Source organism: Varanus komodoensis, unplaced genomic scaffold (assembly GCF_004798865.1).
Source record: "Varanus komodoensis strain SLA01 unplaced genomic scaffold, ASM479886v1 scaffold21, whole genome shotgun sequence".
NCBI lineage: Eukaryota > Metazoa > Chordata > Lepidosauria > Squamata > Varanidae > Varanus > Varanus komodoensis.
In genome coordinates this window covers 8,898,112-9,184,489 of record NW_025335589.1, presented here as the reverse complement: position 1 = coordinate 9,184,489, position 286,378 = coordinate 8,898,112, and the positions used below count along the sequence as shown (strand labels likewise).

The 286,378-nt window shown below is 39.9% G+C and overlaps 2 protein-coding genes across 8 annotated transcripts; both read left to right on the top strand.

Annotated features, from left to right (window-relative positions):
* The first annotated feature begins 20,617 nt into the window (after window positions 1-20,617).
* TMEM154 (transmembrane protein 154) lies at window positions 20,618-46,583 on the top strand. The gene is made up of 6 exons (XM_044430810.1): window positions 20,618-20,748; window positions 30,049-30,366; window positions 35,282-35,309; window positions 36,338-36,423; window positions 38,859-38,916; window positions 43,706-46,583. The coding sequence occupies exons 1-6, from the start codon at window positions 20,694-20,696 to the stop codon at window positions 43,719-43,721; spliced, it is 561 nt and encodes a 186-aa protein (XP_044286745.1). The 5' UTR covers window positions 20,618-20,693; the 3' UTR covers window positions 43,722-46,583.
* Window positions 46,584-66,165: 19,582 nt separating this feature from the next.
* FBXW7 (F-box and WD repeat domain containing 7) lies at window positions 66,166-209,426 on the top strand. 7 transcript variants are annotated; one of them, XM_044430935.1, is made up of 12 exons: window positions 66,166-66,878; window positions 112,970-113,536; window positions 165,663-165,745; window positions 168,719-168,860; window positions 177,674-177,808; window positions 190,804-190,927; window positions 194,543-194,679; window positions 196,440-196,553; window positions 199,216-199,397; window positions 200,617-200,842; window positions 205,066-205,276; window positions 207,555-209,426. In XM_044430935.1, the coding sequence occupies exons 2-12, from the start codon at window positions 113,039-113,041 to the stop codon at window positions 207,821-207,823; spliced, it is 2,121 nt and encodes a 706-aa protein (XP_044286870.1). In that variant the 5' UTR covers window positions 66,166-66,878; window positions 112,970-113,038; the 3' UTR covers window positions 207,824-209,426. The 7 variants fall into 7 exon arrangements, 6 of the variants coding, with proteins under 6 accessions (XP_044286870.1, XP_044286871.1, XP_044286874.1 ...); XM_044430936.1 differs by lacking the exon at window positions 66,166-66,878 and adding an exon at window positions 80,027-80,043; XM_044430934.1 differs by lacking the exon at window positions 66,166-66,878 and adding an exon at window positions 90,957-91,732.
* Window positions 209,427-286,378: the final 76,952 nt, after the last annotated feature.

The following is a 286,378-nucleotide window of genomic DNA, read 5'->3' as shown; positions in this document are numbered from 1 at the left end:
TCCTTTACCAGAAGTGGCAAGCCTGTATACACCAGTTGCAGAGATGCTGGCCAGGAGGAGGTCTTATACCCGTCCTGCTTGAGCAATCCTGTAAGTAGCTGGTTTACCATGCTGTGTACAGAGCGCTGCTCAAGATGGAGCTTGGATCTGATTCAGAATGCCTTTTCTTATGTTCTGATTATTGTCCAGTAGGATAGGATCACTGTTAGAGAGAGCAGCCAGTTACATTCCCTTTACGCTTATTAATTTTGCTGGCTGGTTTTTACATAATTAGTCCTACCATTACTGCTTATTCGCTAACTTATTTTTCCAATCTTCTATAACTGAATGCCTTTTTCCTTACCATTTAAAGGCAGTTTTAACTTTAGCTACAATTATCAGGTACTGTACTCTAATAACTCTATTCATCTCAACTGAACTTACTATAACAAAGCAAGAGTTCAAGAGTTAATCTCTAACAATATTTTCAAAAATTCCATTCCATGTATATAATTCTTATTGTAACAATGAAGCATTAATATGAACATACATCTGACCATATTTTCAAAGATTCCACTCCATTTATATATAGATTTTCTATTACTATCCCCATTATAAAATAAGTTGTGCATTGTACACTTTCCATTTATCATTAAATCCTTTGGCTGGTTTTCTGTTTACATAATTAGTTAATTTTGCCATTACTGCATAGTCAGTTAAGTTGTTTTTCCAGCCTTCAATAGTTGGGTTTTCTTCTGCTTTCCATTTTGAAACAATTAAAACTCTAGCCGCTGTTATCATGCATTTAAATAACTCTACCATGTTCCTTGGCAGACTTTCTAGAACAATACTCAACAGTATGGTCTTAGCAGTCATTTCTGTATTTCTGTGCCCTTATGACATGCACAAAGGTCTTTGTGGCATTGCCAGTTCAGCACTGTGACAGTCCTTTATTTATTTGAGCATAATTTCAAGATACTGATTTGAAAGCCAATCCAATCAAGGTAGTTGCAGATAGTAATGTGCAAGAACAAATGCACATGCTTTTGAACTTTCAAGGGAGTTCTGAGTGCACCATGGCAAATGTCTCCTCGTCTCACCTGTAGTGAGAAGAAATATAGCAATCAAGGACAAAATTGCCATAATAGCTGCATTAGAAAATTGAAGTTAGATAGATATTGCAGAAAAATATGGCATAAAGTATAATTGTTTGATTTCCTTTATGAGGAGCAAAGCTAAAGTTTTGGAAACCTTTGAACTTTTGCTATTTAACCCTAAAAGAAAAAAGTTAAATGACTACTTTGGTGATTAGGCAGGAGGACTGGTGAAGTCACAGTGCTTGAATGGACCAGATACTGTGCTTCAAAGCTAATAATTTTAGATGGAAGCTTGGGCACTGTGATGTTTGTTTCAGTAACTGCTGGCTGGATTGCTGGATTGCTTTATCAAAAGGTTCACCAACTAAGTACTATATTCAATATGAAAGAGATGGGAGTGCTTTATCAGATGTCACGTAGTCATACTGTGGACTGCTTGATGGCATATAATAATAATGCTTTTGCATTTACAGAAGAACCATACTCCATGGGGGAATTAAACAAGGAAAGAATAACTCTACTGGTTGATAGTCTAGCCTCCGAAAAGACTGTTTTGCTGGAAAGAAAAATTCACAGTTTAAGTGTTTTGTCACTGCTTCTGGAATACCAGGCAAACACTATGTCATGTCTGGAGGAGTTTGAACAATGGGTGAGCAAGCTTGGAAAAAGTTTCAAATAGAGAAGTGTCAAACCATTATTTTGTTGGTCCCTTTCCCTAACCATCCAGAGTTAAAGAATTTAAAGTCTGACAGACCTGTTTTCTTTCCTTCTTGTTCATCTTCCAGGTTTACAGCTTTGAAATGTGGAGGATCAAACACTGGTACTTCAAGAGATTTGTGAACTTCATAGAAAGTGGTAAGCTGTTCAGGTTGACTCAGCTTGATGTTTTTGAGATGTTGCACTGCTGTTGGATGGCTGTATTTCCAGAGATTATAATTAAATGTTTTAGTGAAGTAGGGTTTATATCACAAATTGGGGAAAAGATTGTTGTAGATACACAAGCTGAATTGGTTTTGATTTGCCTGCATATGGAATGTTTCCAAAAAGCTTCTCTTAGAAAGAATATACATCTTCGGGAGATGATTAGATAATTCTGACTCGCTCTGTTTCTATGTTAAACATCTCATAGCAATGAAGTATTATGAATCCAAAAGTATACTACAAATGAAATATGCAAAATAAGAGAGCCAGTGAAATGTACTGTTAGGGTGTGGGACTAGGACTGGGACCTGGATTCTGGACCCCACTCAGCTGTGTAGCTCACTGGATGTATTTGGGTCAGTCATGGACCCTCAGCCTAACTTACTTAATAGTGAAATTATAGTGAGCATAAACTAAGAAGAGAACCTTGTGACCCACCGTGGGTTCCTTGTAAGAGGAAGAAAAGTGTGGTAATGTAAGAAAAAGTTGTAGTAAGCCATGGAAAGCTATATGAAGTCTGTACTTCAGCTTACAGGGACTTTGCTGCTTCAGTCTATCTAGCCAAGCATTATTTTGAAGAATTTCAGAATTCAACTGCTTGCTTGAAATCCTATATTCACCATATTTAAAGAGGAATAAGATTAAAATAATAACACCTACTCACTACCTGCCAATACACACACTTTATACCTGTCTTCCCCAATGTGGTACTTTCCAGATGTTTTGAACCACTTTCTGTTAAGTCCCAACTAATATTGCCCAATAACATTGGGAAGAATGTTAGGAAGTGTAGCCTGAAACAACAGGTCAGGAAAGGTTGCTACGTAAAGGCATGGGATTCTTATGTTTCCTTCAGAAACTCTTTTTGAATTCTAACAACAAAATGTTCTCTAAGCTGCTCTGAAACTAACAAACTACCATGAAAATTCTTTGGATATTGGAAGGAGAAAACAAAAAGATGAATGCTACAAGAGTTGTTTTAACCATGGAAAAATGGGAGTTTGGTGAAAAAAATTATAATTCATAGTTCTGCATTATTTGCACCTGAACTAAGATGCATTGTGTGAATTAAGTCACAGGTTGCTGTGTTTCCCTGAAATCACATCACACCACACACCTTGGCTATGACAGTCTTCTGATACTGGTATGAGCTCTGGTATTTCTTCAGTGCTATAGCACCTGTCCATATACTGAGATAACCCTGTTAATTCTGATCTTCATAGTGATAAATTCACATAAGGCATTTAGGGAGAAATGAGTGAATTTCAGGAAAAAACACACATGAAAAGATACATTCATCCTTTTCCTAATGCAAATTAAGTTTTAAAGGTAAGATTGGGTAAAAGCTGCTTGCTTTCCTGTCAAACAAATAAAATTTAATTAGGTTAAAATATGGGCATATGTAACAAACACAACTTTCCCCTTTCTGTTCCCACAAGAGAACATATCTTTGTGGCCTTTGAAAGGGGCTGAAAAAGGTATTTAAGCAATAGATGTTTTGGTATTTATTTGTGCCTAGAAATTCAGCCATTATCTAGGAGAAAGCAAGTCACCTCTAAAGCATCTCCCTAAATCCACCTTGGATACTTTACTCATGTCTTACAGGACAAGATCCCATTGAATCCTTTTGTCCCACCTTGCTGGGTTGTTGGCAGGTGTTAATGGGGAATCTCAAGTACCCTAAAGAAAATTGACTTTACCAGATTGCATAGGTCCTCTCTCCTTTGCTCCATAAACCCCTTCTTGAATCTCCAGAGATAAACAGCACATTTTTCTAATCTTTTTTCACATGTACCTGTGATGGCTCAGAAGGACTCATCTGCCCTCTTGCACTTGCCTGCAAGTTGCTGTGATACACGGGCTGTTAATGTAATTCTGAATTGCTGTTAAAAGAGAACTGGCTAATCAAGTCTTAATTTTTGGCTTTCTCTGACAAAGTCTTGTAATAAATATTCTTTAACTGAAGTCCTGGAGTTGATTCAGTAAATTTGCATAAGCACTGGACTGATCTTATACAGCTGGGTCACTTCATGCAGGCTAAGCATCAATTCACAGAATTTAAAGGAATCCTGTCCTTCCACCATCATTTTTAATAAGACTATATCAATAAGTCTGAGTTACCCAGGTTTAGGCTAAGATATTAAAATGTAGGTGGTGAGAGCCAGTAACATGCACAGCAGGTCTCATCTTGTTCTCTGTGAGAAAGGGGTGAGATTGTTTGCATGCATTGCCACAGCACACTGCTAACATACAGGTTTTATATATAATCTAGTGAATGACATAGACTGTGTTAGCAGCCAGTTCAATAATAGTCCCTGTTCAGGCATACTGAACCAGAGCAGGGAAAACACATGAGCAGAAGGATCACTCCCGCCCTGCTCCTTTCCCTTCTTTGGCTTGTGGAGGCTGGTTGTCTGAAGGGGAGAGCCTCCACTAGCTCTCCATGTGAGGCAGAATAAGTTTACATCCTGGCTCATGTGCCAAGCCTCTAGAGATGCTCTTCTCTGCAGACTGTTGCCTTCCACAAGTGAAAGGAGATGAATGCAATGAGGGAGAGCTGTGGGCCAGATGGGAAGGGCAGGGAAACTGGCCTGAGAGAGCAACGGGAGACAGATTGCTCAAGTATAGTGGAAGATGCTAAAAATGCAGGCAGTTCTTCCCTATGCTTGTTCGGATCTGTCTCATTGGAAAGGTTGGAGGCAGCAGTAAGGTTTTGGAGAAAAGACCTGTGGAGTATACAGCCTTTTTTTGCCTGCTTTGCTAACCTGTTGCCTTCTTGTGTGCTAGAGGATGCTGTCCAATTGCCAGTGTTGAGGACAAGAGCCAAGTGCCATTGCCAGTGGATTTTGGATATGAAAGGGAAAGGGCTCTTCAAGCAGCAAAATGTTTTGAGCCAGCATTGACCCTTATGCCTCCATTTCTGTTACTGTGTTTGGAGACACACTTGTATCTCATTGGAGACTCCAAGGACCCTGTCTTGGCTGGGGTCTCTCCAAGGTCCTCACATACTTCCTCTGGATGCAAGACATACATTAAGCCTTTCATCTATTGGAGAATTACTCTGATTACAGTAAAAGTAGGCAGCGGGATATATGATCACTCACATGTATATGCACACAGCTCCTAGTCAAAGGGCTACATTGCAGTATTTAACATCCTTTTCTTTCTTGGAAGACAACTGCTGAGGGCTAGTGCTAATCCAATCAGAATCATGGATGCTAATCTTTTCCCCAATAGGCTTATGCCTATGAATTCATAAGCAGACAGACAAACTGAAGAGCTTATTTCTCAGCTATCCAAGGGACTACATGTTTAACAGATAGCCATTGAGCTTCTACTTAACTACCTCCAAGGAAGGAGAACCTACCACCTTATGAGGCAACCTGTTCCAGTATCAAACAACTCCTACCATTAAGAAGTTTCTGTTAATGCATAATTGGCTATTTTCTGCCAATTGCCCACTTAATGTGAGTTTAGAAGATTTTGTCATTTGACTAGGAAGCCCTTTTAAGCTGGAGTGATTGTTGGGGCGGGGGACTGAATTTGATTCAGTGAATTCATAAACACAGCCCATGGAAACAGGTTAATGATGCAGTCAAATCCCTACAGTCCCCCACCATGGATGCCCTGACAGCAGCAGAGGACGGTGTGGGGTGGATTGTGGCAAGCATGTCTGGTGTCAGCACCTGGGCCAGCCAAAGCATGCCTGGCTGCACTGGGGCTGGTGCCTATTGCTGCAGCATTCTTTCTTTTAACTTTTAAAAGCATGCTATAGTCAGGGGGCAATAAACTATAAACTTCCTCCCCCTCCTTAGTTTAAAAGTATTTTTCTCCCTTTACAACACAGTGGACCCAAATAAATATATTTCACTGCAGGACAGCAGAGGCAAATGTCATTTCATTTCTGAAGTCATGATGATGCCATTATTTAAACAAGCTTCACATGTGAGACTAGACATGCTCAGACTGTTTCTTTCTCTGATCAATGTCATTCAGAGTGGTAGCTCCAGGGAGGGAGAGACAAGAGAGGTGTTAATTGTGTCATAATAGAAGAAATGTATTTGGCTAAAGCCTTCCCCCATCCTCAACCTCCTCCAGCATCTAAAAACTGCCTGGCTGCACCACTGATAGATGTAAAAGATGATAGGAAGACATGTTATTTCAAGATGTATTGCTTTTCCATGGATTTAAGTACTCTGCAGATTTTCTGGTGTGTTGGTATTTATGACTGCTAGAAGCTAAGTATGTTTACTGTTTAGATAACAATACCTTATTTGAAACTCAGCTTTGGTCAGCAAAACACACACCCAAATAGATATAGATACAGTCCTATGAAGATCTCCCTGAGAGTAAGACCCAGAGAGACTTCCTTTCACAAAAACTTGCATAAAATCATACTAAAAGTTTGATCTGCAGAGTTAGTATTCTTAAAGTTTATGTGGGAGTTGGATAAGATAAGTGTTACATCTTAAAAGTAGGTTTATTTACTCACATTAAAAAAATCATTCTAGGCTATGTTATTTATGACAGCTCTTTTTGGTAGATCTAAAAACAGAGACAATATCTTCCCGAGGCAATTTGCTGAGTAAGATTCAGTTTTCAAAACAATCATAGTAATGAAAAGTGTCCAGTCCTTGAGGTGCACCTCTGCTGTTGAACCCTTTTCTAGTAATTGTATTAGGACATGAGGATGCTGTTAAACACTAGAGGACGCTGTTAAAGCAGTAATCAAATAGTGTAAAGGACCAAAAGCAAGCCTGAATATCCTACTGTACCTTAAAAACAATGCCAGTGCTTTAGTATTCTGCAGATATGATGATCAGCTTTAAATGGACCTGCACACTGGTTTCTTATTTTGTATATTTCTTAAGTGGTACCTTCTGTGACTTCTAGTAGCAACAACAAAATAGTTCCTTATTCTGCGTTTCTGTTTTTGTCCATAACGTTGTCTATTCTAGGACAATTTGGTGTCATACAGATGAGGCAAGAGGATGGGAGAAAAGAAGACACTTCGTACTCTGTAAGATATTGGACTGATTCACCAGAACCTGCACCGGAGGTATGGAACTTTAGGCTCAAGCCCCAAACCAGCTAACCTGAGGTGCCATTCTGGCCCTCTGAGGTTTCCCAGATGGCTCCCCGGCACACTTTTCCCCAGCCAACCACCCTTTGGGAGGTTAAAACTAAAACGTGTGCATGTTTCCCTCACCCATTTCCTTCATCAGCCCTTCACACTGGAGTGTGGCACCCAAGGTCTTCTCTGGAATCGAATTCAGCATGCTGCCTAAAAGAGTTTAGCCTCTTTGGTCAGGCAGCTCTCTACCCATGCTTCTCACTACCCATGATGAAGGTGCTTTGCTGGGTTTGGATTACACAAGCCTTAAAGGAAAAGCCAGAGAGAGTCCACCGGAGGTGTACAATCCAAAGAACACTTAAAGTTTATTCAGACATACAGGAAATACATGCACTGTTTAGGCAGCCCCCAAACGGACTACAAAGGTAGATTCTGTACAAGAAGCTTTTATAACTTACCGATTACATACACTACTTTGAGAGAGGGTGGGGTTCAGGTGGGGGATCTCATAGGCAGTTTGCTAGAGGCACATGAGAATGAAATGAAAGGGTTGAACGGGATTAAGACAACACAATGCAAAAAGAACCTTCAGGACTGGTAAGCACTAGTATCTCTATTGTGTCCACCCAAAGGAAGACCTTGCAGACATTAGTATTTGGAACGTTAGCGTTTCTAAGGTGTACCTGGGAAACAAGAGGTATAACATGGATTCTTTATCAGATCTCATGTAAGCTGCTCTTCCAGTGTCAGGCTTTTAGCAGCCACATTATGGCAAAGCTGTCATTCATTTTGTCCTCTCATTACCAATGAACCAAAAGCAGCATGAGTTTTCAGGGTGGCGTGTTTGTGAAAAATAACCATGTTGGAGCTGCATGATAAGGCTGATCATCACTTTGTTCCAACTCACAGAGGCATTGTTTGGGGCTGTGGCCAAGAAGTGTGGTGAGAAGCAGCTCCCTTCTTATCAAGCAATACAACACATCTTTTCTACCACCTCCAGCTTGCCTCCCCATATGCAAATGAAAAGTCATGAGGAAAGCAAGACCTTGTGCCAGGGTGTTTTATCCCTGTTTACAGACGCTTGTAAAGTACCAAATAATACATACATTGCCTCGGTTTCCCAAAGCTTTTGGTTTGGGGCTACCATCCTAGAAACAAGCCCAATGAACAGCAACTCTACCAGCTAGCAAGGCTGCGGGGGGGGGGGGGGATTAGATGTGAAACAATCAGATCTTGTATCTTCCAGCTACTCAGCCATTTAGAGCCTGTAGCGCAACAGCACATACAGCTGAGCTTCTACTCACAACATATGCTTTGACTCTGTGCCAGCCCAGTGGCAATTGCCACAAAGGCACTCAGGCAATATGTTGTACAGGGCAATTGTTGCCAGCTATCAACGTTGACACGCTGACGCTCTGTGTGCTTTCCGAGCTCGTTCCTGCTTTGTGTGCTAAGGGAATGTCTGGGATGTTCTTAAATTAAAAGACTGAGGGAGAGACCAGGTTGTCTGGCGCTGAACACTTGAAGACCTGACGGGAGAGGAATGCTTATGAACATGCTGGACGCCTACTGGGGAGTCAGAGAGAGCGGGTCTGCACTTCCACTTCTTGAACCAAAGCCTGAACAATGCTGTTCATCACTCTCAATGTATTTTCAGCAGCAGATGCTAATATGTCAAGTGCCAGCACATCAGGACCTCTCTCCTTCTGATTTTCCCCACTTGTATCCAACCTTTGCTCCAAGGTTTTGTTTCGGTCTCTGTTTGGTTTTATTGATTAGGGTTGAACACTCATGGAACTAAAACAGGCGACCCCAGCTTACTTTCCCATACCGTGTGTGCTGATTGTGCTGCCAAATTATTAAAATCACCCTTTTTGGGCACAGTGTATTGTACTGGAGGGTCAGGGGGATTTGCAAGCTGCCAAGCAATCTATTGCTTGTTCTAGGATTCTGGGGGTAGTTTGTAGACTGCCCTTGACCCTCACCCAGGCTATGTTAGATGGCATAATAAACTGTGCCCAATGAGAGCAATTATGAGAATTTGATGGAGCTTAGCCAGAATGTGTGAAAAAAGCAAATAAACTAAAGTAGCGTATTTTCCTTCTCCCATCATGGAAACCTACCCATTTTTAAAATGTTTTTTTCTCCTAAGTTGTTATTACATTGCATTTTTATCCCACATATTTTTCCTCTTGCAAGGAATCCAAAGTGGCTTACATAGCTCTCTACCATCCCATTTTGTTCCTCACCACAACAACCCTGTGAGGTAGGTCAGACTGAAAGGGAGTAACTGGCCCAAACTGACCCAGTTAGCTCCATGGCTGAGTGAGACTAAAACCTGGCTCTCTTAGTCCCCAGTGCAAGAATCTTCACCACTTCACACTGGCTTTTTAATGTTTTGTGAGGCATTCAGACAGCTTAGATAATTGGCCATTACAGAAATGTAATGAATGAATGAAATTATAATGAGTGCATGTGAAAGCAGTTGAGTCTATCCCTTTGTCTCTTTTGAAGAGTCCTACAGGTAAATTAGGCCAAGAGACAGTGACTTGCCCAGGACCACTCAGTGGGATTTACAATTGAATGGGGACTGGGAATCAGATTTCTCAATTTCTGACCTGTCAAATTGGTTCTGTAGCTAAATTCAAGCTAGAAGGTATTCCTCTTGATCTCTGCTGTTTTTAAAAGTATTATTTTAAATATATTGGTTTTGTCATTTTAATTGAAATTGGTTTTGAAGAGTATGTTAATATTGTATTTAAAGGCACAGTCCTATGAAAGTTTAGACAGAAAAATGCCCTACAACTCTCAGTATTTCCCAAAGGCCATGGTGGTCTTTCTATCAAAACATACATAGGATTGTACCGTAACTGTGGTTTTTAATATTGTAAGTTAATGACTTGGAGATTTTAAAATTATTAAGCTCTATATGAATGTTATAAATAAGTAAATACTTTACAGGTAGCTTTGACAATGGGCTTTAAATTATATACTACCCTGGGCTCTTAAGGGAAAAAATTCCCATAGTTCATAATCAACTGGCAGGTTATACAAGAACCTAAAAGAAGGGCTGCTATTCACTTTTCATGCTACCCAAAATAGTTCCTATAAGTGCAATCCTGTGGCCTCCCAGTGTTGTCTTGGGAGCCATAGGATTATTTGGAAACTCAGTTCTTCAGCTCAGTGATGTCGGAACAGGCCTGAATGGGTGCAGAAGAGCCATTTCAGCTGTTTTCCCCAAGGATGCAAATGTGCCTCAGAGAGGGGAAAATCCAGAACTGGCGGCAAAATTATGGACTAGCTGCAAAAGAATTGTGGATTATTTTGCAACCAATCCATACTTGTCCGCAAAATCAGACTCAAAGAGTGCTCATTGATGGCACATTCTCAAACTGGTGAGAGGTGACAAGTGGAATGCCACAGAGTTCTGCCCTGGGACCAGCACTCTTCAACATTTTTATTACTGGCTTAGATGAGGAAGTACAAGGAAAGATAATTAAATTTGCAGATGACACAAAGCTGGGTAGAATAGCAAATAATTTGAAAGACCGAGATAAAGTACAGGGTGATCATGAAAGGTTAGAATACTGGGCAGAGAACAACATAATGAAATACAGTAGGGACAAATGCCAAGTCCTCCACTTAGGAAAAAGAAACCAAATACACTGCTACAAGATGGGGAGCACTTGGCTCAACAATGCTGCAAATGAGAAGGATCTTGGCATTGTTGTAGATCACAAGCTTAAATAAGCCAACAATGTGATGCAGCAGCAAAAACGGCAAATGCTTTTTTGGGCCACATTAACAGAAACATCACTTCTCGAACACAGGAAGTACTATTTTCACTATACTTAGCACTGGCCAGACCTCACCTGGAGTAGTGTGCCTAGACCTGGCCACCTAAGTTTTAAAAAGATGCAGAAAAGCTAGAAAGGGTACAGAGGAGGGCAGCAAGGATGATTCAGAGACTGGTGACAAAGCCCTATGAGGAAAAACTGAGAGAACTAGGCATGTTCAGCCTCAAGAAGAGAAGACTGAAGGTGATATAATAGCACTCTACAAGTACCTGAAAGGCTGTCTCAAAGAGGAAGTACAAGATCTTTTCTCATTCATTCCAGAATGAAGGACATGGAATGATGGACTTAAGTTATAGGAAACTAGCTTTAGACTAGACACCAGGAAGAATTTCCTCAATGTTAGAGCAGTACGACAATGGAGCCTATTACCTGGTGAAGTTGTGGGCATTCCCTTGCTAGAGACATTCAAAAAGAGTCTGGACAGTCAGATGAATGGGATGGTGTAACTTAGTGTCCTGCAATAGCAGGAGGCTATTGGTCTGATGGTCTTCTGGCCCCTTAGGGCAGGGCAGGGCAGGGCAGGGAGGAGCCTGGAGCAGAGGATTCCTGATAGTTCTCCAGCCTTCTTCCCTCCCCTGTCCATAATCTAGATGGCAGTAAATGGCTGTCTGTATAAAAATTGGCATGAGGCACAGTGGCAGAAACATCTGCTACCAAGTCTTATTCTGAGCATAGGGGGTACCCCATAGGCTTCTGAGTTCCGAGGCTTATGTGCATCAAAGTTGCTGGTGATAGGATTGCCTTCTTAACTGATGGAGGCATGAAGAATGACCCATCACCAGGCTCTGTTTGCAATGACAGAATCAGGAGATTGTAGACTCTGGACAATGGTCTTGTGTGTGTGCGCGCACATGTATGGGCTGGTGCACAGGGATAATCTTTAAATGGTAATATGCCTTCAGGCACTACCTTATGCATGTTTAGACAGAAAAGGGCCTACAACTGGTAGCATGCCCCAACCAGCACAGACTGCTGCATAGAATTGCATCTTATTTATATATAAAAAAGCAATCAGACAAGACGGTAAAATAAAAGAGCAAAATCCCTCAAATTCAAAAGTAAGAACTATTTATTTATTTACCTATTTACAATATTTTATTTTATTACATCTAAATAGGCTCTGGAACAATGATCAAAATAATAAAACACCATTCTAAAAAGGTTTTTTTCACAACGGAATACAATAAAACCTGTGGCTGATCAGTCAAGGGAGCCTTTTTGAAATTAACATGTTTTCAAGAGGTGCTGTAAACAACACAGCCTGACTCACCTCCAGAAACAAAGAGTCCCGTAGAAATGGGGACATTATGCAGTCCTCCAATTGGATTCCGATCAGGCTGTGGATCCATGGGGAAACACCAGCATGCCATCTGACTGAGCAGGTTCATAAGGGAGAAGGTGCTCGTTCAAGTACTGTTAATCATGAAAAAGGGCAGATAAATACTAACAAGAGAAAAATAACGTATCAGAGCCAAAGCCCATCAAGTCCTTCTTCCCCAGTGGTCAGCCAGATGTCTCCAGTTAGTCCATCTATAGGATGTGGCCCTCCCACAGTTGCTGTCCAGCAACTGGTATCCTAATGTTTTAACCAACATATTTTAATATTTTAATCAATGAACTAAGGGCTATGCTCTTAAAGTAAAATATATCCAGAATGACTGGCAGGGCAATGGTGGGAGTTATAAGACATTTTTCCTGCCTGAACATGTATAGGGATCTATCCTAAATCTCCCTTTAAACATGGAGGATCAGAGCTATCATGATAGTTCCCCTCTTGGATGCACATCTTAACATGGAGAAAGGTTTAAGAGTGTCAGAGAGGCCGAGCGCAATGCCAGCTGGAGGCCAGAAGAGTCTCACTAGGCTGGTCTCCTAGCAGGGTCACGCAAGGCAAAATGGTCAAGGCTGAGACACCAGACTAAGAAGCATCCGCTCCCCTCAGAAGTAATGGTGAGAATGGATCTCCTTAATTGTGGAGGGAGCCGAGAAACTCCTGAAGGGCAACTACTCAGCAACAGCAGTCATTGAAGGTGACACTGGCAGGGGATCTTTTGCAGAAACTGACAGTGATGCTCAAGCTAACTCTGATTACTACTTGCAGAAGGAATTTTCTTACCTCTTTTGAATTTTCTTACCTTGAAAACCCTATGATGAAACAATCCAAAATGAAAAAAGAGATAGTACCAGAAGATGAGACCCCCCCCAGGTTGGAAGGTGCTGTATGAGCTATTGGGAAAGGACAAAGGACAAATACAAGTAATGCTGTTGGTGTTGATGCTACTAGAGCAAACTAAAAGGAAGTCCAGTGACTGAGACACACAGAGGTGAAAGAAAAATCCAGTGCTGCACAACACAGCTTGAATTTGGAAGAGCTGTCATAGACAGGACATTTTGGAGGACTATCATTCATAGGGTTGCCATCACTCAGAGATGACTTGCCAGCACATAACAACAAATCATGATTAGTAGACCAGATGTTAACATGAACCAAGCACTTCCCCAATGTATAGTCAGACTTACCTATGTCCTGATGCCACCATGCTTTGCATTGTCTGACCCCATTCCCTGTCATTGGCTGCTCTGGTGGCAGACTTTGGAGAACAGCAGCATGTAATCCAGTGTTGCAGAATCTCAGACTTTCAGATCCAATCTGGCCTCCTGGAATCCCACTCTGAGGTTCCCCAGAAGGCCACACCCCTTGCCTTTCCACCAAACAACAATTGTGGAATCCCCCCCCCCCCCCATCCACAAAGTCTTAGTGGAGCTTTAAGCTATAATATCCTGGTATTGTTGATGTCATCCTTTTCGTCTTGGCCCTGCTCACTTCTGGAATATGGCCTCAAAACTTCTTCAACATGGAATTTCACTCTTGGGCTCAAAGAAGTTCTGCACCCTGACATAATCAGTGTTCTGCAATGTGTATAAGGAAATTGACTTGTTTTACTCCATATTCCAGGAGGACGGAACTCAACCCAAGGCTGTAATTTTTGGCAGCCACTCTGCATTTTATGATATGGTTTAGTGCCATCCTAAAACTCCCAGATGTAAAACATAGCTCAGTGTTTATAATTAAACCCATATTCAACATACATGCCTAGCAGAAAATGTTCAAACATGCAAGGAAGAAACTGGGAGAGGGAAGAAGAGAAAGGAGAGCCCAAGAAAACCTACCAGTCTGGGGGTTTCATTTCCAAACCTTTCTATGGATCAGAATTAATAATATTAAAGCAGAAAACCTGCATTCCTGAGGTTAGAAAATAATAGATTTACAAAGGAAGAATTTCCATCATTTACCCACAGTAAGATTCTGTTTCAGATAATTTTTGTGCTGAGCAGAACCTGCCAAACCTATTTTGCAGACAGAGGTGGCTGCAAGTGCAACTGATTTCTTAGATGCTGTGCTGTGAATCATGTAGTTCTGTTACCTGACTTGTCCTTCTCCTTAGGTGTGGTGCAGCCAGCAGATAATGACTATTCTAATGGATAGTTGTCTCCTCCAAGTGCTTGGAAAGTGGGTCATGCTGAATCTGCCAGATCGGAGACTTAAACCAGATGTGTCTGGCAGAACTGGATAAAGATCAGCCCAGAAGGTGGCCTGCAATCTTGTTCTTCCTGCGGGGAGCCATCTGGAGCTGCAATGTAGAAAGGAAAAGGGGAATGGTCCCCCACTGCCTCCAGTATGGGCTTGGCTAAGGACACATGCTGCAGTGTCTTTGCTGAAGCTAAGCTGGTCTGGCAGTGGAGGTTGGTGGCTGTGATGTTGGTGGGGCAGTGTATCCACTCCAGGTTTGAATGTTAAGAAGCTGGCCTAGATTCAAAAATGTTCAGCACCATGGGCGTCCCCTTTCAAATTCAGACTGAAGTCTGGAGTGCATATACTCCCCCCTGACATTGCAGCCACCAGCCACAGTTGTGGCCTGGGTCTGGTCAGTGTCTGGAAAGAACACCAACTGGGAGCTCCATGTAAGCCACCTTAAGTCCATAGTTTAACTCAAAGACATTACTGCCAGTAACTGGGGGGAAAGGCACAAAATCATTGATGGGAGAAAGGTACATGGCTATCTACAAACTTCAGAGGGCCAGAATTTGGTTCCTGCAACTGAGGTTCTGCAACCCTGCATTAGATGTATAAATAATTTTCAACCACCCTCCCAATACCTTCCAATATTTCACAGTTGAAAATTCCAGTCTGCCTGCTCATTACGGGGTGGGGATGAGGTGAGGATCTAGAAATCCAACAGCACAGCAAATCTAGACTCAGATGTTCCATGAGAAGGAAATACATACAATCATATGGTCTCAGATGGAAAACAAACAATGAGGCAAACTACACACACTAAATGGCACTTCAAATGTATTTACATACAAGTCTACATGAATAAATATAACAGAGGTCTATGCACATTTATACAATTTAGAGGACATTGGTCCCATTTTACAGCCAAGTGACATCGAGGTGCAACAATAAATCACCAGTCCAAAATCAGTCATTGAATCTATAAGTTTTAAACAGAAACAGAGCTACTAGAAAAATATTAGGCCTAAACATATACAGTGGGAGTGCTGAAGCTTAGGTTCATGAGCCAAATGCAGCCCACCTGGGTCCTTACTTTCTGCTGTGAGGTTCTCCCAAAGGCCACACCCTCTTCCCCACAATGCCAGGTGCTTGCTGCTTTCCTGCACTCCTATGGTTTTGTGGTTTCCTGGGTTTTGCGCATGTTTCCCTTTGTAAAGGGCTGAAATCACCCTCTTTAGTTACTTGCAGGAGCTGCTTTAAGCTAAAGAATCCTAGTATTTTGAGGACTTTGGTCCCCCCTCTGCCTTCACCCTTCACACTGCTGAAATGCAGCTGCCAGTGAGAGTTTCTCCAAACCTGCGATGGGTCACTCTTCCCTGCAGAGCTGCCTCCCCTCCCACCACAAACCATGGCTGGGTTTCACAGAGTATATTTCCTGGCTTGCCTTCATGAGATCTTTGAGATCAAGAAATACTGTTAGCTGTAATACAGAGAGGATCAAAGATACAGAGGCTTATGGACAACTATGGCAGGCAGTCTCTTTGTGATATTTACCCTGAAGTCCTGTTTTAGGTTCTATAAACTTGTACAGTGGGTGAAGGAAGGAAGAAAAACTCTGCTGATTTGAAATTGCAGTGATCGGAGTAGAGGTGTGTCCCTTAGGCATGGCCTCTGTTAAGGAAACCAGTCCTGGGGAAATAGGGACAATCTGATGATGCACGTCCCAAGCTGAATAATCCTTTCTGAACTGCCCTGACTGTAAAAGGATCCAGGGTCCTGGTAGGACAACAGAGTCTGTGTTGCCTAACCTTGTTCTTAGTCTGCAGAATTTCCTATCTGTGAACACATCAGACTGCCCTACCCATTTGCCACTGCTCCTGTCATCACTCTTGAGCATGCATTGCAGCCTCCCCAGCTATTCTTTCCTTTAAATCTGCAGCCGACTCTGTTCCTAGATTCAGCTTCCAGCTCTTTACCTTGACTCTGATCCCAAGTCATGCTGCAACTTGTAACTTCAGCAATCTGTACAGTCCGTGTCAGTATATAAAGGAAAGTTGAAATGCACAAGCCTGGAATTTGAATTCCAGGACAAAGAGCAACTGATGTTGCTTTGAATCTAAGACTCTTTTCACCCACTGCTTCATTGCTTTCAAGGTTGTTCATCCTCTATGATACTTAGAAAACCAAAAACAAAAGCAAATATATGAAGACATTGGTTATTTAGTCAGTTTCTGATTTGTCCATAGAAAACTAATAAAAAGTGCTAGGAACTTTCCATTGCTCTGGAAAAGAAATGAAACACTATACCTAAGGACTGGGAATCATATTTATTCATTTACTTGCTTGCTTGGAGCTCTTCTGCATGAGGCATTCATTGAACACTCATAAACCCTCATTCAGGGAAGTGTGCAGGTCCTTTACATGATACCTTCCTAGGCCTTTCCTGTATTTTCCAGCCATATTTTCAGCTTTCTAAAAAGAGTGGAGATAATGCAATATTTTCCTGGATGACTCTATGATTTGCTATGAAAACCTTGTGTAAAGTCTAATCCTGCTGTATGCCATAGCACCATCTTGTGTTGGGTAAAGGAACGTATAGGGACATATAGGAAGGCAGAGCGGGAAACACCCAGGAGGTGGGAAAACAGGTAAAAGGCAAAGCGGGGATGGGCAGAATATAGATAAGGCTCTACTAGTCAATCCCCAGGTGCTGTGCAAAAGCCCAACGACATTTTCCAACTCTCAGTAGTTTAAATATGGCAACAACAAAAGACCTTTCCTTCCATCCTGCCTCTCCTAATTTAAACAAGCACACTTTGGGGGAAAAGATTTACCTGTGCACTTCAGCACTGGTACTCGAAATATATCTCTGCTCTGAACAGGCACCTTGTTCTACAAATCTTTGCAAGCCACTGTGTTTCACCTGGCTCCAATTCAAGGGCCGCAGGGTCCTGGTAAAGAACCCCAAAGTGCAACAGCTGGAGCCAAGACTCCTTCAAGGCATCCCCTGCCTTGGTGCGTCCACCTGGTGAGCATCACTCCCACTAGCTGCTATTATTTCTCATCCTCTTTCTCATCAGTGCATCCTTTGGCAGACTTGGTGGGCAGAGAGCCAGTAAGAAATATGCTCCTTCTTTTCTCCACTAGGGTTGTCTGGGCCAGAGCAGGAAGGAGGTGAACAAGCAGGGGACAGTGCTGAAGAGGAGCAGCAGACCCTGTCAGGTGAGTTCTTTCCAATTTTAGGGGCTATTAAACTGTTTTAAAATGGGGTATTATATTACAGATGCAACACTCTGGAGGACACTCTGCTTATGCTCAGGGAATGCATGTGTGTGTGTTGATTCATTCACATATTTCAGATCTGAGTGCTGGAATGCACAGCAAGTGTTGAGGGCAGGCTCTGGTGAGGCCAGATTAAGCTCTGTTTCTTCCTTTGTATTTTGAAGCAAATGTAAGGTTATTATTTTTAACTAGCATAGATGACTTTGGCAGCAAACCTACAGACTTTTCCTTGGAAGTAAGTTCTGTGCCAATCAGTACAGATTTTGAGTAAAAGTGCTTAGGAGCAGGCTGGTTGTCCACCTAAATCTCTTCTTTAGTGCTTCATTTCCCTCCCCCATCGCCCTCTGTTTCTGCCTAGCTTAGCTCTTTGTTTCCATACTGTCAAGTAAACCATCCTGAGATACACAGCTCCTAATAAACAAACAAGTGGCTCAATTGTTAGCGAGCAGATTAATACTAGCATTGTAAATCCATTAACAAGCTGGCCAGCCAATGAATCATTGACCTATTTCTCACAGATAATAGCTGAGCAACTGTAACTGATGACCTATAAAAGAGGCAATGTTTTTAAGAAAGATTAATCACTGCAGGAGCCAAGCCAAGACAGATTAGCCACCTCCTGGGTTTCGACCAACCAGAGAAAGAGGTTCCCCAGAATGCACTTGCTAACACTTTGTCAGCCAACTGATTCTGATTCAGGCTAAGGATTCACACCCTGTGTACACTGTGAATTTGTGCTTCATGCTCTGATAACCCAGGATATGCCTGGCATTGTTGGAGTACAAGTAATATCCATGCTACTGTTCCCGGACACCAACAGCAACTTGAGATTGGTCCTCTTTAGTGAATTGGCATGATATGCTAAACCAACCTGTGAATAAGCCGCACAGTGTGGGTTGTTCCCAAAATAAACCATAGTGCACTGAACAAATGATCAGGCTCACAATGAGTTTTTCTCCCCTTCCTTTCCCCTTGGTTCCCTTGCTGGTATCCCAGTGTCCTCATAGCAGAACCTGTCTTCGCTCCTCCTCCCAGCTCTAATTGCTACCCCTTTGCATTTGCTGCTCAGTTTTTTTAAACAGGTGACTCTGAACTGTGTCATCTGCAGGTCAGTGTACAAAACAACAACAAAAGAAAATAAATCACAGAGACATGATCATTAAAGTTTTCTGCTACTGCTGGTGCTCATTCATTGTTGGAATTGCCTTCATTTTGCACATGCTATTTCTGAGAAAGCAACTTGATATACACCAGGAGGTACAGAGCAATCCTGGCAATGAGTTTCATGAGTTTTGTTTTCCTTCGCTAAGAGGTCATGCCTTACATGAGGTGTGGCAGCCCCCAGTGCAACTGCTTTCCAGGGCGGTGGCGGAGGCATTCCACTGCCTCTGTTCCCTTTCTTCAAAACAACAAAAATCACAAAAGGATGGTAACCAAGGTGTGAAAAGGCTTGGCACTTCTTGCTAATTCAATACATATCACCACATACTGCCTCCGAAGCACCTGGCAGGATGTTATGCTTGCCCAAAGTATCACTTTTCATCACTTCTGTTTTGCTGTAAAACAAAAAGTCTCTGGCAAGTGTGTGGGACTGCTAAAAACAACCTTGCCTTTTGACATTGTGCGGAGCCTCTGGAACTCTGGAAGTGAGAGACGTTGGGTGGGGACATTCCTTCATCCGATGCACACATAGCAAATGACACAAGGGCGCAGGACTGCTTTTGTCAAGGCAGTCTGTGCAACACTGGGCTGGGAAGCTGCCTCAGGAAAAGGATGACAAGAAGTTACCTTATAAAGAGGCAGGGGATCTGGGAAAGAATTTCATTCTTTCCCAGCCCTACATGGAGATGCTGGGCACTGAACTGCGACTCTTTGCATGCAAAACATAGCCGCGACAGACAATTCACACATATCTTACAGGATTGCTGTGTGGCCTCAAGCTCAACAGTAATCTAAATAATAATAATAATAATAATAATAATAATAATAAGTCATCTGATGGGAATCTACTCTCAAATTAGTAATTTATCAATATCAGTGATTTCAGATATTCCTCCTTAATAGAAATGATGCTGGCATACCTGATTGTTTTTTGGACAAATGCAATACAAATAGGAGACCATTTTGCAATTTGCAAAAAAGGGGCCATTTAAATGCTAAATTGGTTGAAACCCCACAGTGCCATTTATATCCTTGGTGGCCTGACTCAGCCGTGCTATTATCCAGCCATTCCTGTCCTCAGCTGCACCTGCAGTGTGGGAAAATAATCCTGAGAGCGGTTGTCCAGTTCCCTGAATATGTGAAGGGTTTAAAACTCTCTAATATGCTACATAAATTCTAGGTAACACTGAACTTAGTTGAAAGTAGTTGAAGTAACGGAAGTTACTAATGAGAATGCACTCTCTGATGAGATTTTCTTGAAAATGGGATTGGGTGGGGGCATCCCAAGGTAGTATATCTGTGTTCAAGCAGCTAGAAAGGCTAACCAGCAACACCACGCGCACGCGCGCACACACACACACATGGGGGGGTGTCCTTGCCACTCACTGGGCTCATGGTGGCTGAAGATAATGAAATATGCAGTCTGACACATCTGAATGGCGGAAGGTTGGTGCATAATATCTAAAGGACCCAGAACATATCTGCCACGCTACCAAATTGGTGTGTGTGTCATGTGGTTGGGAAAGCATCCCATCTTGAAAGACCAGAGAGGATTGCAAGATTCTCACAGGCAGCTTTCACTGGTGTTCTCAGCTGAATCAGAGCTTTGAAAGCAACCTTTTGCAATCCTTGCTCTCTTGACAGGCCCAAACTGAATGACATCACTTCCTAGAAGCAATCAAACCTAGTGCATCTCCTTCAGGCATCTTACACATTTACTGCAACGGCAGGAAACAGGAAATGTGCATGTTCTGCAAAGCTGAGGAAGAAGTTAAAGAGTATTGTACCTGACCACAGAGAGTAAAATGCAGAAACCCAATTTTCTGTTGTTCTTATTTCTGTTGCCGAGCGCCTGCTTTGGTAAGTAGTAACATGCCCTTTGCATTGTTCTGAAGAACTATATAGACAAACACACTTTATGCTTCCGGCTATAGAACTGTTTTGAAGTGTCACACCCAGAAAATTTCCTCCCTGTGAAGGCAGTTTGTACAAACTTGCACTCTTTCTTTCAACTTTTATTCCCAGTGTTTGCTGGTTTTCCTTCCCATCAATCTAGTCTGAGCTTCAAACTTGAGGTGTGTTGTGATGCATATGCAGCTTTTGTTTTCTGACCCATTATGCTCCATTTTAAGATGCTTATCTTTCTTTGTAAGTCCTCTGTTGCTAAGGTTGTAACTCTGCATATCCTTACTTGGAGTAGTCCTGTTGAACTCAGCAGGAATTGTCTCTAAGTAAACATGCAAAGGAGGGAATTGGCATATTAGTATTTCACGGGCAAGTAAAATAGCACTGATTATCTGTTAACATTATAGATAGATGTATCAGTTAACTATAATGAACAAGTGACTCAGTCCCTAGAACTATCTAACATGCAACCTTGCTTTTGAAGACGGTGTAATCCAGACAGTTTCTCTTCTCTTTTTTTTCCAGAGAGACACAGTAGAAATTGTGTTTGTGTATTTACTTACCATATTAGAATAATGGTGAACATATTCTAATTTTATTTTATGTCTGATAGATTAGTGTTTCATCATACACATTTTATAGAAGAGGTTGATCATTATTTATGTTTGTTTGCACATATGAAATAATTGTCTGTAAAAGGACTTTCTAAATACATGGTGACTAAATCCAACAATTTTTCCCCAAAAGTGGGAGGGACACTTGGTTTCCTGATCTCTAGGTGCTATGAATATGAAATAATTTCCTACCAAGGTTTGTATTGCCACAAAGCTCTAAATGGGATCTATTGGTCCTTTCTTTATTCTGTTTTGCATGGCTTCAAATGTCAAACAAACTTAGCTAATCAGTGTGTTTTTGCTTATATTTTACAATCCTGTAAAAAAGAGCTTCTCTCTCCCTGCTGTTCAGCACAATCCATGTTTCCTCAAGGTAAGTGGTACTGTATTGTGTGTGGGGGGGGGTAGGGGGAGGCATTGGTGGCATTGGTACTGAAGTGGCATTGGTACTGAAGTGGGGAAAGTCAGCAAGGTCCAGAGAGCCATGTGAAATTTCTTGCTAGAGGAGAAATATATTTAAACCATCATCCATCACACAAAGGGGGATCTGGGGTGAGAGAAATTCCGGTAATCCCCTTGTCCTTGTTAGGTCATTCTCTGATGAGGAGACTATTGACCTCTGTAGAACTGGAGGACTAATTTGGTTGATCCAACTCATGGTTTCAGATGACTTTTCTGAAATTTCTGCAGACATGATTGAGGTTCCTACCAATGGCCTCGTCCAGTCTTTCCCAACATGGTGCCCTCCAGCTGGTTTGGAGCACAACTCCCGTCAGCCCTGCCCAAATGGCCAGTGGTTAGGGATCATGGGATATCACTCAATCTGTGGAACTGGAGTTGGCACAGGCGATTGATGATGATTGCTAAGCTTTTCAGGACTGTTTGGTATGTAGGCAACTGGAATACATGTAGAGAAAAACTCAGAGTAAGCATAACTCTAGTTAAGAGTCCTTTGAAAATCTACTTAGAGGTGACAATTTCAGTAAAATCCTTATTTTTTTGCAAATGTATCTATACAGTGCTGTGCAACAGAGCCTAATACCAAGGACTTCGCCTTCCTCCTCAAAGGGCTTTGGCAAAGTCCTTGGTAGCCTGCTGTGACTCCTACTGTATGCTGTGCAGATAAAACGGCCTACATCTGCTCCAATGTAGACTTCAATTTAGACAAAGAATGTAGAATGTTGCTAAAGCATTGTCAGGTCAATACAGCAAGGTCCCCCTATCCAGGCCAATTGGTTCCAAGCCTTCCTAGCAGATGCCTGGAACTGCAGATAAGAGTGAACCAGCAGATATGGGAGTCCTGTTGTACTATAAAAATGGACATGTGTATAGTAGGTGTGTCATGAGCAGAGCCAACTGGAGCTGGGGGTCAGACTAGATCAGTGATGGCAAACCTTTTAGAGACTGAGTGCCCAAACTGCAACCCAAAAGCCACTTATTAATCACAAAGTGCCAATACTGCAATAAAACCTGAATACTGAGGTTTTAGTTTAGAAAAAACAACTCACAGCCAGTCCAAGCAAATATATATAAATCCTTGGCAGCACACTGACCGGCCATGCAAAAGCTTGGATGAGTTGCGGCTTATGAGATGTGGCTCATGATGTCATTGCCTGGTGCCGCTACTCCTTTCCAAACATGCGCATGGCCCCTATGTGTGCTGTTATCCGATGCTCAGCTGCTGGGACAATGCTGGGGTGACTTGGTTCGCATGCCAAAAGAGAGGGCTCTGTGTGCCCGCTGCGGCACATGTGCCATAGGTTCGCCACCACTGGACTAGATGATCTTGGAGGCCCCTCTGACTCATTCTGTTTCTGTGTTTCTATTATTGTTCAAGAATGTGGACTGCATATCTGGAGAGATTAGGCCTCGCTCTTGTCTGCTGACCCCTTATCCATCTTGGCTGACTATGCCTAACCAGGAGAAATTGAAGAATTGAAGTATTGCAGATGGATCTGGGTGGTGATTGATGCTAGTTTGAAGGGTCTTAGCCACCCTGAGGGAAACAATCTTCTCAGGATCCCAGATAATTTCCCATGACATGAAAGGAAAACTTTCCTTTTCTTGGGAAAGGTTCAAGCAAAAGTGGTCAGTAGTCAATTCCATGCATTACTGGGTGATACTTGTTTTCTGAACTACTCCCAATCTGGTTTCCAGCCGAGTTTTGGGAGAAGGAATGTGTGGCCACCCAGATGAACAGTTTATTCAATGAAAGTAGCAGGGAGAGTCTTCGTTGATATTTTTGCCTGTGTCAATGGTTCCCATTGACCATGGCATTCTTTTGGTTTGGCTGCTCAGACTGGAGTTTGGGGGCACTGTGTTCCGGATGTTATGATCCTAAAAGGTCAGGTCCAGAAGCTGGTGCTGAAGGACTGCATTTTAGGAAGATGAAACATCAGCTGTATTTGTTTCCTGTGCTATAGAACATCTATGTGAAACTACTGAGAGAGATTGTACAGAGGTTTGCCATCAAGACGCAGAGAATATCCAGGCTCAGAGTCCTGTTGTTGTTAGTTGCAAAGTCACATCCGACCCATCGCGACCCCATGGACAACATTCCTCCAGGCTGTGCTGTCCTCCGCCATCCTCTGGAGTCCACTTAAGCTCACATTGACTGCTTCAGTGACTCCATCTAGCCACCTCATCCTCCACCGTCCCCTTCTTTTGTCGTCAATTGTTCCCAGCATTAGGGTTTTCTCCAGGGAGTCCTTCCTTCTCATCAGAGTCCTATACGGTGCTGTTTGAACTGTTCATCTCAGCACATATCAGACAGGGCCACATAAAGTATCCACATCCCACACTTTTTAGCTCTATTCCACACATAAAGCCATGCCACCAGCCAGAGTAAGTTGTAACAGTATTAACAGAATTCCACTGGTAACTAACTTATTTCTACACTAAGCTCAAAGCTCTGGTCTTAACTTTTTTAAAGCCCTCAATAACCTGCAACCTGGATATTTCAAAGGCCCAGATTCACCTACATGGACCTATCTATTACATGAGATCTGTTTCAGAAGCCTTTCTCTGGGTGCTCCTGCTTTCTGAGGTTAGGTAGATGGCTACTGGAAAGAGGACTTTGTGGCAGTGGAATCCAACATGTAGAATAGCCTCCATAGACTATTCTACTATTCTGTCCAGAAGTTAAATAACTGCCCCCCACATCCTTTATGCAGCAGGAAAAAAGTCTATCATGGCCTCCTCCACCTTTTTTGCTTCCTCTGTTATACTTGGATTTATTTATTTACTTACCATCCCTTTCATTCTTTTATCTGCTACTTTTTGTATTTTTATTGTTATTCATTTTGGGTTCTGTCAGCTAAGAAATGTTCAGCACATTGCATTAGCAAAGTAATCCAAGAAGGTGTCATCTGCAAAGAACTGTGGAGCTGTTGCATGTTGCTACCACATTCTTACAAAAGACATGGTTAATGTCTAAGCTTTTTAAAGCATTCCAAGGAAGTTCTTGTGACAGAGAACTAATGCTTATAAACAGTTCTTGCTCAAGCAAATTCCAGAAACAATGAATTTGAATATTTTAACTTTGGAATATACATTGAAGTAGAGGTGCCTCGGGTGTTGCCCAAAATGGATTTGCCGTTTAGACAGAAATAGCCTTTTGAGAATTGAAAGTAGACATCTAATTTTGAAACAGCCAGGTTGTATACTTCCCAACACATTGTTCCCCAAGCTGGTCTAGCCACTACAGTGTTTGAAAATATTCCTGGGTTGTTGGTCTTTTTGGTGCTATTGCTTACCGGAATCTGTATCAAATAGCCTATGTTTATTTCTTTTCGTCTTTTCTTCAGAATATGTGCTGCCTTATAAGGACAAGCTATGCAATGAAAGCAAACACAGTAAAAACCAATGATAAAATTCTTTATAAAATATATTACATACAGTATATGTTGTTTATAATGTTTGGCTTGGCTTATCTCCAAATACCTGACCATGATGAAGGACTAAAGACACAAGAGTTTTATACGGATATTTTAAAACCCTGAGTTATGGTTTAAAACAAAAGAACCTTTATGTGTGTTTGATTCATGTTTCACACAGTTGTTATTGTTACACTCAAAGACATTGTTTCAAGAAACTGCATATGTGTGTGCATACGCATACACATACCCCCACACACAAAACCAACTTAAGACTATGCCCTATGCAGAAGAAATACATAAAAAATAATAGTTATGATAAATAAACTTTTAAACCTCAACATTATTGAGAATTCAAATTACAGTGTTTCTCTTTTGAGGCCCAGTCAATACGCAAAGTGAGGCAGCTGTCTCAGTGGATTTTGCATGCCATGAAAAAGCACAAATTGTTAATTATTTAATAAATTCATGTTGTATTTACTGCCAGGGACAGGGTAAAGGGGATGTGAAGCAATGTATAAATTAAAAATTTAATAACAATAACAGACTTGTGAGCCATATTTTCTGTATTGTGCTTCTTAGTGATGAGACACTTCCCTCATCACCGATCTGGCTGTTTGGGCCAGATTGATCTGGCTGTTTGGGCTGCCAAGTCCAATATCTGAAGTGTGTCCTAACCTGCTGCGTGGAAATTGGTGTTGCATACCTCCAAGGGTGACAAAAGTCAGAAGAAAGCAGAATGAACTGAATCTGCAACAGATGAGCCGGAATGAGTCAAAGCCTATATGAGGGGACAGAAAGAGTTCCTTACAGTGCTGGCACTCCTGAGTGGAAAGAAAGCAGACCCAGCTAGTGGGCAGGACATGGTAGGGACAAAATTAGATTGCAGAGATGTTGACAACACTATGAAAAGAGAGCCAAGGCTTTCTCTCGCCCCTCTTGTTTCTTCTGTAGCTGCTTTATTAGAGGCAGAAGGTTCTGCCAGAACAGCTGCTCCCTGTAGTTTCAGAGAGGTTGCAAACGGCTCTCAAGGGCCCAGCTCCTCGCAGAGTCTGAACACAAGTCCTCCTGTGCCATATGGACTTCTCCTCAGTCCCATTGCAGCGGTGTGATGCTCAGCAGGGCACATGGCTCAGACCCTTGGGCAATCAGACAAGGAGGCAGAAAATAAATGAAATGGATACACTTAAGCCTAATTGGTTTAGTTCATGATACAGGCAAATCTCCAGGATTAAGATTGTAAGTTTCCCTGGGAGTAAGCCTTACTGAACACTGTGGGGCTTGCTTCTGAGTAAAATATACCTCAGGGGATTGTGCAGTAAGTGTGTTAACAACCAGAACCAGGAATCCAGCACTGGGCAAGTATGTTTGATCCTTTTTCTTTCACAAAGAGGTGACTGATTTCATTTATGATCCTAGACATTTAGACATTTTCAGATCCCTGTGTTCCTTTGGATGTGGGAGGGAGAACTCAGAAATTCTCCAGGGCATGGTATCCTGATTGTGCCAACAGAAAGGCATATTGGACTCATTGGCATGAGGCTTGCTTTGCATTAGAACTCTTCTACATAAGTTTCTTTTAAAATGGAAGAACAGTTATTCTCTTTCTAGAAAGGTTATTTCTGGCATAGCGACAAAGAAGGACTTGTGTGTCATTTCCTTTTAGAAGTGACTTGAATGGCACATACAGTATGTTATTGAAGAACCTTCCTTAGTGCTATAGGCATGCACTTATTAGGACACCAAAACCAGCCAAATATTATTTTAGAAGCAACGTGAGCAAAAGAGAGAAGTGTTTGCTTACCTCTTCCTTGCCATGTGGTACAGCCCTATCTGCCTAGCCTTCACCACTGCAGGTGGGGAACAGCAGGCTGGAATGATTTGCCATGTAAGAAACTCTTTCCACATATCTCAAACTTCTGATGCCAGAGAAAATCCCCCACTCCCCTGAGCTGTCCTTGCATCAATGAGAAAGGTCTAGCTGAAGAATGGGAACCTTCAGATATTTTCACCTACAGCTCTCAAGATCCCACACCATTGCTTCTACTGCCTATGTCTCACGAGCTTTGTAGGCCAAAACCTTTGGGAAGCACAAATTGCCCACCACTTGCCTAACCGTTATCCCAAGATGCTAGTTTTAGACCTTCCTGGATAGCACTTGATCTAAGGTTTATAGATATTCTTTTGTTTTTACTTAACTTTGTGGGGAAGCTTTGTGTTTGCGGTTCCTGTAGGGAGTTCAAGCCGGCATTCATGTCGCTGAATTTTTCAGACCCTGAGGAATCCTCTAACAAAGTGTCTATATTGCCCTTGCAGTGAAATTATTATTATTTTATGTAGCCTAGTGACCCCGTTTGACACAATGACTTCATCCTCAAATAAAGATGAAGAAAGGTACCAGCCGAGTCACGTAGGTTGCAGACTTCTGAGATCTTTTCCTATAATATTGGTATGTTGCAGCTGCCAACTGTTGCTTATTTTTATCTCTCATCCCCATCCCTCCCTTGGAGTCTGGCAGCACAACTGGGGGAATGAAACAGCTTAGACCAGAGTTATTTTGGGAGCAATTAATTTATAAAGTGTCTGAAGTATGTGCTTATCTTGAAGGCAGGAACAAATATTTACATCTCGCCAACCATAACATCAAGCTTTCGGAATGCCTTCTGAATTTGATACTTTGGAGAGAGTGATCTATTATTGCAGGCCCTTATTGGCCAATACTTGTGGGCATATACAAAATCCAGGTGACAGGTGGCATAAGGCACAACGTGAGTCTGATTGAATATGCATTAGAGTCCTTAATCTCACCTATTGCTGGGCACTGATGGTTGTGAAGAAGGCTTATTTCATTGCCTCCACTGCATCCTTCAGTAGCTGTCCAGCAGAGCTTTTTCAGCAGTATGGGGATTATTAACATCTCCATTGACAAATGTAATGGTGCAAAACTTGGAGGCCTGCTGTGGCAATTTGTATGGTATTTTGAGAATAAATTTTTTCCTCACCATGATTATCTCAGTGCTGGTGCTGTAGCTGGTCCAAATGAGGTGTCTAGTGCACAATCTTACTCAGTCTTTTGGAATAAGTGTCAGCCTCTGGTGCCTGAGGATATGCATAAGATGCTTGATGCAGTTCAGTCCACATGTCTTCTTGACCCATCCTACCACTGCTTATTTGAACTGGTTGATTGACAGGTCCAGGGTGTGATGAATGCATCTTTGCTTGAGGTGGCACTCCCTAGAGGTGGTGGTATGACCAATCCTGAAAAAACTCCCTGAATCTGGAGGATTGTACCTATTACCTGGTGGTGACTACCCCCTGTTTAGGCAAGATGCTTGAGAGGGTGCTTGTTGTGATTCTTTAGTCCTGGCCTGCCTATGCAATGGAATTGTCCTTGGTCGCCCTGATGGCATTTTTTGAAAACTTATCTGTTTGCTTTGGCTGTTCTCCAACCATGTACCATCCCTGTACCAACCACACAATATGTGTGCATGTGGGGGACTTGTTTGTTTGTGTTTTGCTTGCTTTATTCTTTTGTCAACTGCTTTGAGTTTGTTGTCAAATGAGAGGCAGAATATTCATAAATATCGCCTGCTGCTCAGTAAGATAACTTGTTTTTTCAAAGGTTCCAGGTCTCACATTTTGATAGCTTCTGTGGGCTATTTTTCACACTCTGAGACCTCTCTTTATAGAACTTTCTTAATATAGATGATGTCCTTAATAAAGAAACCACCTTATTCACACACACACATTGAAGTTCTCAAAGAGGTTTGATTTGTTCATCCTTTTGTTATAGGACTTGATGGATGGGAATAACAGAAAGGCGAATGTGTTCATTCCTATAAAGCCAGGCCCTTTCTGTACTTTCTTTGAAATGTGGCAGTGTGTGATCAGCAGAAACAGAATCAGGTTGGGCAGGTTGAGGCTGTTGCCAGTCCCCATTTTTCCATCTTCTTGCATGCATAGAGGGCTTGAGAGAGAAGCCTTCTTTTCCTTGTACAGCATATGGAAAAGGTTAGAAACAGAAGGAGTCTTTCACGCTGCTCAAAAGAGAATGCTGCTATTACTGACCAGCATTAAAAAGTGCTGTGGGAATGAGACCTGCAGTATAGGAATCTGTGTGGTGCTGTGTGTCCTGCTTGTCAGAGGGTGGGGGAATTTCCTTCAAGTCGGCTAGCTGGCAAGAGGTTCTGTAGATGCCCAAGCAGAATAGAAGTAAATGTCATGCCATTTGGGTGGAAAATATGGAAGCGATCGGCAGCAGAAGATCAGTTGCTGATAGCATGAATGAAGTCATTTTCCTAAGTGCTTTGGTACTATTGCCAACTGGATATGCAACTGAACACTCATATTTGCCGAGTGTTTGCTTTCAGGTTTACATCTCACTAGCCTTAACAAAACTCTGTGGAAAGGGTAAGCATAAATCATCATACAGCAAGAAAAGGGAGACTTGAGGAAACACTAAGCCCGTGGAAAGTCGAGTGGTTAAGGATGCTGCTTGGGTACTTTAAGTTAAAATGGTGCAGAGGGACAGCCTGTAGCCGTTGGTGGTTTGGGGGAAGCTGCCCCCTAAACTTTCCCTGCCCCAATTAATTATTGCAAACAAATAATTAAAAAGCAATTTGTAGGTTTGTCTTTAAAAGGCCTGCAAAGCAGATGGTACTTCCCCCTGGATCTTTAGGGTGGTTTTTGGCCTGGCAGGCGGGGAGGAGGAGGGTTTCCCAAGTAAAATTGACAAGCTGTAGCTCTTGTTTTTCTCCATTTGGCAGGCACAGCAACTACAACAGCAGAGGGAGAATCTTCAGGGGGTGGCCCACCATCATCTGTTCACACAGTAGCCCCAGAACCCACCATATCCACTGCATTTTGGGCAACTAGTGGCCAACACTTGCAGGATACCACTATGCTAGCAAAAACCAACAGCTCTGAAACGGGAGGCCCAACAACACCAGCAATGGCAGACCAAGGAACTGAAGATCCACACCCTGCTTTGATATATGGAATCCCCGTGGTGCTGGTGCTCATCCTTGTGATTCTGTTGGCCATCTTCATTTCACGACAATGCAAGCAAAAAGACTCCAAACAAGGTAAATACTGGTGTGAGAAAAACTGTTTTGGAACAAATGGGGGAGAGTAGACTCTCATGCTGGCAGAAGTCATGTCTGAATTGTGCCTAAGCTTTGTACAATCCTCTTGGCTTATCAGTGACTGCAGAAAGGAGGAATCGGATGGTGAAGTCTCTGAGTGGGGTGAAGAAGAGAGTGGGGAGTTGCATGCAAGTGGAAACCATGATCATTCTAGGGGTCCTGATTATGAGTGTGGGCCCTATGAACCTATAATTGATACACATAAAGCTTCTTCTTGTCTTTGGTCCGTCATGTGAAGCTCATGGGGATGGAGCAGTTAACACAGCTCCTCTCCCTGCATTCAGGGAACACATGGAGGATGAGATGGGAAGACTGTATTTTCAAGGACACAATCCTTTGTATGTCTTAATAGGAAAAGGCCCTGCAATTCCCAGCATGCTGAACATGCATAAGATTGCTCCCTAAACCCTCTCTGTTTTCTATGTTCTCAAAATAGTAGATGCTTTCTTGTAGATCCTTGATAATGGTCCTGCTTCATGATCATGAAACATCTTGTCCTTCAGCATATATTGGGACCACATGTCTATGGCCACCAACTTAGTTGCCTTAAAAATGTGATGAGATTAATTGATGGAAAATAAGGCTACCATTGGTTAGTCATGATGACTGCATATTGCCTTCTGTGTCAGAAACAGTATGCCTCTGTGTTTCCTGAATTATATATCAGGGTAGGTATTGTTTCATTCATGTCCTGATTCTGGACTACCCATGGGCATCTAAATTCTGGACAAAGCAGGCCTTTGGTTTGATTTAGTGTGGCTCTTCTTATTTTCTTACCTAACATGCTGAGCATGTGCCAGAAACTAAGTATTTGCCTGAATTCCCCCACATCATTGTTCAGCCAAACATGAGTCCTGGGAATATAAGAAATCCCTAACCTGGCCTGCATGTGCTCAGTGTCCACTGTTTCTCTCTCATGTCCAAAACACCTATAATCAGTGTAACTGATCTTTCATCATTCTCTTAAGAATATTGGGCCACAGATAATTTACTCTGGCCATTTTTCATGATTTGGGCTCCCATCTCCGAAGTAGGGAAGCCATGGTTCTGCAGACATTGTGGGACTCCAGCTCCCCTCCAGTCCAGCCGACATAACAGATGGTTAAGGATTATGGAAGCGGGAGTCCAACATCACTTTCCCCTCTCCACTTCTCCTTACTAAGGATTCGTTAGAGGCCACACAGGGGGTGATTTTTCAGGGAGAATTGTCTCTCTGGGAGAGAGGGTCAACCCCACCCCCCACTAAGAGCACTCCCAAGCCCTCTCTATGACAATTAGACTTTGAGGAAAAGTAAACATCGGCACCAGTAGAAGGACTTTTTCATAGCTGAAGTGCATGGGGAGGGGACAATTTTCCTCCAAGAGGGAAAGAGGAAGAGAGGGTGCTAATTAATTGTAATGGAAGAAGAACTGCTGAATTTGGATCATCTGGTTAAAGATGCATGTTTGAAAAAATCATTCAAGGTGATTTGGATTGTAAGATATAAAAAAATCCAGTAGAATCCAAGCAGTGACGATACGGGAGGCAAAGTAACAAGCAGAGAAGTTTAATTTGTTCTTGCAAGAGCGGGCGCCCACCACACAGGTAGTGCGCTGTTCACACGCACAACATTCAGTTTTATCCCTTTTCCTGGTCGCGTTGGCTGGGCTACTCAGAGGGCACAATCTTCTCCGTCCGCCTACATCATACTACCCCTTGATATGACCCCCCCCCTTGCACATACAACCCATGTTCATGCTAATGAGCCTATTACCTATGAGAGGTGTGTCAGTTACTATTCATGAACCTATTAAGCCTGCGCACTATTTTCTAAAAGTTCAACAAGGCAAAGTGGCCTTGAGAATTCTTCTTGGACGCCAAATTGCTTCTCAAATCAAAATGGGGAGGATGAGATAATGAGAACAGGCCTCTCTTCAGACTCTTTACTGCCAGTTATAAAGTAATCCATTATCTGCTCTCTTCCACTGAGGGTGACAGTTTTACCACTGTCCCCTATTTTTTACCCTCTCTGGTATTTTTCAGGACTTTGATGTAAAAAGCAGTGCCTCCCTTAGTACAATTGTTTACATGATTCGATTCTCAGGCTTTTTGCCCTTAAGAGACTTCAATTAACCCTGTATTTCACTCTTTCTTTGGTATTGTCTTAACACTTAGTAACATTTCCTTTCTCACAGGATGATACATGAATTGGCTGGCTTTTTGTTCTACAAACTACATTGTAGAAATTATGGGTTTGCTTACATAGATATCAATTAGCATATGCAAATATGGCATAGATTTGTAGACCTGGCCCTTGAACCTTTTGCCTAATAATCCCTCTACTGAGAGTTGTAAACTCACTTGCCCTGGGCCAGTGGCTTGTCCCTTTCGGAAGCCAGCAATCTAGGCAGTGGGTTGTGCTGTTCAGGAGGATCTGTGGGAATTTGGAGGAGTTGCATAGAGTCAGGGTCTCATGTGATCTCCACACAGGGCTGTGTGTGGTTCTGCAACTCCAGGATGTCTTCCTGAGTCCCATCATACTTTGTGAACTTTTGCTTCAGTTCAGGACAGGACAAGCATTGCAGAATTTCTGAGATCTGAGAGTGGGCAGTGCATGTTGTTATTGATTTTTGTAAGCCATTTATTAGGCTTTTATCTTGTGAACCATTTTGGGATTTTTATGTTTTTAAAAAGTGATATATAAATTTATTGAAACAATCCAAGGGTTGTGGCATGGGAACAGAATAGGAATGGTTAGATTAATATACAGCCTGTAGAATACCTGAGCATTCTTGGTGGAACTTTCAGCTAGGTTCGAGGCCTTGTGGACAAGATGTATTTCAAGTCTCAGATGTTGACGCTGGGAAAAGACACATTGACACACTTGTTTAAACAATAATTTAAAAATCACCTCATTCTTTCCTCCTATACCCTGTTCAAGAAAAGCACACATTTCCCTTCTATTGTTCTGAGACAGTTACCTGCTTTAATACCACATCCTAACCACCAATGGATGTGGTTTTCTGCCTTTATCCCATCTAGCTTTTCATCCACCTATGTCTCTCTTAGCAATTATTCTCTACTCCTTTTCCTTTGTCACTCTGATTTCAAATGCTTTCTAATCCTCTACAGATCTCTATGTTACTGCGCATTTTTAAAATCTTGCCCCTTATCTATAACTTCCTACAGCCTCTGTTCATAAAGCAGATACGCTGCACATGGGCAGCATTAGGCTGGGTTGAGGTAAACAATTTTTATAGCAGTTGTTGACTTCTCATTATGTTGCTTTCACTGTTGGAACCGGTTATCCTCAAGGAATTCATTGCTTCCAGTCTGTGCTCTGCTAGACTACGGTCAGAATATTAATGTACCTAAATGGCTTCTTCAGCAACTAATTTCTACTTGAGCTTAAAAATCCTTTTTAATTGCCTGTCGCTATCTTGCTTCTAGTTCATATGCCCATTTCCCCCCTTTTATTACCATGTATTTAATAATAATCCATAAAGATAAGAGATTTAATCCTGGCAATTGTTCCAAAATGTGAGGCGTGATCCAGCTGAGCATTGGTGCAGTGCTTGTGAGCAGAAGACATCCCACAGGACTGAGTAGGTCTGACACCCACAATGTGGGTACATGGCTATGCACCAGGGCACAGCATGCATTCACCTGCAGGAAATGGGAAATCCACAAGTGACTCCCATCTGGCCCTCTTCTCTGCACAGTGCAAGTAATTTGTGTTCTGCAAACAATAATGTGCAAAGCAGAGGAAACAAGGGTGGAATGGAGCTCTAGGAAGGATACACAAATCTTACCTTCCTGGGCAATGCAGCTTCAACACACCTGTGCGCATGCCCATGTTCTCGTGTCAGTCAAGAGATGGGGAAAAAAAGCCTGTGAAACTGCTTGGAATGTGAATGCAACATCCATACTCAGTCCCACCATTATTATTTGGTGAGATGTTCCTTAGGGTTACACAAAGTCTATGATGGTTAGGCAATACATTTTAAAAGATGAACCACAATTTCACAAGCATGCAAGCTTTTGCATTCTCCAGAAGATGACTGGGTGGTACAAAAGGGCAGGGGACAGGAGATGAAACTGAGAAATGCTTACCACTAATTTGGGCTGCAAATCTACATTTTGGGGCTGCATCTACCTAAACATACATGGCTTGAGACCAAACTAGCTAAAAGAGCACCTCCTTCAATATAAGCTTGTCTCGGTCTTAAGATCTTTGAGAGAATCCCCCTTTTCATTTTGATCTGTACCTGTTCGAAGGTTTGGTGGTGATGTGAAAGAGGGCCTTATTGGTGGTGACTCCTATGCTGTGAACACAAATCAGATCAATAAGCTGCAGTCTTCATGGCCACAACATTGGATCATATTTGTTTGGATTGCCCCCCCCATCTGCTTTCTGTATTGTCTAACAGAATTCTGGAGAATTCAGAGCTTGCACATTTTTGTGGAATTTTGATAGGATTCATAAAAGTATTGCCCAGCTGTGGACTTTCTTCTCTGTTGTGGACCAGTTCAGCCTCACTCTATGTATGAATCATGAAGATTCCGAAATGGTGGGTCACATAGGTCATATTAGGACAGTTGCCACACTGCTTTGCTGGGGCGGGGCGGGGGGGAGTGGTTTTTCCACCACTGCTTTTCCAAAGGGGAACGCCTGGAGGGGGAAAATACATGCTGCCTTGAGGCTTTTCTGCTTGTTTCCAGTTGATTCCAGACTGAAGAGAAGAAAGCTGAAGATACAGGTGTGCTGTCTTCTAGTGTGCTGTATGCTGTTGAGAGCTTAGAATGAACTATTTAGCTGTATCTGTTTATATCCCATCTTACTTTTTCCTAAAATGCATTTTTTTTCTATTTAAGATGAACTAGGAAGCGAAAACTGTAAAAGGTAAGAGATCTACAGATACTGCTTTTTGTTATTTGATGGGTGATTTCTGGCTTTAATTTGTTGAGCCTTTCTTATGGCTGAGAGCCACATAGACTCCAAAATGGCAAGATTATGAATTGCCCCATCCTAGAGCAGGGGGTGGAGGGAAGGTTGTGTTATTATATCAGTAATTCCCACATAGTATAATATTTCGTTCTCCAGATTATTGCTTGATCTGGATTGAGGCGCATTTGCAGCAGCTGAGAGTGAAAGAGAGGAGGTTGTGGTGTTGGCTAGCAGGATGCAAGTCTTCTTTTCCTCAGTTGCCAAGTATCTTGTGACCTTCCTGGGTGTGTGGAAAGGACTGGTGTGAGTGGGGATCAGGTGGGAGCAGAGAGACTACAGAACCAAAGAGTTCTGGAAGAGCTGCAGGTACCTTGTCTCCCATTCTGCTGGGAGATTTAAAAGCAAACCAGGCATCCACCTAGGTTAGCACTGTCAACACTGACCAGCAGTGGCTCTCCAGCATTTCCGGCTGGAGTTCTTACTCATCAGGACTGAACCTGGGACTGTGTGCATGCAAAGCAGGGGCCCTCTCACTGATGGACAGTAGTAACCTTCGGTTTTTCAGGAGTGAGGGCAATTAGGGTTGAGGGAAGGTCACCTTTCAGCTGATCTCAAGAGCTGACAGAGTGACCCCATAGCCAAAGTGATGGCGTAATTTTGCACTGGCAAGGGCTTCTCTCCACTTGGAGGCTAACTGGGCAGAAATGTACATTTCTGCCCTAGGATGCTGCTTTAGGGGTTAGCAGGAACTTGCAACATCTCATGGCTAAATCAAAGGACACAGTCAAACTTAAGTGCCTGTTTGGGAATATTCATTGGTCCAATTGTTTTTGCATAATGGATGGTGCCCTTTTCTAAAGTAAACTCACTGACAGCTAAAGCTTTAGAGGCAGACACCATAAAACACACTTTGAAAATATCTGTCTGAATGCAAAGAATTCTAAATGGCATGGTCCAAACAAATGTTGTCTTTTCTTATTCAGTCCTATTTTTGAAGAAGACACACCCTCTGTTATGGAAATAGAGATGGAAGAGCTTGATAAATGGATGAATAGCTTAAAACAAAATGGTATGCATGTATCCCATCCTACTATTAGAACTTATTCTTTTTAATGTGTCCTCCTCCATTTCTCATCCCCTCGCTTGTCTTGGCTAAATGTTCTAAAATATATATTTTACCAATAATCAGAAATGGTAGCAGGAGCACATATGAAGGAAAGAATTTGTCTTAATATATTTTGTGGGCTCTTTGTTTTGAACAAAAGTTAATCAACAAAGGGGTCCATTTTTATGATAATTCTATTTTGAAAATATAAATGTTTGTGATACGTTAGAGCCACTTACTTGGGAGGAAACCCTACTGAATTCAATGGAACCTATGTACTTCTGCATAGATGTATATGGGAGTACCCTGGAAGTGTGCCAGGTGTCTGGTGGGCGTTTTCATATTTTGTGGTGAGGTGGGGGAGCAGGCAGGGCAGAAGCAGCATTTTTTTTTTTTTTTTTTTTGTAATATACTTTACTGTGATTGATTTGCGGCTGCTCCTGCTTTTTCTGCAGAGCTGCCTCTGGGATCATCTGAAAGGCATGTTGCTATGACCACATCATTCCCTTCCTGCAGTTGTCTTAGGCTGGCTAGCTACCCTCTGTAACCTGGAATGAAATCATTGTTTCCTTCTTAAACAGATGGCTAGTTGCAATGATTGTCCAATCTGGAAGAGAATGGAGCACATCCAATTATTCTTATAGCTGTGTCTCCTGGACCCCTTTTCCAATCTGCGTGCTTCTTTGCCTTGTTCACTGTATAGTAAATCAAGCTTCTTGGCACAGACACTGTGGTATCAGTCTGTATGAACTGGCCACAAATTGTTTGGCCTTTGGAAAAAGAAATGGGTTGAAAAATACGCAGAAATCAAGAAATCCATGCTGGGATTGCTTATAAAATTATCATGATCTAGCGCAGGAGAGGTCAGACTGCAGACTTGGTAGATTTCTTTTGTGTATAGTAGATCCCCTGGAAGGCATCCACCAGAACTTGATAAAAAATGGTGGTTCAGGCAGGTGGGGGCACGCTACAAGTTGGGGGACGGAGTATTCAGTCCAGGCGATCCTGATCACAACTAAAAGTCAGATCATAAGTCCTTTCATACAAAAATCCACTCCTGGGTTTTTCCCACTCCCTTCATGTTGGGCCAGCATGCTTTCATTGTTGTATACCTGGGAGTCAGAAATCCTTGCCAAATCTTATTATTTATACCTCATTCAGTTTTTTTTCCTGTATTTTGCTCTGGAGAAGGTTTGCCTGAGCATTGATCACTTTTCTCTTCACTCTCAACTGCAGGGGTGTTGAACTTCAGGCCTGTAGGCCAAATCCTACCTGTCTGAGGTTCCTCTGGCCTTCCAGAGTTCCTGGAGGACCAGTCCCTCTTTTCCTAGCCATTAATTGCTTGTTGGTTTCCTGACTTTTTCAGAGTTCCTTCCTCAGTCTGAAAGGTTGATTATCCTTTCTTAAAGCAGTAAGAGCTTTAAACCAAATATCCTAGTATTTTCAATACCTCAGTACCACTGCTGTTGCCTTTGGCCCCACTCCCTTTCCTTCTTTCCTGCCCATGGCTGGGATGTGGCCCCCACAAGCTTCTCCAAAATGGAATTTGGCCCTTGGGCTGCAAATGCGCTACTGCTCTTCCTTTGCACAGATACACAATGCTATGCAAATCTGGTACACAAATTAATGGCAGTATTAAGAGCCTTCATGCTTATAGTCTGCCTATCAGCAGCAGTGTGGGCAGGAGAATTTAATGATATGACCATATCAGTTCTCCTTAGTGGCACCTGTGATTAACTCATTTTGAATTATCATTCCATAGGTCTGGCACACCACCTTTCTATCTACCACAGCAAGTTGCAGTGAACCCATCATCCCAATCCAACAAAGACCCAGAGCTGTTATTGAGCTTTGGTGCTGGGCACTGACCTTGCCAGTGGTCTTCAAAGTGGGCATGTCACACCAACGTGACTCTACTTGAAGGGTGCTACCCAGCAACAGTGTTGAAAGGATAACAACACACTAATCTGCCAGCTGGAGTAATCTAGCAGAATAGAGATGTGGTAATAAACAATTGTATGATGGCTAGGTTATTATTATCCTTTTATTTTTAGCTTCTGACAAAGGCAACATGCTAGAGATGGGCACTGGGTGTGCGTGTGTGTCTTGTCTGTCTCTCTTGTTCTCTCTGTATGTGAGTGTATCTGTGCACACACATTCAGAGAGAGAAAGAAAGAAAGAGATACAGATATGCATTGAAATAAATAAAGCTAAGATTGCTATGGTTTTTAACACATTTATAAAGGCTCTTAAATGGAATAATGGCTGCAGACATAAAATTACAAATGAAAAACAATCTCCATGACCTGTTGGAGTCCACCATGCAGTCACTGCTATTCTGAACACACGTTTCAAAAATTCCCAAAGCTAATTTTTTCACTGCTCTGATCTTTTCTTAGCTGAATGTGAATATTTGCCTCCTGTGAAAGAAGAAAAAGACTACAACACTAACCCAAGGTACATATAATTCTCCAAATGTACTTTTGAAAGGGCCACTGTCAAGGGTAATAGATCAAAAACTGAATCTCCTCGTCCTCATCATCTTCAGATGACCCTGGAATTTATGTTTCTTATTCTGTATAGGTTTACTAGTGTGTTACTAGTGTGTGATTTTATTAATCTCTTTGGAACTTCATTTTGAGAGCATTTAATATCTTCTCGGAAAAGAGTATTCCTTAATCCTCAGGCTCTTCCAAGTTAGGATTTTTGTCACACTATGGCTGTGCTTCTTCCACATGACATTAGCATGTGTGTCTGTACTTAGGACATCATTGCCTGGCATTCATTACCCTCCCACATTTTCAACTGCTTCTTCTATCTTTTCTCCTCTTGCAGAAAATCTCTTAAGGAAACCACGAATGAATAGCTGCACAATGTTTTCGAACTGCTAGCACTAGGAGCCCTATGTCTGGAAGCACCCCTCGTGCCTTTCTGCTGAGCTCACTGGCTTGACACATGAGTGACTGTTATAATAAATAAGCTAACAGCCCCATGCTATGCAAGTCTAATGAGAAGCAAGCCTCACTGAGTTCAATAAAGCTTACTCCCAGATAGGTGTAGGATTGCATGATTAGAATCCCGTGCATGATTAGATTCCCAGCATCCTGGGAATTGTAGGATTGTTTTCAGCCCAAACATGCACAGAATCATGCCCTAAAATTAGGCCAGCCTTTCCCAAATTGTAGCCATCAAGATATTTTGCAATATGCATCTTACCTATCCCAGCCAGTGTGGATAATGATTGATTGACTGATATAGCTCCCAATAGCTGAGGCTCTCTACGTGGTTAACAAAATTGATGGGAATTGTAGTCCAAGACATCCAGAGGGATCCGGTTGGGCCTTTGAACTCCCCACTCCCACTTCAAACACTTGTGAAGTCTATCCTTGACCAATACACCTTTCACAAGCAACAAATCCTTAGGTGAAGATGGGTAAAAGGTTGATATTTGACTGCATCCTCCTTACTGCATTTTAAAGCTGCAGTATTTCCGAATACCAGGCAAAATGTCACTCCTGAGTGTCTGCTGTGTAGATAGAAGGGCAAAGTGGGGGAAATCGAGGGAGGGGGGAGAATGGTTGTTACCACTAGGTGGCTCTACATTATTATGAATGCAGACTATTGTGTGTCTTGTGTCCAGCATTTCTTACAACTAATTGAAATTATATATGCTTTGCAAAGGTGAAAGGCACAGAGGGTTTCAGATGAAAGCACACATTCCTGAGAGAATAGCAGCACGAGATGCAAAAGCAACGGTCTCTCATGCTGTTTCTTAGGAGGCACTTCTTTGGCCATATGTTAGAGTGTCACACCACTAAATTTCAGAAGGAGCAGACATTTTCTTTCATAGGAAGGTGTAACTGGAGTGTCCAGTTAGTACAGGTTGAGGAAGAGGTAACTCCTCAGGCAAGTGTTTTCAGACTGTTAAAGCTAGGCTCTAATTGTTTTGCTGGGCTGGTGGGAATGGATCTTTAGAGTGCAGTGGTTTTATTTTGGTTTGGGAGTTCTACTCTGTTTTTTTGAACTAGAATGCTGAGGTTTACTATTAGAGCCCAGATATGGACTATTGTAGAGACATATAAAAGCAATAAATAAATAAACAGAGCCAGCTGTAAAATAGTGGATCAGAGGAGCAAAGTCACAAGTAAAAAGATGATGGCTAGGGAGTTTCAAGCTACTTACCCCATTAGTCATACATTAGGATAACCTGCAACTGAAAATCTGAACTCAATTTTTAGTAATTTTTAGTTCACATTACTATAACTCAAGGATGTAAGTCAAACACTCTAAAACTCGCCAGCAAAGCTGCACAAAAGCCTGATCTAATGCAACCAGTTTAAAAATATACATATTTTCCAGGTAAGGAATACTAAGGATAAGGAATTAACTTAATGTCAGCCATAAAAAATCTTTGCAGGCATAAATCCATTTTATAGCTGGGGAATACTCAGGCAAAGAGATATACATTTTGCTTATTGTTTTCCATCAACCTTTTGTGTCAACAGCCTAATTTTGGGTGGAGGGGAAAACCTTTCCACTGTGGATGAGTCAGTGGGTTGGAACTGCTTGCTAATCCACTGCAAACCATTCACTGATCTGCCAGTAGATGCCAACCTATATTCTGCTGGGCCATTTCCACCACCAACATTCGAATATGGAGCTGAATCCATATAGTAGAATCTTGAGAATGTCCTGTAAAAAGCTTTTGTAGCCTCTGAGGCTGTGGAACAAGTTTTTCAAAAATAATTCACTTTCAGGTTGCTGATGGGTGTCGTCAGCTAGGTGTTCCTTCCCCAGACTCTCCAGCACTTCTTGTAAATGTATTTATTTATTTAGAGTTTTTGTATGCCGTCCCATCTCTTATAGCCTTGGGACGGCTCACATAAATAAACATAGTACAAAATACAATTAAAAACCGGAAACACCCTGGCTGCACAATTAAAACCTACAGATATTAAACATTATTAAAATATTTTTTAAATAAAAAGGTATTAGCCTGGTGCCGAAAAACAAATAATAACGGTGCCAGGCAGACCTCTCTGGGGAGCGCATTCCACAGATGGGGCGCCACTGCAGAGAAAGCCCTCCTCTGGGTACTTTGCCTCCTGATGTCTCTTCCGGAGGGCTCCCGGAGGAGGGCCTCTGCTGCTGATCTCAAGGGGCAGGAGGGCAAATAAGGAAGCAGGCGTTCTTTTAGGTATCCAGGTCCCAAGCTGTTAAGGGCTTTGTAGGTGATAACCAGCACCTTGAATTGAGCCCGGACTTCGATGGGGAGCCAGTGAAGCTGGTAGAGGACTGGGGTTATGTGAGAGTAACACCCAGTCCCCGTCAGCAACCTGGCTGCTCTGTTTTGCACCATCTGAAGTATCCAGACTGCCTTCAAGGGCAGCCCCACATAGAGTGTTACAGTAGTCCAATTGGGAAGTAACCAATACATGTGTCACTGTCGCTAGGCAGTCGATCTCCAGGTAGGGACGCAGCTGATGGATTAGCCGAAGCTGAAGGAAAGCGCTCCTCGCCACCACTATCACTTGGGCTTCCAAAGAAAGCTCTGGGTCGAGGAGCACTCCCAAGCTGTGGACTCTGTCCTTTAGAGGGAGTGCAACCCCATTCAGGACAAGGTCCAAGTCACCTACTCCGGAGCCCAAGCCACCCACCAACAGGACCTCTGTCTTGCCTGGATTGAGCTTCAGTTTATTGGCCCTCATCCAGCCCATTACCTATTCTACACAGAAGTCTTTAAGCACGCATAAGTCTCTGAGCATACACAAAGTGAGATGCTGAACCCTCTCTGCCCCCCCTTTACCCAAAGCTTTACTTATGAACCCTTCTGGTCCTGTCTCAGGAAGGAGGGGTGCTGTGGAACCAGGTGTACCTGCACTCTGAGCTCCTTATTGGGCCAGCCTGTGGTTGTGATGACAGGCCCCCGGGTCCATCTCCTCAGGAGGCTGGCATCCTCAATCTGAGGGACTACCCATTTCCAAATCTCCTCTTTCAGGATGTGCTTGTCCTTCTTCTTCTTCATTCCCACCATCAGGGGGACTGGGCCCCATGGCTGTCCTTGAACTACTTACACCCAGAGCAGGCTCAGACCGGTACTAAGAAACTGGGGCTGCAGGTGCAGGCCTGTCCATTACAACAATAATTCCGTTATCAGAGTTTGAGCTTTGAGCCCTGTCAGCCAACTTCACATCGTGCTCAGACGCTGAGCTATCAGTTCCACCAAGACGGTCAGCTTCTCCTGTGTGCCTGGGAATCTTGCCAGAGTGCGTGCACATGCTGGCTTGGATTAGAATCACAGAATAATAGAGCTTGATGGGGCTTGTACGGCCTTCAGGGCCAACCCCCTGCTCAGTGCAGGACTGCAAGTTAAAGCTTTCCTGACCTATGGCTGTCCAACTGCCTCTTGAGTGTCTCCGCTGTGGGAGAATGCACCACCTCCCTAGGTAGTTGGTTCCACTGCTATACTGCTCTAACAGTCAGGAAGCAACTTAAGCCCATTGTTCTGGCTTCCTGTAATTTGAGCCCATTGTTCTGTGTCCTGCATACTGGGATGATTGAGAAGAGATCCTGGCCCTCCTCCTCATTGTTGTCAGAAAAGAGACAGTAATAGACAGCCAAAACCAAAGGCCAGGTGGATGGAACAGAAAGCAGCATGTGTTAACAGAAATCAAGGAGAGGGTGAAATTCAGGAAAGCTACCAATCACTGCTCAAGTGAGCACAAGATATCAGCAGCTCTCATAGCAATGCATTCTTGAAGGAAATAGCAGTCCCGTGCCATTGCAGCCCAGAACTCAAGAGACATAGACTTATTAGGGGGCTTGTGAGTTTTGAGTTGGTCCTCAATCAGTCTTAATTGGCTCTGGTTGCTGGCAAAACTGGAAAAGGGGAGAAAACTGGAGAAAACAGATTATCTCACTGTGCCAATGTGAATTGCTTTTGGAAAGTGTAAGTATACAAGATTTCCCCATTCAGTCTTGCATTAATTGCAAAACTTGCCACCATTTGCAGATTATGAAGGCTCTTTTCATACAAGAGTAGGTTTTGCGTAACTCAAACAGTTGTATACATTTACCTCAATGGGGGTTCATCCCATAATACTCTGTCTTTCTCAGTTGTATGGCATTGGACCTGTCTAGATCAAGAACTGACCACAAAGCAGAAATAATTAGCTGAGTGTATTACAAAAACAGAGTGCTCAAGTGTTGAGATGCAAGTTAATTCTTTTATTAAATGTTTACACAGTGATGGCGAATCTTGAAGTCAGGATGGTGTTATATGGATTAAGGAAGAGACACACAGACCTTCCAGTTCATGAGAAGCTAGGAAAGCTGAATATGAATCTCCTTCGCCTCAAAAAGCCAAGGGTACTAGTGTCATTGTCCTTTCCTGCCAGTTTTCTTCTATGTAATGACAACATCAACTCTGCAAAACAAAGGTCCTGAAATTAATTGTTACTGCTGAGAAATTCAGAAGGAGTGAGTGGGAAGAGAGCAGAGCAATCCTTTTCCAGCTATTTCTCATTGCAATTCATTTGTTCCTTTGATCAACACACATGCATGGGATATTTTGCACATTTGTCCATTACACAAATGTTTATAAGCACAAAGGTCAATGTGCTTTTGAATCTGAATTTCTTTTCTGTGTTTAAATCTCAGCTCTGAAATGCAATTTATGTCAGTGAAATTTAATTTTTTCCCTTGGTAATGATGGTGATTCTTCACACAGATTTCTACTGATGATAGCAGCAGAATTCACAATGGTTCTACAAGCCAACGTCACACAAATAGCATTTCAAACAACCAGGGGCAGCCAGAGGATATAGAACAGGTAGATAACCATGAGAGTCTGCAGTGCTGCTACTGTGTTTATGTGGATAGCATCATTATATAGTTTAAGCACTAGATAGGACTGGACTTAGTTGTATCTGGGTGGAATCCAAATTTCCCACTTGTGCTGTTCTGTTCTTATTAAGGGAGAGACAGCAAAGTCTTTGTCTACCTACATGATCACCATCTCTTTTCCGTCTTCCATGAGCTAAAATTCTGTGTGGACTTCACAGGGCCCAAGTTCCTGTGGCAAGTTTGCCTCTAGATGTAGAAATCAGCACGTGCAAACTTGTGTAAATCCTTGCCCTCTTCCTGGGTGATGTGTTTCCGTTTTTTGGCCACTCTGCTGGAGGGCCACGCGATACCCATTCCTACCCACATGGGGCCAAGGCTTTCATTATTTGCTAATAAGCTCGGGGTCCCTTTTACAGCAGAAAACCAGAGGCAAGTAAAAGAAGCAGCAGCAAACAACTGGATTACCAGCTAAGGATTCTCTTTCCTTTGTCACTGCTCATTTCCAGTCAAGTCTCCTTTTTCCCAAATCCACTGCTGATGCTGCCTCTCTTTCCCCTTATTCCTTGAATCCATGTTTAAGCCTATTACTAGCACAGTATTTCCATAGTCATAATATGACCAGTCAGAATTAACAACCCTCAGCAGGGGTGATCTAAAGCATTCACTTGTATCCATGTCCAACGGATTTGGCTAGTTCCTTGTACTTTTACACACTAGACCAGGTTGTGTTGCCTCCTTAGCTCATTTAAAGCCACTTTACTTGCTTAGTTGGCTTGCCTCACATTGTTCAAGAACAGCTTTGACTTACACTCAGCCTATTTGCATGTACATGAACCAAGACTTGTTTTATTGTCATGTTATAAATCTAGCAATATTACATAAAAGGATGATATGCCACATCCCTCATGGCAGGTTACTTTTGCAATTTCTAAATAAGTTGCTGCAAATACAATGTAGACAGATATATGCTGATTTTCAACAAAAGCTCCCTGCCCTCTTAGCTTTTATATTTAGCATTTTAGTAAGACTGGACCAGCCATGACACTAGTTTAGATCATGCTGATCATGAACCTTGATAATGCTGGTCATAGCTCAACATTAAGATTATTGCTGCTATCACACTTCTTTAATCAACAGTTGATGAGAATTACAAAGTCATTAGTTCGAAATGAAATGTCCACAGAAAGCACCAACAAAAATATATTTGCCAACATGCCATATCCTAAGTATTTTCTTACTGGCACAACACATTTAAAGATCAGTCCATGGGAAATTTTAAAGAATTACTAATGTAGATTCCAAATACTGTATGACAGCCTTCCCCAACCTAGTGCTTTCCAGAATTTTGGATTTCCGCTCCCATCAACAGAGGCAATGGTTAGGAATGCTGGAAATTGTAGTCCAAAACAACTGAAGGATGCCAGGTTTGGAGAGGTTACCCTACAAGCATGAGATCTCAGAATATCATTTATGTATCTGTAATGTCATGTAAGATTTTTGGCCAATTTAATAAAATATGTCCTTGGCCATGTTTTTGTAACAGTCATTCTGGTTATTTGCTTGGATTACTGCAAGTTGAATTTTTGGACTTATTAAAGGTTTGGGGTTTGCATGCAAACATCTATGGCTCAGGGGACAGACAGGATTATCATTTCTAAACATAATCACTGACACAAAACATTGTGCTGAAAGCACATAGATTTAGCCATATTCTGTTTCCAAAATGTTATTGCCTCTGTATATTCTTTGTGCTACCACTGGATATCAGAGATCAATGTACATTTTATAATAGGAGTTATTTAGCTGTTATTTATACCTGCATTACTTAACCTCTACTATAATGAAACATGATAGCAAATTGATTTTAAAAACCAAACCAAGCCATTAACTAAGAATGTCCATGTGTCCAAAATGGCTATAGATGTTTAGCATGTAGATGTACCTTATTAATTGAAACATGATATTATCAAAATATGTTATCAGAATGTCATGATGCTAGCATAGTATATTTGTTCTGTAAATAATGGTCTGATTTAAGTGAGTAATCTCTTTTATTTCCCTTAGTATGTCTACTGTAAAGATAAATTTGTTACTGAATGGTTGCAGGTGCAAGATCCAGAATACTTGTCCACATGTTCACATGGGCAAAAAAGAGCATCAAGGATGATGACAATGATGATACATTAAAATATGGTGCTGAAAAAAAAAGATCCATGGGAAATTGGAGTTCTCAGGGTTTTGTACATTTGCACAAAATATAATATAATATAAATGCATTGCTGAGGGAATAATTTGTTGTAAACTGTCCCAAGACACCAGTAGATGGATCGTCTATAAAGCCTCAGATGAATTAATGAATGAATAAATAATTCAGATGATCAATAAGTATTTTAAACTATGAATACCTGTTTTTGTAATAAACTGTTTGATAAAGTTTAATATAAGCATTTTGGAATGAAGTGTTAAAAATTTGCAATGTTGTCTTAATGTTTTGAAAAGCTTTTTATCACTCTTGTGTCGTTCATTTTTTTTCATAGTAGCATGGGAGTGCCTTTGCTGGCTAAGCAAAATTAAGAATTGATACCTTACCAACCCCGCAAAAAGTGTGTGTGTTTCTGTGAGCCTAGAAAGTGCTACTAATCAGAGTAGATAATATTGGGTATGATGTACTAGTGGCCAGACTTGGTATAACACAGATTAATGTGTTCAGTTGTTCCAGTTAGCTCAACCTGCCTCAAAAGTCCCATAGAGTCAGCCAGGGGTGGATCCAAGCTGCATACAGCACTTTTTAGTTAGATGCAGTTATGGAGAAGTGGTGAAGGTCTCAGAATCTGATTGGAGCAGTATTGCTGGGAAAGGGATTGTGTATGCCACATTCCCTGGCCAGTGTGGTACCATGAATAAAGTATTAGATGTGGTTCTGAGATCTAGGTTAAAATGGTCACCCATGACACTCACTACTTAGATAGCCTTGAACAATCGTCAAAACCTCCAACCAAATCTACCCCAAGCAGTTCTTGTAAGGCACTGTAGGGTAAACCCACTGAGGCCGCCTTGAGCCCTTTGGAGAAAAGTTCCATACAAGTATAGTAAATGAATACTAAAAGAACTGGGGATGGGGAGGGCAGGAGGAATTGAACATCTTTTTCACAAATACACTGTGTGGAAGGAAAGTTAAATTTGCATAAATGATGTTGTTATTATTGCTGCTACTATTTCATTTCTATACGGCCCCAGCTGTCTTTGGCAGCATATGATTTAAGGGGTGGTGGTGCAGTGGTGCCTTTTAACTATTTTAAATAAAGAACTGTGTAACATCTGCTACAACGTAAAGACAGGCTGCTTGACTGCCATCTGGAAGTGTTTGTAACAACAGTATTAATTGTAGCATATGGTATTTACTTTTTTTAAGTTAAATTTCATTTCTTAAATAAATTGATTGATTTCAGTGGAGTTATTTTTAGAACTCTAATCATATAAAAATGTAGTCAAGATTACCCTCCTCAGTTCTCACTGCTTTACTACAAAGCCCTCTGTGCAATCATGTAGGGAAAAGTAGGACAAGTTAACATAAGTACAATTATAAATGACATATTCCCAAATATCTGTTATAGCTATTGGGAGACTCCCCTTTGTTGGAACTGGACAGATCTCTTACTGATATGGCTGATTTCAGAAAGGAAGCTGGTAGGCCCAAGTCTGTCCTCTGGCTTTGGAAGGAAGGAAGGACCAAAGAAACAGGTGGAATCCAGTTTTGCAATTTGACCTTGGAAAGGAGGCATGAAGGAGAAACACTGGCAGTGGGCTGAAGGTGAGGCACATGAAACAATGCCAGTATCTGATTGTTGAGAGCCTTTGAGCACAACAGCACCAACAGGTGAGTCTGCTGCGACCAGTACTGCTACTAGCTGCAACTGCAGCCCCTTCCCCCACAGCATTATGGGCCCCGGGCAAAGCAGTGTACTGGGGCCCCTACGACAACTACAACTACTGATAATTTTGGAAGCTTTCCAATTTTCCAAGGGTTAACATGCACAGATTAGTATGGGGCCCACGGGCAATTGCCCATCAGGCCCATGCGTTAAGACGGCCCTGCTCTCTGCTGGTGTCTGGCTGTGCCTAGCCCTTGCACCGTCTCTGGCAGGAAGGTGCAGGGGCTCTCTATGAATCTGACCCAAGTGGGCAACATACTTTATGTATTGTCAACAAAATGAAGTGCTCTGTTTTCTTGTGCAAAGGAAGCAGCTCAGGAGATTCCACAAGGAACTTCTTACTGCTCCTGTACCTAGGGATAAGACCAATGTGTTGTTATGGGTTGGTTACAGATTTAGGTCTGTGTAACCAGGCTGGCAGAAGATTCCCCTGCACTTCCTTTCCCATAGCCCTCCTTTAAAAATGCTGCAAAGAATGGTGTGGGGAGTGTGCTAAATTGAGAAAGCCGTGGTGTGCAGACAGCAGGGAACACTCCCAAACTGGACAGAGGCATCATTTGTGAGCAGAGTCTCTCCCTCCCTCCCTCCCTCCCTCTCAATGGGTTTGTGGTCAATGACTTGATAAAAGTTGCTAGCTTTAGACCAGAGTTAAATTCTATGTTGGTTCAAGTTGGGAAATGCAAAGTCTAGGCTGATCCCTTAACTGTTGTGCCCCATGATCAATGAAGACATGCACTCTTGCTTTCCTTGTCCTTCAGGCTCAAATCCATAAGGGAAGGATGGAGTGCCCGAGGCCAGCAAAGATGCCCACAATGTCCTGGACCCATATTGCCTTATGGAGCCTCGGGGCCTGTTTTTTGCCAGCAGTATTCTGTGAATTGACACATGGCCACTATTTTCACGAATGGCTGGCTGGCTTGAACAGTGAGATGGATCCTTCATCTTGTAGTAAAGCGATATGCTTCTTAAGGCAATAATGCAGCAGGACAGCTTAGGGCATTCTTTTGTAACCAAGAAAAAGTGTGGATGCATGGAGAATACCTTGAAAGTACAGTTTCTCTATAGAATCAGAGAGCCAGAGAGAGAGAGAGAGCCAGAGAGGGAGATTTTATCGAATGCCAGAAAATCCAGAGCTAAAGAATGAAGGGCTCCATTGAAGGCGAGCCTGCCTACCTCAAATGTGTTCCATTGTTAAACTGGTCATAGCATTAAGATATTTCTGCCAACGTTCAACGAAAGTCTTCCTTTCTGTAACTTAACCCATTACCTGCAATCCTGTGCTTTGGAACAGCAGAGATCACAGAGTAACAGCCCATCAGGTACTTGAAGTGTGTTGTCTTGCTCTCTCTACCCCCAAGTCTTTTCTTCCAAAGGATAAACAAGCCTAGTTCCATCAGCCATTCCTCATGGGACTTGTTTCCCACATTGTGGTATGGAAAGGCTTTTCCCATAGAAGTTTTGCATAATAAGAGACTGAAAATTTTGCAGTAAATCTTAGAGAAAGAAAAAATAATGCATTGAGAACCTGAAATCAGTCTACAATGTAAAGTATCAAAAGGTCAACTACTGTAAGAGAAAGATGGTGCAATCAAGGGCTGATTAATTTTCTTTAACAAAAGGCAGAGCCCATTTAGCAGTATTTATAAGCTGTTGTAAGAAATCTCTAAAGCCTAAGAAATTGCTGGGGTGGGGAGTGTAGAAAAATCTTGCCAAATTCACATAAAAATGAGAAGATGTTCTATGTAAAGGAAGATAGGATTTAATGGCACCTTCCATTAGATAGGGCTCATCTAGGAAACGAAATGGTCTAGCTTTATGTTCATTTGGGAAGAAACCCCTTGTCAAGGGGCAGGTTTCCAGATTTGCTCTAGTGATTTTAGCTTGAACAGGTGTAAAGAAGGAACTGACAAAGGACTGCTCTAGAGGTCACCTGGGGGCTAGTCAGTGGCAGCTCGGCTGCTAGTTCTCTCTTTACAGAAAGCGCTCTTCCCCTTGTATTCATTGCAGCACGCAACACTCAAGAAAGGAGGGCCAGGGGGACCACAGCAGTGCGATCTTTGCCTCTCCTCGTGCTACTGCTTATGAACGAATCTTGCTATGTCATTTCAGATTTCAGTAAGGATGGCATCTGTACAGCAAGGTTCAAAGATCTGATTTTACATATATTCGATTGTAACCTGTAAAAAAAAAAAGCTAGGGTTTAAGAATGTTTGTTGTAGTGGTTGCTTTTTATGCCTCTGCATCAGAGACATCAGTACTCCTGAGAAAGAATTACATGTTGGAGAGATGCTAATTGGTGCTTGAGTACTGCAGTTGCTAAGGAACCTGTGCAGTTGCTGGAGATGTACAGGTGCTACGTAGCACTCTTCTGGAATTTCTATTCTCTTAACTTTTAACATATTCACGTCTTACAATTTTAATGTTCTTTTTGCTGCCCTGCGGCTTGATGGTTTAAAATTGTTATTCACTGCCATGATGGGCTTTTAGCGAATAGGGTGGTATAGAAATGTTAACCAGCAGGAAAGAAATAAATTTATTTTGGTGCTGAGCACCTGTCTAAGACAGGGTGTTAACTAGCTTTGCCAGGCCTGGGGACTGGGTGGGCATTGGCACAGATGCCTCAGAATAATCAAGGGATTGGCCTGTTTGTGGCAGAACCTCTGCCTGGATGTGGCTGCCTGATAGTTTTGTGTATAATTTATGCAACACAGGTCTCCTAGCAGGCAATAAGCTCTTCAAGACACCTTAGTTCTTGGGTTTAGAAGTGCTGAGTAATCTAAGTTCCCACAGCACAAGACCCATAGAGAAAAGAACTGTGACAATGTTACACCAGAAACCATAAAGCATGTGGTTTTGCACTACAGTACAATGTATATTCTTTTACTTATATTCTCCATAGGTTTTTTTTTTTTAAATCAAAGAGATTTACAGCACAACTATATACATTGATTGTAGTGTGGCTTATTTCTAGGTAAAAGTATAAGCATGTTTCTTCAGCTGTAAGGACTGCATGATATATTATTGGTTCATCATTGCTAGTTTCTGAAAAAAGAACATAGGTGGTGGAAGAGGTGCAAACCATGTAGGGACAATCAAAGAAAGCTGGCCAGTAGGGGGACAGAAAACATTGGTGCCTTGAAACAGTTGCCTAGAGAGAACAGTCACCAAGTCCTTAGATTCTGTAAATAAACACTTTCAAATACAACATGCTATTTATATATTAATTACACTTATATGCTGCACTGCTTAGCCAAAAGGCTCTCTGGGTGGCTTACAAAGTATGACAATAAAACACCAAATTAAAACAGTTCAATTTAAACAACAGAATAATAAAAAGTATAGATAATCTAATGATAAAATTAGACAATCAATTGATAATTAAAAAACACATTTCAAAACCACTATTTTATAAATAAAGATTGTCTAGAAACTAAAACTCTCAACATGGCAGCAGCAAACAATAAACCATTATAAAACCAGCCTGCTCACTGAAGTAGTTACAAAATAAAAATGTTTTCAATTGGCGTCTAAAAGAAAAAAAGTGAGGATGCTTGGTGGATTTCTTTTGTAAATGAATTCCAAAGGTGGGGTGCTACTACACAGAAACCCTTCTCCTGGCCATCCCCCTGCATTTTGTTAGGGGAAGGAACTAAAACATAATATGTTCACAGAAACCTGTCATCATAAGGCACATGACCTTGTTCTGGATTAGTTGCAATGTCCATACTGTTTTCAAAGGCAGCTCCACATTAAGTGCATTACAGTAATCCAGGAGCAAGGTTACAAGTGCATGGATAACTGTAGCAATGCCCCACTCACCCAAGCAGGAACACAGCTGATAAACCAGCCCAAGCTGGTAGGAAGCACTCCTGGCTACCAAACCCACCTGAGAAACCAGTGACAGCTCAAGATCCAGGAGGACTCTGAGGCGGCAATCCTTGTCCTTTAGGGGGAGTGTGACCACATCCAGGACAGGCTGAAAATTCCCCACTTAGACAGACATACTTCCCTCTAACAGTACCTCTGTCTTGTCTGGATTGAGCTTCAGCTTATTGGCCCACATCCAGTCCATTACTAAGCTCAGGCACTGTTTAAGAATAGTCACTGCCTCACCTGGATGAGAGGTATTGCCGAATGTCATCAGCATATTGATGACACTTCAGCCCAAGCCTATGATTGAACTTTCCAAGTGGTTTCATGTAGATGTTGAAAGGCATGGGGGACAAAAGAGAGCCCTGCGGAACTCCATGGCACAGAGGCCACGGTGCAGGGCAATCGTTCCCTCTGCATCACCATCTGCAGATGGTTGGCCAAGTCGGAGCAGAACCACTGCAAGGCTGTGCCCTCAACTCCCAATCTGGCTAACCTCTCCAGAAGGATACCATTGTCAATGGCATCAAAAGCTGCTGAGAGGTCCAGGAGAATCAGCTTTATACAATTTATTGGCTAAGCCTACTTTATGGCTATTCTCTCTGGCTGATTTTTATCACTAGCAATCAAAAGGTGTTTTCTGTTTCTCCCTCCTTAACAGATGGTTTGTGGCAAGAAAAAAAGATGGAAGGTGTGGTAGGAAAACATGAGGGAGGCCTAAAAATGGAAGATAATTCAGTCTGGCTTCTGATTCACCTCCTGGAAACTCCTTGCATTAGTTATATGGTATTTGTTGATTTTTGGATGCTACACTGCATATTGTGACATGCTGCAAGGCAGTATCAACAAGATAATAAAAACAGCAGCCAAGATATCTGGATTTACATATTTGGAACTAAAGAACCTGCATCTTTGGAACTAAAGAACTAAAGTTAGCAGAGATTAATATAAATGTTAATTCAGGATTGTTATCGTTCTCAGTGTTCTTCAGTCCTCCGGTACAGGTTCAGCAGGAATATTGCAGTTGTCTGTAGCTATGCATACTTCCCATTTCTATTCCTTCCCAGACTACTGATGGCCTTCAGGGAATTCTGAAGCACTCCAAACACCACTGAATTCCTACAGTAACTGACTACACTGATTGCAAGGTCAGTTATATAACATGATACAAAGAGCTGTCAAGAACCTCTAATTATTCACATGTTCACTTCCTCCTTACTTCAGTCTCTATAAAGCCAGATGCTACTTCAGAAAAAATGAGTTGGGGAAGTGACTGGTGCCAAAGGCCATTATTAAAGGAGCAGGTATTGAATCCATGTTGTCTAGGCTCTTGGCTGTGATCAGAAGTGGAGGAAATATTTTTTGGGGGAAGGCTAACAATTACTCTTTGGAATTATTTTCCAGTGCAATAATAATAAAAATAGCATTAAATGCATGGTTTTATATTTGCAAAGCAAATAAAGTAAGCAACCCAGAAAGGAGATATATATCTATTTCTTTGTGTTTAAGGTGACCTACATGGTTGCCATTACCAACAAAAACATTATTTTTAAAAGATCGGGGGAAGGTAGAGAATGGTTACAGAAGCCTTCTGTAGTTGTCCCAGGAAAACATAACTAGTCTTTTACAATCATAACTTGCAACAACATGGCAGAAGAAATAGATGCCAGTACCTTTCATTTTGTTGTCACTGTTAAATTTTTAACAAGCTAGAACAATGCAAGGCCAACATCTGAAGTAACCACAGCCACAGAATAATTATGAGACCTATAAATAATTCAACATTTCTTAGAAATCATCCAGCTACCCTTTGGGAAAAGAAAATAGCACTGTTTCTGAACATCTATTGTTAAGAAGGAGAAAATGGGTCCAAAACCAAAATCCCTCAGTCAATTGTCTTAAAACACAAGAAAGGTCATTTGCAGTTCAGAATTCATCAACTTGGACCTTGTTCCTTGGCATGGAATCCCTCCTGTCATCTCTCTTAGATAACTGTGGGATAGTTGGTTATACTGACCCAGCTGTCCTAAGTGACCTGCGAGGACAAGTATGTTCCTCCATGCTTTCCTGCTGCTTCATAATTAATAAAAGATATATATGCACTAACTACTCTATTGCATTTGAAGAATTCAGGTTCGGATAACCAGCATTCATTCTTTCTTCCTGCTGTACAAGATGGCCTGGGTTAACAAACCCAAAACTATGTGTGTATACCATGTGTATCTGAGAAATATGCTTCAGTACTGCCATTGGCCAAGTGTTCAGACTCTGGATGGGCAGCTACCTTGAAGGTAGGTGGGAAAGAAGCTGCCCCCTGGCTGCAGATGACCAACCAGATGTCTGGGAGCCAAGGGCCAGGGAATCTCTCTTGCAAAGAGGTCCCTGCTTAGTCTGAGAGGCTAGATTGTGTCAATCATCTTTGGTAGCATCAGGTCAGTTCTCCCATCGTTTGATTTCTCAGAACAGCAAGCTCGTGGTTGAAGTGGCAAGAGAAACCATTCACCTTGTGCTGGATGGGGTAACATAAGGATCAGATTTACAGCTGTGGGTGAGCGTATGAAACACAGGCAGGAACATAGAATCGGGGGCTGATGGCTATATAACAAACCAGGACAAAACATACTTCAATGACAAAACAATTCTTGAGGAGCTCTTGGGGGCCACATTCCTTTGGAGTGTGAGAGCCAAAGGAAAAAGCAGTAGAACAGAGTGCTTCCTGTCAGTGAGCAAGCCTTAGGAGAGGCATTCCAACTGCTCACAATGCAGGAAAGTCTACGCAGCAGAGAAGGCTACCCAGCAACGGGATGCTGGGGGAAAGGGTGGGTCCATGGCAGGAAGCATGCCTTTCTGGGGAACTGCTGGAGGGCCAGATTTGATCCCGACGCCTAAGGTTCTGCATCCCTAATCTATACTGAGTGGTACTGATCAGTGGTACTCATCTCAGTATTCTGACAGGGTCCTTCCCAGTCCTACCTGGAGATTCTGGGGACTTACATCAGTGTAAGACCTGTGTGGTTCTAAGTACTCAGACCAAAGCATCCTTTGCCCTGAGAAAGCCCCCCCAACCCAACCCAACCCAACCCACTCCTGGCAGGAAGAAATAATCCATTTTATTCCTAAAATAAAGAACTAAGATAGGTACCCACCTGAACATGTTTATCTGTCTCTGTGAGATTCAAGGCCTCCAGTAACTCTGAACCCCCTGATTCAATCAGAACGCAAAGGACATGATCAAAGAAAGTTGGAAACAGCACACACTTGGCTCTCTCGACTAGGGATGTGTGAAGAATCCATTCTGGAGGTGGGAATCTGTTGGATTCCCTGGGCTTCACTCTGCAAATTCTGGTATGTTCTGATGCAGCCATGTTTCCATGGCTCTCAGCAGGAAGGGAGCCCTGTGTAAACACTGTGCAGGCAGCATCCTTCTCCCATGCCACGTGCAGTGGCCTTTGTGTTGCTGCATGTGACATGGAAGAAGGTGGCCAGTTGTGCAACCTTTGTCCTGTGAGTGCTCACGGACTTCCTCTCAGTTCAGTTTGCTTAGCAAGACAGAGCCAAGATTGGGAGTCCATCTGCAAACACTTAGAGAGATGGATTCCACGGAAATCTGACATATCCCTAATCAGGACTCCACTGCATAAACTTGTATTGAAGAGTGCTGCAGCTCGGAGGCTTGCCCAGACTCTGTCTTCCAAACAATCCCAAGTTTTATTTAAACAAAGCCTTCCCTCTGCATCCTCTCAGGCAGTAGCCTTGCTCGCCTCTGGCCAGAAGCAGTGCCTGATTCTCTCAACCACTTCCTGGTTCCTTCGAGGAAGCACAGCACACTCAGTCTGATTCTAGCTGGTTTTTCATGTTTTTGCAGGGCCAGAATGAAGGCACTCATGATCTTTCTTACTCAGTTCATATTTCATACCAAAATAAATACAGACATACCCGAAGAAAAGAAAAATGATGTTCTTCCCTGAATTTGTGAGCATTCTCTCTCTCTCATTCTCTCTCTCTCTTTCTCCCCACCCCCTGCCAATGTGGATAAAGCACATCAGTATTTATGCCTATATTTCAGGGGGTGGTAGAATTATGGCTATGCCACTACCTCAGTGTAGTTATACTGGTTTTGCTAAGGGAAGAAGAGAGTAGTGCCTGTAATTTTGAAATGTAGTCCACTACTGTTATCAGGCTGTGTATGTGCATTTCAGGGACATATGGTGGGGTGTATGTGAAGTTAAGTGTAACAGTAGTGGTACAGTTAATTAAAGGCTGCAGCAGGTGAAGGGAACCAGGTAAAGAATTGAGGATTTCAGCCCTCGGTAGGAAGATATTCAGGCACCTCGAATACCTGGTACTGAATACCAGGTTTACTAGTTAAACCAGTAGTTAAGTTTCTGAGAGGCCAGTACTACCTTGCCTCACAGATGTTCAAATACCAGATCTACCAGATACCTGTCTCATTGCACTGTCTATATATGTATATATTTAATTTCTCCTCCACCCCCTCCCGAGAAATTCCTGTAGATGCATGCTGTTTTTATTATTTCTTATACTATTTCCTTCTGATAACATATGTCTGGTGTGAGTGATGTTTGAATTCTGTATGTTTGTTTTTGACTCGGGAAAAAGTTTCTGATTTAAGTTTTTGTGTTCTACTCAAAGTTTCTATTTTGTCCTTGTTTGTTATATCTACCACCTTGTATTCCACCCTCCTTCTGAGCTGTTCATGAGAGAAGGCATAAAATTGTCCTATTTTAAAGAAACAGAAGCTCTCTCCTGCTAGCCTGTGCATTTAATTGACTTAATGTTATATAAAAAGAGAAAAAAGAAATGTAGTGACCCAAACATCCCATCCCCAATGCCCGAAAAGGCAAGGTAAAATGAAAGTTAGAAAGGGGATACAGAATTCAGCTACAATTATTAAAATCTTGCCAATACCAGAGTGTAGGACATGGAGTAATCAACTCAAGTTGCCGCAACCCAGATTCAGGCTAGGTATCAGGAAAACTTTCCTCATTGTCAGAGCAATGCAACAGTGGAACCAGTTGCCAAGAGAACTTGTGGACTCTCCCACACTAGAGACATTCAAAAAGAAACTGGACAGCCATCTGAGTGGGATGGAGTAAATTGGTGACATGCAACTGCATGGGGTCAGACCTGATGGCCTTCTTGGTCCCTTCCAACTCCACTATTCTATGATTCCATGAATATTGGCTGAAACCAAAGCAGTGTGGTAGCTACAAATGCCTTCTCAATTTGTAAAAGTTTTCCATCAACATTTGGGATAATTTGTGCACATATGCTAAAGCAGAGTGGTATGTCTTCCTTAGATGTATGGGTAAGGTGGGGCAGGGCTGGATTTTGAGCAGAAAATGGTTTAGAATCTGTTAATCAAGGCCTACAACTATGTGAAAAAAAATACAGCAGCTGTCTTGCTCTTTTGATGCAAAGTTATTATCAGTTAAGCAAGGGATGTTTATTTTACTTTCACACGGTATGCTGTGAACACAGAACTCTGATTTCCTTCCTTTCCCATAGTTGTCTCCCTTTCACCTCAGCAAAACCAAGTGGTCACAAACATTTCTTCACTAGTTAACCTAGGAAATAAACTTCTTGGTACACTGTAATTTTCCCTGCTGAATTGTTAATAGACCAGGCAACACCTTTGAGCAAACCCTTTTAGTATGTTAATTGAACAGTAACAGGTTCAGACATTGCCAGGCAGGCTGCAAAATGAAGATAAAGTTGGAGTGCATGAGACAATACCAAGATTAAACAGCCATCAGCATAAATACATCTGGCAAAATGAGCACTACACTGAGGGTGTCAGTTCAGTTTATGATGTTTCTGAATGAACACATTTTTGTTGCATAGAAATATAATATTAAGGGTGCAATCCTATGCATATTTTTTAAAGGTCTACAACTCCCACATGTCCCAGCCAGCACAGGAGGCTTTTTACTATCTGAACATACATAGGATTGTGCCTTAAATCTTGTCTGGTATGACACTGGACAATTACTTAAAAGATATTTTCTGTAATTTTGCTGCTTCTGTGTTAATCATCCTTACTATATTCCATAAATGGTTTTGGGTTCCTAGTACTCAGTAGCCATGAACATAATCAAGTGCCCACTTACTAGAAAGAGCCATTGTGTTCAGTAGAATTTGCTTCTGAGTAAACCATATGTAGGATAAAGCTGTGTGTGTACAATTAATCCTAATCATACTTTGAGAACAAGTCCAGTTGAATTCTGCAGGACTTCAGGGTCAACCTCAGTAGGACTGGGCTGTATGGTATTTATTGAGTACTGATAGAATCAGGACATATTTTCTTATTGGTCTGTTCAATAGCACACAGCTAGTTAACCCTAAATTGCAGGGAAATAACTTTGACACTAATGTACATCTTCTTTACAATTTATTGCCCAGGTTTTTCAAGAACACAATCCATGTTTTATAAATGCATCACAGCCTTATTTAGCAAAACTTTTTATCACAAGATGTGGATTGAAAAAATAGATCTGGGTTGTGGGAGAATGAATTAAATTAACTCACTTCCAAACAGTGTAATGTCAGCTTGAACTATGCCCATAAGTACATCAGAAGTCAGTGCAATTGATATAAGGATGGTATAATATCATCTGGAAAATGCATCCTGGGAAGTATTGTACTCTTTCCGGTGCTAGGTAAAGACCTTTTTATTTACCCATCATTTTAATAATTAAATTGATAATTTTAATAAATTAGTAACATTTTACATAGTCTCATTTTCTTTTTCTTCTTTTTTCTTCCTTTCTTTAGTTTTGAATTATTACTGTTAGTTTTGAGTTGTTATTATTGAATGTTATTATTGAATGTTTTACTTGTATTTTATGTTATTAATTTTTTGTAAGCCATCCTTAGGCTTGTGCAAAGGACGGGGTAAAAATGTTTTAAATAAATGAATAAATCAATTGTGACTACTACATTTTCACCATCTGCAGTTTCCAGCTCTTCAAGGAAATCCAATCTGCAGTTTCCAGCCCCAAAGAAATCCAATCTGCTTTGCAGATTTGTGCCTTGCAGTAATCTAACCTGGGAATCGCCAAGGCTTAGGCCTCTTTGGCCAGATCCATTTATTCCAAAGCTTGGGGATGGATGTAAAAACCTTCCCCTCACCCAGAGTAAATTGCATGAGATACCATGATCAAGACAACAAAATAGTTTGTCATAGTCTGATGCATATACCTCTTAAACTTCAGATTAGGTTGGGCCAGTACAACTTGTGACTCCTCAAACCCTATGCAGGCACAAGCCATCTCTTATGGCTGCCAGATGCAAGATATTTTTCTACAATACCAATTAGGAAGCAAAGCCGAGAAGGTTATTGAGATTCTATTGGACTACTACAGGTCATGGGTTGAGTGTGTTCTGTTTGGTGTGTTGCAAACATTGCTTAATTGCAGTATGTCATCCTACCTGTAAGGTTTTTAAAGGACTTGGTAAATATCTAGTGATAATTCTGAACTGGGGTGGGAGTGGGACAACCATTAAGGTCACATCATGACCTTTTAATGGGAAATGAATGAGTATACTGTGTCATTCATTTGCCAACTAAACAGTTTGGCAGTAAAAGCTTATGAGCAAGACACTCTAAAGACTAACCAATAATCAGCCAACATTTTTGCCTATTTGCAAGTGGGGAATAAACATTGCCCAGATATAGCTAGTGCAGGATGGAATCCAACTTGCCTTTCAAAGTAGCACTGGCAAAGAGTTGGGGTAGAGCCAGGAAGGGCCTCCAATAAATGGAGCTTGAGAGAGCAAAATGATGGATCGGCTACTTGGTCCCAAGTTCTGCCAGCTGCAACCAGCCAAGCTAGAAGGTATGGGCAAAGGGGAGGTTGCCAGACATTGCGGTCCACAGATCCTTGAAAACAAGAATGATAATGGCGATGGGATTAACTAAGGCGGCAATGCATGAGAGGGACTAATACAATATATCCATAGATCCTAAGCCACCTTGAGAAGATTGCAGTTCTGAAAGGCTATGAGCAGGAAAATGGATGGTTCAACTCTTACTCCAATCTTAAATACACTGCAAGCCACTTTTTCTGCTATATCCTTCTTCTCCTTCTCTGACAATGCCCTCCCTGGACACTGCAATGTGGGGGTGAGGACACTGACCTACCTTGCAGTGTTGCTGTTTTAATGATTACTTTTATAGTTTATGTGAAACAGTATGGACATTTAAACTATATAAATGCTAAGTAGCTTTTCATGTCCCCTAGTGGTAGGTGTTTTCAAACTCTTAGGTTTCAGTTTCCTTGTAAAGGGACAAGATAGAAGTATGATGTGTTTCGGAAATACTAGGAATTTTAGCCAGTGTATCTTCAAAGATGTTCAGCCACTTCTTCACTTTATTTGATTTTTACCATTCTTTCCTGGCAGCAGAAATGTAATTACCTCTTTAAATTAAAACTCTTGTGGTGGTGGTGGTTACGGTTTGTAAAAAACTCAAAATCTGTAGTGGATAGATGTTGGCATTTTTGTAGCAATAACGAAGACGACTTCTACAAGCATGTCTAGCGCATTCTGCCTTCACCACTAAGTAAGAAAAACTCCACATTTAAATGTGATATTAAGGAAGCAAGAAGACTGCACTGTGTTGCATTCATCTGCATGTGTGCTTTATGTTCTGAATGCCAAGGTTAGTATGCCAGCCATCTGTAGCCTAGGTGTGATGGTCACCCAACATTGCAGCTGCCAGTCTAATGTAAGCAAGATGACAAGAGCATGCAACCTTTTGGTATTGACACTAGATTGTATCTGGACCTGGGAGAGAGGCCTCCCAGGGTACATGGAACGGTTTCCAAACATCACTGACAGGAATCTTTTCTCGGTTTCCACATGCCACCTTCCAAACAGTGAAAGCACATACACAAGGGCTTCAGCTAAAAGAATGTATTTGTAAAACAAATGCAATATAATTTCATGGCTTTTGTGGTACGTGCAAGGCATCAAACATCTTGAATAATACTGCAACTAGATGCCAATCTAGTTTCTCAGTTAATCTTTTCCCCCCATTTCCTATTCCCTTCCCCAACAAGCCCCTCCGCCTGACATTCATATAGCATGATATTTCTATGGGACTGTTTTGGATGCACCTTCAAACTCATTATTTATCCAGTCTTGCTGCTTAAACCAGGGTGTCCTCAGTAGTTTGGAACACCTGTTATCAACTCTGTCCATTCCACTATGGCAGACTGCAGAGCCTCAGGGATCCCCACACAGCCCCATCCACCTTTGTGCAATTATGTTCCCAATTCTAAAAGGTTGAAACATCACACTTAGGGCTTAATTATTGGAAATAAGAATATTAAATTAAAATATGCTGGTATGTTGGCTCTAGCCATTTCACTTTCAGTCCTGCTTGCAGCTGGAATGCAGCTTCTGGATGTTTTCAAATGAAATTCCACCCTCTGGCTGAAAGAGTTTCTGCACCCCTGCTGTATGGAATACACTGGCCACAGCCGTACATGTGCTGGTAACCTCCGATTGGATTACTGCAATGTATTGTGCCTAGGGCTGTCCTTGGAGATGTTTTTAAAGTTTCAGGTAGCGCAGGATGCACCAGCCAGAATTGCAACTTGTACAGCCAGGTGGAGTCACATCATACCTATTTGTCTACTTGTTTCCAAGCCCAATTCAATGTGCTGGTGCTTATCTTTGAAGCCCTAAAAGGGCTAAGTCCAAAGATCTGCAGAAATACCTCTCCTTCCACCAGCCTATCCATGCTTTCAGATCATTTTTCTAGCAAACCTAAGATAAGTACCATTGTATACCTCCTTTTAACCATACAGAAAGAGTTCTGCATGGGCTGCTCCAGATGGCCCCTTTTTATACAAAATGCTCCTGATGCCATGCCCAAGTAAGCAGCAAAAATATAGTCTAACGAAATTATCAGCTATTTAGAATGTGATGCTATCCATGACTCAACAATGATAATATCATAATTAAAAAGGCTGACAGATGGGAGAGTGTTGTTGATAGATATGAACCTACTGAACTACACAGAGCAAGCTGAGAGGGAACTCTCCAACACCACATTTGACAACTTTCTAAGTCAAGAAGCCACTGTGAAATACCAGAGGAAACTGCATAATGCAATGAAGGAATTTCCCATTAATGTGGAAAATGCAGTTTACATCAGCACATCATATCAGCTCAGCCAGAAATTGTCTAACTGCTACACAAAATAGAATACTAGGTGATGTTGCTGTTTCCCTTGGACTCTCCAGTATGGAGTTCCTCAGGGAATGGTCTTGTCTGCCATACTACTTAACATCTACATTACATTTTGGAGTGGGGCCGTCAAGGTTTTAGAAATGTGTTATGACCAGTATGCTGACATGCAGCTCTGTTTCTTCTTTTTATCCCCAGCAGGTGAGGCTGTAACTGTATGTGGCTGCAACAATGCCTAAGAAACTGTAGTTCACTCCAGACGAGACTGGGATGCTACTAGTGAGTGGTTCTTCTAACTGGATAGAGGGAATTCAACTTGTTCTGGATGGGGTTCCACTTCCCTTGAAGGACCAGGTTCATAGCTTGGGGGTGCTCCTTGAGTCATCTTTATCTATTGAGGCCTAGCTGGTCTCAGTGGCAAGAAATGCTTTGACTAGAGGCCAAACTATGCCCCTCTCTGGACAGAGATAGCCTGGTTTGAGTAATCTACACTCTAAACTAGATTACTGCAATACACTATACATGAGGTTGCCCTTGAAGACTGTTCAGAAGCTGCAACTTGCAAATTGTGGCAGCCAGACTAATAATAAGGACCAGAAGGTTCAAGCACATAACACCAATTCTGGCCTATGTGTACTGGCTGCCTATATGCTTTTGAAACCAATTTAAGTGCTGGATTCAGCTTATAAAGCCCTACATGGCTTGGGGCCACAATATCTGATGGAACACCTATCCCTATGGCATCTACCCAGCTGCTAGGATCAAGATCTGGAGTCTACTTCCAATTGGCACCTCAAAGGGAGGCTTGCTTGTGGCAACAAGAACAAGGGCTATCTCAGTGGAGGTATCCGCACATTGGGGCCTGTCTGGCACCAGCTCTAATATCTTTTGGTGACAGGTTAAGACTATTCTCAATGACAGGGCATTTAATTAACTTAAATATTATATGGGGCTTTATATTATATGCTTAATAGGTCTTGTGATTTAATTTGTGCAGGGTATTGTAGCTTTTTAAATTTGTTTTTTAAAAATTGTATTGTAATTTGAAAGATTTTTATCATTTTAATGATAAATTTTAATGATTTATATGTGATGGTATTTTATGTGCCATTGTAAACTGCTCAGAAAGCTTTGGCTACTGGATGGTACAGAAAATAATAATAATAATAATAATAATAATAATAATAATACAGAAACCAAGCAACTTTGCATGACCCCTTGTTTCAAACACGGGTATTATCCAAATTAGAGTGTCTGGTTATATGAACTCCTATCTCAGATCTTCTGTTACTAATACACAAAGTCACATGTAGAATTAAGCTACAATCCATTGACAGTCTTCCAAAAAACACTATGCTGGCTACTGTGAATGTGGAGCTTTTTACCACATTCCCCACAAAGATGGACTTCAAGCCATAAGAAATATCATGACAGATGGTGCTATACCATATCCAGCCACCAAACGGTCACTTTGTACTTATCTACGTCTACTTTAGCTCTGCAATAAGGTACTTTTAAATCAATGATATTGCCCCCATAGGAACCTAACATCTGCATGGGTAACTCCTTTTCCCAGCTCTTGCTTCCAAATGCCTTTTCTTTACCTACAAGTCACTGAAAACATATTTAATCTGGACTCATGGACAAAAGACCGTGACAAAAGCATTCACTTTCAATTTACACCTTAATCAGTTCACAGTTCACTGTAAAACTACATAATGGACATAGAAGCATCACCTTATCCAGGAAAACTACTGACCACTATACATAAATGCATGATTCTACCCAGAGCACACAGTCAAGCCCTATGATATAACTGTATCTGTTAACTCTCATGGGACTGAACCTCACTCAAGCGTAGTGGAGTCCACCTTCACAGTGACTCTTCCCTGATATGCTTGTACATATTTATAGATAGCCTCTGCTTCTGTCCAGCATCTAAAACAGTTAGTCATGAGTAACAACTGGCCACATTACAAGGATAGGGACATAGGGATCAGATTCTGCAATAAACCCAGATGCCAATACAGTTAAAGGACCTAATCATGGTACACATAACATTAGAGTTTTATTCATTGGCTCATCTTGTGGCATACACCATTGTTTGTCAGCAAACAAGACAGTTTCTCTGGAAAATATTAACTGGACACAAATGTTGATATCAGAAATGGCAATATTAAAAAATCAGTGGAGGGAACATTTCAGCCTTTGAGGACTCTACCTCTGACCTCAGATTTATTGGTTTAATTTATATCCCGCGTTTTTCCAAACATGCTTTTTAAAGTGGCTAACAATTCCAGTGATCATTGTGGAGTAAAGAAACTTCAAATGAAAATTAGAGTGAGAGACTGCTGCTAGAATTCATTAACAGGTTGAGTTCTATTGCCAGTAATTTGAATTAGGATTTATCGCAGGTGTGTTAATTAGTTTATTTAATGCCAGAATATTTATGTAATCAGCAGCAACTGTTTTGTGAATGACTGCTGTTAATGTTATTGCCACAGTCACTATACATTTAATTTCCTTCTGTTTTATCCTCTGTATAAACTGTACATAAGCTGTGCTCTTGATAGTGCTGCATGCTTTGGTTTAAGAAAGCTTATACCAAAATAGTCTTTAAGGTGCTACACAACTATTTGTTGGTTTTATTCAGATAGAGCGAGCTGGTTTCCCCATAAGATTATTGAGACGTGTTCTTTGCATATGTGATAGTAATGCTGTATTTCCTCCATCTGGATTAGGATGAAAAATAAACAAATATTGTTACATGGTTTTGTATTGTATTTTGTTCATGCCATTCAAGCTGTCACAAGCACATGTGTTGAGTCTCAGGATCAGCATGGATGAATCCAACATAACTGCATGATGTGAAAGAAGTTAACAGGGCAGTGCTGACAGGAGGCAAACAGAAATAATCTGTATGTCTTTATCCATAGAAACCATTTTTGAGGGGTCCACAATAGGAGGCTCCCTGAATGGAGCAGGAAGGAGCCATTACTGGGTACTTTAGCTCAGTAGCCAATTCAGGAATAAAGGCCTCAAGGTTGGTATGCCAAAACAGGAAGTGTGTAAAGCCAGTAATACTTTGTTACTATACTACTCTTCTTTAAAGGAGCTCAGAAGAATGGGTAAATAGTTACTCTTCTCTCTTCTTTATTCTCACAACAACCCTATAAGGTAGGCTGGACCTGAAAAATGGATTATGACTGGCGCACTTCATTGACTTCCATGACTGAGCAGGAATCTGAACGCAGGTTCAAAAAGAAGGGTTTGTCTATGCTCTATCCCAGAGCTTAAGAGCCTGTTATGCTCTACACCTCAGCTTAAGATCTTAACGCCAACATTTCCCACGCAGCTGCGGGGTTATTGGTATTGCAGCCCAACACCCCTGGAGGGCACCACGTCAGGGAAGCCTGCATTAAACACTCCATCAAGTATATCTCCGGCCTGGCACGTTAAGAGACGTCCTTGGAGCCATCAGACTCCCCTTCAGAGGATCAACCTGCACTTCAAACGCCACGGCTCGCCTAGCCCCGAAAGGGTCAATCGTCGTCCCGCACCGTCCAACCCCCAGCGGCTACGTCTCGACTGCGCACAAGCTAGGCGACGGGAAGGGCTCGCCACGATTTCCTTCTCATCGATTCCTCCCGAGGTCCTGGTCGGCCCTCACCCGCAGCATCAGCTGCGCTGCCATTTCCACACCCGCGTGGCAACCTCAGTTCGTCATCGCCCGGCGCCGGGAAGAGGCGGAGGAGGGGCGGCTGTTGCCAGGCTACCTCCGTGTCATTTTCGCGCGCCACCGTCGACGGGCCGTCCCTTCTTTCCCTCCTCCCTCTCTCCACTGACTGTGTGTCTGAGGGACAGAAAACAAGCGGCTCCCGAGCGCGACTAGCAGCCAGATCGTCCCGTGGCTCCGTCCGTTTCCCTTCGTTCTCCCTTCAGAGGCAGACGCGGCTGCCCGTTCTGCCTCGCTCCTTCGCACGCCCGCCTGTGCTCGGCGGAGCGACCGGACCCCGCGCGGAGACTCAGTCACCCACATGCCTGGGAGTGGGGCGGGAGCGGCGCTGAGCCTGGCTGTCCGGCTCCGCTTCCGCGCTGCCTCTGCCTGGCTGGGGCCCTAGCAGCGCCGGCGGCGGAGATTCGGGGAGTGTATGAGAGCCAGAGTCGGGCTGGGGCCGCGGCCCGACCCACTCGCCGCCTTCCCTTCCAAGGCCGGGGGTGGCCGCACCGGCCCCGGGGGGAAGCGGCGGGCAGCGCTGTGGCGGAGGTGGCGGCGGCGGCTCCATGTGAAGCGCCCCCGGATGCGTTGCTGCTGCTGCTGCTGAGCTCTCCGGGAGGCGCCGAGAGAGCTTCGCTAGCCCGTCCTGGACCGTCAAGCTGTACGCCTTGGACATTCTCCTAGCTGACTCGCCTTCGTGTCGAACTCGCTGCGAAGCCCCGCCAGTCGGACGCCGCGGGGTGAAGCAGGGGTGGCTCCGGCAACACTCTCCTCTAAGTTTCAGGTCCGCCGCGGGCACAGTTATCGCCGCCTCCGCTACCGCTCTCGGTCCCAAAGTAAGTAACACCGGTGCGGGTGAGGGGCGGGAGGAGAAGTCGCTTCTCGGGCCCGCTGGTGCAGCACGAGTCCCCCTTCTTCCCGGGCACTGCAGGTGGTGCACGTGGGCTCCGGAGCCGCCGCCCCCACTTCCCCTTCCCTCCCTCGTGGGACAGAGGAAAGCGGCGGGAGTGAGAGGGATGCCGAGAGAGCCGTCTTGGCTCTGCCCTGAGCGGCTCTTGGTGGGTGCGAGGGCAGCCGCTGCCCCTCGTTTCATATGCGCCTCACGTTGCAGGGCGCTCTGCACGGTCTGCTGCGCTAAGTGACCCTCCCTCTTAGCCATCGCCGGGAAATCTCTCTCTCGGGGTCAGACGGAAATGATTGGTGTATCTTGAGGGGGCTTTAAATGGCTTTGTTGGGCAGCGTAATGAGAAGAGAAGGGCTCGAGAGAGCCAATCGAGATATGAGCGCAGGCATCGTGTACTTGCTGTCTTTTGCCTTCTCCTTCCTCGACCACCTTTCCCTCTTTTCTCAAGAACAGAAAGTCGTTTAGATACAGATGCTCCTGCCCCATTTGAGCACCGATTTTTTCAAGTAGATTATTGAGAGAGATTCATAGCTAAGGATGGCCTGGAGCAAGATTGGATAGGGGTAGGGTTCATTCAACCACAGTGGGTGTTGAACATACTAAGATGTATTTGAAAACATTCTATGCATCGTAATTTTAACAGGCTGTTATAATAGAATCTTACATGATATTTACATTTTAACTTTGCTTCGGTGTAGTCTAAAGTTGAGTATTAGCCCAAGTTTTTCCCAAGGCACATTTTATTTAAGAAAAGAAGTTTTGGGAAACATCTTGCAACTATTCAGCTTTATCATCAGAGTACTTTTCTGCATAATGTTTGTTTCTCTTTGTTTTTTAGTAGCACTACTTGTTCCAGAATACTCTGTGGTCAGTATGAAACTTGTGTATAGACTTAAGTTGTATAGCCAGTTAGATATGCTGACTCCAGTAAATATATTTGAATGTTTAGTTGCTTCTGCCCTTTGCCCTGAGACCAAAGTAATGCAGGACTAAGAAAAAACAGGCTGCAATTGTATACACATTTTCCTGGGAGTACATACCATTGATCCTATTGAGGTTTACATTCAAGCAGAAATTCATGAGATCATGATGTTAGGCTGTGGTTCTTATGTACACTTTGAAGTTATGTACTTCATGGGATTTACTTTGAAGTGACCACGGTTTGGATTGAGTTGATACAGGTACATTCTAAACTTAAGAATGGAAAGAAATACCATTGAAATAAGTGGTATTTGCTTTTTTGTTGGTTTTATATTAATTACCCCTTAAAATGCTGAAATATTAATGATTTGTGAATATCTGATTAGTCCAAGTTTAATATAACATCTTTGTTGCAGGGGACAACCAACATGTAATTGGAGCTATGACTAGGTTTGAACTATGTTCATGGTGGTAGTCTCCTGACAGAGAGGGTCTTCAATAGCATGAAGAAAATGGAAAGTGTGTGAATCTTATTTGAATAAAATTCTAAACTTTTCTAACTCAGAAACATTAACATTGACCCTTTAATCTACAATTGCTTACTTTGGAATTAACATGTTATCAGTAATGGGAAGTACACTTTCTATGACAGTTTTAAACATACATACCTGGGAATAAATTTCATTGGATTTAGTAAAAAAATTCCTTCAGAGTAAATGTCTTTAGGATTGCTTTTTTGTGTACATTCTTGCATCAGAAGAAAAATGAAAATGGGTTTGATTAATGTTTTGTTTTAATATTTAAATCACTTTAAGAACATTATTTGGAGTGTAATTTATAATGGAGTGAACATTTACTCAGATGTAAATTTAATTTAGTTTATTGGAACTTCCAGGTAAGCACATATAACAGGGATCTGGAATATGTGACACTCCAGATATTGTTGGATTGCAACTGCCTAGGGCTGATAGAAGTTGCACTCCACCAGCATTTACACCGTATCCTGATGTATAGGATCTCTGTCTTAATGTTAAATATAAGTATAATGATTAAATGCAATGACAGATAATGAAACACAGTGATATACTTTAAAATAATTTCAGCAGACTTATTTCATACATTAGCTCTCAGTTATTGCAGATTCCACTCTCTTTTTTTCTTTTTTCTCAACAGCTGGCTTTGGGTCTTTTCCGCATGCTCCACTGCATTTTTCCAAGGCAGCACTGTTGTTTTCCTGGATTTTGCCTGTTTTTGATTGTTCATGGTACATTTTTTCCTGCGCATCTGCTATCTTCTCCTGGTTGCTCTTTACCATGTGCCTTTCCTTTATCAGTTATTTCAGTATGGTGAAACTAGTGGGGTTGAAACTTTTGAAAATTGCTACCAGCTCAGAATTAAGTATTTTCATGAATGCCACTTTGCATATTATCTTTCTATGTAATTGTATTGTGTAAAACCTTGTTTAAAAAACTCATTGTGGTTAGACAGGTCTCTTACTACCTGGGGATGTATAGTGGACAATACAGAGGGTTGAGCTGTTAAGTTGTACTGAATTTGTCCTGCCAGCAGGGTATCTTAATTTCTCTGAAACTGGTCAGATGGATATATAGTGTCTCATTCCATTTCATTTATCTTTGCATTTTAGTAGTGGTTCTCCTGATAAATATAACTCCAATCTTAGACTGTGGTACTAAAAACATGTGTTTAGAAATTAATTATATTACAAATAATGACATTTAAAGACTATTAAAAGGGCACAAGCCAGTGGGGATGCCTATGGCACAATTAATTTAGAGTATTACAGACAACCTGGTGGAAATGAAAAGAGTACAGAGCCAAAGGTTGTGTCTGTTCTTTTCTTGCCCTGCAAAATACTTAGATGGCCATGTGCAGTCATCTGAGTGTATTATGCCTGTGTGTGAGGAGGACAGGCTGCAACTCTACTAGGGTGCATTGTATTCTGGCAGAAGTGAGCTTCCTCTCACTATCCCCCTGGAGTGCCACTACCCCTGTGCTGGCTCTGAAATCGGTCTTCCATCCCCAGAGTCACACCCAACAAAGAAAGAACCATGCCAGCTGTGAGGCTGGAGGGAAGGTGATCTGAGGCTGGAGCTCCAGCTTGACTTTGGGGCATGTTTCTGAGGTTAGAGCCTTTCCTATGGCTGTCTAGATAGTGTCTAGTAGTTTGTCTTAGGATTGCCTTCAGTAGTGTGTGGCTTATCTTTGCTCCAAAGTTGCCAATTCTCAATTTTGACTGAAGTGTTTTCCTAACACATACTGATTTTAAAATTTCTAGTGGATAGGTACATTAGGTTTTTTTGCTGCAAAAATAACAGAGACTTGTGGCATCTTAGAGACTAACTAATTTATTATAGTACAGGCTTTTTGTGAACTCTACAATACTCTTTGTTGCTTTTAATTTAAGAATGGTATTGATTCTATATAGTATACATTGTGTTATGTTTTCTTTTTTCTTTTAGACTCATCCTGTCTGTGCAAAAATAAAAAGCTGGGTTAGTTGACTTTTGTTTCAAAAGCCTTTGCCATTTCTCACATCTTGTATTCTGCCCATGTATCCTGCCACGTGTGGTATGTGTGGTTCATGAGAAGCCTTTGCAGCTAGGAAGTAGAAGAGGATAGGAATTGGATGTTTTCCTTGCCCTTAAAGAGTTGGAGATATCCATTAAATCTTCTTTCCTGGTCCTTCCTGTCCTGTTGCCAGCCAAATAATTTTTACTTAGTTGGGATGGATTCAGCAATTACTTTGTAACAGTGCTCGGCTTCTGCAGTAAATCAATAAAGAGTTCTGTGTTAACTTGAGACCAGTAAAAGTATTGTAGCACAAGCTGATGAGGTTGGCTTAGTTATGAAAGATGATGGCCATGAGACTGCCACTGTTCTGTATGTGGGGAAATTTGCAACGACAACATTGGAAAAATTGTTTTCGGAGGCTTCACTCTTTTGCTGGTACCAGTGTATTTGCAATGTAATATTATTTGTGGTGAAGCATACTGGTTCATTCTTAATTTTCTGCCTTTCATCGATTGGTTTTCTTAATATTTGGCATTCAGGTTTCATGAAATCTGAAAAATGGTACGAGTGATGGTGGAGAGGCCCACATACTTGTCATATTACCAGGCCCCATTGTGCACTCATTTGCAGAGTGGTTGAGAATATAAGAGCTCTGGTGGATCAGACCAAAGACCTATCTAGTCCAACATTTTGATCCCACAGTGACCAGCCAGATGACTTTGCAGAGACCATAGGCAGAACATATTTATTGCATTTATACCCTGCTTTGTAGTATACAAGAACTCTGTGAGGTAGGTTGGGCTGACAGTATATGACTGTCCTAAAATTACCTGGTGAGCTCCATGGCTGAGTGGGGACTAGGTCCCAGAGCTCCCAGATCCTTAGTCCAACGCTATGCTACACTCCTTCCTCTCATGTTCCTTAGCATACGGTATTGAGAGACATATTGCTTCTGAAAGTGGTATATAGTCACCATGATTGGAATTCATTGATAACATTATTTTATTTGAATTTGTATAATCTTGTCTTAACGCCATCCAAGTTGAATGCAAGCAATGCTTCTTGTGGAAGCGAGTTCCACAATTTATTATGTATATGTGAAGAAGTACTTGTTTTTTGTCTGGTTAAGACTTCCTACACAAGGTATGTGTGCCATACTGAAGTTATGAAAGACTGCCTTAATTATGCTAATAAAATATGGCTTGCTTAACATCATAACCAACTATGGGTGGCTATTTGAAATACAGACATATGGATACTGCTTCATATTGCCTGCAGTTTGAGTGAATGGCCCACCGTGTGATTCTGCCAGCTTTAAGCTGTACCATAAATAGCTAAAAACCTTACTTTGGCAAAGTTGAAGCTGATGGAATTACTTCAGGAATCATTTACACAAACTGCCTTCTTTCTAGAACTATCCATAGCTCAGCAGTGTGACCATACTTTACAAGAAAAAGTTTGTAGGTTTTAATTTGTGGCCTCAGTTGTTAAAAGAATCAAGAGAAACTATGCCTGGAAAGACCCTCTTGCTTGAGTGTGTGGAAAACCACTGCTAGTCAGTGGAGATGACATAATGAGTTACTTCACAAGTTCAAGGCAGTTTCATATATTTACAGCACTATCTTAGGCCTGTTTACTAAGGATATTTTACCGAGTTCAGTATATTTAGGACTGTGTCCTTAGCTGTGTTTCAAACAACCACTTTTGGTGGCTTACTGCAGCACAGTATACTGAATTAATAAGGTGCATTATTATCTACTACAGGGGTCTCAAACTCGCGGCCCGCAGGCCAATTGCCGGGACGGGTGGGGCACGGGGGAGGGATGAGCGGCCCACCACCGCCGCGGTGGTGGAATACTTGATGCGGCCCAGCCTCACCCAGACTCTACTTCCAGCGGCCCCCAGGTAAGTTGAGTTTGAGACCCCTGATCTATTACATTTATGACAGTAGCCTAACAATATTTCTGAGTTATGGTCACAATTATATACTGAATTGTCATGTGCTCACTATAATGCATGAAGGTTCTCTTACAGCAGAATTTTATGCATACATATTTAGACAGAACAAACATGGCTGTCTGGGGCATTCTGGGAATTGTTGGATTTTTCTCTCTCTCAACATGCATAGGGTTCATCCCTATTCTAAAATATAGATTTACTACCCAGATGTGATCTTATCAAACATATCAGGATCTCAAATAATGAATGAAGAGTCTGTTAATTAACTATGGTTAGAATAAACCAATTTTGTTTATTTCATTTCTGTACCTTCATACTGCTGAAGCTCTCTGGGCAGTTTGCACAGTCCATAAAATAGATGATAAAAGTATAGCAGACAATTAGAAAAATATTAAAGATTAAAACAGCTAAAAACAGATAAGAAACAGACAATAGCAATAATTATTGAATTTGGCTATAATGAGAACCTGCGGTAAATTCAAAACCAAGTTTAGCAACTTCTAGTATTGCCCCTTCATGATCAGGGAATGAGGCAGAAGCATACAATCTCAGGGCTTCACTGTGTATATTTTAAGGAAAATGCACAAAAACCTTCTTTAGCTACTTTAGCATCTCAATTTATGTTTTTGTTCCAGGAAATCTGGTTGCTACTGTGTCATAAAACTTGTACTTCTCTGCCTACTAGTTCAGAGTTTGCTCTCGTGTTGCTGATCTAACTGCTGTCAATACTTTACTGTGACAAATTGAAATGGAATTCATTTATATACTGAACAGCATGGATTTGTGAAAATGTGATGCACAAGTATAGAAAGAAGTATGCTTGCAAACATTCTTGTATAACATTTGAAAAGGTTACATGCTTCCAAGACTTTTTGTACCAACTTCCTCCCCTTTTAAACTGAGATTACTGTCTTGCATATACTGGAGAGACATTTAGAAAATAAAATTGCAGGTCAAGTAAAGTACAAAACCCCATCTGGGTTGTTTCGTTTCGTTTTGGTTTTGGAAACTTATTGGAGTCTTTTCTATGCTAAACTTTAAAGGACTGAAACTTTTGAGCTCTGTAGATAGCCAGTTCAGATACAGAACAACTGGAACCCTTCAGTTAGTAGCATTTATGTACCTGTATTTAGGTAACTCATGGAAAATTATATTGCCAGTCACATGCAGTTAAAATATGCAAATTATCCATGATCTTTTGGCCTCTGCTATATTTCCTTATGAATGTGCCCAACAGCAGTGAACTTTATATTCACTACTGCTAGGTCTGCACAAAAACAGCTCATGATACTCTCCCCCCGACCCTGAGCTGTTTGGAGTTGGTAAATGCCTCAGCAAAGAGTACAAACTTAACCTGGCACCAAAAAAGTAATAAAGTTGGTGCCAGATGAACTTCAGTTGAGAGATCTGAAGGCTGTCATAGTAATGACCCTCCTTCTTGTTGCCACCACACTGGCAAGGTGGAAGGTCACATTCAGAGTAAGGCCTCAGATCCTGAGCATAGCGCCTGTGTACATTTTGGCTGGAAGAGGTGTTCTGTTAGGTATTGTGGTCCCAAACCAAGGATTACTATAGGTTAAAACTAGCATCTTGAATTGGTCTTGGAAACATACAGGCAACCTGTGCAAGCAGACCAGAATAGAAGTTACATGTTCAGACCACATGGACCCAGGTATTAGTCTGGCTGCTGCATTTTGAACAAACTGTAGCTTCTGAACTGTCTTCAAGGGCAGCCCCATGTAGAGCACATTTAGAGATTTTAGAGATTACCAGGGCAGATTACTGAAACTAAGCTAGCCCCACTTTAGATAGGAGAGTAGCTAGGCCATCACCAATGCCATTGAGGCTACCTGAGCCTCAAGTAGGATTGAGGCTCAGGTAGCTGGATTAAGGAGAACCCCCAAGAACAAAGAAGGATTAAGGAGAACCCCCAAGCTATGAACCTGTTTCTTCTGGGTGAGTGTAACCCATCTAGAACAAATCAAGCCCTCTCCATCTGACCATCATCCACGAGCAGTATCTCAGACAACTGTAAGCAGTAAATAGGTCAGTGGTGGCAAACTTAGGGCATGCGTGCCACAGCGGGCACGCAGAGCCCTCTGTGTCAGCACATGAGCCAAGTGGCCCCAGCATTGCCCCAGCAGCTGAGCATCAGATAACAGTGCACATAGGGGCCATGCGCATGCTCGTGAAGGGGTAGCTGCACCAGGCAACTCATCATGAGCCATGACTTATTAGCTGTGACTCATCCGAGCTTTTGCATGGCTGGTCAGTGCACTGCCAAGGATATATTTGCTTCAACTGGCTGTGAGTTTTAATACATTTGTTTTCATTAACACAAGATTTTAGCTTTGAGTTTTGAGTATCAGCATGCATACAACAGAAAAGATCATATTAATTGTGCAAAAGCATGCCAGATGCAAACTTTTACCTTTCAATAAAAAGCCGTATCATTGAAAGCTCTGTTGTTGTGTTTTTCTTTTAAGACAAAATATGTTAATGTATGAGTTGTTTTTTCTAAAGTAAAATCTCAGTATTCAGGTTTTATTGCAGTGTTGGCACTTTGCGATAAATAAGTGAATTTGGGTTGCAGTTTGGGTACTCGATCTCTAAAAGGTTCATCATCACTGCTATAGGTAGATGAGATAACAGGTGGAGTTTGCATCTGTTAAGATTCGGGGACCTTGGTCTTCAGAATGGAAATAATGTTATAGTGCTTTATGTCTCTGTCCAGGTTTCATGTTGATTTGCTAGTGACAAATTCATTGTTCCTTTTGGGGGGTTTGGTTAAATTCTTCTATTTTGATACTGCATGTTGCAATGAGATAGAAGAAGATGGGAAGATGGATCCTAAGTTTTGATGAAGAGCATCACAAGTGGCCTTTAGAACTTGGTAGGAGTAACATGAAGAAAAGCCCCTTTCAGCCACATTCTCAATGCAGGCAGAGTATTTGGAAACCTTAGCTGCTTTCAGAGTCGCTTATAAAGTAGTGATATATTTTGAGCTGATATGTAGCAGGAGAGCAAAATGCTCTTCTTTGTCCTCTGGTTAAAGCCTTTACTAAATTCCAAGGTTGTCCTACATGCACCTTTTTCTCCCTCCCCTGCTTTAAATTTACTGAGTAGCTTTATGGATAGCAAGCTGTTGAGCTGAAGTGATATTGGTAGCAGTGCTGGATTATACTGTTTATTATTTTAACGAAGTTTATTTATGTTTGTGAGCCGTCCCGAGGCTTCGGTGAATGGGGCGGCATAGAAATTTCCTAAATAAATAAATTACAAATAATTCAATCGCTACAAAAGTGCAATTGCAACAAGAGCTCTCACTGAAGTTGATGAAGAACAACATGATGATAAACAGTATTTCTGATATATGGATCCTGTAAAAACTTTATTTAAAATATTTTGTGTTTAAAGTTGAGATCCTGGCTTAACTGCACCAACTGAAATCATGTGAAAGGTTATTGAAAACAACTGGTCAACTTTTACTGATCAATAAAATGGTACTTACAATAACATTCTGGATAATCCTTGTTATGTGGGTCCAGGGCAATAATTGTTTTATAGAAATTAAGGTGATGGTTCATACTAACCAAATTAATTGGTTTCTTTTGGGGGAATCATGTAGATTCTTAGCAATTTATCAGAGATTCTTTAATAATAGTATCAATAATGGCTGACAAGCTTTGATATAAGAGAGCCAGTGTGGTGAAGTGGTTAAGCATGGGTCTGGGACTCAGGCGTTCTGGGTTTTGGTCTCTGCTCCACCATGGAGCCAACTGGGTGGCTTTTCGCTCTCAGCCCAACCTACCTGACAGGGTGATTGACAGGGTTGAGAGCAGCAGCAGGAGGAGCTGATATAAGCCACTTTGAATTATTCATAAAAAAATAAGGCAGGATATAAATCAAATAATGTAAAGCTGCAGTCTTAAGCACAGATACCATGGAGACCAGCAAGCCTTACTTCTGAGTAGTTCTTTGGATTGTGGCATTCTAGTGGCATTCTAGTGGCAACTGGGTAAAGCCAAGCTGTTTGCAAAATTGTAAGGGAATGCTGATATAAAACAATTTGCAAAGAACTACAGCTAATTTTGGAGGGATAAATACTTTGTCATATTACTGCTCCTCTTTCAGTTTACCTGTAAAAGAGAAAGCATGGAGTTTAAATGCCATGACTCAAAACCTGGATTTTGGGTCACTTTCTACTGAAAGGCTTTACTTAAGTGTCTATACTTCAGTGTGTTTTTGTGTCCACAATCTAGCAAGGTTGTGGTCATAGCTATACTCAAGTGTGGAATCCTTGTACTGAGCAGATGGGCTTGCACTGTGTGATTGTAATGGTACGTAACTCAACATAATTCACTGTTCTGCTTTAGTCTCCTCACAAAGCATTAGAGCTTTCTGTCTTCCTGATGTGTCCTAAAATAGGTGTTTTCTCATCTGCACTCTCTGTTGTGTATCTCAGGACTGAATCTAGAAGTTTTCTGTAGCATATTCACATGTGTCATGTCCACATATTTTCTGTGCAACTCTGGTTCTGTAGAAGTTTAAAAAACATGTTCCAATCAGTTGCTACTACCTATCAAGTTATATTTTTGACTATTTATAACTGCTTACCAGTTAAAGTTCAGACAAATTTAAAAAACAACAAAATGTTATCAGTTTGTTTTTTTTCCCCTTCATCAGCCATTGCATTTGGTTCTTATCTTACATTCAGGAAAATATGTATTGATGTCTAGATCTCTCTCACCTTTCCTCAAGCATCTTCAGATGTGATACAGTGAATTGGATCCATAGTTAGCCTCTTGAAAATGCTATTCAGAGAATTAGGGGACCTTGATGGATGGGCTTTCGAGAAAGGGGAAATTCCTGAAAATCAGATGGAAGCACCTTTTGTGAGTGGTCATGAAGTGCCTTTGCTTGATTTTTAGGGTCCCGTTCTCTCTCTTCTTTGTCCAACAGTCTGCTCTATTCAGCACTATACCTTGACCCTCAGTATAGCTTAATTTAGGGACTGAAGGAGTGGCTATGGGGAGGTGCCAGCCTAGCTACACATGCCTAAATCTGGGTCAGCCCAGTGCCTGATTGCTCATGTGCCTAGACCTTATGCATTTATGCTTGATAATTCAGAGGAATAGATATGCCATTTAAACACTCACAACTTTGGAGCCCAAGGGTAGTGATCCACTTTTACCTTGTTTCCTGACTGTGTGAATTAGTCTCCCCTTTTGTTTAAATTTCTCCATTTGTTTTTGTCATGGACTACTTTCTGTTTCTTATAACAGATCTGCGCAATATGAAGCACTTGTCCAGTGCTCTGCCTTACTTTAAGAGGTGTTCTAGATGTATTTTTAGCTATGTGTTTTCTTTAATGTTTTTGAGTTTCCTCACCTCAGTTTCTTATTCAGGTTTCAAAATTTGCCTTTATGGGAGGCAATACAAATTGGATTTATAGGCCACCTTTCTCTCCTTGCAGAAGAGGAAAAAGCCAGAGCTGTTCAAGCAATTTGCTGGAGGGAAAAGGAATAGCCAAGGCTGCTTTCAGAGCAAAGTTGGAAGCTTGCCAAGAACAGCATATACAGTGAGATGAGGTAGGCCTAGAAGGAAAAGTTGACTGTATGAAAGGGTGCCAGGGTAAAAAGCAGGCTTACAAATGAATACAAAGAGTGTAGCTTTGATTAAGACTGGAGTTTTAGTTGGAGTAGATGCCAGGGGACTGTGGGAGACTTGGTATGGTATCCACAAGATTTGCTAACACTGCTGCAGGTAAATAAAGAGAATTTGCACTATCATTGCTTGGGTTTGTACTCAGACAAATTTTTATTGTTTGAGTAAGCTATATATTTTAAAGGGAAATATATTGTTACATTTCTATCATTCAAAGGAACTCAAAGTAATACTTTAATAGCATAAATTATTGAAGGTAGCCTAGGTTGAAATAGTGATTTGCACAAGTGCAACTATCAGATTTCTTCAGTTTAAAAGTATAATTGTAGGATTCATCTTAGAGGGGAGATTTAAGCCTATATGGTCACTATGGCAGTGCAGAAATTGCACCTTCAGTGTTGTATATTTATGAACATTTACATATGTTAACCTTTTCATGTACAACCAAACTACTTCGATTAATTCTGTAAGTCAGCTGTATTAGTCTGTTGCAGTAGAAACGGTATCTTGTGACACCTTAAAGACTAATACATTCAGAGTGAGATCCAGTGTGGCTTTCTGTAAGCCTCTGAATTTGAAGGATTATGGGCAGCCAATCAAGTGTGTGAGGAGTGTAGAGGATTCTCTAGCAAGAAACATAGACAGTGATTTTGGCCATCTCTGTCTTTTTGCCTTGCTCATTAAGAGAAGGACTTGAGGCATAATAACACCAGCAGAGGCTCACTCTTCCCCTCCCTGCCCCTTCCTCACTCCTCACAGTTGGAACAGAAATAACCATGCCGGCTATGGGGGCAGAGAAAGGGCACTCAGCAGTTTGAGGTTGGAGCTGGGACTCCAACTTACCTGATGACCATCTAAATAGTGTCTAGTGGCTTTAGGATTGCACCCTTACTGTGTCATGAGCTTTTTAGGGCTAGAGTCGCTTGATCAGTAGCTTGAAGTAGTTGGTCAGACGAATAGATGTAACCTGAGAAGAAGAAATGTCTTACTCAATACCAGATCATGGTCATAATGGTCTAGGTCTAGCAGGCTTTGGTTTGCTTCATAATCTGTTTCTAACCCTGAATGCGCATCTGTTATATTTCTGCATTTCTGTGTCTTAGTATCACCCAACCTGATGTTCTTCAGTAGTTTTGGACTACTGCTTCCAGAGTGCAGTTGATGGGAGTTGACAGAGGTTGGAATATACTGACATAGTGGAATAGTATTCTGGGTAATACTCAGAAATGAATGTGGGAGCATTTAGTCCCATAGGCTATTCCAGAACAGATGCTTGCTGCCATATTCCAGCTAAAATATCAAAACCGAAAGCCCCAACTTGAAACCATCTCCAAATGTGTTGCATATGCCACAGGTGTTAACTGTCCCTGTTTAGCCATAATTAGGAATGTGTGAAATTTCACTGATGGCCTGATTCACCTGATTTAATTCTGTATGCATTTTCATCCTAATTTGCTATGATATACCTACTTTCCTTGTTTTGTATTGATTATTTTTAAAAGATACTTTTTGCTATTGCATGAATACACTTTTTCTTTGGTCTGCACTCTGTGTACAAACACTAACTTAGGTAACTCACTTTATGCATTTGATGAAATGAACACTGGTTCAGAAACTTCTGTCACAACAAATTTATTAGTCTCTAAGTTGTCCCAGGTCTCTTTGATAAATCATTAATCTTTTATACATTATGTCAACAGCCCTAAGTACTAATGGCTTAATCCAGCACTTGCAAATTCCATTTATTCCAGTGCAAAATGCTTAAGTACAAAGACATTTTTAAAAATTCACATATATAACTTTAATTCACGCATTGAAATCAATGAGAAGTAAGCTTCCTCATTTGGATTATATTGTGTCTATTCTGAATAGTTTGTTTTTTAAAATAAAGTTTGACCCAGTTATCCCAACATTTTCCACAGTCTTAATTTTCCCATTTTCCACACAGTGTAGTGTTACAGAAAGGCTAATGGCTGGTCTGGCTTAAAGTATGGATCTGATGTTTCACATATTCAACTGTAAGTCACTTGGATAGTTTAAATGAATCATGATTTACCTACATAAGTATTCATGGACCTTCGACTCATGTGCTCCCTTCCTCCATTCTTTTTCTCATGTACTATGATTAGATGCTTCCAGTCATGCCATGTGCAAACTTTAGCTTGCTGAGTTTTCATTAAATGGCAAACTATGGTTTGTTATAAACAAGGATGAAAAACCTGTAAAATTGGCATTTGAGAGTATGAGGAAGTGCATGAACCTGGAGTTTCTGACTGTTCATGTTTGTAAAACTCATCCATTGTTTAATGTTGTTTCTGAGTGCCATTAAATGAGTAACTGAATGATATCAGCTCAAAATCTTCACCTATATGATGGTGTCTTGCAGCTGAGTTTTATGCATATTCACCTAGAAGTAAGTTCAGTGGGACTTGCTGTCTAGAAACATACATAGGACTACAGTCTTTGTAAATCTGTTCAATCTTGAGTGTAACGGATGGCTCCATGACTCACACCATCTAGCCCTTCCTCTCTGCTCGTATTATTTCCTAACATCCCATACATGCTCTTATATCTTCCTCTCTCCCAGGGCCTGCTACATCCTGTTATTCACCATTAATTTTCAGTATTCTACATTCTTCATATTTCACACACACACTAATTTTCCTGTTTGTTCCCTCCCTGGTCTCCAGAAGCCAGTAGTTGGTGGTCAGTATAGTGATAATATGACATGTGTCTGCATCACAGTGGATTGCAATGTTGTTTGCTAGCCATTTCTAGAGAGCTAACTGTGTTAGTCTGTTGCAACACAAACAGTCTTGTAGTATCATAAAAAGGGTAACAAATTAATTACAGCATAAGGTTTTGCAGACTAGATGAACTGTTCAATGGGAGTCCTGGAGTCTGTTTAATGTAACATTCTGGGGAAACTCTTAATAATCCAGAATCACCCTCTCCTTCCCCATAGGAGAAAATATGAACTGGGCTGTTCTGTGTTTAATTGAATATTTTTTTAGCCACCTACTTTGTCTCCAGAAAGAATGAAGGCTTATATTGGGAAAGAATCTGTTGTATTGACCCCCACCCCCCACCTCAGTTCTATTTCATTTGTTGTGTTTTCATTCCATGATAAAGAAGTTGGAAGTTTATAAGCTCGGTACTTTGTCCTCAGAGTAGAATATGTTAATAGGTCCACTATGTGGATTTGCTTGCACTTCTTGTTTTTTAAGTGCTTAGGCAGACAGTAATCCTGATAGGAATTAAACTTGAATAGTTAAATAGAGCTTAAAGAAATGTGATTTTCCTGCAGTAGGCATGAGAAATATGTTCATGATTCGTGGCTTGAAAATCTCTCAATGCATTTCCTTGGCATTTGGATCATTAACTGAGAACTGTCCTCTACGCTAGAGTGTCTAAGCTATATGTAAGGATGGAAAAGGTTTTGGATTTGGGCTTTTCTCCATAACTTGTTCCTGGTATATAAATTTACAGCATAGGTGCTTAAAGTACATCGTACTGAACTTTTATAAGTACTACAAAATAAAAAATACTTGACAAAATGAACTTTGTCTTGACCATGAAGTGAGAAAATGTATAAGAAAAGATATTAGTATCCTAAAATCCAGAGTGGATGGAGTTCAAAGGGAAGTTAAAAATAGTTAAGAAAGAAATTTATCCTATTGACTTTGTTGTTAGTCAGAAAATATAGGAAGGATAAAGTCCACAAAATGACTTAACATAACCACCTACTAGGATGAAAAAAATTAACTCTTGGTCCAGTAAATGGACACCTACAATGTTGTCAAGCAGCATCACTGTGACATTAATGCTGCCATTACCAAACTGCCTGCATGTCTTTAGATGCCAATGTAGTATAATAAGTTGTTACTGTGTGGTTGTTGTATTAACAGGTTTTGCAGTTTAGCTGTGCATTAACTGTCTTTCTGTAGCATGAATATGTGATTATTAAGTGTAATTAGTGTATTCAACCTATATGAAAATCAAAATACTAAGGTTTACTTGTTCTAAGAGACATTTCTAGAGTTTGTGGGAAAGCCAGAAATATTGCAGTTAGATGCATTCTCTGAGGCTTCTGATGTTTCATAGACTAACAAAAGGTTGCTTTATTAGTAGCTTTAATGAACAAATCGCTTTATTGGCTTAGACATACTGGTAGCTTTGTCGGTTCAAACAGCTATGAGTTCTTGTTTCAATTCACCATTGTGTTCAAGTAGTGAAGTGATAGCCATTGACCTTCTACTAAAGTACAATAAAAAGTTTTCTGTGAAGAAGAAAAGTGTGCAAGGAAAACTGCAACTCAGTTTTTTGGACTCCCAGCTTAGCAACTTTAAAATGTCTTCATAACTCCTGTGTTCAGACAGGATCTTGTCTGGTTCCCAGCATATTTACCTAAAACTCTCAAATTCTTGAAAAAAACTGCCTTTCAGTGGACCTACTTGAAAGGTCATGAAGCCTTTATCTTGCTACTTCACCCACAGAGTTTTATGCCCTGGGATTCAGCATTTTTAGTTTATATGAAATGACACGGACTGTTGATAATAATAATTGTTGTGCTAAGTGAGCAAGCCTTTTGTTTGTCCTGGGTGATTAACTGAATAAATTATACTCAGAGTGTGACATTAAAATGAAACATCTTTGGAACTTTTTAAAGTTTAAAAAATAAATACTGGCTGAATTATTGTATTTCCACCAGAACAATACAGTGGATCAGAAGAGACTTGCAGGTGGGCTTTTTCATTAACATGTACCATCTCATTTATCATCTCTTTGTGCTTGGGAAAAGATGCTGCATATTTAAACTAAAATGTTAGAGTTGGTTGACTTTTTTAAAAAAAGTGGTTAGGGTTTACAGATTTGTGCTCCATCCTGGTACAGAGGTTAGTGCAATCATAAATGGGTATATATAAGTTGCATCTGTTTGGATGAGGAATGTAGCAAACTGGGGAAGTTCGGTATGACAGAAGAATGACATGTCCATGGCAGAGATCCTGCTGTTCTTCATAAAAAATACAGATGCAGATACGTTCATGAAAACAGTTCTCCTTGAACTGTAATGGTAAGAATGGCTGTGCAGATACATACATCTCAAGCTACTTAATGCCAGCCACTATTACTAGCACAGAGACTTAGTAGTTCTACACCATGGGTAGGGAGTTGCTCTTTGATGTTGTGTTGATTGTTTCTGGGTCAGGTCTCAACTGCGCTTTGCTTCTGAAGCGAGTGAAGATAGAAGGACAATGATGCATCTTCTTCCTGCCCAAGTCATACTTCCTCAGCTTCTTTTAAGGCTGAATGTTCAGTCAGTCTCTTGTTCTGAAATAAACCACTGAATTAAACCAGGAGAGGAGTTTGTCCTGCTCTCTGCCGCACCCTTTACTTAAAGGAGGGTTGTTGTTCATGTTCTTCCACAGTTAGATTGTAATGTCAAATCAGCATATACAAATTTCATGAACTGGGGGTTTTCTTTGGTTAAAAGGGTATTTTTGTTATAAAGTCTTTAGTGAATTTGAAAAAGTGGGGACTTATCTATGGCTTAGCACATACCTTTGTAACTTTTTTTTCTTTTTGGTTTTATTAAGATTCCTAGCCAACTGTGTCCATATGCAAAGAGAATGTAATCTGTCAGCTATACAGTAATTGTAAATGTCAATGAGTGCTGGAACAAATACCATGAGTTGAATCTAGAGACACTCCTTTGTGAATGGAAGGAAACCAGATCCTGCTGGGGGAAGGGGTGGGACAACAGTTTTTGTTAATTCCTTCTTTGGGCCTTTCACTTCTCAACTCCTCACACTTTGTTCTGGAAGATATCCCAGTTCTCTGAAAGCAAGGAATTTTTTGGTGGGCGGGGGAGGGTACAGGTGCTGTAGGGTGGAAGAGGAATCTGCAAAAATGATATCTCCCTTTTCTTTCTGTGGGATCATTCAGTTTGTGGGGTTTCCATTTAAAGCTGCTCTTTCTTAATATTTACTGATGCACTGTAATCAATTTAAGACTGCAGCAACTAGAAGATGCTTCTGAATATATGTGGTTCAAGATTGGGTTATCTCTAGGTTAATAGCAACTTATCTCAGCTCTGTTAATGGCAGAACCCATTAGCAGGTGGGGAGTAATTTCATATGAGTTTGCATCATGTCCAAAGCTAGGGTGATATACCTGATGCAAGGCTGTTGCCATGTTTACTTTTCTTCACTTTTTCCTTATCACTAAACAAATGGAAACCTTGTGTTGCTGCTTGACACTGTCTGTGAAGGTGGGCTACTGCCATCGCACATCAGAATGAAGAGAGGAAATTTCATAGGGGCAAAAGCAGATTGAAAAGTAGCCAAAAGGAAAACGTTAATCTCTTGGTAAAAGGTATTGAAATGCTGCTTCCAAGTTACCCACAAATAGCTCTGGAAATGATGCAAACTTACAGATCTCTGTGATTAGGTTATATTGTATTAATGAAATTGTTCTGCCATCTTGAAAATTTAATGTTTGTAACCTATATTACATTGGTAATAACACCTTCAGTTTAAAATGTTTGTTTACACTTCCTTCGATCACATTCTCTGCATTTTAGTAACTATATTTAAACTGATACTGATAAACTAAGCTTTCAGGTAAAAAGAAAAATGCATGTAACTTGATGTGTTACAAATCTGTACTACAGTTGTAAACCACATTTGATTAATCCTTTTTCATGAGAGATAATTTATACAAAGGAAAATATTAGTATTTATAAGATGAAGAAAACTGAATAACTAGGGATGCCAGAGAAATCTACAATGGAATAAAATGAGTTGGTTTCTGTGAGTTCAGACTGTAGAATCAATTGTGCAGATTCTGCTGCTTGTGGACTTGTTTTTACCTTAGGGAGGATTAGCATATTAGCACAAGTACACAGTAGCACTAATGTACATTTACACAAGTATGGATTCATGCAAACATGCTTTTATAAAAACCACTTGTACACTCAAGTATGTATGGGAGTCCATCCATTATTGAATGAAGGAACAAAAGACACATGAAAATCCATGAAAGACAATTGGAACAGATTTAACAAAATCTGTACATCCCTTTTCTAAACCTTAAAAGACACTGGTGGGGGGGGGGAGAATCCCAAATTATGATACTCAGTGTCAGAAATATGATTAATTTTCTTAAAACCTTTCATGCTGAAAAGGGTAACTTGTGTTAATTGGAATAGGGGTGTGTGTGTGTGTGTGTTCTCAGAAAGCAAGTACAAGTCATCTGAATTTTTTTCTTCCTTTTTTCCTTCTCTGGCTATCTGCCCATACACAATTGAAAGCTGAACGTTCCAGTTTAACAACACACAGACACACACGTGCACTAAAATTGGGAGTATCCAGGGCAGTTCTGCAGTGACATCACTATTCCAATCTTTCGTAATGCTTGATGAACGTGGAGAATGAAGCAAGTTGCACTGCATTCAGTGGAGATTACATCTGCAAAGGATTACAGCCTAAGAATAGTTGAGGAAACCATTCTGCCCCAAAGTTACTTAATTGAAAATTCACTGAAAATTGTTAAAAATGAACACAATTAGTAGTGAATTTATCTCCTTTATTTTTTTACTTCATTTCTTTATTACTCAGTAGCTGAAGTTCTCTTGGGTGGTTTATAGCAGTCCCCCGCCCCGCCATATGGTTGAAGCTATTGAAAGATGGCAAAGGATCCAGAAATGCTTACAGGGTAACACTCCACCTCTCTAATGGAATAGGTAACCAATTAGGTTAACAGGGTAACCAAAGCTGTTCTTGTGCCAAAACCTGGCCTGCACCTCAACTGAAATGGATCCAAATAATTGTTCTCACCTAAGAGTTCCAGCAGCTGGTCAGCCAGTGCCTTGCTCTGTGACTTTGCCCAGGAAAGGAACGTTTCCCACCAGCCTAAAGTTGTTGAGATTTTTCAAGTTCAGAGAGGACTTTTTTTTCAGGAGTAGGCCTACTACTTGCTGATTTGGACATTATGGGACCACTCCCTTGCACAAGAGGCCTCATTGTTCTTCCTGGCACTGTCAGTTGTTCCTTCCTTGCTAGCTTTTATATGCCAGTAAGGATAAGGATCCTGCATAGAAATGGTGGATCCGAACCTGTCCAAACATCTTGCAAGGTTCCTTGATCTGTAAAGATGTACACCCCTCTATTTAGTGCAAGAATACATTTTTATAGAGATTATAAAAATATTCTTGTACTAAATAATATATGAAAAAAGTGAGGTGACCATAAAACTGTGACTTTTTAAAATAGTAGGACAATGGCATCTTATGCAGTTTCCAGAATACAAGGATGTTTGGACCTAAAGCAGGCTGTCCTTATTGTTGCAGGGACACATGACAGTAATTGATCAATGTTTGAAGAAGAGAGGGAAGATATGGTTACCTGAACGAAACACAGATTGTTACTTTCTTGTAGCTATTGTTTCTTACTCAAACATGTGTTGCCTAAAATTAGGGTTATTACACTTGGAGGACTGTTTCATTGCTTGGAAGCATTAATAAATTGAACTTGCCATCTCTTACTCATCTCTACTCAATCTACACTCAAAGTTGACTGTACTTAAAATAGGGTGGAAAATTTTTCTATTTTTATTTATTCCCTGCCTTTTTTCCTTTTAAGGAATTCAAGGAGGCTTATGTAATTCTCCCCTTCCTCAAGTCATCATGCAAACTGAAATGTAGTTCTTTTTCAAAATTCACACTTAGCAATTTTGCTATGCAATGTGCACACTAAAGGAAATAATAGTAATAGTAATATATTGTATTAGGATGATTGTAGGAATGTGTGAGGAATCCATCCCCACAATCTCTTCGATCCCCTGGACTCAGCTCCCCAGTTTGCTTTGCAGCAGCCCAGAGTCCAGCTTTTGCAAGGTGCTCGCCAGGAATTGATCCCTGCGCAGTGTGCAAGCAGTGCTTCTCTTGCACGCCAGGAACAGCCAGTGTTCGCAACTGACATTAAAGAAGGCTAATCACAAGGGGCTTGCCAGGAAAGCAGCACTGCTTTCCTGGCAAGTCCCTCGCAATGGCTTTGCAAGTAGTGTCTGTCTTCTGTGCCAGCTGCAACTGCCGTATGGCCAGCTGCCGCTGATACAGAAAAAGGTGGCTGGTTATACAGCTGGGGGTCCATGAGCATTCACAGATTTCTTTTTGGCTGTGCTCACTTTGGAAGATGAGGCTGAGCACAGGAATGCTTGGAGGGATGGATTCGAACAGGGTGTGTCCCAACCCTAGATGATTGCTTGTACATAATGTGTGCATTAGTGATAAGTGATTTGTAAGCAGCAGATTTTATTGGCAGTTTAGTTTGATTAGGATTTTTAAAAGTAGCTGAACTGTACTGTACTGTACATAATTGTCATTTTCTTTTTACAAAATAAAGTTACCCAATTTCAAACTAATTGGTAAAGATACATTATTCCATATTTTTATTAGGGATGTTTATAGGAATGATAATTATTTAGATTTATACAAACATGGACTTGTCTATCTTCTGTTTGTTAATGCATATATGAATTTTAGCCCATTGTAATAAACTGTTCTTGATTATGTAAGATATTATTCAACATGCTGGCTGATTTAGGCTATAGACTACTATAGAAAGGAAGACAACGGGGTTTTTTGCCTTCAAAGGTAAAAGTATATGTTTAAAGAACAGACTCTATTTCTACACCTTAAATGCTTAATTTAGCTGTGTATTTTTTGACAATAGTTCTTAATAATACTTCCACCATTCATAATATTATAGAAACTAACAGTATATCATATGTCTATTGAGAATTAAGTTCCAAGAGATGTTTTACCTAAATAGGTACAGGATTTCAGCCAGTACATGCATGTTTCTGTGCATATTTTCTCAGAAATTAGTACAGGCAGTTGGCAAGTTATGACCATATTAGTTAAGAACTGCCCGTGCTTATGAGCAAACTGTCATAAAACCTATTATTTTTTTTGAAATTACTGCAGAATATTGTTACCACCATAGAAAAGAAACAAATGGGGGAGAGAGTGAGGCCTCCAAAGCATGCCTTCCTGTTGTTTCGCCCATGCAGAAGGAAATCTCTCTGGCATATCCTTGCTCCAAAAAAGGAGGTGCTGGTGAGTTTGGAGAGGTGTGCCCCTAGAGATATTCATGCCTTTTCCACTTTTCACATGGGTCCTGCACCTCTAACCCCCATGAATGTGGAGGGCTGACTATATGTGATCTGACTTACATGCAAATTTGACTTAAATACAGGTTTTTGTTTTCTCAAGAACAGAACCTGGGGACTGCCTGTATCATATTCAATGGGTCTCACTTATGGGTAAGCAAGATTATGGCCTAAAGACATGAAGTGAGTAAAGGGCAAATGACAGCCCCCTACAATTATAGCTTCATATTCTTTACTTGTGTGTGTTGCTGCTGCTGCATAAATACCTGTGAAAGTTGATTTCTTTTTATACAGAATATTGTAGTTGTTTTGGATGCAGAAAGTAGTTTGAATGTGCATTTACTATGTCTAAATGACTTTATGAATATCTGAATGATGTTTACAACTTTGTGCACAGTAAGAGCTTTCCTCAGTCTACTACAAAATTAAAATGTATACATGTCATTGCAGTGTTCCGGTACAATGAAATCCTTCACTGATAATATCTTCCGAAATAGTCACTTTGTTTTCTTTACTAGATGATTGCTGTATACGTGGTCTGTCACTGGCTCCATCTTTATGCTTCCTGAGAATCAATAGTACATTAACGAAACTGACATGAGGTGAGGGGGGAGGCATATAAATAATGAATAACAACCTTTCCTGCTAGTGTTTCATTCTGCTAAGGACAATGCTAATTTCATTCAATTATCTATATATTTTCTATCAAATGTAATTAAAAGTATATACCTATGCTAGTGATCAAAAACAACTTCTTTGTTAGATCAAATAGGCAATTTGATATAATAAAATGAGAGCAAATTGTTCTGCTCTCCTCACTTCTTTGGGTATTGGGAAGTCCTAGGTCATTTTTCTTTAGGAGGAAGTCAGCAAATACACAGGTTGCTTAAGTAGGCACACAAGCAAGACTGTGCTAATCTCAGAGCAGTATCAACCCCCAAAGCAATGTCAGCGTTCCAGCATCCCTGAGTTCTAAAAAAAAATAGAGCTTCTCTAGCCCTCTGTCTAAATCCTAAACTGTTTGTTCAACTCGTGCACTCTACAGGAAGCTGTGGCTTCAAGCATCTTCCATTTTTGTTCATCTTTAATAAAAACTAGTCTTATGGGACATTAGTGGCTATTCAGTGGAATTCAACACAAATCTTATTTTGAGTAGACCCATTCAAATTCATGCTACTTAAGTTAATCCTGATCAATTTAAACTCTTCACTTGGTCTATCTAAAGGAGGACTTGTGTTGGACTTTACCCACTGTGAATAACAACTGATATTTCTTTTTCCATTCAGAAATCTGGAAGAAGATTACTGTGTACTTGCTTGGCAGTATGATATGGCTGTAATAGTATTTGTTAGGATTCTAGATCTGGATATTTTCTGAAGGAGGATAGTGAAGCATATAAAGTCTTAATTGGCTTGATGAGATTGTCTTAAGATAATTTTTGATGCTAAGAAAAATATTGGGAACTTATCATGATAAAGATGATCAGTGCACTTTAAGTCTGTATATTAATTTTTTTATTAGCTTCCTGTGAATTCCTATCCTGCATATCAGTGGCAAGCCTACATCAGCAATAACACTTCCTTTATGTGCTCAGAAATGGACTAGGCAAGACGGCAGCTGATTTTTAGAAGTTGGCTCATTTCAGACCATTTGAATGGTTCCACCTGATATTATTTTACATTTTCCCTGTAATGTTTTTCTCCCCTGATGAATAGCTGTGTAGAATCAGCACAGAAAGAGCAAAGTCCTTGGCAATACCAGCTCAATTGCATCTGCAGATGAGGATTTAAAATTCTATGCAGCAGACAGTACCTCCAGCAGGCGAGTAAAAGGTTACTGCATTATTTGCTTGTTTGCATGCAGAGTCTTTCCCTACAAAAGGCTTTTTATTTGATTTGCATTGGTTGCTTGAATTTAAATATTACTGGAAAATGATTTAATAGAAATGTGAATATCAAAAGGGCAGAGCAAGGTTGAAGGAAGAGGCAGTGCTGGCTCAGAATAGCTGTAAACCAGGGCTGGAGGAGAGGGAGGAGACAGAGCAAATATAGCTTTTGATGCAGAGTGAAATCAAGAAGTTTTGCTTAAATATGTGTGCTTAAGCTGCTGTGATGCCTCTTGCATTTTCTTAACTCTCTGATAAGAGGGATTCTGTAGACAACTACAGATAGCCTTGTCCATACAGATGACAATTATTTCAAGGCAGATTATCCTGTAATCAGGCTGAGCATCTGTGTTAATGTGAGCACGCTTTCTCTCTTTTCAAATGCTGTAGTGCATGCTGCAATAGGACAGATAAATGCACTCCTTTTAATAGCTGAAAGACAGCATGTCATCTTCTGATGTACAGTGGTTTCACTTAATACTGCTTTGGAAGCACATGCAAGTTTTTTGTGGTGTTATTTACATTGAAAATTAATTAAACAAGTGAAACCTCCTTTTATTTATCAGAATCTATAGTATCTTTGGTAGACAAAGATCAGTTAGGTAATTTTAAGTTGTTCCTTTTTATCACCCTTCTTTTCTTTAGCCCACTTGTATGTAACAGTTTGCAAACTTTTATTTTTAAGCTAGCTTTCTGTAGGAGTTAATTTCATGTTTCCGCACAGAACCACTCTACCTTGTATATTTTTCATTGATCTGTCTCCTTTACCTGAAATTTCTCTCTCTTTGTTAATTATTGCTGCTTTTTCTAAGTTGTAGTAGTCTTTTCCTTTCCTCAAAGCTTTGTATTTATAAGACAGCTTGCCACTCATTGCTTTTAGGTAACTCTGGCAAAATTGCAAATTTTTAGCAGTAAGAAAAAGATGTCAGTCTAAGTGGGCAGCTCCGCTGTACATTGGAGTCTTAAAAGGGTTAGTTCCTCTGGCAAGTCAGATTCCAGACAGGAATCTGTTTTGTGTTGTTACTTTCAGCAATGCAGTAGCAGTACTTTTTCAGATATTGAGCTGCTCTTGAATAGTGTGCCTGGGAACATGGAGGGGCGTGGCTATTTTCTGTTGGCTGTTGGCAGACTGTTCTTTCAAAGTGGGAACAGGTTGGATGGAGGATATCCGAAGAAACCTGAAGTGCTACAGAAGATCAAACTGTAGGCAGTATGTAATGTCTGTTACTTTAAGTTGGTGGCTCTCTTACAACATAGTGGAGATAATCAAAACAGCTTGTTGTGTGACAGTATAGCTGGAAAGAGGCATGTTAAAACTGCAAGCTTTGTTTGGTGAAAAAGGCAGTGGCTAGCATTAGCTTTGGAGAAATACCATTGTTTTATTTTTATCAGTGTTAATTTTTGCCAGGGAGCTGCAGAATGAGGCAGTCGGCCAGTTTTTATTGTGTGTGGGCCACTACCAGTACTGATTTCTTAAAGAATAAACTCATCTGATGAGCAAGTCAATGTGTGGCTGTGGCTGCAGCATTATTTCTTCTTTAATGAAGAGGCTGGGCCGTTCGACCTGCTGCTCCGATCTCCTATCTTGCAGCCATACATCAGACCAGTTGCAGACACTATCCATCGAATGCCCCAATCAGCCGAAGAAGGTAACTATGCAAATTTGTTTAAAACATTTCTTTAAGATAAATACAATCCAGAGCTAAAAATAAGACACATTTTAAAGTGTGTTTTAGGTTTCTTGACCTTGCAGTGGCTATCTAATATCATTTTGCCATCATCAGGTTGTGTAGCAATAGAAATGTGCTGCAGTAATTGATTTTGTAATAGGATCAGGTGATTTACTGGCTCCACTGACAACCACTTGCTTGCTCTGAATTGCGGAACACTTTAATGGATGTTTGTGACTGCAGCCTGGAGTTGCTCTGAAAGTGCTGGATGTTCAGAAATGCAGTTACTTATTTGAATTAGAACCACTTAACTTCTTCCTGCTTCAGGAGTCATATTCCTATATAACAATCATGTTAATTTTTCTACTAAAATTCAGGTGGTATTCTCTGAACTTAGAAGTGTGTATATAGCATTTAAATGAATTAAATGTGATGAGGTTTCTTTTAGATTAAGTAATTCTCCCTTTTAATGTGCATACATAAACTTCAGAGAAGAAACAAGCACTGCTGTTTCTGATGATCTATACTTTATAGCACCTAGGATCAAAGTTTGTTTCAATATAAAGCAAACATTCTAAACTTATAATTCAGTTGATCACAATAGGATCTATACTACTGCTTGGATTAACCTTTTGTCAAACTTTGTGACCTGTGACAATTTAGTATACAGTTGTGAAGTAAACTGAAATGTGATGAAGAGCATGGGACTGGGACTCAGCTGATCTAGGTTCTAGTCTCTGCTTAGCCATGGAGCTCACTGTGTGACTTCGGGTCAGTAACAGATTCTCAGCCCTACCTATCTCACAGGCTTCTTGTTGTGAGGAGAAGATTGAGAAGAGGAGGAGTATATGTAAGCCACCTTGAGTGCCTTGAAAGGAAAATAGGTGGGATATAAATATAATAAATTTTATAAGTAAATAAATTTAAAGAAGTTAATGATAAACCCAAGAAACAAACTTATTTGTTTTGCTTCTGGAACTTTTTTCTATTCCCTTTTTATAAGTTCCTATGGAATAAAACAAAGCTTTCTATACATATATTTGGTATATCTGGAGGCAATCAACATGCTTCAGAGAGGCGCAGATGCAGTGAATGCCCAGGCTCATTCTGCTGCCCTTGTAGATAAAGGCTTGGATCTAATTAGCTACTGTGGGCACACCCACAGACTTGGGTAGGGCCAGTGGAATGTCTTGCTGCTTTCCTTTGAACAGCTGATTCTTTGCCATATCATAAACTCTTCTTAGCTCAGAAGAGTTTTGCCATGGTGCATGGTGACCCTCTGTTTGAGAAATAGCGATACACATATCCCTGAATGAACTGAGCTAGTTCAGTGATGTTTAGGATCCAGTGTATAACCTGTCATATGAAGAACAGGGAAAATGTTTTGAAGATGTCACTAGCTTTCACTGCAACTAAGCCTCGGCTTTTTTTAGCACAAAGATTGCATTTAATGGATTGCTGTTTTATATCCATATGCTCCAATGAACAGTAATTTTTCGGAAATCACCTTGTCATATATTTTGTTAAAGCACTAAGTTCTCTGCATGATCAGACTAGCACTTGTTTATTGTTTAATTACTTTTGTATTGCTTAATTACTTTTAGTAGTTATAAATGTGGAAACTAAGCGCATGTTTGAAAGTCTCTTGAAACATGTAGCGAGCTGCATGTTCACCCAGAGGTATTTGTGCATATTTATTATTTCAGCAGTTTTTCCAGTTGGGGAGCAGTTATGCATGAAAATGCTAATACTTTGGAGTTGACATGTCAAGCAGTACTCCCTCCTTTGGAAGAAACCTCTCCTTTGGAGCCTTTTGGACTGGGGTTTAAATCATGTAATATGCTGCAATGAATGTACATGTATTTCAGGTTAAATTCCACAGACATTATGCATCCATAAAAATATATTGGACCTAAGTTCTTAGAGTTTAAACTTAAGATGCAATGAGAAATATTGCAGTAGTGGTAACATAGATTTTTATTCTTGTTAGAAAACTTTGGAAATCTCTAATTTTGGAAGCAGAATTACATGGTATAACCTACATGAACTAGCTTATCATATGTTATTGAATCTGCGTAGTTCTAACATTTATGCAGATCAAATGTTACCTTATTTTTTTACTGGCGGAATTGACAGACTAAAATTCCATGCACTGGGTTTAGACAACTAGTGGTCCTCCAGATGTGTTGATTTACAGTTCCTATAATCCTTAGTTTGTATAGCTAATGATATGGGATAATGGGAGTTGTAGTTGAAAACATCGGAAAGATCACAAATTGCCAAACTTTGACCCACTTGAGCAGTTCATCTGACTTTATATGACTACTGTAAATTAAAAATGTACATTTTTAAAAGTTTTGATATATGGGTTTTTGACAATATTGAAATGAGTATTATATTTAATAAATGAAAGCTATTAGAAGTGCTTAGCTAATATTTCACTTTCTTTATTGCAGTAATACAGAGATCTAAAAAACTTTCAAAAATAAATTGGCCCTTCATTTTCAGCCTATATGGTTATTTTCATAAATGCATGTTCTGAGGCATTTGTTTTAAGCTTTGTGTTTATAGGACCAGAGATGAATTTTGGTTTAAGTGAGTTCAGTGTGAAGCAAAAATTCCAAATCACTTTTCCAGATCCTCATCTAACGATTGGATGTCTGGTCTGTGTAAACAGTTTTATTAGGCATTTGCAAATCCAGACAGTGCATCCTAGGTAGTGTGCCAGGATATGCAACTAAAATTTGTCTAAGATTACTAGGTTTGAGTGGCTAGTTATTAATTCAGGCCTAGGCAAAATGTTGATATTTGTTCTTTGGCATTTATTTATTTTAAATTTCTTATATACCATCTGATTATTATAAAATCTCAAGACAGTTTACATAAAAAAATTTATGTAGTTGACAGATATTTCATGTAAACAGTGGTTTCTGGGCAGTTCCATCTTAGTTCTACTTAGGTCTTTGTGCACATACATATGGGCTTTGTGCCAGCGTAAGGCCTGCTGTTGGCAAATCCTCCTAGCTAAGTCCATTTTGTCAGGAGTTCCTCCCCACCCGCTCATATATACAGGTGGGTCTCCCACCATTTTTCCGAGTTCTTTTCTGACTACTGATTTGGGTGCCTTGCGTATCTTTTCTCCTAGCTTTTTGTATTACTTCAGATTCTCTGCTACTCAGCCATGGAACTGTGTGACTTTGGGCCAGTCACAGACTCTTACCTCACAGGTTTGTTGTTGTGAGATAAGATTGAGAGGAGGGGGAGAAATAAATAACTCATCTTGAGTTCCTTGGAAGGAAAAAAAGGTGGGATATAAATATAATAAAATAAATGAATGGATTCCTTGGAATAGGAGTCTATGTAGATTTAGTTTAGTTTCACTTAATTTTCAGTGACATTAATGGCACTTCAGTACAACTAAATCAGTCTGGATTCAACCTACTAAATAGGCTCTTTTCCAAAGTAGTATTTATTTATTATTTAGAACTTTTATATGCCATCCTCTATGCTCAGCATCTCAGGATGGCTTATAAACATCAAACTAAAAAACAAATAAACAGTTAATACAAATACAAAACAATATACAGCCTATAAAATAAATTAAATCAAGAGTGACTGATTAAAAACTATTAAAATACTAATTTTTAAAATAATACTTAAATAGAAAGGATTTGACCTGGCTCAGAAAAGAATATAAGCTTGGCACCAGGCAAACCTCTCTGGGGAGTGCTTTCCACAATCTGAGTGCTACCGCAGAGAAGACCCTATTCTGGATAGATGTCCATTTTACCTCCTTCAGGGAGGGTTCCCAGAGCAGAGCCTCTTCCACAGATCTTAAGGGGCATGAGGGCATATAAGGAAGGAGATGTTCCTTCAGGTATCCTGGTCCCAAGCTGTTTAGGGCTTTATAGGTCAAAACCAGCACCTTGAATTGGGCCTGGACTTCAACTGGAAGCCAATGGAGCTGGTAGAGGACCGGCATTATATAAGAATAATGACTGGTCCCTGTCAGCAGCCTGGCCACTCTATTCTGTACCAGCTGAAGCATGCAGACCGTTTTCAAGGGCAGCTCCACATAGAGTGCGTTACAGAAATCCAACCAACTTATGAGAAGTTTGACAAACTCAGGATACCTTTTTTTTTTTTTGGTTAACTAGATAGCCTGAGCCTTTGAAATGGGATGGGTTATAAGTTTAGAGTATTTTCATTTTATTAGCCTGCTACTCATATTGGAAAACTGAAAATTCTGTTGGTCTGCCTTAAAGGTGGAAAGTTCTAGAAGTGAATGTAAGATTTATTTAAATTACTCAAGTTTTCTGCATCTCATCACTTAGAGAAAACAGCTCATTGTTTTGAGAATGTTTAAGGTAGCCGTAATTTCCACATTCTGTAGCAGTGATGTTAATAAAAACAGCAGCAGCAGCAACTAATATTATTATTATTAATAATAATATCATCATCATCTTTATTACATGAGACCAGACCAAAGTAAAGCATTAAAACACAATTCAGAAATATTGGTAGAATATAGGCAAATATTAACCATTAGTTATAAGGAGTACATAACAGTGCCAATAACCCAGTTCTAAGTTATATGCTATATACAGTTATACTGCTAGTATGTTATGATCCCAAACTCACCTTCAGAGGAATTTGTTTGGTGAGTCCCTGCACGAATTGTATCTTCTCTGGTCTTCAATCTGTGGAAAACAGGTAGTTTTTCAGTGCATCCATGCTGGGTGTGACTGGCCCATTCAAATCATTCCTGGTTATAGGCGCACAACAAAGTTGCCTAGTCTGATAGAAAGCATGCCCAGAATTTCTTAAAGAGTGAATAGTTCTTACATTCTCAATGTAAAGTAGTGCAGGGTGCAAAACAAATGTGCTTGTAGTTCTAATACAGAAAAAAGTAATTTATTTTTCAGAACTTTGGGCAATCAATAATGTTCAGCCCAGGGAGATGGAAGGTGCTTCTGCTGAAAGGGAATTTGCCAATGTGTGTGTGTGTTTTTTTAACTTGAAAAGCAAAATGCTTCATGAGACAAAAGGTTAAGTATATTCTCTTTCTTTAGAGAGGCTTCAGAGCAGTCTGAAGAAGGAATTCTCATTTTAATTTAAAGAAGATAACTAAAGCTAATAGACACTTTGCCTTGATATCATTTCTTGATATGTCAACTGACTATAATCTCCAAAACTTACTAAAAATGGTCATTCTAGTTTTGTACATGGGATTCTAGTCTTAATATGCTGAATGAGTGCTAACAGCATCAAAGCAGTGCCATAGTATTAATTAGCTGTGGACTGACATCTACCATCTTTATGCTGTAACACAGAATGTACGAAACATGTACTGCATAAGATATACGTATATATAAAACATTGCCACATATCAATAATAGTTCCGCAGTTCATGCATTGCCCTCTGACTTAAGCTGGTCCCTTGTTCCTGATATAAATTGTCTTTTACTGCTTCTATTTTGTTTCGTATGTTTTCTAGACCTGTTTAATGGTTATGAACATCACTGGTTGTCTTGTAAGTGTTCAAAATGCTTGGAATTCCAGATTTTTGACTATTGACCAATCTTTTTTCAGGTTTGCTATGCTTTCTGCAAAATAATTGATCATAGAAATATTAAATTGGTTTCATTTAATATTGTGATGTACTTTGAGATGGTGTATGGATAGCTAGCTCTATTCTGCGACTGTGGATACAGCATTTCAACTCTGAACTCATCGGCATAGTCCTTTTATTTAATTGTGTGTAGCTTTGATATTTTATAGCATATCTTGTTCTGTTTAAATCTACTTTACAGTCTAACCTATCTATATTTTCTGTGGAATGACTAAGCATTTAAATAATCTGACACGTGTTAAATGGAAATATGGTTTACGTACAGTGCTTTGGGGAATGTGAGGAGACATGATTAATTTAGAAAACATACCATTGGAGTAACTGAAATTAAAATACATGGCACTACTTGGCATTTATTTTATATAGTGCTTTTCAAGTTTTCAGAGTTTTTCCCATAGACTAGTAGTCCTGGAAGCAGTCCTTTAATGTTGTTAGTATCATTATCTATTTATTATAGCCAGGGTGTGGGACCTGAGGCAAAGAGAATTGTGGATTGTCTTAGTAACAGGCAGCTCTATCTTATTGCCACTGGACAGTGTCTAAGTGGCCATGAGCTTTCTTGCAGACACAGCAACAAGGTCAGAAAATCAATCTGTATTTGTAACTGGTTTCCAAGTTTGTGGAGCTCTCCCCAATGGAAAGACCCCATTGGCTGTGTCAACTTTGGAGATGGAGTTAAGTGGGAATTTGGGGTGGAGGGAAAGGAATTACCATCATACAAAGTATCCAGGAGGTGCTCCAGTCTCCTTCATTCACTTTCTGAGGTGTGACCAGGACAGGAAGAGCTGAGACATGACCACCTTCTCTGGACTCCTTTTGTCTTGCATAGCATGCCCGTAAATCTCTTAAGGGTTATGGGCATTTGGATTGGATTACATCTTGAACGGTAAAATTAATATATAAGGAGGGGATAATTCTTTGTAACATAATATATCTATTCTACCAAAAATCAACATATATTGGTCTTTCTGGGAATTAGCCTTTTGTGTATCTGTGTATATGAATGAGAAAGAGAGCACATATCCACCCCCACCCCCACCCCCACACTCACACAAACAAATATTTCAAATCGCAGGTATTTATCCATTACTTTATAAAATTCAAAACAGTCTCTTTGCATTCCCTTGTAAGGTAGGTCAGTAATGTCTCTGTATTAGAGAACTTTTTGAGCTTGTGGCAAGTTTCTACCAAAAACTTAACTTTTTTTTCCAATTGAAAACTAATTATGTTAGAAATGTTTTCTATTTGCTACTGTTCTGGTCATTTAAAGTGTTTTACATTTACATTACATGATTATTGTTAGTTTTGAATTACTTTTTTCTAGCACCTTTGGATTCTATAAACTGTATCACTGCTTCTGTATAATGAGACCAAAGGAAGTAGGGAACAAAAACCATGACTAGCAGTGGTAAAGACTCTAGTGCTTTTTCCTAGAGTGACTGGTGGTTGCTATGAAAGTCATAAACAGTTCTTGTTCATTAGTGTGTATATGTTCTGATGAGACCCCAAGTGCTCTAACACAGCAAGGGTACCATAGTTTAAACACTTGGGACTCTGCTCTAGAGTATGTGTACACTTGTCACTGCTGTAGTTGAGGTATAGGGGGAATAGTCCCAAAACCAGAGTATTGTTTCATCATTTTTTACATTATAGATTTCACTTGTTCTCAATGTTGCTTTTATTTGTAGTTTGCTCAATGAATATGCAAATACTTGAAAAAAGATCACTAAGTTGGAATACAGGACAACTGAAGGGATATGTAAGATGTTGGATGATTGAAGAAACTAAATAGCAAGACATCAGTGAGCCTGTTGTTGGATCTTTCCTAGCACGTGAACAAAAAGCTTGGCTTATAGAAATTTGCCACAGTTTTTGTACATTATGTCACTTAAAAATTTCAAACTGAGATGAGAAAATGAATTATATTGTAGGGAAGGACCAAATTCCATCTATTTCAGTCCCTTGCACTTAGGAAGTACTGTTGCTTCACCAGACTCCCCCCCCCCACAAAAAAACCCACCACAGATGGAATATTTCCTTAGGTTGCACATTTATCTACCCAGCTTCTGCAAATACACAAAACAATTGTATATGTAAATTAGGATAAATATATTAAGCTGGAAAATGGCACATAAATTGTCATTTTTTTGTTGATGAGATCAAGTTGTTCATCCTTCTTTGTGTTAAGCATTTTTAAAGGAGTTATAGAAGTGCATTACAACTTACCTACCAACTTGAGTTTTGGAACAATATTTTGCTTGCTTTGCCATTTTTATTGTCCTGGGTTATCTTTCAGTGTTATGGAAGGCACAATGCGGTAACAGAATTTCAGTATTTAAAAAGGCATATATGCATTGGTTTAGAATTCATAATGAGCTTATTTTATGTGGATTGCTCATGTGTTTGCTCATCTACCTCATTTACTACCTTTTAATTTGCACTTTTCTGATATGTTGCTGCTTCCTCTGTCTTTCTTCCTACCTTTTCTGTATCACTCTGCTCTTACCCATCATATCTTCAATGCTGAAAGATGAGTTAAAGTGCATTCTTGACAATGCCATAATGTATACAAAACCATATTCTATTTGGATATTGCATTTTTGCCAGAGCAGCTATTATTCTTTACAATATCTTGTCATAGCAAAATATTGTCCGGGGGACAGCCTATGGTTAGGTGTTGTAAACGGATGCATCATCCAAATGGCTAAACATGATGGGTTGAAAGCAAGCTCTTTCATCTCTGACAACCTGTAATCTTGTATGCTATTTGAATGATGCATGGTGGGTCACAAGTTCAGGTGCTTGGTACAAAGAAAGATGCTGCTCTTCACTGGCAATTCCCCCTTTTCAGATGTAATGGAAAGATCATACTGCCAAATTAATGTAAGATGAGAGACACATGTGTAGCTCATGGTCTAGTGCAAATGTGCATGTGAATATGAGCTAGGGGTAGGTGAAATAGTGTGAGAAATGAACACTTTTGCATTTTGCAGGGGAGCAGAAATTGAGGGAAAGGAAATTTCCTTAGGGAAATGAGCCCTTTTGGCTGTGCTGGTTAATCTGATGAGAAAGGGGTGGAGTGGGAAGGATGTATTATATGATTTTTTTCTCTGTTGGGGTTCACAAGGAGGAGGTCATTCCTATGCTGTTTTTGTTGCCTTCACTAACTCAGTGCTGTCCTGCTTTTCCCTCAGTCTTAGTCTTTGCTTTTTTATCAGCTTCTTTCCTTGAATTTCCTCCTCCCTGCTGTCCAACTGTCTCTTCCATTCAGCATTCATGTCCTCTCAGGCCACCTCCTTCCAGTAGTGCTGTTAGTATTATTACCTGCTAATTCTGGAACCTTCATATTGCAGTGTAGTGTAAAAATTATGTTGGTTTCATAACCATGTTTGTTTATTTAAAGTTTCTGATCATATTGTTCTAGTTTATTGACATTTAAGGCGCCTGCACTGGTGAAGATGTTAGGGATGTTACAGTGAAAGATAAAATTTAAACAGTAAAGTCAGCTGATACTTTTTTTTCCTCCCACAGTGTACCTAAATGGTTTTTGGAGTTGCCTAATAGTAGTCTCCATAGAGTTTCAATGTCAGACTGTTTTTGTGACTGGTTTTGGTTACTGCCACACAACTATTGATAAGCTATTGGATGGTATGATGGGTGTGCGCACACATTATTTATTTATTTATTTAAATGATACGTATGTACAGTGGTAGAAAACCTATGGCACGCATTGCACAGTGGGCACGCAGAGCCCTCTCTGTCGGCACGTGAGCCAAGTCATCCCAGCATCACCCCAGCAGCCGAGCTTTGGATAACAGCACCCATAGGGGCCATGCGCATGCTCGGAAAGGAGTAGTGTTGCCAGGCGATGATGTCACAAGCCATGTCTCATTAGCCGTGACTTGTCTGAGCTTTTGCATGGCTGGTCAGTGCGCTGCCAAGGATATATATGTATATATTTGCTTGGACTGGCTGTGAGTTGTTTTTTCTAGTCTAAAACCTCAGTTTTCAGGTTTTATTGTAGTGTTAGCACTTTGCAATAAATAAATGGGTTTTGGGTTGCAGTTTGGGCACTCAGTCTCTAAAAGGTTCTCCATCACTGTTCTAGTAGAAAGGCTCCCAGAGAAGCTTACAATATCAACAAAAGAAGACAGTTCCTGCCTTTAGATGTATGATCTAAAATAAATGACACAAGAGGAAAAATGAAAACAGGAAACCAGTACATGAATTCTTAATTCTGTATACTACTTGAATCTTGTCTGATGAGCGACTTTAAAGAAAGAGTGTAATGACCAACATTTGTCAAAAGGTAATGCAAGCAAAAGATGCTAGTTTTAGAGCAGGAAGTGAGATTCTTTTTCATTCCATGAGTCAAATACTGATCTGGCAAATATCTTAGACTGCAAAAGGCAAAGTGGACAGTGGCAAAAATATTCTCACCAATGTTAAACCTACTCAATTTCTTCTGTATATTTGTAGGACCAGTGTCTGCATCTGTTCTCAAAATAACCAGGACTGAGTAATTCAGCAGAACTTCCCAATCACATCCCAAATACTAAGTCTTTGTGTATCTTTTCAGAAAAATGCATGAACAGCATGTCTCTTTATGAGGAAGCAGGACAATGCTCTGTGTATTTATTCAGTACTATACAGGAAAAGCATAAGAAGTAAGGAGGACTGAATTACTCAGCAGCTTCTTTGGCAGGTCTCGCTTCTTTCCCCACAGAGAAAATCTGTACGACCAGGCAACTGCTAATTGGAAATAAACCCTTTTCCCAGGAAAGAGAAGTGGGCTTTCACTTGTGCAGCTGGGTTCCTTCTTCCACTCCTTGTCCTATTCCCTTGCCTGGTCTAGTTTCCAACCCTGCAAAGCAGAATTAGGGGGATGTGATGAATGCAGGAGGGAAAGGGAATCGGTTTTGTCAGTGAGCTGTTCTGCTGGTGGATTGAGCCCACTGGATACAGCCCCAACAGGAACATGTCCTTGTGATCAGAGGTACAGGGGACCCTTGTGATCATGTCCCCTGTACCAGAGGACTGGAAAATGGTCAGTTTAACACCAATTTTAAAGGAGGGTACCAGGAGCAATCTGGGAAATTTCAGCCTACTTAGCTTAACCTCTGTTCCTAGTTAATTGGTTGAAAACATTATTAAAGATAAAATTTGTAAGGCTGTAGGAGATAAACCCTACTGAAAAAGCATACTCATGTCTTCCACAAAGGTAAGTTCTGTCTCACTGACCTTTTAGAGTTCTTTGAGAGTGTCAGGAAGCGTGTGGATGGAGTGATCTGGTAGACATTGTTTACTTGGACTTCAAAAAGGCTTTTGGCAAAGTCTTCCACTGAGCATACATAGGCATGGGATAAGAGGGGAGGTCCTCTTATGTATTAGGAACTGGTTAAAAAGAAAACAGACAGTAGAAATAAGTAGATAAGATGGATGGATGGATGGATGTATAGACTGGGGTCCTACAGCGGTCTGTATTGAGACAAGTGCTTTTCAACTTGCGCTGGAATTCAACTTGCAAATGATCTGGAATTAGGAGTGAGCAGTGAAGTGGCCAAGGTTGCTGATGACACCAAGCTAGAATGGTTAAAACAAAAAGACTGTGAGGAGCTGTAAACAGGGAGAAAGGGCTCCAGAATGGTAAATGTGGCTCAGTGTAAGCAAATATAAGAAAGTACACATTGGGGCAGAAAGGAAGGGGGAAAGGAAAGGAAAGAAAAACCAGTTTCAAGTATAAGGTGATGAGTTCAGAGCTAATGGTGATTGACAGAGTGGTGGAAAGCTTAATGAAAATGTTATCCTAATACACAGCTGCTGTGAAAAAGACAAACTCCAAGTTAGGCATAGTTATGAAAATTATGAAAATTAAATTGCCAAGGTAATCTTCTTCTTACACAAATCCATGGTGCAGCCACACTTGGAATACTGTGTACATTTCTGGTCATCGCACCTGAAAAGGATATTGTACAGCTGAAGGTCTAGGAAAGGGCAACTAAAATGATGAAGTGGTTAGAGCAGCTCCTCTTTCAGGAAAGGTTGCAGCTACTGGGATTGTTTAGCTTGGAAAAGCAGTGAGTAAGTGTAGACATAATAGAACTGAATTATGCATGGTATTGAGGGAGTGGATAAGAAGACATTTTTTCTTCCCTCTCTTGTAATACTAGAACCCAGGGTCATCCCATGAAGCTGATTGGTGGGAGATTTAGGACAGGTAAAAGGATGTTCTTCTCGTGACACATCATTCAATTGTAGCATTTACTGCCACAGTAAATTGATGACCACCAATTTGGATGACTTTAAAAGATGACTGAACAAATTCAATGGCTATCAGTGGCTACTAGTCCTGATGACTATATACTGTTTCCAGTGCCAGAAGCAGTATGCATCCATGTCTTGCTTGTGGGATCCCATGGGCAACTTGTTGGTCACTGTGTGAACAGAATGCTGGACTAGATGGACTCTTGGTCTGACCCAGTACAATGTTTCTTATTTTTTTAATGTTCTTATTTGAATGATTTTAGGTCTGATTTGAATACCTCATTTTCATAACATGGCAATCATGTAGAGGCTGATTAAGGTATAGCCCCACAGAGGTTGTTTCATACAAGAAACAGTTGTTCTGTAGAACTCATTTTCATGTTGGATCTAATGTGTAGATTTCATTTTTTTTGTTTCTAATTTTGTCTGCTTATTATTTACTGGTACTGTTGATCTTGAAAGTTCTCCATGCACCTTTCTTTTTGTATAGAATTTGCTTGTATTAAGACAAGATGGTTGCTAAGTAAAAACAAAATGAATACCCCTCAAGTCTTGTAAATTAAGATGCACTTATGGACTAGCAAAATATGTTGCTCCTACTTTTTGTATGTCATCTGTAAGTGATAACCCCTTTCAGTAGCTAAAATGTGCAGAGCATCTCATATTAGTATTAATGAATGATGGAAAATTATAGGGTGGTCCTCCTAAATCAGCAGGGCAGCCAAACAAAATAATTTTTCAAATATGAGGTGAAAGCCTGATTTACATGCTCTGTTGCTGACTGTAGAGACTAAAGAGTCTTCCATAGGTGTCAAAGGTGAGGCAATGCTTGTGCATTTTTTGGCTTCTCTTTTCCTGTTTGCCGTAGACATTCACCCACTATATGTGTATATATAATAAAAATAAAACTGCTTGTGAAATTATCATAGAACTATACGGTAGCAGAAACTCTTATGTTTGTAAGAACTGATGTTGCTCTTACTCATATTAATGACCAAGGATACTGTTCTTGGTCTCATTTCATCGCACTCATTTGGAAAGTTTAAATCTCATTACATTAATAAATTAAATTGGTGGCATTTATGATGGTGTTCCTTTCCTTTGAGTGCAGAGACCAATTTACCTTGAAACAGAAAGTAATCTAGTTAATTCTATGAAGCAACTATTCTTGCTGTTTCAGCTGTTACTAAATATAAGGCTGTCCAAAAGAACATTTATTCCTAAGTGCTCTCTTCCAAAGCTGTATAGTAATGCTGTATTTCTGGGCACAGACATTCCCCATTTCTGCCTGACAAGTCTGCTCCATATATGCAATCACTTACCTTATCTTATATTCTGACTAAATAATTTTGTTTCCCATTTGTGTCCTTTATTTTTATTAGTTTTTAATCATTATCCATTGACTTTGGCCCTCACACTTTAAATATGGCTTACTGGAATGATTGGACCCAGCACCCCTGCAGAAATATTCCAAGAAGACATGGAAACTTATTTTGTGTCAGATGAGAAGGGGGAGGGTGCTGGCAAGTTGCCAAAGGGTAGGAGAACCAAGGTGCCAAGGGTCGACAATTCAACTCCCACTATACTTTTGGAGAACATCCAGGTTGGGCCTTATGAACCTATAAAAATGTGGATTCCTAAGAAGGAGTGGGAGTATGAGACCCAAGAGAGAGGCATCAGATGAAAAGGGAGGGGCAGTTCACACTCGGTGGTCAAAGTGAGTTGCAGTCAGGGAACCCCTGGACAGACCCACCGTCAATCTGAGAAGGGTCTGCTGTAAAAGACACAGTTTTGTAACAACTGTCTTTCATGGTGTTCTAACTTAGAGAATTAACTGAAGCTAACAAGATACTGTATTATGCAAAATGTGTCTTGAAACTCTGTCTTTTCTGGTTGCATGATGATGCTATCTGTAGCCCAAGCAGTGCTTGCTTGTTTGTAATTTTCATACCGTAAGTAATTGATTTGAAACACAACTTGCTTGAGTACAAAGGGGGTGATGGGTTGGGCGCCCAACTTTTGTTCCCCAAAAAAGGAAGTTCTTAATCTTACATGGGTATTACAGAAAATCAAAGTATAGAAATCTACCTGGTGTGAGTAAATATTATATCAGTTATCTAAATCCTTCCTTTTCTGGCACATACTCTGGCATTCTGACAAAGGACCCCCAAATCTGTGAGATTTTTTTTTTAATGTAGCAAATCCCACAATAAAATTCAGTGATTACACTTCTCAGGAAAACAGATGGCTGGTGACAATTAGCTGTAGGCTCTTAAGTAAGTTATTCCCAAACAATCCAAAGCAAATAATAACAACACTGTCAGTGATTGGATTTCCCCCTTGCTGTCTCTATGGGCAAAGGATTGGAAGATTACTGGGCAGAAAGCTTGAAAGATTCTTGATGAAATCTATCTTAAGTGATCCAATATTTCAGAGAAAAAGAGCTAAACAAATCCATATATACAGAATTTTAGTCCAGCTTGAAACATTTCTTGGAACCTTCGCACTGTTTGTGTCAAATCCTATCAAATCCTAGAGTCAACACAGCTCAAGAGTAAGTCTAGAGTAAACCCACACATACAGAAGTTTCAATGAACATAGTCTCCATTTTGGTATCTTCATACCAGGCCAAAGTTTCAGACATCACTTGTTAGCTCAAACTCCACAAAGTCAATTGGATTGGATAAGAGTAGTGTTTTAGCTGACATGTCCTATCATGCTGCCTACCTTTGGAATGGGCTTTCTAAGAGGTCCGCCTGGTGCCATCACCACTTTCATTTCAGTGCCAGGAGAAAACTGTCCTCTTTCAGAGGTTTTTGAAACCTTACATTAACACCTGATTGTGAAAACTCCACTACCAACAGGTTCTGCCCCACTTCCCCTGTACTTATAATAGTACTGTTGGCCTGTTTTTAATGTCATTAGCCACTTGGAGAGCCCCTAGAGGGCCATTCATCAGCTTTCTGTTTGAAAATGAATGCATGAGTAATGATATGCAATCTTGCTAAACCTCTGTGCACTCTGTGTTTACTTGGTCTTTATATGTATTCAGTTAGTCCAGATTCACCTGTAAGCATGATTTGAGCTTTGAATTATTAGATTTTTTTGTGTAAAAGCTTGGTACTAGCTCAACAGGTATTATATACATAAAAAGTGAAACTCATATTGGTGTAACCCATTTCTGTTGTTTCTGTTACGTATCTTTAATCAAATGACATTACCTTTTGCAGTCTTTACTGCTTCATGTTCTCCACCTAACCCTAATCCTACCCTCCCCCCCATTAAAAAATCTTTAGGGGAAAAAACCCTAATGGGAAGAACCTCCTCAAAGCAGTCCAGTGAGGACTGAGCATGCTCAATGAACATGAATCCTCATTCTTAGGAAGGAAACTATCAGAAGATGAAGTATCCTGGAACAGGAAATACAGAATGGCTAAAATCCTATATAGAAGTGTCTCCTTCCATCACAAGTTTCTTTCAGCCTTCACTTTTTAAAAAGGATTAAAATATTTATTCCCAGTGCATTTGTGGATAGTTACTTTCAAATAGCCATATCAGATTAGAACACAATGATGTTCCTTAGGGAAAAAAAAACTTCGATGAAATAATTCAAACAAATTGTTCAGAAGTGAAGAGCAGAGAAAAAAAAAAAAAAAAAACAAGCCAGGATCCAAAATCTGGAAAGTATAGCATCGATGTTGATGATGATGATGATGATGATGATGCTTGGCAATGGCTATTCAGCCACAATTACAAAAAAGGTATGGTTTGACATGTTGTCTTTTGAGAACCTTAACTTTGGCAAATGTTTTAATGTTAAAATGATTCCCTAGCCTCCTTTGAAAACTTATGTGATGCAAACTCCTATTCCCTTCAGATGAATTGAGTCTAGGACTCTATGGGTTTCTGAGAGCTTTTGGGCAACTTTGGCTCCGTAAAATTTGAGGCATGGGAAGGTATATCCACTGAAAGCTACAGAACATAAGAACTAAAATACTTTGTTCAACTTCTGTAATGTAACAGTAAAGTCTGCATAGCCTTCTTATTTTTTATAGGGCTTGAGCAGTCCAGAGATAGACATTTATAATCTTGGACCTAGCTGGGCCTTGTACCAGGTGAGAACTAAGATAGGAGCACTAGCTGACAGATGGCCAACACTGCCAATATCTACCACCAGCCATGCTGAGGCCTAGAATAAAATAAAGCTCCATCTCAGTATTTCAGCATAGTAAGACAAACTAAACACAATGTTGGCTAGAACTGAAATCTAGTCCTTAAAAATGAACCTTCCTTTTCTTGCCAATTTTACTGCATTTCTGCTCTAACATCACCATTGTCTACAGATACCTATCTACAGGTTTTTGTAAGCTACTACAATCCTTCACCCATTTAGCATCACATACTAAAAGTACCTTTCCATAGTTAAATGCAAGTTGGCTTCAGTTTCTATTCCAGCATGATATCCATCTCTTCCCCTTAGTAGCAGCCCCTCTGCTTCAGAGTTGCTTAGCAGAATGCAGAAACTCACAGAGATGGCAGTAGAGGGAAGCGGTGTAAAAGCACTGCCTAGTCCTGCATTTGTTATCTTTTGTGCTTTGCTGTGTCTCTCTGCCATTGCTGACTGGATTTGAGGTTGTCCCTGTCCCTTGGTCTTTTGTCCTGGTCACATGACCTGTTTCCAATATAGTGAATATAAGATTTAGTTTTTTCAAGCCTAGGTTTAATATACTTTACCAAAGTTTCTGTTGTGCTGAATGGCTTTTGATTTCCAATATCTCCTTTGAGCACTGGACACAAATTCCTGCTTTAAATCATGTAAGAAAATGGTTTAAGGGGACAGCAGTAATATCTGTGTTCATAATATGTATGAGTTCACACATCACTGGAAGAATGTTGGGATGCAGACATTCTGGGAAATATCCTGAAGCATCTGTTGGGAACTAGGTTTTCCCCTTTACACATTTAAGGCAACAGACTTCTCCTTTGCAAAATCTCTTTATTGACCAAAGTACTTCCAGTAAGCACAACCACCGCAGAATGAATCTCGTGAGTGTGCACAGAGCTGCACTGAACCCAATCTAGCAACTACTTCTATGAACCCTCCTCTTGAGTAGTCCTGGCCCCCTCCCTTCTGGAGGATCCTTTTGGAGGCAGGCAAGCCTCTTCTCTAGTTGTCTAGCCTTTTCTTTCTCGATTCTGATTCCTGCGGCCAAGAGTCATACCAGGCTTGGCTGGCTCTGGGAGCACCTGTGTATGCCCCATTCTGACAGTTGTAGTTTCTGACAATTCTCAGAGTCCACCTGAACACCTGAGGAGAACAGCCTTGAGCTAAGTTCCTGTGCCAGTTCCCAGGGCCCTCCCTCCTCATCTGACAAGTCCAAATCTGACTGACCTCGGAACACATTGCAAGAACAACTGCCCTTTCATTCCTAGCAGTGTCCAGGGCAGCCCACAGTGTCCACTTTTTGATAGTATAGTGTCTTGATTCATACAACACAGTAGCTGATAATACTTAAGATAAAATATTTTGATTACTTAATATTATATAAACTATTTTTCATTTAATGTATCAGTAGTGCTGTTTGGGTTTATTCAGCTTAAAACCAAACAACTTCATGATCATCAGGAAAGATGATCATCTTCATGACCTCCTCCTTTGCTGAGGAGGAATGGTGATTTTACTTTTCTGACTGTAGCCTCTGTGTGTGCCGTGATCTCTTGGCCTTTCAGGAACAGGCTTTGGCGTAATGGGAAAGTGGGCTAGAAAAAAAAGGTATATGCATCAAATATATTAATATGGCACTTTGGACCTGCCCATTGAGATTGAAGTACATGGTATGTTCCTGTTCTCTCCAATGAAGGTGACGATAGATGAAGGTGAGCAAAAAAAATATCTAGAAAGTTCTGGCTTATAAGAATATACACATTATCTTTAAAAGAACCAAAAATGATGATTGAAACAGACATCCAGATCCTAAGTATATAAATCAGAGCAAAGCACCACGAACTCCTGTTACCAGTGCAGCAGTGTGTGCGGAGCAAGTGAAATAGGTCTGCTCTGTCATACTAAGGCTATACTGACTGCTTACTGATTTATATCTGGTTGTACAGGTTTAAGATGACAGGTGTCTGGGTGGTGCATAGATTATTTCCATGGTCCCAGCCTAACCACATCTCTCTGTCTTTCTGTCCATTTTTGTGCATTGTGAATCATTTGTGGTGTTCAATTATGGATTTTAAATACAAGACATATACAAGCATACAGGATGAGTAATGCATAGACACCCTCTTTGAATGAATACCTATTTGGGTATTTGATTTATTTATGTTGGAAATTATTGTATACTTATTAGCAAGTTGTGTATGCTTTCATACGTTGCTCAGGATATATGCACATCTATGTAGTCATATGATTTTTCCGCTTTTTTCTTTTTATACTGTTCTGCTGACAGTTCACACAGAAATAAATGTAAAAAAAGTGACTAAGGCGCTTGTTTTCAGTTTAAGCTAATTAGTTTTCCTATAAGCCTTTGAAGTTAAGAGAACTGACTGGAATTGAATCCTTGCATGGTCTTGTATGAATGGAAGGAACTCTGAACCAACAGGGGCTTCTGCTGGGGAAAAGCCGAACTGATTTCTGCTAATTACACAGTATCCTTACCCGCCCAGTGGATGGGAGGCCACTTTGAAACAGAATAGGATATAACAGAACATGGTGTTGCAGACTACAGGGAGAAAGAAGAAACCACAAAAAATCTCCAAGCCCTCAGCTGAGTGTCCGCTCCCCAAAATATATTATTCTATATTATGCAACAAAAACCCTAATCTTGAAAATATTGAGATTATTTATTCCTGCCATTTTAGTGACCTCTTCTTGATTTGGTAGTGTCATTAGAAAAAAAAATGAAAAACAAATAGGTTATAATAATTGCAGTGATAAATATCTCCTAATAAATATAGAGAACACTTTTGTTATTAGAACCTATATAAATAAAAAAATGGAAAGGAAATAATTGAGGACAGATCCAGACTGAGTATTTTAATTTAACACAAACTTCTAAAATGCTAGGTATTGATGCAATATTTTATATCTACTATTATACCATAGCAGAGTAGTAAGAGAGAGCTTAGTATTATATGGTGTGTATATGTTTTTGCTTCATAATATATTGATCAGCAATTGGCCACTAATTTGTATAAGATAGTTTATGTACTATAATAATTAGGTAATTTATTTTCCTACACTTAACTCATTTTATGTAAAATGCTTACAGATATTCTAGCGATTTTGTGTACATACTTTTTAAAGCTTTTCTTAATAATTGAAAACTTGTTCTAAAATAATAATGGTGCTTATTCATGTTTATTGAAAATTACGTTGCTGCTTAGGATCTTTTGTAGCCTTTTCTCAGCTAACTTGATATGCAGAAGAGACTGCCCTCTAGTGGAGTGATAATGAAAATTATTGTGCTAACTTGTGATGGGATGATATTTTTATTTCTAAGCTGCACAGATTTAACACTCCTGTATGCAGAGGTGCTTGTGTACTAGTGATGGTGAAATAAGATAATGATAATATATTCAAATATTCAACATTTCCTGTGGAATCCTTATATCAGCCCTTCAAATTCAGAATCATACATATGTAGATGTATCTGCTTAAAGTATACCAGATGTACAAGCTAAAAGCAGATTTCTGAAAAATGCATATGCCTCTCACTGCTATTTTTGTATTCAGAATTACGTTTAGTGTACTATTGTGATTTGCTTTATTATGCTATATACAGTGTGCCATCAAAATCATATAGTTTATAAATATGAGTGGAAATCAGTTTCGTGTGAAATGGTTTAATTCTGTGTCTTATAAAATAAGATTCTTAGGAAGTAGTATTATGCATGATTAGACAAAAAATGATCTTTGCTGACTGGGGCATGCTGGGAGTTATAAGGCTTTTCCTAACTTAATGTGCGTAGAATTGTGCCCTTGATCAGTGAAGAGTTTTAAAAAAATAATCAGTCACAAGTAAAGAGATTTAGCAACCATGTTCTCTATGAAACAATAGCCACTGAGTGCCATAATAGTATAGAAAACATGTATAGTGGACTTGTTACAGTTTTAACTTGGGAAGAAGGGTAAATTTATGATTTATAAAGCCTTTTAAAGAAAATACATGTTGACTTTCCTTTTATTATCACAGGGTTTAATTATACAGACAGGGGTTAATTATATGCTACTGCCATTACACAAATCTCTGAAAGTGGGTTTATATTTGTGTTCAGCTAAGAATTTTCTGATGCAATTGTAACAAGATGCAACCTGTACTCTCATTTGCCTGACAGATACTGGCCTTGATCTGGGGAACTATAAGCACAGAAAACTTCAGCTTCTATGTTGTTCTGATCATCCGAAGTGCCATTTCCCCCCATCCCCTGTTCTGGACCATTTGTTGACCCAAGCTCAGTAGGATGAAAGTAGACAGAGTTGATCACCTGTTAAAACAGGCAGGAGAGTGGAAAGAACAGGTGTTTCAGTTGTTTAGGTAGTTCAGCATATATGTCCTGTGCAGGTGTTTGTTTTTACATCTGACACTGCCGATCCTATTTTAAATGGGTAGGTGCCAAGAAAAGGAGAACTGCTCCTATAACCTTAAGTGCTTTCTGTGGTGCTTTTCCCTGTACTCTGTTCTACAGGCACAGCCAAGTCACCCTGAAAGGTAGTTTCTGCAAGCAACTTTTAATTCTGGTGACTTCTACTATATTTTAATAGTCAGAGACCTTATAAACAGTCCAAGAATACTGTTTAATTTTTAAGTCTTTTGCAAACCTTTGTATTGAACAGAATAGCCCTACTAGTTTAATGCTTAAGAGTTTCCCCAAACTTTCAGATTGTCATCAGTCATACTTATATGCAAGTCTTTTAAGATGCTTGCCCCTATGAAATCATTTGTGTAACTTTGGAAAGTATGTTCTCTGTATCTAGTTGTGAAATAGGCTTTTGGAAATAGCTTTAAAAAATAATACATGCCATTATTTATATTATTTCCCTTATAATTAATACTGACCAAGCTGCCAAATTTAGATTTTATGGACCATGGTAGCTTTAGTATGTTTGGGGGTGGGGGGAAGATGTTATTGTTCAGTCTTCATATTGGAACTTGGATTAACTGTAAAGATATAAAAGTAATAACTAATAACTGTGCTGGGGTAAGAACTGTTCTGGGTCAGAGAGATACTTTATATCTAGGTCTGTATAAATAGCTGACCTGCTAATAAAGTGCATAATCCTGGTAACAATTCTTTACTTCTCCTTTTTTTCTCAGAATGTGAAAACATTTGCATCTTCAGATAGCCTAGCAAAAGTCCAAGAAGTAGCAAGCTGGCTTTTGGAAATGAATCAAGAACTGCTGTCTGTTGGCAGTAAGAGACGGCGAACTGGAGGATCTATCCGAGGTAATGCTTCCTCAAGCCAAGCAGATGAAGAGCAGATGAATCGGGTTGTAGAGGAGGAGGAACAGCAACCATTACGGCAACAAGAGGAAGTGCAAGTTGCAAGGAATGGAGAAATAGGTGGAGGGGAACCTGGACTCTGTCACAGAATTGAATCCCAACATGAACAGTTTGAAGAAAACAACAATAGATTTATTGCAGTGGATGAAGAATACTCTGGCCACCAAGAAGAGGAAGAAGAAGATGAGCATACTGGTGAACAAGAGGAGGAGGAGATGGAGGAAGAGGAAGAAATGGACCAGGATAGTGATGATTTTGATCAGTCTGATGAAAGCAGCAGAGATGATGAACACACTCATAGTAACAGTGTCACGAATTCAAATAGTGTCATGGACTTAGCAATACATCAGCAGTCATCTCCATTCTACATAAAGTCAAAAGTAAGTAATTTTTAATTATTTTTAGGAAAACAATGAATAATAATGATTAGTAGCTTACATTCTTTAAATAGAATGAATATGTTTTATAGGAATGTACTTCTCTGAAAGTACTGATCAGATATTTTTCTTTAGAAGAACAATTAAAGTAATACAACACTATGTATAACAGCATTGATGGGTTTTCATGAGCTCTGATTTTACAATTGTGCTAAGAAACACTACAGAAGACTTTACGTCTTTTTTCCTTGAAATGGAATCCATATACAGTGGTACCTCAGCTCACAAATGCCTTGATTCATGGCCAAATCGGGTCACTAACAAAAATTTTATGAAAATTTTGACGTGGGTCGTGAACTCTACTTTGGGTGGCAACCAAGATCGCAGCCATCTCCCCACCTCCCCGAGTGGGGAGGTGGCCACAATACCAGTCGTGTTCATGGAGGGAAGACATGCATGATCACAGGCGTGCTCATTCAGGAAAGACGGCGGCAATCTCGGCCATCTCCCCCCCTCCCCCACACTCACCAGCACAATCTCGGCCATCTCCCCTCCAACCAGCACAATCGCAGCCATCTCCCCCTCCTCCTCCAAGTGGGGAGATGGCTGCGATTGTGCTGGGGGTGGGGGTCGGGATGGCCAAGATCGTGCCTGTCTCTCCCTCCCCCAACGTGCCCCATTCGCGCCTGCAGGGATGCCTGTCATGTGCAGGGATGACGGGTGCTTGCAGGGATGACAGGCACCATCTCAGTCGTGCTGGGGGAGGCAGGGAGATGGCCCGCTTGTGCTCGGGGGGTGGCGGGGGAGATGGCCACAATCATTGTTCTTTGTCACTTCGCTTCTTCACATTTTTCTGATTAAAAAAAAATGATTACAGAACGGATTAACCTCATTTACATTGAAACTTATGGGGAAATTTAACTTGGCTCACGACCAGTTTGGGTCACTACCAGAGTCCTGGAACAGATTAAGTTCATGAGCCAAGGTACCACTGTAGTTTTGCATATTTTTGTACTTATTATCTGAAATAGTATGTATTAGCAGATTTTGTGATAAAACTCTATAGTCTGTACCTGAAGCTGCTAATGAAATATGAATAGGTAATCAAGAAAGTGTATTTTTTGTTCTGTTTGACTTCAGTGTACTTAACATTTTTCTAGGGTAAGGAATGTCTGCTATTTTACATGTTCTGATATTTCTGCCTTATTTGTAAAACTTGCTCAGTTTTCTGTCTGTGGCTAACAAAATCTACATATTCGATTCTGTTCCTAGAAAGTATGAGCAGGGTAAAAAGTTCAGGTAGACAGTCTGGGGCACACTGGATACTGTTCATGGGATAAAAATAGTAGTATGACTTTAAATGATACAGAGGAGAGACGAGGTGAAGCATAATATAATATGAACAACATCAGAAATGGAGTTTCTGGTCACACATCAGAGCTGTGAAAAAATCCTCTAGCCATTAGCAGGGTTTGTATGACTATTTCTAGCCAATTCACCTTTTTTAGGAAATGCAACTGAAAAGTCTTCCTTATCATATGAATAGAGCTTCTTCTAAGTAGTTGGCATTGATATGTACCAAATAATGGGAGCATATTGTTATATTTTCACTACCTTTAAGAAGCAGAGTTAGAATTATCAACAGATATTGGCGATATGTTTTTCATGTATTTCTGGCTATAGAATGAATGTTCATCCCCATCCCTGCATTCCCCACACCTTTTTTGGGCATGGATTACCTGCAGAGCAGATAAGACTCATGAGTTGGATTATGATGTGTGCAACCCATGGTTTAACAGAAGTAATAGTACTTGGACAGTATCTATTTTGTGTACATATGTAGGTATCATAAACATTTTATTTAACAAAATTGAATTTGAGCTATTTCACAGTAGAGAGTGTAGTTAGATGTTTCAGTACAATGTGTGTGCTGCTTTTGGCTTGGAAGATATTCCTGAAAAGACACTTTCTCTAAAGACAGTCTTGGAACAAACTTGGAAGGATGTTGTTAAAATTCATTCAGTACTTCAATTATTAATTTAAAAGTTTTGGGATACATTCTATTTAGATGATAATGTTCTTGCAGTAGGGGCATGCCTGGGTACCTTATGTTACTCTTTGAAGGTTTAAGTAATGCCATTGTTTAAATTGTCACTTCACTTTATGGTTGTGTACTGTGCTGAATTTAATGAGAATTTTGTGTGAATATTTTGTTTGTTTTTGAAAGCTGAAACTGGTAACAAGACTACCTGAAGTGTAAATTACTAAAATTATATTGGGAGCACCTTGAATATTTTATACCTTGCATGTTAACAGTATGCATAACAACTCATATAACACATGTTTACTAATAATGTCTTCGTAAAGTTCCAGTTGTTCCTTCCTTTTATGTTCCTTTTGGTCCTACCTATATGGCAGGTTAATATATGGCTTTTTAAAATCATCATCATCATCATCATCATCATCATCATCATCATCATCATCATCATCCAAGATGCTTAATCAAAAGAATGTTGATTTTCTGGAAGCAGATATTTCCTTTTTTAAGTGTGACCTAAATGTTTTGACTAGCTAAAGTTCTACCTAAAAGTTTCAAAATAGTATGCCAGAAAAATGTAGACTTAGCAGCTAATAAATATTGCTTGATTTTTACTTTAACCCCAAAATTGAATTATAGCTTTTACTGGGGTTATACCTATTTACTGGGGTTATACCCATTAGTTTATTTATCTCTTTGTAAGTTAGCTTAGTAATTTCAAATATAACTATGGAACATCAGGCTAGCAAGCCTATTGTATTTTTGAATAGGTGTTGGTTGGAGGTAATGAATGTATGAACCCCTTAGGAAATAAATCAATATTCTAACATTGACAGAGGAGATCAAGACTGTACCATTAAAATTTTTGATAAATATTGCAAAAACTTCACAATGCACGTATTAGCATTGGTAAACTGATAAACAGAAATGAACTAATGTCAACTTCACAATAATATGCAAAATATGTTGACGGGCGATATAACCCTGTTATAGAATTATTTTTTTAACTTAATATTGTTGTTCACCAAGTCTTTCAGCTGTACATAATTAGGAGCTTTTGGGTTTGTATGGATAGAAAGGAGTGGTTAAGATTAAGGAAAGAAATAAATGGCATCTGTGCAGGACCAGTGAAAGTTTGCCAGGAGAAGGGAAAAGCATACTGTCTGTCCAAGCTGTGCATATGTAAATGTGTGTTTGTGCGACTGAGATGGAGATGAAACCAGAGACAGAGAATCACTTCCTTCTCATCCCAGATGAAGTACTTTGAGGCGTGCGTATGGAGGGGTTTATAAGAATGCTGTAATTTGTTCAATTGTTAAATAATTTTAGTCCTTCTTTAATTTAAATCCATTCTTACTTTATCCAGTAATATTTGAATAATAATCATCTGGCTTACAATGGCCTAATGTATTTTAAACTACCTGGAAATCTCTCTTCTACCTTTAGATAGTTCAATATATTTTCAACCAAAACACATTTTTCATGGGCTTCTAGTATCTGTAAAATGTGATGCTGAATCCATTTAGTAAAGCAAATATCAATTTCCCATCATATATCCAGACAATTTTCCTGGCTTTTCTTTAGGTTTCAACAAAAGAGACCTATGAGTCATAGTGGCAAACTCTTTTTCATAGAGTTTGGGTAACCCCAAACTCATTTTAACTTATTGAACTGATATCAGTGATTGTAATTCATTGAACTGATATGAATGATAGTATGAAGAATCATATCATGGTTTATTTCCCCAGTTTGTTAACTGATGCTAAGTCTGTTCCATGGTTGAAATGTAATTCTGACTTAATACATGTTCTGTGCAGAGTGCCACAGTAATGGGAAGAGAAAGGTGAAGAGGTGGTTTTTGAGTACTCATTCACAGCTTCTTAAGAATCTTCAAAAGACTGTCTGAATCTGCCTCTCAAAGTAATCAACACTTTAAAAAGTGTGGACACTAGGACTTGCTCAGATACTGCTTTTCTCACCTGACCCTGGAGGGTATTGTGCAGTATGCTTTCCTTTGATTGGATGGAGCTCTTACCCACTTTTCTCTGTCCATGCTCTCATATAGCCCTGCCTAATGTTAGAGACGCAGGGTCTGTGTAGAGCTTTAGCATTCTCTGCTCTTTGAGAAAGTCCTCTTTTAAATAGTAGCTTATTTTTATTTTGGTTCATGTATGTCTTTGTTATATGTGCATTAGAGAGGGATCTGAAAGGGATCTGAAATGGAGGTTGGGAGTACTCAGTCAAATGAGGGTTTTTCCTGCCACTGACTACTGAAGTTGTCTCTGCCCACCCTCCCGCACACTGCATAGCTGATTCACAGAAAATGCACCTCTCTTCTTACCACAGTGAACCCAGAGCACAGAAGGTTGAGTGATTCATTTGCACAGCGCTTCAGTGCCTTCACTTCTCTTTGGAATTTACACCAGAAACAACTCCATCCGTCTTCAGTAGAGATATGATAGGGACTTATTTTGATTTCCACTGCAGCCTTGCAAAGTAGATGAGTTATTAGATAAAGCATCAGAAGAAACTGTTAGAAGAGTATATCCATAGGTTATCTGAGAGTGTCCATTTCACAGGTTTGTTCTTGATACTCATTTCTAAAGTCCATTGCAGTTTGCAGTTTTTTGGGGAACAGGGAATGGCTGCTTCCTGGCATAAGGGAAAAAAAGAAGCTCCAAACCTCAGGCAGTAGCTTTTCCAGCATTCTTTGTAGGGTTTGGTGACTGCCAGATGTGAGGATGATAAAGAGCTATTTGTACTCACTGAATCTGAAAACTGTTATGGAGCAAATGCAGGTCCTCAAGACAGATACTCCAGCTGTTGGCCTCACATCTTATTTCAATGATCATAGCAGATATAGAAGTGGGGCCAAGGGTTCCCTGTCATAAAAGAGTCAAGGTATTATATGTTTGCCAGAACACTGTTCCTGTGGGCAGAGAAATTGGCATACACAAGGTACAAACAGCTGAGAATGGGGTTAAAGAAGATAGCCTGCTTCTCTGTGATTTTTGATGTTGATCAGCTGGAATTCTGAGCAATGGCTGCCAGCATGGTGTTCAAATATTTGGCTTGGAAACTGGCAGGTTAGACTCTGGTCCCTGTTCTTGCTTAGCAGCCACTTCCTTTACATTCAGGATAGGGAGCTTGTGACTCTGCAGATGCCTTGGCTTATAATCCCTACCATATCCAGTGATGAAACATGATGGGACTATGGACCAAAATATCTAGAGTTCCACATGTTTCCCATCCATTTTTTACAGGAAGGAAGCCTTTTGGAGAACCATGTCAGACTGTTACTAACATTAATATGCCACTTCATCTACAAAAACCCCATCAAGGCTGTATACAATTTAAGTACGGATGCCCTTCAACATTAAAAGCAAGAACATTATAAACAGTAAAACTTACCCAATATAAAAGGCTGGATTCAAAAGAGATGCCTTTACAGTCTTTCTAAAAGCCAAGAGAATGTGACCAAATCATAATTATTGAAGGAGTGCATTCCATAATTTGGGGATAATACAGAAGAATACAGTGTGCCTGACAAATAGTCCTCACAAAAAAGCTTCACCTATGGATCTTATCCTTGGGCAGGTTCATAGCAAGACAGGCAGTTGCTTAGATAGCTAGGTTGTAAGCCATTTGAACCTTTAAAGGTTAAGACCAGAACATTGGGTGGGTTCATACATACCAACAAACAGCTGTGGAAACTACAGGCGCATGGCATGTCATTATGTCTGAATCCAGCAGCAATGGCTTGTTCTAAGGTTTCCCTGCTTCACAATTGCTTGTTTTGTGCAATCTGCCCAGCAAGTGCTAAGTTGCACACTGCCTTGTCTACTCTCCCTTTCTGCCTTACCAGCATGTGGTTTTTGGATGCCCAGCTACTGTGAGGGGATCTTGCTGGCAAAGGGGCACTGCCCCATGCTACCTCTAACAGTAGCAACCATGATGGTGATGCCTGGCACTCTGGTCTGGTTGTTGAATTTACTTGATTGGCACTTTGAAATGTCTCTGTGTTTGTGTTGCTCTGGGAGCCAAGACTGCCTTACACATGACGACCGCATGGGGATATTTACATAGTAATCAGAGTATTGGAATGTGCTGTGCCCCAGGACATCTGGATTAGACAGTGTGGTGTAGTGGTTAAGAGTACGGGACTGGGACTCAGACGACCTGGGTTCGAGTCCCCGCTTGGCTGTGGAGCCAACTGGGTGTCTTTGGGCCAGTCACAGACTCTCAGCCCAAACTACCTCACAGGGTTGTTGTTGTGGGGATAAGATGGAGGAGGAGAATGATGTAAGCTGCCTTGAGTCCTTTGAGGAAAAAGGCAGGATATAAATGGATAAATACATAAATACATAAAATCCCCATTTGACTACGAAATTCACTGGGTGATTTCTGTCCTGAACTATCACAGGGTTGTTGTTGTGAGGATAAAATGGGAGGTGAGAACCTGCTGAGCTGCCTTGACTTCCTTGCAAAATGAAGGAGATAGTGTATAAATGTAATGCTATAATAATACTTATAGTAGTAGTAGTAGTAGTAGTAGTAGTAATAATACCTGTTTGGCCCACAGAAGTACGTTAGAACAAATAAGACAGCTTAAGAATTTCAGTGTGCCTCAGCCTACCTGTATTTTTACTTTTTTTGTAGCTCAAACATTCCTTACTTTGCATATTTTAAGCTATTATAAATAACCCCATACATTCTGTTCCAGTATGCCTTTTGCCAGCTGAACAGGATTATGCAGCTTAAACTGCCAATACTGTGTGAATGCCATTTAACAATTGGCTTGTTTTCCATTTGCTATGTGTATTGTACAGAATATTTCCACTATGTCAAATATGTTCTCAAAATGAATTAAAAACTGCTACTGCTACAGTGTTAGTGAATTTGTGTTTTTAATTGTATAATGATCATTGTTAATAGTGTAGCTAATATCTGTTAACTGTGGGTATGGAAGCAAGTCACTATAGAACATACCATAATTCTGAAACTTAGACACCTTGCAGGGAGTCTTCTGCCTTGAACATTTTCTATAGAATGTTGTTATGTAAGGGAAAATATGATAGTAATACTTAATTATATTGCATATTTAGTCTTGTCTGTTTACCTTTCAAGTGTTGTATTCAAACTTGCATTTTATGTAGCAGATTTATATAGCTTTCTTCTTAGTGGTTCATAAAATATTTAAATACAATATTTTAGTAGGAAAAATGTGAAATAAACCTAACCCTAAAAATAGAAGACTGGACATGGGCTTGAGGTCAGCTCACAGCTGAGCTGTTGTTTATGGGCAAAGGAGCCTTGGAAAAGTTAGTCTCTGAACCTTAACTGTCCATGTTCAAGTGATAATGTGGTAGCTCCAAAAAAGCCCCTAATAATTACATTACATTTATAGTCTACCTAGGTTGGATAAAAACCAATTTTTATATATTTTATATATTAAAATTGTACTATATATATGGATTTTTGCTTTAAATTGGATTTTTAAAAAATACAATGCTTTTTGAGGAAATATCTATGAAAATATAGTTTTCTGTTTAAGATACATTATAGTCCAAATGTTATTCAACATGAAATAAAGATTAGTTTATTTCTTAATTATGAAGCATGAGGCTGTATATTCATGCAATGTTGATTTTTTTTTTTTTTTTTTTTGGGTAAATGAATTCCATTAATCCATTCACAATGTCATGCTCTTCCAGAGGTTTCTGTAAAATAATTGGACAGTTTTTCAATCTGGAAGATGTTATCACAGATGCTTGGTTTTAGAATTCTCAAAACTGTGAATGTGTTTCAACAAATATAACATTCTTCTTCTGCACAGCAGAAATGTTATAAAATAAATATACAGAGTTGAGAAAAAGACCTCAATCCCATTGTTCCTTTGAAAAATTATGTACAAAGTCCTTAACTTAAGTGTAAAGTTTCAGAAAATTCAATGAATAGAAGAAAACTGTTAGGAGTGGAATAGATCTGCACAAGAAGCTAAGTGTGAGGAAGGAGGGGCAAGCAATAAAAATGGAAGTGAACCTTTTTGAGCAGGATATTCCACAAGCCTTTGGATATCTTTGTGAATAGACTGACGTATATCATATTATTATTTCCCTGGAGGAGAAAGTGTATAATGCCAGCAGGCTGTAAAAGAGACCCATTTTGGAATATTTTAATAAAGTTCCCCTACCTATGGGTAGGACAGGCATGTGTGGAAATTATGTGGAAAACCATGATTTAAATCTAGTCTCACGGAAAAGTGATTTAAATTGTGATTTAAAGTGATTTTATTTAAATCAAATCCACTCTGATTCTTCCCTTTTCCACATGTGAGGAACCCAAGACTCTGTTTTACACATGCACACACAGCTCCATTTTAACCTCATAACAACAACCTTGTGACTTAGCTTAGACTGAGAGTGAATAACCAGCCTATAGTCACCAGTAATTGATATAAAGACTGAAAAACCAATGCTTGTTAACGATCCTTTCATATAGAGAAGTATGACAGAATGCATGTGTTTGCCTGTTTTTTGGTATATTATATTTAAAAGGTGTACCAGGGCACAATGAAGCTGTCACCAACCAAATTCCTCAAGAACAACTGTAATAGTTCTTTTAACAGCTGGTACTATGCTGAGACAACCAAAGAGTTAAACTTAATCATCAGATAAATCATGTTATAGCCTGACATTTCTAGAATGTTTGAAGAATGCAAGATGATGCAGCTGGGTTTGTGTTACATATCTGAAATGCTTTCTGAAATACTTAACGTAGGAGTGAAGACATATGTTCTTGAAATGTTAATTTGAAAACAGGTAGTTGCATGTGTACAATATATATTAATTATCTGGATAATACATTTCTTGATCATATATTTTACTCTTTGCAAGAAGTTGTTTCTGGATTATTTTCCATACAGGTGTAACAGAATGTGTGTGTGTGTACTGTTTAGTTTTGGATGTTAGTGTCGCCCATTTTATTGCTGTGCCATGTGAATTGTAGCAACACCACACCACTTGACATACCCTAATGTGTCCTGTGAGGAAATCCTGGTACATTGGTCTCCATATGAAAAGAGAACTGGATTGTGTTCAGATATTTTCCAGGAAGATACTAATCATTTATCAGAAGACTTTACATCTAGGTTTCATTAGCTATTGCTGTTCTTTTAAAGATTTCTGTTTTGTCCTTCTGTTGCTCATGCACTACTCAGAGCAGTTTGCAATAATTTAAACCCATAATGTAAAACTTTAAAAACCGTGAAATATAAAGGCAGAGACCACAGATGAAACATAGGTGTAATGAAAACGGCCACATGTAATAGGCAAAAGCCTGCTGGAATATATGTTCTTTTCCATTGGGGCATGTCTAGATTCAGCAGTAGTGTATCTCCCAGAGACAAGAGCGATGGCACTCATTGAGATAGCCTTCAGGTTACACATAAAATATGTTATCACTCTTTCCCAGATTCAAAACCTCCTTGCTTTCATGGTGGCAGTGGTTGTGATGGTACCACTGGCCAGGCTTTGGATGCATCCATCACAGCTTTGGTTCATCCATGCTTACCATTCCATGGATGACCCTCAGTAACTACATCTTTGGATGCCAACATTAATCAAATCCAGCCTTGTTTGGTGGACATGCCACTGCAGCTTAGCAAAAGGAATCACATTTGCCCTTCCCAGTCTGGCCTTTGCAGACATGATAGATGCCTCCTGCCTGCCTGGATGGTGAGCCCAAGGCAGTTCTCTGAAGATCCAGGCAACAGGAAGCTTGCAAGCTTATCAACATCTGAATATGCTTGTGGTGAAGAAGGCTTTTGCTGCATTCCATATGGTCCTATGTAGCCATCTTATTCAGATTGCTACAGACAACACCACAGTGGTTTTCTGTGTAAACCCAAGAACAAGGTACCTGGTTGATATTGCTGACTGACTTAGCTGTTCAGATGAAACTGGTGGGTAAACAGAAGCACCACATGCACAGTGATCTGTGTTGCTGGGACCAGCAACACCTTGGCCAACACTCAGAGAAGGAGAAATATCAATACTGAAATAGCACCTGAACACTGAAGCACTGAAGAACTTCTTTGCATAGGGAACTATGTTGACCTATTTACCATTCAGAGCAATGCTGTATGCAGTGGCTTTTGCTCTCAGGCAGGGCAGGACAGAGGCTGTCTGGGAAATGCCTTCCTGCTGAGCTGGACAGAGGCTTTCTTTTCCCTTTGCATGGAGGAGCCTTTCCACCCTTCCAGAAGAACTAAAATTCTGAATGTGGCTTTGAATCCTTTCACCAGGAAGTTTTCTGTTGCAAAATGGAGAATCTTCTCTACCTTAACATCACAAGAGGATTTTGATCCAAATTGGTGCATGGTTGAGCAAGTCTTCCTGTTCTTGAATTCCTTATACCAGCAGGGCCTTAAAACTTTGGCCATCTTTGCCTACCTGGCAGCAATGTCTCCTTTCTGTGACCCAATCCAGGGGTTGTCATTTTTCTCACACCCCTTCAAGGACTAAAGAACTTGCTCCTCCAACTCTTCCTACAGACCTTCAGGAGAAAACTGTTTGAACCTATGATGATTGTTGACCTCTGCTTACTATCCTGGAAGGTTGTGTTTCTGATGGCAGTTACTTTGATTTGATGCTCCAGAGAATTATGTGCTCTGTGGGTGAATCCCCCATAATTTATTTTCCACAGAGATAAGGTGATGCTATGCCCACACCTGTCTCTCCTTTCCTCTTTTCCTTTGAATCGAAATAATTGTTTTACTGGCCTTTTTTTCATATACCTGGTGATGTCTACTGGGTGGAGTCTACTCTGCACACATTGGACATGCATAGATCCTTCTGTCAATCCCAGAAATTTCTCACCCTCTGTCACCTTAAAGACTAGCAGCCTGTACAGTGAGGACAATTTCCCTGGCCTGCAGCTTCTGATGCCACTGAAGGTACACTTTAAAATTGATGCTTATGTCAGCTGCTCTCCATGCTGAAATCCCTCCACTGTATCTATGTAAAGCAGACACTTGGTCCACTCCATTGACCTTTGTGAAACATTACAAACTCCATGCCAGAGCAGACTGTGCCTTTGTTAGGGCACTCCTTTCATCAGTGCTTTAAGGATGACACTGTCCCACCATTGAATAAAAGGCAAGCTTGCTAGTTGCCAATAGTGTGATCCATAGAGATCATGAAGAAGAAAGACAGGTTGCTCACCTTAACTTTCATTCTTAGAGTGGTCATCTGTACATTCACAGAACCCATCCACCGCTTCATCTAACCTCCTTTTCTATATTAATATTGGATTCAACTAAGGTTGAGGTTCATACTTCCTTGGTCCCAAGGCCACTAAGGTGGTCCCTCAGCTGGTATACTGAGGGAATATCTCCTATATATACCAAATGCTGGGGTCAGGGAGCAGTTCTACTAAAACCATCTCTGCTATGAAATCTTCCTGACAACAGGCTCCACACAGGTTGAGAGACCATATGCATGAATGCACAGGTGACTTTTTGAAGAGTCACAGTTACAGGTAAGCAACCTGCCTTTTTTCTTTACTAAATAGCCATGTGCGGAAGTATTCAACCCTTTTGTCCTCTGTACCTCTGCGATCCAGTGTAGTGTATTGGCCAAAATGTTGGCCCAAGTGCAAACATCCATGAAACTCACTGTGTGTCCTTGGATGACTCTCTGTCTCTGGGTTATGCACCATATACAACCAATGACAAATAGATAATGGTAATGATCTGGATCTCTTCCTCCTACTCACTAGTCACCCTGGAAAGGAAGTTGGCATTAACTTCTGTGTGCTCTTCTGTCCCAATGCAAATAGCAGCTGTATGGATGTGTGGTTTGAACCAGACCTTGACCAGGACAAATTAAAGCATTCTGCCATTGTCTAGTTAGCCCAATCAGTTCCCCGTCTGTTGTGGCTATTTAGTAAAAGAAGAAAGGAAACATACAAGGATAAGTATGTATATCAGGAACATTTACATGGCAAGAGAAGACATATTGAGATTTTAACTTGTTTCAATAGTGGGGTACATGCAGTATTAACTCTCTTGTAGAATCAACATTGTATTTGAAAAAAATCATTTGCTACCCTTACTAGATGGACATGAGATGACTTTGTAAAATCTTTCGATGGCACTGAAAATATGTGAATTGTGAAGCTAATTTTCCATCAGAGTGAATATATCATAAACTTCAAGAATCTGACTGTAGTAGATGAGTAAGAAATCAGTATAAATATTGCCAGTGTCTCAGTGCTCTCATTTATCCATTTGAGGGCAATGCTCATTAGTCAAGAGTACTGAAAAGATCAACTTTTTGAATGTCCCTTGCTTGCAAGTAATATGTTTGATTATTACTGTTCTTTATTGTCAACAACTATTTACTACATGTCAGTGAAAATTAAAGTTAATTGCTTTTCAGTAATGGACATACAGACTTGTACCACATTTTTTTTATATTCACCAAATCAATTCTGTGATCTCTTTGCCATTGGGTAAAGCAGCATGAGAAATAAGATTTTTTTTCTTTTTCTTAAACTACCTCCACTTACAGTGTACCTGGAAAATTATGGTGATTAACTTCTATTAACTTATATTAACAACTTGGTGTCATTATAAACTGACACAAGGATGCTTACGATTGATAGGCTACCCTTGTATTAAAGGGCAGATGGAAACTAGGCCATCAGTCTCCATTTCTCAGATAATTTGCTGTCTCAGCATGAATCTTCCTTGCCCTGTTTGAAACCACTTTGTGGTCACCATGACTCCACCTGTTTGCCTGCTCCTCATTTTCAGTTTCCCAACATGACACCCCACAACAGTCCTTTCAAAGTGCCCAAGCAAGACATTGTAGAGGCTGACACTGGTATCCCACCCTTTTTTAATTACTGTGTTTGTGCCCAAGATTTGCAACTATTTTAAAAAAGTTGTTTTTTCAAGGTTGCATTGTTATGCAGCTCCAGCTGTCAAAAATGCATAGATAGCCTGGCCTTTTAAATGCTCTTGATTTGTCAAAATACAAAGAACACTGACCATGGACATTGAAAAATGAAGATTACAAATTAGTCATTTTGTTGCATTGCTTCTCATTTGACAACTCTCAAACGTCAAGCTGTCAGATGAGATGCAATGGCATGAGGGGATCTTTGCTGGCAGAAGGGAGTGGCATGTAGAACATTTCCTTCTTGGTGTTATCCTTTAGTATTGTAGGTTAGACCTAACTGCTCTTAGTGTCCACCACTTTTCCCATCCTTTTCCAAGACTCTAGCTGCTCAGAAAAATATAAAAGTGCAAGCATATATAGAAGCAGGAGTTTCAACAGCTCTCAAATCTCAGACTTCCTTCTAAAAAGGGGTTTTGGACAGGACATACCAGGTCTTTTTTGACAGGGATATATGCAGATTCCATGGCTTTATATGCCCATGTCAAATTTGTGACTATTAATCTTGTTCTGAATATGAACAAGGTGCCCTAGGCATATGTCTTCATGGCTAACATGTTCAAAACATTATATTTTACTTGCCAGTCTGTTGATTTTATTGCTCATAAGTATTGTCCCTAACAAATTTTGCTCCTAAAATGGATATAGTCATAAAAACACAAACAAGTCTCTTGGATCAGTTCATCATATGCACAACCTACAGCAACAGGTTTTTTTAGAACCTCTGCTCTAATCTTTTTGTCAGATTAGGTAAGCTATAACTGTGAATAAGGTATTTAATTAGTTGCATAACAATCCACATCTAAAATCAGTTTTCACATTTACACTGACAAAGTTTTATCAGACAATCCCCTCAGCAAAAGTGCAGCAAATTTTTTCCTGGAGCTTGAATACAGTTCACAGAAAAAATACATAATGAATAATAGCCTCTATTTCTGAACTCCAAACATACAGAGTTATTTAAATATGGAAACTTTTCATACTCCTGTATCAATATGGAAAAGGGATGAATTGGAAACATAATTCCATATATTGTCTTCTCTAGTTCTGAGTGAGTCAAGAAATTAAGATAATTAAAGGGAGATTACGCACCTATTTTATTTCACAAAGTTGTAAATAAAGGTGGTAAAAGTTCTGCCTCACTCTTAAAAAATTCCAATCAAAATTATCTTTTATTAAGTTGGCTGATTAGAAAGATGGAGTATTTTAGCTCCAAGTCATTGATTATTTTTAATGTCACCTATTTTGACAGTGCATGTGTTAGTGATACTGCATGGGTGGGCCAATAGCTATTTGATTGGCAGGGACAGTCTGTCGGCATAGTCGTTTATAATTCTGGTCTATACCAGGATAGCTTGCACTTCACTAAGCAGCAGACGGGTCAAGACACTTGGTAGAAGAGATTGATAAGACTGAGACAAAGGCAAAGCAGGCCTTGGAAAGCTGAATCTCTTGTTTAAAATTATCAGTTATACCAGATACCATTTTTGTTATATTTTTAAAGTTATGTTCTTTTGTTGCAAATAACTCTGGACCAAGTGAGAACTGTACAATGTCAAAACCAGGGAAAGTGCCCATAAATCATGGCTTGGTTTCTGTTGATCTTCCAAATACGAAAGATCCTTTGCCCCATCAAACTGTGATGAAGATATTTAGCATCAGTATCATTGCTCAAGGCCTTCCTTTCTGCCGTAGACGGGTAAGTGTTAATATTTTTGTGCCCTTGTATATGAAGGCCTGCAGTTGCATTTCTCTGCTTTAAGTATAATAATGTTGTTACGGTGGTTTCAGTCCATGAGAATCATATAATATTTACTTTTGAGACTAATTTAATTGAAAAAACAAAATAGTAGTTTATGTGTATTTTAAGAATATGCTAGACACTCATTTGTATGGCACGCTTGTTGGCATTTTTCAAAGATTTTCTTCCAAGTCTGTTGAAGAAGATTTGAAAGGGTACCTGATTGGAAAAAAGTGATTGCCTTTATAAGAAATCTTAATGCTGTTGTGAGAATGCTTTGTAACTTTTGATATGAATTGAAAATATATATTCATTGATTATTTAATTTCTGTATTAACATTTAAAAATAATGCTGTTAAGAAAATTAAATACACTTGAAAATGTATATTACAAGAAAGCATGACCTCTCACTTAGTAGAGCTGGAATAATGGTATGGAATCAGTCACTGTTTTGATATCATTTTTGATAACATGCATTGTTAAATAATATTATGAAAATAAGATCTTTTCATCCTCTGTCTTTCCTTCCATCTACATTTTTCTTTGTCTTCATTTAACCTTCAGATGTAGGATTATCACCTAATCTCTACATACCTTCTTGGAGGCATGCCCTATTAAGTTCAATAGAACTTTCTTCTGAGGCAATAACTAATTTCTTCCTTAGGAAAATAGTACATGATGTGTTAGGGATAAGCACTTAATTGAGGTATGGTTTTACTCACAGTCTTCAAATGTTCTGTTATGACATTATTTAAAATTGCCTTAATAGTGATGAGATTGTGAACTACGACAGTTCATGTGAAGTTTTCTGAGATATTTACAGGATGAATGAACAATGTATATTTGTATTTAATGCCAGAGGTAGGGGTCAGAATGAGAACCCAGTTCCTATTTTAGATAAGATTGCTTAATGACTTGAGCCCCAGGTGTATCTGATACCTGAATTCTGAACCTTACTTTAAAAGAGAAGTTGATGTTTATGTCCAGCAAACTTTCTGAAAACTGAAGATCCATTTCTTTTAGGTTCTATAGTAAAATTTAATTTCTCTTGAATAAAAGTCGCATGATAAACAACTTGGAAGCAAATGTTAGTTCTAGAATTGACTGATACTCTAAATCAATAATTTTTTAAACTCAACTTGATTGATACCTGCTTTCTCCTTGTTTGAACTCAATTATTATTTACCAGTCAAATGTGTACAGTAATCCTTGCGAGTAAAAATACTTTTGTTATGAGATCTGACAGTTCATGTCTTATGCGTCTCTAGCACTAGTTATATTCAGCATCTGTTGAGCGCATTACTATAAATGGTCATAGAACACACTGGTTAGCTGCTTGCAATTTTTCATTTAAAATGCAAAGTGGGGTTCAATGGGAGGTACCATTTCCTTATATTAAGAAGGATGGATGCATTACAAGAATAATTCTTAAATATCTTAAGAATGTATTTCACTTGTAAATGCTTCCCAAGGCTCATACTTGTTGCAACATCCATGCATATGCATTCTCAACTAAAGAAAATCAATTTGTAGACTTACAAAGAAATCTGTACAACTGCATGCCTTTGCATTGTTGAATGAAGATAGAATTAATCGCAGTAAATATCAACATCTTTCTTGCATTTAAACTTTGTATTATGCAATGTATGTAGACATCAATATATTTCCACTTTAAGGTTTACAATAAAATATAAATTTTTAGTTGCATTGCTTTTCTTGAGCATGGCATGGACTTGATTTAGGTCAAGTAATTTCACTACAATAAAACTTTCAAAATCAACTTTCTTTTCTTGGTGCATGCTTCCTTTGAGTAGATAAACTGAGTGGCAGTTTACTGGATCTCCATCAGAGTATGTTATCTTATGAACATATATTAGTAGATTTTGGAAGCTGTAACTTTCCTCTCGGATTACTGGTAACTTGAAGTGACTTCAGTATGCTGCTATTTATCCAATTGCTCTTCATTTTAAGTGTATAATGAGAATTACATATGCCTATTCAGTCTTCCTTTAGGCAGCTGCAGCTTGTCTATGTCAGTGGTTTTACCCATCACTATAGGAGACCTGTTTCTCATATTACTACCTAAGTTTTGCTTATATTCCACATGCTTCATACGAAATATCTCACTCTCTGTTCTCCATACTGGTAGATAATTAATGCAGCTAGAATCTTCCACAAAATGAAAATTGCTTTTTTTTCACTTGGTTGTATAAAAGCACAATGGTAAATAATATGAGAGCAGCTTATTATCTTTGCTCTGTTCAACAGTGTAACACAGGTAGGCAGATCGGTATGGAATTGTTTCCCCACTTCACCAGTGTATTTTGGAAAGTGTAATTGTCTGAGTTTTTCAAATGCAGGGCTGGGATTATTGCCTATTTGTATTTGCGCCCAGGAAGGAATGATCCTTTTCATGTTAGATAGTCTGAAGAGCTTGGAACTTGTAAGGCGAGGATGCTTTTCTCTGTGACATATTGCTAGAATCATGCAGGTTCATTTCCTTTTGCAGATATGTTTTCCGTTGTGGAACTTTTTTTTCTTTGATATATTGTTTTCTCAACTTTCAGTTGAGTGATATGGAAGCAATGGAAGGGTTGGGCTAGATATTGTTTTGGCGATTCTATAAATGGAGAAAACACACGTACATTCAGCACTTAGCGGCCTAAAACTGTGCTAAGGCCATGCAATGACATTTCAAGGTTTTTTTTTTTTTAAATGTGCCTAATGAAAAAGTAATCTCCTGAGTCAACGCTGGTAAATCAAGAAAGTACACAAAACATCTAGCCCGATGCTATAACGATATGGTAGACTATAACACCCATGATTTCTAGCCAGCATTAGCTAACTAATTGGGGATGATGGGTGTTATAGTGCCCACAGCTGGAGGGCAGCATGTTGGAAAAGGCTGATACGCTTTCTGAATCAACTTGTAGTATACCAAGGCTACAGAGTTTCAAAATCTATTCCATAAAGTCTGAGATTTACATAATGATAAAAATAGACTTCACAGTGTAATCACTACACACTTGAGAAATCTGTTCATAGCTGCAGGCATTTGTTTCACTGCCTTGATTCCTGTGTCATGAAAACATTGAGACTAGAAAGAGCCATGAGAAGGGTATGATTTATAAATGTACTCTACTAGTTGTACATTGCAGGTTAATCTTGAAAGTGCCATGGTACAGTTTGATCACTTACATTTAAACTTGAATAACCTGATCAACACCATGTGAGCTTTATTGGCTTTCTGTATGAAGACGTTAATCTTCCCTAGCCAGCATAGTTTTGGTGTTACATCTCATTAAACTGCCATTTTATTTGTAAATTGTATTCTCTTAATACAGGTCTCTTTTGTTTGTGTGCTGTTTTAGCCAGCCTTTATTTGTACTTGAGATCCTAGCTGATTGTCTCAGAATAAATAAAAGCAAATCAAAGGATTTGCATGTATATCCTGTTCCTTTTGAACAGCAACTCGTATTCACTATTTCATTGCAAAACAACTTTTTGAAAAATCTCTCATGAGTTTTGAAACTGAATTCTAATGACACCTTTCTCCCCATTAAATTTAGTTAAATGCACTGAGTTACTTATGTGATGCTCTGTAACTTAGCAGCAATCCCTAAGTGCTTTGCTTGTGAGGCAAACCAGCTCTTGTTTCCTCTGACTGCCATCAAGGGTTACTTATCCCATTTCTTATCTATTTGGAGGGATGACCTTTCAGGTTCTTTGACAGGGAGAAAGTTCACATGCTACTGAGGCAGAAGAAACCATACCTTCTTTAACATAGTGGGTTTGTCTGAGTGAAAATATTTAATAGCAAACTGCTTTAACAACGGAAACTGTCAGTTTCAAATTCAGCGACCACTTTGCTTTTTGAGTCTCAGGTAGAATCATGTTGTTTTAATCTTCATTAATTATATAATGAGTGGCAATGTTAGTGTTTCAGCATTGCTTCTGTGAATCTACACTTAAGATTCTTCTTAGACTACAAATGGCAGACATTCCCCAAAGCCAAATGGCTATTAATAGCAGTGCTATACGTTTTCTTCTCCTGATAACGGCAACAGCTGACTAGAATGCAGGCAATCTTGGCTATTTGCTTCAGCATGGCTTCATTCCATCCATATTTTTCTCATAGCACATTGTTCTTCAGCAACCCATTTTGAGAAGTTTCTCATTCTCAGGTTGTGTGGTACTTTCTCATAATATTTTCACTAGGAAGGAAAATAGTTGCCTCTCCCTAGATTGTTACATTAACAGCACTTTTGTTGCAATTAATTTCATCACAAATTTTCTTTGTTGGTCCCATGTAATCTTGTTGTGTTTCCTGTACAGATTGTTGCTCTGTATTCCAAATGCATGCTTAGAATAGTTTTTTCTAACTGAACGGTCAGTATTTTACCCAATCATCTATATACCGTATTTTTTGCTCTATAAGACACACCTGATCATAAGACGCACCTAGTTTTTAGAGGAGGGATCCATGGAAAGCTTCCTGATAATCACAGGCACATTCCCCATCACTTCCCCATGGGCTTCATTAAAAGACGGGTTGCCATTTGAAAACACACACTGACCTGTGATTAACAGCTCTCACCTGCGCCGGAGGAGGGGGGCGGAGCAGGGCGTGCTGAGCGCGTGCCGGCCAGGTGTGGTGCAGCTGGGCCGGCAGCATGCCGGCGGTGGTCTTCCGGGCGGCGCAGCAGTGGCAGCAGGTCTTCCTGGGCGGTGGGGGTGAGCAGTCCGTCTCTCCGTGTGGCCGGCGGGTTAAAGCTCCTCCTCCTCCTCCACACCGCTCCCCCTCAGCGGCACAGCTCTCACCTGCGCCGGAGGGGGCAGGGTGGAGCAGCGCGCGCCGAGCGTGTGCCGGCCACGTGGTGCAGGCGGCCCGGCAGCGTCCCGGGCATCGGGCACACACACATTCGCTCTATAAGATGCACAGACATTTCCCCTTACTTTTGAGTGGGGGGAGTGCGTCTTATAGAGCGAAAAATACGGTACTTCCCAGTGTTACCATGCATGTGGAATAAGGGAGCACTTAGGGACCTTGGCAGGGAAACAGTAGTCAACTTCTATGAGGCTGTAGTATTCAGATATTAAACTAAGTTTTTAGGTTCCACTTTCAGGCATGCATTAAAACAGAATAAATGATTTGACATTATTTATTAAAAATAGCTGCTAGTTATTAAAACATATCCCATCCATTTTCTTCTTTATCTATTTGGATAATTTTTTTAAGATTAGAAAATCCATACCTAACTGAAATTCATTTGCAAATTAGAAATTCTAACTTTGTTGCCAATTTAGACACTTTGCCGATTCTATTCTGTTGTTAAATTCAATTTGTATTTGTCAAAATTGTACTTTAGACAGCTCTTATATATTTATATTAAGTTGGTGCAAACCTGTCTTCAGTGTGATTGTGCTTCATCTATATATTACTGGTGCCAATATCTGACAAGCTACATTTTCATGGAAGTGGGAGATGTATTCCAAATTGTGATACTCTTTCAGCTTTTAAACAAACAAATATTAAAAGAAACAAACAAGAGCTGTGTATTAAGACCTTAACATTTGCTATTCCATCTTTTCCTATGCCAGGAATTCAGTCAGATATAAATTACACAGTGTAAGAAGGTATGGAACATTGATGCTAAATGACTTGAAATACCAAGTATAAATTACAGGTATTAGTATTCAAGTATTCATAAACTCCCTATATTTGGAGATCACATAAGAAAATACGTTGTTGCATAGATGAAATTAAAATATCATAACCAAGTTAATTATTTCTTTGCTGTCTTTAACATATAGTACAAATAATACTTTAGCAAGCGATATAGACATTCACTGAAGGTAGAGTTTACTTTTATAAAGAAGTCAAGCTTCTGAGTACAGTTTGCTTATTTTTCCCTTTATTTTGAAACTGGAAAATCTATATTGTATTCTGTTCATGGTGAAACCTCTGACATTGACTGACTAATTCCTAGCTAGTATGGTAGCATGGTGTACACAGTTACGCATGCAACAAGTAGTGTGCAGTCTGTTTTCTGTGAGGTCCCTGGAAGTTGTTAGGTTGGTTCAAATTAAAAATTGAACAGGATATGAACATGCTGCCATTAGGAAGAAGTCTTAATGGTGGGTTCATGATTTTGTTCCTTATGGTTGCCAGGGTGAATGACCATCTCTTTTCTGGCAAGCGTAATGTCAGGTAGGATGGTGATGAACCCTTAAATATTTTATGTGTTTAAAGCATTTTTTCTTTTTAGCTGAAAAAGGCTTCTAGAACAGCTTACAAAGATCTGTAGTAACATTATCCTTTGTTGCGGTCTCTGTGTATCAGACATATGGACTTTGCACCTATGCAGAGTCTATTGTAGGGAAGCTTCTATAGCTAAGGATTCATTTTGGGCAGGAGCCGAAAGCAGACCTGAAAACATTGGGGTGATCGGCTTAACACTGACCTCTAGAAACTGAATAAACTGAATAAACTGAAGCTCAATCCAGACAAGACGGAGGTCCTGTTGGTTGGCAGATCGGGCTTCGGAGAGGGTGAATTGAACTTAGTCCTGAATGGGATTGCACTCCCTCTTAGGGACAAGGTCTGCAGCCTGGGAGTGCTCCTTGACCCAGAGCTTTCATTGGAAGCTCAGGTGACAGCAGTGGCGAGGAGCGCTTTCCTTCAGCTTTTGCATGTATTGTATTTTAATTTATGGTGTGAGCCGCCCCAAGGCTTTGGCGAATGGGGCGGCATAGAAATGTTTTAAATAAACAAATAAATAAATAATAATAATAATAATAATAATAATAATAATAGAGAAAGGCTCTGCAACTGATGGACTCCTCCAAGAAAGGACAGGACTGTCCTTCTACCTCTGGACGCAGCTCAGTATTTTGTTGTGGGCCCCACCTAATAAGCTGCACTGTTAACACTGCATTATTATAGTTAAGCTTCTAGCTTTACAGCTTGTTTTCATGTTTCATTTACACAGTAGGTAATATTATAGGGATGAGTGCATAAAGTTATTCACAACATGAATGTAGGTTGGAACACATACGAACTGGCGGATTGAAGAAAGGGTATTTTGAGCTTTCGTGTCTCAGCTTAGCTTATCATTTGGAAAATAAGACGAACATACAATGCCTCAGAAATGTGGTGTATCTTGTGAGAAGACAAAACTTCAAAGAAAAGAGGAAATGAGGATATTAGTCATGAAAACATGCTATGTGGAACTAACAGCCACAAAAAATAAGTGCTTGTATGTGAAGAAAATACAGTAAATTAAACTTTGAAAGAAAAAAGATCATAGTATGTTCATTTTACAGTGAGAATGAAAATAAGTAAATGTCCGAGGAAGCCTTACACTCTCTTTGAGAATCAAAATCTCAAACATTGGGTGTAATTGTATGTAATAGACAATTGTATGGACTACAAAGATCAAGTATGATGTATCTTTCAGGAATTATTTGTGTCATTCCTCTTTCTTTTTCTCTCCTATTGCATGTACTCGTCCCATCCAAACATGGCCAGAATGGGTGTGGTGGCATCCGGATTGCAAACCTGTGAAATTGATAGGCCATACTGTCGTTTCTATATTTATAAGATTAAGGAATTGGCTCTAATTTCACAGTATCACTGTGAACAGGTTTTATTTCTAACCATGTAATAATACAGTAATCCTCTTGACTGGATCTTCTGTTCCTGGATTAATCAGTACTTGAATATAATGCTACAAGGCACACTTTTAACATTGGAATATGGGTACAGTGGAATATTTGCTTCTCCTCCTGGGATCTGCCTCTTTTCATTCTGTTCAAATATGTGTTGTCACATGTTTCTAGACAAGTGAATCAGAATGTGTTGTCTGTTGGCCAGGAGAGGATTTTTGAGCCTGTACTTCCTCAAGGAAGGTTTACGTAATGACAATCATTGTATTTGATATGTGCTTTTGGACAATTTTTTTCTTTGAGCAAAACTTCACTCTGTTTCTTTTTTGAAAAATTATATGTTTCACTATTTACCATAGAGGTGCTAAAACTAAAATGAAAGGAAGACTTTATTTCAGTAGTGAGGAATAGGCAGGCTTCCTTCTAACAAGGAAATTATTGTAACATAAATTAATTACTTTTAACATAAATCAGTTCTGTGAAAATAAATTAAACAAATTTAAATTAGGAATGGGCAAACACTCTCAGGCTATTCTGTGCACACACAGGGAAGAGTGGCCAGAAGGGTTCTTTGTTGATAGATTTGATGGGAATTGGGGAAAAGGCAGTGAAGACAAAGCAATTTTTGAATATCAACAAATGACAGATCAAGGGCAGGGAATATCTGCGGTTTAAGCGCTGTTACCCCAGCTGGGTGGGGGTGGTGACCAACCATTCCATGGAAATGAAGAGCTAACCCAGCAAGGAGAACTGGGGGTGGAAGATGAGAAGAGCCTCAAACTGCCAATGGGAGAATGGGAGGCAGGTTCAGGATCTGCCCAGGGCATGCACAGCACTCATCGGACACAGTCGGTTGGATGTCTGTGCAAAAACAGACGTTTTCATTGGCAGGGCACTCCTTTGCTCTGATCTACAGCAATGACAGTATCCCTCCATCCTTCATGGGGTAAGCTAACTAGTTGCCCATATGTGTGATGCTTGCAGAAGGGCAGGTTGCTTACCTGTAACTGTCATTCTTCAAGTAGTTATCTGTGCATTCACAACCCACTCCCTGTCTCCACTTGTTGTTTTCCCTCTAGTCCTCTTTCTCTGTAGGGTCACTCAGGGATAGATTGGGTCAGAGTCTTTTTTTTCTTCTTGACTCGAGATTCATAGTGGTCTTCATAGGAACTGAGGGGATGGACAGGAGACTCTCCGTACACTACCTGGAAACATGAAAGGGGGGGCACCTGTCCAAATGAATACTCAGCCAAAAATAAACTCTTCGCAAGTCCAAGTGTGCGAAGGCACAGATGACCACTCGAAGAACGACAGTTACAGATATGCAGCCTTCCTTTATGTGGTTTGCCTCAGCTGTATGTGTAAACTTCCCATGAAGCTAGACTTCTGATTACACAGGGTTCCAGTACCAGAGAAGCCCATGCATGTAGAGGATTTATGCACTTAGGCTTTCCCCCTTGCAGCTGGATTAGCAAGGGATGAGCCTGCAGTGTAGCCCTGCTCTTCAGTTATCACAAGAAAGGCTTTAAGGTCATTGACATCTCAGCCAAACTGCCTTACTTAACCATAAAATGGTATTTTTTCCAATATGAGCATTCTCTCTCTGATGATACTGACGTGGCTGCCAAGAACGTAAACCTCATGTTAGTCAGCTGTGTCAGGGAGCTGTATGTATAATATCTCCTATTATCAAACTATCATCCTTCTGTCTTACTAAGAAGGCCAAATCAACCTGCTTCATGTAACTATCTGCTACATTTGTTGGATTAATGGCAGCCCTGTGGTTGTCATTGAAGGTGATGAAGGCCTGAGACATTTGAGATGGGGGAGCTTGCTTGGTAATGGATGTTGAAATCCATATCCACCCCCCCCCCAAACTGCTTCTCATAATCAGAACTTGAGCCCATTACCATCAGCTCATGCAGGTAAGGCTGCAGTGACATGGGTGGAATCCCCAGTCTCACAAGAATTCAGCAAAAGATACAAACTCTCAGGTTAGCCAAAAGAAAATCTAGAGAAGAAGATTGCATCCCTGTAGATCACAATGCCCCCTCCCCAAAACATGTCTGTGCACATGCATGTGTGCATACAATCCTAACCTTTACATCTTTGGATTAATGCTGCTGAACAGGATACATCTGGAAATGCTATTCAGCATCTACATGAAACCACTGGGAGAGGTCATCAGGAGGTGTGGGCTGCCGAATCATCAGTACACTGATGATACCCAGCTCTACCTCTCGTTTTCCACCAATGCAGGTGAGGCTGTGGCTGTGCTGAACCGGTGCCTGGCTGAGGTAATGGGCTGGATGAGGGCCAATAAACTGAAGCTCAGTCCAGACAAGACGGAGGTCCTGTTGGTGGGTGGTTTGGGACTCGGGATGGGGGCCTTGGGCCTTGTCCTAAATGGGGTTGCACTCCCTCTGAGGGACAGGGTTCACAGCTTAGGAGTGCTCCTCGACCCTGAGCTGTCTTTAGAAGCCCAGGTGACAGCGGTGGCGAGGAGCGCTTTCCTTCAGCTTTGGCTGATCCATCAGCTGCGTCCCTTCCTGGAGAATGATTGACTGGCGACAGTGACACACGCGTTGGTAACTTCCCGATTAGATTTCTGCAGTGTGCTCTGTGTGGGGCTACCCTTGAAGATGGTCCGGATACTTCAATTGGTGCAGAATAGAGCTGCCAGGCTGCTGACGGGGACTGGGCGTTGTTCTCGTATAACCCCAGTTCTCCGTCAGCAGCACTGGCTCCCGATTGAAGTCTGGGCCCAATTCAAGGTGTTGGTTATCACCTATAAAGCCCTCAATGGCTTGGGTCCTGGGTATCTAAAGGAACGCTTGTGTCCATATATGCCCTCCCGCCCCTTGAGATCAGCAACAGATGCCCTTCTCCGGGAACCTTCTGTGAATGATATTAGGAGGGTGAGTACCCGGAGGAGGGCCTTCTCTGTGGTGGTGCCCTACCTATGAAATGCGCTCCCCAGAGAGGTCTGCCTGGCGCCGTCGTTATTTGTTTTTCAGCGCCAGGCTAAGACCTTTTTATTTAAAACTTCTTTTAAGTGTTATTTTTTGTGTAGGATTTTAAAATTTTTAAGCCGAGATGCACCGGGTTTTAATATTTTTAGTGTATAACTTTGTTTTTGTATAATTATGTATATTTTTGTTTTTGTTGTAAGCCGCCCCGAGGCTTTGTTGCAATGGGGGCGGCATAAAAATGTTTTAAATAAATAAATAAATGGTTAACTTCCCGACTTTCCCATCCAGGTCTTGGTAACACATATCAGGTCTTAAAAGGAAGCAGCATTAAATGAAAATAAACAAGACTATTGCTTTCAGTAGGTTAATGTATCATAATAAAATGTTTTTAAAAAATGAGTTATTAAATGGAACTGTAAAGTTTTGCCACTTGTGACATATTTTAGGTATTTAGGACATATTTAATCACTGGCCACCACATTATGCAATATATTTGCCTTAATGACTCTTAATAGCATCAGAGACTAGTTCCACATTTTGCATCTTCCTTGTACATAGTTTCTTAAAATCTCAGAAATGTTTCTACCATTTCAATAGGGCTTTCACCTCCATCCAACAAGCTGTGCTGCTTATTAACATGTTATTGCTGACCACTTTCCACTTGAGAGATAAACATGTTTTAACATTCTTTAATAATACAGCAATTTTCTAACCTGTTGAGGCTTATAGATAACAGTGAACTGTAAGTCAGGTTCTCTGTCACAGAGACAGACGACGAGGTATTGTGGCATAAATGTTTTGAATTAGAATTCACGTTATCAGATGCATTAATTCCTAGGTTTCCATGTCATAATTTTTTAGGTTTTGGAAGACACGTAGTCTTTGCTGCAGCAAATACAACAAGCTTGGCTCATTCTCTTGCAATATTTATGTATGTATGTATGTGTGACTTGATATATTGGTGCATCCTCTACTGCAAGAAGTTATATGGAGTTTCTAGGCAGTCTATTCTTCAGACATTGTCAAGCCCTTTAGGCATTCTGTGGAACTCTGTAGCATCCAGCACACAGAAGCATCCACAACATAGTTTCAAATGTAAATATTTCAGTTTTTCTGTTTATATATATATATATATAAAATAGTATGTTCTTTTAGAATGTTTCTGCTTAGTTGATTTCACTTCATTGTGTAGGAAGTGGTATGTTTAGCTGTTCTTCCATGAACGAACATATAGGGGCACTGTAACACTGTTTTTAAATGTTTAACATTTGCAGTTTAATATGATACCCACTGAGAGCTTGATATTACTAAAAAATACTGCAAGAACTGTGGCTGTTTTTCTGAAGTACATTCTATCTCTGCAAAGCAGAACACACTTTTTGTAAAGTTTAAGTACTTGTGGATTGACTTGAAGTAGTGTATGTGGGTGTGGCATGGAAACAGATCCTAACTTCTGTTAATATTAGTTGAAATAATATTTTCTTTTCTGGTTTTGTCTTAATAAACAGCACAGCTTGTTGTATGGAGGTGAAAGCCCTGTTGAAATGGTAAATAGAAATAGTAGAAGCATTTCTGAGATTTTAAGTAACTATGTAGAAGTAAGATTGTTCTCTCATTTCTTCTGTAACTTTTTTACTGTTTCTCTTTGGTTGTAATTAGTCAAAGGTTATTATGTTTCATAAAGTAGTAAATACCAGATATTAAGCAGCTTCAAATGGCCAAAATGGTCATTTTATATATATTCAAATATTGATATATGGGATCTGAAAAAAAATTCTCAGAACACTTACATGCATTTGCTTTATTGTCTTATTCGATATATATTTTAGTAGGAAACTGTGTTGAAACAGTGAGAGTATAAACTATATGAACTTCCAAAACTCCTCACATAATTAGGATTGTATTCCATAATTTTGTGATTGCTGCATGCAAGCTTCAAACAGGTTACCTTCCTGTATTAGTCCAGTGTGTATCTGCTACAGTATTCTGTTAACACCAGGCAGCTAGAAAGCTTCTGGAAAACCTAAAGAGGATGTTATTGACTGTCCAGTATACAAGGGAATAAAGCCTTGCAAAGTGATTTTACTCCACGATGGACAGTATAAACTATGCAAATATATGGAATACTGGCTAAATTTATATAGCATATAGAGGATGCAGTGCTTAATTTCACTTGGCATGCAGTTTGAGCTGCTGTGATATGAAGTGTTTGGATTTTTAGCTACCCAAACAAATAAACAAGGCCAGAGTATCTGCAATCAACAATTTTACAATCCAGCCTAAATCTTTCTTAAAGTCTAAACACAATTTGTATTGATGCATTCATTTTGTTGAAAGTGTTGCTTATACAAAGAGTTCTTCAAACTATGAACAAAGTTAACATACAGTACTGTAAATATTAGTCAGTCACCACTGTATGTGGCAAATTTTAAGAGAAATAATTTGTGTTAATTCATTTCTATTGCTTTTTTCATAGCCTCTTACAGCTCATGGAGAGGTTTGTTAATAAATAGAAAACTTTCATTAACAAGTTGTCCTTTTGAATTTGCAAATTATGAGAGTGGCACTTGGCATATCATTAGTGCATCAGCAATAAACTGTAGAATTGGTTCATGCAGTTTTAACAAAAGTACTTTAGAATTAGTCTTTTCATTAGATGCTTGTGCCCCTTCTTGATTTCCCCCCTCCCCCCCACTTCATTCTCTCACTATCTGTACAGGCCCTTCTTTTCTTTTCTTTTTTTAACAAACCTCCCCCACCTCTGTTCAATGGCTAATCTGCAAAGTTCATGCTGCAACTGCTTCTTTGAGTGGGAGCGTTGTTCTGCCCATTTCGTACCAGCTTTGTTACTGTGCAGTATTTTTCAGCTGTTTCACTCATTATCATACAGCTGGTATTTAGAGGAGAGAGGGAAGCAGGCAGAAGCTGCACTGTCTGCAAGTATAAGAAGTTCTTTTGCAGAAGGGGTACTGGCAGATGGGGCATGTGCTTTAAACGGATTTTGCTGATAACAGACTGCATTAAAAATCATTCTGAGAAAGTCTAAGGTCAGCCCTATGAATTCAGAGCTTGAGAGGTATTCAGCTTTTAGAAACCCTTTTTAGAATATCAATTAACCTAACACATGAAAGTGACAAATGGCCTGTTTGCATAACTGCTAGATAGTCCTCTTGCCTCTACTTTACTTTTTTATTTAATGGTCTTATTCTTCTGTAATTTATTATTTTTTGCAATGTATAAATATTTACACAAGTAAATGAGAGTCATAGATTTGAAGACTCAGTGGATAGAATACATACCTTTGCATAGAAAAAGGCCTAGATTCAGTCCCCAACATTTCCAATTTAAGGATTTCAGATAATAGGTCTAGAGAGCTACTATATTAGGGTAGACAATACTGGGTAGAAGATGTTACTCTACCCTTAATATGAATATTTGGAGTCCTTGTTTCTGTTTGAAGACCAATTTTATCTTAATAAATGTTTGTATATCTAAACTACTTGAGCAAACTGTTTCATACATTAGCTCATATACAAAACAATGCTTTCCATCCCAAATATTATTTCTTTTTATATTTTTTATAACCAGATATTTAGGTGGCTTATAACAGTTTCCATACATTTTTTCCTCTTGCTCCAAGAAGCTCACAGTCTATGTTTTTATATATCCATTTAGAATATCTTACTGGTTCGGACAAAGTATTACTGTACGCATTCACAGACAGACTGCCTTTACCAATGAAGGATTTATTTGGATTAATAATTGACTGAGTTGAGGACTTCTCTGCATTGTGACCAAACTGCAATACAGAACTAAGCAAACTTAATTTTGCATATTGTATTAAATATTATCCATTCCCTATGACATTTTAGTGATAATGTTTGACTGTGTAATAGAATAATGGAAAATAGAAGTTAAATTGGTTTAAATGTTGACTCAGTGCTACATGTAGCACTCCCCATGTTACATTTATAACAGAAAACACTACATGTGTTCACTGAATCTTGCAAATGTTGTCTTTTGGTACATTGGACAGGGCTATGATAGCCTTGTGCATCACAAGACAGGGCAGAGATAGGGTAGGGCTGGATATGATTAATGTATATGCTGTACAGAGAGGACTTCAGTTATATTAGTGCAAACATTTGTTTGCAATAATATTGAATCCAATTTGTAACATAAGATGAAATTTCTCCACTCTGCAAAGTCTTTGCAGCTTTGACAGGCCATATTATGCACTCTTGCATCTATGGCCTCTTTCAGATAGAATGCTAAAATATAATAAGTATTAGGTAAATGAGCCTTGGGTTTGTGTTCTCCCTTCCCCTTCCCCTGTGCTACAGCTATGATGAGATAAGAAACATTCACTTCCATTTTTATCTAAGAAAAGTTTATATTCTGCCTAAGCCTAGACAAGCTGTGATTAGTTTTCACTATTGTTAAAAGTATGGCTTATGATCTTGACCTATTTTATGGCTAAGATAATTAAAGAGATGGAAAATGTGACCTCCGTTGATTCACCTGGTCCTTTGAGCAGTTTTGGATACCATTTACCAAAGAATGGGTGCATGAACTCAGAGTGAGTGGGACAGCATTGCAATGGTGCTGCTTGTATTAGTGCAGTCATTTTCAGAAGGTGGTGTGGGGAGGGTTTCTTCTTGATCCCTTTTTCATTTGTGGTTTGAGATCTTATTTTCCATGCTGCTTAATATTTACTTGAGACTACCAAGTGAAATCTCCTATAAACTCCCATAGCTTCCTTTCAGGAGCTTCTTCAGCCCCATCATCATTAGAAAATAGATATGTCTATTACTCCTGAAGAGGATGGACCATTAGTTTGAACATTTTGCCTTGTGTGACCCAACTAGGAGAGCAAACTAACATGGGAGTCTAGCCTTATGGCAGCATAGACATGACTTCTTCAGACTACCTTAGTATGTTAAAATAGGCATCCAGAAGGAAGAAAGCAGAGGTTAGCTTTTCAAAATTTGATGTTATTTTCATACTAGCTTTAATAGCTTTTCATGATGCTACATACTTGCTAACAAAATGGCATTTGTATTTCCTCTAGAGTGTATTAATATAGTGAATGAGATACAGGTAGGCATAAAAGAAACATAATCCTGCTTACTAACAAATTGCCACACCCTTCAGATATAAGTGAAGCTTTCAGTAAACACCTGCAGTTTCACTTATTTTTTACAGTGGATTCATTAGCACATTATTTTGTTCAATTACCCAATATTACTTTGTAGGGCATGTTGTTCTTTCATAAATGGGTGTCGGTTGTGAGGGTTAGCTGTGAAGGTTTTGGTTTGTGTTACTAAAGACCGCACTGGGACTGCACAGCATTCACACAAATACATGCATTTGCATGTGCACACATGAACCTAGTGAATTCATAAATGGTAGGTTCCTTTGTGGAGGTGTGGTGTGCAAATGCTAGGCAGTACGCTGTCCCTAACCCTTTGAGACCCAAGGACACATTTGCCAATTTACAAAACTGCTGTTGGTGCCAGCAGAAAGCAGACATGTCACATAATGACTGCCATGGATGTATGGATGGTTAAAAGTGAGCTAAGGGTTTGTGGGAGATAGAAAGAGTGGCCTAGAAGCTGGGAGGGGAGGAGAAAATAGTAAGGCAAAGAGGTAATGGGAAGAGAAAGAGTAAGGCTAGGAAGAGATAGAAAGAAAAAAAGGGTACAGTACAAGGATGCAATACAATAACAATCCCATGCATGTGAAGGAAAAAGGACAGGTAAGGAAAGAGAACAGTGAGGAAAGGAATGTGGGACAAGAGGTATCAAGGTCAGAGACTGGGAATGAGGGGAGAGAGAAGCAGCACAATGGAAAGGTTTCTGTGGGTGAAGATTGGACAAGGCCAGAAACCCTTTACCTACCTGCTTGCTAATAGGTGGTGTGTAGGAGGTGCAGGAACAGGAAGAAGAACTGGGCACCTGCATGTTTTTCAATGCAGGGTGTTCGGAACTTCTTGGGTAATGTTGTAGGTTCCCACAGATGCCAAATTGTGCACCCTTGCTGTACACAGGACTAGGTAGGTGAAGGTGGGAAAATTGTTCCACTCTTTTCCCATAAACCAATGTATTTTTTATTTTTTCACTTTATTACAGAAGATAATTATTTATTAGTATTTCAGCGCCCTAGTGTTGGGTTGACAGAATTTCCAAATAATCAGGATAGAGCAAGAAAAGTAGATAAGGAGTTATGGTTTGCCAAAAAAGTGGGCAAAATACCATGTAAATACAGTGAGGTGGGCTTTAGGACAGTTTGTACATACCAGGATAATTTTTGCATATGAGGGGCAAAATGGATAGACTTAGTTCTGTTTTGGGAGCTAGAGAAATAAAGCCATGGTGAGTACATTTACTTTGTTTTGGAGACAGGAACACTAACTTCCTAACTGCTCATGGTTGCTTAGAAACTTTCAGAGGGCACAGGCTACCCTGGTATTGTTCAGTCTTTGAGTCACACAGTAGAGTAATCAATGCGGAGCATCCCAAACTGTGGTCTTTTCAGTCCCATTCAGACTTGGCTGATACAGATGATGAAGCTGACTAGACTGTTGTTAGGGATTTAAGCATCCCACACAAATGTGAAATGCCATTCAAAAATAGAATCTGGAGTAGCATTGGTACATGCTCTTTTGAGTCCTGACTCACCCAAAGATAATATGCATGGATAAGGACAGACAATGATACTTCGTGAACAGAGGCAAGAAACAGAATCTAGCTAAATGTTGGAAGGCCAGGTTCAAGTTTCTTTGAACATCTAGTACTTCATTCATGACTTTAAGCACCCTGATCTATTTCCCGTCTTGCTAAGCTAAAAGTCAGTAACTCATAACAGTCATACTGCTTCCCATTATTGCAAAGCAAGCCTTTCTGAAATTTTGAGTTACTCTCAGAAAGAACAGCCCCAATGTTATGATCATGCATTTTTAGTGTGAACAACTTCAGATGTCTCAGGCAGATAGCTGAATGTACAGTATGATTTGACAACCACAATGAAATGGAATAGCTTATTTATTATTCGAATTTATATTTTGCTTTCTACAGAAATATCGAAGCAGTAAATGCTATCTTGATATATAAAAACAGACACTGTCTCTGTCTTGGGGATTCAGTGTGGAGGAGGAGGAGGAGGAGGAGGAAAGCTCTGTTACTGATTATAGGAGTTCTGCACCAGAAGAAGAGAGGTAAACTTTTAGGAGTGGAACATGAGGAAGGGACAGTCAACCAGATGAAACACCATCAAGAATTAGTCCAAGGGCAGTTAAAGACTTGGCAGTGTGGAAGCACAAAGAGAGATGGGTTGAACAAAATATGTAGTAATACAGCTGTGAGGATGGATAGGGGCTGTTGTACTACTGACATTTTTAATGAGCTAATTATGGTTAACTAAGCATTACAGTAGCCATGCCTATAAGAGACCTTTAGGTGGAGTTTCTTAGAACAAAGAGTTCTAGAGGTCATCCAGGATACTCAGTTGGTTCTTTAATCTGCTGGTCTTCCTTGAAGTGTGAGGACATATCAGGTTGGATCGAATTTACCACAAGTCATATAGATTGGTTTAAAGGTGCCTTTGTTGATTGCTCGTCAGGATGCTAGTTGGGAGTACATTGTATGGATAAATGCAAATGCATTGTACACTGCAGAAGGGCAAATTCTTTGATTTGGTTACAATACAAGGCACACATGATTCACCAGGAATGATGTAGAGGAAAAAATATCTATTTGACTTGAGTGCATGAGTTCAGATGAGAACCTGCTGGGTGGAGGTTGCAGCAGTAAAGCTGACCCTATTCATGGCATCAGAATGAACTGTTCATATCATGGTAAACCACTGAAAATGTTTCCAGTGAAAATTTCTGTTTAGTGTCATTACGCATTGGGTAATTCGTCCAAAAATATGTGCATAAGTAAGATTCAGCTGAAGGAAAAGCTTTGTAAATGTTTGTGGCACATATATCTGGTTACATAAGTAATAGAACAGTAAACCAGGAAGTAAACAAAGTATGTTGTAATCTGTAATTTGCTGGTGTAAATGGAAGAGGAAGGAAGTTTTAAAAAAAAACAATAAATTGATTTACTGTTTGTCACACTGTAGAGCAGATATCTATGGTATAGCTTACATGCATAAATACACAAAAGCAGAAACATGCAGCTTTCCTGTTTATTCACTTTATGCTGTTCATTTTAATTTAGATGAAGTAATATACCTTTTTATTGAAGTGTCTACATATTACCATAACAGGAGAATGGCAGCATGTTATTTTTGTTCATTGCTTCCTAGTCATAACTTCTTTATCTCCGTGTAGACCATCCAAATCTCAATTTCTCTCAAATTCATTAATTTGTATATGCATTCTAGGCTGAACCTCATACAAAAAAGAACAGTCATATCTATGTGAAAACATTTGCAAAATTGGCTTTGTACATTAAGAAGTCATGCTATAGAATGGTTTTTAATTTGAGTTGAATGAACTTTTTTGCCAGCTTCAGTTGTAGCTTCTGTCCCATGTGGAATTATTTGGCAGACAATGAATGACAATTGGTTAAAGAAACTTGAAATATGTGACCTTTTGCATTCTAGAGATGCTTTTCTGATGTTTGCAGATTTGGGGATATCTCCAGGAGTCCCTGGTTTGGATGAGATAACATACATCAGGGTAAGCTTCTTCATTCTTATAGAAAAACAGTTTTATGGCAATAAAACAAGAAGATGGACATATGAAAGAGATTTGCCTCCTTCAATTTCAATTATTTGTGGATATTTTCTGAGTGGAAAGGAAGCTACTGTAATTAGACATTGCATAGATACTTCATATTTGATATTCGTGACAGCTATATAGAAAAAGAACAGGCACATCACCATTTTATAGAAAGCAGCTCTGTAGCTTTTGCATGAATGCTTTGGTTTCTGTCCTGTCCTAACATACATATAAAAACACTTCAATTTTGCACACTACAGCAATGAGTATAATGTGTATAATTTTGATTTTTTGCTTCAGCTTATATTTTCAGTACCCTAATGGAAATTTTGTGATGCAAATCTGAGCAAATAAATGAACTATCATTTTGACAGTGTAGTCAAAAAGTATCTGTACTTCTCAACACAGTTTCAACAACAGTCTCTCAAGGGAATTGTTGTTTCACAAATATATTATTTTGATTTCTCACCCTATGGGTGAGATCCAACCTAAACTTTAGTGTGCTATGAATGAGCCTTTATCTGTACCTCCTCCTCTTAAATAGTCAAAAGGAGGTTGTCAGATGCATTTGCTTCTTTTTCAAAACACCCAGAATTCCATTATGTGTGACTTTGTGCAGGGCTCCAGTTTGTTTAAGATTTAAACCGCAGTTAATTTCAAGCAATCCAGCATGAAATTATGGTGTATGATTCTGGCTTGTTTGAGCTTAACATAGTTCAAAGTATTCAAACTTTCTGCCATGTTTGGATGTATTGGGGAACCCCTGGTTAGTGTGGAAGGATTTGCTTCTCCTTGCAACCCATCACAGATGAGAAGAGGGCAGGAAGAGCATGTATTCCAAGGCTCATTCAAGTAGTGCTAAACTGTAATTCAGCTTTATTTTTAAAAATTCCATTGAATTGTACCTAATCTTTTTTGAAATATTTCACAGTCTTTGTAAATGAAGGCAGTATAAACAGATTATAGAAGTAGTCAATTGGCACAGAATATTAACTCTGGAGAAACTTGTTTTATTGTAAATGGGCTGCATGTATGAGCATGTAGCTCATTCATGATAAGCAAGGAATCTCAAAAATGTTGACTTTGCATTGTGTGCAAAGACTTGACCACCTCTGTGATATGAGTAGTTATGCTGTTTTAATTTAGCAAGATTCTGGAAAGAGATATAACAAAAGATATGATAGTATAGGTGGGAAGATTCGGCTGCCCTACTTTTGGTAGAAAAATAGAGAAGGTGCTTATATTTTTGCCTATGCTGGTAGTGTGGCATTCTCACACTGACAAGTCTCTGGTTGATGTGATTAAATGTGGTTAAATTCTCCAGTATAAAACTCTTCATTATTCCATGTACACCATAGGGTTAAGAAAAAACAATTAAAAAGATAGCTTATATATTGCTATTCGCAATGTCAGCAGCCCAGCTGAATTGAAGACCTACTCAAAGCTTTTAAACAGAGTGATACTAATCTCTACAAAGATGCTAATCCCTAGGCAATCCCTTCATCATGTACTTGAAGCAAGTGATACATTTTAGGTATATTTGTAAATAGGCTTACCTTTTATATTAGGTTCAATGATACATTAAATCAATGATACAATAAATCAAAATTTAATAAATTTTCAATTAAGATTATTTTGTCGAGATGACAACCCAGTGTATAAGTGGGAAAGTGTGTACGAATTGCATCTAGTTCCGTCATCATATTTTTCAAAGTAGGTGCTGTTGTGTAAAAACATAAAATTTCTGCATCAGAAGCATGCTGTTTTAGGTTGTATTTGGTAGTTTGAATGATTGTCTAATCTGGCCATTCATGTGAATGTGCAGCCACTTTATTTATTTATTTATTTATTTATTTATTAAAACATTTTTATGCCGCCCCATTCGCCGAAGCCTCGGGGCGGCTTACAACAATAAATTAATATAAACATTAAAAATCCAAAAAATGCAATATAAAATTAGCCGCCCTGGCCAGATAAAATCAGTTAATACTAACAGTTAAAATACCGCTTAAATAAAAAGGTTTTCGCCTGGCGCCGAAAAGCAAATAACGACGGCGCCAGGCGGACCTCTCTGGGGAGCGTGTTCCATAAGTTGGGCGCCACCGGAGAGAAAGCCCTCCTCCGAGTAGCCACCCTCCTAATTTCCTTCCCGGAGGGTTCCCGGAGAAGGGCCTCTCCCGCTGATCTCAAGGGGCGGCTGGGCATATATGGACGTAAGCACTCCTTCAGGTAACCAGCATCTTAGCATCTTTTAAAGCCTTATATAGAACTTTCATATACAAGTGAGATCTATTTGGGGCACACATTCTATGTAGGTTCTTAGTTTTCTCTAGCTTTGGTGGAACTTCAAATTTATGATGTTGCAGTAGGCTTTTAGAACTATATGCTATTCTAGTCAATAATATGGGATGGTAGAGGGTTAGGGTCACTTGACCTGATTTCCTTCTATCCGGCATTCCTTCTTATTTCTCATTGGAGTTTACAAAGGCCTTATGATTCCTAGAGAAGTCTAAAATACGAAACAAGGGTTGGATATTATGTCATAGGTATGCAGAATTCTACACTTTTTAATCCACCTGTCCATGGTGTTGGACACAGTATCACAATGTTTGCAGCCAAACATGACTCCATCCAGAAATACAGCACAGAAACCAGTACCTTTAGCACAATACTGTAAAAACATTTCTGGTTGTAGTACTTCTTGCCTCTTCCTGGAATAGGGTGGGGACTACTCCAGCTTCTGGAAGTTCTTGGTGATTCTCCACTGCCAGGTTGCTGACGGGGATGGGGCGTTATGCTCACATGACTCCAGTCCTCCGTCAGCTTCACTGGCTTCCCATTGAAGCCCGGGCCCAATTCAAGGTGTTGATTATGACCTACAAAGCCCTAAACGGCTTGGGTCCTGGCTACCTGAACGAGCGCTTACGTCCGTATATGCCCGACCGCCCTTTGAGATCTGCGGGAGAGTCCCTTCTCCGGGAACCCTCCATGAAAGAAATTAGGAGAGTAAGTACCCGGAGGAGGGCTTTCTCTGCGGTGGCGCCCAACCTATGGAATTCACTCCCCAAAGAGGTCCGCCTGGCACCGTCGTTACTGGTTTTTCGGCGCCAGGTAAAGACCTTTTTATTTAAACATCATTTCAATTGTTAAAACATATGATCTGGCCAGGGCAACTTCTTCTTCCTTCTCTTTCTCCTCCTATATTTTTATTTTATACTGATAATTTTAATTTTATATTTGTAAATCAATGTATTTTTTGTATTTTTATATTTAATGGTAATTTATTATGTACTATTGTATTTCAATGTATTTTATCATGTTGTAAGCCGCCCCGAGGTTTCGGCAAGGGGCGGCATAGAAATGTAATAATAATAATAATAATAATAATAATAATAATAATAATAATAATAATAATAATAATAATAGTGAAGATGTCGGACTATGAAACCTTGATGGTTTGAGCTTAGCATATTTTAGAGTGCTTATTCCTCTGATGGCCTTTGAAGTAATTATGTTGTCCAGCAGATAGCAGTGTTGTTGCTTGAGAAATGTAGTTCTTTTCTCAGCTGCCTCATCCATTGCTATTATGGAAGATATGCCTAGGACAATTGCATAGTGTCCATGACAATGTTGATTCTAGTGACATTAAAGGAGATTGAAATATGCGAACAGATTCATAGAGTTTCATTGCAGTGTGTTCTGTGTAGATTCCAGCCCATATTTTTATGTGGCACTACTGCAATGTTAGTACTTTGCAGAATGTACAATGCTAACAGAAAGCTAGAATATATACCTGTATTTAAGGACTGCTAGAAAAGCAGGTGAAATGAAAGACAGGATTCTCCAAATACACTTGTGTTCCTCTCTGTCTAGTAGTTATTACTCTCTTTGGCAAGTGAATAGAACCATACACAACTGCTAAAGCCTTGATTATCTTTCTCAGGTACTGTGACAGCAGTCATGGTGCCTGGCCGAGGTAATGGACTGGATGAGGGCCAATAAACTGAAGCTCAATCCAGACAAGACGGAGGTCCTGTTGCTTGGTGGTTCGGGCTTTGGGGTGGGGGACCTGGACCTTGTCCTGAATGTGGTTGCACTCCCTCTTTGGGACAAGGTTCGCAACTTGGGAGTGCTCCTCGACCCTGAGCTGTCATTAGAAGCTCAGGTGACGCGGTGGCAAGGAGCGCTTTCCTTCAGCTTCGGCTGATCCATCAGCTGCGTCCCTACCTGGAGACCGATTGCCTGGCGACAGTGACACATGCACTGGTAACTTCCCGATTAGACTTCTGTAATGCGCTCTACGTGGGGCTGCCCTTGAAGATAGTTCGGATACTTCAATTGGTGCAAAACAGAGCTGCCAGGTTGCTGACGGGCATTGTTCTCATATAACCCCAGTTCTCTGTCAGCTTCACTGGCTCTCCATTGAAGTCCGGGCCCAATTCAAGGTGTTGGTTATCACCTATAAAGCCCTCAGTGGCTTGGGACCTGGTTATCTAAAGGAACGCTTGCGTCCATATATGCCCTCCCGCCCCTTGAGATTGGCAACAGAGGCCCTTCTCCGGGAATCCTCCGTGAAAGATATTAGGAGAGTGAGTACCCGGAGGAGGGCCTTCTCTGCGGTGGTGCCCCACCTATGGAATGCGCTCCCCAGAGAGGTCCACCTGGCACTGTTGTTATTTGTTTTTTGGCGCCAGGCCAAAGCCTTTTTATTTAAAAGTTATTTTAATTGTTAATTTATGAATTGTATTTATTGGGTATTTATGTGCATGCTGAGATGTTTCTGGTTTTTTAACTCTAATTATATAACTGTTTATTTATGTTTATTAAGGTTGTAAGCCACCCCGAGGCTTTTTGCGAATGGGGCGGCATAAAAATGGTTTAAATAAATAAATAAATAAATAAATAAATGTTAATTCTTACTTGTGTAGAATATTTGGCACCACAGATCCTGGGTGACATTTTTTGGGGTGGCAGTCCTCTGCCTTTCAAATATTTTAAATAAATAGATAATTATTTTTAGGCTATTGTTACTTGGTCTGACTGGACAATTTAAGAAAAGTCCAAATGCTTTTGACTGCAGACATCAGTTGCTATGTTTCTATTAGTTGTGATAATACCAGTGTGTGGGAGAAGGATGTGGACTAGGTTTCTTGGAATTACCGTGGCATATTTGTCATCACATTCCATGCATTCCATGCATGACTAATATGGGGTATCACTGGGAGTGACAGGATTGGTGGCTGGTGTCCGCATCGCTAGGAACTCTGAAAGTATTTTTTGTTGTTTTGTTGCATTCCTATACAGCTAGTATTGTGCTTTTAAGAGAGTTACATCATTGTAAGCTGTAGCTGTAGAAGATAACTGGACTGTGAAATTGCCCTGCCTAATTTATTCTGAGATTATCTTTATGATTGGTTTCACTAGTATATTTTCATTGCCAAAAATATTAAGGGATAATCCAGTGCCCTCTGCACTTCATGCACATAAGCCTTTGAACTTGGAGACTTATGTGCATCCAATGACTAATTCCTGCATTTTGTCTGGAGTGCTATTTTTGGCCATCTAGTTGAAGTACTGCAAAGAGGAAAGAGAATGGGGTACCATTTGGATATTGTGTAAGCTGGCCCCAGCCTTTCCCTGCTGTTGGGAGTAAGAAGGACTGTTTCTGTTGGCACACATTCCCATTTTCCTCCTAATTTGGACTCAGGAGGAGGAGGGGGAACAGCAGCACCACTAGCAGCACTAACTGCAGCAGGAGAAGGAGGAAGAGGCCTTGGAATGTGAGCCAATTCCAAATGTTGAGATGAAAAAAGTAGAGGCATGTATTGCAAGGCTAAACTCCCCAGGTGCTCAGGTATGCTTTGTGCAGCTATGGAGAGGGGACTTGGAACAGGGAAATTTCTCAGGGACAGTCAAAACAGGTATGGCTCTTGATCCCATGATGCATTGCAAGCAGAGGAGGACTATCCAATTAGAGGAGTTATTTATTTATTTAAAACGTTTTTATCCCATCCATTCTGAAACACACCTCCGGACAGTGTACAAAGGTTAAAATAGTAATATGATAATAAAATAAAACAATAATTAAACATTAAGTAATAAGCACAGCATAACAACCACTTTCAAAAACTAAAGAAAAGGAGGAAAGGAAGAAAAAAGAGAAGGAAAATAAAAGAAGGATTGGCGTGCAGAGAGGAAGCATGCTCATTTCCAAAAATCTCTCCTGAAAGGATGAGGCCCAAACATACTCATTAGCAGAGTACCTGGAAGTAAATACTAGATTGGGTACAAGAAAGCATTCTGTGCATGCTCAGAGATGCATTCAGGTGATTATGCTTCTGGAAAACACTTTAATTAAAAAAAACATTTTGCAAGAAAGGTTTGTGGCTTTGAATGTGTGGAGAAAGGAACTCTAGCTCTCAATACCCTCCCTGTCCCCCTTGTCCCTATTCCTCCTCTCTGCGACTATTTTCCAGCCTTGGAGATGCAGCCACCACAGTTCTTTCCATGCCAGCTGTGAGTGGTGCAGGGTGAGAGTCTGCATTCAGAGTCACATTTCTACAATCAAAGGACCTCAGATTGGGACTGTAAATAAATAATAATACCCTAATACAGTTTTATTCATATGTTTGGGCAAAGCAAATTCCAAAATAATGAAACACAATTGAACAGACATGTGTAGGTAGTACAGAATTCTCAATTTCACCTTGTGACATGGGGAATTCAACAGGTATATTCAGCTTTTGGATATATTTGTTAAAAATCTAAGAAATAACATCAGAACTATTATACCTCTGTTTTGTGGCTATTTGGACTAGACTGGAACTAGATGGCTTCTAGATTTAGAGACCTGGTGTATTTTCTTCTCTTCAGGCATTTAGTTTCTGTAAGAACAGTGGACACTTCAAACTTACCCCATCCACCTGTGAGCTTCCCGTGTTGATAGGGAAAGTCCACAAAGGTTGTAGCTGAACATGATTACAATTCCATTTGAGACCTTCCCTGTCAACACATGGAGGTCACAGCTGGAAAGGGTGGGGTGTCCATCCCTGTTTACAAAAACAGAGTTCTAGAGTCTGCCTTTTGCTTTTATAAGGAAAATTAAAATACACTATATAATTTTATTGAAAAAATACTGAAATGGTTTGTGGTAAAAAATCTGAAGTTTTGCTATCAAATACTGGGTATCTAAACTGCAATTACATATGCTCCTTTGAATGAAAGAATTGTGTTAATATAAGCTGAATGGAGAATTGAATGTATTAAACTAAGACTAATCAGGATGACTTGGTTTGTTTCTTACCTAGTCATGGCAGGGTTTGATGTCTTCTCCTTATATAAATATTTATTTGTATCATTAAATGCTGTCCTTTAACAGTGAATCATGGCTCACAAAATGAAATATTCTCTGTAGTATGTACCATAGATTGAAAAATACATTGATTCATAGAATAGTAGGGTTGGAAGGGGCCAAGAAGGCTGTCGGGTTCAACCCCTGCTGGTGCAGAATGCCAGGTCACATCATCCCATTCAGATGACTGTCTAGTCTCACCTTGAATGTCTCTAGTGTGGGAGAGCCTATGACCTCTCTTGGCAACAGGTTCCACTGTAGCATTGCTCTGATAGTTTGGAAGTTTTTCCTGGTGTCCAACCTGAATCTGGTATGCTGTAATGTAAGTTTATTGGTCCATGTCCTATATTCTGGAATGAGTGAGAACAGATCTTTTCCTTCCTTTTTGTGACAGCCTTGAGGTACTTGTAGAGTGCTATTATATCCCCTTGTAGTCTTCTCTTCTTGAGGCTGAACATGCCCAGCACTCCTAGTCTCTTATCATACGACTTAGTTTCTAGATGCTGGATCTTCCTTGTTGCCCTCTTCTAAATACCACAACTGTCTACCTATTTCAGATAATTCTGCACAAAATTACCACATAAGCACTAGCTACCACAAAACAAGTCAGATCAAATGGATAATAGTGCAACATGTTATGAATATTATACAGAAGATACAATCTGGAGGGAGTTTTCAAGCTCCACTAATATAATAACAGTAGATTAGTTCCTAGTTATACCAGAGTGGAATTATCTGGGTTTCACCTAGTAAATATCACGTCTGTTATTTCTTCAGACTTAGTATGGTCAATAAATCATATATAATTTTCATAATAGAATGCACCTCTATTGTCACTTCTGCTAATTCTAATTAAATGAAGGTGGGAAGCAAAGCCCACTCATTAAAATTATTTCCCCAATTGTAGGTTAGAAAGTAGATTGGTGGACAGATGATGGTCACCCTTAAAAAAGTTCTTCCATATACATGTTTTTTGTATCTAGCAATAAGAATAATTACATCATATTTAGAAAAGTGAGATATCCTTGTTTCATAGTGTATTAATAATAGGCATGCATTGATATCTTAATTTAAGACAGCTGGTATATGGTAGCAAGGAAGGGACTCAGCTATAAAGTGGGGAAATCCCCAGTCTGAGTCTCACTTCAGTTCTGTCAGGAATTTAGTAGGTTGCCTTATGCCAGGGGTCGGCAACCCGCGGCTCCGGAGCCACACGTGGCTCTTGAACCCTTCTGCTGCGGCTCCGTCGCTCAAAACACGTGCCAGCACAGCCGCTGATCTGCTGGAAGCTCCACTCAGGAACGCAGCACTAGCTAGTTAAGTAAATCAGCTAATTAAGTAAATCGCTACGTTTCTCTGCTAAACAGGCTTCCTGCAGGCTCTCATGTTACACAAAAACTGAAAGGATTCGCTTTGTCCCAGTGTAATCTCCTTCATCTGAATGTTAAAAGCTGCGCTTGGGACCTGTCATAATGCACAACACTTTTTATCTGCTAATCAGTCACTAAACACACCTATATCTCTGGCACAGCTGCAGATCTGTGGACCTGCCCCAGTTTACTGAGCCCCCCCGCCCCCATAGGCCAACCATGGATAAATCGAAGAAAAGAAACGTTTCTGAAGAAAACCAAACGTTTAATGATACGTGGGTAGATTCATTTGCTTTTACTGCTGACGAACCTATGGGGTTTGCTGTTTAATGCATGCAGCTCTTTAGCACTGAATTTGACTCTTCAGAAAGCTGTTCTCCTATTCAAAATATGAAAGGAGTCCTACTAGTTTATAATGTAAGATTAAAAATAACAGTTTTTAGTGACCTGCAGCTAAATCATAATGAAGATATACATAGCATTAAGGTAAAAAATGATATATGCAGTGTTATCTTCATTTTAGATGTCAAAAGGGTTTTGCGGCTCCTGGTGTTTTCTTTTGTGTGGGAAATGGGTCCAAATGGCTCTTTGAGTGTTAAAGGTTGCCGACCCCTTCCTTAGGCAAACTAATTTTGGTCTCTGCCAAAATTGCAGATCTTGAGATTTCCCCCAAGTCTCTTTGGTTATCTTTAAACTACATAAGGATTCATGTTCAGAATTTGCAGGGACTCTATAGCAGGGATATGATGACCTCCAGAGGTGTTGAACTACAAATTCCATAATCCCTGACCTTTGTCCATGCTTGGTGGGACTTACAAGAATTTTAATATCATTCTTATGCATGTGTGGAAGCTTCCATGCAAAACTGGAACAGAATGTATGGCTATATGTACAAAGGCATCTATCCACAGACCTTTGCACTTTACAGGTCTCCCTAGGGCTGAGCTACTGGATGCAGGTGTTGTGGGGAGGCAAATGTATTGGGCAGAATTCCATCCCTGCTTAGGTGTTGCTGAAAGTACTTTAAATTATGCCTCAGTAGGTTACAGCTGGCTGCAGTTCTGAATATTTGCTGTTTCAGCCTCTGTTCCTCCTGGATTTGTGTTGCTTTGTTTCATCCCATCCCCCAAATTTGCATACTTCCAATTATGGGATACCAGAAGGAGGAATAAGTATCTCAGAAACCTCAATGATTCCGATCATTTGTTGGGAAGAATGGGGGGCATGGCCTATATCAAGTCCAAAATGGCCACATAGCCTCTTACTGGGCTTCGAATGCCATGTTAACTGGCCCATTCTCAGCCCGCCACTTTCTCTCTTCACCTTCCCCCACCCCCAGTCATTAGGCTGAGAAGTGTGGTGAACTCTACAAAAACTTCTGCCATAAAAACCCTTGGTCTTTAAGATGCAACAAGACTCTGTGTTTATTGCAGTAGGATAGCATTGCTATCTTTCTGGGATATGTTTTCTAATACTTTCAAGGTTGAGAACCTTTTAAAATGCAATAAAAATAGTGTGTGTGATACATTTACTATCTTTCTGAACAAGTAAAAATTTAATTGATCACACAACTTGGAGCTGTACTCTCACTTCAAATAATGCGATTTGTGATAGCTTGAAGTAGTCATATAGTGGATAGAGTTTCCAGTTACACAGAACTTTAGAACTTACCTACTGCTTTTAAATAGTCACTGCTTTATCAGTAGTGTCCTTGGCTTGTCTTAAATGTGAAAGTTTAGGTGACAAATTGCTTTCTATATCTGTTTGTCCTTTTACCATAGATAGTAAATGCTGTAAGTTAAGCTGTTGAGTGTGTTACCTTTTGCCTTCATGCCCAGGTCTTCTTATAAAATGAGGCTTGTTATTAAAGGAAGGGTAAAGGAAGAAACAAAGATGATCAGATGATTTCATTAGCAGTTTTTTTTTATCCTCAGGCTCTTGAATATTTGCAATTCTGATTAGACCAGGGGTCTCAAACTCGTGGCCCGTGGACCAATTGCCGAGGCGGGCGGGGCACGGGGGAGGGGCCCTGCGGACTTCAAAGCGCCAGCGGCGCCCGGGATGGCCTCCGGGACGGCCGTGGGATAAGTGGAATACTTGATGTGGCCCAGCCTCACCCAGACTCTACTTCCAGCGGCCCCGGGTAGGTTGAGTTTGAGACCCCTGGATTAGACTGTTAATGGTCAATTGGACCTTGCATATGTAATCTGCGGAACTATTAGTCAACCTTACTTTGCTGTTATTTTTCCTGCCTTTGTTCAAGCAAGGATTTCTCAATGGAACTACATTAGGGTTGCCAAGTGTGTCTGAAGTGCCTGCCCTACCATCAAGCAGCCTACCAACAGCCAGTGACTGGGTTCACGGAAAACAATATGCCATGGTAGGCTGTTGAGTATGGTTAACAAACCATGCTGCTGGGTTCAGACACTGTGAAACAAAAAGGGCTTACAACCTGAAATTGTTTATCATGTTGGCTGAACGCAGTTATTACAACATATGTGCATTAAATTATGGTCATGCAGACTTTAGGATAAATATGAAAACATAAATATGAAAAGAGCTGTCATCTATAAAAAAGATATACATGCACTGAAGATGTTTTAATAGGATATAGTAATGAAACTAGAATGAAGGTATCTCAGTCTCCTTTCTTTTTGTTTCGGTTTGTTTGTTTTGGGTTTGTTCATAATAAAGCAACAAATGAGACAACAACTGAAAAGTAAGACTTTACTTTGAGGACTATAATACACTATCTGCATTTATGGTCACTAGGTATCTTAACTACAATTGAATCTTTCTTTTATCAAAAACTAGCTGAATCATCATAGGTGCTCTTAAGAAATTCATAGAATGGATTCTGTTATCTTGGGTTTCTGCATTTTCTCAGCCTCAATTACTTTACCATAGGTATGAACATTCAAGATGAGAAGAGATTCCTTAGTTGTGGCATTTGCCCTTTGATCCTATGCTTTTCTTTAAAAAATACACCTTGATAATGATGAAAGCTTCAGATTTTAGTAATTTAGTTCTATTTTAGTTAGTCCCAAAATCTAGTAATTTAAACTTTATAATTTCCTAAAAAAATCTATCGTTGAAGTTTGATAAGATATTTTGCAATGCTTAAAGGAAAAGAATTGTGCAGGCATACATCATCTGCAATTACTCAGGCTGCAGCTTGGGGGAGCTTATTGTCTTCTCTAACAGTTCACAGAATTCTGCTTAACTCTCTTTACGCCCACATTCCCTCCTCCCAATTCTGTTCATATTTGATTTGCTGTTATTTAGTTTGTTACAAGGAGAAGAAAATGTTGCTTTGGATTAGTTATTTAATCTAGACACCTCAGTTACCTCAATAAAATGGGGATAATAACCTCCCCTCTTTACAAGAAGCATGGAAGTAGCAGATTAGTCTCATTAATATTCTTTGAGTATCTATAGATATATCCTTAATCTTTCTCTGAATAATATCTCCTTTTTTGAGAGTTGTCCTCAAAAGAAAATGAGAAAAAACTGCTTAATAGCATGTTATGCACCTAGCAATGAAGAGAGATGCAGAGTATGTGTGTGTGCCTAAGGGCAAAACTAGTCACAATGATAAAATGGCATCTTTTTCTTAGGCCACTCCATTGTGGGCGGCTCAAAACAGTTTTTGCTGTCTGAGGCCAAGGACAGCATCCCCCCTCCCGCACGCATGCATATACACATGCAGGCGCACACAGTACTTTACTTCCACACTGCCAAAAGGATCTATGATGGTACCTCAGTAGAGTAGGCTAAGTTAGAGGACCCAAGCCAGGACATACGACACACTGACTTCTGTCTGCTCGCCATTTGTCAGCACCACAGCCTGAAGGGATGGTCTTATTCTGCTTGATGACAGAGCGAGCCTTGTATGTTTTGTCCATACAGGTTGCTGACAACGGTGCTACTATTTTACATGGCATTCCCATGGTTATCCTATAGTTGACTTAGGTTCCATGTTTTGAATTTTACAGCTCTTATTCTTGCCAGCTGTGGATGAGATAGTAAATTTGTGTCTCGAATGCACTCATTCAAATTGTAGCTCCCCCTACATGTGATTGTAATCATGTCAGCAGGAATACGTGAGTAGGGTTTATTGCATCTTACACTTGTAAAATGTATGTGTAAGTTCTACCTTATGTGTGTCTTCATGAGACCATAGCTATATTCATTATTATATATAAAAATACACCAAATTAAATTATTTAGCAAATTCAACAAATCTGGATCATGTGAAGAAATCTTGTTTGAAAGCTGTTACCACCTATATAAGATAGTCAACCTGCTTATGGAAGCACATACAACAACACTGTTTATGGGTAATCCTACATACTCTGATAGTTGTGGCACACTTGTGTTACCCATAGCAACCACACAAAGTAGGGGAATTACATGTATCTTTATATGTGCTTGGGAACTCTGATTGTGCCAGAGTTCCCAACTGTATGTGTGTGTATTCAAACTTTTATGACCACCAATTTGGATGGACAGACAGTCTCTCTCTCTCTCTCTGTCTCTCTCTCTCTCCCTCTGTGGCCTTTTCTTGGGTTATAGAATTCTAGAGCAGCTTTAGTTATTTTTGTGCTCAGCAACAGATTTTCAAAGTGAAATTACAGGTACATTGTATTATTTATAAAGCATGCACATAGATAAATTACAGCTTTTGTGCAAAACATAAAGCCAGGGCCTAATACTTTTGAGATGTATCTTTTGTAGGAAACTTCAATTTGCATTATGCATACCATTCAAATATATCACCATGGACATATTTCTTTTAATTGAGAATCAGTTTTGAGACCAAAAACAAATATCTGAAGCAGACTTTAGTCAAAGATAAAAAAGAGTAGGCAGTAGACTGTAGAAAAAGAAGCAATATTTTAAAATTTGGAAGCTTTTCCTTAATGTTTCATACAAGGGGAAAAGGAACACTGTGTTAATGGCAAGAATGCCATCTGGGAAAAATATGAGCATACTTCCCCACAAATGCCATACTGCAGTGTATTAACGGTAGCAGAAGTATCATGTTCAAGACATGTGATAGTTCTGCTTGTCTTAACAGGCTTTGGCTGATATTTTATGTTCATATATTTAGAAACTGCTGTTTTTCTTCCACTGTGATATGAATGCATATTTCATTTTCCCCTTAAAGTTATTGTAATTTTTTGCATCTGTTTTAAATTTGGTTTTAAATTTTGTATGGTAAGCTTTTGAATGATGTTTTCATATGGTGCATTTTAATAATATATTTTTAATATGCTGAGAGAGCCTTGAATATTGGGAAGCATAGAATTTAAACAAATAATAAAAAGATCCAGGTAGATCTGAATTTTCTGAAAATATTCAGTTAATACATGGCTTCTCTTATGATTGGTAAACCTGATGGTTTATTGCATGTGGAACATTTTCTTAGGCTATACTTTAGAAGCCTCCCTGAGAAAGCATTGCGGGGGGGTGGGGGGTGGAAGAAGGGAGGCCATGTGAATATGGTCCAAGAAACAGGGAAATCTTAACATGACAGTAGTTTTTTAAATTATGTATTCCTTTGCAGTGTCATTCTCTGATGTGAGGGGAAGAGCAAAGGTATTTAAATAGTGGAAGTACCAATTTTTAAAAAATCTTCAAGATGATGCAGTAGACTCAAGTACCAAGGGAGGTAATGCAATAATTAATTTGGATTTGTTTTAACTGAACAGTAATCAGGAAACAGTTTAGCAAATGTTGCCTTTTTGCGGGGTAGACTAGATATTCTCATGAGTTCCCTTTACAGTACTATATTCTGGAACTGCAACTTTAAAATGATTATTCTAGCAGGTAATTAGTATTTAAATCCTACTATTAGATGCTCCATACTATGGGTTAATATTCCAGAGAAATTTATGTAGGATGTTTTCCAAAGTAAATTCTTATTTCAAATTTAATATTAACTGCTTTTTAATATAGCACTTCCAATACCCTATTTGATGCACTGCCATAAAGTCCAGTCAGCTTGCTGAGGGCCACACTATAGCTCTAATTAGTGAAAATGATCTTGTTTGCTTCAGCTGGTAATTTTGAATCATCCACTATCCCGTTTGTTTAAAATGGGGGAAGAAATTACTCGGGCTTGAAAAGCTAGTTAGATATTCAGTGTTTTCCCTAGCCCAGTGGCCAATGTGAGGATGGCGTGGGGATGGTTTAATTTCCTGCCGAAGTCCTTCCCATGCTGTGTGCTCACAGGCTCCTTGGAGCTGAGCACCATATAATTGATGTGCAGCCTGCATTGCTGAAGCTTGGACTGCACCATTCTCAGCGTGAGGGAAGATGTAATCTGATCTCCGTGCCGCTAAGGGAGGAATCTGTTCACTCAAGGCTTTGACAGGGCAAAGTCTCCTCCAATAATCTTCCCCCTCTCGCATTATTCCTTTAAGTTCTTCTCAGACAAGCTGTACGTATGTATGTGTGCCGGGAGAAGCTGTTTGATACTGAGCTTCGTTCTCGTTCGCAGTGGAGTTTGGTTGCTGGTTCTGCTGCCTGATCTTTCTTTTCTGACGTGCCCGAGCATGTCCACATTAGAGTCTGTGACATATCTACCTGAAAAAGGTTTATATTGTCAGAGACTACCGAGCAGCCGGACACACGGGGGCACAGAATCTCTGAAAGGAAAAAATACCGAAAACATGGGGTTCTACGGCACTTTAAAAATGATTTTTTACAAAGTAAGTAACCTGTATTTTTCCCCTTATATATGTCTAACTGTGTGTATGCGTGTGTTTGAGGGAGGAAAAAATCTGTATCATCAGAGATGGCTGCAGTATCTCCCTGTGCCTTCTCTCCCCCCCCCCCCCTTTGGTGGGTGACTGGATGCTTAACATTCTATACGCTGAATAAAAGCAAAGAATGAAAAGGCTCAATGAGATGCGAAATCCTTTTATTTTCGGAATCTGCATGTGAAACCAAAGAAAAACCAGACTATTTACCTTTGGCTGAACTGGCTCTTCACATTCAGCTCTGCACTTTAGACTTGCTTTTAATCAGAGCTTACTTCCATATGTGTGTAGTGTTGCCTGGGATATCTTGTTTTCATTTTCTTAGCTCAGATGGCCTTAGATGCAAATAGTAAGGCTGTTTACATGTGATGTCTATATAAAAGAGCCATTAAAAAGATGCCATGAAATATTCCAGTAGTATGAGGTTCTCTCAGCAGAATAGGAGAAAACAAGCCTAAGGATCTGGTATTAAAAAAACAAACAAACAAAATACTTTCCCACAGGATTCTAGTGTATTTATGAAACTCGTTTTCTGTTTTCACTTCACCAAAATTCTTCATCAGACCATTGTAAGGACAGTAAACTTCTGTTTAGCATGATAAAGTGGTGGTTTTATCGGGGTATTTGATATCATATGAAGTGCTGAGCTTCTGCAAATTTTTTCAATCTAAATGGAATGAAAAAAGTTTCCTACAAATACTGAGAAAACAGTAGTTTGGTTAGGCAAGTATATCAGTTGTCTGTTTAGCATGTCTTATGCTTCTGAGAAAATGAAGTTATATTTAAAGTTGGAGTTAGTGTTACCATTTTAATTCCTAATATTTGTCTATTGAAGAGGAACAAATAATAGTTGAAAACAGAAACATTGCTGTTGGTATAAATATATTCCCTAGAGGACGATCTAGGGGATAGCTATTAATTTCTAATAGAGCATAGAAGCTTCAAATACATGAATCATTTTTCTAAACAGGCAAGTTTTGTATAGCAGTAGGGTCTTCTACAATAAATTAATATGCCTTTTTGAACATGGAGAATGCTTTTCAGTAGTCTTTCTGGCAATTTCCTATACATGGATAAAAAGATGGTCTCCATTATTCCCAGCTTTTCTTTAAAGAGAGAGGTTGCTGGTAGAAAGGTTGCTTCCTGCTTTTGGCTTTTTGGTTCTGTATGGTAACATGCTGTGTGTTGTCCCATGTGAGGCATAGGCATACAAATAAAGGTTGACTACATTAGGAATTTCCTTTTCCACAAGAGCAAAGTGGATACGCACAACAGTTTAAACAGACCATTGTGCAAAATAAACATATGGTGTGAACCTCAAATAAAAGTAAATGCACAACTGGGTGAATGTTGTTTTCATTAATGTAAATGCATATTGGAGGATTTGAGGGCATCTTTTGTATCAGAAGGCTTCCATAATGCATAATAAATAATTAGTTTGAAAGAATAAATGAAAGAAAACATCTGCATTTGAAGGGCAGTAATCTTTGATGTTAGTTGCCAACTATTGGTATGAAACCACCCATTTTAAATGTTCATTATGCTAAGAAAAACCTAAAACTATCATAATAAAGCACACTAGCTAGGTATGTTGGGCTGAAGCTTATGTATATTCCATAATGTTTAGTCAGTGTAGCTGCTGAAGTGCTATGCTGCATCGTGTCAAACCTAAAAAGTTTGCATTGCAAGTATTTATTTTCTTTAGAAAGGTTTGTTAAGCATAGAATTCTTTTAGTTTCTGGTCATACAATTAGTAGTTCCAGGTATGTGTACATTTGTATAACATAAGCTTTAATTGCTCTTAACATATTTGGTTGAGTCAATGCTTTTACTGGGTACCATTGTGTCTTCGTAAATTTGCAAACCTGGTTTTCAAATCTTTTTTTCCTTTAAAAACCCTGCTTCATAATCTAAAAAAAAAACTTCTTTGTGGGTTTACTGGGCAACACACACAAATATACGTGTGCATACGCGTGCATATCTGTATATATAAATAAACATAATATATTCTTGGCATATTTCAAAAATACTTCTCCTAAAGCCTTCCTAATTAATTTTGGTGTTAAAACCAGAATTGCACACAAAAAGTAGCTTTATTTGCAGCTTTATAAAAATCTTTCTGATCCACAGTTTTAATGATTATGAATTATAGTCCCATTCTGTTCTATATTTTTGACATTCATAGCAGTCATTCCAGAGAATGTGCAAAGTTAATTTTTGTATCCATAGCTAACTACATTATTGAACACCTAATGAATAAATGTGTGTGTACAAATCATGATGCAGCAGATGTTCTTGCAGTCATGTAATTATGGTGCAAAGGTTTGCATAAAAGGTTGTTGTGTCATTAGAAGCATTTTTGTTTTGTTAATCTAAAATACAAAATAGAATGTTATATTGAAATAAGCTATTCTGAGTATATTAACAAAACACAGAGAGGTACAGGAAAAGGATCACAATCCTTTTCATTATAGGCCTATTTTATGGCAAGCTAACATAACCTTTTGTTCCTTGTCCCATTTTACAGATGAAGAGAAAGTTGGATCATGGCTCTGAGGTCCGTTCTTTCTCACTGGGAAAGAAACCCTGCAAAGTCTCAGAATATACAAGGTAATTAAATGTGATGGCAGGTCATCTGTTTAAGATACGTCACCACATCTTGTACTTCCTGAACAGGCACCTCTTACATGTTGATACCACAGATTAAAATTGAGTGAAGTATCTACACGAACATGTACCTCACCTGAAATGACTGAATTTGGAAACATAAAAATGTATTAAGACACGCAATGCCTTGTATGTCTGAATTAGAAATGTGGAAAATACTTTTATCTGGTTTCACAGGCTTTAATAATAATGCCACTGTAAAAAGAAACTTGCAGAACAGAATATTTATCCATTTAGTGTAGCAGCTGGAATATAAGAACAACAACATCTCTTGAGCCTTGCACATGACAGCATGATACTTTCTGACTCATACTGAATAATAACTTCTCAACAACATGAGTACAATTTATAAATTAAGGAAATGTACATTCATCATGAGGCAGGTTTGTCGGTTTAGCAACCCTTTCATTTCTTTCAATGAGGAATTTCAGTATCAGGAGGGCATACAGTTTAACTTCTCTACTTGGTAGTTGCCATAACAACTAAATACAGTTCTTCTGCATTTTGTCATGTACAAATCTGCATCACTGTAAAAGTTTCTTGCTGTAACAGATTTCTTTCCATAGGTCATTTATCTACTTTTAGATTTTAATGTTGTTTTAAATTCCTTATTATGAATTGGATTCATTTATATAAATTATACTGACATATAATATTGACTTAACAGCAAAAAACAAAAACAACCCCCCTCCCAAAAACCCCATATATAGAGAATTGGTTAATTGCAGAAATTTTCAATAAGGGACACTTAGTGCAAATAAGGAGCACTTGTTAATGTATTTCAAGCTAATAAAACTAATTGTTTCCAGAAAGACTACATAGAGACTCCTATAAAATACTTGTATTTTTGAAGATAACTTTAAGCAACATACCATTTTATACCTTCTTGAATTTGAATTTGCAGGAAAGATCTTAGGTGTTCTTTTGAACAGTACCTTTGTGGAATTCAGAAATGCCTCAACACTGTCCTTTTATTTAAACCAGGTGAAGGGAAAAACTGAACCCATATCCCTCAGATAATAAACACATAGTTGTATGTTTAGATCTTGATGAGGATGTTCATCAAATAAGGTTGCTAAGTTGCATAAGGTAAACAATTTAATAGCCCCTTTGCATTATATTTCTGTTATTTGAAAGTGTTTTAAGCTGATAGAATTTCATCAACTTGATCTTGCCTACCAAGAAAGGCTATATAATAATGACTTGGTACTAACCCCCCCCCCCCCCGCTCCAGAAAAAACATTGCTTTTGAGAACTAAAAAGCTACCTTATATTGAATCAAGACCATTGATCCAACTAGAACACATTTGCCTGCTACTCTGACTTAAGCAGAGGCTTTTCTTACATCTTGTATATGTTGGTTTTTGAATCTGAGACCAGAAAACCATCCACATTACTCTAATTTTCAAGCATTTTTTGTACAGACACCAACAGTCCTGCAGTAATTTGCTATTTTAGCAGAACTGGGGAACCAAAAAAAGCACCCAAGCATCAATACTAAGTTTATAATTATGGTAAAGCGAAGTTTACTTATAAAATATATGTATAGTGGTATGACGTGTCCAGTGACAATGTGAAATAGAAGCAAACAAGCCTCAGTTATCTAGATATATTAAGCTCCAAAAGGTTCTGCATCCTGTCATGCATGTTTATTGTCAGTATAGGCATGCTGTAAATGAAAAGCCCCAAACCAAAGGCTGGTCAGGCATTTTGTTAACTTAAGCATTTTAGATAATGCAAGATGACAAGTACAAAAATTAGACGACAAGGTCATATCGTATTGCTTAGTCTGTGTACTCAGCAGTTTACTGTAGAAGTTGGAATCATTATTTTAAAATAATCCTTCTATATTCTTCAAAAATGCTTTTTTTGTAGAAACTGATCAAAACATTAATATTAGTTTGTATAAACATTTTAAAATACTATTAAAAAGAAAAACACTAAATGGAAATGTTCAACTTGTAGAATACTGGAACTTCTATAGACTTACTACCAGTAGAAATGGAGATGCAGCTTCGAAGGACTGCAGTGACGCTTGCACTTTGAATTATTCCAAAGTGGAGCATGAAACAAAATATTGATCTATCAAAATCTCATAACAGGGGTGCTACTCTGCTCTGAGTTCCAGGCAGTTGTATTGTCCCAAAGGATGCTATAAGGAGCTGAAGCAGTTTAGTCTTCCATTTTCCTTTTCCAACTGATGTTCAACATTCCATGATAACTGAGCTTGCTCAGTCTTCATTGTACTGTCTGGCTTTGTTTTTTGGCTTTAGTGTTTGTATGTGTTTGTGTGTTTTAAGTGTTTATATGCTTCTGCAACCCCATTGTTCACTTGAACTTGCTTCTAGTTCCACTGTGTTTCTCAGAGGTCCTACTTTGCTTTGCGACTGTTGCCACTTAACAACTGAGTTCCTATTGGAGGGACGCTGTGGCCAATGTTTTAAAAAACCATCCAACTAGTTCTGTTCTCCTAAGTAAATAGATACCTGTGTTTCTTAAACTCAACTCTGTATATATTATGTAAATTAATTTTAAACATGGGTGTTGTTTTCCCCCCAAAAATAATTTGTCATATGACTAAGGGGTCTGAACTTCAAAGCAGCAAGGTCAAAAATACTAGCAAGTGTGTTCAAACCCTTTGATGCACATAAAGTAGTCCATTGAATCTCAGGCTATCATACTCCCTGTTCAGTTAGTGAAGCAAAACTTGACATCCAAGTTTCACATATCATTTAAGTTATCCTGACCACTATGCAGCTTCCATTGAAATAGTAGCAAAGGAGTGAATTAGTAAGACTGGGCAAACTAATGAAATCTGTTTAAATAACTTGTAATAAGTTTGGGTTTGTAATAATGCACTATCCTTAAAACAGTTAAATATTTCTGAGAACTGCATTGGCCTTTTTTCTGCTCTAGCACTACTGGGCTTGTACCTTGCTCAGCAACACCTACTACTTTTGGAGACTTGAGAGCAGCCAATGGCCAAGGACAGCAACGGCGCAGAATTACATCTATCCAGCCGCCAACGGGGCTCCAGGAATGGCTGAAAATGTTTCAGGTAGACAACATTTTGAGTTTGACTAGCCATCTATCTGGAATATTTGTGAATAGCTTGTCATGAATTGAGAATGTTTCCTGTTAGAATAAATATAGCCAGTAACAGTGCACCCACACCACGTTTATTTCCCCTCCTCCTCTTCCCTCTCCTTCCTTTGTAATAAAAAGCAGTAGGAAACTTATTTGGTATATCTTGCTGTTTAAAATGTTAATACAGAGATTTTTACATGACAGGCATGAGAGTAGACATTGTCTGGATTAATTAGGATAATTAAATATTTTAAAAAGCAAAATACCAAGAAGCTTGTTCTTAAATGTTTTAGAGCTCTTAATTATGAATTTAAAATAAAACATTCTTGTCTCTTTGAAAATCATCAGAAATTAAAGAGAAATGGAAAGAGATCCCTTCATACAGAAACTTTTAAATGCCTTTCTGGGTAAAAACTTTGAAAAATGAAAGGTTATTTGCAAGTAGAAATAAGTACTGTGTGACTGTCGTAACTCAACTTGCTCTCTGTAGTTCTCTAGGACTGCACCACAGTTTTAAGGAAAGTTAATATATCTCTGAAGAGCTAAATTAAATAACCAGCAATATAGTGTGTTTATAGAGATCTATAAAATGAAAACTACTTCTAAACAATATAAAATGGGGAAATGAGCCACTGTTGGAAATTACTGCCATTATGATCAGCAATCAGTTTCTCGGATTTAATGCAAATATTTTACCTCTAGTAGTAATCTTCTTCTAGTTTGATAACAAGAGATCTTTAATAAAGCACTTCATAGTCAACATTGTTCACCTGATAAATAATATAATTCACAAAATGAATTAAATCGGATCCTGGTGCTGAAAAAAGAAAACTTTGAAAGACTTTTTGTTTCTACCAATTATGCAGTTACCTGATAAATACATTTTATCCTTCAGGTTAATATGTGAAATGACAGAGCAAGCAAAATCAAGTATAAATACAGTGGATTGTATCCACTGCCATGCTAGCCATCATACAATTCAGAAATCTGCATGAACAAATGGGGTCCTCCACTCCTTTTGCTTTGCCTCAGTGCCTCCTGAAAGGCCTGTCCTATGGGTTGGGAGGAACCCTCAGGAAAAGCTTAGAATGTGGTATATGGAACTGCGGAGGGTTTGGGCATCACCAAATCAAATGTAGACCATTTGCAAGAGCTACTTCACATATATACAAGCTATCCAGGCCTTTCCTGGAGACCCTGTGACCTTCAAGAGATGTTTTCAGTGGGTACAGGAGCCTGCACTGAGGAGGAGCAGTAGGAAAGTCCCCTTGTAGAAGTATACCTCCACCCTGCAAATATGTCTTCACTTTCATATCCAAAAGTTAATGCTCAAATTTGATGTTCAGATTCTCTTTAAAAGTGGACTGAACATCTGAACAAAGGAAATGAGTGACTCAAATCTTAAACTGTTGATTTTCCACTAGTCACTAAATTATACTTTTTGTAAAGAGATCCTACCCTCTGTGAGTGGCAGAACCCATCACTGATCGTGTCAGATAATGGAAGAAGAAAACTGGTTCTAAAACACTGGGACAAGCAAGATCAATTCTAAAGGTTCTAGAAGAGCAGGGTGAACATCTGCCTAGGTACTGAATATTGAATAAATTCAAAAGCAAACTTCTTTCAAATTTCAAATATTCCACAGCCATTGTATATACAAGAGCTGCCAGTTAAGTGTGCAGTATAAAATATTAACATATAGCACAAACATTCAGATGGCAATGACAATGATTATCAACAGTGTTAGAATATAAGTTTACCTTGTCTAAAGAATGGTAGTAAGAGCAGTAAAGTTTTGCTTGAGAAAATATATTTTATAAAACTAAATTGAAACTATTTTTGACTCTTTCACAAATCTGATCTGATATGCATATAACCCATGAATAGGCACAAATATATTCATGAAGAAAAATAATTTGGTTGGTTTAGAGGTGTATGCAAATACATCATGATTCCACAAGTGTGTAGAATATAGAAATTCAGTTTCATGAGAATTTCTGCTTTTTAAAAAAGTATTAAAAATGCTACTTTCATAGTACCATTGAAAGATAATGGAAAATGCATGCAGAAATTAGAAAAACCAGAGAAATATCTTACTGTAATTTCTACTAGCTAGAGGAAAGGCTTCAGTGGCCCATTTAATGTGCAAACATTTAAAAAGTGAGCCAACTTGAATAATTTGTCTCATTTCCTATCAACTGTAATATACTTTATATATTTAGGTCACACCATTCAGTTTCCTTAGTTGATATGAGTAACTTCCTAGATGCTTTGTTTTGATTACTCTTTTATCATAGAGTTCAAATATATACAGTCCTGAGAGTAATGCATTGCTTGTTTCTCGACTTAAGGATCAATTTGTTGCGGTTTTTGTGTAAAGAGCTTAATAATTCACTCATTTTTACGATTAAAGTGTATATATTGAGCATTGTTTGCTCTTTCTTCAGATTCCACTGTAAGGTGCTCTACTTAGCTCTACTTAGGGCACAGATATAATACGTAGAGGCACAGATCAAATTGTTAGAATGGTCAGCAAGATTTTCTTTTTTGCATCATCTCTGATTATACTGTGAATGGCACAGATATAGTATTGGTAAAGTTGAACTAAAGTAAATACCCTAATGTGCTTTTAAATTCTTAATCTGTGCTTCGGTATTACCATATTAAGCTCCTTGAAAGGTTTGAAGGACAATTTAAAGGTTTGAATTGTGACAAGGAAGCTAGACAAACTCCTTATAAGCAGTGCAGTGAGACTGATTGTTGGCATAATGTATATTTGTTAAAACTAGGAGGCAGCTTTGAACCAAGAACTTAGCCATGGTGTTACATAAGAAAATAGTAAATGGGAGATCTGGGAAAAACAGCACTGACTTTAATTATACAGACATATATTTTCACATATGCATATTATATTTGTCAGAAATTATTTCTTGACTCTTAAAACCAATGGCAAAGAGAGCAGGGTCCAAGGAGTAAGCATTTCTTGTTAATAGTTTGAAATTATCTTACATGAATTCTCCTAACTCAACTAAGAAAGCTGAAGCAATAGAGCTTCTTGCCTTACAATTTGAGGCTATAACTCAAAGTTTGAGCTCACCAGTTTTTCATTTGTATTGTGGTTTTCAGAACGGGATATATCATCAGGGTGTTAACTTTTGTCTTTATTTATTTAGCTCTTTCTTTTGACTACTTCTAGACATTTTTTCAAAATATTTTTTCATAAAGCAGCATGCAAATACAAAGAAATCATTTTTAAAACAAATATCAATTTCATCATTTTAAATAATGAAACAAGCAGAGCAATAGGCATTATTTCAGACAGCAAACTCATAATTATTTCTAAAACCATATGAAAGCAAAAATGAGCAACAGAAACCTTAAGTTAGAGCAGTCATGTAGAGCATCTGGGGCAGTAGTGGTGAACCTAAGGCAAGTGTGCCACAGCGGGCATGCAGAGCCCTCTTGGCATGTGAGCCAAGTTGCCCCAACATCACCCCAACGGCCAAGCATCAGATAACAGTGCACATAGGGGCCATACACATGCTTGGAAAACAGTAGTAGCGCAAGGCGATGATGTCCAAGCTTTCACATGGCTGGTCAGTGTGCTACCATATATATGCATGCTTGGACTGGCCGTGAATTGTTTTTTTTTTTTTCTAAACTAAAACCTCAGTATTCATGTTTTACTGTAGTGTTGGCACTTTGCGATAAATAAGTGTGTTTTGGGTTGCAGTTTAGACACTTGGTCTCAAAAAGGTTTGCCATCACTGATCTAGGGGACAATAAGATAATTCTGATGCTTATATCTGAGGCTGGAGACAGAACTCTGACTTGGGAGCTGGGCATGCATGCATCAGTCCCTATTTCCTTTCCCTTCCTTACAGTGTGCATGGAAAGAACTGTGCCAGCTGCCATTCTGAGGTTGGGAAATAAATCTTGGAGGTAAAGGCAGTATTTTGCAGACAGGGAAGAAAACTGGTTAGAGTCATCATAATATATGTTATCCTGATGGTGCCTCAGCTTCCTCCCTCCCCCCTCCAAGTGCTTAAAGCTAGATGGTCAGAAACAGAGGAGGAGATGTACACCTGTATTAGTGTTCCTTCTCTGTGATGATTGTTGGTAAGCCTCAAAGTTTGGGGCCTTACAAATAACAGTAAGATTGTGTCCTTTACCCTTTAACCAAAGACAAACTAAAATAAAATATCTTCTGAGCCTGCCTAATAGAAAATGGAAGAGAGAGATAAGCATATGACTCAGCAAAGGGAATTCCATAAATATGGGGGCACCACTGAAAAGGCTTTGTCTTTTGTACCCACTGTGTAACTGCTCCTATTGGTAGGCACAGAAGTACCTGTTTTCCCGGAAATAAGACCTAACTGGAAAATAAGCCAGTGGCATGATTTTTCAGGATGCTCGTAATATAAGCCCTACCGCCAAAATAAGTCCCACTTAAGTTCGTCAGCTAGACAGACGCATTTAGTACGTCCGTTGCAACACAATTCAGGGTTTGGAAAATTACAGTGATGTTCCAGAAGAAGATGACATGACTGTATTTGAATAAATGTAGATTTTTGTACATGAATAAATGAATAAATTTACATTGTTGTATATGAAACAATAAGACATCACCTTTAAATAAGCCCTAGTATGTCTTTTGGAGCAAACATTAATATAAGACCTGGTCTTGTTTTCAGGGAAACATGGTAGGACCTGTGTAGCTGATCTTAATATAATGAACCTATATAGATTCATACGGTTCAGTGCACTCTGTTAAGCAACTTTATTCTGACCATTTAAGGCATGGGTCCCCATCTGGTGGGAGTATTTGGAAATTTGAGAGACTGCTGTGGATACCACCACGAAGTACCTAAGCCCTGGATCATTGTTTTGGCACCTACCTGTCACATGGATACACCTTAGACTGCATCTCATTCAGCAAAATCTTCTGTTTTGTGTGCATTGGACACCACAACATATCTTTAATTAGGGATTGTTTTATTTGGGTAATAGCTTCTGATGCAATACAGCTAATCGTTCCTTTAAACATAAATTTTGGCAATGTCCAGTAGTTGCTTCTTTTTAGGAAGACGTTACTGCATAGATAAATTTTGTGCTGGAACAGTATTTAATATTCACTGATGTCCGTGCACTTTTAAACTATGTACCTGCATCTTGGAAATTAAAACATGGAAAGAGACATTGATTATCTGTGTCTTTTAGCAGCTAGAAGACTGAAGAGTAAGGACTCACCTTCTGTAATGCAGGGGATTGAGGACCTTAACAACGCTTTCAAGGAGCTTGTAGAAGCCATATTCAAATAGATACTTATTATTTAATGCATTTTTGTTGAAGCTTCTATATAATTGCATGTTTGTCCTGCCAATCCATTTATGTATATTGAAACAACAGAGAAATTTTTTTTTGGGTATTTGGACACCCTTCCTCAGGCAGTAGTGGAGATGTGCTCTGGGCTATGGCACCTGTGGGTACCATAGTGGGGATCCCTCCTCTAGATTGATACTAGCACTTTTAATTGGTTTTGGAAGAAAAGAGATAGTGGATTCTGATGTTATATGATCCAAATATCCCCACCAGCAGCTGGCTTAAGGCATTCTGTGCTACCTGAAACTTCTAAATCTTCTTTAACTTGCATGATAACTATTACAGCAATTAAATAGTTTGCAAATTTAATTTTATTATTTTCAGATGTGTGAATAGAAATGCTTGAAAATTAATATGAAGCAGTAGTTGAAAGCAAACTTAATTGACCTGTTTTTAAGTCTGAATTATCCAGCATATTCATCCCATACCCCGTTGATTACATATGTACATGTACTTAACTTGTGTTCATTCTGTGCCATATTAACAGCCATATATAATATCCTTCATCAAACTAAGCAAACCACTGTGATCAGGGAATGTACACATCTTAAAGTAAATGTAGGAATTTCATTGATGCCTTAATTGCATGTACTGTTTGGAAGTATGACAGAAAGACTAATTGCCAACCAAATAGTTTATCATGGGCTGATATTTATATAAGTATCCATATAAATACTTACCTAGCATTTAAATAATACCCATATTGTTTTATCTCACACTGTGTCCTTTTCAATTAGTATTAAAATGTGCTTTTAAATCCGGTATCTTTAGACTCTTGACCACTAAAATAAGGCAGTCCCATAAAGCTACATAAAATTATTAACTCAATCTCTAACACAGGTGTATAACCAGAATTTGCAAAGGGGTTAGAAAAAGTGATGATAGATACTATATGTTCAAGTAACTGCAGTATAAGCATAACTGAATGTGTGGTTTTTTCATTTACTATCTTCAGAGATAGGCTATGTGGTGTAACCATGTGACCTGATCATTCCACTTTGACCTGGTTCAGATGGCATGGCAGCTATGGATTAATTTACCCCTGTTGTGCTGCACTGTGTACTGCCATTGTGAATATGCAAGCCTTGGCCAAGTGTCATCCATATGCAGCTGGCAGTGGTTAACTGAGGGTTAAATACGAGGGTGGGTGACATACATCACAGCTCCTAAACGGTAAAGTAATTGCTGTGTTGTGCAAACTGGCCCAATGGCAGTAAGTACATGCATTGTAGTACTGTGTATGCATGAGCAGAAAGGAGTCCATGCAAAGGACTGGCCCTGCATGCATCTTCCACATGAGAGCCAGTGCAGTGGTACTCAGGTGATCTAGGTTTTAGGCGCTGCTCAGCCAGGGAGCCAAGTGACTTTGGGTCAGTCACAGATCTACCTCACAGGGTTGTTGCAGTGGGGATAAGATTAAGAGCAGGAAGGTGAATGATATAAGCCACTTTGAATTCTTTTACAAAAAGGAAAGGGTGCGATAAAAATGAAATAAATAAGAGGTATACACCAGAATTCTGTTGTACTTTCCTAGATTCCTGGTTTGTCATTATGGGTGAACCAAGAAATGTAAATTAAAATAAAGGTAGTATGTTAAGTGAGCAGAACCTTTTCAGGTGTTTTAAGCAACTGACTAGAATTTGTTTTATGCTACCATTTCTGATTTGCAAGTAACGTGGAGGCAGGTATATACTAAAGCAGAACTATTTCCCCTGCATGGAAGTCTGTCTGTGAGAAGTTTCTGCAGCTGAGAAAATTTTGTCAGGAACCTCAAGCCTGATGTCCATGACATGTTGTGGATATAACTCCCACAAGGTTTGAGGGAAGTCCTCTTGTGGTTGAAGAATATGATTCAGAGAATGGGAATAAATGTTTATTTCTCCTAGGGAAGGAATGTAACCAGTGGGTGGCGGGTCCCACAGAGTCTGTATCAGGACCAGTGCTTTTCAACCAGATCATAAATCTGTAATTAGGAGTATGCAGTGCACTGCCCAAGCTTGTTGATAACACCAAACTATTTTGATTCTTTAAAACCAAAAAAACTTGTGAGCATTTCCAAAGGAATCTCTACAAGCTGGGAGAACAAGCATCAAAATGGTAAATGCAGTTCAGTGAAAGCAAGTGTATAGAAATGTGCATTGGGGCAACAAATTCCAACTTCAAGAATAAATGATGGGATTTAAGCTAGCAATGATTGATCAGTGACTAAAATTCTCTACCACAGGAAGTAGTGATGGCCACCAATTTGGATGACTTTAAAGAGGTTTGGCCAAATTCATAGTGGAGAAGGTTATCAGTGGGTACTAGCCTTGCTGGTTATGTGCTGCCTCCATTAGCAGTGGGTGAGGAGCTTGGGCAGGCGGTGGTCTTTCACTTTTCCTGCTTGCGGGATACTGTGGATTTGCCACTAGGTGAACAGAATGCTGGACTGGAAGGACCAATGGTCTGATCCAGCATGATTTTTCTTCTGTTCTTCCAGCATGCCTTGCTGGCTTTTATGATGGAAATTGAAGTCCAGAAATATAGGGGTCACCAGGTTGGGAAAAACTGGATTAAACTATAGTTTGCATTAAATTTTAATGTTTCCAGAGTTATCACAACATTACATTTCCCCTGATGAGATTAATAGAAGAATCTGGGGAAAATACATACCCCATTACTTTTTGGTTCCCATATGTTCAAAAGCATAACTATTTGCTTGGAAAATGTGGTTTTTCCATTTTTTAACATTTTGTGGAAGTGCTATAAATGCCATTCCAAAATAAGTTTTTTTTAAATATTGTTTTTCTCAGAATTGTTTTTCTTCATAAATGGCATTTGTATAGGAAATCAAATCTCTTTAAGCCCAGATGAGTTTGAGAGAAGACATGCTTGTTTGGTGTGCTGTATGTTCACTTATTCATTTTTCTGCAAATGATTTTCGTAATCTGCTGTGTTCACAGATGAGTGCCTTATTAAAACCATCAAATTTTATGGTGGCCATTAGTAAGAATATGAAGTAAGAAAATTACCAGTCAAAATTCCCTCTCTCCTTCCTAATATAAAATGTTTACAAAACACTGGTTTAGAGCCAGGAATCAGGAAGATTATACTGTGGCAGATGTACATATGGCAATAAAACTGTTTTTGTAATAAACAAGGCCAAATGAACCTTAAATGACATTACTATTATAAACTTTTTGTTTTTTAGTTCTGTATCTAAAGTTTAATATTAATGAAGAAACCTTTGGATGCCTGTACACCTGTTTCTCATTCAGATTTCCTCACATACTGGGCGGTAGTGCAATAATTTTTCATCCCAGTTTGTTCTGTAGCAATTTTAAAATATTACAAAACTTTTGAAGTACATAGTTCTATTCAAACCATACTATGGAAACTAAACAAACTTTCTCTTCATCTCAGAGCTGGAGTGGACCAGAGAAGTTACTTGCTTTGGATGAATTGATTGATAGCTGTGAACCAACACAAGTGAAGCATATGATGCAAGTGATAGAGCCCCAATTTCAACGAGACTTCATTTCCTTGCTCCCAAAAGAGGTAAGGATTATCTGTTAATACTGGGCTCTGGGTACTGTTTGACTATGTAATGCATCATCTGCCACCTTTAAACATTTCCTTGCTAATTATAGTGTTCAGTATTGTCAGCGTAACACTGTTAATTGGTGTTAAAGAGGGCTGCAAGTTGACAAACTGCCACGACTTAATAATGTAATTCTTAGATTAATGTATGCTTGTGAGACCAGTGACTTTGTTCAGTGACTAGGATGTATCCCATGCTGCTTTGTTACAAATGTGTTTATATTTTAGTTTTGTTAAGAGTTGTTAGGAAGTAATGTCTAATCAGCTGTTTCTTTGTGATTTTAGTATTGAATGTCACTGTGTTGCAGGCATTTGAGCTTTTGTCTTTGCCACGTTTTGGCTGTATGTCTTGTCAAACAATTACTTCAGAATATATAGAATATGTAGGCTTGTAGTTCAGGATTCATTTATGTATGATTCCTTGAATGATAAATTGATTAACTGTGAAAAAACTAATTTCATGTTTATTAAGCTGTCATGGAAGATCAGCCTATCTATTGGCTACTAGCCCTGATGGGTGACTTCAGTATGAGAGGTAATATGCCTTTGTACAGCAGTTGTTGGAGAACATGGGCAAGAAACGGCTGTTTCTCAGCAGTTCGAATCCTGCTCATGGGTTTCTTGTGGGCACTGTGGGGTACCACTATGTCTACAGGATAATGGATGTACAGTTGGTCTGATTATGCACAGTTCTTGTTATCTATATTTGTAATGTGTTAACTCCTGCATTCAGCTTTGCCTAAGGAAAGCAGCTGGTAGGTATAAGGAAACTTTCATTACAACTTTCTTTGTCCCCATACTCAGCCTTTGTCTGGATTTTGAACCCTATGGGTAATTTACAAATAAGATACAGCTCTTATTAATATGTGTTTCCTTTGCATGCAAAACTTATTCCATAATATGAAACCAGTATAAAGATTTCTAAAATAAATTGCATGTATCTGTTCAATATCTACTTGGAGCTAATATCAAGAATAATAAAAATAGGGAGAACAAATTGTTTCCAGGAAAACATAACTAGAACTCCATATCCTGATCCTCTGGCAAAAGTGTGACTGAGACTTTTGCAACAAGCTTTGCAGCTCAACAAATCAGATTAAATCAATGGAAATGTGATTTCTTAAGTGTCCTTCAATATAATTTCTTAGGTATCTTAAGAAAACACAACCTAGTGAATATTTTGGTCAGAATGAGAATTGTTTTTCATCAGATCTTTTAACAAGAATCAAAAATAACAAGGAGAAATGCTTGTGAGGGCTGGTGGAAAGGAGAGGATTAGCAACTTTCCCATTGTCTGGTAGACATTACATTATTTGTTGAAGAGTCTATATTACATTATAATAGTCACTCTCTTCCCTATTTTGGTTTATGTTGGGTGTCTGTGGCCAAAGCATCTAGTTTGAATATGCTATTACTTTAAAACAATCTTGCCTAAAAACAAGTACAGCAGGAATCCCATATCTGCTTGTTGAGTTACTACATTTTCACTAAACCATGGTTGACCTCGGTCCAAAAGAAAAGAAATTGTAAAGTGCCAAAGAGTCATAAAGTGCTTAAAAAAATTCTCAGTTTAACAGGGAAAGAAAAAAATCATATGCTGAGATTGCTAGCTTGTATGGTAAGAACAAATCTTCCATCCATGAAATTGTGAAAAAATGTGCTAATTAATGTTAATGTATTATAAACGTTGCCCAATCCAACCCTTCATCCTTTGAGGATTGTTGTCATTCGGTACCTGGTTTCCAACTTACGCTAACAAGATCAGTGCTGCCAGCATATCATATATAAATCACTGGAACACTCCAAACAGTTTTGTAGTCTTGATACTGATTGAGGATTGTTTTTTGTGTAAGAGTAGAGGCATGTGGGGCCAGTGTACGTATAGTGCTAGGGCAGAGGAAATTCTGCCAATGGGATGGAGATAGCACTGGCAAAGGGGAAGGTTACTGGCAAAGCTATGAGCTACTTCCCCTTCTAAACCTCCTCCAGCATTAGTAACTCTTATGGCTTGCCTGCAGTCCCTTCTGTGGGGTCATTTTCTTGATGAATGCCAAGTTAATTAGTGAGAAAGGATGTATCATTTCTGATTTTATCCAGGAAGAGCATACCAATCCAGTTTATGTCAGTGAGACATGGTTGGAAAAAGGGGGAGGTGCAAACCATTACCAACTCTGTGTGCCAGGATTTCAGGTAGAGCACCATGTTTGGTTAGAGGAAATGCCAGTCTTGCTTTCTCTATAGGAAGTCCATCTCCCTAATCTGTATCTTGTCCAGCATTTATGTCAGTTTTGAATATCTGAATTCCAAACAGGATTGTGATTCTGTTGGATAGTGAAGCTGCCAATGCACTAACTGTCTTTCTTCCTTAGCTAATGGAGGTGTGGTATTGGGAATCTTGAAGCTGTCAGTTTGCTGGAACTTCAATATTCACACCAAGCCTGTTTTGCCAAGAATGGCTCAGTATTTCATGGCCACCACACCAGCCATGGTCTATCTCAGTTAACAGCTGGTCCAATGATTGTCATTTTGTGGAACTAAGGAGAAATGATTTGTAACTTGGGGAGCCATTAATGACTGCATTTACATAAATGATCAGATTATCTGCTACATTTTGCTTCAGGTTGCCTATAACATCTGCAGACCTAAAGGACAAGATCTGATGGTCTGTCCCTAGACCAGTAGATTCTAATGGTTTACTGGACTCTCATGTATTTACTTGTTGGCTTAGCAGCAGTTCTGCCAACATTCTAGTCTCCACTTGGAATGAGAATGAGTCCCCTTTCATCTGAGAGCAAGTGTGGTTTTGTGGTTAGAGGTTTGGACTAGGGATTCAGAAGATCCCTGCTTGGCCATAAAGCTTACTGGGTGATAGCCAGTCACAGACTCTCAGCCCAACCTATTTCACAGGGTAGTTGTTGTGATGATAAGATTGAGAAGAGGAGGAGGAAAATTATGTAAGCCACCTTGAGTTTCTTGAAAGGAAAAAAAAGCAGGATATAAATATAATAAAGATCACTTAGAAACATCCTCAGCCAAACTGTAGAGCAGTGCAGTTGGTATTCCAAGTATCTAACAGTAGCAAAACACAAGAAGTGATAACTAAAACACAGATGTTAGGATGTTGCACGGCAAATAAAATTGAAGGATCAGTTTTTTGCTCTTAATCTGATAGATGCTCCATTTAATCCTGTCACTATTGTCCAGCTGAGCTTCTTCAAGTGGTGAAGAGTGAGTTCGAGAGTACATCAGCTTAACTCTTTAAAAGCCTACTGTAAATAATTTAATGGACATCTTGCAAATAAAGTTGTTCATATCCATGCTGACCTGGACACCATTGTTTGGCAGGATCAGAAATGGGCAGTACTAATGTACCTTTGTGTCAACTAATTATGGATTCTTTTTGACTTATGCAATCCAAGAATGTGGATAGTCTGCTAGGGATGATGTTCCTTGCATCCTTGCCTATTGCAGCTTAATCAGCCAGGGCTGGACTGGGTATTTTAACCTCAGAGATGGTTAATGGCTCTTTGAGGGAAGATGTGAAAGAAACAGTGGTGAAGGCCACTTTTGCAGAAGCTGAATTTAGACCAGTTGATAAAATTAGGAGACTTTTGTTATACTCCTTAGATATTGGGTGTATGCTAAAGGTTCTTCTCTTCCTGCTGTGGTTTCTAACATATTCATTAAACCACTGGGAGAAGTTATCCCAAGGCTTGGGTTGATGTGTCATCACTAAGCATATGATACTTTCTACCTTTAAAAAAAAAATCCTGTCTGCTTCTTCCATGGAGACTGGAATTGAATTAGTGCCTCGAGGCAGTTTTGTGGTTGATGAGGGTGGAAAATCTGAAACTTAATCCAGACAAGATGAAGTGCTGTTAATGAGTAAATTTCATGCTCTAGATAGAATTTTGCATGGGCAGGAGGAATCAAGACAGAGGTGACAGGACCAAAGCAACAGAACTCAAGGCAGGTCAGAATCCAAACACTGTCCAAACCCAGTGTCAGTAGTGAACTCAGTGCAAGGCCAAGGCCAAGCCACAGGCTGAATAAGAAAGTGGAGAAAGAGAGTCAGACAGTATGCAGGAACTGAACCACTAGAAATGAACAAGAAACCATACTTATAAAGGCTGCTTCTCGAGAGAAGAGCTTATATGGCTCGTCCCTTAGATCTCCCAGCTGGCACTCATCATGGGGCTAGCAGGGCCTGGGCCAAATCCTACAAGTACTGTGGTGGTTGTTCTGGTTGTGCCCACCAGATGGAGCTCTGGAGCAGCACAGATCCCGATAGCATCATAGGTGGGGTTGCACTCTTCTTGAAGGCTCAAGTAAGTAGTTCTGCAGAAGTGGTTACTGTGGGTAATGCTTAAGGGGAAAAAAACCTGTTTAGGCTACCCTGCCACCTGTAGCCATCTGGAAGGGGTTGAACCTTGCTGTAGTTATCCTTGCTCTGGAGACCTCTGATGAAACTGCTCGAATGCACTCTACACTGTACTGCCGTTGAGGATACTCACTGGTGTAGAATGCAACTACTTTCATATTGTTAGTGACTAGTTGGTCAGTTTCTGTAAAACCTTTAGTCACCTATACTGTTTCAATTGTGTAGATTCCTAATTCATTTTCAAGCCCAATTAAAAATGCTGTTTCTCTCCTCTTCAAAATATTTTTATTGATTTTTTTAGAAATGTGATACACTTAAATATTCATTTGTTCATTTATTCATAAGCATGCAAATAATCAACAATCAGTCACAGACTGAAATGCATATAAGCAAACAATGATGCTTATAGTTAATTGGAGGTTCTGATGTGCATGCAAAAATGTGTTGTGTCAGAAACTCTATGTGATAATCATATGAATTATAGACTTCCATTTATCCCTTAAAAAATTTCCAGAAAGGCCCATTTGAGTGTGGAATTTCTATTTTGTTGGTTTTTTAATGGCTAGGGATTATGGGAGTTACAGTCCAAAATATCTGGAAGACTCCAGGTTGTCCATTCTTGCTCAGTGTTTGAACAGAGAAAAAAGATGTCTTGAGCAGTGCACACACAGCAACAACAAACTTTGCCATATGATTAATTACCTTCCCAGATGCAGCACATTGTCTGAACCTGGGCCACATGGCTTGCTTGAGTAGGAAACAGACCTCAAGTTACCCAACAACTGCCATGTTGGATCACGCAAACCAAATCAATGAAAAGAGTTTGTTATACCCTCTCTTTTCTTTTTAGTTTTAATAAATTATCAAAACAAACTTTAATGAAGTTAGTATGTGTCTGTGCAAACACTGATGGTGATTTTCTGACACAGCATTATTGGGTATATGCTTTTGTAAAATATTAGACTGAAAATGCATATTGGCAGTAGTGTCTGATTAAAGTAATGTCTCCAGTGTATTAATACAACTTTAGGAAAGAGAAAGAGGAAAAACTATTCTATTTTGTGTGTATAATTAAACACTATATTGCAAATTGCAGGGAAGATTGCAAATATTATTAACTTGGATATACTATACTAGAAAATTAGGGGTACTTGGGAAATACTGCTATGTGTTTGATAGGAAAGAGCTAGACATGTGTTGAAAGATAATAAGAGAGATCAGAACATTCTCTCCAACTAGTTTGATTAACATAGTTGGTTATATCATTGGACCAATTTTAACAAATGCCTGTAGTAACAGGTAATTTCTTGATCTGCTGCAATGCTTACTGGTGATTTGAGTCACTCTATCTACTGCATTATTATATAATTCTGTTTTTTCTCCATATGGTTCTATACACCATTTTTATTCAGACAAGGAAGCTACAGGCTTGTTCCTCTCAACCAAAAAAACCCTAAGTGCTGCTTATGTCTTGGCATGGCTACTGATGTCTAAGCAAGGATTTGTTTGTGCAGAAGTGCCAAATGAAAAATGCTAATGGAGTTTTGTGCACAAGGGACTCTTAAACAAGGAACAGGCTTCCTGAACGCATACTGGAAAGAAGAATGGAAGACTCAGCGGTCTTCCTAGCAAAACTGTCATTCTTATGCCTATATTCATTAAATCCACCACATTTTAAGTGGTTTCCCATAGCAGAAGTAAAGTTTGGTTTTATCTGATGGTTTCATTTTATTTAAAAGTAGAGAATTGTAGAAATCTGACATATCTCATTATGAGAATCAGAGACTGGATTCTAGAACATGACAAGCAACCTTGCATGGTTCCCATGTTTTGCAGTTTTTTGCACGGATATGTGTGACAAGTGGTTTCTACACTAGCATGGCCTCTACTCTTCCCACTCTTCCCACTCAGTCCTGCTGTTGGCATATATCCTATAAGGTACCACACCTGAAATTCCGTCCCTGTTGCATCACTCCTGCCTATGTCACTCGGCTCTTCTTTCCATGGCCATGTTCTCTGTCACCCTCTCCCTTCTCTCTCTCTTGTTTACTGAGTGGAAATGCACATAGAAAGCCCTTTTTTCTATTGTAATCCTTGTCCACACTGGGGCTTCTTCATCCCCACCACATCTCTTCCTCACTGTTCGCTTTCTAAAGACATCCTGAGGCTTTGCTTTGTGTCGGAACCACAAACACATCACTTGGCTTCTTCCTTCATGCAGTCATTCACACAGAGACTATCTGTGTGATAGAGGCTGGGTCCTCTGCCGCCTCCAACATGCTTGTAGCCATCATCTTCCCTCTCACCACCACTTTGTGTAGTGACCCTTCTCCCACCTTCACTTTCATGCATGTTCACTATGCCATTCACTTCCTGCTCCCTATCTACACGGACATCTGACGTCATGTGCCCTAGTTTGCATGCAGCAGTGTGCTGAGAGCACTGAGAGCTTCCTGCAGAACTGCTTTTGCGAAAAATCATCTGCACCATGGCCATATCCATCACCCCTATATCTCTTTCTGGGGCAGAGAGGATGCCCTTATAAGAAAATCTACATGGCTACTGCCAGGGAGCAGTCTGGCATCCATGCTAGAATAAAGACTTGGGACTAGTGGCAGTACTTCTGAAAAGGGAGAGATGTTTTCGCCTGAATTGGCATCTGTGAGAACTGCAGGGAAATATAGCACGGCTGCCTCCAAGGTTGCTGTTTGAGGCACAGATCTCTGCTGCTGAAGAGCAACAGAAATAAAACAACTAGTGGATGCATGGAGGGAAGTAGAGCAGCCTGTTGCAGTAGCACAGGCTTTGTCACACTGTTGCTAGATAGAGTAGGATAGTGAGGACTGGATGGCTGAAGCAGTTCCTGCAGCTGTTGCTCTTTCCATTGGACTCTAGTAGCTGCGTACTGGCACCGTCAAAACCATGATGCCAGGTTCAGACGCCTGAAGAAACCTCACTGAAGTATGGAAACTGTAAAACAGGCTGTTGTTTCTCTCTGTGGTTTCCAGAAACCAAATATACCACGCTGAAATACCAAGATAAGGTTTAGACAACACAACAGACCAACTCGGGGGGGGGGGGGACATAGACAATGTCAAACCTATGCCATGTAAACACTCCTATAGTGTGAAACATCATTTTTTCTCCCCATGGATATTGTTTCTGCTTTAGCATCTTACCTTGTATATTGATTACAAAACCCTCAAAATCTTTACTTGTCTCCTTTTCCACTGTTTATTTCTATGTTACAATTAATGATAGATGTGCTTCTTCCCCCTTCAGCTTTACCTTGTAATCAGTTCCCCCACACAAGCTTTTTGAGAGAAAGCTGCAAAGATCTCTCTTAGTCCAGGAGGTAGGCCAAAAACTCTAATCAAACCTAACCAGCATAGCCTGTGGTGAAGAATGATGGATGAGTTGTGGGCCAGAAAATCTGGAGAGCCACAAATTGCCCTCTATCTTAGAACAATCCTATGTATATTTACTTGAGTAAGTCCCACAGTGTTTAATAGGGCTTACAGCAGTGCATGGAATTGCAGTCTAAACAAGCTTCAGAAGCTTAAGCCTTGGGGAATGCATAGGGTCTGCCAATCGTCCTGCACAGCTCTCTTTCTAAACAATCTTAGCCTTGTGAGTGTTGAAAAATTACTGTAGTGCCAGGGTTGAGGAAGACTTGGGAGATCCTTCATGTGATGAAGAAAGCAGGGTGTTTTATAGCTGGATTACTGGCTGACAGGGCAAGTGGAAACTAGGCATAAAGAGACCATTGCAGAACTGTTTAATCCAACAGACATTTCAACATGATTCCATGAAAGAAAAGGAAAAAGAAAAAAAAACCTCTGTCAGTCCAGGTAGAATCCCATCTGAGCTTGCACATGTTGTTTGCTTGCTTGCTTGATTTCAAAGGAACACTCAAAGATCTGCCAGACTGGGCGGCTCTGCAGGGACACCTTCTTATTTTCCACAAGTATTTTTATGGTGGAAGACCTTGGAGGGGAAGGGAGTTGCCACTGCAGAGCCGCCTGGCCCTAAAATAAACAGGACCTTGATTTTTTAAAAAAATTAGTAACAACAACATATTAATCTAGTAGGCCCTCTGGAGCCTAGGTCATGATTGATACTGACTTTGAGCCTGCACGGGGATAAGTAGTAAGCTGTAGGAGAGGCTTTGTAGACCTTACCAGTAAGGCGCATAATTTCCCAGTGGTAGTTTCTAATGTCTTCTGGCCCAAATTGTTGAATGAGGCAACTATAATCTCATGGAAGAGATAATCTTGAGCATGGTAAGAAGCTTTCAGGCCTTAAGGAACAGGCGTACAGGTCGTAACAGCAAGCTTTTCCAATTATGGTTCTTTCTCAAGCCACTCCCAAATTTGAGAGGGTTTCCATATGTTTGTAAAGGCTTCTGAACTCCACCACCCAGCCTTCTGAAATACACCACGATAATTAGTCTTAATGCCTGACTGTCATTTCTTAAATTAAATTGATACACTTTTTAATTATTTACTTGTTTTTTCTAACTGAAGAAAAATAGGTAGGAACTACATGTATCCAGGGTTTCTTGCTATGTCAAATATTTCCTTTCACAATAGCCTGCTTCAGTTGTTTCTTTTTTTAATTTATAGCACATTATTTAGCTATAAGCTTTTGTTATTATGAGAGAGTATTTTTAAAATATTGAGAGAAATGGCTGTCATCTCTTTAAAACTGCAAAGCTATTTTCATCAGCTACAAGGCGGAGTACAGACATGAGAAAAGCCAAGCTTGATCAGAAAAAAAGGCCAGTCTGTTTCAGCACTCCGTTTACACAGTAGCTAGCCAGAGGGCTATGCAAAGTCCACAGGCAGGTCACGGCCACAGTTATAGCACTCTACTACTACTGTTTTCCACCAACTGGTATTATCAGGCATACCACCTCTGATATTGAAGCTACCATTATCAGCCTAAAAGCAATGATGTAGCCTCTCCCTCTGTTTGCCATGTGACCTGGTATATAAACCTCAGGCCACAGACTTTTAATTTAAACCAATAGGAAAGGTCAGGATCAGGCCATTAGACAGAAGATCGAGGAGCCCTATCTGCCACTGCAATATCACTGTCATCTCATAAACTGGGCAAAGAATGACTGCTATCACAACTATCCCAAATTTTCCTGAATTTTTAAAAACTATCCTAAAATTAATCTGTTTCTTCAGAGCTTTACTCCTCAATTAACCATTACCTGTTTTCCTTCTAGTGTGTCCCTCACCACTTCCAACATCTTTTAAATTACAAGTTTTTAGGCAGGCTCTTTCTTTAGCTTTATCTATTGTACATAAGTGGAGACTTTTGCAATAGTTTGTATTTTCTATAACTTGCTTTTGTTTTTGTAACCCTTCTCCAACCTTTTAATTACACATAATTGTGTTTTTAAACATACTATGTATATTGATAACACTGTGCAAGTGTTCACTCTTTTCAAGAGTATTGTTCCCACATTCTTTCCTCCTTAGTCCCAGAGGGTTTGAGGCCACCTTTCTTTTTCTCTTCTCCTTTCTGCAGTCAGGAGTTCTTTTGAACTTGTTTTTCCCTTCTTCCATGGATCACTTTCTGCAATCTCCAAAGTAATAGCCACTAGTAGCGTCTCCAGAGTACCCAAGCAGCATATTGGAGAGTTTGTCAATGGGTTGTCAGCTTTTTAATTTTTATTTCTTCATACAAATGAATGTACATACATATAGTTGTATTTTGGGGGGTTTGTTTTCCAAGTGTACACCTCTTCATAACTGAAATGGGTAGGTTGGCTTGTGCAATATCCTGGTAAGTCCTTAAGTGCAAGAAGTACCAGCCATGGATATTGAGCATATTTCCTTGGGTTTTTAAAAGCCAAATTAAAACTGGAGATGAACCAGTAGCACACCCACTAATGCTGCTTGGGGATTTTGATGGTACTGTCAGTGGCCATCAGGAAATACAATGTTTGAGGACTTGTGACTGCAGTGGAGGAGAGTGAGCCAGTGAGAATTGATCCAGACTGCTGCTTATGCATCAGTGGGACAGCTGTCAGTAGTGATGGCATAGAAAAATGCAAAAAGAATGGCAAGGGATTTTTACCATTCTTTTACCACTTGTTAACCACTTTCCTGTAACCAATATTGAATCATTCTGCTGGGCCATGTGATGCAACAACCTATTGTGTGTTGAAAGCTCTTAGAACAAGCATGGGTGACTGTCATTCATGGCAGGTTGCTGTACCATGTGAACCCTAGAAACATAAGTGTGTGTTTCTCCTATGCTTGCATTTTTCCACAAAACTATATATCAGGGTTGTGAACTCTTAGTAACCTAACTTGAATTGAACATAATTATTTTTCTTATCACTGCTGGTCTTATAAGTTTCCACCTGTTTGGATGGGCAGAAGATGTGTAAATATCTTCACTTTGCACTGAAATTTTTGCAGTTTTCTGTCTATTTTTTTAACACTATAGCTTTATTTTACAGGGTTTATACTTTAGTTTTCTATTTATTCTTTAGTTTTCTAAATTGCAAGTAGATCTTTTTCTGGAAGATATTTTCTCAGGACTCCCTAACAGGCTCATACCTAAAGAGATCATAAGACCCCCTAAAGAAGAGAATACTATTGCAATCCCCCTCCCATGTCTTTTCTAACATTTACCTCAAACAGCCAATCCTAAACGACCAAACTGAAAGCTTGGCATGGTTTACCCTTTAGGGAAGAGCTTTCTGTGCAGGTGTGGACTCCCTTTTCCTCTGCCAATTGTTTTTGCAGATACATATGTTCACTTCATGTGTTTCTGCTTATGCAAAGCTGGTATTTTACAGTGAGAATCTGGAGGTCTGCAAGCAATGCCTGCTGTCAGAAAGGGAGAGGAGTTGCACAATTGGCTTAGAAATGACCCTAGACATTTTCCACTTTACAGTACAGAGGATGGCTCTGTTCTCCCCCACCCAATTGCCTTATATGCACATCTTCTTAATTTGTAGTCGTGTTCTGATGTTACATTTATTTTTAGGTTCTCCCATCCATCAGCTTCTTTAAAATGTAAAAAAAAAAAAAATCCTTGAGACACACACAGATTTCCTTGTCTCTGCCAACTTGACTTATTACTCTGTGCATGTTCTGTTTAACATTTTTGCATTTTCCTTTAAAAATAAATCTACAACTCTTCAAGTTGTATCAAATGACAGCCTGATATGCATGGCCTATAATTTATGGATAGATGCATGGATGTTATGTTCACTTACTTGCCAGCTCAGAGACACATTGAGCCATTGGTTAATCCAGATTCCCATCTTCTACTAGTCATGTTTTCTTTTTCTTTTCCTGCTTACCATTGCTCATCTTCATAATCTCTAAATATACATGTGTTGCTCAACTATTTTTCCCCACTTATGCTTTTAAAAAAAGTAAGACTCCCCACCCACAGCAAGCTTTGATTTTCTGGCATATCTCCAGGCTCCCTTTTCCTTCCCACTATCAGCCAAGTAGAATTTATGCTTTCTCTCTAATAAGGTTTGGCATACTGTGTATCCTCACTATTGTGGCACCCACTTTACTAAGATAAGCGTGGTAGTGGCTGATACAGAAACAATTACTTTTCTTATTTTTTGGCATCATTTCCAGTGCAAACATCAGTCTAGATGTTAAAATGATTACATTAGAGGCATTACTCTTATTCTTTATGCTTATAAATGGTTACGGAACCAGACCATCCCTAACTCATTAATATGATTGCCTTTGGAAAAGTTTGCAACTTGTAGAAAGTGGCCTCCCCCCCACTCCTGTCCCAGTCTGTAAATTTAAACAGATCTCTTTTTTTCTTTCAATTCTAGCAACAAGCTTCTAGGCTTGTAGCACTGCAAGTTCTCCTTTGCTGAAGTAAGGACAGTGCTCCTTGTCATGCTATTATATTAACATTGTCTCACTTTCCTTGGCTGTTTTTCTGCAACTTAACCATGTAGTAATGGTTTCAATAATGGCTTCCTTGCAAAGGCAGAATAAGATAACAGTGCCTCTTCCTGTACTGTCTAATAGGTTGTTGACATACAGGTTAAATAGATATTGTATAGTTATAGTTTTACTTCTCAGATGACATTGTTATTCGTATCCATTATTTTAATTATAGTGTTTGTCTTCTGTTTATGATCCCACTGGTATTCTAATAGGTCATGAATACTTGTTGGGTCTTATTAATTTTATTTATTTATTTACTGACTTACTTATTGCCTACACCACCTGTTAGCCAAAATTACTCTCTAGGCAGTTGACATAATCAAAATACACAAAAAGCAGTACATTAAATTCAAAATCAAAGATAAATAATACATCAATATAAAAGCAACTCTAAAATAGCAAAACTAGGCCTACAATAAAGCCACAATGGTAATGTTAAAATTCACCCATGGTATAGCAGCAGTAAAATGCAATACAATGTGATATAGGGAAAATTATTATAATGTATAGTGGTTATGTTGATTTTTGGATATCTGAATACATAAGATTCATAAATTGTCTAAAATACTGTGATCCTAATGAATTTAATCTCCCGCTTTTAATTGTTTTTCCTTTAGTTGGCTTTGTACGTGCTTTCATTCCTGGATCCCAAGGACCTGCTGCAGGCTGCACAGACATGTCGATACTGGAGAATCCTGGCAGAAGACAATCTTCTGTGGAGAGAGAAATGCAGGGAGGAGGGTAAGGCTCAACAAAGTGTGTGATTAATCATAAAAGTGGACCCTTCTTCCTCCCTAATAAGTTACTTCTCTTCATTTCTTGAAAGAGAATTGAGAACAATTTATGTTTATAATTGTTGAACTTGTTTGAATGTGATTTGTAACTTTTAAAATATATATGCAGTTAATATACTTTTTAAAATCACTACTTGAGAAGTGCAGAGAGCCATACTGATTGAATTGGGAGTAGTGGCAGAACAAGCCTTCACCCTCTGCTGTCTAGCCCTGCATTCTGCTGCCTAGCTACACTAGTAGAAGAAATGCATCACCACACAGTGTACAGAACTTCAGAGCATGTCAGGGAACTGCATCTGCCTGTTGATCCCCTACCGTACCACACTGTCAATGGCATTGCATGTCCTGGGAGAGTGACAGACTGGTCTTGGATGCCCTAAATCTCACCACCTGCAGCTGTCTGGTCAGGTGTCTCATTGCTAGGTTGCTAGCCTATTGGGCCATATAATATTATTTTTTTCTATTGATAGAAAAGCATCAGCTGTGGCTCTTAAAATAAAGGAATTGCCCGCTAAGGCAATGCATAGCTGGCATTCAGCTATGCCAGCTGACAGTTGGATGACCAGACAGACTGGTCTAGTAATGTGGGAGAAGCTTTATATACACTTTCCACAAATCCTGCAATATGTCTTGCAAAACTTTGCCAAATCCTGTGAAATGTCAGGGAAGCCTTGCAAAGCTGGTATTCAGCACTACAGCACCTGGACAGGTAACAGAGAATAATTGCCACAACAGTGATTGCCTCTGAAAACAGTCTGGAAACTTCAACTTTTCCAAAACAGGACAGCAAGAATGTTAATGGGGACTGGCTCATGAAAACTGCCAGTCCTCTTGCAGCTACATTGGCTGCCAGTTGAAGTCCAAGCCAAATTCAAAGTGCTAGTACTGATATTCAAAGCTCTAATGGCCACAAATGGCTGGAGGCCAGGTTATCTGAAGGATCACCTCCTCCCTTTGTACCTACCTGGATCTTGAGGTCTTCTTTGGGGGTCCTTCTCTGGGAGTCCTTTCCAAAGGAAGTGAGGTGGGTGGCTCCAAGAGAAGAGCCTTTTTGGTTGTGGCATCCTGGTTTAGGAAGAACTCGTGAAAGAGATGCACCTGGCACCTACTTCGCATTCTTTTTGGCAACAAGTGAAGACCTTTTTAATTCCCCCAGCATTTTGATTTGATTTGATTTGATTTATTACATTTATATGCTGCCCCATATAGTGCTCTCTGGGAGGCTTATAGCAAGATGAAAAATAAATGCAGTAATATAATCAAACATTTACAATAGCAAAAATATAAAATCAATATAAATACAGTAATATACTCATAGCAAATACAAATTCAAATACAGTATCAACAGCAGAACAGTACAAAATCAAAGTTACTTAATGCAATAATGAAATACAGCCAATCTCCCTCACTCAAACCCCCATACACACCAGCACAGATTGGCTAGGAATACACAGTCAACAGAACCCCACCTCACCATTTCCCCTGACACAGCAGAAAAAGGGCCTGGTCTTTGGAGCCTCACCCATGGGGCGGACCCAGTGTGGCATGGCTCTCAGCTGGTTCCTATTGAGCTGTCTCTTCCCTCCCTGGCCACCTTGGTGACACTGGTGTATCTTTCATGGAGGTGAAGCCAACTGAGGAAGAGGTGGTGAATTAGCGGGAAGGGCGCAGCTACCCCTCGTACTGATCTGTGGCAGGGAGGATGTGGCAATGGAAGCGGGCTAGCAGATGATGAGTGGTGCTTGGCAGTGCCTGCATGAAAAAAGTCAGGTCTTCGGGGGGTGGTCCCAGCACAGCACAGCTCCCATCCCCCACCTGGCTCCTATTGAGCTGTCTCTCCCCTCTCCATGGTGGCACTGGTGCACCTCTCACAATCACAGTGCCAACTGAGGAAGAGGTGGGGAATGTGTGGGGACTATTTTAATATTTTTACTTTCTAACTTCATTTTTATATGTTCCATTTTATTCTGTACCATAGCTGTGTTTCTATGCTGAATCATAGCAGTTGTAATTGCTATTATGATTTTATTCTTTTAAATTAAAATTTGTGTGTGATTTCAACATCTCTTTAATTTTACCTTTTGTTAACTTCCCAGAGAGCCTTGGATATTAAGTGGTATAAAATACAATATATAAAACAGACAAGGACTTGAGGAGCAAAATAGCTTTGTTCCTGCCTATACTATTCATTGATATAGATGTTACAAGAGTGATGGTTCTGTTACTGTCAAAAACTTAGTAAAGTTTCTTTGAAGTAAGGGAACGGATAGCAAAACAATTCCTCATAGATTTTGGGTACTATAATACTAAATAAAAATGTGAAGACAAAATGACTTAATAGTGAGAGCAAAAGAAGATTTTGTGTAGATGTACAGCTAAGAGGTATTTTAAGAGCTGGTAATATCAGAGTGCAGCATGGTATTGTAACGAGGAAAATAGGCCAATGTCTGTTACCAGTTGTAGGCTAAATTAACTGTGCTTTCAAGCTTAAGAAGCATAGAAATATGAGGTACCAAAAGTGCAAGGTGTTGAAATCTATCCAAGTGCAGAAAACAACTTCTGTTTGTTAACTGTTTTTGTGCTCTCAGCCAACCATTCCCTGAAGGGAAACAAGAAATGATTGATGTCAGTGGATTTTTATCAGATGTATAATCTGATTAGATGAGAATTTTAAAAGGTGCCTCAACAAACAATAGGGAGCCGGTGTTAATTAAATTCAGTAAATTAGGTGCCTACATTCCATATACTTCTGTGAAAAGCAGTATATGGAAATGTACCGTTTTTGAAGAAAACATATGGTTAAAAATGAATCTCTAGATTTGTGGGATTGGAACCTAGTTCTTATATTAAAGATAGATCTAGTGACTGAATCTGAACATTCCTCTTTTGTCATAAACCTGACTGTTGTACTTGCCATATTCAAATTTGAAAGCTCAAAAGGACTAGAAAACAAACAGTCCTTTAGAAGTGGGTGTTGATCTAAATGTACTGGCAACAACTGTTTCAAACTAATAATGGAATGCACTAGAGGGTAAAGGATAGAATCTTAAGATTATTCCTGTAATAAGAATGAATGGAAAGATGATGCTCAGAGGCCATGATGAAGAAATGTAAATAAATTCAATTAGAAAATTGTGTAAATGTGAGTATTGCTGTCATAACATTCTGAATACAGATGTTTAAAGGAAAGAAATAAGAAGTAGTATGAGGTGCTGTACTAAAATCTGGATTAGCCCAATGGAAAAGTATGCACTCACAGCAAGAAACCAAATTCTAGAACTAGGGAAGGCTGAAAAATGAGACAATATATGATTAATCATATTTGAAAGAAATGAAATCTGAAATGAAGGGCCTGAGATAGCCAGGACAAATGAGTAGAGACGCCAGTATAGAACTATGTGTTGGAGACTAAAGTCTGGAGGATAGAAAACATTTGGATAGCATGATTATCAGGTGGGAAATACTATGAGACTGTAGAAAAGTTATTAATAGATTCCTGCTCTTGGCAAGAAGCTGACATTTGTGTCTGTTTCTGGTTTTGGTTTTGTTAAAAAAATTACAGGAATTGATGAACCATTACATATCAAGAGAAGAAAAGTAATAAAACCAGGCTTCATTCATAGTCCATGGAAAAGTGCATACATCAGACAGCACAGAATTGATACTAACTGGCGGCGAGGAGAGCTTAAATCTCCTAAGGTAACCATCTTTGAACCTTAGAATAAAATTCAATGAATTAAGTTGCTTTAGATCTTATTGTTGGTCCATACTAATGAAATCAGAAATCATTTCTGACATTTATAAACATTCTAAATCATTCTAATCATTGGAAAAAGTATTTGCACTTCAGGCTTTAGTAATTTTTATATTTTCACCACTATTTTTTAACACTGGAACATGTTTTAGTATGTCAAAGCACAAGTGTCATGTTTTTGTTGATTCTTTGTGGCAGGCTGACAGCTATGAGATCCAAATTCCTGTAATGCAGGTCTATGTGCTTAAAGTAAGAAAAATATGATACAGTAGTAGTGATATGAAAAATTAGTCCATTCCATCTCTTTATTACTTTATAGAGGATCGTCAAGAAATGAATCAATTGTTGTATTAGGAACATGGAGCTTCATCTCTCAATACTTTTCACTGAGATAAATAGGAAAAAGTAAATAGGCCAGAAGGCAGATACAGCTTGCACATTGAATCACCAGTTTCTGAGTTACGGACAGGTTTAGGCTGTCCTCAAGCTGGGGCACCCTTCAGATTAAATGAACGAATGCCTTCAAACCTATCAGAATGTCAGTCACTGTGCTTGGGAATACGTTTGCAATATCAGCGTATTATGCTCATACCGATGGCTATTTGGTAATATGTGTTAACTGATAGGAGCTCTATAGGCGATGCAAAACTCTATATACCGAGTCTACCCTTCATGGGGATTGCACATCTTGATAGCAGGTATTCTATTAGTTACAAAATGAAAGTATAAACGTGCAGCCTCTAAGATCTGATCATTAATTCTGATGAGAAGTTGCTGTGTCTCCTTTCCTGTTGCACGGACTGCTAGAATTCCTTACTCCTATTCCAAGTAAGTGTCAAGACATTAAAATAAGTGATTCCAATTCCACATGGGTTAATATCCATGGGTGTAACTATAAATTAATGATACTTAACCAATAGCATTATGGTTAGTCATAGCTTTATGGAACATAGCTTTGGGTTTTAATCTTAAATAGATTAAATACTAAATAATTCAAGCCAGGAAAAATTTAACAAAGATAGATCGTTAAGTTAAACCTTTCATTGTTTTCAAACCACAAAAGGTTGCTTCAGGTGTGTTCATGGAAGAAGAAAGATCTACACCTGTTCTTACTGCTTCATAAAAATTATGTGAACTTTATGCAGTATATATTTTAATATTACCAGGCTGCACTAATGGAATAACCGTACTGCCAAGCCTTGTAGTATGTGAATGGTTGCTACGAGCATTGTTTTGTTGGCCTTTTAAATGCAGTGAATTTGATTTTTAAAAGGTACACTAGTCCATACTTGAATGGTGTAATGAATGCTAAACACTTCAGTTACAAAAAGTATAAACGGTGGTGTAGCTGCAGTTGTTGCCCATTGGAAAGTGGCTGTGTATTCAAGCTGGAGTAGAGAAAGAATAAAAATAAAGGGAAGAATCCCTTTGGGGTTTTTGGAAGTCTGTGGCACTAATAAATAGAAAATGGCACAAAGTTAAAGAAGAACTGGCAGTATATGAGGTACTAAGTAAACATTCCCAGTTGGTTCTTAAATTAGCCTTAAGCATGAAAAGCAATATTACCTATTTCAGAGGTTCAATCAATTATTAACCTGCCTAGGGGGCATTATGGCTAATGAGACAGGACAAAGAGTCAAATAAATAAATAAATTACGTTCTTGGCTGATAGTGAATTACATAGGATTTTTTTCTATTTTGTCAGGTGCTCAAAGGCCATGATGATCATGTGATCACATGTCTACAGTTTTGTGGTAACCGAATAGTCAGTGGCTCTGATGATAATACATTGAAAGTTTGGTCAGCAGTTACAGGAAAGGTAAGGAAATACATGTTCTGCTTTCTAATAAAATTCTTCCTAAAGATATTGATGAAACATTGGCCAGATTCAAATAGACATCCCTGGCTTCATAAACAACTGGAATGAGTATTCAGTTGGATGCTTCTACCTCACTCCAATATTTCTCTCCCTTCTTCATAGGCAAGTTTCAGCAAATAAATCCTGGTTTGTTTTAAACTGGAATTTTCCAGTAAGTTCTAGAATAAAAAACAGATTTGAAACAAACAAGGATCTGTGCGCCATTGCTAGTGTGGAAGGGGAATGGGAGGAATGTGAGAGCCCAGCACTATTCCTACCTTCATAAACTGTGGTTTATGGAATCAGGAATTTATATCTGACGAAGCCATTGAACTACTACTGGTTATTTGCAATTTTTAAACTGTATTATTCAAGTGTCGCCAGCAAACGTGATATTTAGGCATATTTTTCTCCAGTCGTATCAGTGATCTTGATGCTAGAATGTAGGATGGATCCAAAGGTGCAATTTTGTGTGAGGCATCTACTGCTTATAGAAGAGCTATTAACCTTAGATGTGGCATGAAAAAAGTGAAACTGAAAACAGTCTTCCACTAGTGCAAGGATTTGTGCAGCTTCTTGCAAATTCATGATAAATGCTGTAGAACTTACCTGCATTGAATAAACTGTTATGCAGACATTTGCAGATCATTTCTCTTCCGCTTCTAATTCTCTTGATTCAACCTATAGTTATTACATGTATCTATGTACGTACACTATTCTTACCATATATTTATTTCTTAATTATCTTTTTAATCTACATTTTTTTGTTTCAAGCAACTTTAAATGGTTAAGAAAGTTAAGTAATTTTTATTTTATATTGCCATGAGTTTGCAAGTCACTTTCAGTGCTTTGGCGGAAAGACAACTTATAAATATTAGAAATAAATGCTACTGCACATAATCCTGCTGGTGGCCTTTTGACAGTTATGAAAATTTAAAGAAATTGCATCACTGATGAACAGCTTCTCTTTCCATTGGAGACCTTCTGCACAGGATAATTGGGCACTCCATTAGTCTCTGCAGGTTAGGGTGTCAAGCAGAATTTTGGACAGATTAGAAGCACGTACTGCTTTAGTCCCTTTGATATGTGTTTGTATACCTGTATTTGCTCTTGAAGTGAAAAGCTCTCAAAGCAAATTAGAACATCTGCAATGAGCGAGTCCATACCATCAGGTTTTTAGTCTAAAGAACATACAAAAAGAAAAAAATGGGAGGGAGAAAGTAAAAAACAACCTCAGGCACTAGATCTTAGTTATAAAGTTCTTACAACAGCCAACTGGAATGTAAACTATTTAAAGAGAGGAGGAACCAAACATTGCTAGTCTATTAACTGAGCTGATGAAGTAGCACTTCTTTCCAGCTTTCACCAGCCTGATGAAATGGAGGCTGCCTAGTGACAGCTGATGGAGGAAAGAACCTGAGGGAGATAGATTTGCAGCAGCATTGATCCTATGGCTTGGTAAATGTTTCTCTCTCTTCTCTAGCCTGACGCAATGGCTGCTGCACAGTGACCCATATACCTGATTTATTTAAATGGGATTTCTCCAGTTTCTTACAGATATCACACATTGAATGAGATCTACTCAGTCATACATAAACAGAAAGCAATTCCACTTGCACACTGCAAGAAATATATTTTTGATAGCAACGTATATCTTCAGTGTGGTATTCTGCTGACCTTGAGAGAGGGCTGGTATTTGAAGCAAAGAGCACAAAAGTGTAAAAAAATGATTTTGACATATGATATATTGTCATATTTACTATTAGTAAAAGTATTATTTATAATGCCATTTATGTACTTGATGGCTCAGTGTTTAATAGGCAAGATAGACTCCCATCCCCAAGGAGCTTACAACTGAATATAGATAAGGAGAGAGAGAGAAGGGAAGATAAAGGGGGTAAGCCAGTTGTAATAAAGAGCTGTATGATATTACAGTTGATCTCTGGACTATTTCAGGTTGTGCTGTAATCATGTATCTCTGTGGACTTGATACTGTTGTCAGAGTCCCACAACATCTGGCAAAGCTGTTTTACTTAAATGTAAGAAGGTTACATCTTCCTGTCCTCAGGGCTGCCTCTAGTTCATTTTCAAAGGAGAGAGAAGATACAAGGGTAATGGATTACTACTGCACAGTATATTAACTTCTTGTCTCCCTAGTATTGTCTGATCTTCAAACCCTACATTTCTTAATTTGAAATATATGATATGCATATTATCATATTAGACATATTTTAGATGGACATTTTTTTGCATGATTTCACTAGATTGTAACTGCTGCCCTGGGAAAGATTATTAAAACTTGACTGTGACATTTTCTATATATTCATATGTGCTGCTTGCATTTTCTCAAATCCTCATATGAAAAGACCAAAACCAACATGCAGCTTGCATTTTCTCAGTGCCAGGATAGGGGAGTCATTTATTTGTATGACTCCCATTATAAGTGCAGTGTTCTAGTAAGATTCAAATACTGACAGGATCAGTTGCCAGATTAGTAGATTCTTAACTATTTTAAGAATATCATTATATGAAAGTAAAATTTAGTAATTTAATCTACTTTTTAGTAATTTAATCTTTTGCTGTTTTTATCTAAATGGTAACCAAATGAAATGCTTGTTTTCAGTGTTTAAGAACACTCGTTGGACATACAGGCGGAGTTTGGTCATCACAAATGAGGGACAATATAATCATTAGTGGGTCTACAGACCGAACTCTTAAAGTGTGGAATGCAGAGACTGGAGAGTGTATACATACGTTATATGGGCATACCTCAACTGTGCGTTGTATGCATCTTCATGAAAAAAGGTAAATATCTGTATAATTGTAAGGTAACTTATTCAGCTTTCCTGTGCTTCATGTGAAAGTAAGTTTTATTAAAATTCAGCTGTAACAAATTCTGCCCCCACACCTTGCTAAGCAGCTCAGAACAAAAGTGCTCTAATTAAAAACTTTACTATGTCAGAACTGGCCAACTAGGCTGGCTTTGTGATCCAAGAGTTTTGCAGAGGTCAATAACCAAAGACACCAGTGAAGTTTGCATACGAGCACTTAGGGAGAAATGGTTTAATGATAAAAAGTCAATGCCAAACAGAATACCTCTCTTCCTTTCCCAACCAAAAGGGGTTGACTCTGCCTTCAGGACCTTCAGCAGAAACATCTGATGTCATATAATCAGACTGTTAATGTTAAGTCCATCATCATCTTACTCCTCCCATTTGGCACAGTTTCCCACAGAATCTGGTCTCTTGGGTCTGTTTAACTTGGCATTTCAGCTGAGAATTCCAGTCCCAGCACTTCTTCCAGTTCTGATTCAGAATCTAAAGTGGGCTGGGTAGCAACACTATAAGGTCGATGATAATGAAATTTAAAATACAAATTTGGTATATATGTTATTGTTTTTATGGATGTTCAGATTTAGAAACAATAACAGAAAAAGATTGCAAAGATAAAGAAATCTTTTTCCTCTGAGAGCTGGAAAAAACAGAACCATAAGATATAAAGAATTATAAATTTAAAATAATCATATTTTGCTATCCTGTCCTGTATGTTGTCAAAAAACTAACAAATTATTCTTCATGGAAATGTGATAAAATATCATTATTTCAGTCATTAGAAAGGAAGGATCTTACCTCCTCTAGTTTTTATTTATTCTGCTATTAGCATTTAATAATTGTTGCACATTTTCTTTCATCAATATTGAGTTATAGCATATAAAACCAGATCTTATGGCAAAACTTTCTAGAGCAAAATTGCTTTAGCATCATTTCCACCTTTTTTCCCTTTTTAAATGAGATGATTCAGTCTGAATTTTTACCATTACAATTTCTTGATGGAGTTCTGATGACAGAATTTCTTGCTTAAAATCTGATGACAGGATTTCAGAAACTACTATTTGTCAATAGGGATAGTTTAATTACCTGTTTTTATACGTACAACTTACTTAGCTAGCTATCTGAACTAAATACAGATAAAATTGCCACATAGAACTAATTGCAGCTTTTGTTTTTCTTCTTGTCCCTGCTAGAGTTGTCAGTGGGTCTCGAGATGCCACCCTGAGAGTTTGGGACATAGAAACAGGCCAGTGTTTACATGTTCTGATGGGTCATGTAGCTGCAGTTCGGTGTGTACAATACGATGGAAGGAGGGTTGTTAGTGGAGCATATGACTTCATGGTCAAAGTATGGGATCCAGAAACTGAAACCTGTCTGCACACCTTACAGGGACATACTAATCGAGTCTATTCGTTACAGGTAAACATTTTTAACTGGTGCAATAAATGACCTTCACTATCCCAGTAGGGTACTTACTGATGCCGAATAGAACATTTGCTGAGCAGTTAGTATATTACTAACATTATGTTACATGTTCTGATTGCCTTTCTAGTTCTCCTTTGGTCTCTCTAGTGCAGAGGTTGACAGCTTACTTCTCCCCACAACTCCTACCACTTTTTCAGTGTTGGTTATTCCAGTGAGCCAACCACTGATCTATCCTTTTAATTTTATTATGTGTTTTAAATAAAGAGACCTGCAATGCCAAGATAGAAACTTTCCTAGCTGTATTAGTACATATCAATTTTTCCCCACAAATATATTGCTTATTTAATACCTTGCCTTTCTGCCTACAGTGGTGTATAAGGTGACTTGAACTCATAGCATCTGTAGCTGAAAACTGCCTAATACAAAACTTCAACATTAGTTCAAACGTTAAAAGATCAGAGATTTTTATAGAAAGAAACGGGAAAATGCTACTCTCCGCAGACCTGACAGATTAACAAAACTTTAGTATACTTCTACTAAAATTGGAAAGGAGTCACATGTGCCAAAAGTTGCTATCCCTTATAGAGACTAGTCTCATGATCCCATGAGATTATCTTAATGCGCTGAGAAACGCATAACTGACGATAAATTCTGTATCTACTGTGAGCCTTCACCATTTAGGGATTTTGGTTGTAACTCTATAAACAGTAACCTATTGAACCCAGTGTAGCACACATAAGATTGTGTTTTAATATCTATACTTTCAGTTGAAATCAGAGAAATAGCATTCAGGGATTATCTTTTAAGCCAGCTGTAATGCATTCTGTAATATTGTTAATATTACAGAATGTAATATTAACTAATATTGTTAATAACAATGGGGTAGGGAAAGTTAGCTCCATCCTGCTCTACTGTTATCATCAGTTTGTTCACAAAGACCAGGCTGGTCTAGTAAAGGATCTTTTTCTATGCATTTACCTTTGGAAGTTTTTGGAGAATGTGCTCTAAATAATATATTTTATTGATAAGAGGTTTATAGTAATAAACTGTGGGTTGACAAAATATTTATCCTTACTAATATGGTTTGCCATTATATGATACAGAACATACATGTATATATATTATTTACAGCCAGAACATGGAGGATCTAGAGAACTATTTTGTTGTTACTGAAATTGTTGTAACAATGGTGACTATTTTGTCATATAAATCATTCTTTTAAACAAGTTGGAGTTCCATATTTCTGTTGAGAATGAGACACAACTGTTAAACTGTCCCAAGACTTTGGAAAGGAAAGGTCTAAAAAAGTTTTAAATAAATAAATGCATCTGATAGTGTTCATCTGGTAATAATAGACAATTGGGTTATTACAGCTTTATGGTAGTTGGTTCCCTCTTTCGCATACATATGCTTGAAATAAATTTTATTCTACAAATATTTGATGTAAGCACAACTTTGTTGCTTTCCATCAGGAGTGCTGGGTTAGCTTTTCTTCTACATTTTCAGTTCATCATCAGTATTGCCACCAGCAGCAACAATTTAGGGTGCAGTCCCATGCAAGTTTAGACAGAAAAAGTCCTGTACCTCCTAGCATTCTTGTTCCCGCATGGTTAGCTGGAGAATGCTGGGAGTTGTGGTTTCATTTTCTGCCTAAACATGCAGAGGATTGTACATACTGTACTAGCCCCTTTCTTGAAAATTTGCATGTAGAGTTGTGAAATGTGGAACTTGGTGGATCTCTCCAGAAGTTGCATTGTCTAGGCTTGCAACTTACTAAAAATGAACTGTGTCAGAGCATGTGCTCTCTCTTTCTCTATCTTATCTCTTTTTAATTAGACTTGGATGCTGATCTCACTGAGCATTAGATAATGTCTAGATAATGTGCCACTTGTGACACATACTTTTTGGACAATCACTGGCCTTGTTTGCAATAACAACAAACCATAGGTGGTCAGGTTAAAGGCTCCTACTCACCCACCACTTTTGCTTTGCATCCACTTCCTTAAAAAATCCAGGAATGCCCTGGATCTGTTGTTAGTTGGACAGCTGAACCTGACACTCGGGGTTAAAACCATGTCTTAACATGCAATAAATGAGTGGGATAAAATGTAATACATGAGAAACAAGAAAAGAAATTAGTGGGTCAAATGTCAATTGGTTAAGTTTGCTTTAGGAACAGTAGCCAATGTTAGCTTTTGAGTCCCAAAAGATTCTAGTAATGAAATAAAAACCATATTTTCCAAATATAATAATTAACATTTATTGAAATTAGAATCACAAGTGATATTAATAATTGCTGTATAATTTTTATTGTTGTATATGCTATTGAGAATGTCAGGTCAACAAGTTATGTTCTGGCAGAAGTAATTAAAATACTTCATTTGAATTGGTATATAAAAATACTTGATATAGGTAAAAAAAATTTTGACCCAGTCTGTCATCAGTTTTAAATTTAAGAGGCTTTTTTTTTCCTTTGTCTATTAGTAGCTTATCTCATGTAGATAGGAAAAAATAAGTAAAAGAATAAAGAGCAATGAAGTGAGGTTAAGACATGCTAGTATCCCTGGGCTATACTTGTATGCATTCCTTACTTTCTCACTCACATTCTAATGTGCAGCCACATCCAAGTGCACACAGGAATGTGCATTATGTTGTTTGCTCATACACTCACACCCCACAATAATCTGAGACTCCAAATATTTTTTTTTCTTGTTGGTTGCTCTTCATGACACACAGAAGGCAAGTGGGAAAAAGGGGTTTGACAACTAGGCGTGAAGTTCAATTTGAGTGGGGACTGGGAGTTTTAGATGGACAGACATGTGCCCTAGTCCAAAACCACCAATTTTGTCTTTACAGGATGGTTGCCGTAGTACATGATCTTCCCTGTAAGTTCACACGATTGCTGTGGTTTAAACAAGGCATGGTGGCTTACTTAAGCCACAGCATGTGTCCAGCACCATCTGCCTACTTAACTGCCAGGGTGCAGCTTGTGGCATAATTCCACCTCAGATGGCATGACTTGTTTGAAGAGAAAACAGTCCTCAAATAATCCATAGTCTGTAGTTTGGTTATTTGAGGGTTGCCATCCCTTCAGTTCCACCTGGTTTCTTAGTGGGCAAATGGTGCCAGATATGTGCCAATTTACCATGACTTAAACCTGGATCATGTGAACCAGGTCATTCACTTCAACCTATCTACAAATTGTTTTGCAGGGGCAATATTTTCCTTCTTTGACTGATACAGTCTTTTTTAAAGCTTCCATTACAACCAGTGGAAGCTTAAAAACAAAACAGCAGGGAACCACTTCTTCATCTTTCCAACTCTGAGGTAGCACAGTATGAGTTTCACTCTTGCCCTTTAGTTTAACTCATGTCTTCTGTTGGCTTTTACCAAGGAGGCTGTTGTTTCTTCACTGATGTGTGGAATATTCAATACCAGATTTATAATGGATGGATTCATTTGGATAAATATGATCCCTACCCAATGGGATTACTCTAAGGGCACCCTTTTCTGACTTAAGGAGCTGTCTTCTGATGAATGAAGGGAACCTTGGAGTAAAAACCATTGTAAATTAATTTGTATTTGGTATTTCTAAATTTGGATTTAAGAAAATAAATCAGTATGATTGCTGTTTTGTGGATTTTGAAAAAATCCATAAAAGTGAGATAACTTAAGAATTTAATAAACAAAGTTGCCATGCAGAAAGCCATATTTTATAATTCCATCTGTTTGGGAATCAGAATGAACAAAATGGTTTAAAAAAAAAAAGAAAATTTTCAAAATCCATCAATATGGATGATGAGTGTCATCCATGATGACTTATGTTGACACTCATTTTATTGAGAAGTATGGCATAGCTACTATGATTATGGCCACTTGTTCCTGATGAATGTGGACTAGCTACCTGAGTCCTGCAAGGAAGAATTTATGGATATCAAACAAATGACCGACTGTGTTTAGGCTGTTACAATTAATTTGAATTGATCTTCCTTTACCTGAAAGTACTCTGAACACATAAGTGTATCCTTGGTAATCTGAAACTGTTCAGAAATCTGTAAATGCTTATGTTTTGGATATATCAAGCTTGATGAAATTATAGAAGCATGGTTAATCACAATCCTTACTTTTAAAACCAGCCTTTTGACTGATTGAATAGCATACAAAAGATATAAACAAACAAACATATATGTTAATATAGTTCACATTTTCCTCTTTAGTTTGATGGTATCCATGTGGTGAGTGGGTCTCTTGACACTTCAATCCGAGTTTGGGATGTGGAGACAGGAAACTGCATTCACACATTAACAGGCCACCAGTCATTAACTAGCGGAATGGAACTCAAGGACAATATTCTTGTCTCTGGGAATGCAGATTCCACAGTCAAAATCTGGGATATCAAAACAGGACAGTGTTTACAGACATTGCAAGGTAAGCCTCTCATAGCCTTATATAACTAACACCAACATACTTTTAACACAGTACTAATGACTGTATGCATACATGGTTATAGTTGAATCCATGTCTAACGTTAGAGCACAACAAAGAACCCCGATACATTAACAAAAGACATGTTAGTCTGGTGGTTGGGCTGGTTAAGCTTTTCTGCTTCTGTGTGTTTGATTGAACTTGTCTGTTTAGTCATCTCTTGTCAGGCATCTCAGTGTCATTGGTTGATTAGTTCTGTTGTGATAGTGCCCCTTTGTTGCTGCTGCTGTTTTGTTACTAATTTCATTTCTATACCACCCATAGCCAAAGCTTTCTGAGTGGTTTACAACAACATTGGCAAGGAAGTTATAACAAATGGGGGCCAGACAAGGTATGATGCCACAGAGCTATCAAGTATAATTACAGTACAGTATATTTTTCAGTTTAGTGAACATTCTATCTGAATCAAAATCCCTTTACTATATCTCAATACAGTAGTGCCATTGACAGACTCTCCTTCCCCCACCCTCCCTGCACACACACAAAAGCTGTGATGGCACTGAGATTTGACAGCAAGTCACTTGGACTCCACAACTCACTTAATTCTTTCCAAAAGTGACTTTGCAGCCAATTATTTGTTGACCAGGGCAGTTTACCATGAGTTTCAAATGAGACCCTGCAGATGCTCAGAACAGTTGAGAGTCTTGAAAGCTGTCTCGAAAATTTGAATGTGAATCTTACAGAAAAGCAAGAAAAGTACAGGGGGGAAAAATACGAGGAAAAAATGGGTACAAGTCCAGAATCAGCCTTCTTATGATACTTATTCCATCTCTTCATTCTAGGATACCTTTCTTTTTAGACTGAGTATCAGGAGCTAGGCACTAACCCATTAGAAATGTGTTATAGAAAACAGTCTGGCACGCCTTAAAGTTGTTTGGCTATGGTAATCCACAATAATATGAAGGAAATAAAATAATTTTAAAAGTTAGTACAGTTGGCCCTCCACATTTGTTGGGGGTTGGGGTGCAGGACTTCCATGAAAGTGGAAAACATGTGAATATTTCTAGGGAAAAACTGCCGATGTCTCAGGTGAAAAAAAATGCAAATATCTCTAGTGAAAAAAATGGTGATTATCTCTAGAAGAGAGCCTTTGGCTATTGGGCGATGTATGGATGGATGGGATCTTCACATCCACTGAGAGACAAAACACGTGAGTGAGGCTAGCTAGTACCAAGACAAAGAGTGTGGTTTCCCCAAACAGAGTATGCAGTCCAAACTTCTTTAGTATGTTGAAACTCACAAATAATCAAATCCATGAAAGTGAAACTTGCAAAAGTCAAGGTTCAACTGTATCTTTATCAGGAGTTACGCAGACATTTGAAAACCTAGAGGTTAATTGGGCAGGAAGACAGTGCATAATAAGACACTGCCTGTTTTTGAAAATCAAAAAGAATAGTTTCAACGTACATGGGGCACTTAAAAAGTTCTTATGGAAGAACTACGCAGAAGTACCTATGGAAAGTCTATGAAATCTGCTTATTCTCAAATTTCAACCATTTTTTAAAAATCGAGTTATGTAGCTTGAAGTAAAAAGATTTCATTTGCAAAGCAGTGCAAACAAGTATCAAGGATCTCTCAGCCCTTTGCACCCATGGTGCTTCATCCTTTTTCTTGCCACTGTTACATGTTCTTTCTCCTCTCATTTAAATGAAGACACAGCTGCCAAAGTGATAAACGTTTTTTCCCTAGCCAAGGAAGTAGGTTGGCTTTGGATGTGACAAAAGAAGCACAGCTGCCCCATGAACACTCTCTTCTACAGCCTGCACAGCTTTCTAGTGCAAGGTCCCCTTTTGATAAGATGAACAAGACCTGCCAGCCTGTACTGTAAACAAACCATTCTATTTAGACTGCCAACCTCTGTTCTCTCTTGTGTCTTGGAAAGAGAAATCTTATTAGCCACCATACATCACGTTTTTCCCAGGTGTGGAAATAGTGCAGCACTATGACAGTTCTCAGTTCTCATGCTGCCCCGCTCCCCTCGTTCCTTTCCTTTCTTATATGGTGTTTTGAAGTGGAGAACACATCTTCAGTTACTTTATTAGCCACTGGAAAAAATTGACAGGCTTTCTCTTCAAGTAAGCTACCCATGATGGAGGGGGAATTTTGGGAGTTGCATTTCTGCCTAAATGTGTAAAGCACGGTACTGTTAACACATTTGATGGTAGATTAAAAATTTATGCCCCTTGTTTGCTGTGTTTGATGTTGTTTTCATTTCCTACAGGTCCCAACAAGCATCAAAGTGCTGTGACTTGTTTACAGTTCAACAAGAACTTTGTAATTACCAGCTCAGATGATGGGACTGTAAAGCTATGGGACTTGAAAACGGGTGAATTTATCCGAAATCTAGTTACATTGGAAAGCGGAGGAAGTGGAGGTGTTGTATGGCGAATCAGAGCCTCCAACACGAAGCTAGTGTGTGCAGTTGGAAGTCGAAATGGGACTGAGGAAACCAAGCTGCTGGTATTGGACTTTGACGTGGATATAAAGTGAAGCTTGAAAAGATTATTTTGTCCAGAAATGCAAATGATGTTCTATCCTCCCTCCCTCCCTCTGCAAAAAGGAAAAAATCCATTGTCCTTGGTGGTGCAGGATGTTGGCTTGGGGCAACAGTTCTAAAGACCTACAGACTACGAAGGAGAAGACACAAAGTTGACAAACTGTAACTGACAAGAGAGGCATTTGCTGTCTTGTTACATCAAAGGCTTCACTTTTGAATGGGGCAGCTTTGCAAATATGACTTTCTAAATCAAGCCAGGTGCAATTTATTTTGTGTTTTCCTCTCAGTGCTTATTGAGTACTGTAGAGGATCAAAAGTTGTTACAGTCTTGTTAACCCTGTTCTTTTACCACAGAAATCTAAAAAGAAGCTTCAGACCTCCATTAGCAGTTACTGAGTGTCTTTCCAACAAGGCAGCATCTGTGACAGCAAAGAGTCCTTTCCATGTGTGGAAAAGCTAAAATCTTACTGTGAATTGTTTTTGTACAGCTTTACAGCTTTTGTTTTTTTTATTTTGCCAACCATTGCCAATGTCAATCACAGTATTAGTCTCTGTTGATCTATTTACTGTTGCTTCCATCTACGCTCTTCAATGCATAAGTTGCTCTGAGGTGGCAAGTTGTCCAGGATTCGAAGATTCCTCAGATGGATTTAATACATGATGCTGGTGCTAGAAGTAGGTCTTCAATTTATGGGATTGTTGTCCCACCCCTGTACTGTATTCCCAGTGGCCAAACTTATTTATGCTGCTAAATGAAAGGAAAAAAAAGCAAATTATTTTTATTTTTTTTCTGCTGTGACGTTTTAGTCCCAGACTGAATTCCAAATTTGCTCTAGTTTGGTTACAGAAAAAAAAGAGACTTTTTGCCACTGAAACTTGAGCCAACTGTGCCTCTAAGAGGCTGAGAGTGGAAGAGTTTCAGACAATTTAGAGTGAAGTTTGCTTGCAAGTAAAGAATTGAGAGTGTGTGCAAAGCTTATTTTCTTTTTCTTTTTTTTCTGGGCAAAAATTAAAACACATTCCTTAGAACAAAGCTCTTGCAGCCTGTTCTGTGGGGAAACTATCTTTGAGAGGGCTGTGGTGAATGGAATAAGCAGAACATAAGGAAACTGACAAGATATTTTTTTTAAAAAAAAGTACAACAAATGATAATAAAATTGCTGGTCAGTCTTAGTGTTTTATTGAGAAGAATAACTGTTACAGTTTTACAGTGGTAAGGAACTGACAAAGCAAAAATGCTTCAGTTTTTGTGATGAAGTTGTCACAAGAAAAAAAGAATGAAAATGTCAATTGATTTGCCTCATTCCCCAAGAGCCACAACTCAAGCTGAACTGTGAAAGTGGTTTAACACTGTATCCTAGGCGATCTTGTTTTTTTTTTCTCCCCCCCTCCTTTTTTGGTTATTTATAGTCTGATTTTTTTTTAAAAAAAAGGAAAAAAAAAGAAATCAGATTTCAGTTTGTTAATTTAGATATGTAACAACCTGACAGGATGGAGGAAAACAACCTTTAAAGGGATTGTGTCTATGATTTGATTCACTTAGAAATTTTATTTTCTTATAACTTAAGTGCAATAAAATGTGTTTTTTCATGTTAATATGTCTTTGTTGTAATAACTTGATCCTTTTAAATATTATCGTTTTCTGAAATGTGGAACTAGAGTTACAGCAAATACAAGACTTGACAAATACATACAGATTGAAAGCAATCAATTTTATACAAATGCTAAGATCTTTAAAGTGTTGTTTTACATATTTGAAATTTAAGGACATTTCCTTTAAGAAATTATTCTGAAAACTGTATCAGAGCAGCTGTTCTTTCACTTTTTCTTAGGAATGGATGCCTTCAGTGATCATATTGCTAAATGCAACATGTTTTTGGTACACAAAGCCAGTTGCAGATATGAGGATAATATTTAAAGATTTTATTTTGAGGAATATTAGTAAAAAAAAGAAAACAAAAAATTTGTACTGTATATAAACACATTTCTTGAAATGTGTTTAATAAGAAATAGTTTAATAAGAAATATGGCGACAATATTAGAATTCACTCCTGAACTTGATATATTCTGTAATCAATTCATTAAAATACCTAATTAAAAATAAACAGAGGTAAAGAGCTGAACAAAATACAAAAAAAACATTTAAGAATTGATTCTAGACATCCATCAGCTTATCTTCTCTTGACCTTGTAGGAAACCTAGCACATGTTATGCATTTTCCAATTCTTCTCATTCCATAGGAGCCCACAATAGCTTCGACTTAAGTAGGGTTCCTGGTAGGTTTACTGAATATTAAGACAAGACCTGTCTTAACATTGAATACTAATGGTCTCAACCACAAATTGGTTTTACCAATTTCCAGGTCTTTAGGAAAATGTGATTTAAAAAAAAATTAATGATAAGAAGACAGTGGAGGTATGGCAGTCTTTCCTGGAAAAATTATACTATAATCCGAAAACTATTGGAAACATTTATTGAACTTTGTGCTCACAGTTGACATATATTTATTTCTATTCTGTTTCCCCAAGTCTTTCTCTACAATCAGGGTGGAGAGGAATGGGGAGAGGTGCTTTCTGTTGCGTATTTTATTATAAGATCATAGAACAAAGCTGTGTTTGGTAATGTGACAGAGATGAACTGATGAATGCTGGAGTCAGAATTTTGGCTTCAGAAAGTTGCACTCTTTACTACCAGGCTAGATAAGATGCAGGAAATGACTGAATTTCCCAATATTTCAATTTTTTAAAGCTAAGCTATGGATCAGGACTGCAGACTGTGCAAAAGGAGTTTTACTGTTTTCCCAGCACTGTTTCATCCTCTAGATTTTCCTGTACTCCACTACTTGGGAAAACATAAAGGTATACATTTTTACCAGCAGGCCAAATAACAACTGGTGAATGTACTATAGGGAAAATCAGTGTGAAAGTAAAGAACTTAAAAAATGTACTTACCCAGCTTTGAAACACCAATCCAAGATTCCTCCTACTCTGCTGTACAGAACTGAAGGGAGTCCAGTCACAGAGTTTCTGGGTTTAGTTTGCATGTCATGATGAGCCACCCTGTAAATAGGCCTTGGTGGGCTATCAATTTGCTCACTAACCCAAATTACATGTGACAGATGATAGGTCAGTCTGCATCTTGCTGTGGCTTATTTTCTCCTTAGTCTACCTGCCCAATCCCTGCATGTATCATGGGCATAGGAAGCACAACCCTTCTCATATCCTTATCATAGTGCAGAGAAACTTTTCTGCCTTTCCACCCATTATGATCACTATCTCTTTGCTGAGCAATTTTTCCAGTCATAACCATTTTTTCCCTTACCCAGTGATTAGAAAGTGGGCAAATTGGCTCTTTAAAAAAAGCATAAAATAATAGAATACTAGAATTGGAAGGGATCGTGATGACCATTTGTAAGAGTGAAATTGCATACATTTCCCTGTATGCTGTGGACTTTCTTGAGCAATACAGATCAGTATCCCAGCTGTACTTATTGAAATCTTGTCACTGTAAGCCTATCATATTATCTTGAACATTTGTTAGTTACCGTCCCCTGCTTTAGCACTTCCCTTGACTTCAAACTCCAAAAGTGATGGGCCTCAGTAGTTCCATTTCATTTAGCCATGGGCATAATTACACCCATACTCCAGCAATAATTATATCCACCACCAGCTGCAACAGTTCCCTACTGTTCAGCTATTACTACTACTATTGTTGTTGTTGTTAGTCGCGAAGTCATGTCCAACCCATCGCGACCCCATGGACAACATTCCTCCAGGCCTTCCTGTCCTCCACCATCCCCCGGAGTCCACTCAAGCTCACGCCAACTGCTTCAGTGACTCCATCTAGCCACCTCATTCTCTGCCATCCCCTTCTTTTGCCATCTATTAGGTCAAGAAAAAACACTGAGGTGAGATGGGATTGGGTATACAGAAATTGAGAAGAGCATGGAATTCAGAAGAAAAGCACGAAATTAAATTTCATGTCAGAAGAGCACAAAATTGACGAAGTATATTGGTTCCTGTATGTGTACACACACGTACAATTGCAATCCCTTTTCAGAGCAATTACTTCATTTACAAGTTTGTTTCTGTGTGTTCCTCAGGTGTACAAAGTAGTTGTAAGTGCTTCTTCCTTGTTCCTTTGTAACTGCGAGTGTGCGGATGTCTTACCATGTATGGTGTGCAGTAGTACAGTGTGCAGTCTTGTCAATTTCCTTGTAATGTACCCAATCCAGTGCTTACCTTGACAGCTTCCACAGTCTGCTATCAAGGAAAGCACTAGAGTGCACTAGGTAATTTACAAAAAAGTCAGGTTGACTGGATTACTGAAGACTATACATAGTGAACAGTTGAATCTGCACATCAGCAAAGAACCTAGATTTTTTTTAAAAAAGCAATCCTATTTACCTACTTTTGAAGCACTGAAAAAGTAACTATTTAAAAGGTTGCAGATGGATTTTGAACATTGCCAAGTGCCATTTCAGTATCAGCTGTGGGTCAGACATCACTGACAAGGAAGGCTAGAAGTGGCACTAGTGAAATTATGAGACTCTACCAGGATTTTTACTACAGAAACCATGCAGCTGTGTTCACCAATCATGACAATCCACCCTGAGAACAAATCGACTGCTCAACCTAACAATACAACATGGGCTGTCAGGGCACTTCATGCGTGGTTAACAATGCTGGCGCCTCTGCACTAGATTTGGATGTCAAACTGATACAAACGACTCACAAGCTACTCTGTGCCGTGAAAACCAGTCCCTATTGGTTTGTTTCTTGTTGACTGGTGATTTGTAAATGGTTTATTACAGAAAAGACACGGAGTTGTTTGCATTTAAGTTTCTGGCTCAGTCTTGACAATTAGCAAGGATAATGGCTCTGCTGCAAGCAGTATCCAAGGTATAAGCAATCTGTTCCTTCCTAGAAAGGGAAGTCCTGTGCAAATGGTAGAAAAGAGGACACATTTGCTAAATATAGGGCACTACTTGGGTGATGCGCATAATTGTTCCTACATACCAAGCTATAGACATGCAGCCAATTAACAAAGAGAAGAGAAATCAGTGCAAATATTCACAGAATCTAGCAATGTGACTTACAAGTTGTGTATATATTTTCAATAACCACAGTAAAAACTTTTAAAAGTAATACTGAAATTACATAATAAAACAAATGTAAGCATTCTTAGTATAAAAACAAACACTAAGACCTTTTTCTCCTTAGTTTGATGCTGTGTGGAGGCCAAACATATGGTAGCCAAAATGGCTAGAATCAAGTGGTTTAGAAATTATGTTTGCCTAGCCTGCAGGGGGAAATTTCACTCAAGAGTATGAGCAGAAGAACATCGGTGTGCTTGACATCAGTTATGATATGAATCCTTAACTTCATCTCAGATCTATTTGCAGCGAGCTGCAGACTGTTCCATACTGGTAAGTCAAAACCCTGCCTAGCTGCCAACTCACTAACCTTACATCAACAAAATGAGCAGTAACTGCCATGCAAAAGACAGCTTGGTAAGAGAGTCAAGAATGAACACACAGTTACATGGTTATATGGCTATAACATTTTGTTTTCTCTCTCTTCCGTTCATCAGTTTTGTTTTTGAAATAAAATTTGACATCTAATAAAAGGGGCAGAAATGAAGGAAAGATTGAAGTTAAATAACTTCCACTGGACAACAATGCTGCTTTTATTATTGAAAGCAGTGCTGCTATCTCTGCCTCAAATTATTCTCCTCCGTTTGTGGATGTCAACCAAGCCCTAAGAAGAAAAAATAGTGTTCTTAATAAAAATTGAAATGCACCACTTGTAGCAAAATATGCACCTATGAGTATGCATATATGAAAATACAGCTATTGATACAAATACAAGCTTATGCAATGCGTAAGTTTCAAGAACAGCAGACCAAATAGTCCTATATTTACCATGTGCAGGGAGCACTTACTCAGTTGTTGAAAGCATCATCGTGATCTCAAACCATTCTGTCAACAGGAGGTAGACAATTGATTTTTACAGTGTTGTAATATCACTCTTTTACCTGTAAAAAGGACATGGGAAACCATTCATGTTGATCTTGCATTACCTTCCATGGTACAAGTGAATAATTTAACATGTTCAACAGTATAGGAACACTCTGAGATTTACTAAGTTTACTACTATACTAGTATTAATGACCTCCTCCAAAAACGTGTCAACTATTGGATATTGCCAAAACGTGGGTAAGAGAAGCATCGTTATTATTCTAGCAATAAGGCAACTTTGAAAAGATACTGTGGCATTCAAGTTTTTGCTGAATAAAATGTACTCTTAAGATCCACAAACACTTCTAGCACAGACACAAAAACAATGATTAATTGATTAGGCACAACAGGACAAGTACAATACCCTACAGTAGTCCCCCGAAATTTGCGTGGGTTACTTTCCTAAAGCACCTGCGAATTGCAAAAAACTGCAATTTTGGTGCCGGCAATGGGCGCCAGCCACCAAGGCGGTGCAGGCAGGAGGTGCAGACCAAGCTGAGCTGGGCGGTGGGCACACGCGCATGGCAAGGCAGGGGTAGGTGCGCGCAGAGATCATTTTCTCCGAGTGAGTCCACACTTGGAGGAAACAATTTCCTTGTGAGTAAGCCACTGCACGGCGAGGCGCCGGCTTACTCGCAAAGAGATTGGCTTGGACTCCGTTGGAGAAAAATCTTGCGAAAGACTGAAGCTGCAAACGCTGGACCGCAACTTCGCGGGGGTATACATTCCATTTCTGATTAAGATGTCATGTATCATGTTTATTCATCAATAAGATGTATGTATATATATGAATTACAGGTCAATATAACTGATCAATTTCAAGTACGTCTAATAGCAAAAGAAACTCAAAAGCAATAACTAGCCTCTAACAAATGTTTCAATTGCAACTATAACCATTCAGCTGTAGCAAGCTCATGATATTCTTACTACAGCTAAAAATGACAAAAACTCATGACCGACCCAAGGTAAAAATCAACTTATTCATCCACATCCAATACATAAATGTTTTCTCACGATTTTTAAATCTGGATTTCCTCATAGAGTCCATTTAGAATCAAACTGTAAGCAATGTGATATTATATACCATACCTTTCTGGCCACTGTAATTGGAGGAACCCCATCCCTGTAATTAGAGGAACTGCACCCTAAGCTTAACATTTTTGTGTGCCGAGAACCCAATACCACCGTTTGGAAAGAGAATACAGTCATGGTTCAAGATTTCAAAAGCTGGATAATCTAAGTGGAAACTACCAAAATTTTAGTACTGGTCAACAAATAAGCTCTACAATATAAAGCAAAATCCAAAAGGCCAAACCTGCCTTCTTTAATAGGCATTCTCTTCAACTTAGAGCAAGAAGGAACCTCAAAGAAATTTACAGAACAAAGTATTAAGATTTTGAAATTACTTCACATGTAGAAATAAAGGAATCCCACATAACAGAGACAGTTCTAGGTATGATATCATTAAGTATTAATGTAAACTCACAAATGCCACTTCAGAGATACCCATCTATTTATATACTGTGAAATCTCATTAATCAGTTTGCTCACATTAATTATTCCCAAATAAGAATAGCACCTGGGTACCCTCAAAAGCAGAAAGCAGAGACATCACCCTGCCAACAGAAGTGCGTATAGTCAAGGCTATGGTTTTCCCAGTTGCAATGTATGGCTGTGAAACTGGACCATAAGGAAGGCTGAGCACAAAAGGATTGAGGCCTTTGAATTGTGGTGCTGGAGGAGACTCCTGCGAGTCCCTTGGACCGCAAGGTGATCAAACCAGTCAGTCCTAGAGGAGATCAACCCTGACTGCTCTTTAGAAGGCCAGATAGTGAAGATGAAACTCAAATACTTTGGCCACCTAATGAGAAGGAAGGACTCCCTGGAGAAGAGCCTAATGCCGGGAACAATAGATGGCAAAAGAAGAAGGGGACGGCAGAGGATGAGGTGGCTAGATGGAGTCACTGAGGCAGTTGGTGTGAGCTTAGGCGGACTCTGGGAGATGGTGGAGGACAGGAGGGCCTGGAGGAATGTTGTCCATGGGGTCGCGATGGTCGGGTGCAACTTGGCAACTAACAACACCACCCTCAAAATGGCTAATTAGCTGATATGCTATAAGGTATGGTCTCTTCATTTAGTATAGATTCAGACTTTGGCCAGTGAAGTGAAAAGCTAGACAAATAACCAAAACTATTAATCACCTGTATCAAAGCTGGAACACATTACTGGAATTCAAGTAAACAGTAAAAGATTAGCAGCTTAAAACATAATTTTGGAATGCAAATGATCTACACAAATCCCTGAATGCTGCTTTTCTGGCCATACCAGATGCTGGGGTTCCAAATACAAATTAAATATCATTAGAGTAAGTGAAAATCCCTGTTTGGTATATCTCCAAAGTAGATATACCAAAATATCAGAAAGAACTACTGGTCTCAACTCTGTTTTATATGCATTTCAAAAATTCTACCTGAAAGCCAAAATTTTTGAACAGTAGCAAAAGTAAATGTTTAAGGAAGTTTGTGCAATGCTTTTTTTAGCATCCAGAGAAACAAAGGTAGCATGGTCTGTCCTGTCAGTATTTAAAGCAATCATTGTTAGCCTCCTGTCCATTTGTTTTAAGAAGCTCCACCTGATCTGATCAAATAAGTATTGCAATAGCTTTTTGCTACATATCAGCCAAAACTGTTAATATCAACATGTTTTTAACAAAATAGATCACTAGTTAACATACTGTAAATGGAAGTTTAAATACAAATAAATAATAATAACAATACTTCCGTAGTTTAGAAACTGCAGTGATATAGGCATACCTTCACTATGATGAAAGAAAGCCTGATGGGAAAATATTAAGACAATAAAGCTTTGGGGTTAAATGGTTCAAAATGTTTAATACCAATCAACTGGAAACCCATCCAGATTAGGTGCATTCCCAATTTTCATATTTATCACTGCTTTTGTAATTTTCAAATACTAGAGGAGTCAAGATAAGCTGCCATTGTGAGGAATCTAAACATGGAAGATGAAGATGGAAAAAAATATCCTGCTATTATATTTCAGAATCCATATTACACAAATCAGATTAAAACTTTAAAAAGCATGAGCTATATAACAAGAGAAATGGGTGTCATAACAATCTCGTACTTGATAGAAATAAAAGTTCAAGGCTTTTGCTGTTTTAAGATGATGTGTCAAAATCTTACCAGGATACTCACTGTTTTTGCCTGTCGTAGATCAGTTCAGGCAAATTTACAAGGATATTACTCAATTCACATTAAATGTAAATGTGTGCAATAAGAAACATAACAAAGTGGCTTATAAGAGATAAAGGCTTTAGAAAGGCATTACTGGCATCCCACTTAGTGGCATGTGAGTCAGCTGAACCCTCATTAATGTTTAAGTAGTCCAGTAGCTCAGCTGAAATCTGATTTTTAAGCATCTCATTATTAAGAATAACATTTAAGGACCAGAGACATTGGGGGGGGGGGGCAGGGGCAACTTGACAAAACTGAAAATTTCAGCTACAAACATGCTGAAGCATAAACTGAAACTACCGACTTTCCCATTTTAGAAATATTAATTTGATCTAGCACATACACAGAAACTAAAAATAATTTAATTGAAAGCAATTATGATGAACAGATGAAATAAATATGTAGTGTCTTGCACTGAGATGCCAAATTCTCCAAGCATCAATCAAACCAAGTTCAGCCATAATGCTGCTAGATCCACCCTCCTCCATATTAGCCTGCTCACTAAACTTTCCCACAGTATTCGAAACTGTCTGATTCTCAGTAACTGCTTGGCTCATCTCTGGCTCTTCTGTCCTTGGCAGTTCAGCTGTGGAGTCTAACCTTCACTCCTTCTCTGATCCTAAATCTGTATCTAGGCTGTTTTATAGGATGACTGGGCCCGATAGATAGATAGATAGATAGATAGATAGATAGATAGATAGATAGATAATCAGAGTCCATACCGCTTGACAGTGGAAGCTGTTTATAACAAATTGTATAATTGGACTGCAATATAAACATAAAATTTTCAACATAAGAAAAAAGCTGTAAATTTTTTCCACAATCGAGAATTTCAAAAATTGAAAAGCAACTTATTGAATTGAAAGGAAAATTGTTTGTGGATTAAAATTGCTACCCTTTTAAATCAAGTTGAAACATCTGTTACATACACTTTTCAACCCAATATGCATGTTTTTAAAAATCAGCATCATTCTCTTTTAATAAAGAAGGGAACATGGCATCGTCTGCTTATTTGAATTCCTAGTATATTAGATAAAAAAAATACAAACATAAATGCACATACATACATACATACAACATTCCTACAGCACTTAGAACACCTACAGCACTTACAAATCTGCAGAAATTACCTACTTTTAAATATTAGAGCATATTAATAATTAATATAATGCATTTCAGTGCAGAAACTTCAAAATGATCCATGCTAATATCTATTCTGCTAAAACTTGCATACGCTAATAGTAAAAAAAGAAAGAAATATAAAAAAACCTGATTTCTCACATTGTGCTCCCTTTCTCCAATAAAAAAACAATCTAATGAAAATAATAATAAAATGGAATTTAAAAAACCCAAGAACTAAAAATGGGGAAAACCTTTTAACCCTTCCAATAGAAGTTGCAATATCTCAGACATTCCCTAATCCATTATCAAACATATGCTTAAATGAAAAGAAAGTAAATGGGTATTTTAGAAGACTTTTTAACTGTTTCTAAACCTTTAAAAAGCCTAAAACATAAGAAATTATCTTGAATAAGAGAGGGAGGAGTTCTTGAAAAATATATGAAATGGCCCAATGCCCAGAACACTATCTAGTTAAGCAGCATAAACATGAATGAAAAGCCAAGAAGGCCAAATTAAATAAAATGGTTGAGGTGGAATGGGGAATGTTTTAACATCTATGAAAAATGATTCTGCAGCCTCCAGAGATAAGAGCTTTTTGAACTGATACTGATAGATGATGCAGAAAATGGCCAACTCTTTGAAGTAATATTGTAAACAAAATTCTTTAGGTTCTTGCTTTGTGGGCATTGCTTTGTGGATCGTCTTCTCCAATCAGACACTTATTTTGTATCATTCAAGTAGAGCATTTTATCACTAGCAGTGCCCCACCAAAGCTGCCCTCTCTGCTTGGCTGTACAAGGGGATGTTCTTTCAGTTCAGCTCATGCAAACTGTACAATAATAGATCCTGTTCTTGACCTACACACAGAACCAGGAACACGTCAATTCAGTATCAAGGTGAAAATCTGGTGGCATTGCCAACAATTCATGCAGAAATGTATCCATGAACTCTTTCAGGATTCCATATGTACACTGAGTAGGCTATTCCCAAAGTCCAGGGTAAGATAAATTAGCTTTCTGAGAAAAAGTTTCCAAAAGAGAAACAAGGGCAGAATTTACACTATGGCAAATGATTATTGTGGTGCCATGAACTGTAACTCAGTCTTCTAGAGCAGTAATTTTTGATTCCATCAGTTCATGATGCCCATTAGTAGAATTGACAGCTCCCTGGAACATTTTGATAGAATCCCGAATCAGCTGTAACTATTCCACTATTCTTGAATGCTAATTAAGTGCAGTGACAGATTTTTCAATGGAACAACAATATATTTCCCTTCTTGTTCCACCATGAAAACCTTCACTGGTAGAGGCTGTGGAGGTAGAGGTGGAGGTGGCATGCCAGCGTCTTTTTTCAAGGCGTAGCCATGATCCAACACTCCTTCAAAGGATGGTTAGTAAATATGCCAATAGAAGAGAAACCAAATGAAACCAAATGAAGATATGAGCTTCTTAAAAGGACCTTAAAGAACTGAAAACTAGGAAAGGTATAGTTGATGATGTGATCACTTTGCCATGTTAAACCAGACATGGTCAAAAATCTGCAACTTTCTATGTTTCTCTATCAGCCTATTTCAGTAAGCATGGCTTTGAATGAAAGTTCTGCTTGATGAAGAAAGTATAGGACTGTAAGTCAGCAGAGCACATACTTTTAAAACAAAAGATGCACAAGCCAGCCCTTGGAGTTCGTATGTATTAAGACTGAGAAAGGTCTTGTGTAGCAGGCCTGAGATCACAGCTTAAATCTTGCAGCCATTCAAGATACAGCAATTGTATGATTTACAATATATGGTAACACCATCTGTTCCCAAGAATGCACTGCCTTCTCTTTACCTTAATACAACAGAGAAAACCATCTAAGTTGGGCACATCTTGCTTTCTGAGCAGTTCTCCTCAGACAGTCATAGTTTTCTGTGTCCTGTGATATAGGTCAGCTCTGTAATGCTTAAATGAACTACAAGCCATTGTCTGATCTAAAGGTGACAAACAACCAATGGATACTTTAAACTATTGTCCTGTGCAAGAAATGCATGTACAGAACAGCACCCATGGGCACCTCCAGTGGTACCCATAAAACGCCTCATTCATGGGTCCATATGAATTATTAATATCAACAAGATGTATTCATTCATTTATTTTCATTTTTATAGCTGAGGCTCTTTAAATAGTAACACACTGAAAATCTTTAAGGTGGGTTTGTTAAGCTAGGAGGGTGGGTTGGTTTTTGGTGTTCCTGAAACTGCTACTGATTCAGCAAGCAGTCAGAGAACGTAAACCTGTGGGGCTGAGAGGAGAAAAAAAGCAACATTAGAAGCTAAGAGCAAGGAGAAGTTGCAAGGTAAAGAGGTGATGGGGAAAGAACTAGCCAAGCTAGAAGCTGGGAAGAAGAGAAACCATAAGAAAAAACAGTGAGTGCGAGTTAGGGAGGAAAGACATGAAGTGACTAGGGATGGGTGAGAGAGAAACATGAGGAAAGGGGCTTGAAAGAGAAACAGACTGGAGGCTGGGAGTAGAGAGAGAGAGAACAAGAAGAAAGGTCTGTGTAGGCTAGGAAAAAAATCCCCTTGTCTTCCCAGCCTCATACATCACAGCTTTCTCCCCACCTCTACCACCTCTTGACTAACCAGGCTCCCATGGCACCTATTATGTGACTAGCCACTTCCTCAATATGAACTATTTCATGTTGATGCTACCAGTAATTTCTCAAATTCTGAAATGTGCCCACAAAATCCAAAATGCTTGGGGACTCCTGAGCTGGATTATTTATCTAGCCTCTTTCTGGCTTTCCAACTGCTATTCCTGTCAGTGTTAACCTGAATCCAAACCCAAACTCAGACCCTAACCCTGAACAGAAAATGGCTCTCCCAAAATAATTTTAGTTGATGTGTCATGACTGATTTTAATGTCAGGTACATAACGGATAACAGTGTCTCCTTGCTTTGCTGAATTTGAAGTTCTCAGTGTTTCCAGACAGAAGCACCTATGCAAGTTTCCACAAGTCATTGTGTGATGCAAAACACTACAGAGAAAGCTCTGATATATTCCTGAAAAGTTGGTTCAGAAGACCTCTGCTTGGTACTTTGTCACACTGGCTAAACATGCATGGGAAATTCTCTCATTGACTAAGCAAGGCATCTGTGCAACCAAATGTCTAATACTATGGCAAGAAGTTAGACATCTTCAAGAGGATTTCAATGTTGTTTTGACTTCTTCCCAGCAAATTTCCTTTTTGACAGGTCACTGAAATGTAATGTGTATGTTTTTAAATCTCGAATATGGATGCCTGCATTCATACCGATATTTTTTTATCCATTGGCTTGGCATCTCAGTAACCATGGAACATGCATGGACTGTGTTGACAGGTTAGAGGAGGGAGAACAGCTGAAGTGTAGCAATGCTTCCAAAATATGGTTCTTATCAACTGGCTCTTTTCTGTCTGAGATATTCATTTCACTGGTGTACTGAGATGTGAATTCCATATTTATTAGTAATCACTGAAGTATCTGGATGGTTTTCTCGTGATACCTGACTGACTTCTTGATGCTATTACTTAGCACACACCCCTTCTCTATGTATATTTTACACATCTATTAAACCATATTGCTAAGTTTGTGAGTTTTACAACTGTGCTTTAATGGACTATTCACTATGCAATATGTAAAAAATATGTATTGGTCTGATGATCAGTGACTACCTATTCTGCCTGGCTTAAAATTAAAAATTTAGAGGCTGACCATCTCTCTTGGAAAGTATTTTTCATCTAGTTTATGCTTGAAAGCTTTTCAGGGCTATCATGTAGCCCTGATTCTCATTCATGAAGGCCATTTTTATCAGCAGAGGCATTGCTGAACTGTATTTGAGTAGTCATATTCAGCTAGCAACAAAGCAGTGGGATTCCCAAGGCTGAAACATGTGGAACTGGCTCGGGTGTCTGAATCCAGAATGTTAATGAACAAAATCATTTCATATTCTGGTCCATATCAATCTAGGATCCCTTCTCTCTTGCACTCTCCCTCCCCCCCTCCCCAGCCTTCTTATTTTTTCCCCACAAGACATTATTTATCACTCTTCTTGCCTGCTGACACTCACTGCCAGCTGGCCCTGGTTTATGTGTAATGAGAAGCCACCATGGATGAAATTCCCCATGGGGCTTTTTGACATGGCAGTTCCCACTTGAACTCTGTAACTTCTCACTAAATGCAGAAAGTCTTATGAAAGTCATTTGCTGAGGTGGTTGACAGCTACCCGAAACCCTAAAACCAAGTGGTGTATCCATCATTACAAGCCAACATCAAAAAAACTATCAAAACAAAGCTAAAACAGCAGATCCAAGTGATATTTAAACGGATTATTTAACCAGCTGCCTTGTGATGCTAGAAAGGTAACAGTGAGTGCCAGGCGTGGGGACGGGATTCTGAAGGAGTGGTATGTGTTTAGCCCTCACTTCAGATGCTGGGGCACTTCCAGGAAAGCCTCAGTAGACAATCTCTCTTGTATATGAGCAAGTGGCTACTGGATGATAATTTCCTTCAGGTACCCCAGTCCCCCATGGCAGAAGGCTTTAAAGGTAAGCACCACCACTTTGAATGGTGCTTAGAAATCAGTTAGCTGCCTGGGAAGCTCTTTAAGGCACTGGAGTGATTTTGATCTTGCTGGTCTTTTACTGGGTTCAGGAATGTTTGTGGAGAAAAATGTGTTCTTCAAACAGTTTTGCCTGTGACTCATGGCATACTGTATCTGGGGAATATTGTCTCTGAGAATGAACAATGACAGAGGGCTGACTTGACACTATGTATGAAGCATCCAGTTCTTCATCGTGGTCTCTGTGCATCACACATGTGGGCTTTGGCACATAGTGCAAGGCCTGGATCAGAGAGAAACTTTCATAGAAAAATGTCATAAAGTGGGTGGGAGCCCCCCACCCCTTCCATTCCTGGGATAAGAGGGGAGGTCCTGCCCACTTGCTCAGTTTTCTTTCCGAATGTGCTAGCTGCAGCACTACCTGACTGGATCAGCTTCCGCATCAATTTCTACTGACTGTTTTTTCCTGATCTTCCTTCAAACTTCCCTTTCTCCCTATTTAAAAAGAAAAAATAAGTTTTCTTACTAAAGCTTGCTTTCTCTGACCTTACTTCTACCCACTCCTGGATCGCTACACACAACCAAGGAGAATTTTTTCCCTGGCTGCTTCCACCTTCACCTCCGCCCTTTCTTTTCTGCCATGTGCTCTCACGCCTCTTCCCACATGGCCAACCTTGCATTTGGTAGCTGCACCTCATGTGCTGCCATCTCCCAGCTGCAGATGGTCATTCCAGTTCTTAGAACTGTCAGAACCAATACATAGATGTGTCTTCCTACAGACATCTTATCCTATACACCTTGCTAACTGATCCTCAGGTGAACAGGGGAATGAAGAAATTATTACACTGTTTCTGTGCCAGAGCAGCCTTGTTCTTGCCTGCTAGAAACAGCCAGGTGGTCCTGGAGGGTGAGTCGGGGTAGGGGCAAGTGTGGAAACAGTGTGGAGGCTCTAAAGGGACCCTCTGCAAACAGCTGTAGCTATAGGCTGTGACAGCTGCTCCTACAGAAACTCAAAGACAGCTGAAGATGTGGGTGCTAGGTCATAAGCTGGTGAGTAAACCAACACTCCTTTAAGTGTTTTTGCAATATTATTCCATTAATTTGGAAGGCAGCTAGGAAAGCAGCCAGTCCTATGGTGTTTTTGTTTGTCTGTCACAGGGATGGCAGATTCTGTCTCTCCCTTTTTCTTCATGCTGCTTGTGGCTCATGCCTGATTCAAACTTACTGAGTTCTGAAATGTTCTATAAGATTTCCCCTAATTCTGCCCTGACTAGCTTGGAGCGATGAACATTAGTTCATGTGGAACAAGCAGGGTGGAACCCGCTCTGCCCACCTCTCCCACCTAGCAGTCGACATATGTGACTGGTGCATCCAGAGGGACCTCACCGTCACAGCCATTCACATTGCAGGGCATCCAGACACACTGGCTAACTCCCTGAGCCAGACTGCCACTGCCCCACATGAGTGGGAGCTCCAGCCCACAGTGTTCCATGACCTGCGCGAGAGGTGGGGTCACCCCAAGATAGACCTCTTCGCCACTCCCCATGACACCAAATACAACTGCTTCTGCTCCCAAGCAGGGCATGGGACTGCCTTCCTCAGGGATGCCTTTCTCCTGTGGTGGGAGGGAACCCTGTTCTATGCCTTCCCCAATTCCTGCTGATCACCAGGGTCTTGTCCAAATCCAGAAGGACGGGACAGATTGCATCCTGGTCACCCCATGGTGGCCCTGCCAGCCTTGGTTTCCCCTCTTCCAACTTTCCAGCAGGACCCCTGTCAGATTGCCACCACAGCACAACCTTCTGTCCCAGGATGACAGCCGAGAGCTTCACCTGACACCGAGACCCTTCGACTGACTCCCTGGAGGATCCCTGGGTAACTGACCCATACCAATCCCTGCCTCTGGCAGTAGCTACCATTCTGCAGGCCACCCTGAAACCCTCCATCTGCAAGTCCTACGTGGCAAAGTGGAGGGGCTTTGACACTTTTGCTAGTGTGCCAGGGCTCAACCCAACGACCACCTCTATTGAGTACATCCTTTCCTACCTCCAGACTCGCTTCAGTGCTGACCTTTTCCCAACTTCCCTCCAGGCCCACCTGGTGGCAATCCCCCATTTTCACTCACCTGTCCAGGGTGTTTCAGTCTTTGCACATCCTCTGTCACGCAGCTTCCTTCAGGGCCCTCAGAACCTCGCCTTGCCATTTGCCCTGCATCCCCTCATGGAACCTCTCTGTGGTCTTGCAGGCCCTGCCAAAGGGCATTGGACCCCTTGGTCACATCAGACTTTCACCTCCTATTGTGGAAGACAGCATTCCTGGTGGCCATTGCATCAGCGAGCCGTGCCAGTGAACTGACCACCCTATGGGTCCATCTCCCTTCCCTCACTTCTACAGAAACAAGGCCGTCTTCCACCAGAGCCCGCACTCTACACCCAGGATCACCTCCTCTTTCCATGTCAGCCAAGACCTCCTCCTCCCAGCCTTCTTCCCAAAGCCCTCCACTCCAACAGAGAGCATGCTGCACTTCCTCAATGTCTGCAGAGCCTTCACCTCCTACAAAGCCTGCACTGAATAGATGCATTGCTCTACCTGCTGTGAGGATCCACAGGAAGGAGAGCCCGTCTGCACACACAGACTCTCCACGTGGGTGTCCGGCACCATCCTCCTCACCTCCAAGATGGCATGCCTTCACCTTCATGAACGTGGGCAGAATGTGAGGCAGAATATTTGCTGCTACTGCAGAAAGGAATAGAATTCCATGCTTCCATACTTCTGTGCAAGCAAGAAATCAGTGATGAATAAATGCTATTAAGCATGGAAGAAGTCATGACTGGGCCAGGGACACACAGTTTCAATACCTCATATAAAAGCATGGTCTGGGAGTCCCTTTTACTGGATTTACTACAATTTATCACCAAGAGATGAAAGAATGTAAAATGGGAGGCACACAAAGTGGTTTTTAGTGATAGAATGTTTATTCCTGACATATGTGCACATTTATTTGGTCTTTGTTGCACTCTACAATGCCCAATGATGCAATTAAGGGATTAAGATTAAGATTGATTAATTGAAGTTCACTGTGGAGATGGTAGAAAATATGCTTGGCATGAAGAAGGTCCAATTTCAGTCCCTGGCAACTCCAGTTAGAGGTAAGTGATGGGAAAGGCCTTCACTGCCTGAGATGGAAGGGCAACTGCCAGTCAGAATATACAGTACCAGGCTGGATGCACAGTCTGGCCCTGTACAAAACAGCTTCCCAACTTCCTAAAAGTAATTAAGAAGTCCTGTAGACACACAGCTATCCTTCTTGGCTCTCAACCCAGGAACTGCCTTTTGGCACACTACTGAAAGTGTTGAATTTGAGCGGTTTCCAACATATTCCAAGTTGAGATCCTGCAAATGGCAGCAGGACTATCGACTGCCATCCAACACACGCAGACTTCTCATCTGTTCTCAGGAGACTGCCACATGCTCAGTAATTGAGAGCGATCCGCCTAACTTCCCCTAGTGCAGTGGATAATGATTACATGTATGGATGGCATAAATGGCACATAGGGAATAACTTATGCTACATCCTGTGGAATTTGAAAAGACAATATACTTGGTTATTTTTGCATGGAAACTAAACCATTAAGCTGTGGTGTTAGTGATTAAGGGCAGGAACCATGAATGGGGACTCAGACTCAGCTCTGCCATACACGTTCTGATCCACTTTGCGCATCAAGCTTCCCCGATGGGATGGTATAGAAATGACATTAATCATCATCATCATCATCATCTTCATCACTTTGAAAAATTTCCACAATTAATCCAGTAACACCCCACTCCTGGTTGATTCATGACATACACACTTGGAAATTTTGATTGCTTAAACAACTCCGAGTTAACCCAGCAACACATCATGGGCAATTGTTGGGTAAACTCTGGGTTTCTACTTGCTTCACACATTCCCAGAAATTTCCATCACATGTAAAATGGTCCTAGTATTGGTTCATGAAATCACACTTTCTCAGTCTCAATTACTAATCTATGGTAATATATAGGGATAATAATACTTGCCTGCATTATAGGGTATTTGAAAGGATGACTGAGTTAATACATGTTAGAGATGTTTTGAGCACTTAAAGAAAAGCATTAAATTATTATTAAATTAGCAATTGGTTTATAACACAGTGAACAAAACTCATTACATGTAAAATAGTGTAATTTGCCATTAAGATGTTACAAATTATTTTTACACTTTCACATTGCTCTTTCTCTTGATTTCACAATGTTTATTTTATGAGGAAAAGCTAAAATAGCTGTGTGTAGAGGTCAGAGGGAAAATTGAGTGGGTGGGATGTTGCAAAGGAAAGGAGAGGATAAAAAGCCATGGCTCTCAAATACAGTGCAATATGTTTGGGGTTAAATGTTAGTAAAGGGTTTAATGATATAAGATCAGCTCATCAGCAGCATGCTGCTGAGAGCAATTATGTGACCTTGAATGGGCTTTCTAAAATTGCTAGACATGCATCGGTAGAAACAGAATCATTTCCAAATTGATTCAGTGCATACTTTAAAAATCCCAGGTAACAACCAGCTCCTGTGAATCAGGTTGACCTGCACCTGTGCAAATATTCATTTCAGTCCTCAAAGCAGAGCATGAGTATGTGATTATACATATGTGCCTTTAAAAACACATTGCCTCTCATCAGCTCTCCTGCAGATGCAACAGTTCCACATCCTGCTTCTGCTTCTCCCTGGTCCAAGTGTCATTGTACTCTGGGGAAAGCAAAGTGGAACAGCAGAGATGACTGGACTAGGAAGGCCTCCATAAAATCATCTTCTTGAATTGATACTGATCCACGCATACCTGAACTCGTAGACTTCTGCCAGTGCTAAATGCAGTGTCTACTGATAGGCACATAAGATGGAATGAATATGAATTCCTGCAATTCCCCCAATTCTAGCAATGACTAAATAACTTAAGAGTGGTTTTCTGATGGGAGCTAATGGTTAGGAGGTAATTGGAAATCTTACTGAATATCTGAAGAAGAGAGCTATCAAGCTCACAAAAAGTGCTACCTGAGAAGAGGGAACAGTTGCTTGTGAGCAGCAATGGTTTTCAGTCCTGAACAGCAAGAGCAGAAACAGCTGAGAAGTGGCTGAAAGGGGACTTATGCATCGCCCCACCACTTCAAAGGAGACCAGGTGTGCAAACCACAAAGGGCCCCCTCTTTCTGCCTGTCTGTGTAATGTCCCAAGCAAGCCCTAGCTTTCCTTGGCAATGTTAAGGTACTGTAGGGGCTAAAAAGTTGAACTGACTTTTAGTGGCAGATCCTGCAGCTGCAAAACTGATATAGCCAGTGTGGTGTAGTGGTTAAGAGCCTGGGACTGGGACTCGGACGATCTGGGTTCTAGTCCCCGCTCAGCCATGGAGCCAACTGGATGACTTTGGGCCAGTCACAGACTCTCAGCCCAACCTACCTCACAGGGTTGTTGTTGTGGGGACAAGATGGAGGAGGAGATATAAGCTGCTTTGAGCCCTTTGTAGGAAGAAGGCAGGATATAAATCAATAAATAAATAAATAAATAAATAGCAATGGGCATACCTGCATGGGATACTGATACGTTAAGCCCTTTCAGCTAGGGAGAGTCCCTTCCCTTCTTTCCTTGGGGGATGGCAATACGGCAGCAAAAGAGAGCTATGTAGATGATGAGTGATGTCTCATTTCTTGCTGATAAATGACATCATGATGAAGCCGTGATCTTTTATGGGAATTGGCACTGCAACTGTCCTTCTATGGAGGAGAAAGCAGCCCACCTTGCCTTCTTCAGAGATCTCAGCCATCTTGGTCCTCATCAACCTTCCTCAAGGCTAAAGAACTTTTTCTCCCTGTGGGTGAGCGGCAGAAAGCCCCAATCCTTAGCGCATTCACGTCTTCCAGACTTTTGTCCAAATGCTTGACGTTCCCTTCCAGTTTTGTTGTAACTTTTGGATGTGGCAGCCCAAGGGCCTGATGAGTTTAGGGACAAGCAAGCAACTCCAGTATCCTGACCGGAAACACCCGGAGTGGCTCTCTGGCTAAGAGCGTCACCTCCACGCTCCCCAGTCCACTGCCCGCTGTGCAGGACTCACTTGGCCATGCCTGCAATGCACACTGAGGCACTTCCGGCTGTCTGCTAATTACAAGCACTCCCACAGACACACTGGTACAGGATCGGGCACCATATTGCACAAACAACAAAAGCCACACTTTCCAGGATTCCTGGCATATAGTGCAGCTGGGACTGCGTGGGCTGTCAGAGTGCATTAGAAATAATATTTAAAAACCTGTCTATGATAATCTAGTACATGCTGTTTATGAATGCTTAATACACTGCGACAGTTTGCACAGTAATAGTTCCACAGCCAATATATGGTACATATATATTACCCCAAAGTCAGATATATTTTAGCTGCTCTGCTGACATAGTATATCCAATCCAAATGAGACGTGCATGAACATGCAAGGCCATGAATCTGTTTATGTGTAATGCTATTAAAATAGTGTAATGGGATTCCAAAAGACATCAAATTAATGATTAGACTGACACAAGCTGACAAAGGAACAAAATGGTGCATTAGACACAGAATTCCCAGTTGACGCACCAAAGACACAGATAAGAGAAAAGACAAAGATTCACATGTTAACGTATGCTTTGGGGCACCCTCAGTCACATTCCTAATTCTCCCTTAGCAACTTAATACTTATCGACAGGGTCTGATACAGTTGCTGTGTTTCTGCTGTAGTAAAAAGGGTTCCACAAGCAGGAGCCATGGCTTGCACAGCGGAAAGCCAGGGGTTCACATCATTATCCAGGGAACACATGGACACATTTGTTTCCAGGAGAAGACAAGTCATCAGAACTCTTTTCGGCAAGCTCTCCTGGCCTCGTTTCCAGGCATTTCAGCCTTTGGAACCACTAATTGCCACCTATAGTGCTAGCAATGGACCTCACTGGCACCTGGGCAGGTTTGGGTGCCATCCCATAGTTGCTTCTGTGACATTCTTTTCCAAAGACTCCGTCCCTTAATGCGTGGGTTCAACCTACTGAGAATGCTTTCTCCTGCGACACTTGCTGCTAACAGGTTGGGGAGTTTTGTTTTGTTTTGTTTTTACAGAAAGGGGGAAACCACACAGAGGCTTTGCCTGGCATTTTGCTCTGTTGCTCATGGCTGTGATCTCTGCTTCAGCAGAGACCAGTTCTGGGAGGATAAATTAACAGAAAAAAAATAGTAAATGCCAATTCATTCTCCTGGTTTGAACAGGTGTTGCAGCAGATCTGGCTTGCCATTTCTCTTCCGTAAGTAAAGAATTAGTACTTTGGGTGACTGGGGAGTTGATTAAAATGACATTGGATGCAGATTCAGGATCCAGTAAGCATGGCAAATGCCCTGAGCGACTCATATCTCTAATGCTTGAGGTGTCGATAACGGTCCCCGCAGAGAAAAAGAACCCACTTGGCAGTGCATAGATGTAGGACATTTTCTACAGGTTCAGATGCTTCCCTGTTCAGAGAACAAAGCACCTTAAAACAAAATGAACTGGAACACTCTCTAGAGCATTTTCCTGGCTGCTCTTTTTATTTGTGCAAAACCACCCTCCGATTCACATTCTGCAATATGACTCATGATTGCACAATGCAATGTGGCCAAGACACACGGAGAGAATTTCCTCTGTCTTGGCTTCTTCAAAATATTTCCCTTCCAATTAGCATCCAAGCCCCTTCATTTATGCCCATCAATTCAAGATACATTTTCTGCATCAGTGAAGCACCTTCATTTAATGAGTGTTGGTGTGCCTAGCAATAACAGTTATGCCATTGCTCTATGCTTCCTAGCTTTGGTCAGCAAAGAAGAAATAGACTTGCCTAGCCATTAGAACATGTCTTCTTCAAATTGCTTTTGATATATTCAGAGGAAAATTCTGAGTTTAAATTAGCACTCAGCATGGACACTAGCCTTCTGTCTAACTCTAGGTGGGAATATTTTCCTACCCCTGCTGCACACCATAGATACTTATGGCACATAAACCTTCTGTGTTTTGATCTTATTTTAGGCAAGGATTCCTAAAAAAGATGGTGTTAGTCACATTGTGGGATATTTCAATAAATGAGGACTTGGTAGCAAGAAAGCAGCATTAGAATGATATAGGAGAAAGCTGAGAGTGGTTTGTTGCAAGTTCCTATGAAGGTTCTCCTGTTAACCCAACCCTATCAATATAATGTTATCATATTTTGACCATGTGCACCATGCATAGCTCCTCCTTGAAAGCTCTAGACACATTAAGGTCTTAAGCACTTCGGCCATTTGAGATTGGTGGCAGCCTCTGATGGCCTACTGTACTCTGTCTTGGAGCCTCTTAGATATTGGCTTTTCCAGCAGCTAACTGACATGCACTGAAGAATGAACGCTTGGAGTCCAAGCATGTGATCCAGCAAAATTGCTAATTAACCAACAGGAGCCAATCCAGTTCTGGCTTATACTTCACTGTGACAGCAGTCCCAATTTGTCTAGATATTAAAAGACTTCAGGATGTTTTATTCAAATTCTCAGTTCTTAAGTTAATATAGTCCAGTGAAATAAAAGCTAAAAACAAACAACAAAACCCACTTCCCACAAAGAATAGACAAAACATTTTTTTTCTTCCATTTGGGCCCCACTTTATCCGTCCAAAGCACTATTCTAGAAAAGGGGGTCTTGTGCCAATAAATATGGCCAGCACCTCCTCTTCTATCATTGCAACTTCCAACACACCTTCCCACTTGCAAAAGTCTCTGATGAAATGAAAACCACCAAATTTGGTGAGCATGATCTTATCACCTATTACACAGATACACTTGTTATTGTACTGAAAAATCAATTTCCAGGAAAGTTATATAAATCAGTGCAAAAACAATTCAGGCGAAGACCCAAGACATGCACAGCTCCGAATTCCAAAGATAAGTGGCCAGGAACTCTGGAGCATGCAAGAGTGAATTTATACACAGAAACAGAAGTGTATTCATTATGGACATAGATAGGAAACATGACACTTGTTACACTAGTTTATAGAAACAATCCAAAATAGTGCAATATGAGGTTTATTCCAGACAGCAAGTTGATGCATACACTGAAGAAGATTCAGGGCTCTAGAATATGTAAAGGAATTGATTATTAGATCCAGATCCTGATTTACGCCATTTTTTTTTTTTTTTTTAGAAAAGCCTTTCCCAAACTGGCAACCTCCAGATCTGATGGAGCACAAATCCAGTCATCCCCAGCAAGCATGGCCATGGTCACGCAGATGAAGGATATCAGTTTTGTAGTCTAACACATCTGGCAGGAAGGCTGCTTTAGGATCAGTTTCTATGAACTGAAGGCTGTGGCAGCAATAGCTGGGCCATGTGACTTACAAAGCACCTTCCTCTGATGAGTCTGCAAAGGAAGTTACCCACTTCACTCTCAGACTTACCTCTGTGCCTCCAAAGTGAGCCAGCATTCAGGAACTTTCTAAGGAACTCCACTTTGCAACAAGCATAATAGGAGCACACGGTGGGATCAAATGGTTTTCAGTGCCATTTTCTCTTGAGCTGTGCTGGTTCAATAAATCAGTCCAGGAGAAATGCTAAGGGAATACCTGTAGCTTAAAAAACTGGAGGGGGATTGACCCCCTCAAAGCAAAGGAAATGAAGACACCACAGTTGGAATCCTCTTAAGTATGCATTGACAATGCAACCTGCTATGAGATAACGGGCACACCAGTATTGGTATGCTGCTGTGCTTGGCTCGGTAATGTGACAAAACCAGCCAGTAAAGGAAGTGCTATGAATGATGGAAAGAATTGTTAAGTGAATGGGGATATTATATCCTTTTGAAAGTGCAAGAGACTGTGTTGGGGTGGGGGTGGGGGAGGGCTCCCCTTCATGTTTCCAGTTAAGTAAATATGGCATTTTAAAAAGGTTACGAATCAGCAGTGTAGGAAAAGAATACAAGGCATCATAAGCATTTCCCCACGGGGAAGCTAGTAGATCCTGCTTGGAGCAAGGAAACCACAAGCCGCGTGATGCTACAGACTGTTGCAATGATCATGAAAAAGGGGTGTGCTCTCCCAGGATGAACAGTAGCGGGAATCGGTTAAGTCATACTGTCACCCTTTTTGGTTTGTTGGGAATTTTTATGCATGGAGGCAAAGACCTTGAAGAAGACGTGCTGCAGTAATGCCACCTGTCCCCTGCCTGCCAAAAGGTGGAACAGCCTGTACATTCAAACCATATTTCTACACAGGGAATCTGTGTCTTTTACACCAAGGTAGAGAAGGTGGCATATAAATGTGCTACATCATGATGGAGTCCAGGTTGAAACAGAGTAGTCCATCAGAGAGACAGGCATGTGTATGGCACATGGACAGAATAGATTTGCATTGCTCATCACTGGCAGGGGCCATTCTGTGTCTACAGAATAAATTAATGATTAGCCTTAGGGATGGAAAGGAAATTAGTGACCAATTTACAAGGAGCCATTGTAATTCTAGCTTCCATTACCAGAAGCATCTTGACTATAGAAATATGGAATGAGAGGCAGCTTTGTTCTCAGCTAATGTGATAATTCCTGGAACAGAACAGATGTATTGACTGGAAGTCTGGGTTAAAATTCCTGTAAATAGAGAAGGTGCTTTTAAAATCATTGTATCCGGAGGAAGTTGAAAAAGAATGGCTACTAATAAACAAAATTAGTAATAGATGAACACTTTCACAGATTTTTCAGGCTCCTAGAGAACACTTCCATGGTCTTGGGAAAAGGTCTGTAATTCCACTCTTTGGGCCACAGACTGTCCAATTACTTATGGCTCAACACACCAAATGGGTCATTTAGAAACAGAGACCAATGAAACTGGACCAACAGTCTCCTTAAACCTCAAGATGGGCAGCTAGGAAGGCAGCAGCATTATTTGGAAAGCAGAACTTTAAAGGAAAAAGTGTTATATTTGTTCAATAATTTAAAATCTTCTCTATAAAAGCACCCCCCTCACACACATTCACACCAGCTGTGAATGTCAGCAAATATAAGGCACTCAGCTTTTTATTGTAGGCTGGAGTTTTCATGTTGGATATGGGATCCAGACTAAGCTTAGTGGAAACTGGTTCAACTTGAACCTTGTGCCATAATAGTTGCATCCTGAAATTGCTCTCATAGCACAGCTTCCACCAGCAGAGCTCTTTACTGGGCTGATAAAACTATTCCAGGACTATTTCCTATTAGTGCATGTATACAAATTTAATGCCAGTACAGGTGTTTATGAGCGCCAAGTGAGAAAGGGAGCTATTTCTGCTGTTCCACAATATGCTTGCAAGCAACGCAACTTCTCTTACCAAGTCATTGGGTTAGCTAGAGTTGGTTTGTCTGGCCCTTTTTCCTGAGCCAAACAAAAATGAAAATAGCCTGTAGTCACATAGCCACAGCTCTCTGGTTTTACGTTCCTCTTGGAAGCAGGCCAAGTCATAGGGATGTAAGAGTCTTGTCTCTTCTCTGGGTAATCCTTTATCTCTCACAGAGCATCTTCCAGTGTGTGAAGCTGTTTACATGATTCTACGAATATTCATCTAAACCCTTCATCTTTTGAAAGTACTCCAAAGATGTGGAAAAGATAACTGTGCCAACTTGAAGAAGACATCTAACAAACTATCACACATCTTGAGAGAGGGAGGGAGGGATGGAGGAAGTTCTATATTTGTGTATACACTTCCCCCTAACAGATATTCTTTAGGTAACTTTCTCTAATATATGCATATTTTAATGCAATTTTTGAGCCACAAATGGCATCAGGAAATCTGGAGAACTGCACTATCCAAAGGATAATTGTGTTCTATGCTGAATATTCATTCAGGAAGTGCAGGAACTGTGAATTTCCTTGGTTCACTTACAAATATGAAGAAAATGAATTTTTAGTCCTAGAGAAGGAAAATGTTTCAAAGACTTGTGGTTATTAGCTTATAGGCCATGCCCACTGTATTCTGAGTGTGTTGCAAATGTTAATATCTGCACTAGTACCGTGGAGAGAATGTTGTTTGAAGTGGCAGAGAAAAATACATACTCCTGTCCATAAATAACGAAGTTGGCAAGAAGAAATCAAGATGCAATCAACTTAAGACTGTAACAGTGGAGCCTTTTAAGACTGAGAATAAGAGGCACATCCATGATAAATGAAGATTGCACTGTTTTCATGAAAGTCTGTTTCCCAAAAGTAACTACTGCAGCTGGCTTTGGAGCAGGGTGGGTACTAATTCAGAACAGAGATTTATTTACTATATTATTTACTGGCAACAGCAAATAATATATTGACCACAGGGAAAAGAATAATACGGAGAAGAATTCTTTATTACTGGAGTGCTTTCCTAAAATCTTGCACCTATTGGGCTTCTTTAAAGAACAAGCTGTTTTATTGTCAGTTAAAAGATTTTCAACAAAAGACAGCAAGCCTTCACACATAACAGAATGATGTATCTGAAAGTCACCATTCTTATTTTTTCATGTATGAAAATAGGCAGGCTTGTGGGGCTGGAAAACAGCAAAGAACATCCCCCTCTCCCGCAAATACTTAGGGTCATTTATACACCCAGTAAAAATTTCAGATTTTGTGCTTTTTCAAGGATGCCTTAGTATAGGGAAAATATCCTGCAACTCACTGATAGTTCTTCAGTAGTATTAAAAGAGTGCAAATTCTGATGTTATAATATGAAGTTTGTCGCAAACTTGAAAGTTGTTTCCTGGGTGCAACTTGGAAAACCCTAGCAGGGATTCTTGAGACTTGCATTTCTTTACAATTTCTTAATCACTTTAAGTAGGGCCCTCCCAGATCATCAGGTTTTAGTGTCATCAAAATGCAGCTGCTACCTATTAGCTGAGGCAACCAAACACTTTCTTCTAGGTTTTCATTTTGTGGCAAAGCTGTCATATTTTCCAGGCACTGAAGCTGAAAGATTCTGTATATGAAAAAAATGTAATTTGCCCCCAGATGGGTCATCACACGGAAGGTGATTGTGTGTCATAAGGACGTAAGAAGTGAATAGGGGTGAGTAACACAAGTCCTTTACTATGCCAAAACAAAGCTGAGCATTTTTAAAAAATACTTAGGCATGGATCGTGCCCACCTCTTTGCCACTTCTTCATTCCAATGGAGATGCTCTCATTTAATGTTTGTTCCTCTTCCACTTCCAGATCAATGCCATGTCATTTCAGAAATATTTTTGTCTTAATTGATTACTTGAGAAACAAATGAGCAAGTGATTTCTGTTATCCCTGAGATTTTCTGGACCTGACACTGAAGCTCAGATTGTATTATTCCTGCCTTTGATTGTGATCTGTTTTCCCTTTTACTTCCCTTTCTCTGTTTTCCTTTTCATTTCTGGGAAAAATACATCTTTTAAAAAAAGTATTCATTCAAATGCACTTTCCTCAATAGATTAAAATGCAAAAATACTTAAGTTTTGGATATGCATGGGCTTTTTTTCCAATGCAAATGCTGGTTTGTAAACATGCAAACTTTTCTCTAAAAGAGAGCTCATTCAGAGATACAAATAGGTTTAGGTTCTAACCAAAAATGAACCAAACCAAAATTCCCAAACATTCCTAGTTCACACACACACACACACACACACACACACACACACACACACACGCAAACATTTTGAAGGTTGTCTCTTCCCCTTCTGAAGCAGTGAAATGTTATTGACCAAAACTGAAAAGGGCAGGCGTCCATGTGTCAGCTATCTTCTCTACTCAACATCATACTACTGTTCTGAAATGAGAATTTGTCAGAACATGCTGATATTCATGATGTGGAATTTGCAGTGCTCAATTAGATATGGTATCTCATTAATAAACTGTATGGAAGTCATAATACGTAATGAGAAGTGCATAATACAGAAGTGAGGTGCACATTTTATTCATTCAATTCATTCTGAAGATTCTTACAATACCTTTTGGCAGAATGCTCCACTAGTTTTATGACAATCTCTGACCCCAGGTTTACAATTACACAACACAAAAGGAAAAAGGGCTTAGGAGGGAAGAGGAAAAGAAAGGGGGAAAACCAAGCAGAAATACGTGTTCTTATGACATGTCAGGCTACATGCCACCCATACCATGTGGTTTGCTTCAGAACTGCATTGCCTAGATATGCATTTAGTTGCAGCTGTGGCTCGGCAGGCAGTCTCAGTGAGGTGCTGCGTGCCGTGTTTTGAGATCCAGTACCAAGGCCCTGCCTGGAGACTGGTGTTCACAGTGCACTGTTGCATTGCGTTGATGTTGATCCAACATAGCAATGCCAGTTTCAAAGTTTGCTTCTGAAAATACATCTTTAGGGTTGTCTAAGGGCTAAATATTGGCTAGGGAAAATATTTATTGGTCATCTGGATAAACTCTAATTCATTGTCTGTTTACACACAATCTTAAATTTAGTTGCTGTTGTCGCTGTTGCATGCTTTCAAGTTATCTCCAACTTATGGTTGCCTTCTGAATGAATGCCCCCCCCCCCCAAAACCCTTGTCCTTGACAAGTGAACGTCCTGCTCAGCTCTCATCAATTGCTAAGACAGAGTGTGAATGCCTAGAGTGTTTGAAACAGTAGTCCATACAATGGTTTTCTGTGAATTGGGGTGAGGGAAGGAAAGTGCACATTAGAATGATGATTGAAAAAATCTTAAAAATAACTTAAGAGTGCACCAAAGCAACAGGTGCACTATATGCCTGAAAAAGAAAGTATAACTAGTCTATCAACAATATTGACAATCAGATGTTTGTCAAATCTAGGTGGACATTGCAGAAATGCTAAATAATATTTCAAGCTCTGAAAATACTTAAATAATGGATTATAAAATATAAAAGCTAGCTGCCTATCTGATAGATTGAATTAAGTCAGCTGCACAGCCAGAAGATGGTGCAATAAAGAATCCATTACATTAATCATGTTATGCTGATGCAGACTGAAAATGTAAAGACATTTGCATTAACATCAGTGTTCAAGCAAACATTCATGCTATCGGAAGAGGAAGCATAGTCCATCCCTGTGTGCCTGTAATATTCAGTCAGCTCTTCATCAAGCTGCTTCTTGTACTCAAAATGTATGCAGAGCTCATTTGCTGCATAGAACACCAAACAACAAATACGCTTTTGCTGTGTTTGTACATACATATGTGTGTGTGTGTGCATATTATGAGGTCATAAACTGCAAACTCAGGGGCTTATGAACAGCCTGTGCAGGGTGAAAGTAACAGCAGAGGAAATCTCTTCACCTTCCCACCTTTGCACTGCATTTTTTGCTAGTTGGACTATCTGCCTGCCTAACTGAATTGTTTCTGATGTGAGGAAAGGCGGTGGGACCAGCCTCAGAATAGCTTGCACCGGCCTCTTCAGTCTTCTTCTTTCTTGGCCCACTGCAGTTCTTCTGAAGAGGTTGATCTTCCTCAGAGGTTGTGCTCCTGACCTCAAAGGGCGGCCAGCATGCTTCTTTCCATGCTAGGTGTGGGGGATGGTAGTGTGTGCGCGCGCAGAGTGCTCATGGTGGAGTTAGAAATCCCTCCTCCAAAGGCGGAGCGCGGTCTTGGACTCCAATGGCAGATCAGGGAATCTGACTTACCCTGTGGTCCCTCGGACACTGTCTTTGGGCTACAGGACTGCAGTCTAAGCATTTCAGTCATCCAGTTCTAGAACCTCAACCACTGCAAGCAAAACACTTTAATAAACTGCATTGCTAGTCATACCACAATCCTTAATTTCTGTTTTCGTACATTCTGTTTTCATGGGAACCACCACAAATACTACTTAGCAGCTGCAATTTGCAAGAGTTTGTGGAAGACTTGCAAAATCTAACCAAAGGGGATAACCAAAACAATCAAACAAAAATATTCTTAGCTCAAAGGTGCTTACCAAACATTTTCTGTTATATTAGGGTGAATAATAGTAGGACAATAGGCCAGCGTTTATCCACTGTGGTGAAACTCAGTGCTGATGGTGTTGGCTCCATGGTAGAATGTGGGGAGGGAAAAAGTATTTAAAAAAAGGTAAAGTATTTAAAAAAATTCCCCCATGATATTAAGTCTACTCATGTCTGACTCTAGGGGGTGGTTCTCATCTCCGTTTCATAGCCAAGGGAGCTAGCATTTGTCTGCAGACAATTTCCATGGTCATGTGGCCGGCATGATTAAATGCTGAGGCACAAGGAATGCTGTTACCTTCCCACCTATTTGTCTTCTTGCATTTGCATGCTTTCAAACTGCTAGGTTGGCAGAAGCTGGGACAAAGCAACAGGATTTCACCTGTTGCATGGATTCGAACTCCTGACCTTTCAATCAACAAGCCCAGTGGCTCAGCGGGTTACACCACTGTGCCATCTGCAGCTTATACCACAGCTTGTTAATACAGTGTTCATATAAACTACACGAACCAGGGTAGGGGAAACTCTGGGCAATGGGGTCCCCAGTTTACCCATGAACCTCCTAGATTACTATGCCCCCTTCCCTGCTTGTCTTTGCTCCTCTTCCTCTTTGCTTATCACCAGATGTTGGGCAGCCCGTTTGTATCTTCACCCCAACCATTTTTCAATGCTACGGTTAGAAGTACAGGACCCCAGTGGGAGCGGGGTGAGCACCTGCCTACTGAGCTGGCATGGTAGAAAAAGTAGAGCATCATCCTGAACATGTCAAGAGTGCGGCTTTGGTTCCAATGTCTCCTTCGCAGACGTTGCTCTCCAGTTCTGCTCTTTGTCAACTGCCCAAGAGAGGGCAAGTGGCGCGTGCTGCTGTGCAGCCCCTCCGGCCCCCTCAGTGCGCTTTGGGCATGGCTGATGGATTTTGGAATGCAGCACATGCCCCCTTGCTGCTACTCGGGGCTGTGGCTGCTGTGTCTGGATGGACACACCCGGTGCTGAACTGCTCTCATCCTTGGGGCTGTGCACAATGAAGCTGATGCTTCTGACATAAAAAAAGCTTTCCCCACAGTGTTCTTTTCTTTTCCAGGAGAAGCTTCCTATTATGATTTGAGCAGCCTAGTCTGCCGCACCGGAGCATAAAGACCCTACTTGTTTCCACCTGACAGTGCACAAGATTCCAGACAGGGTGAGATTATCTTGGCAATGAAAAACAGGTTCAAACGTTGCTCTTGCGTATATTTCATGTAGGATTTCATTGGCTTTTCACTGGGTTAAGAGTCACATGGGCCATGTCAAGTTTTTTTTTCCTCCATACAGCATGTTTGCTTTTTCATTAAATATTCCCATGCCTTTGAAACTTTCTGATGATGTGGACAGACGCTGCCAAAGGTTCTGCAACCAGAACTCTCCCCTGCTCAGCTCAGGTTGCTGACCTGCTTCTTTACGGCTTCAGTCAAGGTACCTGAGCATCCTGTCCCCCTTGCCGCAAGCTTTAGAAGCCTCCACAAAGAGGGCTGCCTTAACCTGCTGCCCAAAAGATGGCAAATTTGGTGCCAGGTGGGCCACAGCAGGGGATGGGGGTGCCACCACAGAAAAAGCTCTTCCAAAGGCCGCCACCCTCTGAGCCTCTCAAGGGGTTGGCACCCGGAGGAAGGTCCCAGAGGTTGAGTTATTGTCTAGGTAGATCAGGGTTGGGAGAAGCATTCCAACGGATATCGAAACAATGTAGAGCTTTACAGGTGAAGACCACCCAAATTGGGACCTGAGGCGTACAGGCAGCCAGTACAAGTGCTAGAACTGGACTTTCATGTTTGGACTGCCTGGTCCCAGTTATTAATCTGGCTTATTATATTTTAATTATATCTGTATCCACAAAGATGAAAGGCAATTTAAAAACGTCATCTTTAATAAGCAAACTAAATAACAACGTACAAAATTCCTGTGAGCCACAGAGGCAACATGAGAGTCTCAGATGGATAAGGGGCTGCTGAAAATTCAAAGGAGGTTTCATTGATCCCGAGATCAGCCAGAGTCCTTCCACTGTGAAATGCAGGTGGATTATTTGATGTTCCAAAAAGTATGTGTTAAAAATAAAAAACAGGCGAGAGAAACCATTTCCATCATACCCTTCTGGAGGTTTTAGCTGACTTAATCCTAACTGGATTCTTAAACCCAAATCCTGAACTGAGAAATTAGGGTTTGAATATATAACTGTGATAAAGTGGAAATCTCAGGAAGAGCTCAGGAAGTCATCAGAGACAGCCATTTGCATCAAAGCAAGCTCTTTACTACAGCAGGTTTCCACACGCCATCCCACAGTCCCGTGCATTAGTTCATTTTCTTCTGATCCTGTTTGAGGGGTAAACCAGGAGCCTGGCTATGCAGCTCCCTGAGGTTGGCAAAAGCTGCTTTGAGAAATTTGGTCATTAGGATGGCTACTTACACACAGCCAAAGTGCACAAACAAAATGGTGGTCAAAAGAGGACACAGCTGTGCATACAATTTGCATGTGATACTGTATATGACTAGATAAAGATTTGGAATGAGTCCCACAGAAACACCATACTCATGCCCATAGGAGGAAGCCTACGACCAGGTGATCCGTTGCCTGATAAGTTGGTTTTCTCGATGCTATCTCAAGGGGGAATTTTTAGGCCTCTGCTCTCCGTCCTTATGGTTCTGTGTCTTTAGCTTGGATGGGACAGCTCTTCAAATAAAGGAGCCCTTCGAACAGAGGACCTGCGGGCCTGCATGGCACCCCCCGTATTGCCACAGTTTGTCTCCTGTCTAACTCTGAGCCCGCCAGTCGCAAAAGCCTCTTTACTGCAGAGTCACCTCCTCCTCCCCATTTTCCATTCCACCATTTCTTGGAAGGATCTTGCTAGAGCTTCCTTAAAAGGATAAACTGGGGAAGGACTGTGGCTGCAAAAGTGGGGAGTGGAGACAAGTGCCATTTTTCTCTCAGGATATTTAAAAAACTGACAGCACATTTTTATGTTTGCTAAGTTGATTCTGCCTGGGCCTGACATGATAACGATTGCACCTATGCTGAGGAAGGAAGACCCTCGGCCCCCTCAAAGCCTCATCGCTCAGCCCTGCCGCAGTTTTGACAGTTAAAGGAGTCTGTCTCGGAAAGGCCTTATTAATTTTTTAGGTGAAATGCCAGAGATTGACACTTGTGGTTATTTCCCACAATAAGCCCATTCAAATGGCACTCAAGGATAAGCAGAACACAAATGGGGTTTGACCTTTTATGTACGTTGCAACAGATCATGGGGCATTGCTGTACATGTGTGCATTTGGATCATTTAGGGGTTTGCAGATCTCTAGGGATGTGTGCATAATTTATAGCAATTTCTGCTAATATGAATGAAACAGAGAGGAAAACAAGGCACGCAACATGCAGTCGCATGCAGCAGCCAAGACTGCTCTTCAAGCACCCCCCCCCCGCCCTTCTTTGGAATATTATTATGTACTTCATCATGGTTAAGCTAGTCATCTTTCATATGTTTTCACAGCTGGGAATCTGGCTTTTATTTGCTTCTTTAGCTATAAGGTCGATCGCTATCTCTATCTTTGGAAGGGCCAGAAATTCATTTATTATCTTATTTCCATATCACCAAATAGCTGAAGCTCTCTGGGCAGTGAACAACAGCTAATAAATACATTAAAAACAATATGAACTGCAATCAAAACATCATGAAAGTACATAAAAATGTAAAACCACATTATAAAAACAAACAACTAAAGCCAGTCCATATTAGTGGTCCTGCTAAGAAAGCAAAGCAAAGCAGGTAATATGCCCCCCCCGCCCCCGCACACACACACACCCCTCATGTGTTATTTGGACCTGCTAAATGCCTTGGCCAAGAAGGAAACCTTAACCTGTTGCTGAAAAGATTGTACAGTTGGCACCATCTCAGTGGGAGGAGTATTCTATAGTTTGTGCAATCTTAAACAAACTCAACAGGAATGTTATACTATAGACGTTTCTACATATGGAACCTCTCTAAAGGGCCACTTACTTTCCTCAATACTGACATCTTCCTTGATTTTTGCAGCTGCCTCCATCTTCAGAGGTGTTCAGCAGTCAGGACTTTTCCGCAGTGCCATCCCAGTTTTGCAACTGCTATGGGCCTTGGTTGAGTGTTTAGGTGCATGATAAAAATATTCGAATTTTCATGACCTTTTAGCAAATGGCTGCCCTGATTTTATTTTGCTTTTGCTAGCTTGTTTTGTCAACTATTTTTGCTGCAGCTGAACTCTCTGCTTCATTTGCTGCTTCATTATGTTAGCTGAATTTGATCCAGGTTTAGTTAGACTCAGAATAGATCCATTGTACTCTGAGAATGACTAAATCTAGTTCCAAGCCAATATGTTGTGCTCTTTCAGCTGTTGTGCTGTCACTTGGTTTTAATTTATTTGTTTAAATTTATGTGTAATTTATTTTTAACACATTGTCATGTTACTTTGGTAACTCTGTACAGTTTATAAGCAGATGCACAGTTTTGAAAGTAATCAGCAAATAAGGGTGCGATCCAACGAGGCTGCCCAAAACTACAAACGTGAAGGATTATAGGCATCCTATGCATGGTGGAAGGATTATGAAGGCAAATAGCACTTTCAGCTCCAATCTCACAGTGAGTTTCCAAGGCTGGAGGAAGGCCTCTGAAAAAATCCTATGGCCATCTAGGTTCTGTCTGGAAGCTATCAGACTATGTGGTAAATGCAGAAATAGCTTTCCTGGGGCACCACTCTGCAGTTTAGGTTGTCCTAAGAACCTGTTTACACACAGAAGTGAAATGATGCATGTCAAGATGAAATCTTATGGCTGGGTGTTGCTTTCATAGGGAGAAGAGGTCTGTCTGTCATAGCAGGTCTGTGACAGCCTTTACCTACCCTTGAGATCCCTGCATTTATTTTCTCACAATGTGTTCTAGTTGTTGAGATGGAGTAAAAATACACCTGATATTGGCTATTCAGCCTATCATTGGAGTTTGCTAGGCTGGTGCTGAATTTTTAGCTTGGAATTGAATCTTTCTGCTTGGTAAGTGAGCTGAATTTTGGAATTATGGAAAGATTGTCTTGGCAGTGAATTCGAAAGAAAAGTATACACATTTATAACAATTAAATATTAAGATGTACCTTCTGGCCACAGGGGGAGAGATGCCATAAAACCCCATAGATGTCACTCAAATGTTTGGCTTCGCTTGAATTTCAAAAACTTCACATCCAAATAAAGTAACACATGTCCCTATATGTTTTTTCATCTAAAAGTCGTGTGCCATATAATGAAGTTCCAAGTACTGGGGACAGAAGTGTCTGTTCAGGCTTTTCCTTGCCTCCAGGCTACTACTACTATCTGTTTTTATAGCAATGCAATATCCTATACATGGAGGGTATTTGTTCTCTGCTCATCTAAAATCCAGTTAATTTGTTGGCAATGTTTGGCAGAAGCATGCTAAAAGGAGAAAGTTGGGATAAAGTAATTAAAGATCTCCCTCCTTTTATTTCAGAAATCACTTGATTTAAAGCAATACAATCTTAACTCTCAATTTAAATCTTCTACAGTCCCAAAATTTCACAGGAACTATTCATAAGTGAGTGCAGCTCATATACTTATGCCACCTTTTTCGTAGGAGACTGGAATGGTTAGCGGTGTGATGATAGGAAGGCAACAAATATATTGTCTCTTTATAAGCTGCAGAAGACTTTCATGGCTGAATTTTATGCATGTTTAGACAGAAAAAACCTCCCACAACTTACATCATTCCTCTTAGTCATAGGTCTTTGTTTCTGTTTAATCATGCATAGGATTGTACTCTAAGAAAACGTCTGTCTCACCACTTGGTGCAATGGGTTTCTTAGGTTTATGAACTTAGGAATAAAGAGAAAATGAGTGGAAACACTCTGGAAATGCTGCCGTGACTTTCCATACTCCTTCATTTGACACCTGAAAGATGCTGCAGAGTGAAGCTGCACTGTTGCAAAGGGGAATCTGACAGGTGGCAGAGGAGTGAGAGAAGAAAGCCTATAGAAAGTCAAATAAATGTTGTTGTCTGAGATGGAGCAGTCTCCCCACTCCTCCAGTTTGAAGTACACATTACCCAAGGTCAGCCAAGTTGTTTTGGCATCCGAGGCAGAAAATCCCAGTCTTGTTCCCTGGCGGTAAAAGTATAGCAGTGATATATTAAATAACCAACCACTTCTCGTCCTCCGTGATGCACAAAGCCGAGCTCCTTGTGGTGGGCACTTTGCTGCTAGTAGGGCTGGTCTGGCAGCCCTATCGAGCCACTAAATTTTCTTTTTGTTTTAGTTTAATCTTAAAAACAGGTAGTGAACTTCTATCAGGAAATGGGAGTTGATGATCTGACAGTAGCTGCAAAAAAGGAACTATAGCTATAGGGAACAGACAGGTGAAGGGTGGGTTGGGGACAATAAGAAGCAATCTAATTTAGCTCCAGTAGCTAGGGTGAAATTTACAACTGCAATCAATCGTTTTACTTTGAAACAGATACTGATCACCAGCTGGGTGTAAGAAAAAAAGACTCCCTCTGGTACAGTATCCTACAACTGGCTGTGAGTATTTCTTCTCCTGATCATCAAGCCTGGGCCACTGTCAGAAGCCGCATATGAAGCTGGATGGTTCATTGGTCTGTTCCAGGGCATCAATCTCCATGTTCTTAATTTTCTTCACAGTCTGCACAGATTGGGATCACGTTATTTATACCCAAGCAGAAATTTTTGCAGCATATTGTAACAATTCCACTGTTATCACAGATAGTAAGTTAAACGATTCCACTGTCTTATTCAGAGCAGTATAGTACCTTTTTATAGGGTTCAGTTGATTTACTGGCTGTATTCTTGGTTGGGGAAAAAGTCAGATGCTCTCTGCTTAATTAGATCCATTTTAAATCAAACATCAGCTAAAGCATATTACCAAGCAAACTTTTGATATAACAATAGCAATAACATGAAGAAACAGCATCAGTGATCTCTAAAGATGTAATTTAGAATTTAGCTTTGGATTTATTTTAAAGGGAAGATGTAAGCATTGCCTCCATAGCTGGGAGATTTATTAACACTCTGCCTTTCCATTATCCAAGCATCACACTTGCCCTAAAGCACATCTGTGCCACAAAGACAATGAGAGACAGTGTGGATTTTCTGTATTCATAAATTACAGAAGTTGCTCTGAGCAATACATCTATCAAAACTATTCTTGGGGCAAACCACCTGTAAAGTCTCTGGTCTAAGCAGGCAGCGGAGGATACCGGGGAAATAAGTTGGTAGGTGAGCATGTTGTGTTGCCCCACTTTGTTTTATGAAGGATATTTTCACTTCTGACCCAAAGCTCTTTAATCGTATCAACGGTGGCAAATCAAAGGCGAAAGAAGGCCTTTGAGGAGCAGAGCAAAGCTTTACTCTAATATCTCCCCTGCTGGAAAAGCTCTCATGCCAGTGAAAACATATTTCAGTTTGTGCCAGCACAGCAAGCACAGTGAATAATAGATGGGGCCATTTTATGACTAATTTGTATGCACTTTTAAAACTCACCCATTGAACTCTCCCAGCCAAACCACATGTTCAAATGGTTAACATTATTTATTCCCTGCCTTTTGAATTTATGGCATGATGCTATGCCTCCTTGTGGTATCTCTGTACTCCTCTCTGTGCACGTGGACTAATTGTTGCGTCCTCTGAGAAGGGGAGAAATAATGTGTGATAAGGTCAGGGCACAGTCCTGTCACGGCTCTGGCAGATACACACGAGCCTCCAAGCTCAAAGGCTCCTGTGCGTCCTGTATAAAGAGCAAAGTGCTGTGGTGGAAGTCTCTACCACGACCTGCTTGTGGCATGCATTTGACTGGGAGAGCCCCTTTCAGCTGCCTAGATCAAGCACCAGGAATAGGAAGGGGAAGAGGTCGCCACGGATGCAAGCTCACAGTCCCAGCCTCCTCCATCCCTCCCTCCCTCCTCTTTTTGTCATTCCTGAGGCCTACTTGCAACCTCATGGGAAGGCACTCCACATAGTTCCACACCGGAGATGGCAGGGTGAGGGCTTGACCTTCACAGTTCCAGCTCTGGGTCTGCAGAACCGTGTAGCTGGGACTCCAAAAAATCCTCTGACCTCTGAGCTGATGAGAGGCTATAGGATTATGCTATAAAAATATTCCAAAAAGAGTACCTAATAGTATTGCACTCTGACAAACCTGAATGATGGAAACTATGTGTGTGTGTGATCTTACCATAAATTGAGGATAAGTTGCTGTAAGTTCATGGTTCCTGGGTCTTTTTGTCATCTCCTCTGCAGCCCCCTGTACCTTCTGTAGCACAGAGAACATGATTCACACTGTAATCTGGAGTAATTCTGTTTCCACTGAGAAGTAAATCCCATTAAGTTCTATGGCTCTTACATTCAGCAAAATGCATAGGATTGCACCTTTGGTGGACTGGAAAGTTGAAAATGTCAATGAGGAGAGAAAGAATGAATTATTTAGAAAGTAACTATGAGAGCCAATGAAGTGTGGATGTTGGCTGGTAAATGTGCTTCCATCATGGCACCAGAGGGAGGGTACCACTGGCTGAACAAGAGGAAGGTGGCCTCAAAGCCAATCTCTCTCTTCCTCTCTTCTCTATAGCTCCGTATTGCATCCAGAAATGGTTTCAAAGGCTTTGGGGCCCTTCTAAACATTGTCTGGGATGCTGCTTAACTGCAGTGTGAAAGTAGAACTGCCTAGGATTGGGAGCTTCTCTGGCATACAATTTTTCCATCCAGTTTGTCTTGTCCCTTCTCTGATTACAATAGCATATAAAGAATTCACATATACCTTGAGCAGTTTTTATTTTTATTTATTTATTTATTTATTTATTTATTTATTTATTTATTTATTTTTATTTTTCAGGATACAGGGGACTGAGAAGGAGAAAAAGATGAGTTGCCTCTGCTCACATGTTCTGCATTTGGGTCTGAAATCCCAATTGCGCTCTTAGGCAGATGGGGCAGCATGAATAAGTGCGTCTCACCACTTTAAAGGCCAAAACCGGAACTCTTTTAAATGAGATTACAGCTTTTTAAGTCCTCAAGGAGACTGCAACTTCTGATCTTCAAATAATGCTGCACACAGTGATTTAAAATACAAACATTTGATGGCTTCATCCTCAACAGCTCCCTCTATACAAGAGTGGAAGAAATAGATTTGTTATTTTGCATGAATGAGTTATTTCAGATGATAGTACAAGAGACACAAGGGCCTCTGTACTAGGAATAGAAGAAATTACAAATTTGCTGGGCTTGCATTTTAATATGAGATGATCCCATTCACATCTCCTAGAACTGAACGGCGACCCGAATACAATTTATATCAATAGCCACACATTTCCAAGTCTGCAATTCGCTCCACAGAACACAAAACTGCATACAACAAGAAGCACAGATTTGAAAGGTGGACAAATTTCTTAAATGTGCATATACGTGCTTTAGAGAGTGGCTATAACCATACAGAGTGTGCATGTTTTTAAAAGATGTGTACTAAATTCATACACGTGAGGAGAAGGGTTGTATAGAACAAGCCAGGTGATAGAAAACTGAGACCCTGAATGGAATCTATCTTGACACAGCCTCCCATTCTTATTTTGGACCTGGCAAATGATCTTGTTTCCTGGGCCAACTGTAACCACTTGAAAACCAGAAAGTATGAAGTGGTCTCTGGAAGCACAAATGCTCTACTGAAAATACATCTTTATATCATAGGAACATAAGAAACTTCCTTATACTGAATTACCATTGATCCATCTAACCCTATATTGTCAGCACTGTCTGGCAGAGGCTCTGCAGGGTTTCAGGCAGAATTCTTTCCTAAATCCACCTGGACCAACAGTGACTGCACACAAAGTCTGCACTTCATCACTGACTTACAGCCCTACCAATCTCCTAGTGGCCTAAATTAATTGAACTCAAACGAAATAGGACTCCAACAACAATGGAAACTATAACCGAGGCAAGGGAGTGCAGCCAAGAAAGCAGTGGTGTCCTTCAGGAAAAGGGGTTATGTCTAGTGCTTACAGCTCAGAGGTAGCATCGGAGTGGAGTCAAGTAAAAACTCTTATCTAGTCTGTTTTATTGAGCCAAGCAAATTGTGGTTCAGTTTTTGTAAGTGGCTTTTCTTTTCCCTCCCCTTTTAATCTCTATTTTGCTGAACTCAGCCACCGAAACTGGAACTCTCCTGTCGGAATTAATTCTGAACCTCTCACAGTGTGTCAATGGAAGAGTCTTTCCTGGGAGACATCTCAATCCTTCTTTGTACAAGAACGAGCACCACAATCCCATTACAACTGATGCTAACAGAACAGCAAATGGAATGAGCCAATGATGCATCCTGTGGGGACACGGTCACTTATATCCTTTGGATGAAAGAAAAGAAGACACAGTAATACTGTGGTGTCTAAAAGGGATTCCACAGTCATTAAATGTGATGTCATCCTACTGTCCCTGATTCATTTTACGAAATGCATCATCTTAACGTCATTGGCAGAAATAAATCCACTGTCTCCATGCCATTTATGATAAGTTGACCAGCACTGATCCTTGTGAAAGGCCAATTGTTTATCTCTGCAAACTGAGAAATCCATATATTTATTCCTCCATGGCTGATCAGGAGTTTTAATGACATTGGTTAAATTCAAGAACACACATTTACGGTCTTACTCCTTCTTGAATGCAGGTTGGAAATCTTCAAATTATTGAGAGATCACTTTCTGATGAAATATGTTCCCTTTCCCTCAGCACAGCATGTTTAATAGATGACATTTGATAATTGTTTCTGTAAATTTTCATGGGACAAACATTAAGTTATCTTCATATTTAATGGGGCCTTCTTGACATGAAGCTTTTATTGTGTACTTGTAATCCCTCATTCAGGGAGGTTTGTGGGTCCTTTTCAAGTTGCTGCCATTCTCCAGGACTTCTCCTATGTTTCCCAGCCATTTTTGTGCTTTCTTTTAGCATGAGGAAAGTCAGCTGTTAACTGTCAAATGTGACTCAAACTGGAATTGTTGCAGCTCTACAATACCGCAGCTAGACTACACTTTCACCTTGTAGTTAGAAATGAAATATATAGAAAGGCAGAGAAAGAGAAACCTCAGACTCCCACCCTGTGTAAAGGACTCTTCCTCCCACAAAGAAAACAGGAAGAAACCCTCTGTAAAGCAGCGGGTTAAGCACTTTGTGTACAGAAGCTTTAGCAGTTAACCTAGTTCCCCAACTACTGGTTCTTTTGTAGCTGAAATAGTTCCATCTATGCACAAAGAGAAGACATGAGCTTATGCTGGGGAACCTCTGGATTTGCTGAAATGGACAAGAAGTTGTAAAAATCTAGGCAACATTTAAGCCTGGCAAATGGGCATAAAATTGTGATCAACTGCTTAAAGGACATAAAAAGCTGAAGAAAGTCAGGTGCAGGGAAATGTAAGGAAATTTCCTGGCTGGTTAGAACCCTAAACAGCGACACTCCCTTTTGTTGATATCATGAGATCTGCATAGAAGGTCCCAGGGCATGGCATGAAGATACTTCATCCAATAAATCAGAGGTGTCTCCCCAGATGTTGTCCAGCTACAGCTCCCATCATCCCTGATCCATGCTGACTGGGGCTGATTGAAGTCAGAATCCAGCAACATGGCTTGTTTCTCAGCCTTGCAACAGGGAATCCTCGAATGTGCAGCTGGGCACATTTTGTGAATTTGAGAGGAAAAAAATCTGCATGGTGGAAACTAAGGTTTGTGCCACTGGGCGCAGGAACTTTAAGAAAGAACAAGGGTGTTGCTATTTCAAAGAAATAGGTAAAGGAAGTGGAGCATTATGATTACTGTTCACTTTTGATCTTCATAACCTTATACTAATATATTATTGGAATCAGCTGCTCAATTAGCCAGAAGGAGTTATTCACTAGTATACATATCAATATTCCTTAGAGGCTAATGACTGGATTGTTTCCAGAAAGCTTTTGAGAATTTTTCAGCCGATGTGGTGGGACTTCTGTTGAAACGCTGGTGGATCTGTGGAACACAGAGATGAGCTGAGTGGTTGACACAATCTCCCCTGAGAGCCCTCTGTGTAGTAGCGTTTGCGTACCACAGAGCTGAGAGTGATGAAACAAAATAGGGGACGACTTCAGTGCCAATGGAGGGAAAACTCCTAGTGAGACCATCAAGCCCTGGTTCATGCCTACCAGCAGGTATACTTAGATGCAGTGGCAGCGGTGAAGAAACATCTCACTGCCTTTACTGAATCTTCTCCTTGCTGCCTTGTGGAGCTTTTCACAGGGTAGCTTTATTGGGGGTCGGGGTGGGGGTATTCCATAATGAAACTAAGAATGTTTTAGACCCATCTAAGGCCTGCTGTAACAGACTTGCTAGGCACTTTCAGGAAAAATTCTCTTGCATCTGTCAGAACTTAGACTCCAGTGCTATGGCAGATGAATCAGGTGAGGTCCTTAGAACACAGCCTTGACTAGTTTTATTGGATGTAGGGTTCCAGTGAAGCTGCCTGGAATCTGTCCCTCCTCAGTTTCCAGACACACACACCCATACACATTATGCTGATGCATTTTTACATTTGCACACAGCTTTGCCAAGAAAAATGAGATTCTTGTTATATTGTAGTAGTGCAGGTCTGTTTTGTTCCTTCAACAGGGAGAATGCCTCTTACTCAAAATCCCCTACTTCCCTTATAGTAAAGCACCTGGCTTCTTACAGGCTGTCTACCAGTTCCTAGCAGATTTACTCCCAAATGCTTTCCCATGAACATTAGATCTCTTTGTGTTAAAACCAGACTGGATCTTCCTGTTCCATTGTTTGCTCCCAAGGCCTTTCAACAGATATTTTAGGTTAAGTGTAGCTGTGTAGTTTTTGAGTTGCCATTTTGTGAGGAGCCTCTTGTCAGTGAGAGTTTTAGAACTTAGCATCTTTGGTATACCATAATATTTTGAAGAGCAGCCACTATCTCTTGAGATAATTTCTAGTCACCATCATTAAGATCATAGGATGATTCTTAGCCACTCCGTTATACTTTTTGTGGAAATGGAGGTTCATTGCCAACTATAGTTTAGAGAGGCAAGACAATTTCACTCTCCTTTGCAAGGCATTTTTATTTTACCATCGTATTTCCTGTTCTTCATGTCTTCCTTTTTTTTCTTTCCTTCTTTCCCTACAGTCTCTTTTCATTTCTCAAATCAGTCTCTCTCTCTCTCTCTCTCTCTCTCTCTCTCTCTCTCTCTCTCTCTCTCTCTCTCTCTCTCTCTCTTCATAGTTCTTCTAAAAAGGTTGCAGAGGGTGTGTGTGTGTATGTGTGTGTGTGAGCATCTTCTCCTTGCTTTTGCCCACCACCTTCCAGGGCCAGGGGGCAACACCATGTTGCGTATTTTTATTTTTATTTGCCACTAGAAAAACGTTGGGAGGTGCCAATGCATCAGGGATGGGGAACTATACTGGCTTCTTGTGCAGTTGAAGAAAAATCACTTAGAAGAAATCCTGTCCTGCATTGAATTTTGTTGAAGGTGAGCAGCTGTGCTCACTGTTGGGATGAGTGACCACCTAGGAATTCCACGTACACTGCCTTGAATACTGTGATGGTTTATATAATAGAAATTCAACATACACAGTGGTGCGCTGGAAAATGTGGTTTTCATTGCAGTTGTAAAACTGAACATGCCAAAGCAGTAAATCACTAATTCTAGTGATGCAAGGAAACGGGCTGCAAACACTTTGATCTCTTCATCAGTGGAATCTGATAATTTATTTTAAATAACCCCAGGAAACTGAAATACAATTAAGAGCTGATTTTTGCCTTTTGATCCTCCTCATAACTCTCCCTCTTTCATGGGGTATGCACATGTAGTAATAAAAGAGTCAAACCTTTAGGTCACAGTTGCCAAAGGCACTATTTTCTGTAACCTTTGCTTCCCATCATGCTAGGAAGAACATGCAGCTTGTGCCTATCATCACTGCATATTATTCCCCAGCACAGTCACTGATACCCACCAATCAGGAATGCAGTTGACCTGGCAACAGGATGCTCATTTCCTAATTTAACTCCCCTTCTTTGAGCAGTATTTGTTTTGGCTGAATGGAGAACAGAGCAGAGAGGAGGGTTTGCATTAATCTCTTTATGGTAAAGCTCGCATTTCTGCTAGCCATGCGCACATACCTAGACCTTTTAGAATCAAGATCTTTCCTTCTGGACCAATAACTCGATTTCCCCTTTATCTTCCTCTAACCCTTTTGTGCCACATCACTGTTATAGGAGTTGAATTAGAGTTGTGGGATGTGGTGGGGAGGATGAAAGCATTGTATGACGATTCCCAGAGTATAGCATGTAAGGCATCCATCATGCTGAAGCTAAGCAGTCAGGGGCTCGGAGGAGAACCTGCCTGGGAACTGCATGTGGCCACCTTGAGTTCCACAATGGGAGGAAGGTGGCAATAGAATATAATTTTTAACAACACCCTCACCCACCATATCTGCATTTTGTTTTCAGCTTCAATCATTTGTTTATGTTGCCTGCAAAGAGGATAGAATTTTTCACCTGCTTACACCTTCTGCTGTAAGTGTAAGACCTCAGTGTGAGGCACCGCCACCCAGGTGGTGTCTCACACATCCAGATGGCGTCGCATGCAATGGGTTGGAATCAAAGGACCGTGAGCAGAGGAACGAGGCACCAGCGCTGTTTCGCAAGCATGTGAAATACCTCTCAGTGCTTTACTCAGGAGGCTCTCTGGCAGCTCCCAGCTTCTGCTTGTGCAAGAATTAGCAACCTGCTGTGGCACAAGCAGGGCTGGTGCTGGGTGTGGAGGACCGGGAGCACGGGGCTGCTGCTGGCGCAGGTAGGCGCACCAGGCAGTGAGGGCAGCAGCAAGGTGCGAGATGCTTTCTCCTCTCCTTACATTTTTACTAGGGCTGGGAAGCAAAGCAATGGCAGAGGCTGCAGCTACCATCATCTCAATTTTCCCAGAACGCTTCTGGGCAGTGTTGCACCTTCTCCATTTTCCCAGAATGCTTCTGGACACTTCTGCAGAAATGAAGATGCTGGGGAACTACAGCCTCTCCTCTGAGTGCTGCTTTCTTGTTGAGAAAGCCAATGCCATCTTTTCAAGACCCTCTCAGACTTCCCTGTTTGCTCAGAGTGCAGCTGCAGTCCAGAGAGTAGCTGGGGAGAAATGAATTTTCCTAACAGCAATATATTGTTGTGAGTTATCCCTGCTGAAATTCAGAGGGCAGAATCCCATAGGAAACTTACGTTCCCCCTTTTCTGGCACTTCACTAATTCCACTGTGCCAGTAGTTCATGCTAGTACTAGCAGTGATCTAGTACTTCTGGGCAACTGAAACATGACAAAACACTCACAAAAGGAAATGCCAGATCTACCTCTTTCCAGAAGTGATTGTTTCTGCTTCTTTTGCAGCTTCTCTAGGAAGAACTTACTCTCCTTTGCATAAGTGATGGCTCCCGCTTGCATGGCACAATGGGCAGAACCCACGACTTGCAAAAAGGAATTGATGGGGCATAAAGGAACCAATAAGAGCATAAGCACTCCACTGGATTATGTCCAAAGAAGAAGAAGAAAGGGTGCTGGACAGAGGGAGGTGGTGGGATTCAACCAGGGAAACAAGATTAAGGGAAGGACTGTAGCTCACCGGGAGGCACATGGTTTGCCTGCATCTCTGTGGCAGTTTGGGAATCCCTGGGAGTCACTGCCAGTCAGTGTAGACATTCTGAGCTCAATGGAACAATGATCTGACTCAGTACAGGAGGCATCTAGCCTTCTGTGTTCCAATGTACAAATGTCCATATTCCTTCCTAATATCTAGAATGAAATCCTGTGTTAGGTAGTATTTCCAAATTACTTTTCCATTAGCTGACACAGTTACTTTCTATACATATGCATCATGAGCCAGTTAATTAAACATTTCTGGTGGTGGATTCTAGCACTAGAGAGTCAAACAGTGCACTGAGAACCAGTTCATCGCACATTAAAAGGTTGTTCTGTTGATCCTTTATAAGGCCTATCAGCTAGTCCATGAATGTTCTATTTCGACATCTGAATGTATTACTTACCAGTCTGAGGGACACATCTTTGGAATCTCAGTACTTTATTCACCACTTCCTCCTCTACAGATATTTTTTCCTATAATATCTATAGAGGAGGAAGTGAGTCATACTATGCTCCTGTGGGGAAAAGATTTAGGTTTTGGAACTGTTCTGTGTTATGACTGAATATAGTTTCAAAATTCTATCTGAATCAATACATTTATATCCTATGCTAATGCTCTTTGCCAAGAACATTTTCCATTATGTGGAGAAAGCTGCATTATACAAATTTGATTTAAAGATGAAAAGTGATTCTGGAAAGAAGCTTTTTGAGAAGCATATAAAACTATTTGTAGTTCTGAAGCTAGGGGGCTGAATCTACAAAACCCTGTATATAATTAAAGATCTTTCAGATGAATGGATCTTTGTATACCTCTCAGAACATAATGGAGCATTGCAACAGATATAAGAAATTAATAGATCATACGGATTTTGCTGCTTTGCTCACACGTGTGCCCAGCCCTCGGAGGAAATGCCTATCTGAAAGACTACTTCTGCAGCATCCAATATGCTTTACGTCGACATCCAGAGTTTTGTACTTCAAGATAAACCCTTATGCAGGTGGGGAAAGTACTGATGCTTAAGTGCATAAGAAGGGTCCTGCTGAGTGTGACCAAAGGCCTCACGGTGTTCAGCCAACCTGCGAAGCACACAGGCCGGCTGTGAGTACAGCAGCACCCTTGGCCTCCTCCTCCCTAGCAATTGGTCCCCAGAACCTTCCTGCCCTGATACTGGCACAAGTATATGGCCAGCCTGAATAGCAGCCACAGGTCACCTTCTTTGCCTGCACTTCTTGCTCTTGGAACGTACGGCCAGTGTAGACCCAAATGCAGCCCTTTCAGTTCTTTCTGGGCCCTGCTGAACATCTTTCTAAATAGGGGTTCGTCTCCAGGCTCACATCCAAGAGAATTTATGCTGCATTTCTCCTCACAAGAATGAGCACTTCCATCACCTAAAATGCCATGTCTTTTATTTTCATTTTTGCATGCTTCCATTCACATTCTCATCATAGAAACAATCCAAATTTTCCATTTTGGTCCGTTTTGCTGCCAAGGTGCATCTGGAAGTCTCACGTCAACCAATTGCCCCATCTGCTCAGGTATTCTCTAAGGGCCAGACCTGATGTCTGGCGGCATCCTTGAGGCTGGGGACGTGACTCACTGTTACACAAAATATGGGGGGGGGCGCTTCAGTATATAGGAGAAAAGTGACAGGAAGGGTGTTCAACCTTTCTCCTGCCCTCACTTCTTCCCAGCTGCTTTTGTCCACGAGGTTTTCACATGCATGTTTCTCCCATGACAGAAAAAAGTTGCTTATTGTGAGGGGAGGGGAGGAAGGGCAGATGGGGAAGGATGACAACTTCCCCCTGCCTACAGTTTTCTCACTGCAAACCAGCTATTCACCTCACCAGTCTGCAGTGACCCAGGAGCTCACATCCAAGTCCACCTCCACTCTTCTCCTTTCGCTGTCCCTGACATTTCTAAAACAGCTGCCCTCACTTTCAGACTTTCTCTCAGGGTCATACATTTATTCCATTAAAATATCCCTGGAAAATGTGCCCCATAGTTTTTGCATAAAATGCTGCAATACTCCAAAATCTCTGATTTAAAATACTACAATAGTAAAGTAATAAATATAACACAGTACTAAAATATTGCAATACTGAAATACTGCAGTGCTAAAATACTCTGATTAACAGCCTGAGATTGTGAGAACTATGTGGGAAGAAGATTCCACAGGGGATCAGTCTTCGACATATCATCCAGACATGTCATGGGATCAAATTTAAAAAGCAGAACAGAGATGTCACCTCGGGTGTAGTGGTGACCCATGGGCTGGATTCCCCTCACAGAAGAGAGCATCAGTAGGAGTGCTCCAGCAGCACTTCCCAATATTTAAGCTGAAGGGCCAGTGTTGGCCTCATTGCTCAGGAAGCTTACTCGCCTCTCTCTATCAGGCACATCGTCTACTTGAATTTTCTACTGCCCAGACTCCGACGCTGCACAAATTCTAGCCTTGGAACTGTCTCTTGAACAAAGTGATGCATTGACAGCCTCTCTTAGGGCCTGTGGAGCCATTGCCACCATGGTAACAATCCTAGAAGAGACAGAGCGATAGACTCCATATGGCAGCTTGATATTCCTATATGAAGTTTGCTGTATTACAAGTTACGGAGGAGTGAACTTAACATTGCAATAATTGTTCTGGTGACGGCCCCATGTTTCTTTGAAGATAGTGTTTTACCCTTAGGGTGAGAACTTTAGTTGCTCCAGGAGCAAGTTAATTTTTCCATATAGGAATAAGGATCATGCTGTTCTGGAAACAGTTTCCCTAGCTCTTATTATAATAGATAAATTAAGGTTCCTCCACCCCCCCCATGGTGTCCTATGAGGGCAATCAGTCCACCAGCTTTCTTAGTAAAATAAACCTATGTCAGCTAGAAGCAATTTTGTTTTCTGGTAAAATAACTTTCATTTCCTGCCTGCTAAAAAGGAGAAGCAGGTTTCGTGGTGTATAGAAAGGAAATAAATTCCAATGGCTCAGCATCCACCAGGTGGTGCCACATGCTGGCAGCGTCTCTCCGCCGCTGTGTTTTTGTCCTCCCAAGTCTGGGTACAAAACTAAAATTCCAGGTTAGTCGCCACTTAAGGGTCAAACACTTTGTTCAGCCATTAGTTTAAACTTGCACACACGCCTGCGGCCACACACCATGTGGAAGAAAGCATGAGAGAATGGCCAGTTGGGCTGTTTGTATAGCCATCCCCTTTGCTTCTCCATTCTGAAGGCAGCGTAGCGGGTGGAGAAAGCTGCTCTATTTGTCTGACTTTGCTGGAGGTAATATGCCTTTGCTGGAAGTGAGGATTGAGTAAGATGGAAATAATAAGAGGGGAGACGAATAACAAAACATAATGGAGCAGCTGCTGCCAGGGAAACTCTGTCATTTCTGGTATTCAGCTAACAGCAAGAGAGACGTTCTCTTTTTCTCCAAACAATTCTCTACAAGAGCTGTCTAATTACAAATTCTGGCCCTGGCCTTGGGAGGTTGGGTTGGACTCTAAGCTCAGCTCTGCCTTGGTGTGACATTTTTAGAAAGCTGCTTTCTAAAGAAAACTAAACAAAGTATGTATTTTTTATTAAGCTCAATTTTGACTTTTATAGCCACCATAATAACAAAGCCTCCATCTTTGAAAGGGGTCAAACATAACTTAAGGGGGAATTAAATGTTATATAATGATAGAGTTGAGAAACTCTTACTCGATAAGACATTAACTGACTACTGAACAAAGACCTAAACAGAAATCTACATCTGCTACTAAAAAAAAGAAAAATATTGATACTCTTCGAAGTATAGAAAAGCCTTATAAACTAGTTCTAAGGATTTGTTCAGCCTGGAACAGCCGAATTTCTAGATCAGCGTTTTGGAACAATCATGCAACAAATTCAGACTCCTTTCTTGCTTCTGGAATAACTAACTAGATAAACAATGCCACAACAGGTGCTATTTTGGGTAATGATCTCCTTTGGTATATGTACAATTCAGAGTTGCAATTCAGTTGTACTATACTCCAAACCAGCTCATAGCAATAATTCAAGTTAATGAGCAGGAGATGGCAATTAATTGTGAAATCTTATGCATATATATTCAGATATATTCAAACCCAACGGGATAGATGGAGCATTCTCCTAGGTTGCAAACTCAAACATGCCGGGAATGGAGAGCCTTATTTTCAGTTTCTTTTCCGATTTTAGAAAATGAATTACCCAGTCTTATTACTAAAGTGAACTAAATCCGTAGGAATCCTTCAGGTTTTTGGTTTATGTGTGTTTAGTTTATGGATTTCATACAAAGCACTGTACATTTATAGTTTGCCAAGCCTTTTTACTCCTTCAGTTTATAGCCTGCCTTCTTCTCGTTCTACATAAGAAGTGCATTCATACAAATTCAAACACAGTTCCCAAAGCCCAACAGATTCTTTCTATGATAGTATATAGAGTTGCATCAATTTTATTTTGTGTGGTCCTTCTTTGTAAAGAAGCAAAATACTGCACAAAAAGAACCTTGGACATGGTTACATAAAAATTGTTCTTTTGGGAGCCAAGTTTTATCAATTCATACATAGGCAACATAGGGGAGCAGAATAAATTGAGTAAAATGAAGAAATTGAAAGATGAGGAACAATGGGTTGGATCCAGGCTTAGCCATACATAGGTAGACTCACTGCAGTTAACTGGATTTGAACTAGTTCTGAATAAGTTATGTTCCATTAATATTAATGCTCTTGCCATTACGGCAGCCTAAAATATTTTAGGTAGATGGATATATTAGCAAATTTTTATTTATTTTATTGCTGTATTTTCCCTGCCTGGGAGGGTGCGGAATGTTCTGCCTTTGTGGCCAATTGTGGGTATTGTGGACTTTCTCTGTGGTGTTTTGGGAGGGGTGTTGCATACATTGCTCCTCTGGCTTAAGCATTACAATGTGTTGCATCAAGACAGAATGGAAAAAGGGACATACTCTCATCCTTGGTTATGGTTCCCACCAGTATAAATTAAGCCAAATGGAAGAGCAACCTTGAATTTATAACCTCTGAAATAGCTCACTAGGCTGATATCGTAGAAACTGCCTCCATAAGTGGACTTCACTTTTCCCTATAAAGAAGAAATACTGCAATCTTCTGCACCCCCACATTCGAGTACTGAAGATTTTGTTCTGGAATTCAGCAACAGGCTTTCCAGATCAGTTGAACCAGCTTGATCAAGGAGTCTGCTGTGCAGTGGGGGTGGCCAATAGACCTACTAAAATTCCTGGCCTAACCTCTCTGATGTGGAATGCGCATTCCTAAGATATTTTGGCACCAGACATCTTCAATAGAGAATGCTTTCAAATACCTTCTTCTCAGGCCTGCAGATTGAGTTGCTCATCTAGGCGCACAATCACCCAGAATTAGAAAATGGTTTGTGCTTTGTTTACTAGGGATTGCATATTCAATAGCAACACAAAACTTGCTTTGGACCTCCAAAAATGTTAAGGCCAGGTGAATGCAGGGGAAATAAATCCACCCACCTCAAAACTCTTATTTGTATGTTTCAGTGTCTCATTGAGGCCTGTCCTTACCACTGTCCTCAATGAGAATAGAAATGGACTTGGGACTCAGATAAGAGAGAAAGTTTGCAACAGGCTCAGTTAAAAGAAAATATGTTTGATTGAAAGGAGGAAAGAGAAATCACTGATTCTTTTATACAGAAAGAAAGGGCCAATATCACAAACTTCATTGGTCAAAAGCATTATCTTTTGACAGGCACTGCACTGACTCAGCACAGCCATTTCCACCCTCCAGGTGCCAGCATACTTATTTTGTGTTTTAGGTCCTGCATTACTCTTACCCCATGTATCAAAAATGGTACAAGTAAGGTTTAAGTCCTCTTATTGTTCATTAGGGTCTCACATGACTATTGTTCCATGTTCAAAACTCAACTTACATCAGTTTATGTTTTTTAACCTAATTCCATTTACCGTTATTTTGCTGATAACATCTGAAGTTGGTTATGTCTCCATGGTTCTAGATGGCTACTTGTCTAGATGAAATTCTTTTTCTCCTTCCATTTCCACTCTGATCATTTTAGGATATTCTATGCTAACATCTAGTTCTCTTGCTGACACTTGGTTTTTCCCATGTGGGACAAAGTGTTTTTACTGGTGCTTAAGTGCAAGTTTTGTTTAGTTTTCACCTGTAATATCATGGCAGGCGCTTATGATGACCTCTGGTACCTCTGCGCCTATATAGCTTGCTAAGCCTATATCTCTTTACTCAGTGTGCCTTCTCACTCTTATGTTAGGAAGAAGGGAATGAGACAGGGACAACTTGCTTGTGTAACTCTGCCAATGGACTGATACAAGTCACCACTTCATTCAGATCTTTTAGCTGTACAGCTCTAAAACCATCAATTTGCCTGAAGGAAAACTTGCACAGTCCGAGTATTCAAACATATTTTATCAGAAATCTAGGAAATGTAATAATTTGTGCCATGTACTTGACAACAGTACAAATCCTGCTTCATAAATGTTCTTCCAAGTGACTGCACTGCAAGCAAACTGAAAGGGTGTGCATGGTATCTACCAGGGCGACACCTTAAGAAGCAAAGCTCTTCAGGATTCCTTAGCCCAGAGTAAGTCCTCTTCTTCCACACAGATGCTAAAGAGTGATCCTCTTGCTGGTACAGCAGTTTGGGCCTGTAATGTGTAAATTTCGGGACAAGCTTCAGTCAACAAAATCCCTGGATACAAGGCTGTCCTGTCTCCTGTGGCTGGCTGAGCTGATGGAGTATTTTGCCCTTCCGACAGAAGATGTCATGGAAACTACTCCACTAGTGTCACACTTTTTGCTGTACTTGTTTCTTGTGATAGTGATACTTCTCTCACTTTAGCACTCACAAACTGTTCCTCAGAGAAATCCACAGTCTAAGAGGCATGGAAGACTTAATGTGATTAGGCCAAGCTGAATCCTTTCAGGAGTTTCATGGACTGAGGATTGACTAGAGAATAGTATTGTTCATTTGATACAGCACCTTACTTTGGTTTTCAGCCCCTGAAACCATGTTGATGCAGTAATAGGAGGATGGGGGAAGAAGGTTGCTGGCTTTGCTTGATTTTCCATGATTCACCCAATTTGTACCCCATCACAAACATTTTAGCAAACAAAGCCTAAGAAATCCACATTTTGGGGAGTTCTCTGATGCAACTCATCCCAGGGAAAAGATGCATTACAAATATGCACATTAGAGGAAAGTGCACAGAAAATTTGTATGTTTGACAACTGTGCCCACAAAACAGCATTTCAGAAGCATAATATACTTGAAAAAACTGCATATTTGAGAATGCATACACAAGCTGTGCACATTGATGTGTACATCACAAAAACATGCACAAAAGTCCAACTGTCTCCAGGGACTTTAGAAATAAAATAAAATAAAATTATATGCTGAAGTGAAAGTTTGATGAAATGACCTCAGCCTCAAAATTGTGAGCATCCCAGCAAGACTTAGATTGACAGATCAATTCATCTCCACCTGTGACTACTTTTTTTGGTAGCATAGCAACCCACAGAAAAGTAGTCTTGGAACATTCTAACAGGCTGTAGAAACAAATTTCTTATTTCCAGCCATATTGTTGGAGCTGTTAATGCATGGGTAGTTAATTGTTACAACAAGAACACAATAATAAAGTTTTACTAAATGGAATCTCATTAGCAGTGGGACTTCCTTTTAAAGAAACAGCACAAACAGTTTAACTCTCCATCAGTATTTCAAAAAAGGCAGGGAGAAAGGTTCTGAACCAGTGAATATGTTTAGTTCCCTCCCTCTATTTTTAATAAAAAACAAAAACGCAAAATCAGACGGAGCTGGTATTTCCCTCCTGGTCCTCCAGCACCAAGCCATGATTGCTGTTATTAGCAGTAATTTCAGCTGACTATCTGTCAGACCTGCTGAGAAAGTCAAACTGAACTGCCACATGTCTGGCTTCCTCTGTGCACTCCAAAGTACAAAATCTGGACCATTTTTAAAGGTTTAGCTGGCCTATATTTTTCCCCTTCTACAATGTCAGGGTGAATGTGGAAAATCATGGCTCAGCACAGGAAGGAAAATGAGGACTTCACCAGTGCTGGGCAATGCATTCTTGACCAATAAGTCTACCTGAAGAGGCTCTTTTCTTCATTGTAAGGGATTCTCCAACTTAAACTAAAAAAAAAATAAATGATCACAGTTTTTCCTAAGGAGATTCCCTGCTATGAGTTGATTCTGACTGTTTCAACTTCTGTAATTCTTTCGAGGCTAAACTATTAAAAATGCTTGAACTCAAATGACTCTTCAGTGTCCTTTTCTATTACTGATCATTGTGAATAAGATCCTTTTAGGTTGGGTTAACATGGTCATAGAGGGGGAAATAAGTCACAATCTCCCTGCTGTGCATGCTGATCATATGTGCATTATTTTTCTCACCGGAGTGGCACACTGTGTTGAGCGAGCTGGGGAAGGAGGCTTGTTGGTGTGGCTAAAAGCCACCCAAGGCCAGAGCATGGACTCCAAACTTGGAGCACCTCCCCCCACCACCACCTTTGCACCCAAAGAACCAAGCTGGCTGCGGATGCTGCAATCTCACCTTTGACTGAAGGAGCTCAGTGTCTCCCTAATGTCCAGCTTAGTTTCCTTATCAAAAGTAGCATTATGCATGGATGATCATTTCTGAATTGTGATTTTCAGCAGCAAATATGATGCATATCTTTTTCTGACATATAAAGAGCTTCCAATAAGGTTAGCAGATGAATGTATTGCTGAAGAACTGAACAAATCCTAAATAATTACTGGCAACTAACAGATGTGAAAGCAGGCTGAATATAATATGCTTTACAATTCTAGCTCAGTTTTGTTATTTATGGTGAAATGTTCATCACATCAGTCCTCAGCTTGGGCCCTGCTAGTATGCCGTTGCTTGAACTGTCCTTATAATGAGAAGATTAAATGTAAAGATTATACTGCTCAGTATTCAGTATCATCCAGACAGCTCTGAAGAGCAATTTATAAGGCAAATATGAAAGAGATAGGCAAGTCGTCCTACATATATAAAGAGGTTCTACACTCCACTGGTTCTGCCCTACTTTTAGCGCTTGTGGTGCATCAGTCCTGTTATTCTCTCTTAACCTTCAACAGATGGCACCGTTTTCTTCCGTCTTCGTAGCATGGCTAATAAGTTCTGGTTTTGAACAGCTCAGACCCTAGGCTACCAGTATGTTGGAATCAATTATGCAAAGCCAATTCATTTCAATACAAAGTAGTGAACTGCCTCTTTCATTGCATTGTATTTTTTAAAAAATCATTACAGTTTTCTCACCCATGCCCAAAGTTGCCCTCTTCTGTTAAATAAATTATCCTCTGTTCTAGGATGTATTGCTTTTCTTTGCAGCTTTGTCAAATACATGTTGCACAGGCAACATTGATAAATGGAGTGTTTTTCTAGCATGAAGGTAAGATGCAGCGTGACTAGGGGTTAAATTTGATTCTATGTGCTAACAAATTTGGCCATGAGCAAATAGTTATATTAAGGGCAGCAGAATCGTTACTACTCGAAGGAGCGGAATAGTTTGACAAGGCATAGAAAAGGTTGCCAAGGAAAAAAATGAAGTAGATGAACAAATGTGTACATTAAAAACACATCATCTGTTTTGCACTTTAATGGCATCACATCCCCTGATTTTAAACTGCAGCTACTCTTACAGCTGGTCATTTCTGAATTTATACATTATCTTTATTTCATTGAAGTTTGAGTGGCATTCTGAGGCATCTGTCAGATCTCTCCAATTCACCTGTGTAATTAAACTGGATATTAAAGGTATTGCTCGGCACATACATATTTATGGATCTAGTGCTATACACTAGCTGTAACCAAAGTAACTACATTGTACAGTAAATGATCAAAAAAGGGTTATGTGTATAAATTCTAGCCAATGAAACTCCTTACCTTGGAATACTTGTCCCTTCTCTGAAAAGGCTACATCTCTTTAAAAAGGGTTTGTTTAAGTTGGCTAAGTGCTGGAGGTGAAATACTGCTAATGCTTACTTTAATATGTTTTGTCAGGATCAAGGAGTGGACTTTTTTTGGGGAGGGAGATTATCTTTGTACTAAACACTTTAAAATATTTCTTAATGCATGGTTCTTTTAAATTATCTACCTGCTTCCTGGAAGTCAATACATGCCAACATAAATGGATTCTCAGCAACTTTTTGATAGTTAAAAGACATATATTACAATGTTGGGAGGATAAATATTCACCTCCTATTATGAATTGTAGACTGAGCACTATATTGTACTTTTGATATATGAATAGATGGCATTCTTGAATGAATATGCATCTCTCTCTTGTTCCCTCTTAATCTCTCTCTCCACACACACACACACACACACACACACACACACACAAACACACACACACACACGGATATTTGGTCTGCCTCTATTGAAGTTAATGTACAATTGATATACTGTACATATTGGCATGAAGGTGACTCATGTATAAGATGTCAATATTTTGGGCCCTTTTCTGGTGTTTGTTATATGCCAAGAGTATAAAATGACCCACAATTTTTGCTTTGCTATTTTTGGCTCCAAGAATCATTTTATATACAGTATGCAGTTCAGACTATATCGATTTCTTTCCCCCCTCTTTTTATGGCCTTGTTTATTATAAAACTTATATATTTTTTAAAAAGAACTACTTCCTATGGCACTTGTGACCATTTTTTTCTAAAACTAATGGCTGTGTGTGAGAATTGCCATTCATGGGGTGTATGATTGTAGGAAGCACTGCAGAATGCTGAATGGGAAGAGTCAACCATTCCCAAGGAGTGCACCCCAACTGAGATCCCCCTGCTGCGCCGGTACATGGCCCAGCATAGTAGGAGGGGTCTGCAGGGCCCAATAGGGGACCTGATAGGCATAATAGGAAGGTCCCATAATAGGAAGGTCTCTAGAGAGTGAGCTGGAAGTTCTGCATCCCACTTAGCCACTTTGTGGGTCTCTTTTTGTTGAAAGATGGAATCGAAATATTTTAATGGCTGACCAAATAAATGAGCAAAACGTTTGTCCTGAATTTGTATCCTATGCAAAAACACCATGCAAACACAGAGAGATTCCACTGAGCTAACCTTATAAGCCTTTACACTAGCAAATAGTATCTAGGATCAGATAGCAGTTTCCTTAACTGCAGGATATGGGATTGTGTAGGCCTGGATATTACACTGAAAAAAGTATTTAGGAACTAAGAAAATGGATGCAACCAACTCTAGAGATGGCAGCTGCCTTCAGTGATAATGAGATAAGTAAAGGGTCTTTCTGGAAGACTTATCAGATTGTTCTACCATGGCTGCTGCCAAAGTTGCTCAGGTACATTCAGTTATGCAGCAGCACAGGGCATGGTTCTACAGGGCAAGTTTGCCTGGGATTTCTAAAAACACCATGCAATTATGACAAAGTGCGTGCATTCAGAAGTGTAGATTCTGCCTTTTCCATTTTCAGAGGTGTCTGAAGGTGGTTTTTGAAGGCTGGTGCCTTGTTAAAATATGTGAATTATGAGGCTGAGGATTTGATCTTCAACAACAGGTCTAGACTCATCACCACAGGTTGCTGTCTTTGACAAAGGTTTTATTTGAACCTGTTGAACATTGAAAAGATGATGCAATCAAACACTTTACCAAACTGAATGCTGCAAGGGACTGAGCTCTATCGCGTTCTCTTCTGCTCTACATTCGTGGAGAAAGTAAAGAAAAAGGTATGCATGCCTTCATGTCTTTCATGTCGGCCTTGACCCTGTGATACAAATGGCTGATAATCTATTAGCACCCAGGTCTGTCAAAATGAGAGATACCAAAAAGTTAATCAGGAAAGAAGCAGCAATGAAATGACATAAGCAGTTTTTAGCACTGCAGTTCAATGGCTAGCAAAGTGAAGGTAGCCCTGTATTATACTTTTAAAAGGATGGTTTGCTATTTGATGGGGCTTTCTGTTTGATGGGCTATCCAATCCAAGGCGGATTTAAAGATAAAGAAAAATGGGGAGCAGGTACCATAAAAGCCCAATAAACAGTTAACACCTAGGCAGCAGATTGAGAAGGAATACTGGTCACCTGGTCTCTGTATCATCCACTACAGAGGAAAGTATTGTATTTCCATTTCAATGTAAGTGCTAATTGCCAAATTCACCACTAGACACATAAATTAGCATGTCCAATTGCATGGGCATATGCATCCTTTTAGTGATGCATTTCCTCAATGGATAGAATGGTGGACCAGGATGGCAGGATGATGGCTTCTGATCTTATCTACCTCTTCTGAGTTGTTTGGAAGGCTGAGCTTCCCCTAGAAATCCATAAGGTCAGGTAGCTTCTCAGATTTCTTACGGAGCAGCAACAGCATGACTTTCCTATAAAGCAGGGCAGGTTGGGGAAAGATTAAAGAGGCTGTGGAAACTATGCCTACCGTTCATCTGTGCCATTCTTCTGTTTTTCTTCAGAGGCTGTAAACGTTCCCTCGGGCCTCAGAACTGGGAGTAAACTATTGGCACACAAGAACTCCTGTTGCACATTCCACAAGATATGCACAGGCAAGCCTCAAGTTTGCACACATATCCTGGTGACTGAAATTAGTATTCAGCTCTTTCCATGTATTCAGAAATCCTTTCTTGGATTAGGAAGGGCAAGATGTGCACCTCTCCTGATGACCTGGCCCTTGTGCTTTCCAAGGCCTTTCTTTTAGATAATGCCATATCCTTCTGTTCAAAATGTAAATATGGAGAGGTGAAGAAATGCTGCAAGCTCTTTCTTGTTCTAAGTGCGGAGGCTGTGGAACTTTAATTCTGGTACACAAAATATTTTGCTCACTTTCATTTTCTGCCATTGCTGCTGAAGCATTAGTTTTTCAGCACTTCCAGGACTTGTTTCTCCCTCATCTACCAGCCTCCCCCTCTTTCAATTCAATCTCAAACTGCAACGATCATTAAAAACAATGAGTATGTCTGGCGCAAGTAAACGTGCCCAGACTATCAACTATTCATTAAGTACCTGGCACTGGATCCATAATATGGGATTCTGACATGGGAAGAAAAGCTTTAGTGCTCATTGAAAAGAACAAGCTTTTCATGCAAGGCGTTAGAAGATGCACCTTTGTTTAAGGAGGGAGGGAGAGTCTTTTGAAGTGGTATGGATAGTCTCATCATTCATATAAGCTTGTTCTTTCTATTTATTTATTTATTTAAAACATTTTTATGCTGCCCCCATCGCAACGAAGCCTCGGGGCGGCTCACAACAGAAACTAAGTACATAAATAATAACAATATAACAATAAAAATTATTTAGGATAATACCTTTTTGAAATCGCAAATTAATTAACTCAACTTGAAGCTAATATGGTAATGATTTGTAGTGAGTGGCAGAAATTCCCCTGTAATTATGCATGAATTGATGTGTGATTTCCTAATGAGCTTAACTGAAGAAATCATCCTTTTGTGATAAATGCTTTATTTCTTAAAATGCTAGTAACACATTTCTAATAAATTTAATCAAGATGCTCTCACTTGTGTAACGTTTAGAGTTATTAACATGCAAGGTTATATATTGCCTTACTGCTTTAGCTGATTGCAGGATGCAAAAGTTTAGTATTTCTAGACAAGGCCATAATAACTCATTATGTTATTTTCCCTCCAAACCATGAATTATTTCATTTTGCACTTCATTCAGTTCTGGGAAGATTTCATGCCTCATCAAAGGCTAGTTCTTCTGCTGTTTATATATTAAATTATGCTCTGTTGAGACAGGTTTTTCATTACCTTTCAGCTTGCAATCTTGTCCATTTAGAGCATCAAGTGCAGTGAACCATATCTCGTGTCGCCTTTTAAATACATTTCATTTCTATTCCGCCCAATAGCCAAAGCTATCTGGGCGGTTCACAAAAATTGTAACTCAAAAATACGACACAATAAAAACATAATAGAAAATCTTTAACGTACAAAACTTTAAAAGCAAATTTTAAAAGGTTAAAAATGTTGCAATAGATATTGAGACCTGATAAAACCCACTGACATTAAAAGTCCTACCACATGCTATCAAATGCCTGGGAGTAGGAGACGGTATTAGCCAGCACTCAAAAGATATTGTGCCAGCACCTGATAGCTCTCAAAGGGGGCCTTTGTTCCATAACTGGGACTACCAATGAGAATTCCCTCTCCTCCTTCCCTTGGAAGAGTTACTTTAAGGAGGGCCCTCAGATGCTGATGATACTGTTTAGGTAGGTGTATGGGTGAGCTGCTCCACCATGTAGTGCAATCCCAAGACATATAAGGTTATGTAGGTTAAAACCAGCATCCTGAATTGCAGGATGGATTCCTGGAAATTTCTTGGAAATGTCCAGAAAGCCAGTGCAAATGCGCCAGAATCAGTATTATATGCTCAGTAGCAAATTCCAAAGTGTCTTCATGAGCAACCTTGTGTAGCTTACACACTGCAGTAATATAACTTGGACATTAGCAGAAAACAGACTACTAAAGCCAGGCTATAGCTGTTCAGACATAGAATAGCTGGGGCACTAGCTCCAGTTGGCAGAAGATACTTCATGCCAGTAAGGCCAAGTGACAGGAGAACCTCCAAGCTAGATGCTTATGCCTTCAGGGGGTGTGCAACCCCATCCAGAACAAGAGGAACCTCCACAAATAGAAGAACCACCGCCAGCAGCATCTCAGTCATGCTTGGATTTCCTTCATTTTATTTGTCCTCATCCAGTCCATTTTCATAGCCAGACATGGATCTAGAATATCCAAAGCCGAACCTGATCATAATGCACTTAGAATAATCTCACTCAGCTTCTTTAAATCCATCTTAAATGGCATCGAGCTCTGTGGAACCTCATGCAGGACATCCCCAGGGCGGAGTAATATTCCTTAAGTGCAACCCACTGGAGCTGGCCATTCAGGTAGGAGCAGAACCCTGCAATGCAGCATGTCCTACATCCAGTTTCATCACCTCAGAAGAACACCATGTTCAATGGTAACAAAAGCTTATGAGGGACCAAGAAGAATCAATAAGGCCACTCCCTCTGCCTGTTTCCTGATATTGGCTATTAAAGAGAATTACTAATGTTGTTTCCATGCCAAAACACAAGCTGACACCTGAGTGAAATGAATTCAGATAATCTGTCTCACCCAAGAGTGTCTGGAGCTGGTTGGCAATCTTCCGTTTAAGGTGGCTTAGTGGGTGGGTTCCAGCCGGCTCTAGACACGCAGGAAAGGAACAGCCTCTGCTGGCCTGAAGTTATTAAGATCTTCTGAGTCCAAGAAAGATTTCCTCAGAAATAATCTCACCACCAACTCAGGAATACTCCAGATTTAATAAATCACAAGAAACAAGCATATATAGAGGAAGCAGGATATGAACCTGTCCAAGTGCTGTTTTGATTCTTTATATGGATTATTTCTTCCCTTGAGTTTTGCACTCCTGACAAGCAAGAAATTTGAGAGGATCCTCCTTCCCAGAAATGAACCCCATCATTGGCAATACCCATTGTAGCAACTTCTTTGTCATCATGGAAAGAGCAGCCATTCTCGCAGATGGTCCGGTTTCTGACCAAAAAGGCAAAGGATGCAAGTCCTCATAGTCCATGTGAGGGCAGGGGGTTTCCTAATGACCAAGGTGGAACTTCTGTGGATCACTATGTCTCCCCACCTACCCACCAGCTGTCCAGCTTGGCCTGTTGCAGTGCCAAGTCACTGAACAGACACTGCTCATCCACCCCGATTGCCTCAGTGGGGCTTGAATGTGCCAGAGCAATTGAGCTGTTATCAATTCTAAACTGAAGCTGTAAATTTGGCTGCAAAGGTAGAATGCGCATGTGGGAAGGGATCAGGGTGAGAACACTGGGACATTAAATTGAAAATAAAATAAGATCCAAATAAAAATCAAAAGAACAGGAAAGCAGCATGACTTACAGCTCACATGCAGACCTTCTTCAAATGCTACAGTCTTGTATCACACCCACCCACACCCTACAATCAGCCACTCCTACAGGATAAATGAACATGCTGAAACAGCACTCTTTGGTATTATAAATTATGTTCATTTTCTGAGGCTCAAGCTTACTGCATGATGATCTCTTGAGAGATTATATAAATAGTCCATCTTGTAGTGAAAATCATTTAGATATAACAGACAGAATAAACAGGGAGGCAACCTTGCAAGACTCAGTTGCAATATTGAAAACATATGCCTTTTAAAGGCAATTCCCTCCGAATGAGTGGCTTTAAGCGACTCTCAGCCGTAATGAAGAAACCAACATTAGGCATCTCCAAGCAAATTGCAGTGGGAAATATGCCACAGAATATTCCTAAAGCTTACACAGAAGGTAGCTGTAATAGCCAAGGCTGATTTTTGTAGCAATCTAGCAAGTAGCAAGCTTAGCAGATCCTGATTTCATCTATAGGCTATGCTGATAAATGCCTGAGTGTTTGAGGAACATTGTGTTCACTCTTGTCTCAAAACCAAGAGGACAGTACACTAATTTTTCTTTCAAGCTACAATGCAAGGAGGAAAAAGCACTCTAAGCTCTGACCATGTCCAATCTTTCCTTTTTCCTTGCAGAAAATGTTGTTATTAACTGAATGATGGAGTCTTTCAGCATCTTCACTCTCTGCAGATTGATTTACACGACCAGCTGAGGAGGCAGCAAGGGATAAACTTATCACTTGCCCCCTCTGATGGGAACTTTGGCTACAATGGGAAAATGCCAATCAGGAGCTTCATTTTAATGTATCCTTGCTGTCATTGGACAGGTTCAGTCTATAAAGAGCTTGATAAAACTTGCCTTTAATCTGGTGAAATGGGGCAATACATAAGGAAGCAAGCATGTTTTGTTACAAAATGCTAATTGAGTTTGAACAGAATACACATAAATGCAGATCGACTTCTTTCCCAAGCATAGCAGACTTTCTACATGTCCTTCTGCTTTGATGCCTAAATAATATATCAGTTCTGCAACAATTAGTGCTATCTAATATTGTTTTTCTGATGTTTACTTTGTAACAACTATTTCTAACTTTAGGAAATGGGAATATAGAATGTCACCTTAGCCAATTCAGACTAATGGTCCAGCTAGCTCTGTATTGTCTTTCCTGCTTTTTCTGGAAATGCCAGGGACTGAAGCTGGGAGTTATTATATGCTTTGTGGCTATATTTAAAGCTTGTGCCTAAATCTGCAGCAATTACCTGCCAAATGAAACAATGCCTGAAGAGCTGCAAGGAATCAACAGCTAGAAATGTCTGATTTAACAGCTGGGTTCAAACAATGGGATATCCCACACTCAGAAACTGATTATGGGTTGAGTGTGGATTGTCATTGAGCCATGTTGTTGAAACATGGATTATCATGTTGTCTGAATCCTGTTGTGCAAACAATCCATGGCTTAACCACAAACAACCCATGAAGAAAACTCACTTAACCCTTGAATATCAGTTATTATCTTTTCAAAACTAGAAAAGATGAGCAAGAAATCTGTTTTGGATTTGGGGAATCTGTCAGTTTCCATGGGGTTGCTGCTTGGATGCCAGCAAAAGCTCCCTCTGCTGCCTTCCAGCTGTGAGTCCAACTTCTGGGTTTGTTGCTCAGTGTTTGTGCAGGTGCCCACCAAGAACTTAACCCATGAAAATGCTGTACAAGCAGCAGCCTTCTTCTGTACATATGACTTGCAGCCTTTGTTTGTGCTGCACATGCTGCACAAGAAGATTGCTGGTTGCACAACTGGATATTTGCACAACAAATATTCAGGGTTCCAGAAATGATTGTTGCAAACCTAGTCTGAACTTTTTCACCTGGATGCAAAACTCCTGATATCCTGACTGTTCACCATTCTAGTGATGGTAGAGGATATAAGACTGAGTATAGATTTCCCACATGTTGAACCAATAAACCATCATCTAGAGAGCTCTCAAGGACTTTCATATGAGCTTCTTAACACCAGTGCAACTCTCCATGCATCAGAGCTCTTGTGAACAAACCAACCCCTTGCTTCTGAAATGGCTTATCAAGTGACAGGTGACACCATTCCATGAATGCAGATTGGCATCTTGTGAACTTCTGGAATGAGAATACAACTCGTTTCCTGGCGGATTAGCCAGGGCTTGCAAGGCTGTGAGAAGTTCGAGGTGCCAGGGCAGTCAACATCTGAGATTAATTTTGTGGCTTCTAAACAGCTTGGAAAATATTTTGTTTATGTTTATAAATAGATTTCATGCGTAAATCCTAAAAGTTTTGGAGCTACAGGATTGTTGAATGAGTTACTGTTGTTCTATAAAATGGTACTAAAAATATTTCTGGCTGTTCCAAAGAACTGTGTGAAAGAACTGGGCAGTGCAAGCTAAGGTTTGCTTCTGGCAAAAATCTCTAAGGTAAGTACCTTAAACAATAAACATTTTCCTATTTAAAAATACCTAGTCTTGACATTTTATAATTACAGTTTCTTAGCAACAGGACTTCATTCTAGAAGAACTCTCGCTGTGTAAAGAGGCCACATTCAGAACACTTTACTAATCCTTAATTCCATGTATGTATTTGAAGACTTAACTCCATGTGGGACTGCCTTTGGGGAATGCTCCAAAGCTTCAGGTGGTACGAAATGTTTTGCTCCTGAAGCTGATGAAGATGTGTCACAGAGAACACGTGAAACTACTTAGCCTCTGCACTGGCTCTCTCTCATCTTCTGGCCACAAATTGAGGAGGTACTTTTGGCATATAAAGCCCTTGATAGCTTGGATCCTTTTATTCTGGTTCCCTCTGTGACCCTCACGATCATCAAAGAGCACCTCTTGATGATACTATCTGTCCCCTTAAGGATGGCAGAAAATTTTGTTCAGTTCACATTTTAATAGACTTATCTCATTTTGCACTTTCATATTACTGTGCAAACAGAAATGGGGCTATCTTTGAGTGTTATACTTTGCAAATGTTGAAACTGAGTTTTCCAATTAAAATGCATTAAAATCTATATATTAGGGAATAGTGTATCCTAGAAAAAGGGTTCAAATGCGTTACAATAAGAAAATTGCATGTATAATGTGTGTATTAAGCAAAACAGCAGAACAATGCATGTATTAGGAGACATGTAGGAAAACGTGTGCCTATGGGTACACACAAAAACACACATGCACAAACATTCATGCAAACTTTTTTCTTCAAAGTTTAGGACAAACTGATTGGATAAGCCAAAACCTGAGGAAACAGAGATTTGGCAAATTTACTCATACCTATATGCTCTAAGTCCATACAATGAACAAATTTCAGCCAATTCCAGTGTTCAGGCAGAGACAGCTAGAAGTCCAGCTAAGCAGCCTAAACAATCCCATGTTTAATCTATGCCTGTGTGGGTGCTTCAAGAGTTGCTGAAAATCCCCTGAGCCGACATATATAACCACAACAGGAATTCCATATGTGCACATTGTTATCCGTGTAACATTATGCTGGCAGAAAGGCAGCAAAGCATGGAAACCTGTTAGGGATATAGTAGGTTAAATCCAAATCCTAAATTTCTTCAGGGCCCTACAGCAACATAAGCTAGAATACTGCAGTGCTCCAGAAGACTATTCAGAAGCTTCAGCTTGCGCAAAATGTGGAGGCCAGATTCATAACAGGGACTAGACAATCAGAACATATAATATCATTTCTGGCCTGTGCACATTGGCTGCCTATATGTTTCCAAAGTGCTGATTTTAATCTATACAGCCCTGAATGGCTTGTGACCACAACAGCCAGTGGAACTTCTCTCCCAACTGCAATCTGCCTAGACATTATGCTCAACATCTGCGGCCTGCCTCTGATTGCTAAAAGGGAGGCTCAGCTGGGGTCAACAAGAGAAGGGCCTTTTCAGTGGTGGCCACCCCAGTGATGGAATAAGCCTCCCACTGAAGCCTGCCTGGAACCAACTTTAATATCTTTTTGGCAACAGGTTAAGTCTGTCCTCTACCACAGGGCATTTAATTAGTTTACTATTGTATTAAGGCTTTGTGAGCAGCTTAAACAGATCTTATTATTTATTTTGTATAAGCTATTGCAATGTTATATGTGTTTTGAATTTGGTGTAAATTTTCATGGTAATCTTTTTAGTATGCTTTAACTACATAGACAGCTTTGGCTATTGGACAGTATGGACATGAAGTCATGAAATAAATAATAAAAATAAATATTCGCCTTTCTGCTCCAGTTGAGCCTTGTATGAGCAGTAAGAGCCCTTTCAGTACCAAACACATGAAAAAGCCAGGGGCAATTTGTGGGCCCACACAGTCATTTCAGTAAGGAATGAAACAAATTACTCTATTTGCCCAACTGGGAAAGCAAAGATACTGCAACTCATGCAGGTAAGCCAAACGACACAAACGCTTTTCTTGAAATCACCAGAGATGCAGTAGCTTGTATATACAGGGTGAATGATTCAGGCTGTGAAATATATATTGCAGGAAAGGCAGAATACCTCAGAATCTGAATGCTGCAAATTTTCCTCATATCTTCTCCTCCCAGAAAGTGTGAGCTGCATTGCCTATGCTGCATTGGCGAACTGATAATCTTCAGTGGTGTCTAGCAAGGACTCCCACACAGAGGCTAAGTATGCACCCTGCAGAATGACTATAAAAGCCCAGATGTTTTCTGCTGATGAATGCCAGGCATCCCTCCTATGAAGCAGCCACGAATCTCTTTTGCTTTGCAAAAGACTGACAGCCAGGTCACATGAAATGGCACAAAGCCCTGCAAGTGCCTGCAGAGGAAGGGATAGACCTTGCTCCAGCTGGGGCTTTCTCTCCCGCAGAAGGGGCACCTAAGAGGCAGCGGCATTTACTTGCATCAGTCCCGGTGCCGGACAAAGCACAAGCAAGCGGCACAGCAGGCAGCCTTTGCCACAGCGTTTCCAGCTGCTCTCCTGCAGCCTTGCCACTTCCTGGCCATCTCGAGCACCTGTCCAAGCTGACTGAACCAGCTTGACAACTGGAGATGCTGCTAGCATCAGGCTGTGGAGGACCTCTGGGCAAATTACCCCCCAGTGGTCCCCTTCCCTCAGGGTTTGGGTTTGGATTGTGTCATGACACTACCACCTCATATGGTTTCCATTGCGCATGTGTTGTTGTTGTTTTTCTGGATGTACCTGACAGACAATCAAGTGATTTCTACACTTGTATGGTTTCCACTCTCCCCATTCACTCCTCCCAGTGTTGGCACATATCCCATCAGCCACTGCACCTGAAATGTAATCCCATGCTGGATGCTAGAGAGGCTCCTGCAGCTGTTGCTTTTTCCAGGGGATTCTGTGGTAGCTGCATATGAGGACTGTGGAAACCATGGTAATGGCTTTGAATGATTGGAGAAGCCACAGTGAAGCGTGGAAAGCCTCAAACAAACCATAGTGTCTTATCATGGTTTCTAAACATTTAACGAACTATTCTGAGATAGCACAACAGGGTTCAGATGGTACAACAGGCCATCCTACACAAGAAACCACAGGGGCTTGTCGTGTTGTGTGAACCCACCCAGTGAGTCCACTTGCCTACCATCTTTATCACCAGCTTCTATAGTCCCTCCTCCTTTGCCTCATCAGTGCTACTCCTTGCTTGAGTACCCATGAGCAGCACCCATGCACAAATAAGCAGGGGCATCTACTGCATCTCCTCCGCATTGCTACCATTGCCTGGGCCAGCACTTCTCCCACCGTGCCTGCTCTTGATGCTGGCCCTGGAAGGAGCAAAGAGCTCTCTGTTGTCTGTCACGAAACCTCAAGAGACACAGTAGCTCCATGGGAAGAAAAAAAATGTTTGCTTCATTCACCCTGCATAGCTGAGCCACTCCATCTCTGATAATTTCAGTAAAAGCTTCCCCTTTGCTACAACTGTGCCTTTGTCCGTGGCAGCTGGCGACCCTTCACTCCTGGCCTGTGTGCTGGCAAATGCCGCCCCGTCTCCTTTCCCTCCCTGCTGTTGTGGCTGAGCAGCCATCAAGCGGCTGTGTGTGGGGCGTCCTCTAGTTCTCCCTGTTTCCCAGCTCCAATCATGTTCCCATCCATTCATCAAATACGGGCACACTAAAATAACCGCTGTGCTATTGGTGTTAGTATTTCAGATGATGCCTTCTCAGTGGGACCCTTCTCTGAGCCTGAACTGAGAAAGAGCGTCGTTGCAGTTGGACAATTTCGGCAGCAGCGTTTGGGATTTGAGGTGCTCTGCTTGTGAAAGTCATCTTTTGAAAATCGGGCAGTAATGTTGTGCTCATAATCCTCTGCTAGTGGTAGTAATAATAATTAATAATTCAGTGTAACCATCTTATGTTTTATGGCTTGGATACCAACATTACATCTGCCTCTGAGGCTATGAAAAGCAATAAATAATAGCACATGTACATTTTATTGCAAGGATCACTCAGATGTATATACCAAAGAGAAAAGACTTACCTAATGATTTTGCTGATATGGAAAAGAGAGTTTAAAAATCAAAACTTTTTTTCAATCGCTTAACATAGTTACCCTTTTTCTAGAAACATGACAATACTTTTGCCATGTTTACTTTCCATGTAGCCAAAACTATTCATATAAATTATGAGTAATTGTTATGCCCTAATCAGTCATAAAATGCAACTTTTCATTTTCTGGGGAACCCTGTTCTGCACAGGGCCTCCTGTGGAACTCATGAATTAATGTACTCTCCATTCACCTTCCAGCAGTGCATGCAGCCATGTGAAGAACATCTGTTGTGTGCTGTTTGTCTTTCCCTCTCATCCAGTGCTGTGGAAAACAGAGCATTTGGGAAAGGTTTCTAGTTAGTGGCAATTATGTCTTGCTATATGAGCATATTTTGAGGCAGCTGAGACATTCCCATGTTACTTCCATCATCTTAGATATAGGCTACTATCCAGACAAAGGGCAGAGCTAGAGTAAACCATGTAATCAATATGCTTCTGCAATTGTCCGATAACCTGATTGACTCCTACTTGTTTACTATGTGAATATTTCTTATTTTTAGAATTCTGCAATGAGAAAGCTTCTGCTCTATTACAGGACAGGAAAGAGCAAACTCTGCAATGAGTCAGCCTGGCCAGCTTTCCAATAGAGCAGACCTCCCTCCATGAGCACCTGCTGCATTTCCTCTGCCCATCACTAACAGTAAGTGAGACTTGCTTTGGCATAGAGATCTTCTTTCTCTGGCAGGGGCTGTGACTCAGTGGCAGGGCACCGACTTCACATACAGAAGGCCCCAGTTCAACCTCTGGCATTTCCCTGTAAGGAGAAGCAAGACTTCTGCTGGAAATCTGGAAATTGGCTGCCAGTCACTGTAGACAATACCAGGCTAGATGGACCAACGGCCTGCTCAGTGTAAGGTAACTCCCTGTGTTCCTCTCCACTTCAGAGAACGAGGGAACAGAGACTAGTGGCCGGTTTGACTCATGGGGTGAAGGACACATCAGTGAGGTGGACCCAAATGGGTCAGCAGCAGTGGAACAGTCTCTGAGTTTCCAATAGCCAGCAAGCCACGGTACCGACAAGGGAAATCATACATTCATGTTCAAATCATGTTCAAATTCCATATGGACATGGGAAGGAGGTGGTGAGGCAATCACACAGTTGCACAAAAGTGCCCCCTGGCACCCACCGTCTCCTGTTCTGACAAAACCTCCCATTCTATAGATGATCAGGAGTATGTGGAAAGGGTGTGGTGCCACAGAGCCACACAAAATCACGATGCTCCCAACACTAAGGATGCAAAACTGAGAACCTCAAGCCAGAGCAAGGCCATGGCGATTCCAGAGATGGCCACCATGCTGCCGCCCCCAGTACTGAGCTCATGCCCGGCACACACAAAACAGGCCTGTTCTGCTATAAGTAAAGGATGGGTGATGGTGTGATGTGGTTGTGCACCATAAAGGAGCTAAACTGAAGGTTTGGCAATTAGGCAAAATTTATAGTAAACACCAAGGACAGCTGGTGGTCCATCTAATGTGGGGGAAGGCCAGTTCAGCACAGTTGGAGCCAAGAATTAACTGAGCACAGGGCCAAGGTATACCAGAAATGCAACACTCTTTCAATCTCTGACAGCCAGCAACCCATGCCGCAGAAAGGAAGAACTGAAGCACATGGAATTTAAGACTGGATGTGCAAAAGAGGGAGTGTGGAAGCACTCTTTGGACATGCGTTCTTTGTTCCAGCAGCAGCTCTCATTTCGCAGAGGGTGAGCAGTGTACAGTGGGCAGGGATGACAGAACCAGCTCCTTGTGCTGTCACTGCGGCTGATGATGCGCTCAGAGCCACACAGCCAGGCCAGGTCAAAGCTAGGCTGGTTCCTGGTGTAGCCATCAGTAGTGAGCTCTCTACACTGCTCCACAGAATTCTCTCTCTCTCTCTCTCTCTCTCTCTCTCTCTCTCTCTCTCACACACACACACACACACACACACACAGAGAGAGAGAGAGAGAGAGAGAGAGGGAGAGAGAGAGAGAGAGAGAGAGTCAGTCAACACAGATACAATAAAGATGGAAAACATGTCAGGGGAAAACATCTTCCATGTTTTCCTGGGAGCAAAAGTCTAATAGCTCATTCACGGCGGAGAACGCAGCACAAGCTTCCCCTTTGACAGCACACAGGCACAGAAAGGTTAACATCAGTGTGTTCTCCCTCGCTATTACACATGAGAATACACAGGATGGATGCACAGACTGACTCATTTAGGCACAAGGGCAAACAGAAATGTGCATACAGAGCTTGTGCTGGCCCAGGACATTTTCTTGCACAGAGACTATCAGCAAATGCCTCCCATTTCTCACTGGCTCATCCGGACCAGCCACTGCCTCTAACCCTTCTCACAGGACTATTGTGAGAATAAAATGGAGAAGAGGAAGAGGGTCATATCAAGCACTTTGGGCTCCTTGCAGGCAAGTTGGGGTAGAAATGTGACAAATTAACAATACGTTCCCCCGCCCAGTGGTGTATCAAGCTAATTTCAGGCCCAGGACGTAATGATCCGATTCCGCCCCACTCTGCAGCTGCATTTCAACAGGCATGTGCATTACTTCAGCTGTGAGGCCGACAATTAACACTTCCTCCTCCCCGCCCCACCAATCGATGCCATACAAATGTTTGCCAGCCCTGATTAAAAATAATCTGAACATGTGTAGTTTTGCACTTTAAAGTCATTTAAATCATATCCCCATTATGACAACAGGAACAACATGGAGTTTGCTTCAGTTGCTCTGATGTGTAACACTGTTACTTCAGAATAAGCAACCCTTTCTTTTAGAGAATGATAATACATTTTAAAAATCGCATGTCTTTATTTTACAATAATTGCTTATTCATATATTTTTGAATTTTTTCCCTTGCATGATGGCTTGTATAAGCTCTACCTTTAAAGGTGGCCAAATAAGTCTGGTCCACAGGTTGTGCTAAGAGAGGGAAAGAAGGGCTGTTCTACCAACCCCACTGAAAAACTTGCAATCCTATGCATGTTTTGACAGAAATAAATGTTCTCCAGCTAGCATGAGCGACAGAAAGATGCTGGGGTATATCTCCAGCTGGACATACAGTGAATTGCACCCTTGATTTTCTTCTTCTTTCCTCCATATTTGCTTTTCTTTGCAAGCCATGCCTTTCTGGATTGGAAGCCTGTAGGCAGGGCCAGCCTTATCTGTAAGCTACTCAAGGCACCTTGTTTGGCTGGGATAACAGAGTGGGATAAAAATACTCTAAAATAAAACAAACAAATTGAACCAAATAGTTAAAAAAATAAAAAGATGAGCAGCTGTATCTATACAGACACACAGCCAGCTGCTCCCACACTATAGCTTTGGGGAAAAAAGGGAACGAAGGAAGGATGCTGTAAGAACCAGCCTCAGCATCTCCGTTGGCTCAGCATGCCCATTTCAGCAGGTCCTGAACAATCCCATGGAAAATGCTGCTGAAAGTGTGCTACCTTGGCCCAATGGTGCCCCATCAATACCTACTAAAAAGTGGGGCAGAAGGAGATCACATTAAGTCATATTCACTTTCCATCGTTTAAGGCACTTGTGGCAAATTGAACGAGTGTTTCAATTCATGCAGACCTGTACATGTCTAGTCTAAATCTGATGGCATTATCCCTTCCTGTCAGCTTTCCCAGAATAGTTTCCAAACTTATATTAAGTCAGGTTATAATATGCTTGTTTTTAGTTGAAATTTTAATTATCGTTGATTTTAATCTCTTGTAAAACACCCAGAAAGATAAAAAATAAATGACATAAATTCTCCTGCTTTTGGAGGACATTCATTCACAGGCTTCCCATAAGTCAGAGACAGCTTGTTATCACAGAACAACAATAACAAGAGTACATGAGATATCCCCCTAAAATAAGAATAGAATTTTGAAATTATAGTAAATAGAAACATAAGCTATGGATACAGCATCTATCCTCCACTGCCCTGGCCCTGCAATTCTGTCTTTACAGAGTGCTTTGCACACCAGCAGGAAAAGATCGAAAGACAATGCGCAGACTCACCTCAGGATTCAGCTGAAATATAAATGTTGCATGCATCCAGTCAGTCCCTTCCCCCGAAATCTGCCTTAACACACCAACATGCAGTCCTTGCAGAAAGAAGTTCACCTAATTACACACTACTCCAAACACACCAGTTTAAAATGTTAACTTTAAAAAAATGTGGAAGTGAAAGGAGTGGGAAGGAAATGAACAAATATTACAAGCTTGAAATTTCCAGCCAAAAGAGGTTCCAAAAGAGGTGGTAAGGCTGTGCTCCTATGCACATTTGCCTACAAGTAAGCAATATTGAATGCAATGAGACTTGCTTCTGAGTAGGCCTGTACAAGATTGCACTATAAAAAAAGAGCTGCTGTAGAAGAGGAATGAAATGTCGGAGCAGGGACACTCAGAATGAGGGAGCAAAATGTTTTGGGGCGATCTATTACCTTTTCTGGGGTTGCGCCACAGACCCTGTCTTGTTTTCTTGGGGTCATGAATCTGGCTTTCTGGCAACCATGCTGTGTGCTCACATGGGACTCCCTAGGAATCAAACCCCGCAGGACCAATGTGCTAGCAATGTCTCTCACCTGCGCATATGATTAGCAGCCTTTGCTTGTGAAGCACTTGGCATGGAAAAAGGTTGCTGATTGTGCAGGGTTTCTGTGCTTCCTTTTAGTTCAGCTTGCTTTCTAATACAGGGCTGACCCTGAGGGGAACCCACACGCTGAAAAGGGATGGATTCTGCAGAGCTTCAGCACAACACTATGCGGTTATGTACCTTGCCTAAAAATGACAAATTCAAGACTAGTCAAAATATTTCCAGTACAGTAGAGACCCAGCTGATGCCAGTGATACGTCATTAGAGGCTACTACTGCTTTAGGAGTTATATCAATGGTTCTGAGAAAGAAACAATAATCCACAGTTCTGGGGTTTTACGGTGACATAAATAGTGAAGGTAATTGAGATTCTCCAAACAGGATTATTCCGGTTAAGATAAGCAAGCAAAGCTTAGAAGGAAATCAGCACCAAGTCAGTTAAACAACAGAAGAAACTGCAAATTCAGGAAAAGATTTAATTCTATTTTTCACCATTACATTATGGCGGTAGTATGCAGAAGTTTCCCCAAGCTATGGATTAAACTGCAGTAAAGGAAGTAGTGACCTACATTATAGCAGGTGTCTGGAAAGAGGCCCTGTTTCCAGCTGTGATCAGCAGTGCAGAGGGGGTTTGTCTCAGTGGGAGAGCAGTCTGTGCAAGCAGGCAGTCCACATTGCAAAGCCTTAGGAACCTCCAGTGCAAAGGTCCAAATAGCAGGAGAAGGGATTACTGCTGAGATCTTGCTGAGCTGCTGCCTGTAGAGTAGGCAATACTGAACCGAATGAGCTAGTGGCTGAACCTGGAAGAAGGCAGGTTCCCATATTCTAAATCTTGTTCCTCTTTAGGAATATACATATTTATCATATGCATGTGTTGTTTTAAAACAAGGGTTTTGGGGGTGACTTACACCATAAAGCAGGGGTGGGCAATTGATTTTCCTATGGGGCCACAGTTGTTAAGGGCCGGACCAATACACTTACAGCTCTGTTCAATATACTGTTCTATAAAAACAGCAAATGAAACATTACAATGATACAATGAAAATGTGGAGCACAGAACAACGCTATTTAATGAATATTCACAAAAACATTAACATTACATGAAAAGCAATAAATTCAATTCAATTTTACTTATATAGCTCAAATTTACAATATATGTAATCTCCCAGCGCTTAACATAGTAAGGTACAGACCTTACGAATTAGAACAGAACAGAGAAACAGAAAACTCAACAATCCAAGTTGCCTTTGGATTCCCTATAAATGCATCCAGCTTTGTTTGTTTGTATTACCTCAGTTCTTTTTGTTGTTGTTCAGTGAGAGAAATCTAGTCTGTTCTGGGCTTGAACGATGATATATATTTGCATTGACTTTTAATTTGCCAGTGACCTCCTGCGGGCCAGTCAGGGTCAGCCATCGGGCCGGATGTGGCCCGTGGGCTGTAAAATGCCCAGGTCTGCCATAAAGGCATGTTGTTAAAGGTTAAAAACCAACAAAGATAACTAATAAATAAAATTTAAAAGGCTCTGGAAAAAACTGTCAAAATAATAAAGATCTAAAATGCTTGGAAAAGCAAAGTGTTTTTGCCTTGTACCCCCACCCCAAAAGTGAACAGTGCGAATATTAGGCAAGCGCCATGGCATAGGGGCACAGATTCTGGGGCTACCACTGAGAGGATCTCTTTTATCTTATACATACTTGCCTAACTTCACTCAGTGAGGGCCCCCAGAGGAGGAGCTTTGGAGATGACCTGAGCATTCAGACAGAGGGAACTATGATCCTTTAGATCAGCCTTCCCCAATCTGGTAATGCCTGGGAGTTTTGGAGTTTGACTGCCTTCTTTTGCACTGAGCATGGCCAATGGCCAGGAATGCTGGGAGATGCAATGCAAGACATTGGGAGAGCACCAGGATGAGAAGGCTGTTTTAGATAGGTTTAGCTATGATTCAATCTGGAGGTGGGCTGACATGCTAGCTGACAACTTAGCAGAAATTCAAAAGGACTCTAAAAGATATCAAAGCAGACTAGGACCAGTCTCTGCTGTATGGAGCAGCAAGTGGCTCAGGAGCTAGGCCAGACTCAGCAGGTCAGAAAACAACAGCTCCCAGAGCTTGCAATCTGTCCAGGAGGTGCAAGGAAAATACCCTTGAGAACAAGGCTTTGGAGCCCCTTGGTTGAAACCACTGCCTCCTTTTGCTTGACAATGGATGGATATGTATCTATTTAGTGCACATGAATCAAGAAGAGTTACAGCAGAGAGGCAATTCAAATCCTGTTCAGATCCCACTGTTCTATATCGGTGCTGGGGTGGAGCACTAGCACTTATATGTAGGGATTGGGAAGACAAAAGATGTTCGGGCTCAGTGAAATGCTCCAAACTTTACTTTAAAGTTCAGTTTAGCTCACTCCTGTGCCCTGGGTTGGTTTGTTCAACAAGTAAAAACTGAGCACTTTTCAAAAGTTGCACATTTAGTTGCACTTTTAGTGCAACTTGCTCATTTTTAAAAAGTTGCTCATTAGTAGAAAGCTGTGAAATTTTCAGAAGTTGCTCATTTGCCTAGTGCAGTTTTTGAAGAGGAATCCAGGTTTTGCAATTCATGAAAACTTTCAGAGAACATGTGGTCACATTCATGTGTATGTTGGGGCTCTGAATGGGGCATTTTCAACTGATTTGCAAACTGAAATGAAATTATCATGGATCCCTAATCGTAAAAGAGCACATCTTTTTTATTTTATGAGTGATTTGCTGACAGCCATTGCCCTCTGAATGATAATTGACCATGGTGTGATAGAGTATAAATTTCAGAAATAAATAAATATTGATCTGTTTTGTAGACATAGCATTCTTATGTTACTTCCTATGAAATTGTACATAGTACAGATGCACTTAGGTCCAGACTATTTACCTCTTCCCACCCCATTTAATATTATCTGGTCCACTAGCACGTTTTTGTTCTGTCTGGCTTTGTGATGATTTTAAGTCTACTGCATTCTGTTCACTGCCTTTAAAGCTACTTTTTTCTCTGGTCATGTTTAAGATATATATGTCTCATCTGAATCCTCCTCACCCCATCAGTCCATGAAAGCCCATAAGAAAGCTTGCTCAGTAACATTTTGCTTTGCTTTTTATTTTTTCCAGATTTTTAAAAATATACATACATATATTTTAAATATCCATATAAATGAATAGTGTATATGTATATATGAAAATATAACTTTCCAATAAGCTCCAACAAAATTGGATCAGTTATTCAAATAAGTATCCATTCAAAGGTGAAGTGTATGCACTGGCAATTCAAATATTAAAAGTGTACCTCAGTGCATTAAATTATAGGACGTGAGTATGTTTCCATCCAATTTTGTAATAACAGTCTTATAACTGTCAAAAAACTGGAGAATCCGTTTGTGCTGAACGCTCATTCATTTCCATGAAATGGGTGGACAATTCAAAAGGGCTTCTATATCAGCAAATCGTGAAGGCAGTTTTGTGTAACTTCCTTCCAAAAAGAATATTGGACCTTGCCAAAATACATTTAAAAAAGCATTAGCTGCTTTGCACCACCAGCAATTAGCTAAATTAGACAAACCCTTATTGAAGAGGTATTGTGCTGTCCAATAAAAAGAAAGAAACAAAAGGTTTTACTGAGTGAGTTACCAGCTAAAGTCTAGAGACCTGAGAGATAAAATGCCATAGTGGCAATCCATTAATTAGGCAAACCAGATCCCTACTTCATTCTTGCTTCAAGTGCTGCATACAGTACTTACTCACCAATAAAGGTATTTATACACATGAATTGTGGGTCACTTTGCCTGACCATCCTCATTAAGAGTTTCTACTAGTGATGGAAACTCTGATAGTGAAAAAGCAGCTAGGTTAAACCAGAGTATTAACACTGTAGCAACTCACAGTTGACGCACGAGATAGAAAATGACAAGACCGCATCATTGGCACTCAACAGTTGATCCAAAGTAAAAATTGCCCTCTCCATCCAATGTCCACCACAATAATATTTTTATCATTTTTTAAATTGGGATGGGTCCATAAAGTTAATTCAGCATCAGAAAATGAATCAACATGTAATTGACATGACATTATACTCTACACATCATTAACAGTTAAACTGTTGGATGAACCCCTATCTGTTCTTGTATGCCTACAACCAAACATCACCACCTTAGGGAGCCAAGATGCCAAAACTACCCAAAGTGGAAGAATTACTATAAATGGGATAGAGCGAATTCCATGCAAGTATGATGATTTAAAACAAGATCCAGATCAAGTTTACCATCTTTAATTGGAAGTTGCATTCTTTTCAGAGTTCATTGTAAACTGTGTGGCACTGTGGTTCCATGGTTGCTGTAGTTAATTTATTTCTGTATCACCCAATAGCCAAAGATCTCTGGGAAGTGCACAACAATTGATAAAATACAATATAAAATACAAATAACTGCAAAACTTGGTAAATCTGAGTTCTAGTCCCCACTCCACCATGAAGGTATCCTTGGGCCAGTCACTGACACTCAGCCTAGAATCCCTGATAGGATTGTGGATTGTGTAAGCTGCCTCACAAGGAAAAAAGTGGGATATTAATATAATAAGTAAAGCCTGCACACAAACACACATCTACGAAAATTCACAAAACAAAGCATTGGTTTTCTGCCATTTAAGTGTTATGAATAGACTCATCTTGTTGTTCTCTTCCATAATGAATCTTTTTAAAAGAAAAATGCTTTTAAATAATCCTATTGTAATCAATTTGTATTGCTGCTGTCATTTTAAAGCCATGTTTCAAAAGTGGTCATATTTGTTCTAACTGTATTGCTTTTGAGTGAATTACCAGACAACTTT

Excerpts from the sequence above, each read along its gene's own strand:
- TMEM154 (XM_044430810.1), top strand. The coding sequence starts at position 20,694 with ATGCAGAAACCCAATTTTCTGTTGTTCTTATTTCTGTTGCCGAGCGCC. Across the intron at positions 20,749-30,048 it reads GTTGCCGAGCGCCTGCTTTG|GCACAGCAACTACAACAGCA; the intron begins GTAAGTAGTAAC and ends TCCATTTGGCAG. Across the intron at positions 30,367-35,281 it reads GCAAAAAGACTCCAAACAAG|ATGAACTAGGAAGCGAAAAC; the intron begins GTAAATACTGGT and ends TTTCTATTTAAG.
- FBXW7 (XM_044430934.1), top strand. The coding sequence starts at position 91,577 with ATGAGCAAGTCAATGTGTGGCTGTGGCTGCAGCATTATTTCTTCTTTA. Across the intron at positions 194,680-196,439 it reads GAGAGCTTAAATCTCCTAAG|GTGCTCAAAGGCCATGATGA; the intron begins GTAACCATCTTT and ends CTATTTTGTCAG. Across the intron at positions 205,277-207,554 it reads GTGTTTACAGACATTGCAAG|GTCCCAACAAGCATCAAAGT; the intron begins GTAAGCCTCTCA and ends CATTTCCTACAG.